Source organism: Pleurodeles waltl, chromosome 9 (genome assembly GCF_031143425.1).
Source record: "Pleurodeles waltl isolate 20211129_DDA chromosome 9, aPleWal1.hap1.20221129, whole genome shotgun sequence".
Taxonomy (NCBI): domain Eukaryota; kingdom Metazoa; phylum Chordata; class Amphibia; order Caudata; family Salamandridae; genus Pleurodeles; species Pleurodeles waltl.
Window position 1 is genome coordinate 644,840,736 of NC_090448.1, and position 288,358 is coordinate 645,129,093.

The window sequence follows — 288,358 nt, forward strand, 5'->3', positions numbered from 1 at the left end:
ACACAAAATGCAACATGTCCTTTGACTCAATTGCTTCCTTACCACTGTACTCCTTAAATGATTTCAACAATCTTTCATAGTAGGTATGTATCGATTCTTTAGACTCTTGAACCATTCTATCAATCCGCTGCCAATCAATGTTCTTGGGAGAAATCCTTGTCTTCAGAAACTTAATCACCTCATAATAATTTTTCATTACCTCAGGTGAAGGTGCACCTGTTATTTTATCCCTTTCTGGTTCACTTGTTGGCCAGTCTACTGCTCTCTTACACTCAACCCACAAGTCTGCCAGCACCACTATCTCCAATAACCTGTTCAGGTCTTCCCACAAACATTTGGAAAGCTTCACAAATCTCTCTGTCTGTTGATACCACTCAACCAGCTTCTCTCTCAATTTTGGATAATCATTTGTAAATGACAATATATCACTCCTGTGCCATGGAACATGAACAAACTGCCCTCCTGGAATTTCTCTCATTGGCAGCATCTTGACTGATTCACCCTTATAGACGCCTTCAGCCCCTTATTGTGAATCCCGTTTTCGTTAATCTTTTTTCTTTGTCCATCTACCTTCCCACTTCTCTAATGCTCCCCAAATCTGAGCACTCTGCAGTATTTTTCTCAAATGTGCCTTCATTCCTGATGACCTCATGTGTTCAAAAATCCTTTGCCTCAAAATCTAATCTGTAACTGCGTTTCAAATACTTCGTTTTCTCAATGTCAATATAATGCTTCTCTGCTAGCTCTGCCAATTTCTGATGTATTTTACTCACTTCTCTTTTAATCTTTGGGCATAAGTACCTCAGCTCTTCTTCTGTGTATGATTCTAATCTGTTCACACCCATTGTTACCTCAACTAATTCCGTTGCTTCTATATTTAGCCTTGCACAATTAATCTGATCTTCGCTCTTGGATGCATTCTGAGGTGTATTTAGACTATCTAACCACTCACTCATTCACTTGCTGAACTGACAATCCCTGTAGTGAAATGTTACTCGCATTTGGCACTGATAGCTGTTGCACCACTGCACCTGAAGCTTGCGGGGTTAAGAGTTTCAAACTCTGGCTCGCCTTCGGGCCATTCACTGAATCTGGAAGTGCTACAAGTGGACTAAGATCCATTAAGGCTCTAGATCCATTAAAAGTCTGTCCTGCAGACGATATCATCTGCACAGGATCACTCACTCCCCTCCTTACAAGGCTTTGTGATATTTCATTTTGCTCCCCTGCATCTGATTTCTTTTGTGCAAATAAGGGTACCGCTGGACCAACAGTAATTGGTAGCGATATTGCATCTGGAGCTTCCCTAACACTTGCACCTTGCGGGAAGGTTACCCCCATTGCCTGATTCATAACTGGTGTAATATCTGACTGCATTCTTGTCATTGGTGTAAATTTCGGCAACCCCTGTGCCTGTGCTAAAGGCAATAACTTTGGTGTCGGGTCTGTCTGAACCAGCATTGGCTTCGGGAGCACTTGCTCCCTTGGCACCATTATGTTCAAGACTGTGGGGGTCATTACGACATTGGCGGGCGGCTACCGCCGCCCGGCAAGCGGTAACCGCTGTGCGGCCGCCAATGCAGCTGCACTCCCACGGCCCCCATTACGACATCCCCGCTGGGCCGGCGGGCGCAAACCAAGTTTGCGCCCAGCGGGGATGAAGCCGCAACATAGGAGCCGGCTCCTAATTGAGCCGGCGGTGTTGCGGCCATACGACGGGTGCAGTAGCACCCGTCGCGCTTTTCACTGTCTGCTATGCAGACAGTGAAAAGCTGGCCGGGGCCCTGTTAGGGGGCCCCTGCACTGCCCATGCCAGTGCCTGCCCATGCCCAGGGGCCCAGGGACACCCCTTACCGCCAGCCTCTTCCTGGCGGTGCAAACCGCCAGAAACAGGCTGGCGGTAGGGGTGTCATAATCCCCAGGCCAGCGCTGCTTGCAGCGCTGCCCTGGCGGATTATCACTGCCGGGGCTAAAACGGCGGGAAACCGCCGGCCCCGGCGGTGCGTCCGCGGCGCTACCGGCGCGGTCGTAATAGGGGCCTCCGTACCGCCAGCCTGTTGGCGGTACGGACGCTACATTACCCCTGGCGGTCTCCGACCGCCAGGGTCGTAATGACCCCCTGTCTCTAGGACTGGTACGTCTGGATAAATTCTCTGCACCGAAGGTGGATGTATCTACCCCTGGAATTTGTCAGCCTTCTGCCTGTACACCTCCCTCAGCTTCCTGGGCTAGTGCCAGAGCAGCTGTAGCGGCAGCAGCACTAGTGCCTGGACCCCTGAATAGGTCATTAAAGGTGGAGGTCGATCTCTTAACAGCTGTGTAATGAGATCCTCAGCATCAGAATCGTCATCATCCACATAAGCTTTTCTCTTTTTCTTTCTTCCTGCATTCTCATCCTCTTTAGCACTATCTTCCTTCTTTGCCTCATCTCCCTCTGTAACTGCAGGAAACAATTTGACATCCTGTAATGTCACTGCTCTCCATCTCTTCTGCTCCCAATCCCATCTAGCTTCAGCTAACGATTTCTCTATTCGCTTCATCCTCCTTTTGAACTTCATCTCTTGTTGCTGTCTGGCCACTAGCTCCCAAATCGCTTAAGCTTCAACATGTGCTGGTCTCGGTAATGGCTTCATGTCATATAATGACATTCGCAATTGATCCAAAATTTTCAAATTAAACGTTCCATGCTCCAGAAACGCTAGAGACCCTTGGTTTTCATTAACTTGCACCATTGTTTCAACCACAAACATGGTGCTACACCTCGCTCCTCCATAACAATATAAGCTGGAGTATTTTCCGGTGGGGTCGGCTCCCCCACTGACACTTTAATGTAACTATCGCCCTTCATTGCACTGTTAAATGCCTTGCAAAACTTCATTTTGCCTGTTTTGTTTACTTTTGATTCAATAATGAAATGACTTTTACTCCCAAGATTCCCTTCACCCACTTACTCAAACAATTGCCTCTACGGACGGCTGCCAATACGCTCACCGCTCTTCTCACTAATCAACCTATCTCAGCGAGGCACAACCTGACGTCACACTCACACATAGCGGCTGACAAAGTCTTGCGGCTCGTCCTCCTTTTTTCAATTCACACAACTGATGCAAATTATTGCAGGCACCTTTAACCAAATAATAACTAAAACAAACCTGCTGGTTTATTACAGGAAGGGGCACAATCGCTTCAGAGACCTTACAGATTTTCACTAATGGCTCTTTTTGCTTATGTAGCTATTCCTCTTTCTCAGTCTCCCACATTTGCAAGCAAAATTCAACCCGCAAATTTTACTCTCAACTGATTAATGGGTCTGTCCTTGTGCACATAGAACTCGCCAAATCTCAGTCAAAAAATGTATTTTATTCATCTATCTCACACAACGACTTGTTGACCATGCCCGATCAACCTACTAAACCAGACAGATTACAACATATAACCAAGTGTCTCCTACACTTGTCAATATACTCTGGAGTCTTAGATCACGCAGGGTCCGTACATCACCAACAACCATGTGGATAATTTTTTAGCACAAAGCGCCACACACATATTAAGTTTGATGACTTCCCTACTCTCATACTATGGAGTACGCACACCCCAACTAACCTCAACTGGAGTACGCAGACTCCCTAATTACCTCACATATATCACAATTTACCTGCGGTTTGCCTAAGCCTTTGCAAGCGCAACCTACCACTTTCACACTATCTCAAAATCACGCCGAGAACATACCCAACTTACCAATAGGATCCAGGATCTGGGAAAGTCTTTTTTGGGCTTAAGGGGACATCATCTTTGCTACAATTGTCATTTCAGAAAAGCAAATTAAAAAACATCATAAAAATACGAACAACTAACCCTAACTTAAACTACCACCATAACCAATAATCACCACATAACCAGTCCTACAAGTAAGCTAACCATCAAGCTGCTACTAAAAACTGCTAGTGCGCCCGGTTCTTAGTAAGAAAACTTACAAGGGGACGCGTATAGGTCGATGAACCTTTTGAATCGCATGGAGTATCCTAGTCATGCAGTGATCACGGAATCAATAATCAACATCATTAATCAAAATACATTCTATGGAAAACAACTTTAATCCATAATACTCAAGAATAACCACTACTCAAGAAAAGGGTTAACAAGTTTTATTCCCTATTGATTACAATTCTAAAGTCATCTGTTAATTCAATCATTATTCAAATCAATTAACTCATCAATTAAAGACATTATCCCTTGAAGGAAACATATGCAGCATAAGCTATGATTACCAGCATTGATAATGTAATTCAGCAAATTAATCCATCAGTCATTTGTCACTGTCAACGTCACCCCTGTCAGCCTACCTAACCAAGATTAGCATTAGCATGTGGGTCTTCATGCGAAAACAATTTAGAGAAAAACATTAATTTGGAAAAAATCTATCTAAGGAAGAAAATCACTATATAACAGCGCAGTTGGTACCTAGAAGAAATGGTACGAATATGGTCAGTCACATTTTCATAGCTACGTATCCAAGATGGATCAGCAACACATCAGTCTTCGTCTTCAGGTCATCAATAGTCATCTACAGATCAGGCTCACAGAGTATAAGCCCAATATCAGCACATTGGACACCGTCTCCTGATGTCATCAACTCTCTCCTCGCAGTTCTGATTCCTCACCCCTTGTCATGACTTTATATTAGGGTCTCCCAGTCCATCCCTCTAATTGCTAATTGGTCAGTCTGTCACCAGATTATGACTTTAACCTACAGCTTTTGTTTACTGAATCTACTAATTTTCATAAAAATCAAGTTACACGAAATGGATTGGTTCTTGGAGCGATGAGCACATCATCCAGCTCTCCAGGTAATGAAATTGTTGCATCTGTTTCTCCAGTCAGTGCCTCTTTTGTTCAAGTCCTGGGAAAGTACATTTAGCCTACACTTCACATAATTGTATCAAATTGTCTTCATCATCTCCTGTCCGTTGGAACATTGCAGAATGTTCTAGCTAAGCGACTTGACCTCTGAGCGGTTCAAGGTTGCAGTCCCGGTTACCTGTTCTTTGCAAGGCGTTCAGCTTCTCCATGTTCAGAGCGAGCAAGGCCCAGTGAAACTAGGCCTCTAGTACAGCTAACTTAAAACTATTGAATTAATACAAAACATAGGTTATACATCTCATTATGACATATTAATACATTTTTCTCACATATATTTTATTATTTCACATATTTAGTCACTTTAATACATGTGGTGATCACTCCCCGAGGGCACATTTTCTAGACACGCACATTATTTTTCTACAGTTAATTTCTATATGTATTTTTTATTCATTAGTAAACACACACGTAAGTCATTAATGATTTCTTAATTAATATCTCTGCTCCATCACCACCAACTTGGAGTTGGTGGTAATAGCATTTCCTAAATGCCCAGTTCACATTTAGCAAATGCTTGTTATATGTACATAGGTAATCGCAAATAGGAATTCCCTGCTTGCGATTCCCTATTTGGAGTCGCAATTTTAGGGAATCACAAAAAATTTTGATTCTCTAAAATGGAACTCCAGTGCCTTTCATACATTGTGAAAGGCTATTTTGCATTTGCAAACAGTGGAATTTTGTCACTCCCCTTTCCTTTGTCCAGTTTCGCGCCAGAGCATGGACTGGGGGGTCCCTGAACCGGTGTAGGCTGGATTTTGCAAGGATGGCACCGTTTGTGCCTTCAAAGCATTTCCACAGGCTCTGGGAGGCTACCTCTCCCATGCCGCCTGTAACACCTATTTCCAATGGGAGAGGGTGTAACACTCCTCTCCTAAAGGAAATGCATTGTTCTGCCTTCCTGGGATTGAGCTGCTCAGTCCCCAGGAGGGCAGAAACCTGTCTGTGAGGTGGCAGCAGCTTGGGCTGCAGTGGAAACCTCAGAGAGCTGGTTTGGCAGTACTGGGGGTCCATGGTGGAGCCCCCAGGGTGCATGGGCTTGCCCTCCCCCAATACCAGATTTGGATTAGGGGGTCAATCCCATGACCATAGACACCTCACATGGCCATATTCAGAGTTACCATTGTGAAGCTACATATATGTATTGACATATATGTAGTGCACACTTATAATAGTTGCCCCGCACTCACGAAGTCCTGGGAATTGGCCCTGGACAACGTGGGGGCATCTTTCCTAGCGCAAGGGTGCCCTCACACACAGAGTCTTTGCACCCATCCTTCAGTAAATGAGGGTTACACATATAGGTGACTTATAATTTACTTATTGCAGTGAAAAATGACTGTGAAATAGTGTGTGCACTATTTCACTCAGGCTGCAGTGGCAGTCCTGATGAAAGGTTTGTATGAGCTCCTTATGGGTGGCAAAAGAAATGCTGCAGCCCATATGGATCTCCTGGAACCCCAATGCCCTGGGTACCTAGGTACCATATACTAGGGACTTATAAGGGGGGCCCAGTGTGTCAATCACAATTGGAATATGGAGTCACTAACCTATAGCTACAAATTTGGTAAATAGAGAGAGCATAAGCACTGGAGTTCTGGTTAGCAGAACTTCAGTGACACAGTCAAGCAAACTGACAACACACATAGGCCACAAACTATGAGCACTGGGGTCCTGGCTATCAGGATCCCAGTGAGACAGGTAAAACACACTGACAAATAGGTTTTGAATTATGAGCACTGGGGTCCTGGCTAGCAAGGTCCCACTGAGACAGTAAAAACACACCGACAAATACTCACAAACAGGCCAAAAATGGGGGCAACCATGCTAGGAAGAAGCAACTTTCTCACACGTGTTGTGCAAAAGAACAATGGACTAGGAAGAGGCCAAGTAGTTACCAGTGGCTGAGATTAAACCATGCATTCCTTCCATTACTTTTTGTATGCTTTAGGACGGTGGTTCCCAACCTTTTTCAACCTGTGGCTTCCTTGATCTAGTGGCCATTGGCTGCAGCTCCCCATTGTTGCTTTTTTTGGCAGGTGGGGGATGTAAGACCAGCCTCAAGAGTTCTTCCATTTATCTCCCTGGAAATAATTGGGATGAAGCTGATGAAGATATTATTATAATCATAGATGTAACAAAATTAAAATGTAACAGTTGTTTAATGAAAACTTTAATTGATTAAGTCAGAACAATACGCTTCAGCACTGGGGGAGGTAAATTAAATTTTGTAAAACTATTTTTTGTTTTAAAAAATTGCTTCTAGCATGTTGGAAGAGAAGACACTTTTTTCTGTTGTTGGTAATTAGAGTGCCCATGCATATTTACAAGTACACTTGTAAAGGATGTTTTTACAAAAACCCGTAAAACAAAGGTCTGATAAATTAAGATGTTATGAACTAAGAACAAATAGGACAGTGTAGGTATGACAGGTTTTTGATATATGCTTCAGCATGCCCCAGTATTATGCCCAGTAGCAGCAGTAGTGTAACATTCTTTACTGGGCGGACGTCTCATTGTTTTATTTAGTGGTTACGCCTCTGCTGCCTGGACTAGTTACCTATATAGTCAGGGCCACTGGAATTATGTGATTGTGCATCAGCTACATTTTTTGCATGGTTATGCATTTGCTGCATAAAACATCAAAAAAAGTTTCTACCTCAAACGGTCCAAAGGTTACAGTAAATGTAGCAAAATGTGATGCAGTGCAGTGGCAGGCCCTTGGCAAAAGTTGACTGGTATGCACCTTTCTGCTGCTTATTGCTATATTTGGATGTTGAACTGGTACAAATGAAGTGCAATCTATGCCCAGGCATTGTTAACAAGTGTAAAAATGATAAACTAATGAAGTAATACTATCACAAAATTTGCCTCATCACGCCACATAATTTGCCTGTTCTTGCCACATAATTTAGACAACAGGCCAGCATAATTTGTCCCTCCCCTGCTGCATAATTCCAGTGGCACTAAGGGGGTCATTCTGATCCTGGCGGTCATGGACCGCCAGGGCCAACGACCGCGGGAGCACCGCCAACAGGCTGGCGGTGCTCCCATGGGCATTCTGACCACGGCGGTACAGCCGCGGTCAGAAACGGGAAACCGGCGGTGTCCCGCCGGTTTCCCGCTGCCCAAGGGAATCCTCCATGGCGGCGCTGCAAGCAGCGCCGCCATGGGGATTCCGACCCCCTTACCGCCAGCCTGGTTCTGGCGGTTTTGACCAATGGCATGGGCACTGCAGGGGCCCCCTAACAGGGCCCCACCAAGATTTTCAGTGTCTGCCAAGCAGACACTGAAAATCGCGACGGGTGCAACTGCACCCGTCGCACCCCTTCCACTCCGCCGGCTCCATTCGGAGCCGGCATCCTCATGGAAGGGGGTTTCCCGCTGGGCTGGCGGGCGGCCTCCGCCGCCCGCCAAAGTCAGAATGACCGCCTAAGTATAGTAGACTGCTAATAAGTGATAAGTAATAAACGCTTTTCAGTAATCTTCAAATGCAAGAGCTGACACCTGCACCCGAATAGGGCTGTGCCTGTCCTTAAACAAAGCAGTCTTCAACCGCCTGGAGTGTGTCTGGGACCAGGGCAGGAAAGGCAGGGTATTGTGCACTAAAAAGACTTTTCTTTGAAGTTTGCCTACTTCAAAAGGTAGAAATGGGTATAAATACTGGACGTCTGACCCCACGATGTTAGAATCCTTCTGGACTGAGGACATTCTGTCAGGAAGAAGAGCTAAATGCTGTAGGGGGGACTGCCACTCTGCCTGTTGCTTTGCTGTGCTGGCCCGCTGCTTGCTGCTTCCGTCCTGAGAGTGAAAGGACAGGACTTTGTTTTCTACATCCTGCTATCTAAGGTTTTTTGTGGGCTTGGACAGAGCTTGCCTCCTGTTAGAAGTCTCAGGGACATGAAAGACTTAATCTGCCAGCACCTGTGCTCTCTTGCTTAGAGCCCTGACTTGCCAAGTGGTATCAAATCCAGCTCTTGGGCCCTTGGGAGTGAGTTCTTTTGTAACCAAGAACAAACAAGCACATCGACTCCAGAGTGACTCCGGAACCGGTTTGATGTCTGACTCCACGCTGCAGCCTGCACTGGAGCTGTGGTCCCCACTGAGTACAGCGACTGCGACCGATGCTGCAGGCCCGACTCTGCTGCAGCGCCTCCGAAGTCCTTCTACCGCATGAGTCCTGAGTGCCATGTCCCAGACGTCCAGGAGACCAAACTCCATTGCAGCCCCTGTGGAGTAACTGGTCGACAGTTCAGGCTGGGCTATTCCGTTTCTGATGGGTATGCCCAGACGTGGGTCCTGTGCATACTATGTCACTGGAAGTAAGCTATACCTAGCTGATGAGCCAACACATCACCTCCCCTGCCTAGCAGTAAGGAACCTATGCATCACCTTCCTTGCGACAGTAAGGAATGGATGCATCTCTGGCTCCTTTGATGCATCACCTCCCCTACCTCCTGCATCGCCTTTGTTTTTGGCGCATTTCAGGTACTTTGCCTCGTTCAAGCGCTTCATTGATTTCAAGGAACTACAGTGCATTTAGTTTTTCAAAAAATATATCTTTGATTGTGTATGTTGGATTTTTGTCATTTTGGCCTTTTTTCACTCAGATAAATGTTAGGTATTTTTCTAAACTGGTGTGGAGTCCTTTTGTGGTGTTTTCACTATGTTAATGTGAGTGTACAAATACTTTACACATTGCCTCTGAGATAAGCCTGACTGCTTGAGCTAAGATAACTAGGAGGTGAGCAGGGGTTATCTTAGCTGCGTGGCTCCCTTACCCTGACTAGAGTGAGGGTTCCTACTTGGATGTGGATGCAAACCACTGCCAACTGAAGACCCCATTTCTAACAGGATGCATTGTTTAATGGATTTATTTTAAATACACAATAAATGAAACATCACACTGGCATTAAACCTTCTAATAGCAGAAGAAGCTGGTGTATTTTATAAGGAGCTAAGGGGGTCATTCAGACCTTGGCGGACGGCGGCGGCCGTCCGCCAAGGTCCCGCCGGCAAATGACCGCACCGCGGTCAAAAGACCGCGGCGGCCACTCAAACATTTCTGCTGGGCTGGCGGGCGCTCTCCACAAGAGCACCCGCCGGGCCAGCGGAAATGCCCCTGCAACGAGGACGCCGGCTCAGAATTGAGCCGGCGTAGTTGCAGGGGTGCGACGGGTGCAGTTGCACCCGTCGCGTATTTCAGTGTCTGCAACGCAGACACTGAAATACTTTGTGGGGCCCTCTTACGGGGGCCCCTGCAGTGCCCATGCCATTGGCATGGGCACTGCAGGGGCCCCCAGGGGCCCCGCGCCACCCCCTACCGCCATCCTGTTCATGGCGGGTTTCCCGCCATGAACAGGATGGCGGTAGGGGGTGTCTGATGGAGGATTCAATGGGGCAGCGGGAGACCGCCGGTTTACCCTTTCTGACCGCGGCTGAACCGCCGCGGTCAGAATGCCCTTGGGAGCACCGCCAGCCTGTTGGCGGTGCTCCCGTGGTCGGTGACACTGGCGGTCACCGGCCGCCAGGGTCAGAATGACCCCCTAAGTCCTCTAATCATTTTTTAATTTTTCAGGTCCTATGCACTTTAGCCTTAGCAATACATATATATGAGATTACACCTCTCCTTCTCTTAGCCTGGACATTATCGAGCCTCTTGTTCAAATTTCAGATGCAGGGCTCCATTTTCAAAGAATGTGCCTGGGATCCTTGCTGCGCCAGTCTAACTCCCTCACAATAATAACATGTAATGTGTCTTTAGGCCTACCACTAATATCTGCCCACGTGCAATTAATGCGTGTCGAAGAGACCCCCCCCGATGGGGGTGAATGTGTTTGGGTGCCCCTTGATGACTCCTATTTTGGGTCTCAGTCCTAACCTCTGCCAGCTGAGGGGCCAGAGCGATTAATATGAACGTCAGGGCCTGGGTACACAGACGCATCATGCAGAGGCCTAGGGTGGCATGGGGTAAAGCTTAGGTGCCAATGGCGATCAGTGCCAATAGGTTGTGACTGAAAAGGGCACAATATGGCACCCAAGACAGGTGGCACCGCTGCTTCCGTATTTCGATCTGAATAGGTGTCACATGGATTAATAATGCTCTTTTTTACTTTGGTGGAAGCTACACCAGCAGTGTGTTTCAAGGTTATGTGTACCTTTATATATCAAGCTGGTGTGTGGGACTATTATTCCAGCAGCATCAGTAGCAAACTGGCACTTTTGTCCTTGATAGACACATTCACAGTTATTTCTGAGATTTGACATATTTTTTTAACATACTTCCTGATCGAAGGTCATTCTATTGATATGCGGGGGGCATCTGGCTAGTTTTGATGGCATGCTGTAATGCCATGGCGCACAGATTGGGAACCGCTCCTTTAGTGTGACACCTTAAGTAGGATGGGCATGCCAGATATGGGTCCTGTGCACACTGTGTCAAAATGGCACCAAGATATCCCTGGCTGATGAGCCTTAATTGGAGAAAAATTGGTCCTGCGTTGCTTGTGTTTCAGTTCAGGGAGGACCTGGCCTTGCAGTTTGGGCTGGTCTGTTCCAGTTGAAGCAGGGTCAAGACTGATTTACAATTGCATATGATTGGGGCGAAGCTGAGGTGGCATGGTGTGCAAAAAATGGATTGGGATGCAGACTGAGTAATTACTACTGTAGTGGCTGAAATTAATTAAGGCATTCCATTCCATCGCGTTTTACCATTATTCAAGGTGGAAAAATACTACTGCTCCAGCTCTTCAATTGGTTAAGACAATAGCCTGCCCAACATTATGGCCAAAACCACACCTTAAAATAGCACTTCCATTGTGCACTTTATGTGATACTGCCCAAGGTGTCCAAATAGGCTGAGTGAGGACAACAGTTTATAATCACCAGGAATGTGGTAAAAGTATCAAAAACATTTATGGTTGTCAATTTTTCTAAACATCATCAACATCTTCATTTGTTTCTCAATCCACTTGATGTAACATACGTTTTTAACATATTTTAATGCTTTGTAACACCTTACATCCAGTACATTTTATGTCATGTTAAATATTGATCAATACAATTATTCATTTCACGATATCTTGCATAATGGTAATTTTAGCTTTACTAGCATAACATCACTGCACATCTACCTATTCAACCCTTCAGTTAACAAGTGTATGAGCCAAGATCTTCTTAGATACCTCACCAGTCATCGTCACCCCTAGGGTACATTTCTAGCATAACAATAACTATTACAATGACCTTCTTGAATGTGACCTTAACAGAGGAGGGATATTCAAGAAGGAGAACAATTTCTTCGAAATTAGGGGCAGCATTGATGTAAGCAATTTCCAAACACAACTTCCTCCAAAGTATTTCTAAGTCCCATTTACTTCTTGCTCCCTCTCTTGCCCAGGAACTGACATAACAATTGTGTCCCCAGCTCGCGTCGCATCTGAATTTGTTGAGCTGCGCTTTATTTCTGTAGATGAGGAAGTGTTTTTACAATCTGCCTATTTGAATACCACCTTATATCATATTTGTATTCCAGGCACCTATTTGATTTCTACTTCATGGTAATTTGCCCTTTTGCTATAATCAGCGCTATGTGTGTGAATTTGCAAGTTATCTTGTTGGCTTTGGACCTTGAGTATAATCCCAAAAAGCCTTAGCATGCTTTGCTTTTTTATTTCCAAGTCTCCCCATTATCTTGTTTAAGTTCGTAATTACATTATCCAAATATTTTCCGAATCATGCGCACAAAATCAACATCATCTTCATTACATCTGCGACATTTCGCTCGTGCACCGGGATAAATTCCTTTTAGGAGTAAGATATACTCTTTGTATATAAAAAGTGAATTAATTTAAATTGTGAATTGTTTGATTTTTAGTGTAAAATGCAATATTTTATTCTAATATTCCTCCATAAATGTCTTTCCGAATTCTGTTTCCACTTCTCCTTACAGGCATTTAATGCTCATGAAGTTTATTTTAGGAGTGCCCTAGCCATTACAGTTATGGCGTTAGGTTTGTTTTAGTGCTTATTATTTTAAGGCCTAGATGTCCTGGTGCTGAATTGCGTCCAGTTTTCTAGAGTTCATGCATTGTTTCACCCTTAGAGCCATGGAGAATGCAGTGGCCCTCAGGTATTCTCCTAGGAATCCCCCTTGCGGAAGATCTCCTATTACCTTCCTGCCCTGCTCCACCCATCTTATGGTACCTCTCCAGTACCCAGTGTGTCAGATGCTCTGTACACATTGTACTGGGATTTCGGAGCTTATGAGATTTTCGTGCGTGTTTTTTGGGGGTGTTCCGTTCTGGCCCAACAATATTTAATAGCTTCTTGGCAATATATCTCCATCACAATGCCATTTTGGTGACAGGGGGATGTCCCTAATGTGAACATTTGTATGTATTCTGTATCCCCCCAAAACGTTATCCTTTTCTGTTCATCTCGAGGCACCCTGCAGCTGTACCGCTATGCAGCATAAGAACATTTCTGGGGCGGGCAGTCTACCATCTTTCAATGGGAGACATAGTTTATCTAATACTGCTATATGTCTATTGCGTCCCCAGCGGGGATCTCGGAGGATACCATTTACTTACTTAGGAGACGGTTTGGTAGCACTATTGGGAGGGTTCTGAAAATCGTATATTTGCTTTGACTAGGACACCCTATTTGCCACAGCTATTTTTTCGGCAGCTAAATTCGACAGGGTATTTCAGAGTTCTATACTGTTAAGAAGAAGGCTATTGCTGATCTAACATTGCCATCTATCATGTATGTTTCAGTTCCATAAATGTGGCCCCCAAGAACTTCGACACATTGCCTCCCATTTGACCATATACATAGTGGGAGGCACTCTCACTGCCCAAGGGTTGCCTCAATGTATAGGCACTGGATTTTCACTAATTCACTTTGACTGCAGACATCTCTATAAACTTTTCAAAAACTTTCATGCACCCCTCTATTTCAGTCTGCTTGTCCTGTAAATATAATCTAGGGTCCAGTGGTGGCTCGCTGGAGGGTAAAGGGGTGGGGCAGCGAGTGGCCGGCGGAGAGAGAGGGGACAAAAAAAAATTAATAATAATAATAATAACAGAAGCGTACCTTTAGCCTGCGTTGAACCTGGACACTCCGATCTGCTCCTCGACTGGACTGCAGGCACAGGCTCCCAGTCTTCCCAGTGTCCAATCCTAATGCTGCTTTTAGGCTTCTGCCAGCACATGAAATCAGCGTTAGGATTGGACGGAGCACGCTGCCAGGATGCTCAGAGGCAGAGTGGAAGTGGCAGTGCCTGTGTTGCTGGGTTGGAGAGAACCCAGTGTTCATGTGTGTTTGGCCAGTCCGAGACGCTGGCCAAACATGCATGCGTTCTGAGGGACTCTGTCACAGCCACATGGCCCATCCCTTTTACTGTAGAACAGTAATAAAAATAGTTTATTATCATTTTATAGTAAAAGTTTTGTAGCTGCTGCTGTTAACGGGGGTGGGGTGGAATGGGTGACGCGCCTCCGCCACAGTAGGGGAGCCGTCGCAGCTAGAGACACATTTACTAAATTTTCAAGCAAAGCAGGCCATCAAGCAAAGTTGGTGTCCTGCATTGCAAGAAAGGGAGATAGCAGAATTGCTCCATATTTACAAATATGGAGCATTTCTGCTCTCTCCTTGCACTGGCACACTGCGCACCAAAGCAGCCATCCTTGCAAAATAGTGCAAGGGTGCCTGTGTTAAGGAAATTATTGTTTTTGTGAAGGAAGGGGCACTTTCCTCAACAAAACAATCATTAGAGGCATTTTCACCTTTGTTTGTGTGTTGCAGAATACAGCACATGTTGAAAGAGGAAATAACAAGGCAAAAGAAAGATATTTACACCTCACTTGAAAAGGCATACCATTTTGACACTTTACCAGGTTTATATGTTTGTAAATCTGGGAATGTGCCAAAATCCATGAGTGGGTGAGTGTGAACACTTGTGCTCCACCAATGGAACCTCCTCCCAAGTTGAAATGTAACGTAACTTAGTACAAGCAACTGCATTGTGCTACATTTCTTTAGAAAGCCATGAAAGGCCATGCAAATCAGGCCTTCTGTGGCTTTGTAAATAATACTGAAGCCTTTGCGTTGTACTTACATACTCTTTGGTGAAACCGGGACAAGGCAAAGGCTTCATAAATATGGGGCCCAGTATGTTATCCCTGAGGTAAGAGGGCCTTTGCATATTGTTCCATGATGTAGTGTACAATTTAGGGGTTCAACTTGCACAACAATAGTATCGTTGACAGAGGACACGCCAGCCTTGTGCCTCTGCCTGTTGCATAAGATTCATATATTATCAGCCCAGTTCTCACATACATTAATGGGCTTGTATATGGTAATTCTGCCCATCCCTTGAGTCCATTCCCAGGCTTATCCTAGTATTTTCCTTTTATTTACATCTCCTGTCCAGAGCGGCAAATACCTTTTCAACACCACTTGCTAGTAACATAGCTTCTGGGTGGGTGTCAGTGGAGTAGTTCAATAGTTGTATCAGTCATCTTACACTGGATATGACAACGGTATGCAAGGACACATGAGCCGAAGAGGACAAGGGGAAGATTTGGAGAGCAGAACTGGAGGTAGTCGAATTTTCTCAACGTGTCTTAGGTTTTGTAGATCTCTGACAAATAATTTTCTTGAAAGGCAAACCCTTTCATATTTACAATTTTTAATGATTCACAAAATGAGAAATACTATTTGTCGATCTAAAATGAATTATTGAAATGTGCCAGACATTTTTCGCCCTCAGGCATGGAAGCGTGGCCATGTCTGGATGAGCTTGTACAAAGCATCTCCTGGACAGACTGTGTTCCCAAGGTCTCTGTGTCCCTTCAGGATGCAGTCACGGCTGAGATGTCCTCTTGAGATGCCAGCACAGATCAAAGTCTCAACCTTCTTCATGGCATCGGTGCTCGGAGTCTGGTCTGAAAGAATGAGCACACAGAATGATAGTTGTCACCTTGCATGTGTAACAAGCACCAAAAACATCATTGTAGGATCGAGAAAGGCATTAAAGCTCGAGACGACTATTTTACACCAAAGCCTCACTCTGGCCGTCTGCACACAGGCTCTAAAATTTCACATCATAAGAGTATCTCCTCTCCAGTATTGGCTGGCTTGCACACGTGCTGGTTAGGCTGCCTCTCAAGTTGCAAACAGCTTTTCAATCTTTGTCAGTTGCATAAATATAGACTTATAATAAGGTCTCACCAAATCTACATAATATTTACACAGCAGCACAGTCTTTTAAAAACAGCATTGCCAGTATTGCTATGCTCACACCTTTCTTACCTTTATTTCAGCATGAATTCCTGCTCCATTCTCTTTTAAACGTCATGACACACTGAGGAAACGTGAGCAAATATTTGTCTGAAAATAAAACAGCTACCACCCTACCCAAGCGTGGTTATTCCCAATATGTTTTTCCATAAAATACTGCAGTAATAGTGCATAATACTACAATCTGCTACCCTAAATACATACCTCAAGCCAGGGAATGAAAACACCAGTCCTTCATTTGACATCTCTGGCTACACACACCGGAACAACACTAACCATTACAACACCTACAACCAAACATAAACTGTTCTAAACCTCCCAATAAGAGGGGCACACAAAGACAGATTTCCTTTCCCTCTAAGGGCACCTTACTTATAACACTGTCTTTTGAGAACAGGAAACGGATGGGTGTGTCTGACGCTTCTCTCTGACAAGTTAGGCTCATCTAGATTCAGAGCATTATGAGTCAGCCAATCCTGCCAGACAAACTCTAATATGCAGGGGTTAAAAGTGGAAAGGAGAACCTTCACCCTGGCCCCTGGAAACAGTGGACACATTCACCTATTGAATGACTGAAATTATTATGGTAAACTCAGCAGTCACAATACAGAAAAAAATGAACATTACAAACCCCAAAGCATTGTACATCACACATACCTAATATTGTTAATGAATTCGTCAAAAACGACCTAATGCATATGTATATTTTATCAGTCTCATGTTTAACCCGTTGGATTATTGCTATTGATTAGTATTTACCCTCAACCAGTCCTCGCGTCCCCCCCACCAAATGTCAGTTCTCCTTATACCCTTCTCCTCAATGATTATCTGTGAAGGAGTAGGAGAGAGTTTGCAGCCTTTACATATGTGCACTGTACCCAATGAGCAATGTCTCAGTCAGATACGTGTTGGAAAGGCAAGCGAATATATCCCATTCTGCTTTCTTCGTCCTGCCATATTTTTCCTGTGTGAGATCTGCAGGCCTTGTAATGTTACTTACTATAAGTAGCTCTTCGGAAAGCGGAATGTAAGATTCTTCTGAGATGCATTTCCTTTCTTTTTGTTAGTGCAGCCAATGCCATCTTGCTGCTTTAATAATTTGGTAGTCTCGCACCTTCTTTTAGGTGTTAGCTCCAATCAAAGTATTAGATCTTAGTGCCCTAGGCTCCGCACATGACACACGCTAAAGAGAAGGTGTGGTTCAAATTTCCCATACAATTAGCACTATTTTGTATGTAACATGCATGTGTCAACAGGAAAGCCATGTCACACATGTCCGTACACTGAATATTCACAGCCCCCACACTCCTTAAACCTTAAACAGAATCCAGAATGTGACGAAATAGTAAAGACCAGGCTTGAAGATACCCAAACCAAAAGATTTGCAAGACCATACTAATGGCAATACCACACCTTACAAATCTCTCTTAACGAAACAACACAAGAGATAATCGGAGATCTGACTACCCACACATGCCAATTACTTTTTGAACTAGGATATCTGGTAACTGTAATGCACAGTTGCATATTTGTAACGCCCTTCAGCAATTTAGAAATCAAGTCTGTCACTCAAGTGTTTCTCAATACGCATAGTTCATCAGCTGTAACATAATGAGTACTCATTGGGGATGCAATTTCTGTGCTGGTGGGGGCTACTGGTTCCAGCATTCCTCATGCCTGGAGGTGCTGCCAATCCCTGTTGCAACTGAGAGGGGAGGAGCTTTGCCCCCTTGTACTTATAGCACCATCGTCAGCCCTACTGGAGTTTCTCTGTTGGTGGGGGACTACTGGTTCCAACAGTTTTCACACCTGGAGGTGCAGCCAATCCCTGCTGCACTTGAGTGGGGAGGAGCTGTGTCCCTGGTGCTTATACACCATAGTCAGCCTTGTCCTGTGCCCATCAGTGCCAGGAAGAGGAGGGGTGGTGCCACTCCCCTCGGTTTTCCTTTTTTTGGCCACTCCTTTGCGGACATTCGGTTGCAGTCATCCATTTGAATGTCGCTCTTTTTTGGTCCTATAGGGGCCTCACGGGGCTTACGGACAGCTACTCACCACAATATAGTGTGAAATAGTGCTAATAATACTTTGGGGTTGGAGGCAATTTTCTGCTGGGGATTTTTGCTTTGGCTTAACAAGGATATCAGTAATTATTACTTGTTGTTTGGTATCATTTTGGGACGGACTTTGCCTAGCACTATTTGTATTTATCGCCACCGCCTAGCTCTGTTTAGGCAACTAGACTGTGATTATGGGGAAAAGGAAAGCACCAGCCACCAAGACTTTGTCCCCTCATGTTGCCCCTCGTGTCTCCACCATCAAGGGTTTCCTGACCTGAGCTGTTGAGGTGGTTTCAAAGGAGACTAAGTTAGCTGAAAGAAGGCTGTCGCTGAAGCCTTCCCCTGACCTATTTGTTCCCCTAGTTGTCCTGATGCTTCTTTTAGGGTGACAGTGTCAGGTGGCACAACTGAACCCAGAGTGCTGAAGGGGTACCGGTTTGGTGTATGCCAGTCAATGAGGGTGCTCAAACCACTGTTACGTTTTTTTCCAGGGCCTAAACTCTTCTCATGATGACCTCTTGTCTGTCTGAGGATGTTTTAAACGCTAAATTAGAACCTTTTCTGTCTATGTTATCTCAGATTGCAGAGGTAGTAATCAATCTGCCCCTGGAAGCTACACCTTATGTGGTAGTCCCAGGAAATGTACCCCACTGGAACAATCCTGTACCCGAGTCCTTTGATGTTTTAAAATATAAAGTGGTACACTGGCTCACCATGCATTCTAACATAGGCACAGAGATCTATGAGTCTGTTAATAGGGTCCAGAGGATTAGTTAGTAGAGATGGGTGGGGGATTGTGTTGTGGTAAACTTTAACAAACCCACTATTGCTACTGGCGTTCTGGCCACCCTGAGTGCACCTCTGTATCAAGGATCAACTACTATTCAAACACTTCTTCTGGGTTTTTTCTAGAAGCCTGAAATGGTCTGTCGCCCCTGGTGGAACCATGTGCGGAAGAGGCAAGTCTCCTGGTGCAGCTTTCCATCAGCCCCGTTTGCATCCCCAGATGTGTATTTGTCAAATAGATTTGCTCCCGTAAGCAACCTTGAGATGTGCAACTGACTGACAACCCCAATCTATTCCCCATTCTCCATGGCCACGTCTTTCCTCTGGCTAGCAATAGTGGGTTTGTCAGCTAAGTTCAATGACTGTAATTGGGTGCAGTTTGTCAGGTCTAAACAGATTTTTGCCTCCGGGAATCCTGGGAAGTGAAAAATACCTTATTTTTAGATGGTTGCAAAACCTTTTTTCCCTTGCAGTGCCCTCTGTGGTGGGGAGGGCTAGAGGGGGTTTGATTGTGTTTGTTGCAGCGGAGCTTTGTGTGTATGTAAATGTATGTAAAGGATTTGGAATGGGATTCGTCTCTCAGGCAGGGGTTGAAACTATCTGTCCCTGGTCTTACTCCACTAGTATTGGTTAATTTTTATAACGTGAAGGCTGGAGCAGTTGGGGTGTTCATGGTTTGCTATTGACTCTTTGTTGGCACATGGACCCCGGAGGAAGAAGCTTATATTAGCAGGGACTTTAACTGTCACTTATGTGATTGCCCCTTAGGACCTGCTTCAAGCAAGCCTAAATGCATGTTGGATGAAGGGTTGCATGTGGTTCACATTAAGGGATGCTCGGAGCTTAAGATAATTGTATGCACTTATAACCTTGTCGTTACTTAACTCTTCTAACCCAATCAGTCTTCTGACATTCTGAGGGAGAGGATACATGTCCATTACAGATTTTGAGCTCCCTTACATTTGCTGATATCTAAGTTTGATGTAATTCATAGCTCTTTAAGTGATCTTAACCCCCTGTCCCTAGTCATCAGTGGAGTAATTGGAGCTGGGTCCCGGGGTGAGAGACAAAGGGGGCTTTCCACTGTCCATCAGAGTAGGAGACTTAAATGGTCTCAGATAGAGCTGTTGCAACTTAAAGTGTTGCTTTTTTCAAGTTGTCGGCAGGAGATTGCTACTTGTTTGGACCCATGTTCCCCAGATGGAGATATTCTGTCAGCATTAGTGAGTATTGCCCAGAAAGTACAAGCATTATTACTGGTCCTTGTGACAAGTGGTGGCCCGCAGGTCCCTAAATGGTTTGATGGTGACTATTCCAGGAGACTCCGCTGTCTAAAGGTAGCACTTATGCAGTTTCCCAGAGATAGGGATCTTGTTGCATTTGTTGGAGGGGGTTGTATAAAAAGGCCTTAGCTCAGCTGAATAGACAGATTCTTTCTGATTGTTTGCCCTTTAATCAAGTAAATAGAATTCCCTGTATCACGTATGTGAGGGCAACTTTTGTCAGTCTAGGATAGCAGACATATTTTATAATCCCCACTCCCTGAGTTTTTTAGATCTGAAAAGGGTGAGGGATTTGTTTTTAGCAGGTGAACTGACAAACATAGAATAAGCAGAGAGGATAAAACCTATAGTTTGGGGACATATGCTCCTGAAAACCGTTCGAGGACTGGATCAGTATCTAATCAATGTTTCCAATGTGAGGGATAGATTTGGTTTAGTGAGATTCGGGTTTAATCGGCTATATCATCTTTTAGCATCACTTAGTGGCTGGTGCCAATCTGGCACTTCGTTGCCCTGTGGCTGTAACAATAACTCTCTGCAGGATACTCTACATTTTGTAATGTTTTGTAAATATTTTAGTGTGCCTAGAAAGCTGTTTATTATTCCTTTGTTGAAATCTCCGAATTTTATGCAAGTTTGCCCAATATTGATGTTTCTGCAGTTGTGAACTTTTTATGTGCTATTTCCTGTTTTTACGAGCTGCTTTGAGGTTGAGACATTCAAGGCCTGACTGATTAATTGTATTGCTGCTAATGAGAAAATCTTAATGTGTAATCACTGCTGCTTTGTAATAAAAATTTTAAAGTTTTGAACTCTGTACTGATTTTATGCTTGTATGTATTATACTTTTATGCTCTTTTTATGGTTGCTTGTACAACCAAATACAGATTTAAGATGTTGAGTACTCATTAGTATTTGTGCTTTCAATCCCTGCAATATGAAGTCACGTTGCCGACATTGACAATACCTTAATACCATACGTGATTCGGGTGATGTGAACAAAATCTGAACAAATGGACGACTCAATAGCTCTTCCTTTGAATAATTGCAATAGAGTTCCTAATCCTACTAAGGATGACCTGTCTGTAGAGTTCATATCCCTGGATTGATAGATCCAAAAGTAAAGTGCAAATCAAAGTCTAAGGGGGTTATTACAACTTTGGAGGAGGTGTTAATCCGTCCCAAAAGTGACGGTAAAGTGACGGATATACCACCAGCCGTGTTACGAGTTCCATAGGATATAATGGACTCGTAATACGGCTGGTGGTATATCCGTCACTTTACTGTCACTTTTGGGACGGATTAACACCTCCTCCAAAGTTGTAATAACCCCCTATGTGTGAATTCCGGTCTCAAAACGATACTGCTTTACCAAATACAAACATGTATTGGTAACCAATTCTCTAACTGGGACCTATAAGGAAAATGCTTTATTTAAGAACAGACACAGACATGGGGGCCTGATGATCTCAGCATTTCTTAGTGAGACACAATTTGAAACCTACCTCATTAATATTCATGAGGTAGGTAGAGTTGTGAATTACTAGGAATTGGCATTTGTGAACCGACCTATTAGTAGAAAGGTTAGTTTACAAAATAGCACACGGGTTGCAAAACTACTGGTCACAAACTGAGACCAGCATTTTGCTACCAGTGTTTTGTACATCTGGCCCAAGGTCCCCAATAACGTGCTGAAAGTGTGATGAATTCCAAACTCCTGGCAACCCATCTCTCTGTCAGAGTGGCGGAGAACATTAGGTCTGTCATGCTGATGGACTATCGCCTGACAAATTTAGAGGTCACATTTGGCTCAGTGGTGATTTCTGTGTCTTCAAAAGAACCAAAGTGTAAACAACACAGTGGTGGTGGTCCACTGTTTTGCAGTCCACACCCTAGTGTTTATAGCCAAACACAGGGGGTCATAAATTGTGACCTGCCTAACTAATATTCATTAGGCACATTGTTTGCATCCCCTAGGAATGATTTTGTGAACCAACCTAATAGTGCATGGGTTGGTTTATAATATCAAAGTTAATTCACACAAAGTTGGTGTGCAATTTGCTACCACTTGTTTCAATTCTTATAGAGGTCATGACTTATGTCTATTACACAATCTGTTCAGCTGATGGTCTTGCACACTGATGGCTTATGAAGCCAAAAGAATCATCATTTAGGGCCTGATATAGATCTTGAAGGTATTACTGCCATCCTGCCACGTCAGTGGGCCTGAGTATTCCGGCAAGTTGACAGAGTTCCCACTGTAGCATTTAGATGTATTGCAGCTGAGCCACCGACTGCCTTGTGGCGTGCACTTCCCAACTGTGAATCTGGCAGCCTCCTGCCTATCCTATTTACATGTTTCAGTTCTGCAGACAGTGTACTGCGTGCTGTCTGAGGGAGCCCGTTGCAGGACCCAGTGTACATTGTACAATGGCAGTGGCTTTGGAATAGAGGTAAGTTACACAATTACACCATGCACCTCAGCCATATGTGTCCATCTACATAACACACTACACAATACACTACATACACACTATCCCTTGCCATTCCACCACAATACTACATATATATGCTGAAAACATGCATTGCAATGCATCCATAACACAACATAAAAGGACTATTGGCATCACACCCACATACAACACAACCGCAACTATCAACACAATTACACATTCATCTACACAAACACTCTCACACAAAAGCTCAACTAGACACATCACAACAATGACTACAACCAAACTGCAACACTCACAGGAATGTTGCACAAAGCAGCACAACACACAATCAAACATACACAACAAACAGCAGACCCGCATGCAAGTGGCACACATACAGACACAAAAATATCACCCACTCCAGCTCCCTCTACCTCAACCAGCTAATCCACTCACACCATCCCAAATAAAAGCTGTGAGGTGCAAGATATGTGCCCAATAGATGCCCATACCTGAGGAGAACATCCTTGGACTAGAGGCAGGACACAACGAAATTGCTGAGATACACATGTACTGACTCACATTCACAACTGGAAGCACCATATTACACTTACAGGTCCCATTGCAAAGTGCACACATGGACAAGGTTGACAATTGTCATATTCACTGTATTTTAGTGCAATCATTCATGTGTTTATGAATACTTACACCAAAATAATATTTGTGTAAGTCATCAGATTCTCTTAATGCAGGTGTATCTCCAATGATGTTTTACAGACATATACATGTCGCAAGTTGTTAGAAAAAATATACTGTGACCTATATATGACTGCAATGGTTCTGAGATAATGTTAAGTGCTAAGGCAATGTCCACTGGTAATTTGTAATGCTTTTCCTCTGTGGTCCAGTGGCAGCAGTGAAGGAAGTGCAAATGGGAAACAAGGTAGATTTGTATCTCATTTCCAACCCAATCCTCCAAGTCTGGTGTGGAGGTAACACTGTCTCAGTTGGCTTGGCGGGAAGGCACATTTTGATAGGCTTAGGGGAAACAGTGACTGGAGTCCCGCCACCAGCCACCATTTCCAATGGTGCTGTTGAGGGGGGTGGAGATTCCTGGTAGAGTAGTTGGGACACAGCTGATCTTTCGTCTATGGTCCCGCCAAAATCCAAATCGGACAGGTGGACTGCTAAGGTGGCAGATGGGTTTTCCGATGGAAAACTGACATCAGGGCCATTACTGCCAAGATCTAAATCGGGCCCAGAATCTTTAAAATTCAATTAAATATTGGAATCCAGTTTTAGCTTAGCAAAAATGAGCTTACTGTGTATCTGCCGGAATTGTCAACTTTTGCTTTCTTTGTATGAGTTCAACATTTTCTTTCAATTGTATTTTATTGATCTTTTTTTCACACCTGTGTACCCACCAACAACTCCCTCCTACCTCCACCACCTACTTCTCCCCCCACAACTAGCCATGAGTGTTAGTCAAGATAAACAACAGAAGTAGACATGTTAAGCTAAAAGAAAAAAGAAAAATCTATGCTAGACACAATCTCTGAACAAGGCACTACTGATAATCATCACTGCATCAATTTTAGTGATCACAGTGATTGGAAACATCTTAACAACACACCTCCCCAGACAAGTAGGTCACCAGTGGGTGCAAAGTATCAATGTACTTAATGCTGAAGTTGTTCAAGTCCCAGGTTAGCTTCTCATCACCAGCATTGACCATAACTTGTTGGCCCAGCCCTGCACTCATTGTATGTCCATTTATTTCTATCTGAGGGCTAGTAATTGTTTAGCTGCAAGTATAATGTTTATAGCTATTCTCCAATCAGTGAGTGATAGGGATTTTATCTCAATATCTGTAGCCTCAGTATGATTACAGAAGGGTCTGTTCAAATCACATACCCCAATACCCCTTTTATATGGCTCATAGGGGGTCATTAAAAGTGGCGTCCGTCCCGCCAACAGGCTGGCGGTACGGAGACCCATATTATGACCGCAGCTGTAGCGCCGCGGTCGCACCACCGGGGCTGGCGGTTTCCCGACGTTTTAGCCCCTGCGGTGATAATCCGCCAGGGCAGCGCTGCAAGCAGCACTGCCCTTGGGATTATGACTCCCCTACCACCAGCCTGTTTCTGGCGGTTTGCACCACCAGGAAGAGGCTGGCGGTAAGGGGAGTCCTGGGGCCCCCTAACAGGGCCCCGTGCAGCTTTTCACTGTCTGCATAGCAGACAGTGAAAAGCGTGACGGGTGCTACTGCACCCGTCGCAAGGCCGCAACACCGCCGGCTCCTATGTTGCGGCCGCATCCCCGCTGGGCCGGCGGGCGTAAACTAGGTTTGTGCCCGCCGGCCCAGCAGGGATGTTGTAATGGGCACCGCGGGAGTGCGCCCGCATTGGCGGCCGCATGGCGGTTACAGCGCTGCCCGCCAATGTTGTAATGACCCCCATACTCTCCTTCCAAAACACTGTCAATCACGGGTATTCCCACCAGGCATACCTTTCATTTCCTTCCACTCCACAATTACTCCAGAATAGACCATAGTAATTAGCATACATCTGTTTTAGTTTCATCTGGGTACTATCAATACACCATAACACCATATGGTTATACACGGACTCTCTGTTTTGAATGCTTTTACAAAATCTAGGTATGTCATCCCACAGATTATTTAATTGGCATGAAGTAGCTTCAACATTTAACAACTGTCATCATTGCTTCTTATCGGGCCATTAAACATTTGCACCTTCATCTACTAGGGCAGTATCAATATTTGTGATAAGCCCTTTCAGTGAAGAGTATGTGGCAAATAACCTTTCCCAGTGGGCGAGGGGTTGCCTCTCTGTTCCCTGATTGCATTACCCAGTATCTCAGTTGGAAGTATTGAAGACAATTCCATCTCTTGCACCTTAAATTCTATTTTTACACATATCAAAGGATTTTACCACCCGACCATTAACCAAATGTCCAAGAATTCTACAGCATCCCACTGACTATTTCTTAAATTCCAGGCCCTTCCACCTTGAAGAGAAGTCTGGATTACAATAAAGGGTGTATAGGGAATGGGAAAGATGTAAGGGTCTATCCCTTTGTAACCATGTCCCATATTTCTACTGTGGTCGATACATAGCTTACTGCTAGTTTTTCAAGTTTTGGCATCCAGGGGATAGCCCACAGGGCTAATCTCTTAACCACCTCATCCATGTGGATCTAAAGTCTTTCTGTTTTGTAACAAGCCACTTAAACAATATCCTAAATTGGACTGCTTGAAAATATATTTTTATATATGGCAATCCCAGGCCTCCTGACTCCTGATCTTTTCTGCATTCTTAGTACACTCTGTGACAGGCGTGGCAGGTTGCCTGTTCAGATAAAGGTATCTACAGTTGTCTGGAGAGTTTTCAAATCTTTTTCTTAGATTATGACTGGGAGAGCCTAACCTTGGCCACTTACTGCATTACCTTAAACACACAAAAAATGATGAGAAGATGCTAGGAATCAGTCTACCTAGGGGCAATGGTGCAGGTTAGCATTCCAACCTAACAGTCTTTTGCCTGTCACGCCATCTCAGATTAGACCTAACTATATGCAAATCTGTCTTGACTCCAAAAGGAACAGTCCAGTCCAAACTGCCAAGCCATCTCCTCTCTGAACCAGAATGCAAACAACCCAAGACCAGTTTTGTTTTGACTGGGGCTCTTTAACTAGGTGTAGCTTGGTTCCAGTGGCACAGTGAGCACAGGGCCTACGTCTGGGCATACCCTTGGCCACTTAGGGCGTTACATCAAACATACAAATGGGGAAGCGGAAGAGTATGCAGTAGGTCTAATCACTGACAATCACTCAGGTAGTATTCCAACCCATTGTTCTTTTGCCCACCATGCCACCTTAGATTAGACTAAGCTATATGCAAATCAGTCTTGACCCCGCTTCAGAAGAAACAGTCCAGTCCAAACTGCCAAACCAGGTCCTCTATGAACATGGAGCTCAAGCAAGCCAAGACCAGTTTTTCCCTTATTGGAACTCTTTATTCTGGTTTAGCTTGGGTCCATTGGCACAGTGAGCAAAGAACCCATGTCTGAGCACAACTTTGACCGCTAGGGATACTACATCAAAACACAAAAGGTGATGGAAAGATACTTGTAGTAACACAAACCACTAGAAATCATTTGTGTAGCATTCTAACCCAGTGTTCTTTTGCCCACTATGCCACTTCAGTTTAGACCACACTTTTGGGGTCATTACAAGCTTGGCGGGCGGCGGTAACGGCCGTGCGGCCGCCAATGCGGCCGCACTCCCGCGGACCCCATTACGACATCCCCGCTGGGCCGGCGGGCGCAAACCAAGTTTACGCCCGCCGGCCCAGCGGGGATGAGGCCGCAACATAGGAGCCGGCTCCTAATGGAGCCGGCGGTGTTGCGGCCGTGCGACGGGTGCAGTAGCACCCGGCGCGCTTTTCACTGTCTGCTATGCAGACAGTGAAAAGCTGGCCGGGGCTCTGTTAGGGGGCCCCTGCACTGCCCATGCCAGTGGCATGCCAGTGGCATGGGCAGTGCAGGGGCCCCCAGGGGCCCCAGGACTCCCCTTACCGCCAGCCTATTCCTGGCGGTGCAAACCGCCAGAACCAGGCTGGGGGTAGGGGGGTAATAATCCCCAGGGCAGCGGTGCTTGCAGCGCTGCCCTGGCGGATTATCACCGCCGGGGCTAAAACGGCAGGAAACCGCCGGCCCCGGTGGTGCGACCGCGGCGCTACCGCCACGGTCGGAATACGGGTCTCCGTACCGCCAGCCTGCTGGTGGTACGGGCGCCACATTACCCCTTACTCTTGGTCCCCTAAAGAATTACATCAAACACATAAAAGCTGATGGGAGAATGCTTGCAGTAAGTCTAACCACTGGCAGTTACTCAGGGCAGCATTCCACCCCATTGTTCTTTTGCCCACCATGCCACCTCAGATTAGACCCAGCTATAAGCAAATCAGTCTTGACCCTGCTCCAATAGGAACAGACCAACCCAAACTGTCAAACTAGGTCCTTTCTGAATTGAGGTACAAACAACCAAAGACCAGATTTGACCCTGTTGGGTCACTTCAGTCAGTGTAGCTTGTTTCCAGAGGCACAGTAGTCATTGGTCCATTTTAGTTAGTCGATTGGGCACAGTGATAGGTTAGCTTAGGATTGCGCCCTGTGCCCTTTTACCTAGTCAATATGTTCTGTATCCCTTCATTCATATTTATTCATTTTATTTCTGCTTCTTTTAGTGGTAGTGTTTTTATTTTCATTACCAGCTGCTATTCTGTGCAGGTGTCCGTATCAGTGCTATGGATGACATGCTTTGCATCATGTTCCCTTCCTTGGATTCACAAGAATGGAATGCGAGACACACAGAATAATATTTTGTACTGCCAGCCCTAACCGGGGGTCTCCAACCAGTAACTCGTGAGCTACTTGTAGCTCTTGAGCTAATCATAAGTAGCTCTCCTGTATGTAGCCCAGACTACAAAAACTGAAAAGTTTATATTTAAACTACATTTTTTAAGCAACATTTTCTATCTATACTTCATGCCAGTTTGCGGCTGACCTCAGCCTTTGAGTCTCTGCCAATCCTGATCTGGAGGCTGACGGCCTGACCTTATAACAAGGTAACTGTGGTGGGTTGTGCTCCTCATGGACACTGCATGGACAGAGTTGGCTTACATCGCCAAGCTCTCTCTAAGGGGCTAGAGATTACGCTTTTAGGTAGGAATTGCATATTTATGTCATTGCAATATTTTGGGGTTGTTTGTATTGACATCTCTAATTTTTACAATACTGAGGCCCTCATTACAACCCTGCTGGTCGGTGATAAAGCGGCAGTAATACTGCCAACAGTCCGGCGGTAACAAAAATGGGATCATGACCACGGCGGAAACTGCCAATACAGACATCCATTTTAAGACTCTGACCGCCACGGCGGTAGCAACCAACACCGCGCGGTCACCGCCAACAGACAGGCGGAAGACAATGTACCGCCCACCCCATTACAGCCCTCTAATCCGCCAGCTTTTCCGGGGCGATACCAATGCCATCAAAAGCATGGCGGAAACAGTCTTTGGAAGGGAAACCACTCACTGCTTGACACTCAACGAAGAACCAGGACACCATGGAGCCCGAGCTACAGGTCCTACCGATGCTGGTCTACCTCCTCATACACGACAAATATCAGAGGCGGTGGCTATGACCACGGTGAGTACTGCACCTAGCACACAGAGGTGGGGGGGAGGAAAAAGAGAGTGACACACACAGGCAACACACAACACCCACACCCCCGCCCTCACCCGCAACACCATACACACAAACACATGCAACAGTAAATTTATACCCCGTTACCCCATGGAAGAACGCAAGGCCAAAAGGAATTGAGTGAAATAAGTGATATTTTTGAAATAGGCAAACAGTGGTGGTCATTACAACATTGGCGGTAAAAGGCGCTTACCGCCGTGCAGAAGACCGCCAATACACCGCCGTGGCCGCGGAATTCCGCCACAGCTATTATGGCACACATCTCGGACACCGCCGAAATTCAGCCACCCACACAAGTCCGCCACACCAAAGGTCAGTGATAAACTGGCGATAACAAAACCTCCACCTCCACGGCAACAGAAACACGCCCATGCTATTACGACCCACGAATCCACACGGCGGTCTTTCAACCGCGGTATACCATTGGCGGTACACACCGCCGCGCTCAAAATACACACACATCTCCAAAACACCGTGACATTGGACAATTCGAAATACACACACCTGACACACATACAAACAACACTCCCACACACCCAACGCAATATAAAATACACACCCACATCACCCACAAACCCCTACGACCAAACATTTATCACGAAGGCCAGAGACACAGCACAGATCAGCCAATCCCCCCACGCAGAGGCACACAACACCATCACCAACACAACATCCACGCACAAAACACCACACACCACGACACATCACCACACACATTAACACTCACACTGCCCCACACATCACACACACCACCCCATGTCATGCCAAAGACACCTCCGCTTTTCCGAGGAGGAGCTCAGGGTCATGGTGGAGGAAATTGTCCGGGTAGAGCCACAGCTATTTGGCTCACAGGTACAGCACACATCAATAGCCAGGAAGATGGAGCTATGAAGAAGAATAGTCAACAGGGTCAACGCTGTGGGACAGCACCCAAGAAATAGGGAGGACATCAGGAAGAGGTGGAACGACCTACGGGGGAAGGTGCGTTCAACGGTCTCCAGGCACAACATCGCGGTTCAGGGGACTGGCGGCGGACCCCCACCTCCTCCCCCACAACTAACCACATGGGAGGAGCAAGTCTTGACCATCATGCATCCAGAGGGCCTCGGAGGAGTCGGTGGAGGATGGGACACTGGTAAGTCAAATCTTAACTAACATATCCCCCACCCTACCTGCATGCTATCACACACCCCCACCCTCACACCCATCCCCTATCACCCCAAATCCTCACTAATGTACTAATAACACAAACTACACATCCCAACACCAAGCCCTGCATGACACAATGAAGCATGGACACCTATCACCTAAGCATGCAGTGGGCACATACCCAGAACAACCCCCTAACCATCATCACACAAGCCCACGCACAGGAATGCTAGCACTGTGGTACACGGTCACCCACCCATTGCACACCATCACACACACACATGCAATAATCATGCTCTTATGCCCCTGCAGGAACACGAAGGACCGTCACCACACCAGAGCGTCCAGACAACACCACTCCACCCCCAGAAGAGGCCCACAGTGACGATTGCAGCTCTGCCCTACTGGGGCCTGATGACCAGCCTGGACCATCGTGGGCCTCAGGACAGTCGGTTCCCCTCGCACAGGCACAGACCAACACTGACCTTCCACCCTCTGGTAACACCAGCACAGCACCCACCCAGCGGGCCCATACCTCCGTACCCAGGACAAGTCAATAAGGGGTGTGTCCACCACTACAGGGAACCCAGGCTAACCCACCACCCCAACAACAACAGGGACCTGGGGGCAGTGGTAGTGGGCACACGGTCCAGGGGACGGAGGCACAGGAACACAGGGGAACTGGGAGGGCTGCTGTGCGACATGGAGCGGACAGGCCAAGGGAACCCACTCTCCACGAGGCCATCACCTCCATCCTGGGAGCATACCACCACTCCCAGGAGACGATGGCCACGGTCCTGGTCAAGTTTCAGGAGACCCAGCGCCTGCAGGAGGACCAGTATTTGGGGTTCAGGGAGGAGCTCAGGACCATCAGCTCCGCCCTGGGCACCATCGTAGGGGTGCTGAAGGACATACAGCAGACCCTGAGGGACACCGTGGTACTCCAAGGGGCCCCTGACACTAGCCAGGATGATGAACTGCCCACCACCTCCGCCGGCGCTAGTGGACAGGACGCCCCGCCACAGGACCACCACACCAGCAGCTCACCCCCTGCAGACGGACGACCACCACGCAAGCAGTCCCTGAGATCCAGGAACAGGACAGAGCAAGATGGCAAGATCCCCGCCAGGAAATGAGACCACACTGATTGTCCCCCCACTGCCCCACTTTGTTACCCTGTCCATACTTGAACTGCCCCAGCTCCTCTTCCTATGCCCAGATAGGCAGTGCACCTGTGAAACTAATAGACTGGACTCTGCCATGGACATGCCTCCGCCATCACCCATCCCCCATCACCATGTAACAACCCCCTCCCAATTCTGAGCACTGCAATAAACACCCTTGAAACACAAAACGATCTGGAATCAGTCTATGATTTGTTAAAATGTAATATCAATGACAGTGTGAAAATGCGTTGTGAGATGTAAAAGCAACATACCAATGTCACACATCAAAAGTCCTTGAAGGATGCAAGTAGATGACACACGTTGGTAACCACACCTGTGAAACCGTAATGGAAAGAAACAACTCAATTACCAAATAATCCCAAGTAATTACACACAGGATAGAGGAAGACGTGTGACAGTGAATGTAATGTAAAATCTGAAAATGTTCTCACCTGTGTGTCACTTGAAATATTGCTGTATGACTGACTCCCTGTTGTCGTTGTCTTCTTCCTCAGCTTCCTCCTCATCACTGTCCCCAGGCTCCACAGGCTCCACAGCTGCAGCAACACCGTCATCTGGACCATCCTCCTACAGAAAAGGCACCTGGCGTCGTAAAGCCAAATTATGAAGCATCGAGCAGGCGATGATGATCTGGCACACCTTCTCCTGTGAGTAGAATAGGGAACCACCTGTCATATGGAGGCACCTGAACCTGGCCTTAAGGAGGCCGAAAGTGCATTCGATCACCCTCCTCTTCCGCCAATGGGCCTCATTGTAGCGTTCCTCTGCCCTGGTCCTGGGATTCCTCACTGGGGTCAATAGCCAGGAAAGGTTGGGGTAACCAGAGTCCCCTAATAGCCATACACGGTGCCTCTGGAGTTGACCCATCATATCAGGGATGCTGCTATTCCGCAGGATGTAGGCGTCATGCACAGAGCCAGGAAACATAGCATTAACCTGGGAGATGTACTGGGCTGTCAATCATACCATCTGTACATTCATAGAATGATAACTCTTCCGGTTCCTGTACACCTGTTCACTCCTGTGGGGGGGGGACCAGAGCTACATGGGTCCCATCAATGGCACCTATGACGTTGGGGATATGTCCAATGGCATAGAAGTCACCTTTAACTGTAGGGAAATCCTCCACCTCAGGGAAAATGATGTATCTCCTTACGTGTTTCAGCAGGGCAGACAAAACTCTGGACAAGACGTTGGAAAACATATGCTGGGACATCCCTGATGCCATGGCCACTGTTGTCTGAAAAGACCCACTTGCAAGGAAATGGAGCACTGACAGCACCTGCACGTCAGGGGGAATTCCAGTGGGATGGCGGATTGGTGACATCAGGTCTGGCTCCAACTGGGTACATAGTTCCTGGATTGTGGCACGGTCAAACCTGTAGGTGACGATGACATGTCGCTCTTCCATTGTCAACAGGTCCACCAGCGGTCGGTACACCGGAGGATTCCGCCATCTTCTCCCATGTCCCAGCTGACGGCGCCTACGAAGGAGAAGAGCGACGATAAAGTCAATTGTCATCCAGGTATGTACCCACAGTTACACAGAACACGACACCACACACAAAACCCTTCCTGTATGTGTGTTGAGTGTAGGCCTAGCTATGTGTGACTCAGAATCAAATGAAGCCATGTGGGCCCCTGGAATGGCGGCTGCCTGACCTCTACACTGGGACAATGGGATTGTGGGGTAACTGCGCTGGCGTTGCACACCGTCGTGGTAGGCGGTCGTAGACCGCGGCGCAATGCTGCATTGGTTCACATAGGACCCTATGGGTCCCAGGAGCCAATGAACAGGTGCGCCGGCAGTGATGATATGCACCCCCGCGGACGTCACCGCCGCGGACGTCACCGCCATTTTCTATCTGTTCAATCACTAGATACCTGACCTTCGACAGGAGAGGACCTACACTGCAAGTGTTGCTGTGACCTCGGTCTGGAAGTGACAATGGCTGCTGCGTCTGGGGAAAGGGCCCCTGCCTTCACTGCTCAGGAGTTGGAGAAACTGGTAGACGGGGTCCTCCCCCAGTATACGCTACTCTACGGTCCTCCAGACCAACAGGTTAGTACACAGGGAGCACGTTGTATGGGCTAGGCCTGGGTGGAGAGGGCTGGGTGGAAGAGGGAAGGGGGCAGAGTTCAGGGAACATTAATGCATGTCAATGAATGGGCCACATGGCTAGAGTAGGGAGGGGGGCCACTCACATTGACGGTGCAGTTGGTAAGGACTTCTCTTCTTCCCTTGTGCATGTCATGTAGGTCAGCGCCCACCAGAAGAGGGACATTTGGCATGCCATCGCCAAGGACGTCCGGAGCCTGGGCACCCACTGCCGTAAAAGATGGAAGGACATTCGCCGCTGCAGCAAGAAGACGGCGGAGGCTCAGCTGGGGATGGCCTCCCAACGTGGGAGGGGTGCCCGTCACACTATGACCCCCCTGATGTTCCGGATCCTGGCGGTGGCCTACCCAGAGTTGGATGGGCGCTTGAGGGCATCACAGCAGACACAAGGGGGTGAGTACAACCTCATTCTGCAGACTTTGCGTGCAGTAGAGGGGTCTGGGTGGGGGAGGAGGGCTGTGGGTATACCTAGGCCAACCAGAAATGCGTAGACTAGGCCCCTCTGTAATACAGCCCATGTGGCACTCTACCCCACCTCAGTACAGTGCCAAGTACAGGTATAGTTCCCCCTGTGGCATCCATGAGTGCAGATGTCCACCATAGCGATGTAGGCCATATCCCAGGAATTGCATATGCAGAGGCCAGGAGCAGGGCATAATGCAGGGGGCTGCTTTGTCTGTCTTGTCCGCCAACGGTAGCGGTATGCCATGCACTCAACCTGTTCTTCTTCTGTCTTCCCCCCCCCTTTTTGTGCTCTCCCTGTTCTTTTGTGCATCAGCATCATCAGGCGGAGGTACAGTGGCACCGGAGCACGAGGGAGCTGCATCCCACATGGCCATGGAGGGCCACACCACGGACTCAGAATGCACCAGTGGGACGGAGGGCGAGGGGAGCTTCACGTCGGCCACCGGATCACCAAGCAGCGACACGGACTCGTCCGCCGATGTGGGCTCCCTTGTGGTGGCGGCACCATCTGTGCGCCCCACTTCTACAGGTACAGCCGCCACCTCCCCTACCAGCACCGTCCTCCCAGCAGCCCCTCGGCGTTAGCCCCGTGCCCGCTCACCCAGGAGGGTGGGCATCACCTTTGCCCCAGGCACCTCAGGCCCTGCCCCAGTCATCCCTGCTGCCCTCAGTGAGGAGGCCATTGACCTCCTCAGGTCACTCACTGTTGGGCAGTCTACCATTGTGAATGTCATCCAGGGTGTAGAACGAGAGTTGCAACGCGGTAATGCATTCCTGGAGGGCATTCATTCTGGTCAGGCTGTCCTTCAGCGAACCCTGCAATCTCTGGCCTCAGCACTGATGGCAGCCATTGTCCCTGTGTCTAGCCTCCCCCCTCCAACCTCCTCCGCCCAGACCCAATCCCCTGTACCCCAGCCCACCCCAAGCATACCTACAGACCAGCATGCACACAAGTCAGCACACACAAGTAGCTCAAGCAAACATAGGCACCACACAACCCACAGGCACTCACGCAAGCCTCACCCACATACAGACACAGCAACATCCACTGCCTCCACTGTGTCCCCCTCCTCGTCGTCTGCCTCCTCCCTCCCAGTCTCATCTACACACACACCTGCATGCACCACATCTACAGGCACCATGAATCGCACAAGGACACCCAGCACCCCAAGCTGCTCACCTGCACTCACCACCTCCACTGCCATTTACACATCCCCTGTGTCCTCTCCCAGTGTGTCTGTGACGCCCCCTCCCAAAGTACACAAACGCCGGCAATCACACATCCAGCATTCATCCACCTCATGACAGCCTCCAGTACCTGCACCTGCACCCAAAACACCTAAAGTGACACCTCCTACAACCACCTCCTCTTCCTCCACTCCCAGACCCCCTCTAACTACCCATCCCAGTGTTCGTCAGAAACTGTCCCTCTGTAAAGTTGACCTTTTTGCCCCCACCCCCCCTCCAATTCATCAGTCCCGTCGTAGCGCCTCAGCCAAAAAGCCCCCAATACCAGTGGTGCCTGTTCAAGCTATGTGGAGTGCACCGGCCACCAGGGCAGGCAGTGTGACCCGGAGCCAAGGCACTGGCAGCCCACCCCCTGTAAAGGCTCTGAAATTGGAGAGTGGACAACGGGACCATGTGAAGACTCCTGGTGGGAAGACAACTCACATGGGTTCCAAGGGGATTGGAGAGTCAGCTGTGACTCCACCAAAGGTGGGGAAGGGCCAGAGGAAGTCTACCCAGCCTGTTGTGAGTATCACGGCAGAGAAGGGCGGCATCATTGCCGGCGGTCGAGACCCAACCGCCAGCACCGTCGTCACTGGTCAGGAGACCACCGCCACCGTCTGAGTCATAGCCCAGGAGGGCCCAAGTATCGTCACTGGTCAGGAGACCACCGTCAGAGTCAGTGCCCAGGAGGGCTCAAGTATCGTCACTGGTCAGGAGACCACCGCCACGGCCGGAGTCATAGCCCAGGAGGGCCCAAGTATCGTCACTGGTCAGGAGACCACCGCCGGAGTCAGTGCCCAAGAGGGCCCAAGTATTGTCACTGGTCAGGAGACCACCGCCGGAGTCATTGCCCAGGAGGGCCCAAGTATCGTCACTGGTCAGGAGACCACCGCAGGAGTCTGTGCCCAGGAGGGCCCAAGTATAGTCACTGGTCAGGGGACCACCGCCACCGCCGGAGTCAGTGCCCAGGAGGGCCCCGGTTGCCACAGCCCAGGTGGGCTATGAGGGAACGTCATGCCACACACCAATGCCCAGTCTAGGGAACGTCATGCCACACACCAATGCCCAGTCTAGGGATCGTCATGCCACACACCAATGTCCGTACCAGAACCGCCATGGCAAAGCACCGCTGAACAGGGCAAAGACCGCCATGGTGAAGACCGCTGAACAGGGCAAGCACCGCCATGGCAAAGCACCGCTGAACAGTCCAGAACTGCCATGGCAAAGCACCGCTGAACAGTGCAGGCACTGGGTAAGAATGAATAGACCACCACATCAAGCATCCTTATCCCATGTGCAGCTGGGACAGTGATGGGACAGGAACTTTCACGGGGAGACTAATCCAGTCTGGGCACCAGTCCCCCTCACGAGCCACTGGCGGATGTTATCTACTTGCGAAATTGAGGCTTTGCAATCCCCAGGATGGCACAGTGGGCAAGCCAGCCACTGTAGAGACTTGAGAGACTGTGGCTTTGCACTCCCCAGGATAGAACAGTGGGCAAGCCAGCCACTGTAGAGACTTGAGAGACTGTGGCTTTGCACTCCCCAGGATTGAACAGTGGGCAAGCCAGCCACTGTAGAGACTTGAGAGACTGTGGCTTTGTACTCCCCAGGATTGAACAGTGGGCAAGCCACCCACTGTAGAGACTTGAGAGACTGTGGCTTTGCACTCCCCAGGATGGCACAGTGGCCAACCCACCCACTGTAGAGACTTGAGAGACTGTGGCTTTGTACTCCCCAGGATGTCACAGTGGGCATGGAGCCCCGTCGTGGATCTGGCTTTGCTGTCATCCGGTTGAGATGCCCCTCCTTCCCTTCCCCCTGAGGTGCCTGTAGTATTTCTATCTGATGCCCCGGCAGTGTTCTCTCCGATTGTGGTCAGGTATCTTTTGTGGGCCTCGCCCATGCATTTTTGGACTAGTGGTGCACGGACATTGATATGTATATATCTGCACTACTTCTTGTACTGTATGTATTTCTGCCTGATTTTCGTATATATCTGTATATTTTTGCAAAACATGTATATTGCAACATTACAATGTTTGAACGGATTTCGCTTTGTCTTTGCATTCTTCCGGGGGGATTGTGAGTTGTTACTGTGATTTTTATGGATGCATTGGTGTGTACGTTGTAATATGCGAGGGTGGGGGTGGGAGTGTTTCGTGGGTGTCCCCCTAACTTTTGCCTCCCCCCTCCCCCATGTCGTAGGTGCAGTACTGACCGTTGTCTTCAGCGCCTATGTAGATGGTGGTCGTAGAGGAGCAGAAAGACAAGCGCAGGGAGTATTTGGAGTTCCTGCTCTATGGCGTCCTCGTGGGATATGTTAAGGTGAGCGTTTTCCCATTGCAAAAGCTGTTTCCGCTGTGTTTTTATCCACGGTGAATCCGCCCCGGAAAAGGTGGCGGATTGGCGGGTTGTGATACTATGGGCGGTACATTGTCTTCCGCCTGTCTGTTGTCGGTGACCGCCGCGCTGCTTGTCTGTACCGCCGTGGCGGTCGGTGTGTTAAAGTGGCTGTCTTTGTTGGCGGTTTCCGCCAGGGTCATAGTTCCCTTTTTTTTTCCCGCCGGCCTGTTTGCAGGCTTACCGCAGCTTTAACACCATCCGCCAGGGTTGTAATGACCACCAGAATATACAAATATTTACAATATGTACAGAAGGCCGTACTGTGTTCTTTGCAAATGTCCGTGGCCCACTGGGCCAAAAATCATGGGCCAAGCCCACACTTGACTCCTACCTCAATATGGCGAGAACACTGCAGGGGCATCAGGTCGAAAACACACAGGCACCTCAGGGGGACGGGGAAGGGGGGGGCACCTCAGCCGGAAGATGGAATAACGCCACTGCTCCTCAAGGGGGCTCCATGCCCACTGCTTGGTCCTGGGGAGTACAAGGCCACAGTCTCTCAAGTCTCTCAAGTGGGTGGTTTGCCCACTGCTTGGTCCTGTGGAGTGCAAAGCCACAGTCTCTCAAGTCTCTCAAGTGGGTGGTTTGCCCACTGCTTGGTCCTGGGGAGTGCAAAGCCACAGTCTCTCAGGTCTCTAAAGTGGGTGCTTTGCCCACTACTTGGTCCTGGGGAGTGCAAAGCCACAGTCTCTCAAGAGGATGGTTTTGCCCACTACTTGGTCCTGGGGAGTGCAAAGCCACAGTCTCTCAAGTCTCTCAAATGGGTGGTTTGCCCACTGCTTGCTCCTGGGGAGTGTAAAGCCACAGTCTCTCAAGTGGGTGCTTTGCCCACTGCTTGGTCCTGGGGAGTGCAAAGCCACAGTCTCTCAAGTCTCTCAAGTGGGTGCTTTGCCCACTGCTTGGTCCTCGGGAGTGCAAAGCCACAGTCTCTCAAGTAGATGGCTTCTCCACTGGTTCTGGAGGTGGCCTTGTGCCCAGTATGGTTCATCCTGCCAAGGATAGGGTGAGTGGATGCAGTTTTCCACTGGTTCTTGAGGGGGCCTTGTGCCCAGTGTGCTTCATCCTGCCAAGGATAGGGTGAGTGGATGCCGTTCTCCACTGGTTCTGAAGGGGGCCTTGTGCCAATTGTGATTTATCCTGCCAAGGATAGGGTGAGCGGATGCAGTTCTCCACTGGTTCTGGAGTGGGTCTTGTGCCCAGTGTGCTTCATCCTGCCAAGGATAGGGTGAGTGGATGCAGTTCTCCACTGGTTCTGGAGGGGGCTTTGTGCCCAGTGATGCAGCATTCCCTCACCTGGGTGGCACGAGATTTGCATGGACGGGGTAGCATGATACTCCATGGAGGCAGGGCCAGACTCCATCCTGCGGCGACTAAGGCTGCAAACTGGTGGTAGTGCTGGTCCTGGTGGGGGTGCTTCCAGTGGTGGTGGGAGGCTCCAGGCCGTCTCCTGCAGTCCCGGATGGAGGCACACTGGGGCTGCTGCTGCTGGTAGTGGTCCTACTGTCAGTGGTGCAGGTGGCGGTGCTTGCGGCGGTGCTTGCAACGGGGATGCTGGCGGGCTGGCTGTGGTGCAGGTGCTGGTGCTGCCAATGGTGGAGGGAGGCACCAGCCCGTCTCCTGCAGCCTTGGACGGCTGCCCACTGGGGATGCTCCATGCTGACAGTAGTGGTGGCAACGGCGGTGCAGGTGGCGGTGCTTGCGGTGGTGCTTGTGGCGGTGCTGGCTGCGGTACAGGTGGTGGGGCTGTCGGTTCTGATGGTGGGCACCAGGCCGTCACCTGGAGCCTCCGAGGCCTGAAGTGCCTTGCCTTGGCTTTTCTGCTCCTTCCTCACCTTGGCAGATGCTGCTGGGACCTTGGCTCTGGCAGCTGGAGTTTTTGAGGAGGCCTTGCTGGGTGGGTCTTGCTCCTTGGCCTTGCTGCATGCTGGCCCCTTCTTCACCTTGGCAGGTGGCAGAATGGTGTGGTCCTTTGCAGGGGTTGGTGGCACACTGCCTGGCCTGAAGGGTGCCCCCTTTGATCCTCTGGGAGTTGCAGGTACCAAAGCGGACGCCGACTTGGTTGTTGAGGTGCTGGCATGGGATCTGGACACCCTGGCCCAAGGGGAAGGACGGGGGGGAGGTGTAGGGAACAGGTCAATGTTTGCCAGGAAAAGGTTTTTAGACACACTGGGATAGGAAGATGGAGAGGGGTTGGGAGTCGAGGAAGAGGGAGTGGTTGTATGAGGTGTCTGTCTGCTGAGTTTGGGTGAAGGTGCATGGGCTGATTCTGTTGTGAGGTGGATGGCTGTTGGGTGGGTGGGTGCCCTGCGTTTGTGTACTTTGGGAGGAGGGGTCACAGACACACTGGGAGAGGACACAGGGGACATGTGCATGGTTGTGGGGGTGGTGACTGCTCTTGAGGGGTGTGTTGGGATGGGCGTGCTGGTGATGGAGGTAGTGGATGAAGATGTAGTGCATGCAGGTGTGAGTGGAGAAGCTACTGGGAGGGAGGTGGACGATGAGGAGGAGGGGGACACAGTGGAGACAGTGGATGTTAGTGTGTTTGCATGGGTATGGTGCTTGTGTGAGTGCATGTGAGATGAAGTGTGGTGCTTAAGTTTGCCTGAGCCACTTTTGTGTTGTGATTTTGGTGAATGCTGGTCTGAAAGTGTGCTTGGGATAGGCTGGGGTTGAAGTGATTGGGTCTGGGTAGAGGAAGTTGGAGGGGGGAGTCTAGACACAGGGACAAGGGCTGCCATCAGACTGAGGCCAGAGCCTGAAATGCTCTCTGTTGGGCCGCCATGCAGAGTGAATTCCCTCCAGGTATGCATTTGTTTGTTGCAAATGCCTCTCGACACCCTGGATGGCATTCAGTATGGTTGACTGCCCAACAGTGAGGGATCTCAGGAGGTCAGTAGCCTCCTCACTGTGGGCAGCAGGGCTGACTGGGGCAGGGCCTGAGTTGCATGGGGCGAAGGAGAGCACACTGAGGGGCTGCTGGGAGGGCGGTGCTGGTAGGGGGGTGGCAGCTGAACCAGTTGTTGGGGTGGGCACAAAGGTGCCCGCCACCACCAGGGAGCTTCCAACGGAGGAGGAGTCGCTGTGTGTGGTCTCCCCTCCTGTCCCCGTCGTGGTGCTCCCCTCACCTGAAATCCCACTGGTGCCCTCACCCTCGGTGAATTCGGCCTCCAGGCCCATGTGGGATGCAGCTCCCTCCATCGCCGGTGCCTCTGCTCCTCCACCAGATGATGCTAATGCACACAAGGAGAGGGTGATAAAACAAAAAGGGGGGAAGAGACAGAGAATACACTTGGTCAATGCCAGCAACACCACTACCGTTGGCGTACACAACACACAGGAAGCAGCCCTATGCACTAGGCCATGCCCCACCACTTACTAAGACAGTCACCAGCCCATGGGGTACAATGCCTAACGCCAGCATCTACGCACCAGAAACCCGCAGGACCCTGCCCAGTAGTAGATGGCCACTTACACTATTGGTGTAGGAGTGCTCCAGAGCCTGCCCAACAAGGGACCTACTCTGCCATGATCGCCCTGGCCTAAGGGCACCCACAGCCCACATCCTCCACCCAGGTACCTCCTAACGAGCGCAATCTTAGCTTTCTGAATCTGTACTCACCCCCTTGTGGCTGCTATGATGCCCTCAAGTGCCCATCCAACTCTGGGTAGGCCACCACCAGGATGCGGAACATCAGGGGGGTCATGGGTCGATGGGCACCCCTTCCTCGTTGGGAGGCCAGCCCCAGCTGGGCCTCAGCCATCTTCTTTGACCAGCGGCGCAGGTCCTCCCATCTCTTGCAGCAGTGGGTTCTCCGCCTGTGATAGACCTCCAGGGTCCGCACCTCCTTGGCTATGGCACGCCAAACACCCTTTTTCTGGTGGGCGCTGACCTGGAGGGAAAAGACAGCAGAAAAGGGAATTATTCACCCATCCGGACCGTCAGACTCATTGCCCACCAGTTCCCACCCATCCCCTGATGCACATACACTGACCACCTTACATGCTGCACTCTGGCCAGGACGCCTCAGCACCCCCCAACATGTGGCTTACATCCACAGCACTCCATACATTCATGGCCCACGCATCATGCTCACATTGTACTTACTTGTTTGTCTGGAGGACCGTAGAGTAATGTCTACTGGGGTAGGACCCCATCCACCAGTTTCTCCAACTCCTCCGCAGTGAAAGCAGAGGCCCTTTCTCCAGACACTTGAGCCATTTTCGCTTCCAGACACAGGTCACAGCAGCACTTGCAGTGTAGGTCCTCTCCTGTTGAAGGCCAGGTAGCAAGTGAATGAATAGGTAGAAAATGGCGGTCACGTCCGCGGCGGTGCGTACCATCACTGCCGCGTACATCGCCATTAGCTCCTGGAACCCACTGGGCCCAATAATAATCCAATGCGAAGTTGCGTCGCGGTCATCGACCACCTACCGCGATGGCACACAACGCCAGCACAATTACCTCATTTCCACTTGTCCCTCCTCACAGGTCAGGCAGCTGCCATTTCAGGGGAGCACAGGGCATGGCACCTAACTGCGTCACAGCTGACATTGGCACATCAATTGACTCTCGATTTCACATACTGTTTCTGTAAAGTAAATAAATCAACATTAGTGCAATAGATGTGGGAATATGACCCTCTGCTCACCGTTCTTTTCCATAGGCTTCATCCGCTGAGGCAGAATATGAGATGGCGGCATCCTCCGGTGTACAGACCCCTGGTGGACCTTGCGACAATGGAGGACAGACACATTATCATTGCATACAGACTTGATCGTGCCACAATCCAAGAACTGTATGCCCAATTAGAGCCAGACCTGATGTCAGCTATCCGCCAGCCCACAAGAATCCCCCCTCTAGTGCAGGTCCTGTCAGTGCTCCAATTCCTGGCAAGTGGTTTCTTCCAAACAACAGTGGCCATGGCATCAGGGATGTCTCAGCCAATTGTCTCTTAACGTGTTGACCAGAGTGTTGTCTGCCCTGCTGAAACACATGAGCAGCTACATCATGTTCCCCCAGGTGGAGGATTTGGTCACAGTGAAGGCTGACTTTTATGCCCAACATCATTGGTGCCATTGATGGTACACATGTAGCATATGTCCCCCCCGGAGAAACGAACAGGTATACAGGAATAGAAAAAGCTATCACTCTCTGAATGTGCAGATGGTGTGTTTGGCCGACCAGTACATCTCCCATGTGAATGCCAAATATCCTGCCTCTGTGCATGATGCCTTTATCTTGAGGAATAGCAGCATCCCATATGTAATGGGCCAACTCCAGAGGCACCGGGTGTGGCTAATGGGTGAGCCAAAGGTCCCCACCCAGTATATGTTTGTGTCTGGGTATGGGATTGACCCTAAGGGTTAGTGTGTGTCTAACAGTTGTCCCTCAATATTTGCAGAAGACTCTGGTTACCTCAACCTCTCAAGGCTACTGACCCCAGTGAGGAATGCCAAGACAAGGGCAGAGGAATGTTACAATGAGGCACATGGGCGTACAGGGAGGATCATTGAAAGGACCATTGGCCTCCTGAAGGCCAGGTTCCGGTGCCTCCATCTGACAGGTGGATCCCTGTACTACTCACCCAAGAAGGTATGCCAGATCATCGTTGCATGTTGCACATCCCGGCCTTGAGACGCCAGGTGCCTTTTCTGCAGGAGGATGTGCCTGGAGATGGTCTTGTGGCAGCGGTGGAGCCTGTGGACAGTGAGGAAGAGGAGGCAGAGGAAGAAGATGTGGACAACAGAACAAATATAATAGAGCAGTACTTCCAGTGGCACACAGGTAAGACACTGTAACTCCACTTTACATTTCAGTTAACTGTGGGACATTGTACAAGGCAGTCTCTTTCCCTAAGTCTATGGCCACTCACTGTTCCCTTTGGAATCTCTATTTTCAGATCTGTGCCCCATTCTGGCTCCTGCTATATGTACTGCTGCCCACCAAAGGTCATCCTGAAGTATATTTCCCTGTACATTTGCGTTGCACTGCTTTGATAATGTTGTACTAATACATTTGTGAATCATTAGACTGACTCTAGATTGGTATTTGTTTCAAGGGTGTTTATTTAGGTGCTCATAAGTATAGGGGTATGTGCACGGGGCTGGGGTGATGGAGGAAAGTCCAGGGTAGAGTCCAGTCTCTTGGTATCACAGGTGCATTGTCCAAGGGGGCATAGGAAGAGGAGCAATGGCAGTTCAAGGTGGACAGGGTAACAGAGTGGGACAGAAGGGAGACTATCAGGAGAGTCCTATTTCCTGGTGGGGGTCTTGGCAATGTTCTCTGGCTTCTGCCTGGATCGCAGGGACCATTTGCGAGGTGGTTCTCCTTCTGCAGGGGGTGGGGTGCTGGTGGCCTGTTGTTCCAGTGGCGGGGCCTCCTGTCCACTAGCGCCGGCAGAGGTGGAAGGCAGTTCCTCGGTTTGGCTAGTGTCAGGCACCCGCTGTGCCACTGCCTCCCTCATGGTCTTGCACATATCAGCCAGCACCCCTGCAATGGTGACCGGGATGGTGTATATTTTGTTAGGTCATCCCTGATCCCCAGGTTCTGTCCCTCCTGCAACCGCTGGGTCTCCTGCAGCTTGGCCATTATCTGGCCCATCGTCTCCTGAGAATGGTGGTATGCTCCCAGGATGTTGGAGAGTGCCTCATGGAGAGTGGGTTCCCTGGATCTGTCCTCCCCCTGTCGCACAGCAGTCCTCCCAGCTTCCCTGTTGTCCTGTGCCTCTGTCCCCTGAACCGTATGCCCACTGACCCAAGGTCCCTGATCGTCCTGGGTTTGGGGGTTGCCTGGGGACCCTGTAGTGGTGGACACACTGCTGATTAACATGTCCTGAGGACAGTGGCATGGGCCGGCTGGGTGGGTGCTGTGCTGGTGTTTCCTGAAGGGGGAGGCTCTGTGGTAGGTTAGGACTGTGCCTAGGTACCCAACTGTCCAGAGGTCCCTGATGGGCCAGGTTGGTCATCCTGATCCAGGAGTGCAGAACTGCTGTTGTCACTGTGGGCCTCTTCAGGGGGGGGACTGGATGTAGCTGGGACCTCCTCTCCGGTGACATTGAGTATGGGTCCTGTTGGGATGCAAATGCATTGTTAATGTATCTGCGTGGGCCATATTGTGCATGGGTGTGTTTCCCTCTATGATTGTGATTTCCCTGTCGGCTTGGCCTTGTGTGAGTGGTGATTTTTTGGGCTGGGTGAGTCTCTCCACTGGGCATGCTGTGGTGATGGGTGTACATGCAGGTCTGGGATGGGTGTCCACACATTGTTGTTGCATGCAAGGCTTTGTATTGGGATGGGTGGTTTGTGATGGTGGCGTATATGTGAGATGGTGCAGTGATAGGGGGGAGGGTAGGGGTATGAGTTTGTGATGGCATGCAGGTAGGGTGGGGGGATAAAGTAGTTAAGATTTCCTGCTACTCCTGCGATGCCCTCAGGATGCATGATCGCCAAGACTTGCTCCTCTCATGTTGTTAGTTGTGGGGGAGGAGGTGGGGCTTCACCACCAGTCCTCTGTACTGCTATATGGTGTCTTGCAACGACGGAACGCACCTTCCCCCGTAGGTCGTTCCACCTCTTCCTGATGTCATCCCTGGTTCTTGGGTGCTGTCCCACGGCATTGATCCTGTCCACGATCCTCCGCCATAGCTCCATCTTCCTTGCCAACGACGTCCGCTGCATCTGTGATCCAAATAGCTGTGCCTCTACCGAGAAGATTTCCTCCACCATCATCCTCCTCTGAAAACCTGGGGTGTCTTTGGGGTGCCATGGATGTGGTGTGAGTGATATGTGTGAGTATGTGTGGGGTGATGTGTAGGGTGATGTGTTGTGGTGTATGCTGTGATGTGCGTGAATGGTGTATGGGTGATTGTGTTCTGAGCCTCTGATTGAGTGGGTGCTACTGGCTGGTCTCTCTCTGCTTGCTATCTTTTCTTTTTGCTGTAAGGGGTTGTGGGTAATGTGGGTGTGTGTTTTATATTGGATTGGGTGTGAGGGTGTGGTGTGTGTATGTGTGTCAGGTGTGTGTAGTTTGAATTGTCCAATGTGGTGTAGTTTTGTTAGTGGGTGTGTATTTTGAGCGCGGTGGTGTGTACCGCCAATGATTTACCGCGATTGAAAGACCGCCGTGGGGATTCGTGGGTCGTGATACTGTGGGCGTATTCCTGTTGGCGTAACAGTGTGGGTTTTGCTATCGCCAGTTTATCACTGACTTTTGGTCTGGTGGACTTGTGAGGGTGTCTGTATAGTGGCGGAATTCTCAGTGTGGGTCATAATACCCGTAGCGGTATACCGCTACGGTCACGGTCTGTTGGTGGCCGTCAGCATAGCGGTAGGCGGCATTTACCACCAGGTTTGTAATGAGGGCCTGAGTTTGTTATTCCTCATTATCCTAATCACTGCAGTGCATGCATTTTGTCGTAGATTGTAGACTTTTCAATAAATGTACTGTATACTATCCTGCATCTCTTTTGTTGCCTATGTGTGTGTAAGAAACTTGTTTGTGGTAAGAAAAGGGTAAGGATTGTTTACCATGATTTCCCTGAGGGTTTTTTGGAGTTCCATGCACAAGGCTGCCACAAATCACCATTTGGATTTGCGTTTGGGTATGGGTGAGATGCTGCTACAGAGCCGGGAGTGTTGGGCCAACAGCTGCCAACTGGTGTGGGAGTGACTCAGTTGACTACAAGCAGAGGCGGTGCAGGCCCAAATATAGCAGTCTTGTTGCAATATGAGAGTCCTTTTGACACAGTGAGCAAGGGACCCAGGTCTTGGCATACCCATGGCCAATTACTTGGCCTTGGCATTACAGCAAGCACACAAGAGGCCATGAGATGATGCTTGCATACTCTAAACCCTGGCAGTTGCTCGGGGTAGCATTACAACCCATCATTCTTTTGCCCACCATGCCACCTCAGATTAGACCCAGCTATATATGCAAATGAGTCTTAACCTTGAGCCAATAGGAACAGTCCAGCCCAACCTGCCAAACCATGCCCTCTCTGAACCAGAGTACAAGCAATCCAAGACCGGTATCACCACACATATAGCACTGTACCCTTCAATTTTCACTGACCACTATTTTGGTATTGGGGTTTACTCATATTTTTCTCATACTAAAACTCACTGAAGATATTTTGTATTGATTATAGTTGTTCTAAAATGTACAATTTTTGCTTTAACTATATTTCCTACTGAGAGAGTTTCCTTTGTTGAAGTGTTACCTATTTAGTTATGCTGATAACAGTGCTTAATTTGAGCCAGTGATTTCTGGTGTGGGGCACCAGCACTTAATTTTGAGGGTCGGCACTAATTTTATGCCTCAAGCATTTATTGTGAGTAAAAGACACATGGGAAAGATGGAGGAAGAGAAAAATGAAAAAGCGGCACAAAGGTAGAAAGCAGAAAGCTGTAAGATTGAGCTGAAGGGGCAAGGAGTGACTGTAAATGGCATAAAGAGGCCTGAGATGGCTTCATGATTACTCTGCTTCAGTATTCTGTGTCACATATTTAATTCCAGCAGCTGCATGTTTCAGAGGAGAGATTTAGGCATCAGCACGTTTTTATTTACAAATTAAGCACTGGCTGATAAAATACAGTTTGACCTGTCTTGTGTGTAGCTGTTGTTAACAGACTCAAAAGATTACCCCTAGGAACGCTTCTCTTATACAAGTGTGAATCCTTATAATGCTGACACAGCCTTCCACCCTTCAAAGTGTATGTGTAGCTCTTAGAAATGTGGGAACACTGGTATGATGTGCAAGTTACCATTGCAGTGCTTTTGTAACCATGTAAATGGAACTAGATTCAGGAACATTAGATTTGCATAATATGGATAAACAAAAATAACAAATTTGCCCACCTCTGTTGAAGAAGCCAGAGATGAAAATGTTGTGCTACAACAGTAAATAATTAATAAAGAAGGCAGAGTTATGAAGGCACCTCTTCTTTCCTAATCAGGAGTAGAGGACAAATGTAGAAAACAATTGTTACACATGGAGAGATCACCCCTGACCTCCCTCAAGAGTGACTGATCATTTTAAGAGAGATATCACTGCACCCATCATTTTACTTTTCTCCTACGGGTCATCACATTTCTTTTTACTACAGTAATTAGGTCGAGCCTAGACAGTGCGCATGCGCTGTCTGCAAGACCTGTCGGTTAGAGAATAGGAACTTGCTCCTGCCTGCCACTGCCTGCCAATTACAATAGGTTAAAGGCAGTGTTGCTGTTGTTGTGCTGCCTTCTACTTGGTTTGGCAGCTGATACATCACTTCCTGTACTTGGCTGAGGAGCGCCGACCATATACAGTTTAATTACGCCAGGAATCTTTTCTGTTGTTTGGATGGACTATTTTTCTTTGTTTCCTGCTCTCAGCTTGTCAGTTATCACTTGTGTCCATGTATACAATGAATCCTCAACAGCGGCTCTTCCGGCACAGGAGAGCCAATACTACAATATTCACTGCACTCAGAGAAACTCATCCATTAATGCTTTGCAGACATTTCTTTTACAACACGTTTTTGCCCTTAACTCAGCCTGTGGTGGTCCTAGGGCAATGGGACCACCACCAAAACTTTTACAATGATGTCTTTTTCTGTTCAGGCCCAAAAATCATAACCTCTTTCACCATTCAATGCATACTTAAATTCTCTCATAGCTGAAACATCTGTTTTTAATGGCTGAGAGGAGTTTGTATTATAAGGGCCTTGTTTGTAATAGTATTCTGACAGCCCTGCTCAGCCTGCAAATTTGTAATGTGCTACGCTGTCTAAGAGCTGAAGGATAATAATTGTTCCAAGGCACTACTAACTCAGTTGGCTCAACAGGGACATCTAGCTGCCAGCAGTGGTTCTGCACATTTTTCTAATGCACAAACACAGTTTGGGCCAGATGTACAAAGCATTTTGCATGTCGCAAACTGCGAAAAACGCAGTTTGCGGCATGCAAAAGGCCGAACGCGATGCTCATCCCCAAATTGCGAGTCAGGACCGACTCGCAATTTGGGAATGCGACTCGCAAATAGGAAGGGGTGTTCCCTTCCTATTTGCGACCGCATCGCCATTCAGAGTTGCTTTGTGACCGCGAATGCGGTCGCAAACCAACTCGCTGTTACCACCAGTGTCACACTGGTGGTAACTCATTCGCAAAAGGGAAGGGGTCCCCATGGGACCCCTTCCCCTTTGTGAATGCCAAAAAAAATATTTTTTCAGAGCAGGCAGTGGAAAAAAACGAAACCAATTGGTTTCGGTTTAGTTTTCATTTTGCAGCTCGTTTTTCTTTAAGGAAAACGGGCTGCAAAATGAAAAAAAAAACTGCTTTATTGACAAAGCAGTTACAGACATGGAGGTCTGCTGACTACAGCAGGCCACCATCCCTGTGAGTGCAGGGATTCGCTATTGGGTCGTAAACTGCGACCGACCTCGTGAATATTGATGAGGTGGGTCTTTGCGACCCCATAGCGAGTCACAGAAGGAGCCTGAGACACCTTTCTGCATCCAATTTTGCGAGTTGCAAATTGCGAGTCAGTCAGACTCGCAATTTGCAACTCGCAAAATTGGAGTTTACTACATCTGGCCCTAAATTTCTGCTAAAGGTTTAATGTATGCACGGAAACTCACCCCATAATGCTTTGCAGGCATTTCTTTTACAACACATTTGAGGCCATAACTCAGCCTGTGGTGGTCCTAGGGCAATGGGAATACCACCAAAGTATTCAGAATGTTATGCTCTTTCCATACAGGTCATCTTGTGGGTTACACTAGGTAAGAGGGGGCCCAAATATTATAATAACCTCTTCCACAATTCAAATCACATTTAAGTTCTCTTATAGCTGAAACTTAAAACAAATAACAGCTGAGAAGATTTTGTGTTATAAGGGCATTGTTCATAATAATGATCTGACAGTCTTGCTTGCTCTGCACATTTGTAAAGATCTATGTTTTCCAAGTGCTGAAGGATGATAATTGCTCCAAGACAATACTAACTCATTTGGCTTGACAGGGATATCTAGCCACTACCAGTGGTATTGCCCCTTCTGCCAATGCACAAACACAGTTTATTTCTGATAAAGCTTTAATGTATGAACTGAAACTTACCCCATAATACTTTGCAGGCATTCCTTTTACAACACATCTTTAGCAATCACTCAACCTGTGGTGGTTCTAGGGCAATGGGACCACTACCAAAACATTCAGAATGATGTGCTCTTTCTGGCCAGACCATCTTGTATGACACACTATGCTAGAGGTGGCCCACAAATCAGAACCTCTTTCACAATTCAATGCATATTTATACTCTGTTACAGCTGTAACTTTTGTTTTTACACCAGAGAGTAGGTTGTGCTATAAAGGCCTTCTTTGTGACAATAGTTTTACAGCCTTGCTTGGCATGCAAATGTGTAATGTATAATGCTTTCTAAGGTCTGAAAGGTAATAATTGTTCCCCAGGCAATACTAACTCAGTAGGCTCCACAGGGACATCTAATCATGACCAGTGGTATTGCACATTCTGCAAATGCACTCATACAGTTTTTTTCGGCTGAAGGTTTAATGTATGCATGGAAATCTCAGCCTGTGGTGGTTCTAGGGCAATGAGACCACCACCAAATCATTCAGAATGTTTGTGCTCTTTCTGTACAGGCCATCTTGTGTTGGAGGATGGAGGGATGGAGGGTTGGAGGGTTGGAGGGTTGGAGGGTTGAAGGGGACCCAAAAATCATAACCTCTTCCACCATTCAATGCATATGTAAACTCTCTTATAACTAGAGCTTTTGACCCATATTTAACAGAAAATGACGGAGCGCGACGCTGCACCAAAATTGGCAGCGCCACGCGCCATCATTTTCATAATACGAGGATGCACCAAATTTAATAGAATACGGCACCCCCCTGTGTTGTCCCCTGCGCCAGAGCTAAATTTGCAGCCAAGCATCAACACAGCTACCCTTGCACCATGGTGCAAGGATGGCTGCTTTGAGGGGTAGATTGTTTTTGTGCAGGAAGGGATACCTTCCTACACAAAAACAATCTTTAATGCAGCACACATAGAAAGAGCAAAAAACGTGGTGTTAGATTTTGGCGCTTCTTCAGGTTTACAAAAACGCGTAAATCTAGGCCAGCATCAAAATGCAAAGGGTGTTGGTGTGGCACGCCCACAGCAAAATCCATTGCACACCCCTTCCATGCACAGTGCTGCGTATGAAGGGGCCATATGTACAAGGTGGCATTAAACCTTGTGAATACGGTGCAGGCCATAGCGCCACATGAGCACAAAAAGTGACTCTCAGGTGGCACTGGGAGCTCTTAAATATGCCCCTTTGTATTTACTGCTGCGATGACTTTTATATGGGCCTTGTTTGTAATAATATTCTGACAGCCTTACTCAGTCTGCAAATGTGTAATGCATTATGCTTTCCGATGACATGATAATTGCCCCAAGGCACTACTAACTCAGTAGGCTCCAGAGGGACATCTAGCCACGACCAGTGGTACTGCACCTTCTGCTATTGACTCTACAGGGACATCTAGTAATGACCTGTGGCACTGACCCTTGTGCTGGTGATTCTTCAGTTACATACCTAAAAAAGTGTAATACAGTATACCCGCAAGGGGATGATTATATGATTATATTGCAATAAACTTTATAATTATTTTTTATGTGATGTTTCTTCCAAATGCTATTTTTACTGTGGTGCTCTGTAGGGGCTGTTCAGACCATTACAGTCTAATGCCAATTGTATGATAGAATGCACAAACACAGTTTATTTCTGATAAAGGCTGAGGGGCATATTTATAAGCCCCTAGCACCACCTTGCGCTACATTAGCATCATTGTTTTTGACGCAAATGTGGTCCAACAAGGCGAACATCCTCATGCCACATTTACAAAAATGGTGCAATACATGCATTGCACCACTTTGTAACCCTTTGCACGACATTATGCCTGCGGCAGGTATAATGTATGCAAAGAGGGCGTTCCCCCGATAGGGGGGGGGCGATGAAAATTTGGTACAAGGAAATCTAAGATATTTCCTTGTGTCATTTTTTATGGCACTTTTAATGCCTGCTCATATTAGGCGTTAAAAGGGGGCTTCCATTATTTATAATGGACCCCTCTTTACTCTGCAGGAGTAGCACCAATATTTTGCAGAGTATATCAATAGTGTCATGAAAAATGATGCTGTTGCCCCCTACCCTGTGCCATTGTGCGCTGTATTTGAAATACAGCGCACACATGGTGGCGGCAGGGGGGCGGTAAAGGGTGCAAGAAAAGTGGCGCTAAATTGTGTGCTGCGCCACTTTTCTTAAATATGCCTCCTAATGTGCTGCATGGCTAAATATTTATAAGGTCCCAAATGCGAGGTTGTCATTATCCAACAGCTCTAACTCTGGCTAATGCAAGTCCTATTGCATTGCAAATGCCTGTTCAATTAAATCTTCAAGTGTATCGGTAATGCCTGTGATGGAGAAGACTAGGAAAGGCTTTAACTGCTTACTGTGCTGGGGAGGTAATGGTTACGTCCCGCGGCATAGTGCTCCTGTGCCGAGGACGTAACCATTACATCCCGGCAGCGGAGCTTGGAGGGAGCACTAGCTCTTCCGCTTGGGACGAGGGGGCAGGCAGAGGCATGAAAGGAAAGAAAGGACTTTCTTTTCCTTTCATGTCTCTGCAAGCATTTCTGCTGCCCGATTGCGATGACTCATAAGGGGAGCAGCCCCTTGGGCAAGGGTCACTCCCCAGGGGTCAAATTAGTTTTAGGCCATTTCTGCCCCACCTGGGGGCAGATCGGCCTAATATATTTAGGCTGATCTGTCCCCAGGGGCGGCAGAAACCACTAGACACCAGGATTTTTTTTTTTTATACTGACGCATAAGGGGAGTGGCCCCTTAGGCAAGGGCCGCTCCCCAGGGAGGTAAAATATTTTTAGGCCTTTTCTGCCCCCCCGGGACAGATCGGCCTATTATAATTAGGCCAATCTGCCCCCAGTGGGGGCAGAAACCCCTAGACATCAGGGATATATATTGTTTTTGTTTACTTTATGATTTTATGTATCGGGAGCAACCCCTTAGACAAGAGTCACTCCCCTGGGGGGCAAATTGTATTTAAGCCATTTCTGTCCCCCTATTTTTGTTAGGCCAATCTAGACGGCAGGGATTTTAATTTTTTTGCATCAATTTCACGCAAGGGGAGCTACCCCTCGGACAAGGGTAGTTCCCCTGGGAGTCAAAATTATTTTAGGCCATTTCTCTCCCCCTTGGGGGCAGATCGACCTATTTTTATTAGGCCGATCTGCCCCAGAAACCACTAGGTACTGGGGATTTCTTTTTTTGCGCCAATTTCACACAAGGGGAGCGTCCCCTTAGGGAAGGGCTGCTGCCCTGGGGGGAAAATTTATTTTAGGCCTTTTCTGCTCCCCTTGGGGACAGATCAGCCTATTTCTATTAGGCGATCTGCCCCCGGGTGGGGGCAGAAACCACTTAGGCACCAGGGATTGGTGTGTGTGTATGTGTGTGTTGTGTTTGGGGGGGCAGCCCCTTGGGCAAGGGTCACTCCCCATGGGGGTACATTACTGTTGGCCATATCTGCCCCCTGTTGGCCATACCCCCACCCCAAATAAATGGGGCCAAAGTTGTTCTGCCCACCAGTGGGCAGATGGGGCAATTAGCCCTAATCCTCACCCCGGTGGGAGGGGGGGCAGAAAGTCTACTAGATGCAAGGGAATAAAAAAATAATAATAATTGTGTGGTGGTGGCTACCAACCAGTATGGGCATGGTTATGCCCCCACCCCAACTGAAGGGGTAACAGTCTTTCAGCTCTCCCCCTGCACACTAAGACATCTTATCCCATGGCAAGCAAGAGGACATATGATTATTTTGGGTTTTGGTTTTACATTTGGGCCATGAGAGCTTGGCTAACTCTCAAAATTGTCCCACTTGGAATGGTGAGGGATGCACATTTTGAACTTTGGGACGCTGCCATGTAGAAAATATCACAAGACCTAGACACATCTGAAAACTAAACATCTGGGTGAGTCCAGGGTGGTGTGCTTCACATGCACCCCACACCATTTTCTTACCCACAATGCCCTGCAAACCTCCACCTTTGCTGGAAATCACACATTTTTTCCACATTTTTGTGATGGAGCCTTCCACAATCTGCAGGAATCCACAAAATTCCTACCACCCAGCATTGTCTCACCTCTACCGATAAAAATTCTGCCCCACTTAGGCCCATATTTATACTTTTCGACGCTAAACTGCGCTAACGCAGTTTAGCGTCAAAAAGTTTTGCGCCGTCTAACGCCATTCTGAAGCGCCAAGCGGGCGCCGTATTTATGGAATGGCGTTAGACGGCGCAATCAGACCGGCGCTGCCTGGTTTGCGTGGGAAAAAACCACGTAGACCAGACAGCGCCGGCGTAGGGGGAAAATGGCGCATGGGCGTCTTAAAATGGGGCAAGTCAGGTTACGTCGAAAAAATCGTCTTAACCCGACTTGCGCCATTTTTTAACGACGCCCATCCCCCATCAACATGACTCCTATCATTGTAAAGATAGGAGTCATGCCCCCTTGCCCAATGGCCATGCCCAGGGGACTTCTGTCCCCTGGGCATGGTCATTGGGCATAGTGGCATGTAGGGGGGCACAAATAAGGCCCCCCTATGCCACCAAAAAAAAATATAAAAAATAAAAAATTTATACTTACCTGAACTTACCTGAATGTCCCTGGGGTGGGTCCCTCCATCCTTGGGGGTCCTCCTGGGGTGGGCAAGGGTGGCAGGGGGGGTCCCTGGGGGCATGGGAGGGCACCTGTGGGCTCATTTTGAGCCCACAGGCCCCTTAACGCCTGCCCTGAGCAGGCGTTAAAAAGTGGCGCAAATGCGCCGTTTTTAGCCACGCCAACTCCCGGGCGTCTCTTTTACCCGGGAGTATAAATACCACGTAAAGTCCTGGGAGTCATTTTTTAGACGGGAACGCCTCCCTTGCATATCATTAACGCAAGGAAGGGGTTCACGCTAAAAAATGACGCACATTCCGGGAACTTTGGCGCTATTCGCCTCTAACGCCATAGTATAAATATGGCGTTAGTTGGCGTTAGTTTTGCGTCGAAATTGCGTCAAAAAAAACGACGCAATTTCGGCGCAAACGGAGTATAAATATGGCCCTTAATTTTTTTTTTTTTAAACTGCCTTTTTGGACCCGCTTTGGTTCCCCCTCAATTTCAACATGTTTTTCACTCTTCCCTGTCACAGGCACTTGGCCCACCTACACAAGTGAGGTATTATTTTTACCGGGGGACCGAGGGGAACATTGGGTGGTAGGAAGTTTGTCCCGGTGTGGTGATCCCACGCAGACATGTGGGAAAAATGTGATTGTTTAGCTAAATTTGAGGTTTGCTGAGGATTCTGGGTAAGAAAACATTGGGGGATCCACGCAAGGCACACCTCCCTGGATTCCCTCGGGTGTCTAGTTTTCAGAAATGTTTGGGTTTGGTATGTTTCCCTATATGGCTGCTGAGCCCAGGACCAAAAAAGCAGGTTACCCCCCAGCAAAAACAGATAGTTTAGTATTTGATCATTTTGATGTGTCCACATAGATTTTTGGGGCATTTCCTTTCACAGGCACTAGGCCTACCCACACAAGTGAGGTACCATTTTTATCGTGAGTCTAGGGGGAACGCTGGGTGGAAAGAAATGTGTGGCTCCGCTCAGATTCCAGAATATTCTGTCACTGAAATGTGAGGAAAGAGTATTTTTTTGGCCACATTTTGAGATTTGCAAAGGATTCTGGGTAACAGAACCTGGTGAGAGCCTCACAAGTCACCCCATCTGTAATTCCCCTAGGTGCCTAGTTTAAAAAAAATTGAAGGTTTGGTAGGTTTCCCTTGAGGCTGGCTGAGCTAGATGCCAAAATCCACAGCTAAGCACTTTGCAAAAAAACAGCTCTGTTTTCTTTGGGAAAATGTGATGTGTCCACGTTGTGTTTTGGGGCATTTCCTGTCACGGGCGCCAGTCCTACCCACACAATTGAGGTACTGTTTTTATCAGGAGACTTGAGGGAGCGCTGGGAAGAAGGAAATCTGTGGCTCCTCTCAGATTTCAGAACGTTCTGTCACCGAAATGTGAGGAATTTTTTTTTTTTGGGCCAAATTTTGAGATCTGCAAAGGATTCTGGGTAACAGAACCTGATGAGAGCCCCACAAGTCACCCCATCGTGGATTTTCCCTAGGTGTAGAGCTTTAAAAAATACACAGGCTTGGTAGGTTTCCCTAGGTGCCGGCTGAGCTAGAGGCCAAAATCTACAGCTAGGCACTTTGCAAAAAACACGTCAGATTTCAATGTAAAAATGTGATGTGTCCATGTTGTGTTTCCTGTCACGAGTAATAGGCCTACCCATGCAAGTGAGATACCATTTTTATCGGGAGGCTTGGGGGAACACAGAATAGCAAAACAAGTGTTATTGGCGCTTTTCTTTCACTACATTTTTTCCTTCCAAATGTAAGACAGTGTGTAAAAAAGACGTCTATTTTAGAAATGCCCTGTAATGCACATGCTAGTATGGGTACCCCGGAATTCAGATATGTGCAAATAACCACTGCTTCTCAACACCTGATCTTGTGCCCATTTTGGAAATATAAAGGTTTTCTTGATACCTATCTTTTATTCTTTATATTTCAGCAAATGAATTGCTGTATACCCGATATAGAATGAAAATCCATTGTAAGGTGCAGCTCCTTTTTTGGCTCTGGGTACCTAGCGTTCTTGATGAACCTCAAGCCCTATATATCCCTGAAACCAAAAGAGTCCAGCAGATGTAACGGTATATTGCATTCAAACATCTAACATCGCAGGAAAGAGTTACAGAGTAAAACGTGGACAAAAATGGCTGTTTTTTTTCACCTCAATTTCAATTCTTTTTATTTCATTTTCAGCTGTTATTTTCGGTAGGAAAGCCTTGTAGGATCTACACAAATGACCCCTTGCTGAATTCAGATTTATTTTTATTTTTTTAATAGTTAGGTTTCTGGGATCGAACATTGGTTTCACACCCATTTCTGTCTCTAACTGGAAGGAGGCTGAAAGAACAAAAAGTAGTAAAAATTGGGTATTCCCCAGTAAAATACCAAAATTGTGTTTTTCTGATTCAAGTCTGCCAGTTCCTGAAAGCTGGGAAGATGGTGATGTTAGCACTGCAAACCCTCTGTTGATGCCATTTTCTGGGGAAAAACCAAAAGCCTTCTTCTGCAGCCCTTTTTTCTAATTTTTCTGAAAAAAATGAAATTTTTGCTGTATTTTGGCTAGTTTCTTGGTCTCCTCCAGGGAAACCCACAAACTCTGGGTATGTCTAGAATCCCTAGGAGGTTGGAAAAAAGTACACAAATTTGGCATGGATAGCGTATGTGGACAAAAAGTTATGAGGGTCTAAGCGCAAACTGCCCCAAATAGCCAAAAAAAGGCTTGGCACAGGAGGGGAAAAGGCCTGGCAGCGAAGGGGATAATGCAATCAAATACTAACATTAAGGGATTTTCCAACGAAGAAGAAGCAGTAATTCTACTAGACAGAAGCTTTGTTTGGATGCTGGCAGCAACTTTAAACTTAAGTGGGACAGTACAAACCAAACTACATGCACTATCTTTATCACAGATCATTTGAGCTCACTCGAAATCGCTCACTTCTGCAAATAAATCTGTATATTTAAATGCAGTAGATCCAAATGCTGCATAATTTGCCTTTTCTTGTGCGTAATGTACTCAACCCTGCCACATAATTTGGCCATCTCCTGCCACATAATTCCAGTGGCCCTGGGGATATGTCTTTGAGATAAAATTTACAGATGTTTGTTTTTTATGCACAGTAGGGGAACTATTATTAATTCACCTGGTGGATAGTTAGCCAACCCCACAAAGAGATACAGATTTGTCAAATAGCTCCCTGTGTCCTTGTGGGTGAAAGAAGGGAATTCTAGTTTAATTCAGATATATTGAGTTGTATACTTATTGATGTGGAATATTTTGGCACTTTATTTATGACAGCTTTACTTGATTAGGGGTAACTGTGGGCTCAGGGAATGATAATATCGTTTTAGTGGACCTAAGATATATATGAAACTTACAGTAGTAGAAATATATTTGAATGCTTGTGGATGCATGTCATATGAGATATATTGATTATCACTTCACTGGTGGATGGAGGCAGAAAGAGTGAATTTTGTAAGTAGAGTGTATCCTAAGAAGTCTTATAAAATATGGGGTGCATGGAACAATCATTCTTCTGCCATATCATAGGGAGAATACTGGGGAAGTATGAATAACAATAAGTTAACACTAGAATTACTAGTTGTAAGTGAATGATTAATGGTGATGAAATTCTGACATGTTAGCAGTTAAACTGATGAAACATGAGTTACTTGATCCCTGTTGGACTGTATTGTATGGATATTAAAACAAAAAGATTTTAGACTATCATTGTCAGAGCCAAAAGGTCTCACCTTTCAAAGGCAACAGCTAACCCTGCAGCTTTACCAAAGCTTGTTGCCACTGCTGAGGCCCAACAGCAAATAGAAAGAAAATGCTGTGTTACCAATGCTGAACAGTGTTGCCATAAAAAGGCAAATACCCGCTGCACCTAGATGAAGTAGGAATGGATGTATTATCATCATGCATGCACGCGCATAAATTATGATGCTGTGGTGGCCATTTTGATTTTTTTAATTACAGGTTGAAAAAAAACTAAAAAACATGAAAAAAGCAAACGAAACAGGGATTGGTGGTGTAGGTTTTGGATGAGCTAGCTATGGATGACTTGGGGTCGGGGAAGAGAAACAAGAAGAGCTCCCATGGGATGTATGGGAGGAAATGGGACATGGATGAGAAAACAAGAGAACACATGCACTCCCATGGGGGTGCTTATAGAAAAAGAAAATGTAGTTCCCTGAATAGTAAATATAGAAAAGTTGAAGGATGCAAGCCATCCAATCAAAAGCAGAGTAAATAAGCTATGATCCAGTGTGGGACAAACACAAAAAGAGGAATGAATGCCATCAAATAAGAAGCAAGCAAATGAAATAGAGAGGAAAGCCAGCCAAACATGAGCAATGCACTGAACCAAAGCATTATTCCCACTAGGGGCCTCATTCACAAAGATAACTTACACTTTTGAGTAAGTTTACATTTTTTAGCAAGTTTGCTACTTTTCGCCATTCACAAACTGCTAGTGTAAGTTACTGCTAAAAATGAAACAGTAGTAAGTCCAGGAGTACATTGGCCTATCACTGGTACTAAAACACCCTCCCATAGAAAATAATGTTAGTAGGGTCTTACAATTAAATGCCATAGGAAATATTGTTATATTAAATTGAACTATTTAAGATAGTTCAAAACATAAAATAATACATTAATGTTAAAAATGTATTAAATAGCGTATATTTATAATAAAATTATAAATACTTTTATAACCTATTTTGAATTTAAAAGGTAACAACAAATATTATTGAAATAAATGTAAATAATTTGAATTATTCTTATATTTTATTTTAATACTAATAATGCACATAAAAAATACTTTTTATTATGCTGGAATTTATTTTATAATTTAAACGTCAGGAAAATGTTTTTCATTTAATTTAATATATTTCCATTAAATGAAACTTTAATTAAAAATTAATTTAATAGTGGTGTTGCTTCTTTAAAATATTGTTCTACATTTGAGGTAAATATATAAAAAGAATTAACATTACAATTTAACGTAAAAATGTTTTCAATATTTATTGTGAGTTAAATTAATTTTTTTAATTTTCCTTGTACCTAATGATAGGGAGACAATGACTCTGCATGCTAAGGTGTAGAAGAAAATAAAAAGTAAATTTAAGTTGAAAATAAACATAAACATATTTTTTGTTAAATAGTAATGTAAAATAGTTATTGTATTTACTTTAAATGTAGAACAACATAAAAATTTGACATTGTTGTTAAATTAATTTTGAATTAAAATTTAAGCTAATAGAAATATATTAAATACATGACTTAAAGAATGCTTCTCTTGAGTAAAGGCTAGTCCATGAAAATAAGATGGCTATAGATGTATAAATCTTCAGTTATCAAGAAATAAACCTTAATGTATACCTGGGTTTTGTTACAAGGAAGCTTGTTGTACACCAACAAAATGCTCCAGTTTGCTTGGCTCCCAGCTGGCCAACATATGTTCAGAAGATTTACAGCTAGTACCTGAGGGATGCCACATTACCGTATTACCCAATATCACTATGCCTTCTTCCCCTAACAGAGGCCTGCGAAGGTTAAAGAGTTCGTATAAAGCTCTAAGAAAGAGTGTACACCTATTTCACACTTGTACAATCAATATCGCTGCGCTGTGTATGACTATGGTGTTATCAATGACGTCAAAATTGATGTCAGGAATGATGCCATTTGCTTTGTCTTCAGTGATGTCATTACTGATGCATTTTAACATGTCATGAGTGATATAATATGTCATGGCGCAAGTTAAAGTTAGCTCAGTAAATTGTAACTAGAAAATTACAGTGCTTTTTTGTTTCTTAAACATTCGTTTTTATCCAGTTTCAACACCTAACTATAACAACACTTTAATCTTTGTTCTTTGAGTGAATCTCTAAGTTTTTTTAACATAAGCTAAAATATTTTTACCAGATCTGATTATAACGTCACTTTGACCTTTGTTTTATTCTGGGAAGTTCTATTTTTCTTTACGTATGGGAATATCTAATTACACCTATAATGTTAATTTAACCTTTGTCTTTTTCTGTCTATGACTCAGTTGATTTTTTAATGTAAATAACACTATTCATGCCATATCTAACTACCACGTCACTTTAACCTTTGTTTTTTTCTTAGAGGTTTTTGATCATATTCAACCAACTCCCATGCTGGACACAGCCTTTGGCTGTACTTCATGATAGGACGACACTGGGTCCTTCTTGAGTATTTCAGTACCTATGGCAAGCATTTGTTCTAAAACTTTGGCCACTCAGGTGGTCCATCTGAGTTCCCCCACACAAATGCCAGGGGTCAAGGTATCCCTACTCTGCCTCCTTATATTCTATATTTGTTTTGCGGCCAGCCATTCAGTTTGTTCTATACTGCAGGACTGGTACCAGTCCCATGCTACCAAAAGGGCTGATAGTAGAAAAAGCTCCCTTAGCTAATCTGAGGGCCCTCTTGTTGAATGAATAGCACAGCGGGACTCTTGTTGGACCAACCACCCAGATATACTTAATTTTTTAGCACCTTCAAGCCACCTATTCAAATGCAAATTTCTCAGAAATGAGTGAACAGATTTACTGGCGATCACAAAAAACATGCTTTCTGAGTGAAGTTCAAACTATTTGCAATATTCTGTGTCATTCTATTAAGCCATTTTTTGCATCCGGGAGTGACATTTCCCATGGCAATTAACATGAGAAATCCTCAAAGGGCAACAAAGTTATTAGTAAAACTAAGGGCCAGATTTACAAGGCCCTTACGCCCCTTAGCGGCAAAATTTGTGCCGCAAATGTGACGCTAATGGGCCACTACCATAGCGCCATATTTGCAAGATGGCGCAAACTAGGTTTGTGCCACCTTGTAAATCCTTTGCGCCACATCATGCATAATATATGCATGATGTATGCAAAAGGGGCGTTCCCTCATTAGAGGGTCACTAAACATGGCGCAATGGAATCTACAAGATTCCATTGCGCCATTTCTAGTGTAATTTTTAATGCCCTCTTAAAGCAGGCGTTAAAATGAGTCTCCCATTCATTTAAATGGGCTTCTTAACACTATACTGGATTTGCGTCTTTTTTTAAGCTAATCCAGTATAGCATTACAATAGTGTAAAAAAATGATGCTATTGCCCCTAACCTGGGAGCTTTTTTCCTTGTCATATGGCAGCATGGCAAAATGGACCTCCTTCAGGGAACACATTTTTTTTTTTTACAAAAAGTAGATTTTGCCACTATGTTTCTGGACTCAGAGGCAGATTTGATGAACCTGTAGCAAGGCTCTGAGTTTTGCAATCCCTCCGTCTGGGTCAGCAAACCTGACAGCAAGGGTTACTTGATGGGCCATTGATGGGTTAATTGACCCATGTCTGAATCTGTGGACCCTGCAGCAGTTCCAACAAGGGCCCACATGTCTCTAAGGGTTTGGAGTTCACAGACCCCTTACAAATTAAGGCTCAGATTTAAGAGGGCCTAGCACCATTCCAACACCATATTAGCATCATTTTCTTTATGCTAATGTGGTGTTGGAAGGCCAAAAACACTGTGCCGTATTTAAAAAGTGGCGCAATGCTTACATTGCACCACTTTGTAACCCCTTGTGCCACATTATGCCTACGCCAGGAATTATGTATGCATGGGGGCGTTCCGGCACTAAGGGGGCTGAAAAAATGGCACAAAGAAATCTAAGAGATTGATTTGTATAATTTTTATCAGCATTTTTAATGCCTGCTCTTAGCAGGTGTTAAAGTGAGGTTCCCATTGTTTTCAAGGGGCTCTGGGTGCTTTTCAGGATTACAGCCAAAAAAAATTCTGCTAATCCGGAAAAGTGCCGGACTAGCATAAAAAACTATGGCACTAGTACCCCCGACTACCACCAATGTGCGCCATATTTTAAATACTTAAGGACTTAAGTGTTATAACCAAATCTAACAAGAACTTCACTTTAACTGTTTTTTCTTTCAGTAAGTGAGTGATCACCATTGTGTACTTATAGTTATCTCAGAGGTTCCATAGAAAAGCGTTTTTAGTTTTGCTAATTCACCAAATGTGGAATCTTCACAAAAGTTTCTAAAAAAAGATCATAAACCTCAGCTCCTTTAGCGAAAGTTTTGTGCTGATCTGTCTAGTAGGGGCCAAGACAAAGGGAAGGGTTGGGGCAAAACATTGCTTTCCCATATTAAGTCCAAAGGGAACATTTGTGAAGCTAAATATATTTAAAAAAAGCCAAATGAGATTACACCAAATTTGGCAAAAAGTTATAACTCTAATCAGAAAGCATGATGTTTGTGTGTTGGTGTAAATCTGTTCAGACGTTTTATAGAACTTTTTGTTAAAAGAGGTGCTTAGGTGTTCATGAAGGGGTTAAAAAAATAAGGCCCATATTTATGGGAAAATGACGGAGCGTGACGCTGCGCCAAAATTGGCAGCGCCGCGCTCCGTCATTTTCACAATGCAGGGATGCGCCGTATTTAAGTGAATACAACGCACCCCTGCGTTGTCCCCTGCGCTGGCGCTAAATTTAGCTGCCAGAGCCAAAGCAGGCATCCTTGCACCATTGTGCAAGGATGTCTGCATTGAGGGGCGTGCTTGTTTATGTTCGGGAAGGTGTCTTTGGTACTTCTGCGTGTGCTGCAGAATGAAGCATACACAGAAGGTCCAAAGTGTCATTTTCAAATGATTGTTTATGTGCAGGAAGGTACACCTTCCGGCACATAAACAATCATTTCTGGCATTTTACTCTTTCTATGTGTGCTGCAGAATGCAGCATGCATATAAAAAGAAAAAAACGAGGAGGAATAAAAGTATTTCTCCTCATTGTGCCTTGCTAACGCCACCCCTGGGGATTTATGAAATCTTGTACATATGAGGCAGCGTCAAAATGAAATGGTTGTTGCTGTGGCACGCCCACAGCAACACCCATTACACACCCCTCTGACACAGATAACTGCGTCAGAGGGGCCCATATTTACAAGGAGGTGTAACACCACAAAAAGTGGCGTTACACCTCCTTGTAAATATGGAGCAGAGCTTAGCGCCACTGGAGTGTCACGTAAAGTGATGCTCTAGTGGCGCTAGGGTCTCATAAATATGCCCCTAAGTACATCTGGAATGCTAGTATAAAGATATGCTCTGATTGGCCACTTTAAAGTGGACTAATCAATCATGTTGTGGCAGCTATTACAAGTCTCTGAAACATTGTCCCTGCATCCTGAAAGTCAATTAAAAGAAATATGGGAGGAAAGGTGAGCACACACTGACCCCAAGGGGCATTTGGATGGGGTAGGGTCCCAAAGGGAACCCCCAACCTCTGGATTGGCTAGCTATAACATAAACAATATATTCTGGCTGCCAATAAAGGACTCAGAGACATAGTCCCAGGTGATGGAGCATTTTTTGCTCTTTTCTTGAGGTCAACAGTTTTTTTGTTCCCTGAAAGAGGATTAAGTAGGAAGTTAGGTAGCAGCCAGTCATCAAAAGTTTACAGTGTAACAATCAAAACAAAAATTGGAAATAAAGTAAAAGGATTTTATAACAAATTAACCCTCAGGTTAATGTAAACAAATCTCAAAAACATGCGGTAAAGACACAGAGTAAACGTAGCCAGATCTGAAGAAATTCAAATGGGTTTTCAGTAACTGCAAAACAAAGTATCAATAGCAAGATCTGGTGCTCAGAAAACAAACACTGTTCTTCCATCATACACATGAGTGGAATCTAAAGACATCTAAATGAGTTATACTAGGGAACAATAGGGAATTCTCCAAAAGAGTCAACTACCGCAAAAAGGAAAAACCTATCTGAAAATAAACAGGAAAGTGAAAAAGGAAAAAGAAGAGGAAGGTGTCAGCATTTCAGAAGCTTGTTCAGGAGACTTCTTAAAAGGAATTAAGTGTAAGTCTAAGCCACACTCAGAAAAGCATGGAGAAAAAGGGAAAATCAGAGGTCTGTACCTCTCAGAGTCCAGGGAGAGTTGTCCTAAAATCAATCTGTGAAGGCCTTAGTTAATACCACAATTTTGATCCAGTTACAACTCTGATCACACCATCACATGTTCCACTGAATTCTTCTATCTCACAGTGTAGCTTGTGACATTGCCTTTCTTCCCCAGAGCAGTCCTGAGAGCATTGCTGTCCTTGGTCCTCTGAACATTGTTTGCAACATGTATGAACAGGGGATAGTCACTTTTTGCTTGGTTTCTTCAAGTTCTTTTAGTGCTTGTGATAGCCAATGGCTGCCCCTTTCCAACAATGCCTCTCACAAACAGATTCCTGATCATTAGGAACCCCACTAGGCCCAAATGGGTCACCAGAGAATTGGCAAGGGGGCTCTGTCCATGTGGTAATGGTCCAGCCCCCCACCCGAGAGCATATACAAACAAAAATGTGTTGACTTTTCTCCCCTGGGGGTGCGATTGTGCCCCCCAGGGGATAATAAAAAATGCACATAAAAAGAGCAAATAATTGTGAAATTGTCGAGGGGTAGGCCCTCCCATACATCGGGTGAGCCCCTGTGGGGGCTAACTTTTTTTTATAGATACGTGCTTTCTCTGGGGGCCGTGAATGCTCCCCAGGGAAAGCACACAAAGAAATTCTATATACGATCCATTTTTTCATACATGTTTGGCCTATTGCGGTCCCCAGTGCATCCATACATGTATAAAAAAGTGATATTCCTGGAGTATAATCAACAACATGAGTCACTAAGAACTATACTCCAAAAAAATTGGCATGTTTTACAGAACGATCCAATTATCAATGATCATATAGAAACCCATCCGTCTATAACATTTCGTAAAGCACGTTATTTGGGAGACTATCTAACCAGAAGTTATTTTTCAGTAAAAACCAATACATCTTGGTTGAGCCAAAAAAGTTTGGGATTTTGGAAATGTGGCCATTGCAAGGCCTGCAAGTATGCTCAAAATACATATAAATACCAAACTTTTGATGGTCGTCAGTGCGAGATCAAAGACCGGATCACATGTGACACTGAATTTGTGATTTATGTCATCGAATGTGGATGCCAGAAAAAATATATTGGAAGTACCATTCATAAGTTAAAAGTTAGGTTCTTACAGCACTTTAGAGCCATAAAAAATCATGATAAAACCTATCCTCTGGCCAAACATTTTTGGGAAGCACACAAAGGAGAATGTGGCACTTTAGCTTTCTATGGCATTAAACACATTAAAAACAATCCTAGAGGTGGCAATAGAACGCTCGAGCTCAGACAAATGGAATCCAAGATGATTTTATTATTGGGTTCTGAGTCCCCATTGGGGCACAATCTTGATGCTGAGCTCCATGTCCATCTTAGATGAAAATACATCGTTTATTGCTTTTTAGATAGAGACTCCCCATGCTTTTTAATCTTATAAATAGTAGTGCTAATTTAGTAATATGTCATTTATATTCCCTTTTTGGGAAGATGGGTGAGAAGATCTTAATTAACTTAGATGATCGTGCCATGATGAAATCTGCAAAATGGATATGACTGAATAACTTTCCCTGGTTTTAATTCATATTACAATCTGATAAAATCTAGATGAAGTAAGCTCGTATACAGATCTGTACTGTACCATTGATGATGACTGTTTGATTTTATTTTATTCTCCTATAACTTGGTGAATGTAGAATACTAAATACTTAATATTATACTGTACATAGAGGTATAGATGCACATTTAGATTATGACATGGACCAAAAGATCAATAGATCTGGTTGTTTTAATTGGATTTTTTGTAACACTTTTATGCACTTTATATGCTCTTTTGCACTTATTATTAGTTTAGTTTTTCAGCACATTGCACTTTATGCCAAGGCCTCATTTGAATACAACATATTTATATGTGTGTCTATGGAATCACCTAATATACAGATAGGGACAGTGAGGAATTAGATCTGACTATACAGGCATTAGATATATACCATAGCACTACAACATAACTATTGTCACTGTCAAAACATGATTTTAATACAAGATATTAATTAGTTATTAATAATTATATATATATATAACGAATGATAATTTAAATATTGAAAAATTGAAAAATACGATATTACAGTCTCTTCGTTCATATTTATACTATTATTGTTCTTGTTATTTGATTAATGTTTTTATATGATCAAACATTATGAATTATTGGAAGCTATTGTCTTTTTGCCTATTATATTTATTACTTAATATTTATTATTTATTCCTTAGGACTGTCTAATCTCAACTCTGATCTTATCTGTAAATATTGATATCAATGTAGGTTCATTCCTTTATTAATTGTTGTACTTAAATAATTATGATTATACACTTCAAAATGGCCGCCGCGTTTTTAGTACATCACAGTGTTATGGAAATAAATGTAGGACTTAATAGTTATATGAAAATGATGTTGGCTGACTAGCCAAACTGTCCAGTAGAAGGCGTTTTGCCGAAACGCGTTGACAGACATCTCACTTGGGACTCTGTATTACCTGCATAAGAAAAATAAATTTATGAACTAAATACGAGCGCTTTGGACTTAATTGACTTCGAGACTTGGGAGATACGTGATGGGATCGGTGCAGCCGTCTGATGGCTATCAGTCAATCTGTTGAAGAAATAATATATGTATATATATATATATATGTGTGTATATATATATATATATAGAGAGAGAGAGAGAGAGAGGGAGACTTTCTTTGCATATATATATATATATATATAGATATATATAGATATTTATATATATACTTATATGTATATATATATATATATATATATATATAGATATATATATATATATATATATACACACACACACACACACACACACAACTTTCGTGCAGCAATAAAAAAATGTCAAGATAATTCTTGTGATCACGTTCCTGCTAGGGAGAGAGATCGGCTTTTTGTGCCAGTTTTGTCATAAAATCTCAAAGCCGGTTAACATGCCTCCTGCAAAGAACAGACCGGTATTTTATGGGGATAGCTTATTTGATTCGTAAAGCCAGTCATTACCAGCACTTTAAAACAAATCTAATTATTTAAGAGAGGGGCAAACACCTTTTGCTGGGTGGTAGTGAGGGACTACAAGTAGGAGGTGGTGGGACAGAAGCATCAAAAATGTCTGTCGCATTAGGCCCCACCAGCGCTAAAGGCTGTGATGATGGGTATGTGGCAAAGTGAAGTAATAGCGTCTTTTTTGTTTGTTTTTTATTTAGTGTCCTTGGAGATCCTGCTGATTGCAGGAAGAAGAGAAAGTAAGGTGACCAATGTTATTTACTGTTGCACACGTCACTTACAAACACACCCATCTACAGTTTGCACACAACATATTTGCCTTCATCGTAGGTTAGCGTTTTACAAGGATGGTTTAGCCAGTAGTAGATATGCAGTCTCATTGGATGAGTCAAGCCCTAACTTGGCTTATGGAGGGAAGTTCTGAGGGAGGATCAGCGACTGAGACAGCAGAGACTGAGACAGCATCTCAGGGAGAGGACAATGAAACAGAATCTGAAAGTGATTTTTCAGTCAGTGGAGTCCTATCAACGACTCCTCTTCCAGCGATTTTGAGGGAGACTATAATGAAAGTCGTGCTGTCCTTCTGCAAGCACAGTCTCTGCAGCAGGATCTCAGTAGCAGGTAAGACCAACCCAGAGAGCAGGTGCACATGACAAGCACAGGCGGAGTGCTCTCTTGGCAGCCCCCCAGTTTAGTTTAGCCCCAAATTCCGCCTTTCACTGGCGACGCTGGGTGTAAAGTCGATACACCAACTTTTTGACAATTGACTAGGTCCATCTCTTTTTGGATGTTGACTTCCTTGAGCAAATTGCGCAGCAAACAAATTTGCGTTTCAAACAATTTCTGAGGGACCATGGAGGCACTCTCAGGCACTGTTCTAGTGCACGCCAGTGGACTCCCACTTCGCTCGAAGAGTTGAAGATATTTTGGGGCCTTATGCTCAAAATGGTGTTAATACAAAGACCAACTTTGCAGTCTTACTGGTCTACTCGCACAGTTTGGGTAACCCCAATCTTCACACCCTACATGAGCAGAGATAATATTTTGCTATTGCAGCGCATGTTGCATTTCTATGACAATTCTACTGCATTGCCCAGGGACCATCCAGACCATGACAGGTTGTTCAAAATTCTCCCTGTCATGGAACATTTGTCTACCAGGTTTCCAGATTTATACCCCTGGAAAGAACATAGCCGTCAATGAGTCCTTGATCCCGTACAAAGGGCGGCTGCTGTTCAGGTAGTACATTATGAGCAAAAGAGCTCCCTAGGGCATCAAGTTGTAAATGCTTTGTGAGAACTCTACTGGCTATGTATACAACTTGAGATTGTATACAGGGAAGAACTCCACTCTAAGCCCTGTAGGCTGCCCTCCCATGCTAGGGGCCATAGGAACAATTGTATGGGAGCTTGTCCAGCCACTCCTTCACAAAGGTTATGCCATTTATCTGGACAATTTCTATACAGAACTAGAGCTGTTCAATGTGCTCTACAAAGCTGGCTCTGTGGCCTGCGGTACAGTTCATTGTCACCACAAAGGATTCCTGCAGAAGCTTGTTTGCAAGAAGCTCCGGAAATCCCAGAGCACTGTGTTGCATTCCAACAAACTGTTCCCAGTCGAGTTCTCAGATAAGCATGATGTGTACATGCTCACTACCATTCTTGATGAGAGCACTTCTCCTGTCATGATTTGGGGTCAGATGGGCAAAGTCCACAAACCCACATGTATACTTGATTACACCAAGTACATGGGTGGAGTGGACAAGAATGGCCGGGTTCTTCAGCCATACAATGTAAGTAGTAAAACTCGCAGTTGGGACAAGAAACTGTTTACCCATCTGATCCAAATGGCAACATACAATGCATAGGTTGTTTACTGTCAGACAACCACAGGAGGGCTCATGTCTTCCCTTGACTTTCAGTTGTCTGTGATTGAAAGTCTTACTGCTGATACAGAAGCAACAGCCTTCACTTCATATGTTCTGGAGGACGTGGCAAGGCTGCAGGAGTAACACTTTGCTGATCGCATTCCTACAAACCCAAAAAGGATCGACCATGTTGTCATTGTAAAGTGTGCTCAAACCAGGGAAAGAGGCAAGGGAGTTGTGTTAATTGTACCTAGGGCCCATCTCAGCTGTGTTTTCCTTCTTGTTTTATGTTGCATCATAATAAAGCAAAGTTCTGGGAAATTGACTGAGGTGGGGCTGCGCTTGATTGCTAATAACCTCAGTGTTTACAATTGTTTTATACTTCACTGATTTTATTCACTGCTCAAAAGGGCCTGTCAGAGCCCGGGGGAGCCATTTTACTTGTGTTTTGTGCTTGGGGATGGCGGACCAGTATTCTGTACCTGGTGCCATGCCCTTTCCTTCAGCACATGGACAGTCAAACTCTATTTAACCGGGGGGACGGCACGGACGAGCTAAAGGTAATATTGACCTCTGCGCTATTCTGCATATCGGAGGCCTGTCTCTAAGCATTATCCTGCTTTATTTTATTTTATTGCACTAAGCACGTCGCTTGATTGATAATAACCTCAGCGTTTTAAATTGTTTTATACTTCACTGATATTATTCACTGCTCAGAAGGGCCTGCCAGAGCCAGGGGGAGTCATTTTACTTATGTTTTTGTGCTCGGACGGCGGACCACACTTCTGTACCTGGTGCCATGCCCCTTCCTTCAGCACATGGGCAGTCAAACTATTTAACCGGGGAACGGCACGGATGCGCTAAATGTAAAATTGATCGCTGAGCTATTCCATGTATCGGAGGCCTGTCTCCAAGCATTATTCTGCTATATTTTATTTTATTTTATTGCACCAATCACGTCGCTTGATTGCTAATAACCTTAGCGTTTTACATTGTTTTATACCTCACTGATTTTATTCACTGCTCAGAAGGGACTGTCAGAGCCCGGGGGAGCCATTTTACTTGTGTTTTTGTGCTTGGGGATGCCAGACCAGACTTCTGCACCTGTTGCCATGCCCCTTCCTTCAGCACATGGGTAGTCAAACTCTATTTAACCGGGGGACGGCGTGGACTCGCAGCGGACGTGTGCAGCGGTGCGCCTAAGGCAAGCCTGTGTGCGCCCGTCTGTGCCCGATCTGGACCAGGGGCCAGGAATTCTGCCAATTCCAGGCAAGTTGGGCCCCCTATGCATTATACAGAAACCCACCTTATGAACCTTAGGCCCAACTCCTGCTGTAGGAAAGCAGGAATGACTATTCTTCCTTTCCCCCTCACGCATGTTGGAGGTGTTAAACTTGCACCTGGACACCTGATCATACATACAACATCAGGGGGACGCTAATTTGCAGGACCGGGCTACCTAGCCCTTTGGGCCGTCCCAATATTAACACACATGGCTCTATTAAATGTGGTCTGAGCAACAACCTGTTGCTCGCTAAATATAGCCTGGAAATTAGGGAACTCATTTTAGAAAAAAAACTGGATTGTCTATTCCTCACAGAGACCTGGGCAAGAGCAGATTCAGACCCTGATTTTGTATCTGCTTTACCCATGGGCTATGGTGTCACAAGAATGGACAGACAAGATAAAAGTGGTGGAGGGGTGACAATCCTTTTTAAAAATTTGCTGAATTGCAGTCTTGTTCCATTACGGTATAACTTAGACGTCTGCAAAGGCATACAATTTAAAATTAAAGGCGGAAACTTATTAAAAATGGAAGGGCTATTGTTATATCGCCGTCCTGGACCTAAGAAGCAGTTTCTGGACACCTGAGCCCAAATCATTGAACACTTAACTTTGCTAGATCAGAGCATAATTCTTGGTGACTTCAACTTCCACTTGGAATACAAAGAGGATAAAGACACCTCTATTCTAGACCTTATGACATGTTTAGGATGGTCCCAGGTGGTTAGCTCTTCTACCCATCTTGCAGATCATACCCTTGATGATATTTTTACCACATCCAACACTCTTAGTATAGGAAAATTCTCTCAACTTGATTGGACGGATCACAGTTTCATCTCATTTATCAAACTTACAAGGGCCGAAATGGAGATTCACATCCTCATGCCATTACCTATAGGACTTGGGATCAGATAAAGAGTAAAGATCTCTCCTCAGTTTAAGGGGGCACTCTAGGACGACTTTTGGAAAAATCTGGTTCACAAGTTTTTTACTTTAATACATGGATTAGGGATGCCATTGAGTCTGTGGCCCCTCTGAAGATAGTTTACCGCTCGGAAGTAACAAGAACATCGGCCCCATGGTTCTCCCCTGAACTGAAGACTCTTCAAAGGAATTATAGAAGGCAGGAAAGGAAATGGAAACTTTATCCTAGCCTGCCTGAAAGTGCTAAGCTGAGAGAATTAAGAAATCTATACAAATCAGCCATCAAACAGGCTACGACCGATTATTACTCTCTGAAAATTTAAAATGCCGGGAACTCCCCTAAAGCATTGTTTAACCATTCTCACTATCCCCCTGGTATCGCAAGGACTAGAAAACCCACAGATTTCCTGTGATAGGATAGCTAGTTTCTTTAAAAGACAAGATCACTAAATTTCACTCTGTTTTCTTGAACCCTCAGCTACCTATGAGAGACCAAGACACCTGGTCTAACGCAGGTCCGATGGAGATTCCTACGTTGGAGAACTTTGCACCGTTAACCTCTGAACAAATCAAGGACCTCTATCCAGGATTAATTCAAGGTCTCCTGTGGACCCTTGTCCGCAAAGTGTGCCACAACTGGTCTGTTGCTCGGTGCTAGAAGTTGTACGCAGAAGTCCTGGAACAGGGAGTGTTTCCCTCTGAATAGAAAGAAACGATCATAGTTCCCATAAAAAAAAAATTCGGGAGGAGACCCAGAAGATCTTAAGAACCTGCACCCAATTGCTCGTCTACCTACACAGGCGAAAATTTTAGAGAAACATTTAAATCAAGAGCTTACCTCCTACCTGACTGCTCACGACCGCCTGGATAGATCCCAGTATGGTTTTCGGAAACATCACTGTATGGAAACTGCCCGGATTATGACCACTGACGCCATCAGGAAACAGGTAGATTCAGGCAATGGAGCAATCCTAATTTTGATGGATCTGTCAGCCGCATTTGATACCATCTCGCTCCTCATACTTACTGATCGTCTCCCTCAGGTTGGACTGAGAGGACCAGCTTTGAACATACATCTTTTGTCCAGGACAGATCTCGATTAGTTAAATGTGGGGAATTTAGTTCAGCACATTTCAGCTCCCCTGTGGAGTTCCACACGGGTCGTCTCTAAGCCCTACTTTATTTGATTTGTATGTAGCACCCCTGGTGCACTTGGTGTGCTCTTTTGGATTTCAAGTGTCCTCCTATGCCGATGACACCCAAATTATAGTCTCTTTGCAAGATAAGACTACGGATATAGCAAAGCCTCTATTTGGAATTCAAATTGGTGGCCACAGTCGTATGGGACATTACCAGTTCCTTCTTATGTGGTCAAAAATCTTGGGATTGTTTGCGACTCTGCCTTAACCTTTGATGTCCAGTTTAATAAAGTCACCAACTCGTGCATTTGGATTATCAAGCTGCTCAAGAAGTCTTCCTTTTATTCCATGGGACCTTAGAGCAACGGTAGTTCTGGCCTTGATTGGATCAAGGCTGGACTACTGCAATGCCTTATGTCTGAATATCAATCAAGCATCTCTAAATAAGCTACAACTTATCCAGAATCAAAGTGCGCGCCCGGTACTGGGTTTAGGCTTAGGTTTCTCACAAAGAGAGTTTGAAGGAACTCCACTGGGTACCGATCAGGAAACGCATTATTTTTAAGACATTGTGCCCCTCATTACAACCCTGTCGGTCAAAGACCGCCAGGGCTGTTCTGGAGTTTGTACCGCCAACAGGCTGGCGGTACAAACTCGGGCATTACGACCGCGGCGGAAGCGCCACGGTCGCACCGCTGGGACCGACGGTTTCCCGCCACTTTTGTCCCAGCGGTTTAAATCCCCCGCCAGCCTCTTCATCGCGGTAGGAACTGCCATATAAAGGCTGGTGGAAAGGGGAGTCACTGGCATGGGCAGTGCAGGAGCCCCCTGCCACGGCCCCATGGAGCTTTTCACTGTCTGCATAGCAGACAGTGAAAAGTGCGTTGGGTGCAACTGCACCCGTCGCACAGCCGCAACACCGCCAGCTCCATTTGGAGCCGGCTCCCGTGTTGCGGCCGAGATCCCCGCTGGGCCGGCGGGCAGAAACTAGGTTTCCGCTCGCCGGCCCAGCGGGGATCTCCAAATAGACACTGCGGGAATGCGACCACATTGGCAGCGGTTTCAACTTGCCGCCCGCCAAAGTTGAAATTCGGGCCTGTGTCTTGCTCACAAGGCTCTTTACTTACATGGTCCTTATTCCCCTCTTCCATCTATTAGGTGGCACACACCTGGACGCCACCTCAGATCAGCTAATCTTAGGCTAGCGTGCCCTCACAGGACAAAGAAAGTAAAATGGGGTACAGAGCTTTTTCAGCAGCTGCTACAAGATTATGGAATTCCATCCCTTTCAAAATTATGAATACCCCTTCTCTTCTGCCTTTTTGCAAACAAGTTAAAACTTGGCTATTTCAATTCTAATCAGGAGTTGCAGCAGAAATCTTTTTTTTTTACCTTATAGCGCTGTGATATCTTCGGTTGAAATGCACTTTAGCAAGTACACCTTACATTACATTATATTACATACAGGGGCAACTACTTTGCTAGGCAAGCAGCCATAGAATTTTAGTTCACTACTTCAGGAAATCATGGATTTCCTTATGGCCTGCTCAAAACCTGTATCCAACATCAGAACATGGTAGGTGTTCTATTGACCGATTGACAAGTGCATTATTGTCCCCACACTGCACATACTGGTTGACAGAACAAATGCCACATTGTCAGGGAGTATCCTGTGTGACAAAATGTTAAAGGCGTGACTCTATTTTAAAGTGCTTGTTAGGGAGCTTATGTATGCTACACAAAGACCACCCTGATGGCCCATGAGAATCAGAGTAAGTGTAATGAGTCAAACAAGTGTCCCATAGGACTTATTCACCAACATTTTTACTTGCTTTTAAAGTGTGAAAACTCAATTAGCAACCTGTATCATAACCAAAGTTATTGAAAAGGGGTATAGGACACAATGGGGGTAATCACAACATTGGCGGTAAAAGGTGCTTACCGCCGTGCAGAAGACCGCCAATACACCGCTGCGGCGGCGGAATTCCGCAACAGCTATTATGACACACATCTCGGAAACCGCCGAAATTCAGACACCCACACAAGTCCGCCACACCAAAGGTCAGTGATAAACTGGCGAAAACAAAACCTCCACCTCCACACCAACAGAAACACGCCAATGCTATTACGACCCACGAATCCACGTGGCGGTCTTTGAACCGCGGTATTCCATTGGCGGTACACACCGCCACGCTCAAAATACACACACATCTCCAAAACACCGCCACACACATACAAACAACACTCCCACACACCCAACGCAATATAAAACACACACCCACATCACCTACGACCAAAAATGTATCACGAATGCCAGAGACACAACACAGATCAGACAATCCCACCACGCAGAGGCACACAACACCATCATCAACACAACATCCACGCACAAAACACCACACACCACGACACATCACCACACACATCAACACTCACACCGCCCCACACATCACACACACCTCCCCATGGCACGCCAAAGACACCCCCGCTTTTCCGAGGAGGCGCTCCGGGTCATGGTGGAAGAAATTGTCCGGGTAGAGTCACAGCTATTTGGCTCACAGGTACAGCACACATCAATAGCCAGGAAGATGGAGCTATGGCGAAGAATAGTGGACAGGGTCAACGCTGTGGGACAGCACCCAAGAAATAGGGAAGACATCAGGAAGAGGTGGAACGACCTACGGGGGAAGGTGCGTTCAACGGTCTCCAGGCACAACATCGCGGTTCAGTGGACTGGCGGCGGACCCCCACCTCCTCCTCCACAACTAACAACATGGGAGGAGCAAGTCTTGACCATCATGCATCCAGAGGGCCTCGGAGGAGTCGGTGGAGGATGGGACACTGGTAAGTCAAATCTTAACTAACATATCCCCCACCCTACCTTCATGCTATCACACACCCCCACCCTCACACCTTCCCCTATCACCCCAAATCCTCACTAATGTACTAATAACACAAACTACACATCCCAACACCAAGCCCTGCATGACACAACCAAGCATGGACACCTATCACCTAAGCATGCCCACTGCACATACCCAGAACAACCCCCTAACCTTCATCACACAAGCCCCCACACAGGAATGCTAGCACTGGGGTACACGGTCACCCACCCATTGCACACCATGACACACACACATGCAATAATCATGCTCTTATGCCCCTGCAGGAACACAAAGGACCGTCACCACACCAGAGCGTCCAGACAACACCACTCCACCCCAAGAAGAGGCCCCCAGTGACGATAGCAGCTCTGCCCTACTGGAGCCTGATGACCAGCCCGGACCATCGTGGGCCTCAGGACAGTCGGTTCCCCTCGCACAGGCACAGACCATCACTGACCTTCCACCCTCTGGTAACACCAGCACAGCACCCACCCAGCGGGCCCAAACCTCCCTACCCAGGACAGGTCAATCAGCAGTGTGTCCACCACTACAGGGAACCCAGGCTAACCCACCACCCCAACAACAACAGGGACCTGGGGGCAGTGGTAGTGAGCACACGGTCCAGGGGACGGAGGCACAGGAACACAGGGGAACTGGGAGGGCTGCTGTGCGACATGGGGCAGACAGGCCAAAGGAACCCACTCTCCACGAGGCCCTCACCTCCATCATGGGAGCATACCACCACTCCCAGGAGACGATGGCCACGGTCCTGGTGAAGTTTCAGGAGTCCCAGCGCCTGCAGGAGGACCAGTATTTGGGGTTCAGGGAGGAGCTCAGGACCATCAGCTCCACCCTGGGCACCATCTTAGGAGTGCTGAAGGACATACAGCAGACCCTGAGGGACACCGTGGCACTCCAAGGGGCCCCTGACACTAGCCAGGACGATGAACTGCCCACCACCTCCGCCGGCACTAGTGGACAGGACGCCCCGCCACAGGACCACCACACCAGCACCCCACCCCCTGCAGACGGACAACCACCCCGCAAGCGGTCTCTGAGATCCAGGAACAGGACAGAGCAAGATGGCAAGACCCCCGCCAGGAAATGAGACCACCCTGATTGTCCCCCCACTGCCCCACTTTGTTACCCTGTCCATACTTGAACTGCCCCAGCTCCTCTTCCTATGCCCAGATGGGCAGTGCACCTGTGAGACTAATAGACTGGACTCTGCCATGGACATTCCTCCGCCATCACCCATCACCATTTAACAACCCCCTCCCAATTCTGAGCACTGCAATAAACACACTTGAAACACAAAACAATCTGGAGTCAGTCTATGATTTGTTAAAATGTAATTTCAATGACAGTGTGAAAATGCGTTTTGAGATGTAAAAGCAACATACCAATGTCACACATCAAAAGTCCTTGAAGGATGCAAATAGATGACACATGTTGGTAACCACACCTGTGAAACCGTAATGGAAAGAAACAACTCAATTACCAAATAATCCCAAGTAATTACACACAGGATAGAGGAAGACGTGTGACAGTGAATGTAATGTAAAATCTGAAAATGTTCTCACCTGTGTGTCACTGGAAATATTGCTGTATGACTGACTCCCTGTTGTCGTTGTCTTCTTCCTCAGCTTCCTCCTCATCACTGTCCACAGGCCCCACAGCTGCCTCAACACCGTCATCTGGACCATCCACCTGCAGAAAAGGCACCTGACGTCGTAAAGCCAAATTATGAAGCATCGAGCAGGCGATGATGATCTGGCACACCTTCTTCGGTGAGTAGAATAGGGAACCACCTGTCATATGGAGGCACCTGAACCTGGCCTTAAGGAGGCCGAAGGTGCGTTCAATCACCCTCCTAGTCCGCCCATGGGCCTCATTGTATTGTTCCTCTGCCCTGGTCCTGGGATTCCTCACTGGGGTCAGTAGCCAGGAAAGGTTGGGGTAACCAGAGAAGCTAATAGCCATACACGGTGCCTCTGGAGTTGAGCCATCATATCAGGGATGCTGCTATTCTGCAGGATGTAGGCGTCATGCACAGAGCCAGGGAACATAGCATTAACCTGGGCGATGTACTGGTCTGCCAAACATACCATCTGTACATTCATCGAATGATAACTCTTCCTGTTTCTGTACATCTGTTCACTCCTGTGGGGGGGGGACCAGAGCTACATGGGTCCCATCAATGGCACCTATGAAGTTGGGGATATGTCCAAGGGCATAGAAGTCACCTTTAACTGTAGGCAAATCCTCCACCTCAGGGAAAATGATGTATCTCCTTACGTGTTTCAGCAGGGCAGACAACACTCTGGACAAGACGTTGGAAAACATAGGCTGGGACATCCCTGATGCCATGGCCACTGTTGTCTGAAAAGAGCCACTTTCAAGGAAATCGAGCACTGACAGCACCTGCACGTCAGGGGGGATTCCTGTGGGATGGCGGATTGGTGACATCAGGTCTGGCTCCAACTGGGTACATAGCTACTGGATTGTGGCACGGTCAAACCTGTAGGTGACGATGACATGTCACTCTTCCATTGTCAACAGGTCCACCAGCGGTCGGTACACCGGAGGATTCTGCCATCTTCTCACATGTCCCAGCTGACGGCGCCTACGAAGGACAAGATCAACGATAAAGTCAATTTTCCTCCAGGTATGTACCCACAGTTACACAGAACACGACTCCACACACAAAACCCTTTCTGTATGTGTGTTGAGTGTAGGCCTAGCTATGTGTGACGGAGAATTAAATGAAGCCATGTGGGCCCCTGAAATGGCGGCTGCCTGACCTCTACACTGGGACAATGGGATTGTGGGGTAACTGCGCTGGCGTTGCACACCGTCGCGGTAGGCAGTCGTAGACCACGGCACAATGCTGCATTGGTTCACATAGGACCCTATGGGTCCCAGGAGCCAATGAACAGGTGCGCCGGCGGTGATGATACGCACCGCCACGGACGTCACCGCCGCGGACATCACCGCCATTTTCTATCTGTTCAATCACTAGATACCTGACCTTTGACAGGAGAGGACCTACACTGCAAGTGCTGCTGTGACCTCGGTCTGGAAGCGACGATGGCTGCTGCGTCTGGGGAAAGGGCCCCTGCCTTCATTGCTCAGCAGTTGGAGAAACTGGTAGACGGGGTCCTCCCCCAGTACACGCTACTCTACGGTCCTCCAGACCAACAGGTTAGTACACAGGGAGCACGTTGTATGGGCTAGGCCTGGGTGGAGAGGGCTGGGTGGAAGAGGGAAGGGGGCAGAGTTCAGGGAACATTAATGCATGTCAATGAATGGGCCACATGGCTAGAGTAGGGAGGGGGGCCACTCACATCGACGGTGCAGTTGGTAATGACTTCTCTTCTTCCCTTGTGCATGTCATGTATGTCAGCGCCCACCAGAAGACGGACATTTGGCGTGCCATCGCCAAGGACGTTCAGACCCTGGGGGCCCACCAGAGACGGGGCACCCACTGCCGTAAAAGATGGGAGGACATCCGCCGCTGCAGCAAGAAGACGGCGGAGGCTCAGCTGGGGATGGCCTCCCAACGTGGGAGGGGTGCCCGTCGCACTATGACCCCCCTGATGTTCCGGATCCTGGCGGTGGCCTACCCAGAGTTGGATGGGCGCTTGAGGGCATCACAGCAGGCACAAGGGGGTGAGTACAACCTCATTCTGCGGACTTTGCGCGCAGTAGAGGGGTCTGGGTGGGGGAGGAGAGCTGTGGGTGTAACTAGGCCAGCCAGAAATGCGTAGACTAGGCCCCTCTGTAATGCAGCCCATGTGGCACTCTACCCCACCTCAGTACAGTGCCAAGTACAGGTATAGTTGCCCCTGTGGCATCCATGTGTGCAGATGTCCACCATAGCCATGTAGACCATATCCCAGGAATTGCATATGCAGAGGCCAGGAGCACGGCGTAATGCAGGGGGCTGCTGTGTCTGTCTTGTCCGCCAACGGTAGCGGTATGCCGTGCACTCAACCTGTTCTTCTTCTGTCTTTCCCCCCCCTTTTTGTGCTCTCCCTGTTCTTTTGTGCATCAGCATCATCAGGCGGAGGCACAGTGGCACCGGAGCACCAGGGAGCTGCATCCCACATGGCCATGGAGGGCCTCACCACGGACTCAGAATGCACCAGTGGGACGGAGGGCGAGGGGAGCTTCACGCCGGCCACCAGATCACCAACCAACAACACGGACTCGTCCGCCGATGGGGGCTCCCTTGTGGTGGCGGCACCATCTGTGCGCCCCACTTCTACAGGTACAGCTGCCACCTCCCCTACCAGCACCGCCCTCCCAGCAGCCCCTCAGCGTTCGCCCCGTGCCCGCTCACCCAGGAGGGTGGGCATCACCTTCGCCCCAGGCACCTCAGGTCCTGCCCCAGTCACCCCTGCTGCTCTCAGTGAGGAGGCCATTGACCTCCTCAGGTCACTCACTGTTGGGCAGTCTACCATTGTGAATGCCATCCAGGGTGTAGAACGAGAGTTGCAACACAGTAATGCATTCCTGGAGGTCATTCATTCTGGTCAGGCTGTCCTTCAGCGAACCCTGCAATCTCTGGCCTCAGCACTGATGGCAGCCATTGTCCCTGTGTCTAGCCTCCCCCCTCCAACCTCCTCCACCCAGACCCAATCCCCTGTACCCCAGCCCATCCCAAGCACACCTACAGACCAGCATGCACACAAGTCAACACACACAAATAACTCAAGCAAACATAGGCACCACACAACCCACAGGCACTCACGCAAGCCTCACCCACATACAGACATAGCAACATCCACTGCCTCCACTGTGTCCCCCTCCTCCTCTTCTCCCTCCCCCCTCCCAGTCTCGTCTACACACACACCTGCATGCACCACATCTACAGGCACCAGGAATCGCACAAGGACACCCAGCACCACAAGCCGCTCACCTGCACTCACCACCTCCACTGCCATTTACACATCCCCTGTGTCCTCTCCCAGTGTGTCTGTGACGCCCCCTCCCAAAGTACACAAACGCCGGCAACCACACACCCAACATCCATCCACCTCACGACAGCCTCCAGTACCTGCACCTGCACCCAAAACACCTAAAGTGACACCTCCTACAACCACCTCCTCTTCCTCCACTCCCAGACCCCCTCCAACTACCCATCCCAGTGTTCGTCAGAAACTGTCCCTCTGTAAAGTTGACCTTTTTGCCCCCACACCCCCCCTCCAATTCATCAGTCCCGTCGTAGCGCCTCAGCCAAAAAGCCTCCAATACCAGTGGTGCCTGTTCAAGGTATGTGGAGTGCACCGGCCACCAGGGCAGGCAGTATGACCCGGAGCCAAGGTACTGGCAGCCCACCCCCTGTAAAGGCTCTGAAATTGGAAAGTGGACGACGGGACCATGTGAAGACTCCTGGTGGGAAAACAACTCACAGGGGTCCCTAGGGGATTGGAGAGTCAGCTGTGAGTCCACCAAATGTAGGGAAGGGCCAGAGGAAGTCTGCCCAGCCTGTTGTGAGTCTCACGGCAGAGAAGGGTGGCATCATTCCCGGCGGTCGAGACACCACCGTCAGCACCATCGTCACTGGTTAGGAGACCACCGCCGGAGTCATTGCCCAGGAGGGCCCATGTATCGTCACTGGTCAGGAGAGCACTGCCACTGCCGGAGTCATTGCCCAGGAGGGCCCAAGTATAGTCACTGGTCAGGAGACCACCGCCACCGCCGGAGTCATTACCCAGGAGGGCCCATGTATCATCACTGGTCAGGAGACCACCGCCGGAGTCATTGCCCAGGAGGGCCCAAGTATCGTCACTGGTCAGGAGACCACTGCCACCGCCGGAGTCAGTGCCCAGGAGGGCCCAAGTATCATCACTGGTCAGGAGACCACCGCCGGAGTCAGTGCCCAGGAGGGCCCAAGTATCGTCACTGGTCAGGAGACCACCGCCGGCGTCAGTGCCCAGGAGGGCCCAAGTATCGTCACTGGTCAGGAGACCACTGCCACCGCCGGAGTCAGTGCCCAGGAGGGCCCAAGTATCATCACTGGTCAGGAGACCACCGCCGGAGTCAGTGCCCAGGAGGTCCCAAGTATCGTCACTGGTCAGGAGACCACCACCGGAGTCATTGCCCAGGAGGGCCGAAGTATTGTCACTGGTCAGGAGACCACCGCCGGAGTCAGTGCCTAGGAGGGCCCAAGTATCGTCACTGGTCAGGAGACCACCGCCACCGCCGGAGTCAGTGCCCAGGAGGGCCCAAGTATCATCACTGGTCAGGAGACAACGGGCGGAGTCAGTGCCCAGGAGGGACCCGGCTGCCACAGCCCCGGTGCGCTATGAGGGATCGTCATGCCACACACCAATGCCCAGTCTGGGTATCATCATGCCACACACCAATGCCCGTTCCAGAGACCGCCATGGCAAAGCACCGCTGAACAGTCCAGAACCGCCATGGCAAAGCACCGCTGAACAGTCCAGAGACCACCATGGCAAAGCACCGCTGAACAGTCCAGAGACCGCCATGTCAAAGCACTGCTGAACAGTCCTGAACCGCCATGGCAAAGCACCGCTGAACAGTCCAGAACCGCCATGGCAAAACACCGCTGAACAGTCCAGAGACCGCCATGGCAAAGCACCGCTGAACAGTCCAGAGACCTCCATGGCAAAGCACCGCTGAACAGTCCAGAGATCGCCATGGCAAAGCACCGCTGACCAGTCCTGAACCGCCATGGAAAAGCACCGCTGAACAGTCCAGAACCGCCATGGCAAAGCACCGCTGAACAGTCCAGAGACCGCCATGGCAAAGCACCGCTGAACAGTCCAGAGACCGCCATGGCAAAGCACCGCTGAACAGTCCAGAGACCGCCATGGCAAAGCACTGCTTAACAGTCCTGAACCGCCATGGCAAAGCACCGCTGAACAGGACAAGCACCGCCATGGCAAAGCACAGCTGAGCAGGGCAAGCACCGCCATGGCAAAGCACCGCTGAAGAGGGCAAGCACCGCCATGGCAAAGCACAGCTGAACAGGGCAAGTACCGCCATGGCAAAGCACCGCTGAACAGGGCAAGCACCACCATGCCAAAGCACCACTGAACAGGGCAAGCACCGCCATGGCAAAGCACCGCTGAACAGGGCAAGCACCGCCATGGCAAAGCACCGCTGAACAGGGCATGCACCGGGTAAGAATGTAAAGACCGCCACATCAAGCATCCTTATCCCATGTGCATCTGGGACAGTGACGGGACAGGAACTTTCACGGGGAGACTGATCCAGTCTGCCACCAGTCCCCCTCCAGAGCCACTGGCGGATGTTATCTACTTGAGAGTCTGTGGCTTTGCACTCCCCAGGATATGGCAGTGGGCAAACCACCCACTGTAGAGACTTGAGAGACTGTGGCTTTGCACTCCCCAGGATAGTACAGTGGGCAAGCCACCCACTGTAGAGACTTGAGAGACTGTGGCTTTGCACTCCCCAGGATGGTACAGTGGGCAAGCCACCCACTGTAGAGACTTGTGAGACTGTGGCTTTGCACTCCCCAGGATGGTACAGTGGGCAAGCCACCCACTGTAGAGACTTGAGAGACTGTGGCTTTGCACTCCCCAGGATTGATCAGTGGGCAAGCCACCCACTGTAGAGACTTGAGAGACTGTGGCTTTGCACTCCCCAGTATACATCAATGGGCATGGAGCCCCATCGTGGATCTGGCTTTGCAGTCATCTGGCTGAGGTGCCCCCCCTTCCCTTCCTCCTGAGGTGCCTGTAGTGTTCTCTCCGATTGAGGACAGGTATCTTTTGTGGGCCTCGCCCATGCATTTTTGGACTAGTGGTGCACGGACATTGTTATGTGCATATCTGCACTACTTCTCGTAATGTATATATTTCTGGCTGATTTTCTTATATATCTGTATATTTTTGACAGACATGTATATTTATACATTACAATGTTTGAACAGATTTTGCTTTGTCTTTGCATTCTTCCGGGGAGATTGTGGGTTGTTACTGTGATTTTTTGGGATGCATTGGTGTGTATGTTGTAATATGTGAGGGTGGGGGTGGGGGTGGGGGTGGGAGTGTTTCGTGGGTGTCCCCCTAACTTTTGCCTCCCCCCTCCCCCATGTCGTAGGTGCTGTACTCACCGTTGTCTTCGGCCGCGCCGCTGTTGGTCTTCGTAGAAGAGTACGAATACAAGGGCCAGAAGAATGTGTAATTCGGGCACCATGGAGTCCTCGTTCCTCGTGGGATGTGTTGAGGTGAGCGTTTTCCCATTGCAGTTACTGTTTCCGCCGTGTTTTTATCCACGGTGAATCCGCCCCGGAAAAGGTGGCGGATTGGCAGGTTGTGATACTATGGGCGGTACATTGTCTTCCGCCTGTCTGTTGGCGGTGACTGCCGTGCTGCTTGTCTGTACCGCTGTGGCGGGCGGTGTGTTAAAGTGGTTTCCTCCAGGGTCATAATTCCCTTTTTTGGTCCGCCGGCCTGTTTGCGGTATTGCCGCACCTTTAACACCGTCCACCAGGGTTGTAATGACCCCCAATATCTTGTATGACCATTGTTTTCACATCTTTAGTATAGTTTTCAGAAATGTCCAGGTTTGATATATTTCCCGATATGGATGCCGACCGCGGGACCAAAAACGCTGGTTGTTTTGTGATAGATAATTTTGATGTCTTCACAATACGTTTTGAGCCCTTCCCTGTTGAGGGCGCTTGGCCCAGCCACACAAGTGAAGCACCGTTTTTCTCAGGAGGCTTGAGGGAACACTTGGTGGCAGAAAATTTGTGACTGCCTGAAGATTCCAGAAATTTCCATCACAGAAATTTGAGGAAAATTTGCTTTTTAGTGAAAGTTTGATGTCTGCAAGGGATTCTGGGCAGAAAAACTTGGTGAAAGCTATGCAAGTCTGCCCACCCTGAATACCCCTAGGTGTCTAGATTTAAAAAATGTACAGGATGGCTAGGTTTTCCTAGGTGTCGCCTGAGCTAGGGTCCAAACTTTCGAGCTACCCACATTGGAAAAAAGGGTTAGTATTCAGTGGAAAAAATTGCTGCATCCATGTTGCTTTTCGGTCTGTTTCCTGTTGTGGGCACTTGGCCTACCCACACAAGTGAGGTACCATTTTTATCGGAAGACCTGGAGGAATGCTGGGTGGAAGGAAGTTTGCGTCTCCCCACAGATTCCAGAACTTTCCATCACAGAAATGTGAAGAAAATATGTTTTTTTCAGTGAAAGTTTGAGGTTTACAAGGGATTCTGGGCAAAAAAATGTGGCATGAGCCACGCAAGTCAGCCCACCTTGGAAACCCCTAGCTGTCTAGTTTTAAAAAAATCTACAGATTGGCTAGGTTTCCCTAAGTGCCAGCTGAGCCAAGGTCCAAAATCTTGAGCTACCCACATTAGAAAAAAAGGGTCAGTTTTCAGTGGAAAAATGCTCTGTGTCCATGTTGCGTTTTGGGCCGTTTCCTGTCGCGGGCACTAGGCCTACCCACCCAAGTGTGGTACCATTTTAATCAGGTGACCTGGGGGAATGCCGAATGGAAGGAAGTTTAGGGCTCCCTGCAGATTTCAGAACTTCCCATCACAGAAACGTGAGGAAAATGTGTTTTTTTAGTTGAAGTTTGTGGTTTGCAAGGGATTCAGGGCAAAAGAAACATTGTGTGAACCTTGCAAGTCCGCCCACCTTGGATACCCCTAGGTGTCTAGTTTAAAAAAAATGTCCAGGTTGTGTAGGCTTCCCTAGGTGCCGGTTAAGCTTGGGTCAGAAATCTCAAGCTACTCACAATGGACAAAAGGGCTTTTTTAGTGGAAAAGTGTGCTTCGTCTATGCTGCATTTTGCGCCCCTTCCTGTCAAAGGCACTAGGCCTGACCACACAAGTGAGGTACCACTTTTATCGGGAGACCAGTAGAAAATTACATTTTGAAAAATACCCTCCAAATCATACACTAGTATGGGTGCCCAAAAATTCAGAGATGTAGAGTTAACAACTACTCCTAAACTTTACATCTTGTGCCCATTTCAGAAATACATAAGTTTCATTTATACCCATTTTTCACTCCTATTTCGCTTTAAAGATTGGTTCATACTCGGTACTCAATGAAAAACCATCATAGTTTGTAGCTCAGTTATTGGCTCTGGGTACCTTGGGTTCTTCTAAAACCTATAAACCCTATACATCCCCACAACCACGAGGGTCTAGCAGACATTATGGTAGATTGCCTTTGTCAATCAGCCACCAATGCAAAAAGGTACAGATGAAAATGTTGTCACAAATGCCTGTTTTTTCCTACTCATTTTCAATATTTATTTTTTTTCAACAGTTATTTTCTGTGGCAAGACCTTGAGGGATCTACACATATGACCCCTTGCTGAATTTGGGATTTTGCCTACTTTTCAGAAATCTATAGCTTTTCTGGATCATCCATGAGATTCACACTGGCTTCCACCACAAATTGGAAATAGGTTGAGAACGCATCTTAGAAACATACCAAAACTGTGGTACAAAATTAGATTTTTGGATTCATCTCTGCATGTTCTTGAAAGATGGAAAGATGTTGACTTTAGTACAGCAAACCATTTGTTTATGGCATTTTTAGGGAAAAAACAGACACTTTTATCTAGAGCACTTTTCCATATTTTTCTAAAAAAATTTGAAATGTTGCTATAGTTTGACTATTTTCTCTGTCCCCTCGAGGGGAATCCACAAGCCCTGAGTACCTTTACAGTCCCCATGATGATGGAAAAAAGGACATGATTTTGGCATGGATACCTTGTGTGGAAAAAGTTATGTAGCCATCAGCGCAAACTACACCAAATAAACCATATATGGGCTAATCACCCTGGGGAGTGTTGTGGGGGGGGGGAGGATCCAGCAGCTAAGGAGTTAACAAAGCAATAGCAAATCTATTTCTGAACTAGCATTTTGTGTGAATGCAACTGCAGTGCAATGACACATTAACCGAAAATTGGAAACAGTTTCTCATGTTAAAGAAATTCAGGCCTAGTTATGTCAGTGTTAAAACATCACTCCACTAATGCACATTCATTTTTACATGATACTATACACATAATAATTTCTGCATTATGTAAATGTCTGTTGCAGAGATTAAGTATGAGACTTCATGTTACAGTTAAAATAAATACATGACTTGTAAATACATGAGTTTAGAAGTGGCTAAGAAGTGTATTTTCAATAATTAACTTCAAACATTATTGCACACCTTCCATAAATTGTTATTGTTTCTAGTACAATAATACTAAAATAACATAAGGATGGTCATGAAAATGCATTCAATGATCGCATTTTATTTAATACGGTTAAGGCATACTTTTCCTAAAACTACAGTGAATGTACTCTATTATTGGATTTGAATGCACCCCTTTACATTAGTATAACATTAAGTCGCACATTATGGCCCTCATTACAACCCTGGCGGTCGGTGATAAAACGACGGTAATACTGCCAACAGGCTGGAGGAAAACAAAATGGAATCCCGACCATGGCAGAAACCACCAATACAGACAGCCACTTTAACACTCCAACCGCCACGGCGGTAGCAAAAAACACTGCGGCGGTAACCGCCAAAAGACAGGCGGAAGTCAATGTACTGCCCACACTATTACAAGAAACCAATCCGCCAGCTTTTCCAACGCCATCAAAAGCACGGCAGAAACAGTCTTTGGAACGGAAACCACTCACTTCATGACACCCAACGAGGAACCAGGACGCCATGGAGCCCGAGTTACAGGTCCTGCCGATGCTGGTCTACTGCCTCATCTACCAGAAACATCAAAGACGCCGGCGACGACCACGATGAGTACTGCACCTAGCACGCAGGAGAGGGGGGGGAGGAAAAAGAGAGTGACACACACATGCAACACGCAGCACCCCCACCCACAACAACATACACACTAACACATCCAATTACATCACAGATACACCCCGTCACCCCCTGGAAGAACGCAAGGACCAAATAAAATGAGTTTAACGAGTGTAATAATCGAAAATTAAGGTAGGCCAAAATAACTTTAAAACATCAGTATATACAAATATTCACAGCAAGTACACAAGTCCGTATACTGTCCCATTAAATGTCCTTGGACTAGTGGTCCCAAAAAGCATGGGCGAAGCCCTCACATGACACCTGCCTCAAAATGGAGAGAACACTGCAGGGGCATTAGGTCGAAAAAAAAACAGGCACCTCAGGGGGAGGGGGGGCACTTCAGCCGGATGATAGGGTGACACCACTGCTCCTCGAGGGGGCTCCATGCCCACTGCCTGGTCCTGGGGAGTATGAAGCCACAGTCTCTCAAGTGGGTGGTTTGCCCACTGCTTGGTCCTGGGGAATGCAAGGCCACAGTCTCTCAAGTGGGTGGTTTGCCCACTGCTTGGTCCTGGGGAGTGCAAGGCCAGTCTCTCAAGTGGGTGGTTTGCCCACTGCTTGGTCCTGTGGAGTACAAAGCCACAGTCTCTCAAGTGGGTGGTTTGCCCACTGCTTGGTCCTGGGGAGAACCAAACCAAAGTCTCTCAAGTGGGTGGTTTGCCCACTGCTTAGTCCTGGGGAGTGCAAGGCCACAGTCTCTCAAGTGGGTGACATGTTCCACTGATTCTGGAGGGGGCTCTGTGCCCAAAGTGCTTCATCCTGCCAAAGACTGGGGGAGTGGATGCTTTACTCCACTGGTTCTGGAGGGGGCATGGTGCCCAGAGTGCTTCATACTGCCAATGACTGTGTTAGTGGATGCTTTTCTCCACTGGTTCTGGAGGGGGCATGGTGCCCAGTGATGCTGCACCAGCGGTATGGCAGTTCCCATTCCCTCACATGGGAATCTGAGCCACAAGTTTTACCGGTAACAGGTATCATGATACTTCATGGAGGCAGAGCCACACTCCTCTTTGTGTCGACTAAGGCTGCAAACTGCTGGTAGTGCCAGGGTTGGTGGTGGTGCCTCATGTAGTGTGTGCAGGGTCCAGGACGTCTCCTGCAGCCTCGGAAGCCTGCACACTGGGGATGCTGCCGATGTCCGCTGTAGTGGCACTGGCTGGGCACGTTGCGGGGCAGGTGGCGGTGGCTGCGGCGGAGATGCTGCCGGTGGTGCAGGTGTCTGCACTTGTGGAGGGAGACACCAGGCCATCTCCTGCAGCCTCGGAAGGGTGCCCACTGGGGATGATGCTGGTGACTGTAGTAGAGGCAGCAGACGTGCAGGTGGCGGTGCCGATGGCGGTGCAGGTGGTGGTGCAGGTGGCAGTGCAGGTTGTGGCCGTTGCGGCAGTGGCCACCGCTGTACAGGTTGCTGGTCTGTCTTGCAAAAGGGGTGACACAGTCCCTCACCCAGAGGCTCCGTGCCTTTCCCCTTGTGTCCCTTCCCCACCTTGGAAGTAGCTGCTGGGACCTTGGCACTGTCCTCTTTGGTTCTAGAAGGTTGGTGCGGCTTCTCTCTTCGGCAAGCTGGCCCCTTCTTTACTTTGACAGGTGGTGGAATAGGGTGGTCCTTGGCTTCACTAGGTGGCACACTTGCAGCCCTGATGGGTGCCGCCTTCGATGTTACCAGACTTGCAGGGACCACACTGGATGAGGATTTGGTGGCTGAGGTGCTGGGCTGGGATCTAAACATCCTGGCCCTAGTGGAAGGACTGGTGGGGGAGGTGTAGGGAAGAGGTCAATGGCAGCTAGTAAACATTTTGTAGACACACTGGGGCGGGAAGATGGAGGGGGTTTGGGAGTGGAGGAAGAGGTAGTGGTTGTAGGAGGTGTACGTCTGCTGAGTTTGGGTGAAGGTGCATGGCCTGGAGGCTGTTGTGAGTTGGATGGTTGTTGAGTGGGTGTGTGCCGGCATTTGTGTACTTTGGGAGGAGGGCTCACAGACACACTGGGAGAGGACACAGGGGGCGTGTGCATGGTTGTGGGGGTGGTGATTGCACGTGAGCGGTGTGAGGTGATGGGCGTGCTGGTGATGGAGGTAGTGGCTGAGGATGTAGTGCATGCAGGTGTAGGTGGAGACGACACTGGGAAGGAGGGGGACACAGTGGAGGAGGGGGACACAGTGGGGGCAGTGGATGTTGTTGTGTCTGCATGGGTATGGTGCTTGTGTGAGTGCCTGTGGGATGTGTGGTGCTTATGTTTGCCTGAGCCACTTTTGTGTGTTGATTTGGGTGAATGCTGGTCTGAAGGTGTGCTTGGGATAGGCTGGGGTTGAGGGGATTGGGACTGGGTAGAGGAAGTTGGAGGGGGGAGGATAGACACAGGGACAATGGTTGCCATCAATGCTGAGGCCAGAGCCTGAAATGCTCTCTGCTGGGCTGCCACGCCAGAATGAATGCCCTCCAGGTATGCATTTGTTTGCTGCAAATGCCTCTCAACACCCTGGATGACATTCAAAATGGTTGACTGTCTAACAGTGAGGGATCTCAGGAGTTCAATAGCCTCCTCACCGAGGGCAGCAGGGCTGACTGGGGCAGGGCCTTAGGTGTCTGGGGCGAAGGAGATGCCCACCCTCCTGGGTGAGCGGGCACAGGAAACACGCTAAGGGGCTGCTCAGAGGGCGGTGCTGGTGGTGGGGTGGCGGCTGTATCTGTTTTTGCGGTAGGCACAAAGGTGCCCGCCACTGCAAGGGAGCTCCCATCAGAGGAGGAGTCGCTGTTGCTGGTGTACCCTCGTGTCCCTATTGTGGCGCTCCCCTCGCCCTCCGTCCCACTGGTGCCTTCAGACTCCGTACATTCACCCTCCTGGGTGATGTGGGTTGCAGCTCCCACCTGCTCCGGTGCCACTGCTCCTCCGCCAGATGATGCTAATGCACACAAGGACAAAACAGAAAGGGGAGGGAAGAGACAGAGGATACACTTGGTCAATGCCAGCAACAACACCACTGTTGGCGTACACTACACACAGGGAGGAGCCCTATGCACTAGCCCAGGTACTAACAGTTAGTGGGAAAAACACCTGCCCATAGGGGACTATGCCTAAGCCCATTTGCTGCACACCTGGAACCCAACTACCACTTTTGGGGTTGGGGTGGTACAGAGCCTGCCTAACAAGGGACCTACCCTACCACGTTCGCCCTGGCCTAGGGGAACCCACAGGCCACATCCCCCACCCAGACACCTCGTAAAGCGCGCAGAGTCAGCTGAATGAGACTGTACTCACCCCCTTGTGGCTGCTGTGATGCCCTCAAGCGCCCATCCAACTCCAGATATGCCACCGCCAGGATCCGGAACATCAGGGGGGTCATGGTGCGACGGGAACCCCTTCCACATTGGGAGGCCATCCCCAGCTGGGTCTCCACCGTCTTCTTGCTCCAGTGGCGCAGGTCCTCCCATCTCTTGCAGCAGTGGGTGCTCCGTCTATGATAGACCGGTCCGCACTTCCTTGGTGATGGCACGCCAAATACCCTTCTTCTGGTGGGCGCTGACCTATAGGAAAGGTAAAGTAAGAATGGATTTTACTCCCCCGTCCAGTTCTTCCTACTGATTGGCCACAGCTTTCCGACCATGCCCTGAAACACATACACTGACCATCCACACATGCAGGCCACAGCCCCCCCCTTTTATCTTCCATCCAGGCCACTCCATACATTAGTGTCCCATCCACCATGCACACAGTGTACTCACCTGTTTGTCTGGAGGACCGTAGAGTAGCGAGTACTGGGGGAGGACCCCATCCACCAGGTTGTCTAACTCCTCCGTGGTGAAGGCAGGGGCCCTTTCCCCAGACACTGTAGCCATTGTCGCTTCCAGACTCAGGTCACAGCAGCACTTGCAGTGTAGGTCCTCTCCTGTTGAGGGTCAGGTATCAAGTGAGTGCACAGATAGAAAATGGTGGTCACGTCCACAGAGGTGCGTACCGTCACCGCCGCTGTACATCGTCATTGGCTCCTGAAACCCAAAGGGCCCAATGATAACCAATGCTGAATTGCGCAGCGGTCTTCGTCCACCTACCGCGACACTGCACAACGCCAGCACTGTTACCTCATTTCCCCTTGTCCCTCCTTACAGGTCAGGCAGCCGCCATTTCAGGGGGGCACATGGCAGGGCACTGAACTGTGTCACAGCACTTTTGAGCAGGAGTACAGACAGGCAGCGCATCACACCGATAAAATCACAATAGTGTAAAACACCCTTGTGCAACCTATTTGGTATATAACCCTCTGCTCACCATTCTCCTCCATAGGGCACATCCGCTGAGGCAGATGATGAGATGGCGTCATCCTCCAGGGTACGGACCCTGGTGGACCTGTCGGCAATGGAAGACAGCCACATCATTATAACCTACAGACTTGATCATGCCACAATCCATGAACTGTGTGCCTAGTTGGAGCCTGACCTGATGTCAGCTATCCGCCATCCCACAGGAATCCCCCCTCTAGTGCAGGTCCTGTCAGTGCTCCATTTCCTGGCCAGTGGTTCCTTTCAAACAACAGTGGCCATGGCATCAGGGATGTCTCAGCCAATGTTCTCTAACGTGTTGTCCAAAGTGTTGTCTGCCCTGCTGAAACACATGCACAGCTACATCGTTTTCCCCCAGGTGGAGGATTTGCCCACAGTGAAAGGTGACTTCTACGCCCTGGGACATATACTCAACATCATTGGTGCTATTGATGGTACACATGTGGCATTTGTCCCCCCCCGGCAGGAATGAACAGTTGTACAGAAACCGCAAAAGCTACCATTCCATGAATGTGCAGATGGTGTGTTTGGCAGACCAGTACATCTCCTATGTGAATGCCAAGTCTCCTGGCTCAGTGCACGACGCTTACATTTTGAGGAATAGCAGCATCCCTTATGTGATGGGCCAACTCCAGAGGCACTGTGTGTGGCTAATAGGTGAGCCCAAGGTCCACACACAGATTGAATAGGTGTTGGGGTATGGGAGAGTACCTAAGGGTTTGTGTATGTCTAACAGATAACCTTCGATATTTGCAGGTGACTCTGGTTACCCCAACCTGTTATGGCTACTGACCCCAGTGAGGAATCCCTGTACAAGGGCAACCGAATGCTACAATGAGGCACATGGGCGAGCTAGGAGGATTATAGAGCGGACTTTCGGCCTCCTTAAGGCCAGGTTCCAGTGGTTCCACCTGACAGGTGTCTCACTATACTACTCACTGAAGAAGGTGTGCCAGATAATCGTGGCATGCTGTATGTTGCACAACCTGGCTTTGCGACACCAGGTCGATGGGCCTGATGATGGTCTTGTGGCAGCTGTGGAACCTGTGGATAGTGAAGAAGAGGAGGCAGAAGAAGAAGATATTGACAACCGAAACAACATCATCATGCAATACTTCCAGTGAGACACAGGTAAGAGACTGGCACTGCTCCTCTCATATCAGACTACTGTAGGACATTGCATGAGTCTGCCTTTTTACCTCTGTGTATGGACCCTGACAGTTCACTTTGCCTTTCCTTTTCACAGATCTGGGTACCACATTCTGCCTTCTGCTATGTTTACTGCTGCCCAACAACTGTCATACTTTGGTATGTGCAAATGAACATTGCCATTGATATTTGTCAGAGAGGTTGTAATAACACATTTGTGACTGACTCCAGATTGTTTTGTGATTCAACGGTGTTTATTTAAGTGCTAATCAGTGGAGGGGGATGTGTAATGGGCTGGGGTGATGGTGGAGGAATATCCATGGTAGAGTCCAGTCTCTTTTTATCACAGGTGCATTGTCCAAGGGGGCATAGGAAGTGGGGCAATGGCAGTTCAAGGTGGTCAGGGTGACATAGTGGGACAGAAGGGTGACAATCAGGAGAGTCTTATTTCCTGGCGGGAGTCTAGGCACTGTTCTCTGTCTTGTGCCTGGATCGCAGGGACCGTTTGCGGGGTGGTTCTCCTTCTGCAGGGGGTGGGGTGCTGGTGGCCTGTTGGTCCTGTGGCAGAACCTCCTGTCCACTAGCATCGGTGGACATGGAGGGCTGTTCATCGTTTGGGCTAGTGTCAGGGGCTCGTTGGTGTGCCACTGTCTCCCTCATGGTGTTGGCCATGTCTGCCAGCACCCCTGCAATGGTGACCAGGTTGGTGTTAATGGACTTCAAATCCTCCCTAATCCCCAAGTACTGTTCCTCCTGCAGCCGCTGGGTCTCCTGAAACTTGGCCAGTACCGTGCCCATGGTCTCCTGAGAATGGTGGTATGCTCCCATGATGGTGGAGAGTGGGTTCCCTGAACCGGTCCTCCCCCTGTCGCACAGCAGTCCTCCCAGCTTTCCTGTTGTCCTGTGCCTCTCTCCCCTGCACGGTGTGCCCACTAGCACTGACCCCAGGTCCCTGATCATCCTGTGTTAGGGGGTTGCCTGGGGTCCCTGCAGTGGTGGACACACTGCTGATTGACTTGTCCTGGGGACAGTGGCATGGGCCCGCTGGGTGGGTGCTGTGGTGGTGTTTCCTCAGGGGGGAGGTTCAGTGGTGGTTTGGGACTGTGGCAGGGGAACCGACTGTGCAGAAGTCCCTGATGGGCCAGGCTGGTCATTTTGATCCAGGCGTGCAGAGCTGCTGTTGTCACTGTGGCCTCTTCTGTTGGGGAACTGGATATGGCTGGCACCTCCTGTCCGGTGACGTTGGGTAGGGGTCCTGTTGGGGTGTAAATGCATAGTTATTGTATCTGTATGTGCCATCTTGTGCAATGGGTGAGTTTCTCTCTACTCCTGTGCTTGCATTATTGCCTTGGCCCTTGTGTGAGTGGTGATTTTGTGGCCTGGGTTAGTCTCTCTACTGGACATGCTTTGTTGATGGGTGTCCATGCAGGTCTGTAATGGGTCTGTAATGGGTGTCCATGCATTGGTGTTACATGCAGGGCTTGGTATTGAGATGGATACCCTCCCCAGTTAGATTGAAGACTTGTTGCAGTTTATGATCACGTTGTTCCCGTCTATTAATATGAGAGGACATCATTCAAAGAATCCAGGCTTATTACAGGAAAGAATAGTTAAATCATTTAGTTAAAGGCAAAGCTCCAGAATTGGAGAGGGTCCAAATTGCTATTCTCCTGTACAAATGCCTTATTTTTAAGATGGGGGACTTGACAAGAGGACAGGGACCCAAACATCCTCTAAAGTAGAGAATGCAATGCCAAAAAGAGGTAAAGTCCCACTCAAAGGTTCTTGAATTTATCAAATTCGAAGTTTATTGCATTGCTTATTCCAACATTTTACTTCCAAACGTTCCAAAAAAGTCACTTCATTTCCTTTAACGAAAGCAACATCCAAGATAATGGCACAAGAAGAAAGAAAGGAACAGCCAACACATGTTTCGCCCCCTCTGGCATTATAAGCCGGGGCTTTCTCAAGGCTGAAAGAAAAAGAAAAATCAGCACTCGTTGATAGTATTGAATAGAATAAAATAAGGAAAAAATAAGGAAAAAAGAAAAGACTATCGAAAGGCCTTCAAGAAACACCGAAATATGTGCAAGAAAACAGGATACTGTGCAAAAAAATGTCACCGATATTGTGCAAAGATGTCAGCGATATGGGAGCGCAATCATTTGTGAGTAGTTTCATGGTCACGCTAAATAATTAATTGCAAAAAGGTGTACAAGAAAGTAATAAAATAGTGGAGGAGCATATAGTGCTCTAAGTCTAGACAAAAATGAGGATATCCCAAGGAAGGAAAGAATACACCCGTGCTAGAAAAATTTTGGGGAAGAAATACAAATGAAGCTAATTAAAGAGGCAAGTGAAGAAACAATTAGATTAAACTAAGCATACCATAAAGATAAGCATACATATATAATATAAATCAGTCACTTTCTGTAATAGCTATATTAAACAATTGTTGAAGCATTTCTAACATAAAGAGAAGGAGTAATGAAAGACATGTTGTCGAACTGTAATATAGATAAACATTCAAATTATAATAAACATGCCTTCGGTGTATTACAAGGCTCATTAATCGAAGGGACCATCTTGCTAATAGTAACGTAGATTGTGTTTGGTAACTAAAGAACGTCAGTTTTAGAATAGGGAACAGGTAAGTCTAAATGAGAACTTGTTAGTCAACTAATAATATAAATAGAAAGAAGAGTAAAAGTGAAAAGCAAAAAAATAAAAAATAAAAAGAAATAACACCAGAGACAGTATTAAGGCATACATTAATCTCTATGGAACATGCATCCAGTGAAATTAAGACACAAACTATTTTGTGTACAAGTAATTACAGAAAACTGGAAATAAGGCAATCTGAAAATATGAAATGAGAGTCCTTTTTTCTACAATAGCCAGAAATGCCATTCATAATCTTTGTTGAGACCCTTGTTGACTGTATCATATTTGATAATAAGACGACTTTCTTCTTGACGTAGTCGCAATGACCTGTCGCGAAGAGGGGGAAATGCGTTGTAGACCACTGAAAGTGAAAGTACATTGTTGTGAATGACAATTGTTAAAAAATGTTCAACCAGTGGTGCTTGAATGTCCGATTTTTGTATGTTCCGAAAGTGTTCCTGGATTCTGATTTTTAATGGACGAATCGTACTACCAATATAAGTTAAATTACAAGGGCACCAAATGGCATAGATGACATAGGTACTGGCATAGTTAATAAAGTCGGAGATCCGATGTGTGTGATTATTGATATTAACCGATGTAGATTTGGAAAGGCCCAATTTACATACAGAACATTTGCTGCAGATGAAGAAGCCTTTTGGTTTTGAGGGTAAGAAAGTAGTAGAGGGTCTTTGTTGAAGAAAAGATGGGCAGAGTTTATTCCGAAGGTTAGGTGCCCTCCTGAAACCTATTTGGGGGTAATTAGTGATATATTGATTAATCGAAGAATTGTTCAAAAGTAAGAACTAGAATTTTCTAAGTGATTTACGAATATAATTATGACCATTGTGAAAAGTGGTGATGAAACGAACCAATTTATTCTTATTAGTTTTTTTAGGTGTGTTCAAAAGTAGATTCCGGTCCATATTTCTCACTTCATCTCTGATGGTGTCTAGAGAGGCCTTATTGTACCCCCTAGATATGAGTCTCTTGGTCATTTCAGAGGACATGTTATCATAGTCAGAGGTATTGGTGCAGTTAAGTCTAGCTCGTCTAAATTCTCCTTTTCGTATGTTTCTAATGGTACTAGGTGAATGGCAGCTAGTAGCATGGAGAATTGAATTAGCTGATGTCATTTTACGAAAGAATTTTGTCTGAAGTTTGTTATCTTCAACGAAGATCAAAAGATCAAGATATTCAATTGAAGAATTAGAAATTTGATAGGTTACATCTATGTCCCAAGGATTTGGTTTAAGCGACTGAATGAATTGTTGAAGAAAGGCTTTTGAACCTTGCCATATAAGCAAGATATCATCAATATATTGCCCCCAAAATATAATATGTTTGGTAAACTGTTCTGAGCGATCTGACCAAAGCCAATAGTTTTCCACAGCTCCCATCAAGATACATGCGTAGGGTGGAGCAAATTTTGCCCCCATCGCAGTCCCTTGTAGCTGTAGGTAAAAATTGCCATCAAAAAGGAAATAGTTATTTTCAAGACTAAATTTAAGAAAATCCAAAATCATTGTGTTCCGTCTCAAATATTTCACTGATCTAGTAGATAAGCATTTATTCACTGCTTCATGACCCTCTGGTGTTTGATAGACGTGTAAAGACTGACAACATCAATAGTCACAAGAAAGAAATCTGGTTGCCACTCTATGTCTTGTAGTTTTTGCAGAATATCTTTGGTGTCTCTAACATATGAAAATAAATTTATCATAAATGGTTGAAGCTCCCTATCAATGAGGGAACCCAACTTGGAACATATAGAGTTTACTCCTGAAATTATAGGTCTACCCTTTGGTGGATGTCCTGTTTTATGAATTTTAGGAAGGAGGTACAGGGTCGGAATAGTTGGGAATTAAAGAAAGAGAGAAGTTTTTTCAGAGCTAGACAACATATGGTGAGAGTGCCAATGTTCCAACAGATCAAGCAATTGTTGTTGTATTTCTATTGTTGGGTTATGTGAAAGTTTTTTATAGCATGTTGTGTCTTGAAGTTGACGATAGGCTTCAATGAGGTAGTCTTCAGTGTTAAGGATAACAATATTGCCACCTTTATCTGCCTCTTTCATGATAATATTGTTGTTAGTTCTTAAGCGTTTAAGTGCTGTTACCTGTTTACTCTGAATATTGGTTGGTAAGTATCTCCGTCGAGCACAATATCGTTTATACTCACGGTCAAGATCACATAGTACTGCTTTTGAGAATAAATCAATTGAATTTCCCGCCGGAAGAACAGGAGTAAATGTAGATTTGGTACAGAGATCAGAAGAAACATATTGACTGGTATTAAGATCAAGTTCTTGAGCAATGAAAGATGGTGTAACATCTGGTTCAGTGATATTAGAGAGATTACAAAGGAGAGAGATATCAGATAGATCTTGGACTGTAATGTCATGGGAAGGATTTATAGAGGGTGATAAACTAGAGGTTGTGGGTAAAGATGCAAAAAAGGATTTAAGTTTAAGGTGTCGAATGAATTTAAACATGTCAATTTTAGTTTGGGTAATGTCCCAGGAGTGAGTTGGGCAGAAAGACAATCCCCGATTTAGGATAGATTGATCAATTGTGGATAGCTCATACGTAGATAGATTCACAGTCAAGTTTTCTATAGTCAAGGTGGAGTTATTTTGCTCCGAGCTCTGGTTTGTATGCCTGAGGTACTTGGGATTGCTTGAGTAATATCTGGTGATTTCACTCTTGAGTCCTTTAAAGTTCCCAGGCGATGGCGTCTTGCCTCCTCTAAAAAATTCACTTGTGGTCTGGTCAGAGTACAATTTAAAGAATCATCTGTTGACTCAACTTCAGATGAAGAAGGAGTATCATGACTGATTTTTGGATCCACAGAGAGGTTCGAGTCCTTTATGTTGTCATATTTCTTACTAAACGTATACACTCTCCCGTGTTGATAATCATATAGGTCTCTGCGAAACTTCCTGTTCTTCCTCTGTATTATATCTTCCTCATATCTATCTATAATGCTGTTAAGGATAGCATAATTTTTTGTGGTAATTTCTCCCCAGTTTGCTTCTTCTATGCGTTGGGTCAAGTTATCAACTTCCTTACGATGTTTATCATATTCTTCCTCAGAGATTTCTATTAGTTGTTTGATCTTGTTAATTGATGCTGTTTTAAGGTTAGTTTCCCATCTCTGTAATTGTTCTAGAGATGTGGTGTCCATGGGTGGGAAAATCAGGATACGGAGACCCCGTGGAATTCGGTCATTTTCCAAATATTTTTTCAATGAAGCTATTTCCCACCATTTAGATGTTTCCTTTTTTAATGATTTTTCCAGAGCCAAGAACGTGCTTTTAGCAGATAATAAGTTCGGAGTGGAAAGGTGAGGGATACTTTGCCCTATATTCTTTACTTTCTATTTATTTCAGGCGTTGTGCCTGATATTTTACATGACTTAGCATTTGTGTACATATTTTCGTGCTCAAAAAAGATGGCCTAATTTATGTCTTCACAATCGACTATAACGTTACAAAATGGCGGCTGCCATTTCCCTTTTTCTTTCTTTACGCGCTAGAAATAACAACAGTCTGCCGTTTGTTTCCATTGGAAACCGAACAACGCTAGGAACTTCCCAGCTGATAAAGGCTTGCTCATTGCAAGCGCGACGCTTAATGCGCCTGTTCCGTTTTCTATGGCTCCTCGCCTTTGACAGTCGGCGTTTCTGATATCTATGTAATTTAAGGGTAAGAAAAAGAACGTTCGTTGCCATACATAGAGACTCTGCTTATTTGATTTAGTGCATTTCTTTAGTTACCAAAAACAATCTACGTTACTATTAGCAAGATGGTCCCTTCGATTAATGAGCCTTGTAATACACCGAAGGCATGTTTATTATAATTTGAATGTTTATCTATATTACAGTTCGACAACATGTCTTTCATTACTACTTCTCTTTATATTAGAAATGCTTCAACAATTGTTTAATATAGCTTTTACAGAAAGTGACTGATTTATATTATTTATGTATGCTTATCTTTATGGTATGCTTAGTTTAATCTAATTGTTTCTTCACTTGCCTCTTAATTAGCTTCATTTGTATTTCTTCAAAAAAAAAATTGTAGCACGTGTGTATTCTTTTCTTCCTTGGGATATCCTCATTTTTGTCTAGACTTAGAGCACTATATGCTCTTCCACTATTTTATTACTTTCTTGTACACCTTTCTGCAATTAATTATTTAGCGTGACCATGAAACTACTCACAAACGATTGCGCTCCCATATCGCTGATATCTTTGCACAATATCGGTGACATTTATTTGCACAGTATCCTGTTTTCTTGCACATATTTCGGTGTTTCTTGAAGGCCTTTCGATATTCTTTTCTTTTTTCCTTATTTTATTCTATTCAATACTATCAACGAGTGTTGATTTTTCTTTTTCTTTCAGCCTTGAGAAAGCCCTGGCTTATAATGCCAGAGGGGGCGAAACACGTGTTGGCTGTTCCTTTCTTTCTTCTTGTGCCATTATCTTGGATGTTGCTTTCGTTAAAGGAAATGAAGTGACTTTTTTGGAACGTTTGGAAGTAAAATGTTGGAATAAGCAATGCAATAAACTTCGAATTTGATAAATTCAAGAACCTCGTGTGTTTTATAGTGGTGTGAGTGTGTGGGTGTGGTGTGTGTATGTGTATCAGGAGTGTGCATTTTGAATTTTCCAATGTGGTTGTGTTTTGTAAATGTGTGTGCATTTTAAGTGCGGCGGTGTGTACTGTCAATGGATTACCACGGTTGAATGACCGCCGCTTTGATTCATGGGTCATGATAGGGTGGGCGTATTTCTGTTGGCGTGACGATGTAGGTTTTGCTGTCACCAGTTTATCACTGACCTTTGGTGTGGTGGACTTGTGTGGGTGTCTGTGTTGTGGCAGATTACGAGATGTGGGTCATAATACCTGTAGTGGATTTCCGCCGCTGCAACGGTATGTTGGTGGCCGTCAGCACGGCTGTAAGCTGGATTTACCACCAGGGTTGTAATGAGGGCCTTAATGTTATGTCAAGAATTAAGGTCAAGATTGTGACATAAGAGGTTGCAGCAAATCTACCCTGGTCCCATCCTCCCTCTGACGGCGAATCAAGCCATCACATCAACTGTAATCTCTTATCAGAGAGGCAAATGAAAATCTCAGAGGTAGATCGAGGCAAGATTGTCCGGATTGCTCTAACTGCTTCATGTCATCATAATATATACTTTGTCTAGTTTCAAGTTCTATGTTTGCTCTACACCTCTTTACTCCCTTCTTCCTCTCTTCTCTCTTGTATCCCTTATAAAGTCCAAATATAAGTAATCCACAAAGAGCAATTATCAGCAAAGGTCTCAGGATTCTTTTAATAACTCTGCTACATAGATTTAGAAACCATCTGCCAACGGCTGAAAATCCACTCCCTATGGCTTCCCATCTCCTGTTGCTTCTAGTTCCTTTATTTCTTCTTTCAAATCTGTGATGTTCTTAATGTATTTCTTCACCGCCTTACTATTATCAGGAATGTAAGTGCAACACTGATTCATGTGGTTCAGTCTGTGCCTAATCAGGTTGGAGAACTTACAGCTCAGCTGCACCAAGAGCAGTGGCATGACCTCAGCCCTCAAGACTGGGTTATAGTGAAGAAGCTGATGTGCAAGACATGCTTGGAGCCACACTGGAAAAGGCCATTCTAGGTGATATTGGTCAGAACAACTACTGTGAAGTGTGGAGGCCTCCCCAAATGGGTGCATACTCATAGAGTCCCTTGTCCCCTTTGATGATACAACAGCACCTGTTCCTTGCAGTAATTAAGAACCATGTCATCTGTAATGTTGACAAGCGCATTTGCAGACACAGTTGGTGATCTCATGGCTCTTCCCACGATGATTTCTTAGGGAGACAGTCCTGTTCTCTTATCTGGAGTACTGCGAAGACTCATCAACACAAGAGGAAAAGGCAATTTTCAAAGAAGTGGAATCACACACTTTAACCAGTCTGGATTTCAGTATTCCATTGAGCTGTTCAACAAGACCTGGATCCTCAGGTCAGTAACTGCAATGTAGTCTCTGCTCTACTTACACTGCTGCACACAGTGATTTCAGGACCTCATTATTAAAATTAGTTCCTCTGTCTGACTCCACAGAAGTTGGGAACCTGAAACATTGAATAAGCTCTTTTAAAAATAACTTTGCTACTGTGAGACTGTCATTTCTCCTAGTTGGGTTGGCTTTGACCCGACAAGAGAAAATGCGATCAGTAACCAAAATGTATCTCAGTCCATTGCACACAGGTAACTCATTGAAATATAACTGTAGGCTGTTGAAACAACCTCCTGATCTCTCTGTGTGACTCAGTATTAATTTGCCTACATTCATCTATTGACATGTAACACATCTGTGACACAAAGCTTCTGCCAGAAGTCTAAGCCTAGGGTAAACCATGTCTGTCCAAACAATCTGGCCATTGCATCATGTCCCCCATAAGCTGGACCATGGTAATGTCTAGCCGTGCATGATAATAAGCTATTTGAGAACACAGTTCTTCGACTTGAAACCCAAATATCATCCTCATCCCTTTTGACACATCCTGCTCTAATCCAACCCTGCTGTTCTGCTTCTGACACTTCCTCCGATAATCTCTTAACTTCCTCCCATGTATCAGCTTCAATTAGCAATAGATTGTACAGTATCTGACAGTTTCATCTGCATAATTATTTCCCACAGTCACATAGTCAGTTCCTGTTCAGTGTGCTGAGCACTACTCAACTACAATTTGGGCAGGCAGTTGTAAAGCCTTCAACGGGTTCTGGACTTTTTTGCCATTCTGAATTAGAGAGCCAGAGGAGGTCATAAATCCCATCCGTGACCATAAATGTCCAAAGTTGTACTCAACATAAAATCCATAATGAATATCAGTGAAAATGGTCACCTTCAGCTGGTCTGAAACACAGCATGCTCTTGTAAGGGCAATCAATTCAGCCACTTGTGCCGAAAATACTCCTTGAAGCCAGGAAGCTTCAACCACACCTGAGAAGGTACAGACTCCGTAGGCAGCCCTCAGGTTTTCTTTATGAAGTCTTAAGCAGGAGCCATTGATAAACATCACATAATCTGATTCAGAAAGTGGCACATCTTGTATGTCGGATCTTGACTTTATGCAGGGTTTAGTGACATCTAGACAGTCATGCTCAATTTCATTTTCATCATTTACATCATTTACAGGTATGGGTAAAAGATTTGCAGGATCAAATGTTGTACACTTTTTTAGAGTAATGGTCAGGGCAGCTAAATTGACCCGTTCATACTGTGTCAGTTTACTGTATGTGAGATGCTGGGTCTTGGTGCGAGTTAACAAATTTTTGATAAAGTGGGGAAAGAAAACATTCAAAAAGCTACTGGGTCAAGGGTAGCTGAAAAATAGGCAACAGGTCTGTGAATACTTCCATGAAATTATGATAGCACTGAGAGAGCGCAGCCCTCCCTCTCACCAGTGGTGGATGGTAATTTTAAGAGGGAGGGGGTCTGGGGAGGTGGTAGGTTGCACACGTACTTACATCACTGGCTCTGACAGGGAAGCCTCAGAGGTCCCAGGTGGGTTGGGACTGCTGCCTTTTGTCATTGACTAACCTAAAGTCAGCCAATGACAGAAGACAGCAGTTCCAACTTGTCACAGATTGGGATGGGTTCAGTGAGATTGCGGACCCCACCCCACTCTGTGACGAGGTATCACAGATTCACACTCGACCCCGGGGCGCTTCAGGGCTTGAAATTGAAGCGACCAGATCCAAAGAAATTATTGAAGTTCTCCCTTGTCATGAGGGGGAGGGCCTCAAGTCACCTTTGCTAGGCTAAAGAGGTCATGCCCACAGTGCTGTGACTTCTTCAGCCAAGCAAAGTTCAGCTGAGGCAGATAGGAGTCTGTGCATTTAGAGCATGTCCAACTCCTGGCTGCCTGACCTGAACCAGAAAAGTATCTGTCAGGGTGACTTTTGTTCAGCCTGATAGATACTCTTCACGTCAGGAAAAAGGTAGGGGGGCATGACCCCTCAGCCCATATGGACTAGCCGCTGCTACCTCTCACTGCAGTACAAAGAAAAACATTTGTTTTAATCAGGCATTGCCTTTGCTGGGGCATGGCAGATATTTTCTTTCAGATCTGAGAAGGCACACAGGCAGTTGTCATCCAGTGGCACCGGATCTGACACATCTTTGTGTGCCAGAATCTGTAAAGGCTTAGCCAGTAGGGAAAAGTTGGAAATCCACTGATGACAGTAGACCACCATTCCCAAGAACATCCTGACTTCTGTCTGAGTTGTTGTCAGGTTCATTTTCAGAATTGCTGAAATTCTCTCTTGTAACACCTTCTGCCTTTCTCAATGTGATGTCCTAGGTATATGACTTCTCCCTTACAGTATTGCAGTTTGGTCGGGGGTACTTTATGTTCATTTTCAGCTAACTGGCTCAACAGGGCAAATTTTGTGTCTTGTCTGCAAGCGTCTAGTGTATTTAACACCAGCAATGGGTCATTAATTTACTGGACCAAGACTGAGTGGTGGGGCATCTCTAGGGTCTCAAGATTCCTTTTCAGAATCTGACTGAAGATTGATGGGCTCTCAGTATGCACTTGTGGGACTCAGCACCATGCCAAAACACGACTGTCAAACCAATAGCGAAAAGGAATTGACTTTCCTCATGCAACAGTATGAAGAAAAATTATTGTCAAAAGTCGATCACAGTGAACCACTCGACCTCATATGGACTCTGAAACACAATCACAGCTGGATTTGGTTCCATGGGACAACAATGAAGTACAATCTCATTGATCTTTCTCAAATCCTAGAAATGTGGTACTTTCCATTGGGCTCCGGCAGTCCCATGATGAGAGAATTACATGGACTACCCCTAATCTCTTTTGAGTGTTCTTTGCTCATCCATGGAGTCGATCACTGGAGTAATTCCAGCAATGGTTTCAGGGTCAAATTATATCATGGGATTCTCAGCTATTAAGCATTTGGCTTCACTATTATCTGTACAGGTGCAACACCTTGATGAGACCTATGTCCTTTCCTGAAAAATTCCAGACTTCAGGTATTATTGTGTCTCTTAAATATGCAGGTATATCATTACTTGTCAGCATGGGGTACAGTCTGAACCCTGAGGTTTGATTTGCAGTTTTGAATACAACATCCTCATCATTAATCTCAATATGTACAGCATCCCCTTTCTACATCTGTTTACTCAGCCAACCTATCTTCTCTGTTGCTTAACAGCTTCCTACTTTTAAAATAGTAGCATTTTAAATATTACCTGATGGCTATCACCACTAGGTATTTATAGTTAGGTCTACTTTTTTCATATAAAGAATGTTTTTTGGTTTGCTAGTAACTTTAGCACTGTTTGACAAGTCTTCACAAAACTTTCCAACAAAAGGTTCATCTACTTGGGCTCTTCCCTGGATGGGTTTTGGGGTGATCGGTCAATGGGGGCTCAGAAAAAGAGAGGCCCCAAAACATAAAATCTCCATGTTTTTTTCCATAGACTACTTTAGGCAGCTCTACAGCAAAAACTGCTGAATGGAATCACACCATATTTGGCAGGAAGGTAGAGATTGGCCCACAGATTGTGCTTTTTTGCAATTTGGGGTAAATCCATTCAGTATTTTTTGAGAAATTAAGGGTAAAATATAATTGTATATTTGACAGTTGGGCTCACTAGAGTCGCTGAGACTCTTGTGGGAGCACCAATGTAAAGAATGGAGCAGTCTGATTGGCCCACAGAGCTTTTAGTTCTCTTGAGCCAGGTCGCTTCTGCAGAAGTAAGACTGTCGTAAGCGCTCTGATTGGTTACCAGCACCATCAGAAAAATGTTGCTGGCAGCCATTACAGGACTCTGGGAGTTAGTCCCTTGTCCTGAACCTGTGTAAAAAAAAAAGATATGGGGGGCAAGGTAGGGATACCCTAAACTCCTAGGCCCAACTGGTGGGGGGGGAGCAGAGGGATCTCATAGTTTTGGAAAAATATAAAAATAAAACGAATGCCTGTTGGGCCACATTTCTTTTTAAATATAAGCCCTGGGGAGCCTTTCCCCAGGGCAAAAAAATATATTTTTATGGGGAGGGGGAAGTACGGCTCCCCTGTCTGAGCCATTAGAGGGACTGGGGAGCCCACCCCATTCTGATCTTATAATTTATCTTGCGGATGGCCACGTGCTGCGCCCCCCCCCCCCCCCACATGCCTCAAGAGGCTCCAGAGAGCCCACTTCCAGGGCCGAGATTAATTTTTTATCTTGTGTATCTCAACAGATAAAGTATAGAAAATACAACTGACTTAGTATTGTGCGTAGAGCAGAAACCTGCCTGAGGCAAATACAGAAAATCTGCTGATTACAACAGGCTGGAGAGCCAGTATGACAGATGTTGCTCCATCATTTTAGTTATGACCAGAAGAAGGGTAAGGCACCAAAAGTTCTGCAGATCACTCCGAACTTTAGAAGTGTTATTACTGTGCCTTATTTTTACACAGGAGGAGTACATGGCCTTCTTCAAGTAATGGATTTATTGTCTCCCTCGTTGGGTTGATGATAGCTGGAGCCCAAGCTTGCAGCTTAAAGAAAGGTTCTGAGTCATTTGGTGAGCCAGGTTTGAGTTTAAACAAGGAAGTGGAACCTTCGGCCATGGATATTATAAGTAGCTTCATCAGCTCCAAGTCAGACAATACATTTAATCTTGAGAACATACTTCTTCTTCTATTTTTGGCTCTTTCAAAGCTGCATAACAAATAACCATTGAAACTCACATTGCTCTACAAATGACTTATTTTCCGACCTAAACTGCATTTACTATGAATAAAATGAAAAGGAGGATAGAGGTATTTCTCTAAGGATGAATACCCTTCAAAAGGCTAATAAGGACACGCTGAGAAACACTAAAATGGGTAGATAGAGAAAGTTGTTCTTAGTCAAATGTTTAACTGTTTTCATTGTTTGGCTGAAGTTGGATTTTTATCTGAAGCGTACCGGAGTGAAAACATAGCTGTTCTCCTCTATGTCAGTACACTTTCACTTGATGTTACTTTATATATCCATGATAATCCAAAGTTATAGCATCCATTAAATAACCATTATTTGGTGTGTTTTTTCTCATATTTGTAACTCTAGAGTTATAGAATACAAACTACATTAATCTGACTAGGCCATTGAACAGAAAATGTTTTAAAAAGTGTTGGTGCTTGTAACCTCACATCATTCTCCAGGTTGCTTGGTGATACAATCGAGTAATCAGGGACGTTATGGAGTTTTTTTTCCTGTGATGGATGGCTGTGTAGGCTCACCTGTGAAAGTTCCCAAGAAGCAGACACCATAGCTGTCCTTGTTATAGTGGATGGTGTGTGCTCCTTCCATATGCCAGCCACGGCCCTCATAAACATTCCCATCTTCACTGATCAGGAAACTGTAAAAAGAAGAAAAGCCAGGAGAAAAAGAAATGAGCGGTCAGTAAAATTGAATAATGGGACGAGAGAACGCATACAAATAAAAGACCCAGGCACCGAGGTTGGAAGACAGACAATTATAAGAAAGAGAGTGGGCATAAAAGTAGAACTGGATGAAACAGTTACCATTACACAGGGCAAGTAAAGGAAGTCCTCTTATTCAGAATTCACAGAAACTCAGTGCGATGAGGGGATTCCTCAGAATTCTGCACTTTGCAGGTCTTTGATTATCCAAAAGACTAGCTGAAGGAGATTAAGTCAGTGTAAAGCAATTTCTGGAAAATTGTCTACTCCCCACATACCCAAACTATTTTTCCGAACATTCTGTCACATGAGAGAATTCACGAAATAGTGGAGCATTCCACTGAATATTGAACAAATATTTTAGGTCAGTTCATCAAGCCCCAGATAGAGATGCACTGAAAGTGGACAAAACTCATAGACATAAAACGACCCCAACGAGAAGGGGGCTTTTCCACACTGTGGTGGGACGTGGCTCCCCTTTGGACTTGAGTGTGACTGCCATTATAGCAGTAGGCCTAAACAATGAACATCAGGAACTTTCCAAATAAAGCTTTCTCTTTGACTAGTGCAGTGACGTTCTCCGGCAGAAACAAAAGTATAGACCAGGAAGAAAAGATATCCGAGTGTCACTCGGTGAAAGTGAGTACTAGAGCGGAGAAATTAACAAAGAGTCTAATTGATGGGTAAATAGGAGAATACTGTGAAATGGCAGGGTACGAGGAAGCCAGTACAGAAAGATAGCAGGCACAGGACAAGAGAGAGACATGTGACTCGTTCATCCATAGAATCAGCACTAGATAGTCCTAGTCACTTTGAATAGCCATCATGATGTGTAACTAGGTAGGTGGTCTGTAAGTCAACAGTATCTTACTACCCAATTGAGGGGGAAACATTCTAAATTCAACTGCCTAGATAAAGGCTATTATGTTTATTATAAAACTCAGTTTATGCTGTTCTAAATTTGAATGTACCTTTCCTTATAACAGAGAGTTTCAGTGGGCACATAGATCGATAATCTGCTGAGTCCTGGTCTTATCAGTGAGGGCCTATTAATAATGGAGTTGGAAATTGTGTAACAGGAAGTCAATCATGTATGTTACATGTATGAATCTTGACAAGGAAAGGCCCATAGCACTGCCCTTGCTGCTGGAACTGTGCTGTAAAAACATTAACTATTTGTTGATAGTGCAGTGACTCGAATCTAATATGGTCATCGAGGAGTATTACAAAATACATAAGAAGATTATTAAATCATGCCTAGGAAACATTGTGTTAGTGAAATTTCTACTGGACTTAAAACGTGCATTTTAAAGAATCATAATTGCACTGCTCATACTGCAGTATTTTTCCAAGCGTCTTGCTTCATGTAAAACACTTAGGGGCATATTTATACTTGTTTTGCACCAAATTTGCGTAATTATTTTACCCAAATTCGGTGTAAAACTAACTCCATTTATACCTTGCCACTAGACCTGTCTAGCACCAAAGTTATGGAGTTAAAGTAATTTTTTGGACGTGGAAAACTTCCATGCGTCAATGAGATGCAAGGTAGGCGTTCCCGTGAAAAAAATGACTCTATGGCCTTATCGCCATATTTATCCCCTTTGCTAAAATCACGCACAGGGGGAGGAGGGGTCAAATAATGGTGCAAAGCTTGCTTTGCACCATTATTTAACACCTAGGTCAGGGCAGGCGTTAGGGGACCTATGGGCCTAGTTCCATGGTGGAACACCATGAATAAGCCCACAGGTGCCCTCCCCAGGCCCCAGGGACGCCCCCACCCACGCCAGAGGGACAGCGGAGGATGGGGACCCCATCCCAGGTAAGAATAGATTAGTACAGGTAAGTATGTTATTTTATTTTTTAAAGTGCCATTGAGGGCCCTGAAATGGGCCCCCCTACATGGCACTGGGTGAAATGGCCAGGCCCAGGGGACCCTGGCCCCTGTCCTGGCCACTGGGGTGGTGGGCATGTCTCCTGTCTTTTCTAAGACAGGAGTATTTGTGCTATGGATGGTTGTGCATCACAAAATGACGCTAGGCTAGTTAGAGTAATTTTTTTCCCTCTAACCTGCCTCACATCATTTTTTGGTGCAAAACCCCCTTCTCCCATACCGCCATTCCCACCGGGCTAACATAATTTTTTTTCACGCTCGCCTACACTTTGTACCGGATTCCATAAATATGGTGCCCGGCTGGTGCAAATCTTTTTGATGCAAAACTGCGTTAGTGCAGTTTTGCACCCAAAAGTATAAATATGCCCCTTAGTCCAGGGCAACATGCCTCTTTTTTCATGATGTTGCCCCCACCTTCCATTCTGTGGGTAACCTCTTCATCCTTCTCTCTCAACATGCTGTTTCTATACTCTATATTCGCTACACTTTGACTGCCAATATGATGAGTCTGTCCTATGTGCCTCTACCTCTTTCCTCCATACGGTTTCTCTGATGCTCTGTGAAAATCCATCCTTTTAGGCAAACCTACTCGCTTGACAGCCTATGCCTAGTGTTGGTCACTCTTGCCCTGTGGTATTCCTATTCTCGCACTATCTCTCTTTTGCCTTTTTTATGGTTTTCTTTTTCTCACTTGCTCTCTCCCTTTCCAATACATGTTCTTCCTTTCTCATTTTGACCTGTTTTCTCCCACTCTTTCTTTTGAGAGTGCGCAGCAGCCTGATTTAAATTCTCTCCTCTGATAGATCTTTTCTTAGTTGACTAAGACATTGAGGGACTCACCAATATTAAACAATGTAGATTTCTGTGAAGCCTGCTTGGCCACACAATGAGGACCAAGAATCGATAATTGAAGTTAAGTTATTTATTTCCAATCAATAATCAATCTAATATATATGTAGGTCATGAAAATGTTAAAAAAACAGAATTACAGCTGGTAAGCTGAAATATAGTGATCGATTCAGTCTCATCAAATTAAAATACAATGCAATAACCACAGCAATGCATAAACTGAAAATTTGAAATATGTGTTACAAAAAGAAACTCCTGCTCTCTTTTCTAAACATGAAAAATGTCAAAATCATCTAGTCAGAGTTCTAAGTAGGGAATGAGGATGGTTGGAATGAAGTCTTAGGGAAATTCTGAAATGCTAGAAGGTATCAGCATAGTGAAGGCTTCAGTAGAAGTCCTCAAGAAAAAGGAATAGGTGTTTGCATGATGTTTCACACTTGAAAAAATAAAAGAATCAGAGAGGACTGTACCTTGTGAGGTCTAAGGGAATATTCCTTAACTTCTTACGGCATAAGCATTAATTAAATCAAACAAATCCTTCAACATCAATGTTATCTCTTTCCTCCCCTCCAAGAACCAATAAGCTCCTGATCCATCGTTTTCATTTGCAACACCACCCAAATTTCTCAACCCACCAAACTCAGACAGTTACTGTAACCTTGAACATCCCCGGTCCCCAGTACGCGATGAACAGGAACCTTCAGCTGCTCATTAAATATTCATGTCTCTTGGCAAGATTTCTCTATTGAGGGCTCTCTATCAGCAAACTAATACATAGAACAATACTCCTTCTTTCTAACAATGAAGCCTTGAAAGAAACCTGCAAAGGAAAGAACACATTATCCATACACATTTTTGAATTAAGGCATTTAGTTAGGCTAACTTTAACCAACATTTAATGTGCATTTTGAATACATGATTATGTATGCACACACATGTACTTGTTAAAATAAATGCTGAGCCTGAGTTAAGAAATATGTTTTCTTCTCCAAATACAGCTTAGTGTGTGAACATAAAATGGAATAATGAATACATCTGAGCACCTTTAACTGAACATTAGTGTGCACATTTATAATACTTTAGTATTTCAGTGGTTACATTTCATTAATACGTTTAAATATGCATCTATGTTAATAATATTAAGGCACACATTAAATATGTACTGTCAAATGTAAATGCATATTTTGCACAATGATGACATTTAAAGGATGGATTCTAAATTAGCCTGCTCCACTTTTCTTATCTTCTGCCAACTCTCCTATTTGTCACACTCCTCTTTCTCTTCCTTTACCCATATCACGTGCATCTTCTCTCTCTCTCTCTCTCTTGCTCTCGCTCACACACACAAATCCAGCCACATACGCACATACACACACACACACACACACAAACACACACACACACACACACACACCTCACTGTATGTTCCTATCTAATATTTTGTCTTAGATTGTACTTCTCAAGCTCTTTTCTCTCTTTGTCCTTCATTGTATCATCTCCCATGATCGTCTGGCTGTGAATTTTTTATACTTTGCCTTTTCTGTAAATATTGTAGCCACTGCCATTTTTTTAGTAATGTTAAATGTTAAACATGATAGTAAGCTGCACCGCTTCTGAAGTATAAAGCCTCATTCTCATGCCTGGCTTTGGAAGTGAGAATAATATGTGATTTAGGGCCTGTCTTTTTTCAACCGGGCTCATTGTACCACTGGATTCAAGCTAGCCTGGCTGATGAAGGGTGATACCCTGCAACCGGTCCCAGGATACTTGTTTCTGGTTCAGAGAGAACCTAGCCTAGAGCAGGGTCAATGTTGATTTGCATATGGCTGGGTATAAACTGGGATGGCAGTAAGAATCTGTGACTGTGACCAGATCTGTGACTGGGGGGGGGGGGTGAATGTTTGATTGGTTCCACATTCCGTTCATCGTTTGTGTTTGTTTGTTTTTTTTAACCACCAGAACAGCGTTCTCTGTAATAATCTGCTCAGCTCTTTCAAATAAGTGCACAATCACAGAGGCTTATGTCTTGAGTTGCTTGTACTCCTTTTTCATATTTTCCATTTGTGTGCACATTTCTAATAATACACTAGCATGTTTGGAAAGGGGAACTCCTCAAATATACCCTCCCATAGTGTTGTATATTTATCTGCAGTCCCCATGTTAAGCTGGAGGTATTCTAGTCTTGAGGAACATTCCCTGTCTCAGAATACCTGACCTTGAAGGAAGTCTGCAGGGAATCTCCAACTGGGCATTGAAACTACCATCTTCACAGGAGAAAGTTCACATAGTGTATGTGGAAGTTAAGAAATATCAGACACACAATTGTCCAGACATTGGGGGTGATTCTGACCCCAGCAGTACTAGACCGCCGGGGCCAGGGTCGGCGGGAGCACCGCCAACAGGCTGGCGGTGCCCGGCAGGGCATTCTGACCGCGGCGGTTCAGCCGCAGTCAGAAGAGGAAAACCGGCGGTCTCCCGCCGGTTTTCCGCTGCCCTTCTGAATTCTCCATGGCGGCGCAGCTCGCTGCGTCGCCATGGGGATTCAGACACCCCATACCGCCATCCTGTTCCTGGCGGTTTGCCCGCCAGGAACAGGATGGCGGTATGGGGTGTCGTGGGGCCCGTGGGGGCCCCTGCAGTGCCCATGCCAATGGCATGGGCACTGCAGGGGCCCCCGTAATCGGGCCCCACTTTGAATTTCACTGTCTGCATTGCAGACAGTGAAATTCGCGAAGGGTGCAACTGCACCCGTCGCACCTTCCCACTCCGCCGGCTCAATTCTGAGCCGGCGTCCTCGTGGGAAGGGTTTTTGCATTGGGCTGGCGGGCGGCCTTTTGGCGGTCGCCCGCCAGCCCAGTGCAAAAGCCAAAATACCCTCAGCGGTCTTGCGACCGCGGAGCGGTATTTTGGAGGGGGGAAGTCTGGCGGGCGGCCTCCGCCGCCCGCCAGACTTAGAATGACCCCCATTGTGTCTTGTGGTGGTGAATAAAATTAATACTCCCTTTCCTCCCCATGATGATGTCTACAGACATCTACTAGGTCTAGAATACTCCTAAGCCCTAAGCTGAGTGTTTTGGAGACTACGTAATCATGGATGTGGTTTAAATTGTATTTGTAAGGTGTATGTAGCACTTGTTTTTGGATAGATGAAACAAGCTTTTTAAGTGCAGGAAAAGCATTATTTAATATCTTTAATTTGGGGCCTTACCTGCAGGGTTGAATTGGACCTGCAAAGTGTGCTTTTTGGCCTGTCTGTATCCAAAAAGATTTTGAGATCAAGAGCAGCCCCTACCCTCTGCACACCATTTTCTGGTTTAATGATTAGCCAACAGGGCACCTGAGCAGGCCTTTCTACATGCGTTAACACTTTACACAACCCCTCAAATTATCTCTAATGTATGTCCAGCAATGTGTGTGGAGTTAGAAATTAATTGCTCTAGGTTATGTATGTATAGGCCAATGATAATGATTCATGGGTGTGGCATTTTAGATTTATCACACCATGTGTTGAGGTCACCAAAGATGCATAGGTTTGAATATTTTGTAAGAAGGATAGAGATTGTGTCGAGCATTGTGTCTGGAAATGTTGCATTACTAAGTGGTGGTCTGTAGAGAAGGGGAAAGTAACATGAAAATGTTGTGTTGGTGTGGGGTTGCATCTGATAAAGAGGGTCTCACAGCCTTGTAATGAAACTTCCTCAGCTGTGGTAAGATTAGTTTTTTCTTTTAATATGACAGCTAAGCTGCCTCCTCTTTTGCCTATGAGATTTTATATAGCAGGTTTATATCTTGAGGGAACAGCTTTATGCAGTACCGGTACCATATCTTTCCCCAGCCATGATTCTGTAATGAAAGGTAGGTCTGGCTATGTGTCTAGCAATAGGTTGAAAATATGGTGCTTCTTTTTTGAAACAGAACAAGCATTTACCAGTAATACGTGTAAAGAATCTATTTTGGAAATGGGGAGTGTTTGTTCTGCAGGAGGGTGACTAGTACCCATTGACGTTTTGGGTGGTTAGATATTGCTGGAGGTGTTATCTATGGCAGAAATAACCTATTTACACCCCTCAGATAATTATAGAAAAGTTAGAATATTTCTGCACATTACAAGCTACTGTAGAATTGTTTTTAAACTGATTTGTACTGAACTATTTCTAATATCTTTTTACTTTTGCTATTAATATCTAACTAATTTAACACCAGATGTTCTATTTTTATTCTTTGTGTTTGCAAACATGCTCTCTCTTTCATATAAAAGAGCTACACACCAAGGTTTCAAGTGGTTTGTGGGAGAGGTGATGGTGTGACTATATATTATATGGGATAAATTGCTCCCTTATAAAGGAACTCTGCCTTTGGCTTCATTCCTCTATATAGTTATAAAAGTTTTCGGTGACTTGCAATATCCTTCTAATGTACATCTGGGGCTACTTTATCTATTATATATGAGGGAAAACGATACATTAAACTACAGGATAGTCATGTACATCAAACCATATAGAAACTGCTGCCTCTATGTAAATATATGAGCATATATAGAGTTCTGTATCTGCTTCTTATAACTACAATAAGTGCCATGTGTATATTTATGTACATATGTTATTTAAAGTTATTTGAAACCATAACAATGTACCACATGATAAATGTGGATAGCAGAAGATGTAAATATTGCTGCTTCAAAGTACAGTTAGGTATTTATACAGAGGGGTTTAATCAATCAAACAAAACTTTATAAAGCATCATGTGTGTGTGTGTGTGTGTGTGTGTATATATATATATATATATATATATATATATACATTATTTACATTTTTCTTTTATTAAAAAAGCTTCTTCTTCTTCTGATCCCTTCTTCCTCTGATTGATCCTCCACCTTCTGACTTCAATGAACTCCCAAACATCCTTCTCAATATTTCACCCCTCGTTTTTAGGGTCGAGCCTGCGAGTGCATGCACTATCGCATGCGTCTCGCATGTGAGACTCCTTTGTGTATAGTAAAGGGCTTGGAGCCTGACTGTCGCTCACTATTTGATGGTTTGTGTTGCACTCTTCTTTACAGCCTTGTAATTCGTCAAGGTAGGTCTGGCATAAATTCCGTTCTGGTGTGAAGCAGGGACCAAGCACTGATTGATTCACCTTAGTGAATGCCCATCCGCTTCTCCCAACGTGATCAAGGTACTATTTTGTTCTTTTTAACTTCTAATGTGCTGCAAACAGAAGGCTTGTGACTGGCAAACACCTACCCAGCAGGACAAACAAAATTGCAGTTTTATTCTATGAAGCTACCTTTCTTTTATTTTGATAAGTCATCTTTTCTCACTTTCCACTCATGTTTTCTCTTGTTTTTGCTCATGGGCACTCTTCTCAAAAGATGACAATTGTTCGTAATATTGCAAACCTACATTGTTTCTTTATTATGTGCAATTTCTGAAATGATGCTTTAATACATAATTGTGCAGTACATCCCAATCCACCCTCTTTAATCCGTCCCACTACAATCGACCCTAATTCACCCCGTTATCTCACACCAATCCACCCTACTCCAATCCAAACCACTCACCCCAACCCAATCCAACCCATGACACTCCAATCCTCCCAATCCCCCCAATCTAATCTGCCACACTCCAATTCGCTCCACTCTAATAAAAAACAATCGGCCCCACTCGAATCCAAAACACTCTGCCCCACTCCAATGTGCACCAATCCAAAGCAATCTGCCCACTGCAATCTGCTGCACAACAATCCAAAACACAACAATCCAAAACAATCTGCCCCACTCCAATCCAAAACAATCTGCCCCACTTCAGTCTGCCCCACTCTCTTCTGCCCCACTTTAATCCAAACCAATCTACCCCACTCCAATCCTCCCCATACCAATCTACCCCACTCCAATCCAAAACAATACTCCCCACTCCAATCCAATCCAATCCATCTCACACCAATCCAATCCACCACACTCCATCCCAATTCACCCCACTCCCACGCAATCCACCCCGCTTGCATCCAATCCGCCGCACACAAACCCAATTCACCCCACTCCAATCAACCCTAATACAATCTGCCCCTGTTTCCTGTTGCCTTGAGGTTAATGTCTCAGACCCTCACCATGAATGTTGAGGGTTCCAGTCCAGGTGTTCTCAGCGATCATAACCCAGTATGCGTTACTTTAGAACTAAATGCTAAAGAAAAAAGAATAGACAAAGACTGCAAACTAGTCTTCTCAAAGAATAAAGAAATGGGAGTGAAGTGGGAAAAATTGATCCAGGAAGTTTTATCTAGAAATTATTAATGAAAACAAGGAGTGCTTGCTGGCTTGTTTGGCAGAATCTCCAAATCACACAATTGTATTGAAGGAATATGAGTCTTTATGTGATTAGTGGATGTATGGAATGCTAGGCGAGATTACAAGGTCATAGTTGAAGAAAGGAAAATGGAATTAAGAAATAAAGCCTGGGAGGACCTATTAGCTGCTTCCACATTAAGGGTTAGTACAAATTTTTGGGAGGAGTTTAATAATTCCTTTTTTTATCATGACTCTCTGAAAGTAGAAGCCCTGAACCCAAAATTTGAATGAGTTTGACACTTCTCTATTGTTTGTAATGACTGGAGTCTACAGCTGAACAATACCTTAGTCAGGTCTGGCACTGTAGAACTAGCTCTGGTGCCCCTTAATGTTCTGGTTGAGCTGGAAGTGGAGGTGGCAGCCATCAACCAGCCCACCTCTGAGAAGGCCCTAGGCCATGATGGGGTCCTGGTTAATCTTTTTAAATCAAACATACATCTTTGGAGGCTGGTGGTAACAAATGTGCCACGGAGTCTTGGAGAGCTGCCATCCCAGTTTCAATTATTAAAGATGGAGATACATTATTACCAGCTTGTTATAGGCCAACTTCTCTTATTGACTCAACAGCAAAGATCTTGGGGCATATTATCCTGGCCCATTTGGAGACCTGGGTGGAGAAGAACGAGATCTTAACACCTTCCCATTCTGGTTTCAGACCAGGTATAGGAACAGTAGAGAAAATCTTAAATCCTCACCTTGTCACAAGTAAATATGTAAAAGCAAAAAGGGGTGCTATTCATTTGGCATTCATTGACTTTCCAAGTGCTTTAGATTTATTAAATAGGGATAAACTATGGGCAATAATGTAGTCTCTGTGGGTCGAACCTGATCTTTTCACCATAGTAAAGAGTTTACACTATGATCTGAAATCTTGATACAATATGGTCCTCAGAGAGAACTAACATCCCAAATAGAGTATCCAATCCAAAACAATCTGCCCCATTACAGTCTGCCCCACTCTAATCTAAAATAATCTCACCCCACTCCAATCCAGAACAATCTGTCCCACTCCAATCTGCCCCACTTCAATCCAAAATAACCTACCTCTCTCCAATCCATTTCAATCTGCCCCACTCTAATCTGCCCCACTCCAATCTGCCCCACTTTATTCCACAACAACCTGCCCACTCAACCTGCTATACTCCAATTCCAAACAAACCACTCCAATCCAAAACAATCTACCCCACTCCAATCCACCTCACTTCACCCCAATCCAATCCAACCCATCCACTCCATCCCAAAACAGTCGGCCTCACACCAATCCAAAATATTCGGTCCCACGTCAGTCCATCTCACTCCAATCTGCCCCATTACAATCCAAAACAATCTGCCCCACTCCAATCCAAAACAATCAGCCCCACTACAGTCTGCTCCACTCCAATCCAAAATAATCTGCCCCACTTCAATCCAAAACAACCTGCCCCTCTCCAATCCATTTAAATCTGCCCCACTCCAAACAGCCCCACTTTAATTCAAAACAACCTGCCCACTGAACATGCTCCACTCCAATTCCAAACAACCCACTCCAATCCAAAACAATCTATCCCACTCCAATCCACCTCACCTCACCCCAATCCAATCCAACCCATCCACTGCATCCCAATTGACCCCACTCTAATGCACCACAATCCATCCCACTATAATCTAGCCCATCCCACACTAATCCAGTCTACCTCACACCAATCCAATCCACCCGAATCTAGCCCAATCCAATCTACCCCACTCCAATCCAATGCACCTAACCCCAATCCCATCTACCCCACCATACCCCAATCCCATCCAACCCACCCCACTCCACTCCAATCCACCTCACTCCACCCTAGTCCAATCCAACCATCCCCACTCCAATCCATTCCATCCCATCCCACACCATCACACTCCAATCCACCCTACCTTACTCCAATCCAATCCATCCCACTCCAATCCAATCCAATCCACCCCACTCCAATACAATCCACTTTAATCCACCCCACTCCAGTCCATATTAATCCACCCTACTCCAGTTCAACCCACCCCATTCCACACCACATTAATTTATACCACCTCAATTGAGTACACAACTTGCCAATCAATCCACCCCACACCAAACAAATCTATCCCGCTCCAACCCAATCCAATCCAATCCAATCCAATCCATTCCAATCCAATCCCCTACAATCTACTTCACTCAAATCCATCCCACCCACTCCAGCCCACCCCAATCCAATCTACCCCACCCCAATCCAATCCTCCACACTCTATTCAATCCACCCTACCTCGCCCTAGTCCTCCCCACTCAATCCAGTCCACCTCACTCAAACCAATTCATCTCACTCCAATTCACTGAACTCCATCCCACCCCAATCCGGTACACATAAATCTGACCCACTCCACGCCAGTCCACCCGACTCCAGTCTAATTCACCCCATGCCAATCCACCTCACCTCAGTGCAATCCACCCCAGTCCAATCCAACCCAGCCCACTCCAATCTACCCCACACCAATCAATCCAACCCTCCAGTCCACTCCACCACAACCCACCCCACTTCAATCCCCCACTCCAGAGCATCCCACTCCAATACACCCCACTTTGCCCAAATCCACCCCATCCCAGTTCAATCCGCCACACTCCAATCCAATCCCTCCAGACTACCCAACTCCAATCCACCCCATTACACATCAATCCACTTCACTCCAATCCATCACACTCCAATCCACCCCACCCCAATCCAATCCACCTCACCCCACCCAATCCCACTTCAGCCCACTCCAATCCAATCCATCCACCCCAACATCCTCCAATCCACCCCATCTCAATGCCCTCCAATCCACTCCAATCCACCACAATCTAATCCAACACACCCCACCCCAAACCAATCCAATCCACCCCACCCCACCCCACCCCAACCCACTCCAGTCTAATCAAATCCAATCAACCCCACTCTACCCAATTCAATCCATCCCACTTCAGCCCACCACACCCCAATCCATTCCATCCACCACATTTCAATCCACCCCATTCCACACCTGCCCACTCCAATTCACCCCATTCACTCCAATCCACTACACACACTACTACAATCCACTCACTCTAATCCAATCAAATCCACCTCATCCTATCCTTGTTTAGTACACCTCACTCCAATCCATCCAAACCACCCACTCCAACCCATCCAGCCCACCTCAATCCAATCTAATCCACCTCAATCCAATCCAATCCACTTCATCCCACTCCAGTCCACACCACTCCAATCCAATCCACCCTACTCCAGTCCAATCTAATTCACCCACTCCAGTCCAATCTAATCCATCCCACTCCACCCACTCCCATCCAATCCAGTCCATCCTACCCCAGCCCTATCATTCCAATCCAAACACCATCCCAATCCAATCTAATCCACTCCACTCAAATCCACCTCGATCCCATGCACCACACCCCATTTCAATCCACCACACTCCAAATTCACCCCACTCTACTCAATCCACCCGACTCTACCCATATCCAATACACCCTACTCCAGTCCAATCCAGTACACCCCACTAACTCAATCCACTCCAACCAACTTCATCAATCCACTCCAAGCCACTCCACCCTATTACACCCCACTCCAAACCACTCCACTCCACTTCACAATGCTCTCTGGTACTGAACCAGTGATCTCTACTCCCCTCTACTCAACTGTAGTCAACTCAACTCTAGTCAACTCTACATTTGCTTTCAAGTGGTGGCCACCCTATGAGATTCTCGAACCCACAGGACCCGCACTCATGCTGGAGCAAGGTGGCCCAATGGAAAAGCCCCCTGGCCAATAAGAACACTCTATTAGTCTGATTTACATGTCGGAGAGTAGGTTACTCCATCACAATGGGGACAGGTATCCCGTCTGGCGGAATCTAAATCCCATTATTTTCTTGAGGATTTAGATTTTGTAGGACGGGATATTTGTCTGCCAACATCTAAACCAGGCCCTATTTTTTAAAGTTGTTAAAGTCCTGAGAACACAGTGCCAAGAAATACAAATATTTATTAACATTCAATTTTAAAACACTACTGAAGAGATATACACCAAATCACAAAGAGCACGCTTTCTGGACCAAGATTTGGTTACTTTGAGTAATATCTACATATCTATATATCTATATCAATATCTATATCTATATATCTTGTATAGATGTATCTATATCTTATATAGATGTATCTATATATGTGTATACATATATGTGAATATATGTATGTATGCATGCATAAATATGTGTGTGTTTGTGTGTGCGTATGTATACATACATTATTATTATATAAACATATACATACGTACATAAACATGTACATGCCTACACCCATATATATATACATATCTATCTATCTATCTATCTATCTATCTATCTATCTATCTATCTATCTATCTATCTATCTAGCTATTTATGTAGATATCTACCTATATATATATTTTTTTTTCACTTAAAAGCAAAAGGTCACATGGGCTTGATGGTGAGGCTCACATTTCAAATATACAAAACCATAGAAATTCACCTGTTAAAATTAGAGTTATCTCAACTAACTGTAACTCGTACTCTGAGGTAAATATAAATCGCGCCCCCGCCATGCCGTTTTTTCGTCAAACATTTTACTGCAATATTACATTGATATTATCAATGATGTTAGCAAAGATGTCATGAGTGCTGTAATTTGTGGGGTAATCAGCAATGCATTGCGAGGGTGGGAGTTATAGTTACCTTAGGGCACAAGTTATAGTTACTTGAGATAACTCTAACTATAACAGGTGAATTTCTATGTTTTGTACAGTTAGAATGTGAGCCTAACTATAATGCAGCTGTAACCTTCGGTTTATTAAGTGAATGTCCATGTTCTTTTCAATTCTGTTTCCTAACTATTACGTCCCTGTATCCTTTGTTTTTTTCCATCAAATTTCTATGTTTTTTTTTGGGCAGTACATGGAGGCAGTTGGCCTAAAGAATTCATGGTTTTTAGCACATAGAAACTAAAAGCGCCACTCGGGACAACTGGTCGCATCTCGACCAGGGCAAAGTCAAAGTTTAAGGCCAATCGTGATGGAACCCTGCTGGGTTACAGCAAGTGGAGGCCTCGTCAAAAGTTCACCTTCTGACTTAGTCTTTTTCTTGAAATTCTTCTTCAGCGGGACGAAATCACCAATCCAATCCGACTTCCCTGGAGCCCTCTTAGGATATGAGTCGCAGGAGACCTTGGTGAAGAATTCTACCTCAAACTTATTTGATTTTTCAGGAAAGAAATCTTCATCCGGGCTGAAGCTGAATCTTGATCCAATGTCCCTGGAGGCCTCCTCGGATACACTGCGGGGGAAGTCCCGGTCAACATTTTACATTAGTACGTTGTCACTTTTCTTGGAGCTTTTCCTCTCCGACGTCAGGTGACTCTCCACAGCAAGCCAATTTTGAGTTGACGTCCTCGGATTGCCTTTCAAGGAGCCCCCGGTGAAATCCTGGAAGTCTGGGGCTCTGGAGCTTCAGTGGTACAAACCTGCAAGTCAGGCCAGCTCGCGGTCGACGTAAGCCGGCTTGACTCATGACGTCAGTCGGTCCCGACTGCAGAAGGTCTTTGAAGGTCTTTTAGGAGGCCACAGCTCACCCCAAGGTTCTGGAAGCTCTGAATTGCTCCTTGAGGGTTAGGACTCAAACTCCCAGAATGCACCTGGCTCAAACTCCAAAATGACACTAGACAGTGGTCAGCTGGTCAATTCATTCAGGATTTGATGCAGGGGTCTCTGGTTAGCTATTTTTCACCTGTAGCAAGCAGGGAGTCCTTTCTTGAAGTAGTTGAAGCCAGGCAAAGTCCTTTTTGTGGTGAAGCCCATGTGTGCAGCTGGTACAGTCCTTCTGAATGCTGTGTCCAGGTCCAACAGGGCAGCCCTTCTTTTTGTGATAGTGTTCCTTGTAGGGATCTGGGGGCATATTTATACTCCGTTTGCGCCAAATTTGCGTCGTTTTTTTCGACGCAAATTCGGCGCAAAACTAACGCCATATTTATACTTTGGCGTTAGACGCGTCTAGCGCCAAACTATGAGTAAAGAGCGTCATTTTTGTGCGTGAACGCCTTCCTTGCGTTAATGAGATGCAAGGTAGGCGTTCCTGTCCAAAAAACTGACTGCGACGCAAATGCGTCGTATTTATACTCCCGGGCAAAAATCACGCCCGGGAGTGGGCGGACCAAAAAACCCCGCATTTGCGCCGGATTTTAGCGCCTGGGTCAGGGCAGGCGTTAAGGGACCTGTGGGCTCAAAATGAGCCCACAGCTGCCCTCCCATGCCCCCAGGGACCCCCCCTGCCACCCTTGCCCACCCCAGGAGGACACCCAAGGATGGAGGGACCCATCCCAGGGACATTCAGGTAAGTTCAGGTAAGTATAAATATTTTTTTTTTGGGCATAGGGGGGCCTGATTTGTGCCCCCCTACATGCCTCAATGCCCAATGACCATGCCCAGGGGACAGAAGTCACCTGGGCATGGCCATTGGGCAAGGGGGCATGACTCCTGTCTTTACTAAGACAGGAGTCATGTAAATGGCGTCTGGGCGTCGTTAAAAATGGCGCAAATCGGGTGGAGACGATTTTTTTGCGTCAACCTGACTTGCACCATTTTTAAGACGCCCTAAGGCAATTTTCCCTACGCCGGCGCTGCCTGGTGTACGTGGTTTTTTTCCACGCACACCAGGCAGCGCCGGTCTGCTTGCGCAAAAAATTTTGACGCTAAACTGCAATAGCGCAGTTTAGCGGCAAAAAGTATAAATACGGGCCCTGATGTGTAGGTGCAGCTTGGCTAAATTTATCCTAGCTCCTTAGGTGAAAAGCAGGGGAGCAACTGTCCAATCACAGGCAGGCCACTAACCTCTTGGATGACCACTTCCTGGGAAGTGTGGCAAACATCAATCCCAGGAAGCAACATTCTTTAAAAGTCCAAAATAGTTTAAACTGAATTTTGGAGGTTAGGTTTGGCTGAGTCCACCTACTGATCTGGCTAAAATTCCTTGACACTCCCCTTTCCTGCCCTCTCCTAATCAAATCAAGAGGGAACCTGGTTGTCTGGGTTTGCCGGAAATGGGGGAGGTCCTGAGCTGCTCTAAATGTCCTTCCCTCCTCTAAAGTCCAGTTTGGCTGCTCTCCTCCATCCAGTTTTCCCTGTCTGCTGAGGCAGATCTCATCCCCCAGGGCACATTCTTTGTCCTTATTCCAGGCCACTTCAAACCTCATCAAGGCAGCATGGCCAGGATGCCAGAGGCTGACAAATCAGAGAAGGGCACTACAGAGCTGAAGTTGGCAACTTTCAGGTAGAGTTTTAAAACTCTTTCCCTGAACTAGTTATATTATAGTCAACAATGGCACATTGTTGGATTCATTATAAAAATAAGTGTGATACCAAACTCGACATAGTTAGCTCCTTTTGGGACTTTACTAATTAAAATAGAGCCACCCCATTTTAGCCTATGGAGCTCATTCACTACAGTGAGGGAAAAACTAATATGGCTATTTTACCTCACCAGGGTTTATAAAAAAATGTTATAAGGTCCCTCCTTATAGTTACATAACATCCAGCCCTAGGGGCACTCAGGGAACACCCTAGGGGTGATGTATATGTAAAATAAGGTAGTTTAAGACTTTGGAAGTACTTTTAATTCCAAAGTCGAATTTGCATGTAACTTTAGTTTAAAAGCAGCCAGCAAGGCAGGCCCGCCTGTAACATGACACAGGGCACCTCAACGGTGCACCTATGGGTGCACTACCTATGCTGGGGTCCCTACACCTACATACCCTACATTTACTAAGGACCTATAGGTATGTTGATACTGCCAATTATAATTAACCTAATTTGCATATCCACTTTATTCAGAGCACTGGCCGTGGGACTGGTAAGCAGTACCCAGGGCACAGCCAAGAGTCATTAACCACCAGTATCTGTCCAAAATGTTTGGAGGTGACCAGGGCAAAAAGGAGGACTTTTCTACAAACATAACACATGTTAGTCTCTAAAATAGGCGGCAGAGAATGACCTGAAGCAATCTTCTCAGCATACTCTATTCAAGACCCCATGTTTTTGCTTTATATTTAATTTATGTATACATTTCCCACTTATGGATTTTGGAAAAACGTCCCCATCATCCTTTGATGCTAGTGAAACCAAATATTTCAGTACAGCTGAGACATCCAACAGGATCCATGCCAGATTTCTGGGATATTATCACAAGAAAGAGTTTCATAGGATGAAGGTATGTGAAACACAATTACATAATCAATAAAGTCCCCCATTAAAAGTTGGGTGGAATAGGGTAAGGTATTTACCACAAGGAGAGCTATTTACCAACTGTGGTAAATACCTCATATTTCAGGTTTTCACCAGAAAGGTGAGGCATAGCATGCAGAATCTGTGTTTGTCATACCAAATTCTTTAAGGGTTGCCTTTTTTCCAGGCCTTTTCCCCCTGTTGAATTTTGACCAGTTTGACCTACTGGATTTTATTGGGGAAAGGTGCAAAGGTGTAATAATTATCATTAAACTAATATATGTCATGACTGTGCAATCTCTTGTTTGAACAGGAATCCACATTTATCCCTTAACTTGTAATTGATGGCTACAAAGTCTGACATGGATCCAGCTATCCTAGACCTACTGTACCCAGCTGTAATGTATTAGCCTTTGCACAACATGAAATGGATAGGTACTAGGTTTTGCCTGACATATAAGGATCAACAAGTATTGCCCTGAATTTGGAAATAGTGGGCAGGAAGAAAGGTATGCCTTCAGTCTTTGGCAGAAAATTTGTTGCACATGGTGATCACATTTTCATGGCTCATACTTAAATAATTTCAACTAAATGTACATAGAAATTTGAAACACGTGTATAATGTGTCCTTTCAACAATAGAGGAAGTCTGTATCAAACCAAGATGTTAGGATAGAATCCCACTTTCAATTTCAGAGCTTGATCTTTCAGTTTTGCCCTGTTTTCCAAATGGGCAATGGTTAAAAGCCAGCATCACTCAATGGAATTCAAAGGCCAAGTGGATAAAGACACAGCATATTTTTCTTTTTTGCCCAATGCCCTCTCTCCTCTTTAGTGTTATTTACCTGTTACCGGTATTACACTATCACCTGGCCTCTGACCCAAATGTGTTTTCTCACACCTTCCACTAGCTCTGTCTTCCCCCTCTTTCCCCCTCTCCCAATGCGCTCTCCCCTATGCATCCCTATCATTACCCCCTTTACATCAATTTGTTGTTAGCTCACACAGTTTGAGCTTTAAAAATATCAAAATATACATACATTCATAGCTACATATCAAACTTGTTTTTCTCTTTAGAAAGAGTTTAAATATTGAAGGGTATTCACAGCTGCTGCAATGGCAGGCATCTTTTCCCTCTTTACACACCATCCTGCCCTACCAGGGGTAGCTCACTATACGCACATACTACTTATCCAGTCATACCTCCTATGACTAGCCACAATACTTACTTGTACCCAATGTCCCACCAGCACCGAGTGTCCATGTGAAAGTCCTGGATGCCTTTTAGTGCCTTGGTGCTTTCAAATGGCGTGAAGCACCTGTTACCAGCTGAGTGATGGATGATCACATAAGTAACTGGTGGAGCTAGTGCAGTCTGGGATCTTGGTGCACGTGCCCCCCACTGGTGACGAGGAATAATGTCAAGCAACACTAAAATGAAAGAAGAACAAACAAAGGGAGTCATACATCATCAAATTGAGGCCCATATTTATACTTTTTGACGCAAACCAGCACCGGTGTTGGTTTGTACCAAAGATTTTACCGCCGGCTAGCGCCATTCCTACGTGCCTTGCGGGCGCCTTATTTAAGGAATGACGTTAGCCGGTGCTGCGGACTGGTCTGAGTAAAAAAAAGTGACTCAAACCAGGCAGCGCTGGCGTAGGGGAAAATGGAGGTTGTGCATCAAAAAATGGTGCAAGTCAGGTTTGAGGCAAAAATCATGCCTTAAACCGGACTTGCGCCATTTTTTGATGCACAACCCCCATTGAAATGACTCCTGTCTTAGCAAATACAGGAGTCATGCTCCCTTGCCCAATAGCCATGCCCAGGGGACTTCTATCCCCTGGACATGGTCATTGGGCACAGTGGCATGTAGGGGGGCCCAAATTAGGCCCCCCATGCCACTTTAAAAAAATTGAAATAAATACTTACCTCAACTTACCTGGACTTACCTGGGATGGGTCCCCCATCCATGGGTGTCCTCCAGGGGTGGGGAGGGTGGCAGGGGGTGTCCCTGGGGGCAGGGAAGGGCACCTCTGGTCTCCTTCCATGATCAGAGACCATGGAAGTGAGGCCAGAGGTCCCTTAACACCTGCCCTCACCCAGGCGTTAAAAAACGGCGCACATCAGGCTGTGTGACATTTTTCAAGGCCCGCCCCCTCCTGTGCGTCAAAATGACGCAGGAGTATAAATAAAGCGCACAGGCCTTAAAGTCATTTTTTGGGCGGGAACGCCTACCTTGCAGGTCATTAACGCAAGGCAGTTTCCCGCATCCAAAAAATGACGCACACGGAGGAATTTTGAGGTTCACGTGCTCGGGCGTCAAAGCTTAAATATGGTGCACGGTTTGCGCCGAATGTGCGTCAACATTTTTGACGCACATTCGGCACAAACAGAGTATAAATATGCCCCTGAGTCTTCCAATGCTATAGATGTTGAGTCTGAACTACAATGTCTCATCCAGGTTGACAGTGTACTCTTGTAATTCACCTAGCCACAGTGAGTGATGTTCTGTGACCCATCAGAACCACAGCCATCTTTGTTTTGTTAATTTATTTTGTAGGGCGTATTAATAGCACAGATCTAGTTCCAGAGGCCAGTGTAACACTTTAAATAGAAGTCAGAATTATGATACTTTATGTACTAGTGACAGTAATAAATTATTTTTTATAAAGTGCATTTAGTCCAATTCTGCCTCTGCTAGGTATGGAAAACAAAGAATTGCACTCTCATCCAATTTAATGGTACTCAGTTTTCTGCCCTCGGTGGTTAAAGGTGATGATGCACATTCACAAAAATGAATAGTGAAGAATTACATTGCAGGGGCAGAGAGTGTGGGAGGGTTGATATTCTGGTAACTCATTTGTTCACATAGTTTGTGTTGATTGTCTATTTTGCTTGTGCAAGACATTCAAGGTGCCTTGAAGGTGATGGACATTCTGTAGCCCGCTATGGCTTGTGATCGCTTTTAAACCATTTAACCACTAATGTGTCTTTCTATGACCTATTCAGTACCACTGGCAGTTACTGTTATGACTCATCTAATCTTTCACCAAAGGAGCAGCCAGAAAAAGTAAATCCCCCCTACCCATTTGAACTATATTACAGTGAGTTATATAGCCTAGTGAATGATCACAACCCTTTATATGAAGGCCAGTGGGAACTATTGGCCATTTCATCCATTTCCTCCTTTTCATATAAATAATTTTATTCTTTGGTCCTTGATTGCTTCTTTCATTTTATCTTTCTTCATATCATTCATGCATTTGTCGCTTCCTGACTCCTTTCATTCTAACCGTCCTTCTTTCTTTTTCCCTTCAATCCATTCTTCTTTCATTTCATGTCTCCTTTATAGCTCTCTGTGCTTTATATTCTTTTTCAGTTTCTTTCCTAGTTTCCATCTTTTTTTACTTTCTCCGATTCATCTTTCTTTTCTTCGTAGTCCTTGCCCTTCGTTGGCTCTTCCTTCACCCCTTCTTTCAACTTTTTTTTTCTTATTCCATCCCTTTGATTCTTTCCATTGTTCTCTTCTTTTCTTCTTTTCATCATCTTTCCTTCCTACCTACTTTCCTTCCTAGCTTCCTGCCACCAATGCTTGCATCTTTAATTCCCTTGGATATCTCTGTTCTTTTTTTAACAATATTTCATTTTATATTAGTACTTCTTTGTTTTCCTCTTCCCCCTTTCATTCATTTGTTTTTAATGCCTTCCGTTTTTTCTTGCCATCTTTCTTTATGCCTAAATTTTTCGAGGTTCTTTCCTTTTTTCTCCTTTCTTCCTGATTCATTCCTTCTCTTTTATACTTTGCATATTTTTTTCTTTCAATTCTGTTTGTTTTTTCCTTCTTTTGAATCTGCTCATTTTTTTCCTATGCTTTTCCTCTTCTTTGAATTTTCCATTCCTTTTTCCGCGCTTTCTCACCCCTTTGGATCTTTTCTTATTTTTTTTCTTTGCCATTTTCATAATTTATAATTTTCTTACATTTCTGGCTCCTTTGTCACCCCTGGTCTCCCAACGTGGTCCTTTGCAGCAGTGGCTGCCACTAGAGGGCACCAGGGTGCCAACCACCTCAACTTCCTAGTTATTTGGTTGGTAATTGTCAAGAGAAATTACTACCCACAGAAGTGATTTTTGCAGTCTGTGGAGGACTGAGGGCATTCGACTCGAGGTAACGGTCATGAGACTCTGTGACCTCGAGACAACTGCATGTTTTAAGTAGATACACTGCACATGCTTCAGCACGCACAGTGTCTGTTTAAAGTATGTAATTGCATCTGAGGCTCAGAGAGCATGGTTGGCAGTCTCACGTCTCCTCACCCAGACTGGAACTGCAGCACACCCTATTGCGGGCTGCTGTGTGTGTGTTCCACAGCAGAATTTGCCAGCCTATAGTTTGTTTTGACTGTTTTTGAAACAATGAAAACAAACTGCAGGCTGGCACAGCACACATCCTGAATGCGTGAATTTAAAAGCGATCCTTGTCTGAGCTTTTATCAAGTGGGATGTTTTACTTTAGTGCATCTGTTTGTATCACTAAATTGATAGACATTTGTTAAAACTGTTAATAAATTCCTCTCAATTTAGTGCTATGAACTGATGTACTAAAGTAAAATGTCACACATGTTAAAAGCATACAAGACAGCAATTTAAAATATGCCAATTCTGGATGCGTGCATCCTAAACTCACGTATTTGTATGCTTTTAACATGCAGGAACATTTCACTTTAATACATCAGGTTATATCACAATATTGGGAGACATTAATTAAAACTGTTAATAAATGCCTCTCAATGTAGTGATATAAAATTCTGTACTAAAGTGAAATGCTCTTACATGTTAAAAGCATACTAGAGAGGTACTCCTCTATTTTCGAATCCCAACATCCACCACAGCTACTTTGTATATTCTTCCCTGCAGTCTCTTGTAGCTTCTGATACTATCTTGTGCTGTATTTCTCAAAGATCAAAGTTAGAAGGGGCCATAGAGAACAGCTGAATTTGCCTCAAGGGCACCCATGCTTTGGCTGGTATAGAGGGTGCTTCACTATGCTTTTTCACCTCCTCATATATGGAGCAGGAGTTAAAAGCTACTTTGGCCATCATCCCACCTTAACAAGACGCTCCACTTCCGAGTGCTCACTCATTTTGGGGGCCAGGAGTTATTTGTCACCACCAGAGTTTGACTCAGAGCAAGAGGAATAGAATGATCGGACAACAGAGGACAAGATAGAAAGCAGGGATTAAAAAGAACCAGAAAATGTGAGATAACAATTTACAGAAGATGGGATAGTGGAATCAAGCCTAGGCAACCTTGAAGTTATTAAAGGGGCATTTGGGAAAACCCCACAATACAGAAACAGGATGAGACTGCAACAGAAAAGGGATGGGGCTAATAATTATAACAGACAGTTGTTTTTTAGTAAAAGTAGAGAATGGCTGGGAGGCAACACCTTACCTAAAGCCCTTTTTTCTTCCAAGTTGAAGGAGTTATGCTCTGGTAAGAGATAGGACAATGTCAGGACTCAGGTGAGAAGAAAAGGATTTACCCCCAAGGAGATAAGAAGCTGATTTAGGTCTGGGTGAGGAAAGCCTTTGATTAAGAGGAATGAATTTGGTAGGATTTGTAAGAACTAAACCAACCCCCAAAAGCAAGGACTGAAACTATACAACTGTGAATGAAAGCAACGTTCAAAGACAAGAACAAACGTTAGGAAGAACTAATTGAGTAAAGTATAAATGAACTTATATAAACTGGTATTAAGGGGCATTATCAATAATATATTGTTGACTGTGATCCAGCAATCCTATATTCTTCCTCTTGTTTTTACTTTTGTTAATGGTTTATTGCGTGATTACTTAAAATCTTAAGACATTTGAGATAAAAAGATTCTACAACATAAAGTCTTAAAATAAAAAAAGAATATTAAAACATTAGTACTTATTGCAAGAGGATAACAACAATACACTAGTGAGAATTAAAATTTACTGAGCACGAGGATTTTTACACCGCACTTCCTCTTCTTTTCACATCATATATATGAATGACACATTCACGTCTTTTTTGTTTTCTAACTTTTTTTTTAATTGGAAAAAAGAAAAGAATTTACAAATGCAACAATGAAAATGTACAGAAATAACCAAGCAAACAAATTAATTGCAGATTTGCAATATTATTTGTTTTTCCCTACTTTAATGGAATTGACCATAGCTGCTCAAGATTGTCAATTTAACTTCTTCAATAGTGGCAAACGCCAAAAGGCTGACTGAATTGCACTAAAAACTGATCACCAATACTTTTTCAGCACCTTTGTACTCACTATTTGGGCTCCTTCTCCAACAGAGGATCTGCTTTAAAACCCAGCCCCAAATTTAAGAAGAGCCTAGCGCCAACTATCACCATATTAGCTCCATTATTTTTAGCACTAACACGGCAATAGTGTGGCAAAAATGCCGCACCATATTTACAAAGGGGTGTAATGCTTGCAGTGCGCCACTTTGTAAACCCTTGCACCACATTATGCCTGCATCAGGCATAATGCATGCAAGGGGTTTGTTCCCCCATTAATCTATAAGTTTCCACTGGGCCATTTTTATTGGCATTTTTAACGCTTGCTCAGAGCAGGCGTTAAAAGGCGACACACCATTATTTTTAATTGGCCTTTATGTACTTTGCAGGATTAGCATCAACATACTTGTCGCTATTCCTGCAAAGTAGAATAGCGTAAAAAAAATGATGACACTATTGTCCATAACCTGGGGCATGGCGTGCCTTATGTTAAATATGGCGCACACATGGTGGCATTAGGAGGGTGCAATTGGCCACAAGAAAAAGTGGTGCTTCGTGACATGAAGTGCCACTTTTCTTAAATCAGGGCTAAGATATTTTACATACAAAGTTGAAAAAGGTATACATATGATGTTTAAAGCATTAAGGTTGTCTGCTACAGTTCAAAACGCTGATCAGTTACTTAACAACTATTGGTGCTATCTCAATAACCTTTGTCTGAAAATGAGCATACAGCAACCTAGCTGTAATACCCTCTACCAATTATTTAAAGTGGTCTAAAAAAATAGTTTGGACATATGAGTGTTTTGATTCATGGCAATATTCCGTAAGCATGTGCAATAGTTTCCTACTGGGTACTCTATGGTTAACTTTATTTTGAAAGTTGTTGCAATACACTATTAAACAGCCAAGGCTTGATTCACAGAGGTAACTTACACTTTTGAGTAAGTTTACACTTTGAGTAGGTGTACTAGTTTTCAGTATTCACAAAATCTGACTGTAAATTACTACAATAAAAAAATAGTAGCAACCCAGCACAAACACATGGCCACCCACTGGTGCTGCAACACCATATAATAACGGAGGTGGAAACTTAAACTAAAACCACTTGGCAATAATGTTAAATTAAACTAAGATAGTTAACAACATAAATAAATATAAATTAGTGTTAAAAATGATATAAAAATGGTTTATATTTATTATTTATAAAACAAAATATTTAATTAAAAAATGATGCAATAGTACATTTTAAAAATATGCAATTAAAACATAACTTGCCATAATTATGAATGCACATTAAAAATAGTTTTTAAGTGGAAAATGTTTTTTTTATTTAATTGTCAGACAATTTTGTTTCATTTAATATATGCCATTTGTTAAATTGATTTAACAGTGTTGTTTCGTTTTTTTGTTCTACATTTAAAGTACATATATGAAAATGAATTTACATTAATATTTAACATAGAAATATTTGTCCATTTATTTTCAAGTTAAACTTTTTTTCCCTATGCTTTGTGATGCAGCGATCTCCTCTCTAACTGTGAAGTGACTGTACCTGTCAGTGTGTTTGTGACTCATATTCCTTTAACCTCTTAAGTGCGGGCGTCGGCCACTGGCCGACGCCCACACACCCTCCCTGGTGCGGGTCACGACCAGTGGCCGACACCAGGAAGGGCATTAATAAATCCTCGGGTGCGTCGCACCCGAGGATTTTTTTTTTTTTTTTTTTCCCCCCGGGAGACATGGAAGTGCCGGCGTAGAGGGCGTTTCTGTAATCAAGCCTGCTGCTGATGAGTGCGTGAGTGACAGTTTTTCTGGTCTCTGTGGGGATCCATTTGAATGTTTTTCAGTATACGGAGTTTGTTGAAGCATGAGGAGGTAAGAGCGTTGATTTGTTGGGTCATAGAGAGGGAGGAGTCTAGGATGATGCTGAGGTTGCGTGCGTAGTTGGCAGGGGTGGGTGCAGGGCCTAGCGTGGTGGGCCACCATGGGGGGTCCCAGGTTTTTTTGGTGAGGGCCAAAGAGGATTATTTCAGTTTTGCTTGAGTTGAGTTTCAGGTGGTTGGCTGTCATATATACATCACTTTTGTCAATATGTGTGTGGTTTCCCTGGGGGGAAAAGGGTCCGACTTGTCTAGTGGCAGTTTTAGTGCCATAAAGAAGCGCAGAAGGTTTATATGCCTACTGCAAAGAGCACATCTGTATTTTATGTAAATAGCTGAGTACATTAGTAAAGTCTATGGAGAGATGAAGGGCACTTTTGCTGGGTGGTAATGAGGGAATCCGAGGAGGAGGGAGTAGGAGCACCAATAATGATTGTTGGACTGGGCGCAGGAGGTGCTAAAGACTGTGACGAATGGTATGTGACAAGGTGTTTTTTGAGTGTCTTGAAAGTACGTGCTGATTGAGGGAAGAAGCGCAGGTAAGGTGGCCTCTACTGTTGCACGTATCTCACACACACCATCGATTTTGTGACTGTCTACGTAGGCTAGTGTTTTAGAGCAACAGTTTATCCAATAGCAGAGATGGCATCTTGATGGATGACTGCTGCCTGCACTTGGGTTATAGAGGACCGCTCTGACATAGGATCAGAGACTGAGACATCAGATACTGAGACAGCATCTGAGGGATAGGACAATGGCGCAGACTCTGGGAGTGATTTTTCAGTCAGAGGAGTCCCATTCGAAAACTCCTCTTCCAGTACATTATGAGGGAGGTGATGAGGACAGTCCTGCTGTCCCTTCGCAAGCTGTTCGTGCAACTGGGTAATAGTGGGTTAGGCCAACCCAGAGAGCAGGTGAATGCGGCGGCAAGCAGAGAGAGAGTGCTCTCTTGGGAGCTCACCAATTTAGTTCAGCCCCAAATTCCACCACCCAAATCATATTGTGGAGACATCAAAATTGTCTATGGCAAAACAAACTGGTTTTGTAAGGCAGGCACCTGTGTTTTTGGTCCTGGATTCGGCGGCCATATAGAGAAACACACTAAACCCAAACATTTCTGGAAACTAGACATTCGGGGGAGTCCACAGAGGTGTGACTTGTGTGGATTCCCCAAAGTTTTCTTACCCAGAATACCCTGCAAAGCTGAAATGTTGAAAAAAAACTCTATTTTTCTCGCATTTCTGTCACACAAACTACAGGAATATGCTGGGATCCACAACATTCCTACCACCCAGTGACTCCTCACCTGTCCTGATAAAAACACTACCCCACTTGAGTGCCTACACCTAGTGCCTGTGTCAGGAATGGATCACCCCAGGGTCAACAGCTGCCTCACGTAAGGACCAACATTGACCGTTGTGTGATCTATTCCTGTCGCAGGCACCAGGCCTAACCACACAAGTGAGGTATCATATTTATCGGGAGACTTGGGGGAACGCTGGGTGGAAGGAAATTTGTGGCTCCCCTCAGATTCCAGAACTTTCTGTCACCGAAATGTGTGGAAAACGTGGTATTTTAGCCACATTTTGAGGTTTGCAAAGGATTCTGGGTAACAGAACCTGGTCCGAGCCCAACAAGTCACCTCATCTTGGATTCCCCTGGGTTTCTAGTTTTCAAAAATGTGCTGGTTTGCTAGGTTTCCCCAGGTGCCGGCTGAGCTAGAGGCCAAAATCCACAGGTAGGCACTGTTTTCTATGAAAAAATTTGATGTGTCCACGTTCTGTTTTGGGGCATTTCCTGTCGCGGGCGCTAGGCCTACCCACACAAGTGAGGTATCATTTTTATCGGGAGACTTAGGGGAACGCCGGGTGGAAGGAAATTTGTGGCTCCTCTCAGATTCCAGAACTTTCTGTCACCGAAATGTGAGGAAAACTTGTTTTTTTGGCCACTTTTTGAGGTTTGCAAAGGATTCTGGGTAACAGAACCTGGTCTGAGCCCCGCAAGTCACCCCTCCTTGGATTCCCCTAGGTCTCTAGTTTTCAGAAATGCACAGGTTTGGTAGGTTTCCCTAGGTGCCGGCTGAGCTAGAGGCCAAAATCTACAGGTAGGCACTTCTCAAAAAACACCTCTGTTTTCTTCCAAAAATGTTGATGTGTCCACGTTGCGCTTTGGGGCGTTTCCTGTCGCGGGCGCTAGGCCTACCCACACAAGTGAGGTATCATTTTTATCAGGAGACTTGGGGGAACGCCGGGTGGAAGGAAATTTGTGGCTCCTCTCAGATTCCAGAACTTTCTGTCACCGAAATGTGAGGAAAACTTGTTTTTTTAGCCACTTTTTGAGGTTTGCAAAGGATTCTGGGTAACAGAACCTGGTCCGAGCCCCGCAAGTCACCCCTCCTTGGATTGCCCTAGGTCTCTAGTTTTCAGAAATGCACAGGTTTGGTAGGTTTCCCTAGATGCCGGCTGAGCTAGAGGCCAAAATCTACAGGTAGGCACTTCTCAAAAAACACCTCTGTTTTCTTCCAAAAATTTTGATGTGTCCACGTTGCGCTTTGGGGCGTTTCCTGTCGCGGGCGCTAGGCCTACCCACACAAGTGAGGTATCATTTTTATCGGGAGACTTGGGGGAACGCCGGGTGGAAGGAAATTTGTGGCTCCTCTCAGATTCCAGAACTTTCTGTCACCGAAATGTGAGGAAAACTTGTTTTTTTAGCCACTTTTTGAGGTTTGCAAAGGATTCTGGGTAACAGAACCTGGTCCGAGCCCCGCGAGTCACCCCTCCTTGGATTGCCCTAGGTCTCTAGTTTTCAGAAATGCACAGGTTTGTTAGGTTTCCCTAGGTGCCGGCTGAGCTAGAGGCCAAAATCTACAGGTAGGCACTTCTCAAAAAACACCTCTGTTTTCTTCCAAAAATTTTGATGTGTCCACGTTGCGCTTTGGGGCGTTTCCTGTCGCGGGCGCTAGGCCTACCCACACAAGTGAGGTATCATTTTTATCGGGAGACTTGGGGGAACGCCGGGTGGAAGGAAATTTGTGGCTCCTCTCAGATTCCAGAACTTTCTGTCACCGAAATGTGAGGAAAACTTGTTTTTTTAGCCACTTTTTGAGGTTTGCAAAGGATTCTGGGTAACAGAACCTGGTCCGAGCCCCGCGAGTCACCCCTCCTTGGATTGCCCTAGGTCTCTAGTTTTCAGAAATGCACAGGTTTGGTAGGTTTCCCTAGGTGCCGGCTGAGCTAGAGGCCAAAATCTACAGGTAGGCACTTCTCAAAAAACACCTCTATTTTCTTCCAAAAATTTTGATGTGTCCACGTTGCGCTTTGGGGCGTTTCCTGTCGCGGGCGCTAGGCCTACCCACACAAGTGAGGTATCATTTTTATCGGGAGACTTGGGGGAACGCCGGGTGGAAGGAAATTTGTGGCTCCTCTCAGATTCCAGAACTTTCTGGCACCGAAATGTGAGGAAAACTTGTTTTTTTAGCCACTTTTTGAGGTTTGCAAAGGATTCTGGGTAACAGAACCTGGTCCGAGCCCCGCGAGTCACCCCTCCTTGGATTGCCCTAGGTCTCTAGTTTTCAGAAATGCACAGGTTTGGTAGGTTTCCCTAGGTGCCGGCTGAGCTAGAGGCCAAAATCTACAGGTAGGCACTTCTCAAAAAACACCTCTGTTTTCTTCCAAAAATTTTGATGTGTCCACGTTGCGCTTTGGGGCGTTTCCTGTCGCGGGCGCTAGGCCTACCCACACAAGTGAGGTATCATTTTTATCGGGAGACTTGGGGGAACGCCAGGTGGAAGGAAATTTGTGGCTCCTCTCAGATTCCAGAACTTTCTGTCACCGAAATGTGAGGAAAACTTGTTTTTTTAGCCACTTTTTGAGGTTTGCAAAGGATTCTGGGTAACAGAACCTGGTCCGAGCCCCGCAAGTCACCCCTCCTTGGATTCCCCTAGGTCTCTAGTTTTCAGAAATGCACAGGTTTGGTAGGTTTCCCTATGTGCCGGCTGAGCTAGAGGCCAAAATCTACAGGTAGGCACTTTGGAAAAAACAGCTGTGTTTTCTATAAAAAAAATAGGATGTGTCCATGTTGTGTTTTGGGGCATTTCCTGTCGCGGGCACTAGGCCTACCCACACAAGTGAGGTATCATTTTTATCGGGAGACTTGGGGGAACGCCGGGTGGAAGGAAATTTGTGGCTCCTCTCAGATTCCAGAACTTTCTGGCACCGAAATGTGAGGAAAACTTGTTTTTTTAGCCACTTTTTGAGGTTTGCAAAGGATTCTGGGTAACAGAACCTGGTCCGAGCCCCGCGAGTCACCCCTCCTTGGATTGCCCTAGGTCTCTAGTTTTCAGAAATGCACAGGTTTGGTAGGTTTCCCTAGGTGCCGGCTGAGCTAGAGGCCAAAATCTACAGGTAGGCACTTCTCAAAAAACACCTCTGTTTTCTTCCAAAAATTTTGATGTGTCCACGTTGCGCTTTGGGGCGTTTCCTGTCGCGGGCGCTAGGCCTACCCACACAAGTGAGGTATCATTTTTATCGGGAGACTTGGGGGAACGCCAGGTGGAAGGAAATTTGTGGCTCCTCTCAGATTCCAGAACTTTCTGTCACCGAAATGTGAGGAAAACTTGTTTTTTTAGCCACTTTTTGAGGTTTGCAAAGGATTCTGGGTAACAGAACCTGGTCCGAGCCCCGCAAGTCACCCCTCCTTGGATTCCCCTAGGTCTCTAGTTTTCAGAAATGCACAGGTTTGGTAGGTTTCCCTATGTGCCGGCTGAGCTAGAGGCCAAAATCTACAGGTAGGCACTTTGGAAAAAACAGCTGTGTTTTCTATAAAAAAAATAGGATGTGTCCATGTTGTGTTTTGGGGCATTTCCTGTCGCGGGCACTAGGCCTACCCACACAAGTGAGGTATCATTTTTATCGGGAGACTTGGGGGAACGCCGGGTGGAAGGAAATTTGTGGCTCCTCTCAGATTCCAGAACTTTCTGGCACCGAAATGTGAGGAAAACTTGTTTTTTTAGCCACTTTTTGAGGTTTGCAAAGGATTCTGGGTAACAGAACCTGGTCCGAGCCCCGCGAGTCACCCCTCCTTGGATTGCCCTAGGTCTCTAGTTTTCAGAAATGCACAGGTTTGGTAGGTTTCCCTAGGTGCCGGCTGAGCTAGAGGCCAAAATCTACAGGTAGGCACTTCTCAAAAAACACCTCTGTTTTCTTCCAAACATTTTGATGTGTCCACGTTGCGCTTTGGGGCGTTTCCTGTCGCGGGCGCTAGGCCTACCCACACAAGTGAGGTATCATTTTTATCGGGAGACTTGGGGGAACGCCAGGTGGAAGGAAATTTGTGGCTCCTCTCAGATTCCAGAACTTTCTGTCACCGAAATGTGAGGAAAACTTGTTTTTTTAGCCACTTTTTGAGGTTTGCAAAGGATTCTGGGTAACAGAACCTGGTCCGAGCCCCGCAAGTCACCCCTCCTTGGATTCCCCTAGGTCTCTAGTTTTCAGAAATGCACAGGTTTGGTAGGTTTCCCTATGTGCCGGCAGAGCTAGAGGCCAAAATCTACAGGTAGGCACTTTGGAAAAAACAGCTGTGTTTTCTATAAAAAAAATAGGATGTGTCCATGTTGTGTTTTGGGGCATTTCCTGTCGCGGGCACTAGGCCTACCCACACAAGTGAGGTATCATTTTTATCGGGAGACTTGGGGGAACACAGAATAGCAAAACAAGTGTTATTGCCCTTTATCTTTCTCTACATTTTTTCCTTCCAAATATAAGAGAGTGTGTAAAAAAGACGTCTATTTGAGAAATGCCCTGCAATTCACATGCTAGTATGGGCACCTCGGAATTCAGCGATGTGCAAATAACCACTGCTCCTCAAAACCTTATCTTGATCCCATTTTGGAAATGCAAAGGTTTTCTTGATACCTCTTTTTCACTCTTCATATTTCAGCAAATGAATTGCTGTATACCCAGTATAGAATGAAAACCAACTGCAGGGTGCAGCTCATTTATTGGCTCTGGGTACCTAGGGTTCTTGATGAACCTACAAGCCCTTTATATCCCCGCAACCAGAAGAGTCCAGCAGACAAAATGGTATATTGCTTTCAGAAATCTGACATCGCAGGAAAAAGTTACAGAGTAAAACATAAAGAAAAATGGCTGTTGTTTTCAGCTCAATTTCAATATTTTTTTATTTCAGCTGTTATTTTCTGTAGGAAAACCTTGTAGGATCTACACAAATGACCCCTTGCTGAATTCAGAATTTTGTCTAGTTTTCAGAAATGTTTAGCATTCCGGGATCCAGCATTGGTTTCACACCCATTCCTGTCACTAACTGGAAGGAGGCTGAAAGCACCAAATATAGTAGAAATGGGGTATGTCCCAGTAAAATGCCAAATTTGTGTTGAAAAATTTGGTTTTCTGATTCAAGTCTGCCCGTTCCTGAAAGGTGGGAAGATAGTGATTTCAGCACCAGAAACCCTTTGTTGATGGCATTTTCAGGGAAAAAACCACAAGCCTTCTTCGGCAGCCCTTTTTTCCCATTTTTTTGGAAAAAACTAAATTTTCACTGTATTTTGGCTATTTTCTTGGTCTCCTCCAGGGGAAACCACCAACTCTGGGTACCATTAGAATCCCTAGGATGTTGGAAAAAAAGGACGCAAATTTGGCGTGGTTAGCTTATGTGGACAAAAAGTTATGAGGCCCTAAGCGCGAACTACCCCAAATAGCCAAAAAAGGGCTCAGCACTGGGGGGGGGAAAGGCCCAGCAGCTAAGGGGTTAAGGTGTAGTAGGAGGAAACAGTTCATGATATTTTATTTTGTTTCCACCTAGTAGTGTTGTGATAAAGCTGCTTTAGTGTGGAAAAGGCAGCATGTTATTGGGAGAAGGCCACATGCTGTGACTATGAGTCAGTGGGTGGTGCTGTCTGGAGGAGTCAACTCGATTGGTGTCCTGTCATGGCAAAGGGAATGGAAACAAAGCAAGGACAGAAAACAAAGTTATGAAAATAAATCACCTGTTCAGCAATGATGAAGAAAATACAAGTGTTTTGGTCTTATTTCATGTTTACATAACTGATATTAAGGCCTAACAAAGAAACAGGGCCTTTTTGTTCTTCATTGTTCATGTGTATATTACAAATAGAGTGTAGAGTGAGCTACTCTAATATCTGTGACTACTTTTTTACTTTTGTCAATCCAGACAACTTGATACTGAATGACCTTGCTGTTTTTTCCTCACTGTGATTGTGCATATTCATCACCTAAAATACCTGTGGTAAGCGGATAAGTGATGAGCATGCCTATCACACTGGAAAATTCCAAAAGCAAGGTCATTCAACAATACTTTTCTACACCTTCTATGTTACAGGATTTTTTTTCACTTAAATTAGACTGATTCTAATATTGTTTTGCAACAACTTACTAACTGCTTTTCGGCAAGTTTAATTTCACACAACAGATTCTACTTCTAGTCCCCTTGTCTGCAAACACCCCTTTCACATGAAGGAAGATGACATCAAGGATTTGAGAGTTGTGGGCAGTTTGATGGTCTGCCCATCTACTATAAATTACCCTCTGATATTTGCTTAATGGATATTGCAATTCACCTCAGAGATGTTTCATGAATTTAAAACCAACTTTCTGCCTTGTTCCTCTGTATAGTCATGGAACTCTTTTGTGCCTTGTACTAGCTTTATATTGGTCAGCAGGGTTACTTTATCTCATACATTTTAGGGGACCAGCAAAATCACAACTAAACTGTAGGAAGAAAATGAGAAGGAAATGCGCCATGAACAGTTTGTACCTGCAGCACTCAGGCTGAGGTGGGACTTTGTATCCCAGTCTGCTATTCACCCAGGAAGGTGGGCCCTGCAAGAGCTCCAGCTGACATACTACTAAAGCACAAACACTCTCCCACAGCACAAGCCACGCCATGAACAGTTTCGGACTGGAGCTAGGGTGTGATTTTGCCCCCAAGCCTGCTGTTCACCCAGGAGGGTAGACCCTGCAAGAGCTCCAGTTGACACATTACTAAAGAGCGAATACTCTCCTACAGCACGTTGTCTATCATTTGCCAGAACAGGCTGGGCTGGGCCACCCCTCTTGGCTGCCTATCACTGGTGGAAGTGTCACCTGAGTCCTAATTGAAGTCCCTTTAGCCTAAATAATAGGTAGGACAGGACTTGTGTTTGAAATATAGGGAAATGGAAAGCAGCAAATTACAGCAGCCGGGGTTACAGTTTTTCAGCATCTAAGACCTCTATCACTATCTCCTTGTCTACTGTAATGGGGGTAATAACGTTAGAACTTGGGCAGCCAGAGGAAAGGATTGATGCAGTGCAGAAGCAGGCCTAAAAAACCCCTCTGAACCAGAGGTGATTATCATCAATCAGGACCTATTACCCCAGCAGTTATTCAGCTAGTCTGGAAGTCGTGTATTACATGGAAGAGGAGACTCCCCTGCCTAGTAAGGCATCCCCCTCTATTACTTCACTCACTGGTGGTGAGCCTGCCAGGGGAGAATTCCCAGATTTAGTGAGCCCTCCTGCCAAAAACGAAGAGATGTAAGGCACAGACTGCCTGTAGAAACGGACCAAGGTCGGCGCATAGACCAAAAAGTGGGGGTCTCAAAATCAGTCACCAGGGGCACAGGCCCAGTAACAGTTCTGGAAACAGAGAATGACATCCCTAAGAATGATTTGATTCAGCAGTTCCTATCTATAACAGAGACCAATTTAACAACTTTTGCAGGAAACTTGAATCCAAACTAACGTCTTTAATTAAGAAGGAGCTGGAACATTTGATCAGTCCCTCTTTATCCTCAGTTATTGACTCCCAGAACACTGGTGAATGTACCCAGCCAGCCGAATCCGTCCAGCTAGCCGGCCAGTGGTCTGCAACCAATCTGCCACCACTTAACAGAAATTCAGCACATGAGCGAACCCCCATGCCTCCATGCCCAGGTAGGAAATGTCCTTTCAAAGCAAAAACCTGACATGATTGGGTCAGCCCATGAATCTAAGAGAGGAGCAACATGACCCAGTCAGGGACACTTACAATGCCTACAACCAACACCTACTTGCTTGCCATATGTAATTGTATTAGTTAATGTTCTCTTATTGGGGAGGCGGGGTACGTGAAAATGACAAGTCATTAAAATGGAAAGTCTCACATTGGCTACGGAACAAATCAGGATTTCACATGGATTTGAACTATAATATCATCTATACCTGCAGGGTGGGCTGGATTGGTCATTCATCCAAAGTTTCAATTAGTGACTGTGTTGTAGTCAATTTCAGAGATTCTGAAATTGTGAATTTACTGTTATGGAGCTTAATGTCATTGACCAAAATATCATGAGGATATAAGCATGCAGCCACTCGGTCACTTCTATAAACCAGCTATTGAGCTTGCTGCTAACACTACCCAGACCCACAGAATGCACATCCTTACTCTAGATTTGCAGCAGGTGTATAATGTCCCTGTGAGCTCACGTTTGAACCTATTAGTACCCTGGATACGTTAGACTGACTGCCCCACCAAAGTGAGATTAGCTAGCATGCTGGGGGATGGGGTCCCTCCACTGAAGTGTCTCTAACAAAGCAGGGGTCACAAATTACAGGGCCCCGAGAGGCACCAATCCTAACTGCAGAGCCTGTTCAGCCTAAGTGCTTAGTGTGATCTCATAGAATATAGCAAGTGCTGATTGTTTAGGCTTTGTGACTTCGTATGATATAATTTCTTGTCAAGAAACATGGGCAATAGAGGTGCTCCACATTGATGGGTATAGAGTGCTGGCACAGCCTGTCCTCCTATCCTCCATGGGGAAAGCAAAAGGGAGTCTTGCTACTTTTGTGCCCATCCAACTTACTGGTACTAAAATCATTGTTGTAAGGTCTTCCCCCTTTTTCCTGATAAGTTTATTGACATTCTCTATGGTTCCTGATATCCTTATAATAAACTTTTATTATAACATCTTCATTCAAAGAAGTTATAATGTGCAAGGCGTGCTAGATTATTCTTTAGAGGATTTTAGTTCACAGCTGACCCCCGAGGATTTAGTAGTATGGACCGGGGATTTCAACATCTCATTATGCCTTCTTAGTAGGAGAAAGATGTGGGGGTTTTTAGGGAAGGGAGAGGACCGGTCTCATTTTAGGCACACAGTACTTAGGGAAGGATTGAATGCTTGCATCTTGAAATCTGATCTCATATTTGCAGGCGATCTAGTGGATAGGATGCAAAATGATGTCCCTACCTTTGTAGGAGATTGTGGGAGCAGTGAAACTGATCTTATCCTAAATTCAGCTGAATACTACCCTTTCTTTTCAGACTTTAAAATCATCCCAAAGTGCAATAGGGACGATATCTCACTCACCATTGCATTAAACTGCCATTCAGGTAAAATCTCAGGGGGGGAATAAAGGATATAGCTTAAGAATTAAGAATTAAAGCCAAAAGGCCGCCCGCCAGCCCAGTGCAAAAGAGCCTTCCCACGAGGACGCCGGCTCAGAATTGAGCCGGCGGAGTGGGAAGGTGCGACGGGTGCAGTGGCACCCGTCGCGTATTTCAGTGTCTGCAAAGCAGACACTGAAATACAAAGTGGGGCCCTCTTACGGGGGCCCCTGCAGTGCCCATGCCATTGGCATGGGCACTGCAGGGGCCCCCAGGGGCCCCACGACAACCCATACCGCCATCCTGTTCCTGGCGGGAGAACCGCCAGGAACAGGATGGCGGTATGGGCTGTCAGAATCCCCATGGCGGCGCAGCGAGCTGCGCCGCCATGGAGGATTCTAAAGGGCAGCGGAAAACCGGCGGGAGACCGCCGGTTTTCCGCATCTGACCGCTGCAAAACCGCCGCGGTCAGAATGCCCTGCGGGGCACCGCCAGCCTGTTGGCGGTGCTCCCGCCAACCCTGGCCCCGGCGGTCCATGACCGCCGGGGTCAGAATGACCCCCTAAGTGTGAAGGTAAACTTTTAACAGAGGCCTCCAGCAGCCTGTAGCCGAGCAGGGCTCCATCGCGGTCAGCCTTAAACTTTGACTTTGCCCCGGTCGAGGTGCAACCAGATGACCCGATTGGTGCTTTTTGTTTCTAGGCACTAAAAAAAAAAAAATTCTTTAAAAATTCATATCTCCCCTTATCCGATTTTATTGGTGTCATTTGAAAGATAAAAATATAATCTATTTTTATAAATTGGTTTTGGATTTTTAAACTGTTTCCTGTGTTTTATTTAAGTACTGTGTTGTGATTTTTGAATGCTTTACACTCTGTTTCCTAAGTCAAGACTTGACGCTCGTTGCCAAGCTACCAAGGGTTGAGCTGGGGTTAATTTACTGAGACCTAACTGGACCTTAGTGGAGGTTAGTGGCCTATTGCTAAGTGTAGGTACCTACTTGCCCTTACCAATAACCCATTTTCCAACACCATTTAACTGATTTGTTTTAGTCAGATACTAACCCATTACACACCACAGAGCCCTTCAAATGGTGTGCTTAAGGTGGCTAGGGAAAGTAGGAATTATGTGCTCCCTATGGAATTAAGTGGGGTTGCTTTGGCCAACAGACAATGTGACTCAGGGAAATCTGCAAGGTCGGACAGAGTGCCAGCTGATTTTTATAAATGAAATACACAGCTGTCGGCCCCCTTGTTAACTAATGTATTGACGAGCACCATGGTGGGTCCTATACCAGCCTAATGGACGACAGCTATAATCGTCCCTATTTTCACAAATGAGACAGAGCCTCACCCTCCTGCTATAGGTCAATTTCACTACTTGATTCCACCGTTAATATTTTGGGGAGCGTTATATTGTTGCAACTTGAATCCTGGGCATTGAAAATAAAACCTTATCTGAGGCTCAGTTTGCCTTTAGACCATGCATTGGTACAGTTGAGCAATATTAATAAAATCTTTACCTAATAACAGAGAAATACGTGCTGGCTAAGAAGTGTACCCTGCACATGGCATTCATAGATTTAACAATTGCATTCGATCTGGTAAATAGTGCAAATTTATGGCACATAATGGAAAACCTGGGGGTGGATTCTGACTTGTTTGATCTTATTAAGTGTTTACATCATGACCCAACAATATCAATCCGCTATGGCCCACAGGTAGAAAAGACCACACAGATCAGCTCCCTGCGGGGCATGAGACAGAAGTGCATCTTAGCTCCCTTCATGTTCCTTCTTTACATAAATGGGGCCAGTAAACACCTTATTGGAACTGGTAAGAACATGCCAAAGATGGGGTCTTAATATATACCCATTCTGTTATATGCAGACATGCGGTTTTAATGTCCCGTACAGCAAACGATCTGCAGTCATTGCTGGATTCATTCTTGAGATGTATGGATGCTCTAGATTTAAAAGTTAATTTTTCGAAAGCATATGTGATGTCATGTGGGAAACCAAATATGAAAACATAGGCCCTCATTTACAAGGAATGATGCATCGCTGCACTGCAGCAGTGATACATCAAAATCACTTGTGCTGCATCAAGACAGCTGACAATGCCATGGATGTGTCATATTTACAATATGGTGCACCATGGTACAGGGTCCCAAGGAAAATACTGACACATCCAAGAGAAGAATGCTGCAATGCATCCACCTCAAAAGTGACACACTTCTGAAGTTAGGTTGAGAACCAGCGGAACATCAGCAATGCGTCAAAAATACATAGGCGATGTGTCTGTTTTAACTCATGCAAGTAGCCTAATGTGTGGGGACAAATGTAATAAAGTATTAAATGGTGGAAAAGTCACTTATTACTCTATTACGGTGGTCCTGAAAGCAAGACAGACAAGGATTGAGTGTGGATATGTGTCACATTACAGTCTGCATAGTCTACTTATGAGTACGTACATACCTAAGTATTTGTGACATATTGAGTAGCAATGTAATATGTGTGGACACAATTATATGTTGTCATTTAAAGTGGGGAATCATGTGTTACCTACCTTATGTGTGTACTTACCTGCTGTGCATTGGAGTATTCTGGGACCCATTCCCATATGGAGATGTGACAATCCTGTCCTATCCCTTCCATGGAGTATACAGTGTCACATTCAATTGTGCAGTGGATATTGACATCAAAAACCGAAGCATTTGGCGTAATGCATCGTTTTGTAAATATGGATGCATTGCGCCACTTTCTAAACCCTAGCACCACATTATGCCTACGCCAGCAAAATGTATGCAAGGGGGAGTTCTGGCTCTAGGTGGCCCGCAAAAATGGTGCAGTGAATTTAACAGATTTCACTGCACCATTTTTGACGTCATTTTTAACTCCTGCTTACAGCAGGCATTAAAATGACGCTCCCAGAGAAACCTATGTGCCTCCTTGCACTTTGGTACACTAGGGTCAACATTTTTGACGCTGGTGTAGCAAAGCGCCACGATAGCGTCAAAGATTTTGGATGTTATTGTGCTAACGATCACCATATTGCGATTCTCTAAATAGGAAATCGCAAGTAAAGAATTCCTATTTGCGATTTCCAAAGCAAATGTATCAAGCATTTCCTAAATGCGAATTGGGCATTTAGGAAGTGCAATTACCACCAAATCCAATTTGGTGTTAACCATGTGCAAATTTTAAAAATGCATTATAAATGCATTTTAAAAATTGACATGTAGCGCACACATGCCCCTAAGGCATGTGTGTGCTTCACATGTCCGTAAAAAACTTTTTGCGTTGCAGCAGAGGGGGCCTTAGGCCCCCAGCACCATGGGATTTGCGTTTCCTAATTTGCTAAGTCCTAACTGGAATTCGCAATTTGGGAAATGCAAAACCATTCGCTCCTAAGGGCCTAAAGCCCCATAGGGTTGAATGGGGTTGCATTCTCTATTTGCGATTCGGTAATAGCATTTGCGAATTTTAAGAAATCGCTATTACCGAATCGCAAAATTCATACATACCATTTTGCATTTCTTAAATAGCAATTTCTTAAAATTCACTATTTAAGGAATGCAATTCGTTGTTTTGATACATCTGGCCCTACGTTTTTTACGATGGGGGAATTCGTTTGGAGAAGAGGAATAATTTGAATGACTTTGGAGTTACTTTCAGCTCATCCCTTTGCTTGAAAGTACTTATTACTGTAAAAGCACAGCAATTGGAAGGAATATGCAGGCAGTATTCAGATTATCCCCAAAATTAAAAAAATAAACCCATTAAAGAGATGCTCGAACTATGCAGAAGCAAGTGTGGGTCTGCTGGGCTACATGGCACAGATGTATGGGGTCTCGGGAGCTCAGGGCCTATCCAGCAAATAGGAAATGTTTTTGTCCGTTGATTACTGGCAATATCGAAAAATTCTGCTACTTTTATTGCCCATGAGGAACTAGGATTGCTATACATTGAGGACCAAACTGGATTAGTCCCGCTGTTGTATGGGTTACGCGTTGGTGGAACCCGGAGGGAATCTTAGTCAGGTCCGGTATGGCTGATTGCCTGGCATTAGATGGCGCAAAAAGGATTCTGTGGGCTGCATATGTGTGGAACATTTGTAGTAAACTGGATATGGCGGAGGTATTCACAAACCCACAAGACTTTAATCTAAACTACAAAAACACCATTAAAAACCTTTACCAGGAGAAATCCGATGAGATTAGAATGGAAGGGGCGTCTGATTTACAAACAGTGGTGAGATATGTTCTGTTGTCAACAACTAGGAGCCTCGAGCCATATCTGTGTTGGGTAGGAAACTCATTTCACCTCCATTGTTTAACACTTTTTAATCTAAATACTGTACATTTTAAAGTGGCCTTTCCAACGTAAAAACCCTGGCAACGTGGTTTACTCCTGTGTAGATGCAATAATACCATAAAACAAAGTATGCAATATTTCATTATGTTCTGTTCATTATATCTAGGCCCACGCCGATCCTTTCTGGTCCCAGAGTAGCGTAGTTTAGAGGTCAGAAGGCAATCAACTGGGGCTAGAATTGTTGCAAAGACTTCCTACTTTAGAAATCTGCTACGCTGTCCTCAACTTTCTCAACCTAGCTTTAGCAATTAGGAAGCTATGTGAAGATATATCATTTGAATAATGCTCCCATGAATAATAGATATCTGTTAGGAATTGCACTTGTCACATTATGAGTTTTATTGATTTTATTCATGGTTATTTTTTATGCTTGCTTTTTAATATGGAGCTTTTAATTGTTAGTTTTATATCATGTGGATCATTGTAAGTATTTTGAATGAACTGTTGCTTTTATGGTAAAACACCCAATAAAGAATATATGGACTTGACTTAAAATAGGCTTTTTTTCACTGTGTGAAACCTTCCATGTAATATATATTTTTTCACGAGAAGTACTGAACATTCCGACTTACAAAATACAATTACATTTTGACAGTTTGCGCCGCTTTTGCGTCAGAAAATGACGCAAAAGCTGCGCTAAAAAGTATAAATATGGGCGTAAGTTTCACATCTGATATAGGCAAGTGTAAGTTTGTGGTTAGAATAGAATACAAGTCGTATGTTTGCTGAAATTATGAAGTTGAAATTGAAGTTGAAATTTGGGGGAAATCGCAGTGTGATAGAGTTTTTGGATACAGAAGTATCCCCAGACATTTAAAGATTATGGAACGTGAAATCCTGTGTTAGAGAATTCTTGTAACTTGACATTAATTGTATTGCAAGACTGGAGGCTCAATCATGCATTCTATGTTCTTGCTTAATCATGTACAGCGCTTTAAATAATACTGCAAATGCTATAATCCTGCTCCCTTGGCCAGAAAGTTATTAACAAAAACAAAGACATTCCTGTCTATAATGAGCCGAAGTTCATATACCACTTCCTCTTTCCTTGCTGCTAGATATAGGTGCATTACAAAACACTGTTGGCTAGCACTGGATTGTGATTTACTGTGGATTTATTTGTTGAGTGCTTGGTGTTTCAATTTAAGTTTTGATTTCTTTGTTTAGGTCACTTTCATGTGCATGCCTGCTTTTGAAAATGTTACTTTGTTTCAGTGTGTTGTTGCTGGTTTGTTTAGTTAAGGTTAATGTACGAAATTGGTTTCATGGCTGAGGGAGGTGAAAGCCCCACTCAGACAACAACCAAAATCCTTATCAGGGTGAATCACAGAAGTCACTAAGTTTACATGTGACTAATCCCCTAGTAGCTTGTTACAAAGCAGTAAGCCTTAGCTTAGATGCAAAAGTCTCAAACCAATTTAGAAAATAGTGCACATTTTAATAAATAAAACAATACCAAAACAACAAAAACCCAATCAGTAGAAACAGAGACATACAATTTTAAAGTTTTAGGTAAATGAAGAGCTGAAAAGCACAAAGCACCACTTGCGGTCATCTTGTCACACTAGAATGGGACAAAGTTCAGGCCCACCCTGGTGAAACACCGGCCAGATACTGTGGCGAGAATAGTCCCACTAAAAAAGTAACCCTTTCACAGTCAGGTGCTAAGAGTTCTGTTCGTGGTGGTAGACCCTGCAAGGAGCAGGGAGTATGTCGCAGATGGTCGTCGATGTAGCACAAAGAACGAGCATGACATTGTGGATAGTCGTCAAGCAGCATGGTAGTCTTCTGGGAAGCAACACAGTCCTTCTTCTGTAATGTCCATAGATCCAGGAGTGTACTGAAGAGTTGTTCTTAGGGCCTAATATTTATACATGGTGCCAGCCTTTGAAGAAGGGAAATTCCTTATACTACCCCCACATTTGGTTCTTGAAAGTTCTTCCCTTCCACTATTAAGGATCTTATACCTCTGGGGGGACAAAAGATTGGTGCCAGAGTCCTTTGTGAGTGCTGGAGACAAGCTCTCTGAAGGGTAAGTGGGGCAGGGATCAGCTCTGCCCCGACCATCTTGGCAGGGTGACGTATCCTGTGCATACCTAGTCCCCTTTGGTGTCACTGTATGGAAAGACTACAAAACACTAATACCAGAGTTACTCCGATTTTACCATTAAAAAGGTTTTCAAATTACAATTCATTGGAGACTAAAAATGAGATCTCTATATGCTCCATAACACAAATTAGCATGCATAAAATGTAATAAGGTAAAACAATACTATCCAATGAAAGATTTAATCCTTAAAGTAGTGAGCAACACATTTAGGGTTTTTTCACTGTTAGGACATGTAAAGCGTAAACCCACTTGTCCTACTTTTGCACCCTGCCCTTCTAGGCTCTGGGGCCTAACTAAGTGGTGACATATATATTAAAAAGGAAGGTTTAGGGTTGGCAAAAGGTTTATTTTGCCACAGCAAAATGGCAGTTTAAACTGCACTATAGGCTGCAACAACAGGTTTGAGACGTGTTTCATAGTGCTACTTTAGTGGGTGACACAATAAGTGCTGCAGGTGCACTAGTAGCATTTAATGTACAACCTTGGGTACACATAGTACCATATTCTAGAGACTTATAATTTAAATGAGGTGTAAGCCAATTTTCCCTTCTTTTTAAGGAGAGAACATATTAGCACTGGTTAGCAGTGGTAAAGTGCACAGGGTACTAAAGCCAACAAAAACAAATCCAGCAAACCAGGAAGAGTGAAGGCAAAAAGTTTGGGTGTGACCCTGCAGAAAGGGCCCGGTCCAACAGTCAAATTCACTTGGGTACCTGCTTTGAGGACTCACATGTCAATAATAACATTGTAGCAGTGCAAGGCTGCTGGAGAATTTTACCTATATTTATTTCACAGTCAGATAAACTGTATTATTTGTTCTAAAACAAACACTTGCATGGAGAAGTGTTATGCTACAGCTGCTTTGGTTTATGTGAACACAATTTAAGGGCACAACCTTTTTTTCTGAGTGCTTGTTTTAATAACTTTGATATAGCTTATTCAAAGAAAATATTTTTGGGGCTCGATTCTCTGTTTGGTTTACTAAAGTGTTAATAATAAAAAAGATGAGATTTATGAGAAAACTCTTTGAACATTTTTGGACAATTTACTTTCTAATTCTATTCACAAAGTGGTTTCTTCATCATTTAAGAGTGTGGTCACTGATATAGGAAATTCTGTAATGAATGCTATTATGAGCTCTTTTGTAATTCCTGCTGATGGCAGATCACATACCCAGCAAGAGGAATTATATTTGCCATGGCGGCAAAATAATGATAAAAAGTGCTGTTTCCCTCAGGTATTTAAAAATGACTTTGGTGCTGTTTCAATGCCAAAGGAAGATAGGGCCATATGTATGAAAACTGGGGCTTGCGAATCGCAAATAGCGATTTTTAAGAAATCGCTATTTCCGAGTCGCAATTGGCCATGTAACATAATTACGATTCGGAATTAGCGATTTCTTAAAAATCGCTATTTGTGGTTTGCGAGGCCCATTTACCGAATCGCAATTTGCATTCTCGCAATTTGCGATTTTTTTGCGATTCGGTAAAAAATCGCAAATTGCGAGAACGTTCGAGAATGCACACCTGGAGGAGCCTGATGACATCACCAGCAGGAAATGAGTCATCCCAGGCAGTTTCAGGTGCCACACCCAAACCAGCATCCTGAGAGAGAGCAGCCCAGCCACATAGAGCAGCACTCAGCAGGAGCAGAAACACCTGAGCCAGGATGGAGACCCCAGGAACATCACAGGAGAAGCAAGAGAGGAAGCGCAAGCTCAAGTTTAGTGAACAGGAGCTGGAGGTACTGACTGAAGAGGTTGTGAGGAGCCATGACCGCCTGTTTGGGAAATCTTCACTCCAGGTTCCTGAGAGCAAAAAAAGAAGGTTATGGCTGGACATCCAGGGAAAAATCTGCGCCATTGGAGTGGCACAGCGCTCCATAGAGGAGATTAAGAAAAGGTAGTATGACCTGCGCTCCCAGGCAAAGGAGAGGGTGGCAAGGAGACTTGCGGAGGCCAGGGGTACAGGTGGCGGACCACCAACCGAAGCACCATTCACACCACTGGAGGACCTGGTGGAATCCACACTCCTCCCTGAAGCTGTGACAGGGGTCACAGACATCGACACCTCCGGTCAACCGAGTACCAGCCAAGGTAAGTGCAATGTTGTTTGTGAACCCAATATGTGTATGCACAAAAGCCCCTTAGGAATTAGCATGTAATGTGAAGTAGTGTGTGAAGTAGTCCAGCCACATCTTAGAAGCAGCACAAGAATGCATTATGGGAGTTGCGGTCCACAAACTAGTACAGACAGTAGCATAACAATGTTATGAAGCATAGACCACTACCTGCCTGGAAAAAAGGTTTTACTGACACTCACAAGGGGGAAGGGGTTCCATGGGGACCCCTTCCCATATGCGAATGGGTTAGCACCAGTGTGACACTGGTGCTGACTGCGATTGTTTTGCGACCACATTCGCGGTCATAAAACAATCATACATGGGACTGCGAGTCGCAATTAGGAAGGGAACACCCCTTCCTAATTGCGACTCGCAATCTCATTTTGCGATTTGGTAAATAGTTTACCTAATCGCAAAAATGGTTTGGTACATGTCAAAGTGCATTTTGCACGTCGCAAACGGCCCGAATCGCCATGTGCAAAATAGTACATTCATGTGGCCCTATGTAACTTGTTCGAAAGGACAGGGAATACTGCCAACAACCTAGAGATAATCCATCCCATAATACATCTATCAGGTCATTGGTCTTTCATTCTATAATAATGCTAAAAACAGATTAAAATAAGTAGAACAGAGGTTAAAACATTACTTGCCCACCATATTTTCTCAATCATACTGCAGGTGAGATAAATTTAAGAACCGTCTGGCCTACAGCTCTTAATATTGAAGGACCTGAGCAATGGGTTTAAAAACTGTTTCATTTGTACAGTATACAACAAAAAAGATTAAACATAGCATGGATTTATCTGGCTCTGCAATCCACCTCATATTGTTTTTTTGGATGATGGAGGTACTCCCTTGTTTGATTCAGGGCTAATTCAGCATCCAACTTCAGCAGAGAGGGCTCCTCCACCGTTAATTGATGAATACATTAGACCAAGATAAGAAATACAGTGGCTAGGAGTGTTGGATTATAAATGAGACAACATGTACAAAGGCAATAATATGCAAGAAAGTGACCATAACTCCAAGGTTGGATTCTAAAATTGTAGCATTTTAAGAAAAGGTGGCAGGACCCTTGAGTAAGTGTGGATAGGGCATGGTCCTTGTGCAAGATAAATTACTGGATACCCTGGGTCCTGTTTGCGACTGAACAGGCAAAGACATCAGTTGGACCCAGAAACAATTCATTTTGGGTCCAAAGGGTGATGTGCTTTCTTGAGAACGCAGCTACTGGACCTTCTTTTAAGGGATGCAAATGGCTGTTGCATATTGATCCCAAACTTGAGGAGCTGGTAGGCTTAGTTATAGGGGTCAATCCTCAAAAGTCTATGAGATTAATTTCTTAAAGAAATTGGGTGGTATGTTCAGAGGTTTGCCCTTCTGGACAAGGCACAATCATCCCTGGATAATGTTTGTTGGATGGATCTCTCTCTGGGTAGGTGGTTCAACAGAGGGCTTTAACATCTAAAGTCACATGGGTATTTCAGATGGTGAGAAGGTTTCAATGAGAATTCAAAGCAACCCCAACACAAACTAGGCAGCCATTTAGAATATATTTTTCTCAGGACTATTGGGATCTGATCACCCCTGAGGGACAGGAGTTGTTGAAGAAGGGTTCTGTAGAACCATCTCACTTACGCCCCAAGAATCTAGCCAGCAACATCATTCTAGTGCAGAAGAACAAAAAATACCACCCATATAATATATTTGATGGAGCACAACCAACTTCTTATGTACTGCCATGTCAAAATGGAGTCTATCATGTGACTTTGTGCCACCCTTATTCCAGGGTACTGGATGGCCTATCAGAATATAAAAGACATCTACCTTACAGTGCCAATATGTCAAGAACACAGGAAGTACGTACCTGCAGTTTCTGTGGAAAGTACAGGTATTCAGATTCATGTCCCTTCCATTCAGTTTATCCCCTGATCCTTGTTGCTTTACCAAGTTTATAAGGTCTCTGGTGGCAGCCCTCAGAGAACAGGGACTTAAGATAGTGGTGTACCTAGATGATATCAAATACCTTGGTTAGGAGAATGGGAGATTGATGAAGCAAGTTCAGGGGACAATACAATTGATTCAATCATTGGGTTTCCAAGGAGGATATTTTGGAGTTGGTGCCCTCAAGAAGGATGAAATACTGGGGCTTCTGGTGGATTCCAAAAAGAAGGCTCTACTGTTGTCAGAAGCAAAGCTGAAGCTAACAAGGAATGAGTTGACGGTTATATTACAACATCAGGTTTCTTTCCATCAGTTATTGAGGCTGGTGGGACTGTTTTCATCTTCATTTCAGGTGATTCTTGCAGAACTCTTTATTACAGGGGTCTCCAGTGCCTTAATATAAGACACCTTCGGAGAGGTCTAGAATACTCACAAGCGGTCCCTTTAGAGCAGGATCAAAAGAATAGATACATTGATGGTTAGGTCATGTAGACACATTTAATCAGTGAGGCACCTTCCCTCCATCACCAGATCTTGACTTAGAATCAGAGGCAAATATGGGGGCTGAGGCACAAGATGTGGCAGTTACTTGACTCGATGAGTATTGTCCAGGAAGGAATTATGAATGCACTTAAATTGTTTAGAGCTTCTTGCAGGCTTTCTTGCAATCCACAGCTTGGCAAAAAAACATGGCCAAATGTGCCTTTCACAATAGGGTGCATCTACAGGCTAAGAGGAACAAGGTCAAAGCTATTGATGGGTCTAGCCAGATCACTTTTGGAATTTATTTTACATAGCAAAATATTACTGGTGGCAGACAACCTTCCTGGACCACATAGGACAGGAGTGGTGTCTAGATCTGGGTCCTTTCAACTTGCACCATGTTGCATTCCTCTTGACAGCTCCATTAGGAAGAGTTTGTAGCTTGAGACTGGATCACCAAGCTCCAACAACTGATGCTTTTCTTCAGGAATGGTCCAGTAGGAATATTTATGCTTTCCTACCATTTATCATGATCCCAAGATGTGTTTCCTCAATCCACAGACAGTTGGCAAGAGTCAAGTTGGTTACTGATTTGCTATCTCCACTCCTAGAATTGTCAATCAATTGGCCAATTCTTATTCCAACCTTTCCTCTTTTGTGGAGGGATGCTCTGGGGCAGTTTCACACCCTGATTTTTGAGGCCAGGTTCACTCTGGTGGCATGGAACATTTTGGGATGCTCTTAGGCATTCCTGCGAATTCAGAATTGGGTTCTATTTATATAAGAGTTTCCTGGGTGAAAGGTACAACAAGCGCCTATGAGTCAGCATGGAATAACTGAAATAGATGGTATGTGGAAATAGGTATCAATCCCATTTTCTCTGCTGTCACAAGTGTTGTACATTTTCTAGCACCCTTAAAAGTGGGAAAGGAGGTTTGTAGAAATTCTAATAGTTATAGATCACATATATCTGCAGTACATAAGAAAGCTGAATGTAAACCATCTGTGAAGCATCCAATGGTTTGTTAAATATTGAAGGAGATATGCATCAGCCTAAGCCTAGGTATTATACCACATAGAATGCAGTGGTGGTTGGACAGATTTTTTTATTGTGGGAGGACAATGACAGGTTATCCTTAACACAGATGTCAGCAAAATTAGTAATGTTTATTTGGTTTCTTTAAAACAAGTATCAGGTGTTAGAGCTGTACATATTTCTAACATACATTTATCTCCTGTGGGGGTTCTTTTTACAATATCATAATGGGCTAAAAAATGCCTTTACTTCTATTGAGTTCCCTACCTTTCCACTACAACGTAAGTTGAGCATGGTCAAATGTCTCAAGCAATATGGAAATGTAATAGAGAGTTTGAGGACATGTGATCTGCAACTTTTGATAGGTTTGAACAAACCATTTAAGCTTATATCTTCTACTATCTCTGGTATAAGGCAGGGATAGACGGAGATTGTTTTAGGGCTCATCTCGGAAGGGATGCAATGGCTTCTAAAGGTATTTGAGACAATCAAGGTTGTAGCATATTTTGAGATCTACAGACTGGTCAAGAGTATCTGCATTTAAAAGATTCTTATTGCAAACCTATTGCGCATGCAGGTTTAGCAATTGTGCAAAGGCTTGAACCTGCAAAACAGAGCCTCCTGTCTTATAATAAAATTTCTGATTCTCCTAGATAATATTGAAGGACAGTCTTGATTCTATTAGATACAAAGGAGGCAAATATTATCCCACCTCTGATATTTGTTGTTCTTAGCTCTGGCGGATGGTAATATATCTGCTTTGTTAAGTCTAGTGCTCATTTTGAGTAGCCAAACAACGTGCTCAAGTGTCTAACTATATTCTTGCAGAACAATGGCATGCAACACAAGTTCAGCATATGTCTTGGGAGGGAAATGATCAAAGGAACAGCAGCGATTTCTGAATGGGGGAGTGAGGGTGTCGCCCCCCCCCACTGTATTTGCTGGTTTCGTTCCTGGCAGCTGTGCTTTTTTTTCAGTCGGGCCCGGCTGGGTGCACACTGCAGGTGGATGCAGGCTTTGAATCATGGGTGGGTGGCCGTGGAATTTCATTATTAATGGCAGGCAGACTGGCTAGGTTCGCACTTTAAGTGAAGTGTCAGTGGGCATGTTGTGTTGGATGAGTGTCTTCCTACGACAAACCTGACATGCACACTTGTGACCTCTCCTATCAATGAAACATTAGGAGCCGGGGATCACAGGTGCAGCCTCCCCGGTCTCCTAAGGAGTGCTGATTTTGCCTGCTCCAGCCAATCCTGGTGCTGCTCTTATGCTGTTTGCAGCAAGGAAGAAGCGTCCGGTTTGGCTCAAGAGATGCAAGTAAGCCCAGTCTAGGAGGCAGCATTGGGGGTGGGAGGTCTAGCTTTACAGAAGAACGTGGACAATCACTGTATGGCTTTAATATGACACCATGCACTGATTGGTCCTTTTCTGTTCCTTGCTTCCTTTCTTAACAGCCTCTATTGCTCTCTCGTTGTCAGGCCCAGGGAACAGAAAACATGGGGGCGATGGCAAGTCCGCCGCCTGAGAGTAATTTATAATCATAGTTCTCCACTCCAGTTGCCGGTCCTGTCCCCAAGAGACCCACATGATAACTCAGTAAGTGCTGTCTTACTTTTTTTCATAAACTTTCTCAGCTCTTGAGGTATAAATACCAACACTGATAAGAGTGAGGTGGCCGATTTGCAACTATCAATGTTTCACTTTCACCTGAGCCTTTAGACATGCAAAGAAATTCACTCAACGTACAAGTTTTTTCAGAAAAGAAGTGACACCTTGAAATGTGAGTTTCATTTTGTCTATCTGGGCTGTCCCGACCCCGTTTGCCTTCTCTTTGGTGCCCCATTTACGAATTACTGTTGGGGACCAGGGTCACTAAAACCAGGAATCTTGTTGAGGTTCCTTTGCAAAAGACTGACTTATTGTCACTTTCAGCACGTACTTTTTACACAAATAACCTTTGTGAACAGATATGTTGGCCATTAATAAAAAGCCCCATGCTTGGGAACATGCTGTCCTGACAATATGGAGCCAGGTCAGGTGAAGCGTAAGAAGAGCGGTTCAGCTTAACAACTGCAAAAGATCTGGGCTACACATTTGTCAATGTGGTCCCATTTTGTTCCGCTTTATTTCCCCCTCTCCCATTAACGTTACCCCAGAGGTTAAGAGCAAGATTTGAAGGCACAGTTTGAGTCTTGCATTAAAATGATAGCCTTTTGTTTTGGCAATGCGATTACAGGGGGTGAAAGGAGAAATGGAACAGCATTTATAATGTGTGAAATGCCAAAAAGTCAGTGAGAGCAAAGAAACTTCTTTGAGTGGGGTCTAGGTTTCTCACCTAGTAGGGGACTACACGCCCCAGAATGAACACTGTCTTATAAAAGTACAGAAAACTCAGCCTGTCATAGCAGAGTTTATGGGTACTAGTTGCAGTCATGTGAGGCACATGACTGCAAGTAACAGTGAGTTCTGCTAAAGTTTTGTGAGGGTAAATTTTCTCTGTTCACATCATGCATTGAAACTGCAATTGTCAATGTGAATCGTTTTGTCTTGTGCTCTGTAAAGTTTTCACAATGCATTAGCAGAGCAAGCTCCCTAGCACAATATGCCAAGGAGATGGCAGTAGCGAAAGAGATATCACATGGTTTTCTCATACCAAAAAGGCTTAAAACTAAAAGAGGGTGAAAAGTGAAATGACTATTAAGTGACCTGGTTTGAAAAGGTGCAGCATTGCTGTCCTGTGAGGGCAGACGTTGCTCCTAGTACTTCAAGGAGTAGAACCTTTAATGAAAATTCAGACACAGACAGCACTGGATAAAGTTGCAGTTGCAAAATGTTGGCGCTACTCCTGCAGAGTACACAGAGGCCCATTCTAAATGAGAGAAGCTGCCTTTTAACACCTGCTCGCAGCAGGCATTAAAAGTGCTGAAAAAACTGGTGCAAGGAAATCTCATAGATTTCCTTGCCCCTTTATTTCGCCCCCCCTAATGGGGGAAAGCCCCCTTTACATACACTATGCCTGGCGCAGGCATAATATAGCGCAAAGCATTACAAAGTGGGGCAATGTATGCATCGCGCCAGTTTGTGAATATGATGCGAGAAATTTGGCCTCGTTGAGCCACATTAGTGTAAAAACAAAGACGCTAATATGGCACACGGTGGCGCTAGGGGCTCATAAATATACCCCATGATGTTTGAACCACTGCTATGTATAGGTGGAGACTTCCCTTGTGTTAATAACTACCTGCCCAAGGGAACAGGATGTGGGACTTGCAGTGTTTCCACATGATGTACAAAAGGAAATAGGATGGGATGCTACATAACATCCTTCTCCATCGTCTTTAATAAAATGAGGACTCCCTTTTATGTTTTTGGGTAAAGGGAAAGTGCTGTATTTTATTCATATCTATTTAACACTGGCCACGTGTTAGATGCGACATCATTTAAAATGAAAAGTGTCTGGTGTTCTTGAGATACCAATTACTAAAGTGGCCCTGTTATTAGTGGTCAAATTCTGATGTTTTAAATAAAAACTTCCTCTTCTAGTCTCTGCTGTGACTCATTATTGCCTATTCTTTATTCCACCTCATGCTTCTTTCTTCCAACACCCTGTATTTTCTGTTGATTTGTTACACTCTTGCAGTTTCTTCTCCCTCTCTAATTTGTCCCTTTGTTTCTGTTTTCATATTTTTTCCTTGACTCTTTTGTTGCTTGTCTGCATGTCTCTCTCTAGCTCACAGTGAAAATCTGATGACGAGTAATACGTCCCGGTCCACAAGCGTGAGTGCTGAAGACCACCACCTGCAATCATCACTGCAAGTGAAACTGGTGACCCCAATCATGGAAGTTTGGTTAATGTGCCCAAAATGTTTTGCAATCACCGTTAACTTGCGTTCCCGACAGCGCAGCGTTTTCAGCCTAGCAAGGAATACAGAGGAGGAACAAAAAGGGGAAGTACAGCAAATCACAATTTGACCCTTCTTACATATTTGCCCTGAATTCTCTAAAAAGAAAAACATAATTTTCCCCTTAGCTCCCTGGTTTTCTCACCTGGCTCTTGCGAACTTGTTCCTTTCAGTTCCATGCTCGTTTCGCCAAGTGAGACTACAGGAAACTCCTGACGACAGAAACAGATTTGTGTCAGATGGAAGACACCGTTTTGCGTGCTAGACTTAAAATATTTAGAAGACTGTAAGAGGCGAACGCCAAAGGTATATTACCTCAAATATCACTGTACATCTCACTTCCTCTTTCTTTTCATCTGTTGATTTACACGTGTCGCAACGCTTTAAAGCAGCAGAGGGCACTATAGGCAAAGAAATGTGTTTCTTCCGGTCGCTTTATCTAAGCAGGCTTCTGTAGTAAAGTCCATTTATGGTGCAGGGAGGGAGGCTTAAAGGGTGATTCAGGGTGCTGCCTCAGAAAGGGAGTGGAGCCATGATAAGCGGAGCCTAACAGTCAACTTCTACATTTTTTTAAAAGTCTGTTGAAAAGATGAAAATGCATTTCCAGCAAGGATAAATGGGACGTAAATCAATTTTGGCTTACTCAATTGGTCACACACAGACTCGATTTTGAAAGGCACTTGCTGAAGTGATCTTTGTGTGACCAGCAATTTTCAGGGGATAATAATAAGCTAGCGGCTGTTTATTTGCCTGCTGGGTAACTAGTGAATTTTCTCTGCTATTTACTTGGCCGCTGCCTAAATAGTACACATTTTTTACTATTTGGCTGGCAGCATTGAAAATGAAAGAGAAACTTCACTATTTACTCGACCACTGGCTAAATAGTAGAGATTTTGCACAGTTCGGTAGGCGACCATGCTAAAAGCAGACAATCTTCACTATTAACTCAACCTCTGGCTGAATAGGAGAGTCGTCACTGTAATGAAAATAGCAGGAAACCTTCACTGTTTACCCAGCTACTGGCTAAATAGCAGCAATTCAGCACTGATTGGCAGGCAGTTGTGCAAAGGAGAAAGAAACATCACTAATTATTTGATCAGTAGCCTGGAAGGTAGCAAAGGAATTTTAATATTTATCTGGCAGCTTGCCAATAGCGGGAATGATGTACTGTATTGCCAAAGACCTTGCAAAAAACTTGAAAAGAAACTTCATTTTTATCTGGTAGCTGGCTAAATAGTAGACCGCGCGCACAACTTGGCAATTAGCTTTGCAAATTGCAGAGGAACTTCACCATTTATCCAGCTGCTGTCTAGACAACTTACATTCTGATTTATTATGCCTTGTGCAAATTTCAACAGGGTTTCATAGGGTAAATTTCATAAGTTACAACTGCAAACAAGGCGTCAACACAATTGGCTATACTATTAATCCATTCTCAAATTCCACACACATGTTTTGCAAGTCGAATAGTATTTTGCAAATTGACATATGAAGTGTTTGGGTCACAAAACACTGAACTGCAGGGGTTGCAGAATGACCTAACTAATTGATATTCATTAGGCAGGTGCCAATATGCAACCATCTGTGAATGGCTGTAATCAAAGAGATGGTGGCCTGCAAGGAACTGCACACCATCATCTCTAAGACTGTATTCCAAAATTGAAAATACTATTTTTTCAAATCAGCCCATGTTATTCAAAGGAACCATTGCTGGTTTTGAAATAAATGTTTCAATTTTGATAAATCTACGCCCCCTGAGGCTACCAACATGATTCCCAAAATGGAAAGGGATCCCAAGGGAATCCCTTCCCCTTTACAAATTAGTTAGCACCCTAACTCAGGGGTCTTTAGATCCTCAATGATTTCCTTTCTGAAATGGAAATGGAAGGGAAGAAACCCCTTTCATGAACTCTCCTATTTGCAATTCAAAAACAAATACACATGTCCTTTTACTAGTTGAAATAATTTTCCAACTCATAAAAAGGATTTTGTATATAATTATAAGCACTTTTGTGGTCACAAACCCTGCAATTTTGAGACATGAAGCCCCTGAGTGCTAAAAATGGCTTAGATGCAGGCACTAAGGCCCTGATTTATACTTTTTTTGTGCCGCATTAGTGTAATTTTTTGACGCAAAAGTGGCGTAAACTTACAAAATACAATTGTATTTTGTATGTTTGCTCTGCTTTTGCATAAAAAAATGACACTAATGCAGCGTAAAAAAAAGTATAAATCAGGGCCTAAGTTTCCTGTCTAAAAGTCCCAAATATTTGAGTGTTTTCAAATTATGTTGACAAATATGACACAGAATGTCACATCACAGGCCAAGACATAGTGACTCAGGAGGCTCTTTATGTTCCTACCCCTTTATGTTTGCCTGTAAAGGTGAATAATGATAAAGATGGCTACAACCTTAGCAAGACTAGTTGAAGCAGCGGTTTACCGTTTTAAAGCTAGGTACTCTGTCTTACTCACAAAGCTGTGGGAATGCACAAAGGCCAATTGTAGGATTACTAAAAAGCCCCATGTCTTCAGAACACAATTTTTTCTGCAGCAAATGAGTGCATTCAGGAATTATTAATTCTGGCCCAGTTCAATGAAACTAATCAAACTAAAAATCCTGACATGTAAAAGCAAAAAGCAGAATCTGACATGTGGCATCCCTGTAACATAGAGCCCTGTAATGTTTCGAATGATTTTATCAAAATAAAAATAATTGCCTAGGGCCCCTTATAAAGTGGTCAACACAGTATAACCGAGAGGCTTCATTCCAGTCTCATGACAGAAGAAAGAATAACTATGGGCCTGATTTACAGTCCCAAAGACAGAGTTAGCTCTGTCAGGATAGCGGAGGACCAGACTTCTGCCGCCCTGAGCGTCCTCCACCTGCCAAATCTGGAAAATCTCTTCAATGACATTGATCATGGTGGTTCCTGTCTGTGCAAGAAACATTTGAAGCACAGAACCATCAGACATGATGGACAGCCAGCAAACGTTTCAAAGATTATTTGAAACAGGAGTTTGTTTTTGAAAAACAAAAAAGCCAGGTGTTCCACATGCTGGGAGTTTTCTCCAAGAGTGATGGGGTCATTTTGCTTTTTCTGTCCCTTGCAGTCAGGTTTTACTCTAAATAGGATAAGCAGTGTAAAGTCCTTCTTTTGACAGCCCCTACTCTGTCAGACCATCAGAGGAAGTATGTCTTGGAAGCAAAGTTTTGGTAGTCTGCCTAATTTAACTTAATGTCATTAGAATATGAATTAATTGTCCCAGTACTTCAGAGAAATACATATCTGTATCCAAAACACAGAAGAAAAGAAATTTACGGAGATTTTTATTCATTGGCTTTTTTATAAATATCGTAAGACATAAGACACTTAATGAACAGAGACATTTTGTTACCTCTGTTCTTGTGACCTATGGATCGTTCATTTCACAGTTCCACTTTAATGCTAATTTTTCAGACGGGGATGTAGATCCACTATTGAGGTTTCATAACTGATTTGAGGTGATTATCTTTCAATTATAATTTTCTGGCTGTACTCACAAAAGCTTCTGTTCTGGGTGATAGCTCTCACAGCAGTAGCAATAGTAATGGCTCCAAGCAGAGGTATCTAAAACAAGGAAACAATGAAGCATGCAATCCAAACCCCTGGCTGTCATGAGCCCACCTGAACAGTTATCCAACAGAGACAAAAGTACAGCCCTTCTTAGAAACTTTGGCACCTTAAACAAGAGAAAACTATGGCCTACCACCTACTCTTACCTTCTACCCTGTGTTATGACTTTGGAAGAACTAATCAGCAGCTCTTTGCTAAAAAGGGCCTCAATGAATTTCTTGGGGTAGCCTTTTCTCAATTTTCCCTTACTTCAGTTCTGCTTCATCACCTTCCAATCACAGGGATGCAGTCAATACCTGCCCACTGTGCAGGCAAGCTCTATCTACTCTCCATTATGTTGTGCAGAATGTATCCCTCTGTTCCGTGCACTTAGGCTTTCATCAAACAAGGAGTCTTATTACTACACACTTGCTTTATACCCACTACACATGCACAAACATAAAATGCCACTACTAAGATCTGGATGGTCACACAGAATCCCTCTTCAGGGATTCTGAGACATCTATCAAGAGCCTCCATCAGCCACTCTTCTGATCATCAGAGAATTCTTATGATAAGGAGCTCCCCTCTACTGATTGCCATAGCCATTTGACTCCTCTGTTAGCCATTACCCATTTTTCCTTCCTTCAGCCATCTAAGATTCTCAAACCCTTTTTTGAAATCCTTAACAGATGACACTCATTTTCAACCATTCACCTTAAAACATTTCTGCCAGGTTTCAATCACTGTGCCCTCAGATCCACCTCATACTGATGTGACAGCATCAGGCAGCGTCTTCTATCACTGAGAGGTCAGTGTAACAGTCCTGGCTTTTTATTCACTTTGCATGCTCTGATTTTTCAGCAAATACTTACCAGTTCTATACATGGGCTGAAAATATGGGGGTTTCTCGGGGGTGGCATAGTAAGAAGCATGAATAAAAATAATTTACAAAAGGGATATCTTGATACGTGTGGCCTACACTCACATAGGTGTACTCCTTCTCCAAGTCTTCTTCTTTCTCTTTCAGGTCCTTCTGTGCCTTTAGGCATTGTCATCCTAGTCCTGTTCCAAGTTGTCCTATTCTCAGCTGATTTTTTACTCCTGATCCTCATCCCCACCATGGTCTAACTATTTATAGTCACCATGGGACTAATTTCATTAATTTGGTTGTAGTGCTTACTGACCCTGTAGCTCTTTGCCCTGCTCTTGGTTTATGTTTGTATTCGCCCTTCAAAGGCTCCTGCCCCTGATCCTGACAGTCTGCTGGGTCCTTCTCCACCTAGACATGATGTCCTGGTTCTGTTCTCCCAGGGCTGGCAATCCTAGTCTTCTAGGATTGGATCATCCTGATTCTCCTTGCTCTGGTCCTTGTGGATGGGATGGTGCTGCGTCCACTTGTCTTGGTCCTCTTGACTGGGAGTGATTATTTTGGTCCTGGTCAATCAATCAAAAATCGATTTGCATAGTGCAGCTAATCACCTGAGAGGATATCCATGTGCCTACAGGGTCCGAGGGTCTCATTTGAATATCCAGGTCTTGAGATTTTTTTGGAATTACAGGAAAGGAGTGGAGGTCTGGAGTTGCAGGGGGAGGCCATTCAATGTATTTGCAGTGAGGCAGGCGAAGGAGCACCCTCCACTCATGGTTCTATTGATGCAGGGAGTGTGGGTGAACAAGAGGAAGGTGGGGTGTAGTTGTTTGGACCATTGGTGGAAGTCCAGGCATGGGTTGATGTTGGTTGGTCCCTGTTTGTACTTCTGTACTGGAAACCAGTGGAGTTCCTTAAGGTGAGGAGTGTGGTTGGTCTAACAGGGAGGCAGAGAATGAGTTTGGCTTTGGTGTTCTGAATGGTCTGTAGTCTCTGGAGGTGATGTGCAGCAATACCTGACTAGGAAAAAGAGGCTCCAAATGGTTAAGGGTCAAGAGGATCAGGAAAGAAAAAGAAGAGCTAGGAAAAGGGAGTCAGAAAGGACCAGAAGCAAATAGGTTACGCCACAAAGACCCAAACAAGGAGGGTCAGAAACAAAAGGACCAAGGTTAGTGGGTGCAAATACAAGAAGTGATCACAGGCTATGAAGACCAGAAATAGGAAGACTATTACTAGGAAAACCAGACTGAGTATGAGAAAGGCTAGATGAATAGGACATGAGGAACAAAGAGAAGGCAACCAGAGTCAACAGTGCTAGAGCTAAGAGGACCAGGGCAAGGGGGACCAGTGGGGCCACAACCTAGAGGAAAAGGAAGCTCAAGTCACAGAGGCCCAGGAGTATCAGGACCTGTCATAGCAGGACAAGCAAGACCAGGATGAGCAGAAAAAATCAAAACATGACAAGGAAGAGCAAGAAGACAGGAGATGTGATGACCAAGTCAGGTGACTAAGAATAGGATGACCTTAAAAAAAATCGTTCAAGACAAAGTGGCCAATTTAGTTGAGGATGGCAATGAGCAGGAGGACTAGGGACAGGAGTATCATGACATGTTGGAGGAGGACCCAATGAACTAATGAGGTCAGGAACAGGTGGACTAGGGTCATTAGGACCAGAGACCAGATGGGTTTAATGACATGGACTCAAAGGATCAGAATAAGACCAAGAACAGGACTAGGAAGACCAGAGAGGTCTGAACCAAGGGGACCAGGATCTGAAGTTGCAAGTGGAGCAGGAGGATTAGGAAACGAAGAATTAGGACCAGGCTTGTGAGGATCAGGTGATCCAGAACAACCAGAGGACCAACACTTTGTTAACCATGCCCATGTTTCCAGAAGACTGGAAACATGCAGAGGTAAGACCACTACTCAAGAAACCATCAGCAAACCCTATCAAACTCAAGAACTACCGCCCCATCTTCTTATTCCCTTTTCCAGCCAAGGTTCTGGAGAAAGCCATCAACAAACAGCTTACCTAACACCTCGAGCAGAACCATCTTCTTGACTTCTTCCAATCTGGATTGGGCAACAATCACATCACCGAGACGCCCTGGTCGTGGTGACTGACGACATCAATCGCTTCTCGACTAAGGAGAGACATCAGCCTGATCCTCCTTTAGCTCTCAGTAGCATTTAACTCTGTATCCCACCACACGCTGATCACTAGGCTACACAACATCAGTATTAAGGGGATGCTTTCAGATGGATCACCTCATTCCTCATGGGAAGAACACCGAGAGTCTGCCTACTGCCTAACACCTCAGAACCCAAGGAAATCATCTGTGGTGGACCTCAGGGCTCAGCCCTTAGCCCCACCCTCTTCAATACCTACATGACATCATTACCCACCATTATCAGGTCCTAAGGACTCAACATCAAATCATCCACTGACGGAACTCAACTCATCCTCTCCCTCTTTAAGGACCCCACGACTAACAGACAGAGTTTCCACAGATGCATGACGAGAATCACCAACTGGATGAGAAACAAATGGCTGAAGTTCAACACTGCTAACATGGAAGTACTGTTCTTCAGCAACAACAACACTCCCTGGAATGCTTCCTGTTGGCCACTAAATTATGACCAGCACTCTCTGGCTTACCATGAAGTCTCAGATCAATGCAACCTTCTCTGCCTGCTTATTCACTCTGCGCATGCTGCAAAAGATCTTCAAGTGGCTCCCCTGAACACTAGACACACCATCAACAGCAGACTGGACTACAACAATGCTCTGTCCTCGTCCTCTTAGTATATTTCCTTCTGACTCTGATTGCAAGTGCCCCTGGTCACAGCTACCTAGTACTCTTTGCCAAGGTCATACTGTTCTTGTGTTTCATAGTACTTGTTTGTCTTGAGAATCTGTGCCCATTCTAACTCATCCTATTGGTCCTTTTCCTTATAGTTTGGATTTTCCTAGGCCTAGTTCTCCCGGACCTGATCTACCTGCCACCCCACACTTGGGACCTGATTTAGATCTCGGCAGAGAGGTTATTCCTTCGCAACAGTGGCGGATATCCCATCCTCCTAAATCTAAATACCATAGAAAACAATGACGTTTAGACTCGAGTAACCCTTCTGTGAGATCTAAATCAGACCTTGGCCTTCTTAGTCCTGGTCATCCTGGCCGTCTTGTCCTGTTGTGCTTGTTATCATAAACTTTGACGTTTGGCCACCATGCCCCTCCTTGGTTCTTCCAGTCATGTCATCTAGCCCTTTTCCCCTCAGGTTCTCTTGGTCACCTAGTCCTGGTTCTCATCCATGTCAGTCCCCTAGTCCCAGTACCGCAGGTCCTGGTCCATCTTGCTTCTCATGTTCTGGCACTCTTAGTGCCTCATTTACTACAAAGTGGTAATGAGCTGTGCCAAATTTGGCAGTGCCACTTCGGAAATGTAGGGCTGTGCTGTATTTACAGCAAAACGGTACACCCCTGTGTTCTCCCTAGTGCTGGTGCTAAACTTAGCTGCCTAGCGCCAAAGCAGGCAACCTTTCACTATAGTGCAAGGGTGCCTCCAGTGCAGGGAATGATTGTTAAACAATCATTAATGGTGTTTTACTCTTTCTATGTGTGCTGCAGAATGCAGCACACATAGAAAAATCAAAGTGAGGAGAAATTAAAGTATTTCTCCTTCTTGCGCCATGCTAATGGTGTGAGGTTTTGGCGCTGTCTTATGTTTACGATTTCTCGTAAACCTGGGATAGCACCTGAATGCAGTGGGTGTTGCGGTGGAACGCCCACAGCAACATCCATTGCATGGCCCTTACACTCTAAGTAATCCGTGTAAAGAGGCTGTATTAGAAGGCCGCGTTAAGCCACAAAAAGTGGCTGAACACTGCCTTCTAAATATGGTGCAGAGGAATGAGTCATCAAAGCGTTGCTAAAAGTGACCCTCCGGTGGTGCAACGGCCTCATAAACGACCCCAGTCTTTTCCTTCTGGGCAAGAAAATGAAAACCAAGCCAATGAAATTAAGATTTAGAGTGATCCATCTTAAACCGTACTGGTATGCCCAGGAACAGCTTGATGAAAACAGGCAATGCACAGTTTGCAACATGGGAGAAGAATCCTTGGTGTACATTGTGTGCATTTGTAATACTGCCTCACAGAAGATTACGACTGTGCTCTTTATTTAGAGCATAACACATCCAGACATGTGAGGAAGCTTAGGAGTGCTGACTGAAAGTAAATGCACCCAGCTATCTGCGTGTTTCCTGAAATTTCTCATAGCAGCAATTGTATCTTTGCAAACAGCTATGATGGATCAGCCTCACCCAACAGATGTTACAGGCTGCTAGCAGAGCACTCGTGGTTGAACCAGCCTAGTAAGAATCACAGGGCACAATCAGCACCAAAGATCAGCTACAAATGGCAGTTCAAGCAGATCCCATGATAGGGGATTCTTTGGCTATCTAACCCAGGGGAAATGGCACTTTAAATTGACTTCATGAGTAGCTAAATATGGCTGTTTTAAACAGACTCTACTATAAGGGTCCATGATAGTTAATGATTTAGAGGTCCCCGTAGTCATAATAATACACTGCACAAGGTATTGTAAACTGATCCTATGGTGGGGGACATTGGGGATCACAGTCCTACAGCATAAGCCACTTTAAATTGCCTTAAAGTATTCAAAATAAGCCCACTACGAGGACCTTGGTCTCCTATGAATCGGATAACACATACAGCACTCCATTTTCTGCTTCAAAAGTCACTTTAAATTAAACCTGTGGCAGGGGCCAGCAGCTTTGCAAAGTGCAGTCATGATAAGGCCAGCCTGTTACTGTACAACTGGGGGAGCAGTTGGCCCCAGGTCTGACCAAAGTGCCAAAGAAAATCTATAGCACCTTAGTCACACTGTGTGCAGCACCATTATTCACCTTTGGGATTGTTTAAGACCTCCACTGCACCTTTGGCTTCAAATTTTCAGTCAGGTTGTGCACAGCACACCTTCAGTAATAATAAGGAATGTCTTTAAGCTTTTATTAATGTAATTTTTTAGTGGTCTCCTCCCGCCACACTTATTTATTCGTTAAGTATTGTACCAGGGAAAGTGGGAACCGTGGAAATATATTGTAATTAAATTAAATAATTGTGCAATTAAAAAGCAATTCTTCTTCTTGTTCCTCTTCTTCGTCTTCTTCTTCTTCTCCTTCTTTTTTTCCCAGCCCATTTAGTCCTAGTGGTACTGCAGCCATTGATTCAGATCCTACTACTTGTAGTGATTACTCTGCCTTACTTGGTACCCTGAGCCCTGGTCCACTAGGTTGTGATCCTCAAGACCCTTCAAGTCCTGTTTCTGATTCTCCTGGTCATGATCCTTTTAATTTACCTAGTCCTCTTGCTCTGGTATTCTGGGTACCCTCAGAAATGTCCTCCTGGTCTTCTTAGTCCCTGTTCTGATTATCCTAGTAAACTGGACATACTGGCCATTACCACATAGGTACTGATATCCGTAGTGCTTTTAAATCTGGTCCTGATTCTTTTAGCCCTCATCCTCCCGCTCCTTGCCCACATGGCTCTGAAATAACATGTCCTGTAACAGATCGTCCTAGCCTTTCCTAGTTCTGATGTTCCTTGACTTCCAGTTCATGCTAGTCTAAGAAATTCCTGGCCATGTGCTCCCTGGTCTGTCTGGTCATCATTTCCATGTAATTCTGCCCCTTGTCCCCTGGATCCAATAAGCATCCATGCTGAAACCCACTCTGCGGGTGAATAGTATGAAAAGTGGTGTTATTCAGCAGGCAGCTGAGTGAACTACCCATATGCATTATTTACCTGCCTGTTGCTTTCACTTTTCCATTCCACAGCAGTCACATTATTGTGTCTTACTCAACTCATCACTTGCAAGTGCCCCTAGACACTGTGCCCCCAAGCACTAATTGTTTATATTTAATACAATCCCTTTTTTCTGGCTGTTAATATAACATTTTCGTTTAGCTTTTTGGCTGGCTACATCATTATATTTATATGTGTGTAAATAAAATGTTTCACAATGAAAGATATGATTTTTGAGGTTTATTTATTTATTAACTTGATGTAGCAGCAAATTTAGACAGTTCGAAATACCAAAATCTCCTGTGTCATGCCTTCAGTCATCGTATGTATAAGGGAATGTGCACTTTCATTTATGCTTACTACCAAATACCTTTATTTGTGTGGCTGGCACAGGCTCAGTGAGAGTTGTTAATACCAACAAGTTTTTAGACATTACCTTGAGATTACTTCTGTTCTAGCTGATATATCTTTGTCATTAGAAGCCAGGTGTTACTCACATTCTGAGACTTGTACTAATATTTCATCAGCCAGGTTTTTGCATGGGCCAAATGAGAAAATTCAAAATTACTAAAACTACTTGTTCTTCTCTATCTTCTAGAAATACTTTGAAATTAGAAGGTTCAAGCAAAACACAAATGCCCCTTCCTTGTTACCCAAATTATTTCTAATAACCTAATCTAATTCTATTTTGCTTTCGTTATCAATGTGATGAATTAATTATGTGTATGTGTTTTGTGTTTATGTTTCTTCTAAGTCAGGTTTTTTAAATTTAGCCATCTAGGTTTTAACTTATTTTTTCAGTATAGTATTTGGGACAGTTTAGGGAATTTCAAGAGGAATAGGCTTTCCAAATAAAAAGACAAAGGCCCATATTTATACTTTTTGGTGCAAAACTGTGGGAATGGGGTAGAGGTGGCTCTAGGGAAGGAGTGTCAAAAAATGACGCTAGCCTGTTTAGAGGCAAAAAAATGACTCTAACCAAACTAGCACCATTTTCTGGTGCACAACCAAAAACGTGACTCCTGTCTTAGGAAAGACAGGAGTCATGCTCGCCACCCCAATGGCCAGCACAGGGGGCAAGTTTCCCCTGGGCATGGCCATTGCACCCTGTGCCATGCAGGGGGCCCCAAGTTAGGGCCCCCAATGACAAAAAAAATTATATAAAAAAAATACCTAGACTTACCTGGGATGGGGTCCCCCAAGCTGTGGTGTCCCTCTGGTGGAAGTGAGGGTTTTCCTGGGGCTTGAGGACGGCACCTGTGGGCCCATTGCATTGTGTTTTACCATGGAAATGGGTCCACAGGTCCCCTAGTGCCTGGTGTGACCAAGGCGGTAAATAATGGTGCTAAGCAAGCTTGGCACCATTATTTAGCCCCTCTTCCCACCTGTGTGTCATTTTAGCACGGGGGCTAAATATGGGGCTATGGGCATAGCACCATTTTTTGGATGGGAGTGTCTACCTTGCATCTCATGGACGCAATGTAGGTTCACCCATCCAAAAAATGGTGCAAACTCCTATAATTTGACGTTATATGTGACTAACGTCAAAATATAAATATGGAGTTTAGTTTGCGCCGAATTTGTGTCAAAAAATGATGCAAATTCAGTGCAAATGGAGTATAAATATGGGGCAAAGAGTTTTAGCTCATCCTGCCAATCTTAAAGGAAACATTGCTTTACTGTAGGAGACACATCTGGTTGAAAATGAAATATTGACACTGAAAAAGTGTTAGGAGTGCTATGTGTTTTCCTCTCCAGGTTCAAGAAAAGGAAACGGAGTGATTGTTTTATGTGTTAAACATCTTGAGATTCAAATTGTAACAAGTTAGTGATAATGAGGGAAGATGGGTGGCTGTAAAGTTACGGATTCAGAATGTTGCTTTAGCTATTTTTAATGCATGTTCCCCAATCCAAATTGACAATTCCTTTTGGTGTAGAATTTCTTATAAGTAAAAGATATATTCTGGTAACAATTTATCATTTGGTGGAGACTCTATCAGATATCTGATCATTTTCTGGATGGAAATTCAAAATGTTCCCTTTGAACTAGTAAAATGCATTAGGAATTTGCCAGTGCAATAACTTTGAGGGCATTTATTGATGCATGGAACCTGCTTAATCCTCCCTTAAGGGAGTATACCCCTTTCTCTCTCCAGTTCATCATTCCCAGTTCAGAACGGATCATATATTTGAATCAAACCATGTATCACTAACTTTATTCAGTGCCGAGATTGCCACTATTCTACTATCTGATCATACTCCTGTCAGTATTAATCTTGATTTCTTATATGTTCCTAATGTAAACAGACAGTGGAGATTTAGCACTGCCCTTTCAAAGGATGGATCCTTCACATAGATCCTTTACGTACTCCTTTAAGAAATGTACTATTAAGTTCTTTGGTCGTAACTTTTTTAGTGATGTTTCTGCATAAGTGGCTTGGGACTCTAGCAAGGTGGCAGGTAAGGATTTCAGAATCACCTACGTATCAAATAAAAGAAGAATTTAAAATAGAGAATTGTATAATATTATGAATAATATAAAAAATTTCAATTTAATAAAAGTTCCACAAAAAATACTGTCTCTTGGATTTTTAGGTCCCATGCAAAATATTATGGCACACAGATTAAAGCTGGAAAGCTTTGGTAAGCTATCTTAGAATGACAAAAGAACAAACTTAGGTGGACTGTATTTTAAAGAATTATAAAGACCCTGTATGTATGGAGGATAATATTTTGAATACATTTGCTCAATTTTATAACACATAAATCACTCCTAAACTACTACCTCAACATGAGTGAATAGTAGAATATCTTGCCTCTACACAACCAAACACTGTGAGGGATAATCATTTTCATTAACTGAAAATTTATATCTCTTGTGAAGCGATTGCTAAAGCACTTCATTTAATTAAAAAAAAGGCAAAGCACCAGGTCCTGGTGGATTTTCAATTGCATTTTACTATTTTTTTCTGACATTCTAATCTCAATATCACATGATTTGTTTAATTACTTTTGTAAAACAGGGACAGCCCAGGGTACCGTTCAAGATACATTGATTTGTTTGATCCCCGAAGGAGATAAAGATCCTAGATTTTGTAGAAGTTATAAACCAGTGTCCCTGGTTGATATTGATCTTTGTAAAACTGATCGCGTTGTGTTTAGATCCACTCCTGGCAGGTCCGTGGAAATGGGGAGAATCTGACTTTCTTAAAGGTAGATTTATTTCTGATAATACAAGTGGGCATATTTATACTCTGTTTGCGCCGGAATAGCGTCGTTTTTTTTTACGCAATTCCGACGCAAATCTAACTCCATATTTATACTTTGGCGTTAGACGCGTCTAGCGCCAAAGTCCATGGAGTTTGCGTCATTTTTTAGCATGGACACCTACTTTGCGTTAATGATATGCAAGGTAGGCGTTCCCGTCTAAAAAATTGACTCCGCGGCATGTGCGCCGTATTTACACTCCCGGGCAAAACTCACGCCCGGGAGTGGGCGGGTCAAAAAAAATGACGTCCAGCCGCTTTTGCGTTGTTTTTTAGCGCCTGGTCAGGGCAGGTGTTAAGGGACCTGTGGGCTCGGAAGGAGCCCAGAGGTGCCCTCCCATGCCCCCAGGGACCCCCCCTGTCACCCTTGCCCACCCCAGGAGGACGCCTAAGGATGGAGGGACCCATCCCAGGGAACATAAGGTAAGTTCAGGTAAGTAATAATGTTTTTTTTTTTTGTGGCATAGGGGGGCCTGATATGTGCCCCCCTTCATGCCACTATGCCCAATGACCATGCCCAGGGGACAGAAGTCCCCTGGGCATGGCCATTGGGCAAGGGGGCATGACTCCTGTCTTTGCTAAGACAGGAGTCATTTCAATGGGGGTTGGGAGTCGAAAAAAATGGCGCAAATCGGGTTGAGGCGAAAAATTTGCCTCAGCCTGACTTGCCCCATTTTTTGGCGCCCAAGCTCCATATTCCCCTATGCCGGCGCTGCCTTGTGTACGTCATTTTTTTTCACGCACACCAGGCAGCGCCGGCGGCTAACGCCGGCTAACGTCATTGAATAAATACAGGGCCCGCATGGCGCTTCAGAATGGCGTTAGCCGGCGCTAATTTTTTTGACGCAAAACTGCGTTAGCGCAGTTTTGCGTCAAAAAGTATAAATACGGCCCAAGGTTTTCTTAAAAATGTATTTTAAGGAAATCCAATATTTATAGCACTTCTTTAGAAGCAGTTGCACTTGTTGCTGAAAAGGCCTCCAATTGTATGAATTGGTCTTTTATTTTTCAGGTCTTTGGTGGTCATTATAACCCTGGAGGATGGTGTTAAAGCGGCGGTAAGACCGCAAACAGGCCGGCGGTAAAAAAGTGGGAATTATGACCGTGGCGGAAACCACCAACAAAGACAGACACTTTAACACTCTGACCGCCACGGCGGTACAGACAAACAGCTTGGCGGTCACCGCCAACAGACAGGCGGAAGACAAAGTACCACCCACAGTATCACAACCTACCAATCCGCCACCTTTTCTGGGGCGGATTCACCGTGGATAAAAACACGGCGGAAACAGCCATTTCAAAGGGAAAACGCTCACCTATACACACTCCACGAGGAAGGAGGACACAATGGAACCGGAACTCCAAATACTCCCTGCGATGGTTTTCCTGCCCCTGTACGACCATCATCAACGCCGGTGCCGAAGACAACGGTGAGTACTGCACCTATGACATAGGGGGGGGGGAGGCAAAAGTCAGGGACACACACACGCAACACCCCCACCCCCACGGACCCTCACCCACTACTACACACCCACACCAATGCATATCCAAACATTACAGTAACAACCACCAACCCCCCGGGAAAAATGCAAAGACAAAAGGAAATTAGTTCAACCAGTGTAATATATAAAAATACAGTAACCAAATATATACAGATATATATACATATTCAAAAAAATATACATCACGATTAGTAGTGCAGGTAATGCACCATTCATTGTCCGTGGACCACTGGACTCAAAAAGCATGGGTGAGGCCCACATCAAATACCTGATCAAAACGGAGAGAACACTGCTGGGGCATCAGATAGAAATACAACAGGCACCTCAGGGGGAAGGGAAGGGGGGGGCACCTCAGCCAGATGAGTGCACCACGCCAGATCCACGAGGCGGCTTCATGCCCATTGATGTATCCTGGGGAGTGCAAAGCCACAGTCTCACAAGTCTCTACAGTGGGTGGTTTGCCCACTGTACCATCCTGGGGAGTGCAAAGCCACAGTCTCTCAAGTCTATACAGAGGGTGGGTTGCTCACTGTACCATCCTGGGGAGTGCAAAGCCACAGTCTCACAAGTCTATACAGAGGGTGGGTTGCCCACTGTACCATCCTGGGGAGTGCAAAGCGACAGTCTCTCAAGTCTATACAGAGGGTGGGTTGCCCCCTGTACCATCCTGGGGAGTGCAAAGCCACAGTCTCTCAAGTCTCTACAGTGGGTGGTTTGCCCACTGTACCATCCTGGGGAGTGCAAAGCCACAGTCTCTCAAGTGGATAACAGTGCTTTATCCTGTTAAGGACAGACAGAGTGGATGCTGTTCTCCACTGGTTCTGAGGGGGACTGGTGCCCAGAGTGCTTCATCCTGTTAAGGACAGATGGAGTGGATGCATGTCTCCACTGGTTCTGGAGGGGGACTGGTGCCCAGAGTGCTTCATCCTGTTAAGGACTGACGGAGGTGATGCTGTTCTCCACTGGTTCTGGAGGGGGACTGGTGCCCAGAGTGCATCACTCTCCCCGTGACGGTCCCAGTTCCGTCACTGCCCCTGCTGCACATGGGCTAGCGGTGCTTGAGTTGGCGGTCCTTGCCCTGTTCAGCGGTCTTTGCCCTGTTCAGCGGTGCTTGCCATGGCGGTCTTTGCCCTGTTCAGCGGTGCTTGCCCTGTTCAGCGTTTGCTTGACTTTGCAGTTTCTGACCTGTTCAGCGGTGCTTGCCATGGCGGTTTTTGCCCTGTTCAGCGGTGCATGCCCTGTTCAGCGGTGCTTGACTTTGCAGTTTCTGACCTGTTCAGCGGTGCTTGCCATGGCGGTCTTTGCCCTGTTCAGCTGTGCCTGCCCTGTTCAGCGGTGCTTGCCATGGCGGTCCTTCATTGCCCAGCTGGGCTGGGGCTGGCGGTCCTTCATTGGGCAGCTTGGCTGTGACTGCCGGGGCCCTCCTGGGCAGCTGGGCTGTGGCTGGCGGTGGCCTCCTGGGCACTGACTCTGGCGGTGGCCTCCTGGCCAGTGACGATGGGGCTGCCCTCCTGGGCTCTGACTCTGGCGGGGGCCCCCTGGCCAGTGACGATGGGGCTGCCCTCCTGGGCACTGACTCTGGCGGTGGCCTCCTGGCCAGTGACGATGGGGCTGCCCTCCTGGGCACTGACTCTGGCAGTGGCCTCCCGGCCAGTGACGATGGAGATGCCCTCCTGGGCACTGACTCTGGCAGTGGCCTCCTGGCCAGTGACGATCGGGCTGCCCTCCTGGGCACTGACTCTGGCGGTGGTCTCCTGGCCAGTGACGATGGGGCTGGCGGTGGCCTCCTGGGCAGCGGGGATGATGACGGTCTTCTCCGCCGTGCTGCTCTTCCCAGACTTTGGCGATTTCTTCTGCCCCTTCCCCACCTTGGGAGGAGTCACAGCTGAGTGGACACTCCCCCCAGGACCCTTGTGAGCGGCTTTGCTGGCTGGAGCCTTCCCCCACTACCGCCGGGCACTGTCCAACTTCTGGTGCTTCACGGGGGGGGACTGGCTGTGCTGTGGCTCCGTGTCACACTGGCTGCCCTGGTGCCCGGTGCACTCCACATACCTCTAACAGGCACCATTGGTAACGGCGATTTTTTGGCTGAGGTGCTAGTACAGGACCTATGAATTGGAGGGGGGGTGGGAAAGAGGTCAAGCTTGCTCAGGAAAAGTTTCTTAGGAACACTGGGACGGGTAGCTGGAGGGGGTCTGGGAGTGGAGGAAGAGGAGGTGGTTGTAGGAAGTGTAACTTTTGTGGCTTTGGGTGCAGGTGCATGCGCTGGAGGCTGTCGTGAGGTGGATGTATGTTGGGTGGGTGTGTGCCTGCGTTTGTGTATTTTGGGAAGGGGAGTCACAGACACACTGGGAGAGGACACATGGGACGAGTAAATGGTAGTGGGGGTGGTGAGTGCAGGTGAGCGGGGTGTGGTGGTGGGTGTGCTGGTGCGGGACCTAGTGGCTGTAGTGGTAGTGCATGCAGGTGAGAGTATAGACGAGACTGGGAGGGAGGAGGGAGACGACAAGGAGGGGGACACAGTGGAGGCAGTGGATGTTGGTGTGTCTGTATGTGTGTGATGCTTGCGTGAGTGCCTGTGGGAAGGGTGGTGCTTATGTTTGTCTGAGCTTCCCTTGTGTGTTGACGTGTGTGCAGGCTGGTCTGATGGTGTGCTTGGAATAGGCTGGGGTACAGGGGATTGGGTCTGAGTGGAGGAAGTTGGAGGGGGGAGGCTAGAGACAGGGAAAATGGCTGCCATCAGTGCTGAGGCCAGAGTTTGCAGGGTTCGATGAAGGGCAGCCTGACCAGAATGAAGGCCCTCCAGGAATGCATTTGTGTTTTGCAATTCCCTTTCTACACCCTGGATGGCATTCAAAATGGTAGACTGCCCAACAGTGAGTTACCTGAGGAGGTCAATGGCCTCCTCACTGAGGGCAGCAGAGGTGACAGGGGCTGGGGCTGAGGTGCCTGGGGCAAAGGTGATGCCCACCCTCCTGGGTGAGCGGGCACGAGGTGAAGGCTGAGGGGCTGCTGGGAGGGCGGTGCTGGTAGGGGGGGTGGCGGCTGTACCTGTAGAAGTGGGGGACACATATTTTGCCACCACCACAAGGGAGCTCCCATCGGAGGACGAGTCTGTGTCGCTGGTTGCTGATCCTGTGACCGCCATGAAGCTCCCCTCGCCCTCCGTCCCACTGGTGTATTCAGAGTCCGTGGTGTGGCCCTCCATGGCCATGTGGGATAAAGCTCCCTCGTGCTCCGATGCCACTGTACCTCGCCTGATGATGCTGATGCACACAAGAACAGGGAGAGCACAAAAAGGGGGGGGGATGACAGAAGAAAGACAGGTTGAGTGCATGGCTTACCACTACCGTTGGCGGACAATGCAGACACAGCAGCCCCCTGCACTACGCCGCGCTGTTGGGCTCTACAGATGCATTTCCTGGGATATGGCCTACATGGCTATGGTGGACATCAGCACACATAGATGACACAGGGGCATGTATACCTGTACTTGCCACTCTACAGAGGTGGGGTGGAGTGCCACATGGCCTGCATTACGGATGGGCCTAGCCTACGGAACTCACCCTGGCCTAGGGGAACCCACAGCCCTCCTCCCCCACCCAGACACCTTCACTGCACGCAAAGTCCACAGAATGATGTTGTACTCACCCCCTTGTGTCTGCTGTGATGCCCTCAAGCGCCCATCCAACTCAGGGTAGGCCACCGCCAGGATCCGTAACATCAGGGGGGTCATGGTGCGACGGGCACCCCTCCCACGTTGGGAAGCCATCCCCAGCTGAGCCTCCACTGTCTTCTTGCTCCAGCGGCGACTGTCCTCCCATCTTTTACGGCAGTGGGTGCTCCGTCTGTGGTGGACCCCCAGGGTCCGGACGTCCTTGGCGATGGCAAGCCAAATATCCTTCTTCTGGTGGGCGCTGACCTACGTGACATGTACAGGGGAAGAAGAGAAGCCATTACCAACTGCACCGTCAAAGTGAGTGGCCCACATCCCTACCCTTGCCATGTGGCACATGCATTCACAGTCCTTCATGCACGCAGAACTGTGGCCCCTTCCTTCTTACAACCAGCGCTCTCCACACAGGCATAGCCCATACAACTTGCTCCCTGTGTACTTACCTGTTGGTCTGGAGGACCATAGAGTAGCGTGTACTGGGGGAGGACCCCGTCCACGAGCTTCTCCAACTTCTGTGCAGTAAAGGCAGGGGCCCTTTCTCCAGACGCACGAGCCATTGTCTCTTCCAGACCTAGGTCACAGCAGCAATTGCAGTGTAGGTCCTCTCCTGTCGAAGATCAGGTATCGAGTGATTGAACAGATAGAAAATGGCGGTCACGTCCGCGGCGGTAACGTCCGCAGCGGTGCGTATCATCACCGCCGGCGCACTTCATCATTGGCTCCTGGGACCCATAGGGTCCGATGTTAACCAATGCAGCATTGCGCCGCAGTCTTCGTCTGCCTACCACGACGGTGTACAACGCCAGCGCAGTTACCTCACATCCCATTGTCCCAGTTTAAAGGTCAGGCAGCCGCCATTTCAGGGGCCCACATGGCTTCATTTTCAACTGCGTCACACATACCTAGGCTTGGACTCAACACACATACAGACAACTTTTTGGATTATTATCCGTGTTCTGTGTAGACTGTGGGTACATACCTCTGAGTTGTTTGACTCTGTGGTCGCTGTTGTCCTTCCTAGGCACCGTCAGCTGGGACATGTGAGGAGATGGCGGAATCCTCCGGTGTACTGACCGCTGGTGGACCTGTTGACAATGGAGGAGCGACATTTAATCATCACCTACAGGTTTGACCGTGCCACAATCGAGGAACTGTGTACCCAGTTGGAGTCTGACCTGATGTCAGCTATCCACCATCCCACAGGGATTCCCCCCTCAAGTGCAGGTGCTATCAGTGCTCCATTTCCTTGCAAGTGGGTCATTCCAAACAACAGTGGCCCTTGCATCAGGGATGTCCCAGCCTATGATTTCCAACGTGTTGTCCAGAGTGTTGTCTGCCCTGCTGAAACACTTGCGGAGCTACATTGTTTTCCCTCAGGTGGAGGATTTGGCTACAGTTAAAGGTGACTTCTATGCCCTTGGACATATCCCTAACATCATAGGTGCCATTGATGGGACCCATGTAGCTCTGGTCCCCCCCCACAAGAGTGAACAGGTGTACAGGAACCGGAAGAGTTATCATTCCATGAATGTAGAGATGGTATGTTTGGCAGACCAGTACATCTCCCAGGTAAATGCTATGTTCCCTGGCTCAGTGCATGACACCTACATCTTACGGAATAGCAGCATCCCTTATGTGATGGGTCAACTCCAGAGGCACCGTGTGTGGCTATTAGGGGACTCAGGCTACCCCAACCTGTCATGGCTACTGACCCCAGTGAGGAATCCCAGGACCAGGGCAGAGGAATGCTACAATGAGGCCTATGGGTGGACTAGGAGGGTGATCAAACGCACCTTCGGCCTCCTGAAGGCCAGGTTCAGGTGCCTCCATATGACAGGTGGTTCCCTATTCTACTCACCAAGGAAGGTGTGCCAGATCATCATCGTGGCCTGCTGTATGCTTCACAATCTGGTTTTGCGACGCCAGGTGCCTTTTCTGCAGGAGGATGGTCCAGATGACGGTGTTGTGGCAGCTGTGGAGCCTGTGAACAGTGATGAGGAGGAAGCAGAGGAAAAAGACATTGGCAACAGGGACTCAGTTATCCAGCAATATTTCCAGTGACACACAGGTGAGAACACACTCCTGCCTACTACAAGTACTTTCACACTTCTACCTCTATCCTGTCTGTCGATTTCAAACAGTATATGGTAACTGAGTTGTACATTCCCATTACGGTTTCACAGGTGTGGTTACCAACGTGTGTCATCTGCTTACATTCCTCATGGACTTGAGATGTGTGACATAGGTATGTTGACATTACATTTGAGAACGGATTTTGTCACTGTCATTGCTAATACACATTTTCAAAATCACAGACTGACTCCAGATTGTTTTGTGCTTCAAGGGTGTTTATTGAAGTGCTAAATATTGGAGGGGGTGGTAAAATGGTGAGGGGTGATGGTGGAGGAATGTCCATGGCAGAGTCCAGTCTATTAGTCTCACAGGTGCACTGCCCATATGGGCATAGGAAGTGGAGCTGGGGCAGTTCCAATATGGACAGGGTTACAAAGTGGGACAGTGGGATGACAATCAGGGTGGTCTCATTTCTTGGCGGGGGTCTTGGCATCGTGCTCTGTCCTGTTTCTGGATCTCAGGGACCGCTTGCGGGTGGTTCTCCGTCTGCAGGGGGTGGGGTGCTGGTGTGGTGGTCCTGTGGTGGTGCCTCCTGTCCACTAGCGCCGGTGGAGGTGGTGGGCAGTTCTTCGTCCATGCTAGTATCAGGGGCCCCTTGGAGTGCTACGGTGTCCCTCCTGGTGTTCAGTATCTCCTTCAGCACCCCTACGATGGTGACCAGGGCGGTGCTGATGGTTCTGAGTTCCTCCCTGAAGCCCAAATACTGTTCCTCCCGCAGGCGCTGGGTCTCCTGAAACTTGGCCAGGACCGTTGCCATCGTCTCCTGGGAGTGGTGGTAGGCTCCCATGATGGAGGAGAGGGCCTCATGGAGAGTGGGTTCCCTTGGCCTGTCCGCCCCCTGTCGCACAGCAGCCCTCCCAGTTCCCCTGTGTTCCTGGGCCTCCGTCCCCTGGACCGTGTGCCCACTACCACTGCCCCCAGGTCCCTGTTGTTGGGGTGGTGGGTTTTCCTGGGTTCCCTGTAGTGGTGGACACACAGCTGATTGACGTGTCCTGGGTACGGAGGTATGGGCCCGCTGGGTGGGTGCTGTGCTGGTGTTACCAGAGGGTGGAAGGTCTGTGGTGGCCTGTGACTGGGTGTGGGGAACCGACTGTGCCGAGGCCCACAATGGTCCGAGCTGGTCATCTGGATCCAGTTGGACAGAGCTGCTGTCATCACTGTGGGCCTCTTCTGTGGGTGGGGTAGAGATGTCTGGACCCTCTTGTCTGGTGACGTTGGGTAGTGGTCCTGCAGGGGTGCAAAAGCATGATTATTGCATCTGTGTGTGTCATGGTGTGCAATGGGTGGGTGACCGTGTACCCCAGTGCTAGCATTCCTGTGTGGGGGCTTGTGTGATAATGGTTGGGGGGGTGTTATGGGTATCTGCAGTGGGCATGCTTTAGTGAGGGGTGTCCATGCTTTGTTGTGTCATGCAGGGCTTGGTGTTGGGATGGGTGGTTTGTGTTAGTAGTACATATGTGAGGAGTTGGAGTGATATGGGAGGGGGTGAGGGTGGTGGTCTGTGATAGCATGCAGGTAGGGTGGGGGATATGATAGTTAAGATTTGACTTACCAGAGTCGATTCCTCCACCGACTCCTCCGAGGCCCTCAGGATGCATAATGGTCAAGACCTGCTCCTCCCATATTGTTAGTTGTGGGGAGGAGGTGGGTGTCCGCCGGCAGTCCGCTGTACCGCGATGTTGTGCCTGGAGACCACGGAACGCACCTTCCCCAGTAGGTCATTCCACCTCTTCCTGATGTCGTCCCGATTTCTTGGGTGCTGTCCCACTGCGTTGACCCTGTCGACTATTCTTCGCCATAGCTCCATCTTGCTAGCTATGGAGGTGTGCTGCACCTGTGATCCAAATAGCTGTGACTCTACCCGTACGATTTCCTCCACCATGACCCTGAACTCCTCCTCCGAGAACCTGGGGTGTCTTTGCCGTGCCATGGGGGGGTGTAGGTGATGTGTGGGGTGGTGTATGTGGTGATGAGTGTGGTGATGTGTAGTGGTGTGTGGTGTTTTGTGCGTGGATGTTGTTTGGGTGATGGTGTTGTGTGTCTCTGTGTGGTGGGGTTGTCCATGCTGTGCAGTCTCTCTGGCCTTCGTCAAACATTTTGGTTGTAGGGGTTTGTGGGTGATGTGGGTGTGTGTTTTATATAGTATTGATTGTGTGGGAGTGGTGTTTGTATGTGTATCAGGTGTCTTTATTTCGAATTGTCCAATGTGTCGGTGTTTTGGAGATGTGTGTGTATTTTGAGCGCGGCGGTGTGTACCGCCAATGGAATACTGCGGTTGAAAGACCACCGCGTGGATTCGTGGGTCGTGATAGCATGGGCGTGTTTCTGTTGGCTTGACGGTGGAGGTTTTGTTTTCACCAGTTTATCACTGACCTTTGGTGTGGCGGACTTGTGTGGGTGTCTGAATTTCGGCAGATTCCGAGATGTGGGTCATAATAGCTGTGGCGGATTTCCGCGGCCGCGGCGGTGTATTGGCGGTCTTCTGCATGGCGGTAAGCGGCTTTTACCGCCAATGTTGTAATGACCCCCTTTAATTGGCTTGGCTTTGGTTCCAACATTTTTATTGCTCAACACAAACTTCAATATTTGTTAACAGTTTAATTTTCCCACCTTTCAAGTTAAAAAGAGGAGTTAAATAAGGTTGTCCTTTATTTCTCTAATATGTATATTGGCCCTTGAATCTTCATATCCAAAATAGTAGAAAACAATAATATACAGAGTTTCCTTTACTGTGAAATCAAATCAAATCATCTGTCTCTGCAGATGACATAATCCTATTAATTTCTTTTTTTTAAGTTTTAAGAAGAAAGTTTATTGAAAAATCATACAATATACAAAAAAATATATAAATACATTTGATAATAGAAATGAAATTAATACAACAACAGTTCAATTTCTGAGAAAACACGTAGTAGAAGAAAACACTTTAAATATATTAATACTCTAAAACCAAAGTATATATGCATATATTAAAAATACTATAAGAGATAGTTAAATATAAGTATGTATATCTAAATAGGGAGAAAAAACAACAATTCATGGTTGTTTAGAGATCTCCTAATTTCTAGGAAAATTATTACATGCAGAATAAGTTAAAGAGTTTAAGTAATTTGTAATAGGTAACCATAGCATGTCTCTCTTAATAGCAAGGGATACGGGGAAAACATAAGCTCTATCCAGCCTATGATTGTAGCACACACCATACCACCAAGCTTGAAAGGATAATTGAGACGAGTCCTTCCAATTTTTCGTAATTTGCTGAAAAGCAACAGCCAGCAATAAATCCAATATTACAATAGAGGTTTTGGAAAACGAGACCAGTCAGCTGCAAGGCTACCTAGAAATATGTTGGCAAAACTCATGGGAATTTGAGTTTTAAAAATAGTATTAATTTGACTCCATATTTTAACCCAAAATTGAAATGTATATGGACATTCAAAAAGCATGTGTTTAAGTTCGGAGATCGGCGTATTACAGGACCAACAGGAGGACGGGAGGTTAGAATTAATTTTATGTAAAAAAGAAGGTGTAATTAATAACCTATTATATATAAAGAACAAAGTTTGAATTGCATTAGCTGCTCTAGAAGACTTCCGTATTTTAATCCACTCACTCTTCCACAAAAAAAGGTGAAAGTAAAATATCCAGATCCGTATTCCACTGCATTTCTATTACCGACTTAGGTCTCTCTTCAGGAATAACTGTAAGAGATTGATAAAGACAAGAAGCTGATGCGTATTTTAATAACAAATTCTTAATTGGAAGAGGACGGACTGAAGATGTTTGCTGAACTGGAAAAGAGTGTTATAAAGTATTTATAATGTGTGTTAGAGCATCATATTTTTTATGAAATGAGGATGGAAGTAAAAAAAGAGATTGAGCCTGTACAAAAGAAAGCGGGGAATCATTTTCAAATAATTGATATACCCATATTAGCCCCTTCAAATGTTACGATTTCCAATAGGTGGTTCTATTATTCAACTTAATGAGCTTATATTACCAAATTGACAAATTTAGAAAGCTCGCTTTATCATCATTGTGTGAAGCAAAAACAGTCTGTAAAATTCAACAAGAATTATTCAAAATCGGAAGGGAGATAGAAGCTGGATTATTTGACAGAGTCAAAATCTCCGGAAATATAAAGGGAACAATGAAAGACTTTTCAACGTCAACCCATAAGGGTAAAAAAATAGAATCATCATCCTTCAATAAACAAGAAGCTTGCTTAAGAGAAAAAGCCATATTATAAGAGCAGAGATTCGGAAAATTAACCCCTCCATTGCATTTAGGTCTCATTAACTTTTGAAGAGACATTCTGGGATTCTTATTATTCCATAAGAATTTCATTAAAAGGGAATTCAACTTCTTAAAATAAAGATTTGGAATATTAATTGGAATGTTTGATAAATAAAAGAGGATAACAGGGAGTAACATCATTTTGAGAGAATCTATTCTTCCCCACCAGGATAAAAATAAAGCGTTCCATTTAGAAACAAGAGAATCAAGATCAGAAAATAATTGCAAAAAAATACAAGAAATAGTATCTTTAAAAGAGGATTTAAACCACAAACCTAGATATTTAAATTTATCATTATTCCAATTAAACTTTAAGGATTGAAAATCTTCAGGAAAACAAAATGTATTTGGCGGGAGTATTTCACACTTGTCTTCGTTTAACTTATACCCTGAAATAAAAGCAAAAAGCTGTACTTCGGACAGAAAAGAAGGAACTGAAGATTTCAGATTTGATATAAAAAGTAAGATGTCGTCTGCATAAGCCGAAAATGTTATCTGTCTTTCCCCATAATGGACACCATGCAAATTTGGATTAGTTCTAAGTTTCAATGAAAAAGGTCCCAAGGCAAGAACAAACAAAAGCGTTGACAATGGACAACCCTGACGAACTCCTCTATGGAGTGAGAACAAGGGAGAAATAAGACCATTTAGAAAAATAGCTGCTTTAGGAGAGGAATACAAGAACAAAATTAAATTTACAAATTTAGCTCCAAAGCCAAACCAGGAAAGTGTTGAAAAATTAAAAGACCAAATAGCCCGATCAAAAGCTTTTTCAGCATCCAGAGCTAGTGCAGCTTGGAAGTTTTTCTATGCCACGGACATACGTAAGATATTAAAAAATAGGCGCGTGTAGCCCGTTAATAGGGGTCCTTTAATAAAGCCAGACTGCTCTTTACCAATTAACTTAGGTAGGAGCAATTCCAAACATATAGCAATAATTTTAGCAAACATTTTATAGTCAAAATTTACTAGAGATATAGGTCTATAACTCCTACAAAGCTTTGGATCTTTATTATCTTTTGGTACAAGAACTATTAAAGCTTCCTGGAAAGACCCTCCAGAGGATTTTGCTTCAAAAAAATGGGTAAAAAGCTCAAAAATCTTGGATCCAATAATTTAGAAAACCATGAATAGAATTCAATAGTAAAGCCGTCAGGGCCTGAGGATTTACCTTTTTTAATAATTTTTAGTTCACTAAGAATGTCATCAATAGAAATATCATTATCAAGCTCAGAAAAATCAGAAGAGTGAAGTACAGGTGGGTTAATGGTAAGCAAGTATTGATCAATAAGATCCTGAACTGCAACAGAATCAGGAGTATACAATTGTGTGTAGAAATGAACAAATTCATCTGAAATTTCTTCATTCCTATGTAATAAAAGATTGGAGGAGTTATCAATAGATTCTATCTTTGTTCTATCTTTTTTGATTTTAAGATAATTTGCTAAATGTTTTCCTGATTTGTTTTGGCCCCCACAATACTTAGCAGTAGATTTAAGAAGATAAGAATTAATGATATCAGTCAAATTATTATTGAAAGTGAATTTAGCTTGAAGTACGTAATTAAGACAACTTGTAGATTTGGAGGAGTAATAAAGATTATCTAATTGTTTGATGCGATTCATTAAATTAAGCAATTTTTTATAAGCCGTTTTCTTTTTGTTGGCAACATAAGATATAATAAAATCCCTAGATGCCGCTTTGAATGTATCCCAGATAATTTGAACTGATATTTGAGGGGTATCATTATCTACAAAGAACTGTGTGACAAATTTCTCAAACAGCTGAGTAAAATTATTATCGAGAAGTAGTGAATTATTAAATCTCCATCTGCTACTTGGCTGATTGTGTGCGATAAGATCAAGGTCGATGCTCACAGGAGAATAAACTGAGATTAATATGGAGCCAATCTCCGAACCCAAAACATGTTGTGCAAGAGGTTGTGAGACAAACAGATAATCAATCCTTGATTGGGAAAAATGTACTGGGGAATAAAAGGAAAATTCCTGCAATGTGGGTGTTGGAAAATGGGTTATTGGTAAGGGCAGGTAGGTACCTACACCTAGCAACAAGCCACCAACCTCCACTTAGGTACAGTTAGGTCTCAGTAAATTAATCCCAGCTAAACCCTTGGTAGCTTGGCAACGAGCGTCAAGGCTTAACTTAGGAGACAGAGTGTAAAGCATTCAAATATCACAAAACAGTAATTAAATAAAACAGAGGAAACAGTTTAAAAATCCAAAACCAATTTATAAAAATAGTTTATATTTTTATCTTTAAAATGACACAAAAATGAATAAAATCGGATAAGGGGAACCAGAGATATGAATTTTTAAAGAATTATTATTTTTCTAGCGCTTAGAAACAAAAAGCGCCAATCGGGTCATCTGGTTGCACCTCGACCGGGGCAAAGTCAAAGTTTCAGGCCGACCGCGGTGGAGCCCTGCTCGGCTACAGGTCGCGGGAGGCCTCGGTTAAAAAGTTACCTTCTGACTTAGTCTGTATTTTGAAGATTTTCTTCAGCGGGACGAACCTGCCAGTCCTATCCGACCTCCTGGAGCCCTTCTCCGGATACGCAATGCTGGATTCCTCGGTGGAGATTTTTACCTTCGGACTTAGTCGTTTTTTCGAGGTGAAAATCCTTCGACCGGGGTAAACCTGGATCTTGATCCGACGTCCATGGAGCCCTTCTCGGATACGATGGCTGGGAGGTCCCGGTCAACTTTTTACCTTTGGACTTAGTCTCTTTTTCGGAGATTTTTCTTTACCGGGACGAACCACCAAGTCAGGCCGGGTCGCGGTTGAGGCAAGCCAGCTAGAATTTCCGCGGCGGGTCGGTCCCTCTATGGAGCTTTTTTACAAAAATTCTCAAATCTTCTCCAAACTTCTGGGGCTTCACCCAGATGTTCTTTTAAGGTTCTTTTGGGGTCCACAGCTCACCCCAAGGGTCCAGAAGTTCTGAGATGGTCCTTAGGGGGTGCGGACTACAACTCCCAGAATGCACCTGGCGCAAACTCCTTTTTGGCCACTGGACAGTGGTCAGCTGGTCACTTTCTTCAGGAGTTGGTGCAGGGGACTCTGGTTAGCAATTTTTCACCTGTAGCAAACAGGGAGTCCCTCCTTGAACCAGTTGAAGCCAGGCAAAGTCCTTCTTGTGGTGAAGCCCAAGTGTGCAGCTGGTGCAGTCCTTCTGAGTGCAGGTTCCAGGTGCAGGCCAGGGGTCCAGCAGGGCAGTCCTTCTTCTCCTTTAGTTCTTTTCTTGCTGAAATCTGGTGGGGATCTGAGGTGTGGGTGCAGGTCTGCCAGTTTTATCCTTGCTCCTGGGTGAAAAGCAGGGGGGTCCTGGTTCTCCAATCAGGTACAGGGTCGTCCCCCTGTGATGACCACTTCCTGGGAAGTGTGGCAAAAATCGATCCCAGAAGGCAACATTCTCTAAAAATCCAACATGGCTGAATCTGATTTTTGGAGGTTACATCTGGCTGAGCCCACCCACTGGTGTGGCTAAAAATCATAAACACACCCCTCTCCTGCCCTCTCCTAATCTAATCAAGGGGGCACCCAGTTGTCTGGGGTTGCAGGATGTGGGGGTGTTGCTGGTTGCTCCAAATGTCCTTCTCTGCCTTTGAAGACCAGTTTGGCAGCCCTCCCCCTTCCTGCCTTACCATCTGCTGAGGGGAGATTCTCTCCCACAGGCACATTCCTTTGTGTGAAGCCAGGCCACTTCACACCTCATCAAGGCAGTTTGGCTAAGCTGCTGCAGGCTGGCCAATCAGAGCACAGCAGCCAAAACAATGCAGGGCTGAAATTGGCAACTTTTTAGGTAAAGTCTAAAACTCTTTACCTGAACAAGTTATATTAAATCCCACAACTGGAAGTTGTGGGATTTATTACAACAATTAATTTGATACCAAATTCTTGGTATGCATCTTTTAAGGAGACTTTAAAATTTAAAACAAAGTCTCCCCATTCTAGCCTATGAAGGCCATTTACTTCAATGAGGGAAAAACGAATTTGGCTGTTTTTACCTCACCAAGGTTTATAAATCTATTTTTATAAAGTCCCTGCTTATAGTTACATGGCACCCAGCCCCAGGGGCACATAGGGCACACCTTAGGGGTGACTTATATGTAAAAAATAAGGTAGTTTAAGACTTTGGAACTACTTTTAATTCCAAAGTCGAATTTGCATATAACTTTAATTTAAAAGCAGCCAGCAAGGCAGGCCTTCCTTTAAAATGACACTGGGCACCTCAGCAGTGCACCTAGGTGTGCACCACCTATGCTGTGGTCCCTAAACCTACATGCCCTACCATATACTAGGGACTTATAGGTAGGTTAACTTAGCCAATTATAATTAGCCTAATTTGCATATCCATTTTACACAGAGCACTGGCCCTGGGACTGGTTAGCAGTACCCAGGGCACCATCAGAGTCAGGAAAACACCAGCAAAAAGTGGAAAATGGGGGCAAAAAGTTAGGGGGCCTCTGCAATCAGCCCTGTTTTCTCACAGTGGGATTACACAATCTCCAAACATCCGTTAATGCTCTTTGTTGAATCATGGAGGTAAACTGTGAAAAGATGGTGGATGTAACAAATCGAGAATTGGATTTGCGATCAAGAAAGGGGTCCACAACCATGTCACAATCACCTCCAAAAATCAAATATGCATCTGAAAGAATCATTAACTTAGCTAATATTTCATTCCAAAAGGATTTAGCAGGTTGGGTTGTCACATAAACATTAAATATAGTGAGAGGTACTTTATTAATATTCATTGAAACTATAACCCATCTACCCTGCTCATCAGAATCTTGAGAAATATCAGTAATGTTCAAAGCCTTATGACACAGTATAGTAACCCCATTTATTTTTCTGGAACCTGGAGATGCAAAAACATAACCTACCCATTGTCTTTTAAGTTTAGCTACCTCATCACCTGTTAGGTGAGTCTCTTGCAACAGAGCAATATCAGCTTTCAATTTTAAAATATTTGTCAAAACTCTCTGACGCTGTTTTGGGGATCCCAAACCTTTAACATTCCATGAAAGAAATCTAATTGTCATTTAATATATAGAAAATGTAACGTGACTATGAAATTAATGCATATAAACCACTTATCAATTTGAAGAAATTGAACCAAAATAAAACATTTGTTATACAGAAAAAGAAAATTATAACTATGAGCATGAGAAAATAGAAAAAAGAACATAAAAGAAGTAAAAATTAAGAGCAGAAGAGGTGAAGTGAGAGAGAACAAACAGAACAAAATAAAGAAGAAAACATGAAAACTACAGAAAAAACACATAACGAGTAATAAAATACCTATAAGACAAAAAAACAACGTGAGGGTGGTGAAACCACAAAGGAAGATGACGTAGCCTTCACTCCATGAACGCAGACACAAAGGGAAGAGTACCCGGTCACAGAGGTTGCTACCACAAAAGACGGGCATTTAAATGCATGAAAATCTGAAAAGAGAGAAACATATGAAACAATGAAAACCGTGGATAATTGAACCAATTTAAGATTTCAAAAAACAAAAATGGGCATATCCATTAAACAAGAGGAGAATAGTAAAACAAAGAAGCAAAATAATACAGTATTCAAGTCTCTGATATTTTGGAAGTGTCCATTGTGTCACACCTACAAGACCCAATAAATCACTGAAGCAATTCTGGATCTTCATATGTTGTGGTCTTATTATTGTAGGTCACCTTGAACAAACATGGAAGAAAGAGACCATACCGAGCATTAAGTAACTTCAATGCCGGACGCATACCCAGAAATCTCTTTTGTTTGTCCGCTGTTGACTTAGCATAGTCTTGAGCAAAAAAAAAAGATTAGAACCTGACCACATGATCCGACCTTCAGCTTTTGCTGCTCTGAGAACCTTTAGCAGGTCTACATACTCCAAAAAATAAAGTATTATTCCTCTTGGTTTCTTTGACGTCGAAGCCAAATGTGAAGGATGACCAAGTCTGTGTGCTCTTTGTATATTTAAAACAGGCGAAATAGGGAGGTCCAGAATCTTGGGCAGAAATGTTTGAAAGAATGATAGAGAATCTGAGCCTTCAATTCCTTCAGGTAGAACATAAGTACGTAGATTATTCCTACGATTTCAATTTTCTATATCCTCTGCATGCTTTTTTAACATAATAACTTCAGACTGCAGAGATTGAATAACCGACACTGAATCCTCGAGCACTTCCACTCTTTGTTCCACACGAGAGACTCTGTTTCCCATCCAATAACTGTAATTGTTTGTTTGTATCTTCGATATAGGGTTTAACCCCTTCCCTGCCAGACCTTTTCCCCCTCCTGTGCCAGGCCTTTTTTTTCCTATTTGGAATAGTTCTCGCTTAGGCCCTCAAAACTTTTTGTCCACATAAGCTACCCACGCCAAATTTGCTTCCTTTTTTTCCAACATCCTAGGGATTCTAGAGGTACCCACACTTTGTGGGTTTCCCTGAAGGGGACAAAGAAATTAGCCAAAATACAGTGAAAATTAATTTTGTTTTTGTTTAAAAAATTGGAAAAAAGGGCTGCAGAAGAAGGCTTGTGGTTTTTTCCCTGAAATGGGCATCAACATAGGGTTTGCAGTGCTAAAATCACCAGCTTCCCAGCTTTCAGGAACAGGCAGACTTGAATCAGAAAACCCAATTTTTCAACACAATTATGGAATTTTACTGGGACATACCCATTTTTATGATTTTGTGTGATTTCAGCCTCCTTCCAGTCAGTGACAGAAATGGGTGTGAAACCAATGCTGGATCCCAGAAACCTAAACATTTCTGAAAAGTAAACACAATTCTGAATTCTGCAATGGGTAATTTGTGTAGATCCTACAAGGGTTTCCTACAGAAAATAACAACTGAAATGAAAAAATATTGAAATTGAGGTAAAAAAACAGCCCTTTTTCTGTACGTTTTACTCTGTAACTTTTTCCTGCGATGCCAGATTTTTTAAAGCAATATACCGTTACGTCTGCTGGACTCTTCTGGTTGCAGGGATATATAGGGCTTGTGGGTTCATCAAGAATCCTAGGTACCCAGAGCCAACAAATGAGCTGCACCTTGCAGTGGGTTTTCATTCTATACCGGGTATGCAGCAATTCATTTGCTGAAATATAAAGGGTCATATTTATACTTTTTGACGCAAAACTGCGCTAACGCAGTTTTGCGTCAAAAAAATTAGCGCCGTCTAATGCCATTTTGAAGCGCCGTGCGGGCGTCAAATTTATACTTTGACGTACGGCGGCGCAACCAACAGGTGGGAGTCATTATTTCGTGACGCACACAGCGGCGTCAAGTCGTAAAGGAAACCAACGTAAAGGCGACGCACATCACTGTGGGTCGTTTTACGACAGCGCAATCCGGAAAGCGCTGTTTTTTTTCACGCTATTGCGTTACATTTTTGCGCGAAAACTGCCCTTTCAGCAGAGGAGAGCCAAAATGGATCCCAGATGCCACAACAGACCCCAGGAGGATGAGAGCAGACCAGGAACCAGCCAGGAGGATCCATACAGGAACCAGGACATTTTTAGAAAAAAAAGAAAGTGTTGCTTCAGTGAAGAGGAGCAGGAAATCCTGGTGAAAGAGGTGACGGAACACCAGCACCAACTTTTCATCTCCTCTAAATTGCCACTCAGTAGGAGAGAGGCCATATGGAAACAAATAGTGGACAAGATCAACAGTGTGGCTGAAGAACGCCACACAGTCACTGAGTGTAAGAAACGCTGGCATGACTGCAAACGTAGGACAAAAGAGAAAATGGCCAGGAACAGGAAGGCAGCAATGCAGACTGGAGGGGGGAGTCCAGCACAACAGGAGGCCCTGGACCACATGGAGGAGATGGTCGCAGCCGTCATCCCGGAGGAGATCGTCACAGGGATTCAAGGACAGGACAGCGCAGACTACCACAACACAACGCACATGCAGGGTAAGTCACATGTGGAAATAAATTGCAATAATGGGGACTGTAAGCAGGGGGGGGATACCTACTACACAATGCATGTAAGTCAGCAAATATATGAAGTGGCATGTGTAAAGGGGCACGGCAGGGGGGCATGCCCAGCACAGACTGAAGCTGGGGCACGACAAAATACAGCACCAACAACAGTCCCATGGGGCCATCCTGTAATTACAACAATAGAGCCAAGGGAAAGCAGCGACAGGTGGGAAGGCCACTACGTCAAACTCACATCCAGGCACTTGTATAGCAAAATCTATCCTACATCAACTAGGTCCCTATCAGTAATGCAGTAGCCAAAACAACAACTGCAATGTAACTGCCACAACAGTTGACAATAATACCTCTCATCTCTGCAGCTATAGTACCAAATGGCAGGAACCTCCCCATGGAACATACATACCTAAATTAGGGGGCGAGGATGACATCCGCAACTATTCATAGAAATAAGACAAAGGCACCAGTACACTCAAATGCCGAATGTCCATACCTGACACATACATAAGCCAAACTAAACAGCAATAGGAGCCACACAGCACTAAGGACACACACATGCTGCATACCTCAGGGTCCCTCACGTGCCTGGCTAACAAGGCTACATCACTAATGTCATACTGCTCAGACAACACCTGAGGAGGGGACACAGGCAACTGGTCACTGAAACACACCTGCAAAGTCTGACAACCAAATAGGACATTCATACGATAAACAGGCCAATCCAATTAGACACACATGACCCAACATCATCTTCAAACATCAACAATGTTTACATCCATACCACATCCTAACATTGACATGCATAGGTAATGCCAGTTAACATGTAAAGTTCATGCAATGTGAATTAAAAGTGTATGGGGCAGGTCCTGAGAGGCAAGTGTGCTGGCAGGGCAGTCACAACACCCACAGTCAGTCAAAGTGTATTGTGGCAAGTGTAACGTATACTTTGCGCATTAGCCTCAGGCTGGAGGCCTTTGTGCATCTTACCCTGAATGTACTTATACTCATTTGCTCACATCTAAGAGCCTCAGAGCACTTTGCACTAAATGATTCTCATTGCCCTTCCTATCAGTTAATTTAGCAAATAGCCAGTCCTAAGGTGTTGTCAATTAGTCAAATCACACTGTTTTGCCTACTTCTGCACTGGAGTTTGCCAGAACATATTCACTCTGTGCCCCAGTCAAGGATACAGTCTGGTACGTTGCTGATAGATGTGGTAGGGGTTAAGGTTTGGCATTCCTGCGTAGGGGAACTTTGTCATCACGATGACATATGACTTATAAAATCACTTCCTTGTCCCAAGATATGCAAGAGGGAGTTTCCAAACAGAGAAACACAACTAGATGCTGCCTGTCTTGCTGCTGATGCACAACCAGATCACAGGCCATTCCTCTGATATGAGGGATGATGTCTCCCCAGTGATTCCGACAGGCAAGCTCCAAACTCAACATGCTGTGCTATACATAGAACAAGCAGAGGGAGAGTAGAAACTGTTAGGCACCATGATAGCTGTGTACTAATGTATTACTCTCCTACGGACTATTTCAATTCTAACAGTGTGTTTTGTTTGGGTTATTGTGGCTCACACCTAAATTTCAAGAAGTCAGTTGTAGAATGAAACCTCATATTAAACAAATACTGTCTTTCTCATTTGTGTATGGGAACATACCGGAAAAGACATAATTGTGTAGGATCTGTGTGACCACGACTTCCCTGAGAAGTTCCAAAGATGTCATGCGCTCGGATGTCCTTTGATGTGGGAGACCAGAGGCACTGCTAGTTAGTCTGAGCAAAATGAAATATCAGGGTGACAGAGTTATTTACAAGTGGGTCAGACTTAGTCCCCCACACCATTAGCTATCCTGCTGCCTAGAAAGCCAGTAATCACATGTAGGATAATGAGAGCCCACCCAACAAAATGTCCCTCCATAACAATAGTTAAACACCGAGGGAGGAGTAGGACAAAAACACGCCTATTCCTAAATAATTACAAAGCAACACCTAGAGGCGATCAGGCAGACATGTCTGATAGCTCCATATCATACATGTGACACACAGGTGTGCCATAGGCCTACAACAATGCCCTATGACGGACAGCAGATACCAAGACAAACACAGAGCACAAAGTTAAGGCATCCAAAGGCTTGTATCTTAGTGCAAAATTGTCACAACACAGACACACTAATTGTACCCTGTTTCATTGCAGAGGAACACGGATCTCCTGCCGATATGCCTGTCCCTGAGTTCCCTGATGACATGGATGACGAGCCCATAAACATCCCACAAGAGACCATTCAAATGGTCCTTGAAAGCCTCCAAACCCCACCTTCAGTCACAAGGAGGAGCACAGAAGAAGCAGCCACCACAGGAGAACCACCCGCCACCCCAATTGTAAGACCTGCCAGCTCCAACACAGCTGAGGACTCTGACGACACTGGCACAAGCTTCGAAAGAACCGTCGTTGGGGTCCAGCGGGAGCTGGCCAAGGAGGTGCGGGTGGGGATGCAAACTATGGCAGCCAGCCTTGAGGGGGTGCGTTCGTGCATGATGTCAACTGCTGATCAGGCAGCTGCAATGCAAGCCCGAACATCGCTCTTGCAGGAACTTTTAAAAACACAGAAGGAAATCTGCACAGCTGTCATCCAGTTGACACAACAACTCCAACTGCAAGCCAGTCAACGTGTGCACGAATGCAACATAGAACCCCTCAGGGCCGACCTGGCTGCCTACCATCGTGATGTGGCTGCCATTCTGAAAAACCAGCAGGCCCTCCTTGCTGCAGTACTGCCCTTAAGAACTTCACAGGGAGCAGCCCCCGGGATGTCTGCCTCCATGTCTTCTAACACTGAGGTGTGTGTTGCCCCTTCACAACCAACAACAACAAGGACACACCAGGCAACACACACATCAGAAGAAGAAGACATGGAACAGATAACATTCACATGCAAGAGTACCCGGAAGCCCTAGTCCCTGCACCATGGCCTACTCTGACCAAGGTCCTACGTTTTGTCAAATGCCAGTCTCACTACAACTACACTCAATGACTGTTTGGCAATCCACTGTATGACTTGTCCCCATTGCCAGTGAATGTCTCTCTCCTACTATTTGGCAATTCCTGTCCCTCTGCACTGTCTGTGACATCACCCCAGCATGTCAGGAGCATCATCCACACCCCTTCTGTAGGATCACCATGTAATTATGCACCAGAACGGACTCAGCAAACATGGTGAATGGACATTTTGCACTACACCACCTATAAATAAATATCACTTGCACACCTATTGTGTCTCTGTGTTATTTCACACTTCAACTGTGCAGTACATAACTCCAAAGTGGCTGTGTGGCAACCATGTAGATTCTCTATACTACTGTCCTGATTTCATGTATACTGAAACATCTGTGCAGTGGCCAGGATTGCATCATAGCCTTACCATACTGAGGAAAATAACTGATGAAGGGACTAAGCACACACAATCATGCTGTGTTGGACAGAATGATGCACCATCTATAGCTATTCTAGACAACTAATGGTGGCTGAGAAATGTAGGCACCATGCAATACTTGAATAAGAAAAAATGCCGTAAAATGTAAGGAATCATTAACAAATTACACTGCATCAATCACCCTTACGGAGTATACTTCCATGAAGGAAAGTCATGCTGAATCAGTACACACATGATGTAGGTCAGCAATGACAGCAACAAGACAAGAGTGTGAACAATTCCTCATCTACAAAGATCTCCCTGAACTTCACACTGCTGTCCGACCTATCTATTTACCCACAATAACAAGTCTGGAAGCACTCTTTGTGAAGTAGGATACATACCGAAACAAACCCTTGGTGATCAATGCACACTACCAATGGTGGGTCTCCCACATGGTGGATACTTACCAAGTTAGCACACGGGTAGCTGGCATGTTAAACCTCAATATCCTGGGCTAGCGAGCATAGGACACAAATGTCATACTAAAACATTCTGCTACACTGATGTCAAGGCCATGATAATGTAGCACCTAACGCATCATGTAAAGGGTTAACTAAATTTTTATTTCAATGAAGTAATAAAAGAGGCAACTAAGGGAAAGGTAAACCTACACTAATCTAACCTGACTACTACTAACCCACAACTGTCCCTAACTAACCTAAGCTAAACTTACTCTACACATGTAACGAAACGATCTAAACATCAACCCCCCACCCACCATTATGAGACAAGACACATGCAGGACAGCACTTACTAACCTACACACATACTATACTATCCTAAACAAACATATATATTTTTTTGATTTTTTGATATTTTTTGCCCCCCACCCACCCACCCACACAAAAATATAAGATAGAAAGAATAAGGACCCCCCACCCTCTTACCTAACACTAACTAAGCTAATTACCTATACTTATCCTATAACTAATCCCCAAAACCCAACTAACAGTATAAAATAGGAAAGAGGTGAGAGGGGAGGGGTAAAGGTTCAAGAGGGAAAAGTACTACAGATTTGCCCTCTGTAGTGTGCGCCTGATGGAGCGGACCTTCTTTTTGACATAACTCATGTCCTCCCTCAGGTTGTCCACCTTTTTCACCAACTTGTCCAATTTTCGGGACAATGCCAGGAAGGCAGCTGGGTCCACAGGATGGTCTGTGCTGGTTTGCGTGCCGGCGGAGGTTGATGTTGTGGCAGGAGTTGTTTGGCCACGGGACAGTCCTGCTACCACCACACGGCTGGGTCCAGGTCTGGAGGAAGATGCAGGGTCCGTTGCTGAAGACGTTGCTGGGTCCACTTGGGCAGACCTGGTGGATGTGGTGTTGGTGGTTGTTGGTGGCACTGTAGGGGGAGCCTGTGGTGTGGCCCACCACGCCCCGGAGGCCCGATCTGAATGGTACTTGCGGCCCATCCTCCGATACCCACACTGCACCTGCAGGATGTGCCTGTATCTCATCGCACGGCGCTCAAAATGGTTGCGATCTGCGGCACTCAGGTTTGCAGCTGTGAAGAGAAAAGGCAAATATTTAGCTTTGGATTTGCATTGGGTGGAATAGCACAATGGGTTATTTGTCCATTACTAGAAATGTATTGGTTGCAGCAATTGTCACAACATAGTTCACGGAAAGGCTCAGAGGAAGTACATGTGAAACATGCATACATAAGGGCATATCACACCTAGCATATCCATGTCTCTACATGATGGATGACATCACCCTAAACTACTCATCCAAATCATACCTAAGGCATTTGACATCATGGCAGCACCTCTTCAGCATACTGACTTCACTACATATGTCACTCTATGTGATAACAATCACACTCCTCACTCAATGCCATTTGGAATTAGTTGTGTGCTAAGATTGAACCCATGGGCCATAAACAAATGTCAACACTAGGGGCCAGATGTAGGAATTTGGAAAATGCAACTAGCCATTTGCAATGCAGAACGGTGTCTCTGACACCGTCTGCGAGTCGCTATGGGGTCGCTAAGACCCACCTCATGAACATCAATGATGTGGGTTCCAAGTTGCGCCACCTTAGCGACTATGGGCACTCACGGGGATGGAGGCCTGCTGGGAACAGCAGACCTCCATGGACGTGACTGCTTTTAACTAAAGCAGGTTATTTTTCCCCAAGTGTAGGCCGTTTACCTGAAAGGAAAATGAGCTGCACTTAGTAAAAAATTACAACAACTTCAATCTTGGATTATTTCACGGTAATTAGTGGTCCCTTAGACCACTGGCTGTTTTGTACAGGATTATTTAGGTCCACTCACAAAGGTGAAGGGTTACAATGGGGACCCCTTCCAGTTAGCAAGTGGGTTACCATCCACTTCAAGTGGATGATAACTGCGACTCACTTTGCAACCACGTACTCGGTTGCAAATGGAATTGCCTACCACTGTGAGTTGCAAGTAGGTCTGGAAAACCCCTTCATATTTTGCATTTGGAAAAGCATTTTGCTAATATGTTCATGATCACCAAATACATTTCGGAATAGGAAACAGACGTTTGCAACTCACAAACAGAAATGTATGACATTTGCAACTTGTAAACAGTTTGCTACATCTGGCCCTAGGTACTAACTCAAGTCACAAAAGGTGTCAAGTACGTGTAACATACTGGTTGCTACAGTCCTAGGTACCCTGTTTCACAGTAACATCCCAGTCTTTGTGGGTGGTGTGGGAAGAACAACCAACAATCCCATGTTCAATGCACACCCAGGAGTGTATAGAAAGTTCAACAAGTATGTGCCTTCACACACAACACCTATGAAGGGCTAGCAACACGTTGTAGTCAGCCAAACATTGACACATCCCAGGTCCACACATGTCAAAATGATATGACTTAGGCCAACTTGACATACTATCAGTGAGGCATGTTTTACAACACACACAGAGGAGGTAGAACACCCAGGCCCATATTTATACTTTTTTTGCGCCGCATTTGCGTCGTTTTTTGACTCTAAATCGGCGCAAACTTTCAAAATGCAATTGCATTTTGGAAGTTTGCGCTGATTTAGCGTAAAAAAACGACGCAAATGCGGCGCTAAAAAAGTATAAATACGGGCCCCATTCTCATGATTCGACAGAACACCTAGGCCATTGCACTCAAGTCACACACACTTCTAGTTCACCTAGTGGAAGTACATGCCCCCGGAAGATCCGACCTACAGTGTACACAGTCCATCCTCAACTAGGAAGAAGCACTTGTCATCAAAGCCATGTGCCTAAGCTATCTGGGAGACTGTCAGTCTGATATGCAGACTCAGTTCATGGCAAGTCCCTGACCAAGTCTAACATTGACTAGTGTATTCCAAATGAGTCATCCCATTCTCCATTGCCGCCCAACTGGAATGACCTACAGCCCCTCAATCTGAGAGATGGCTAGGTATTGCTTTACAGAAACATAAGTCCTATTTGATATCACACTAAAACAACAATGCCAATGAACGGCCAGCGCATCAAATCATGAATTCTCTTGAACACACAGTAATCCATCATGCTTCATTACCAAACAATGAAAATAGCACTCAGGCGACACTCACTGTAGGTATCGGGGTCGTCAAAATGTGCCACCTCTCCCACGGTGTACGGGCTGGTCCACCTGTAAAGCATGAAAGGAAGAATATACTCAGACTGGGTGAACTGACAAATAATTTCAGTTACAATGACACTGTGTGAATATGACATGGTAATGATAGACTTTCCCACATGCTCATACTGCATGGATGACTTTGTATTCAACATTAACATTGGATGAGTCTCCTGCTACAGTTACACACCCTATTACACACATGCAGTGGCCATGACAGTCATGTGTCGTCCAAGTTAACCCTCCATTAGTATGCCCCAACAATAATTTTATCCATACATCTCAGCATGTGCATCCCAGAGAGACATTCCAAAACTGGTTCCATGAGGACTGCATGACCACTCACAATCAAACAGGCTAGGTGGACATGTTCAACACACAGCAACCACACACACATGTGACATATGTGTGGACAACATATCTAACATCATGTGACGTGAAGGCAACACACATGTATAGCATCATCATGGGTTTCAAATTTTCTGTCTAGCTATGGTGTCTACATATGTAGGTATGTTGTTTCTACATGACTTACTCACTGGCCATTATGACCTGTAGAGTACAAATAGAGCCGTTAACGTGTTGCTTGTCTGACACAAATGCAACACTACATTACATACAGCTACTGGCATCTGGTATGTGTTGCAAAAATGAGCCATCTGACTGCTAGCATTGGTCTTCATACACATTCTGCAACAAATACACATTAGGGCACATATGTATACCTTTGTAGCGCATCATTTGCATCATTTTGTCACGCAGAGAGGGGGCAAAATAGCAAAATACAGATAGATGTTGCAATTTGCTGCTGTTATTGCATGAAAATGTGTTGCAAAAATGGGGATATATGAGTATAAACATGGGCCTAGGTTTCCATAGCATTACACACAGTCAGCTACTTATTTAGGAGATTGGGTAACAATCATCACATGTTCCCACACAGATTTCTATTATTCCCATGTAATTGATTTGTACTCACCAACATGGCCACCAATTCTGATTCCCAGGTGGTCCAGCAGGTCCTGTTCCCTGGTGATCAGATCTGCCCAGCGGCGCTTCAATTGATGGACATTGCGCATGCTCCCGTAGACCCGGACCAGGTGATGGCGCACCTTCTCCCACCGGATTTTCCTAGCCTCCGTGTGATACCCCTGTATCACACGGCCCCCAGCCTCCAGCATCAGTGGGAGGAAATGGCTAACTAGCCATATGAATCCCCCCAATTCATCTTCACCCATCCTGGACAGGCGAGGCCTACCTGACATATTGACTGCTAGAAAAATAGACAAATGAAATAAGAAAGTAAAAGTGGGAAATGGGGAAAGGTAGAGGTGTGAAGGAAAAGGAAAAAGGAGAAAAATAGCCCAACTAACCCCCAAAACTATGCTACCCACAACAGACTCCCACAGACAATACAAACAATCACAGGAATAGACAAAACAAGACTAAACAGACTGAGACAATGTTATGCAACAAGAATAGATTCACAAAAAGACAAAATACAAGGGACACAGGACACAAAAGCAGTAAAACACAGGACAACACCTTTCACACAACCACACAGTCTAGATAAATCTGAGACTGCAAAGTGAAAGTGAAAGTTAACTCCCAGTACAGATTTTGTAAACAGGATATCCTATTACATCACTTCCTGCAGAAAATGGCCGCTGTTTTTATTTTCCCGTTATGCGTCATATTTTCACGCATACACAATTGTGCGTCATTTTTTTTTACGCATTACATTGCACATGATGCTGAGTCAAAAAATATGATATGAATATTAATAATTTTTTAATGTACATGAGATGACCAACATATTGTCCATGTAGCGTCAATTTTTCCACGCATACATCATGGGCGTCATTTTTTTCCACGTACAGTAGTGCACATGATGCTGAGTCAAAAAATATGATATGAATATTAATAATTTTTTAATGTACATGAGATGACCAACATATTGTTCATGTAGCGTCAATTTTTCCATGCATACATCATGGGCGTCATTTTTTTCCACGTACAGTAGTGCACATGATGCTGAGTCAAAAAATATGATATGAATATTAATAATTTTTGAATGTACATGAGATGACCAACATATTGTTCATGTGGCGTCAATTTTCCCACGCATACATCATGGGCGTCATATTTTTTCCACGTACAAGAGTGCACATGATGCTGAGTCAAAAAAATGTATGATCTGCATTCTGTGCACTCATGTACGTGAACAAATTATGACGCCCATGCTGTATGCGTAGAATTTGGAGCAAATTTTTCCTTATGTCTTCATGTTTTGAACTTTGGAAAGGTGATTTGTCATGGTCAAATGGTGCTATGTGATACACATTTGTGTTTGGATATGACACATGTCCGTTGTTGTATGTATAGAAGGCATTCACACTGTAATGTTTTGGATACGTTAACTAATGTATTGACCATATTTGTCTACTTATTTTGGGTAATTGCAGATGGCTATTTTGAAATGATGGATGGGATACCATGATGTATTCCTTCTCCAAAATGTGTCCACAATTATGATGGTGATGCTTTTATCTGTAGTCCTAACAGGGAGTGCAATAGTCACTTACAGTTTTTATGGGGCTAACCATGTCCCATTATGATTTTGTGTTTCTGATTTGTGTTGGACTTTTGACATGTAGCCCACACATGTGCCTTATGCATGTGTTTAGTTCACAAGTACAAGATTCTTGTATGCTTGGGGGGCGGTAGAGGTGGACTTAGGCCCCCAGCACCCTAGGATTTGACCATCCAGAATAGCTACTGTATCCATGGGTTTTATTTATTATATCATGGCAAACCTGCAGCAGCAGGCTAATGTAAGGCCATATGGTATGAATGACTGTTGACCATTCATTCATCTCATTAGCCCATTTGACGTTTGCAGTAATGATGAATTGGAGCAAACTTGCATACCTTTTTCCAATGACTATGTTTGCAAGACTCTGAGCGTTCCTGATGTGCCAATGAGAATAATTTTGTTGTTGTCTGGGTCCCTTTCTGCATAAACTGGTTTAGTGGCATGTTACATTCTTCCTGCTAGGTTCTAACTGGGACACAACTGTGATGGTCTACTTTCAAATATTAGGTTGATTGTATGACATATGTGTACATGTGTGTTGGAATGTGGATCCACTATCACCTGTCTGGGTGTATGTTGTCACTGTGACTTCAAGGTCTCCTCCTGAGTTAGTGGCAGCTGATGTTGTTCCAATTGTGTATTGCTCATATCACACACTTGAGAGAAGCCATTGATGACATGGTCACGTACACATGGATGGTCCCACCCTGTCTCTGAACACGTGTGATGTGACTTTCAAATGATCTCAAATTTTGGGCTGGATGAGAGACTGTCTCAGGTGTTTGGATCCGGCATGTGTAATTGCCACATTTGTACTCCTGTTGGCCTCTGTGTTTTGTAATGTATCATGTCACATCCTACCCTCTGTGCATACATTTGTGATGTTTATTTTTGGTGTGATGAATGTTATAGCATTCTTGCTCAATGAGACGACATTCTTCTTCAGCGATTTCAAATTAAAGGTGGTCAGAAATGCATAGGCCAAAGCATGATGTGGTGTTGGTTATCTGTGTTTATTTACAAGTGTGGAATACAAGTTATTATGATACATTAAGAAAAAAAATGATTTACAAGCTGTTGGCGCCTACGCACTCCTGCTGCTGTGTTAGGTTGTTCCCCCTCCTGTTGCAGGCCAGCATCCTCCTCTTCGTCATCCTCAGGCATGTCTGGGTCCAGGTCAAGGAGGGGAATATTCCTTTTTACACAAATAGTGTGCAATATGGCACAAGTGAGTATGATCTTACAGACCATCTCTGGGGAATAGAGTAGGCTACCGCCAGTGATGTCAAGGCAGCGGAACCTAGACTTTAGGATCCCAAAGGTCCGCTCCACAATGCTGCGTGTCCTCTTGTGGGCGTCATTGTATGCCCGCTCAGCAGCAGTATTTGGGTTCCCAAATGGTGTCATTATCCAAGGCTGGATGTCATACCCCTGATCAGCTGAAAGAGAAACACAGAATGGGATCAATGAGATGTAGGAGGCACTGTTGTACGGATCTTTGATGGCAGTAGTTGTGTTGTGTTGTCTGTGACTCTTTTGTGTACTAATGTGACAACCTATGGTTGTTGGTGAAAACTTTTGCATTGAGTTTTTTTCCTTGGCTGAGCAAGTGTTTGTTGGCTAACTGTTTGTCAGCAGGATGTATTGGTTTCTCCAGTACAGTGTGCCCTCCCTTGCATTGTGACTTGTGATACAGGTTTCCGTGTGTCCTCACTGGGGGTGTGATGATAGTTCCATGCAGAGTTGAAACATGAAAGTGTATTTGAAACGTTCATATGAACATACCCAGGCCATCCCATACCTTTAAACTTATGCATTGTATTAGTGTACAGGTTATTGTGAGACTTCCAATTTGCAAGGTGACATTTAGGCTACCACAGTCATTAATGTCTTCACACTAAGCTGTACAGTAAATTCCAATGTGTGACAGGTTCAATGGTGACTTCTGAAACATGGCTAGTGATGTGAGTACCTCAGTGTGTTCCTGGCTAGGTGTTGCTATTGTGGTGTATGTGTTGTTTGTCCTAGAGGGTTTCTGAGCAGTGTGTATATGAGTTTGGTTTTTGTCCTTATCAACAAGTAGTCCATTGCCATATCGTCCATCCTGGAAGTGTTGGTTGATGGTGGAGTGACGGAAGATGAATGCGTCATGTACACTCCCAGGATATTTAGCCACAATATTGCTGATCAGTCCTTGGTGATCGACTATGGCCTGCATGTTGATTGAATGTGTGTGCTTCCTGTTGCGGTAGAGGTGTTCTGTTGCAGCAGGTGGCACAAGGCGTACGTGTGTGCAGTCGATTGCACCAAGGACGTGCGGGAAGCCACTGATGGCGTAGAACCCCTGTTTAGTTTCCTGCTGCATCTGCAGTGTGTTAGGGAAGCAGATGTGGCGGGGTGTCAGGCGAATGATGGCATCCAGTACTTTAGGCAGGAATGCGGAGAAAGATGGTTGTGATATTCCACCAACCAGGGCACCAGTTGTCTGAAACGAGCCACTTGCCAGCAGGTGAAGTACGGCAAGCAGCTTTGTTTCTGTTGGGATAGTGCGGGGAGTCACTAAAGTGGGGGCCAACTGCTGTTCAATATTTCTCAGCAGCTGCTGAATGGCCTGCCAGTTCAACCAGTACCTCTGGATGATGTCTCGTTCCCTGAGGCCATGCAGGGTTGTTCTTGGGCGGAATATCCTCTCCTGCCTTCTGCGCTGTCTTTGGGGTCCCTGCTGTTGTTGTTGTAGCTGCTGTTGTTGCTGCAGGGCTCTGCGTCTACGTGCACACTGAAGAAAAAGCACCTCCATGTCTCCCTGTTGCTGCTCTGCTGCTCTGCTGCTCTGTTGTTTGTTCTGTGTGTTCTGATTAAGTACAGGTGTGTTTGCCCCATTTTAACGCCTGCCCTGACCCAGGCGTTAAAATTTCACGTTATTCGTGCTTTGCGTAATTTTTTTGCGCCGCCTACCGCGCGGGAGTCATTTTTGCCCGGAAGCATAAATACGACGCGCCGCTGTGTGCGTCGGTTTTGGGATGGGAACGCCTACCCTGCATGTCATTAACGCAGGGCGGGGTGCCGCTTCCAGAAACTGACGCACATTGCGACATTTTCCTTTTGCGCCGGCTCGGGCGTCAGGGTTTAAATATGGGGCAACGTTTGCGCTGGATGTGCGTCAAAAGTTTTGACGCACATTCGGCGCAAACGGAGTATAAATATGCCCCAAAGGGTCAAAAATAGGTATGAAGAAAACATTTGTATTTCCAAAATGGGCACAAGATAAGGTGTTGAGGAGCAGTAGTTATTGGGGTGTCCATACTAGCATGTGAAGTACAGGGCATTTCTCAAATAGACGTCTTTTTTACACACTGTCTTATATTTGTAAGGAATAAATGTAGAGAAAGACAAGGGGCAATAACACTTGTTTTGCTATTCTGTGTTCCCATAAGTCTCCCGATAAAAATGGTACTTCACTTGTGTGGGTAGGCCTAGTGCCCGCGACAGGAAATGCCCCAAAACTCAAAGTGGACACATCACATTTTCTCAAAGTAAAGTGCCTACCTGTGGCTTTTGGCCTCTAGCTCAGCGGCCACCTAGGGAAACCTACCAAACCTGTCCATTTTTGAAAACTAGAGTCCTAGGGGAATCCAAGATGGGGTGACTTATTGAGCTCTCACCAGGTTCTGTTACCGAGAATCCTTTGCAAACCTCAAAATGCGGCTAAAAAAACACTTTATCCTCACATTTCGGTGACAGAAAGTTCTGGAATCTGGGAGGGGCCACAAATTTCGTTCCACCCAGCTTTCCCCCAAGTCTCCCGATAAAAATGGTACCCCACTTGTGTGGGTAGGCCTAGTGCCCGCAACAGTAAATGCCCCAAAAAACAAAGTGGACACATCACATTTTCTCAAAGAAAACAGAGGTGTTTTTTGCAAAGTGCCTACCTGTGGATTTTGGCCTCTAGCTCAGCCGCATTTTTGAAAACTAGAGACCTAGGGGAATCCAAGATGGGGTGACTTGTCAGGCTCTCACCAGGTTCTGTTACCCAGAATCCATTGCAAACCTGAAAATGTGGCTAAAAAACAATTTTCCCGACAGTTCTGTGACAGAAAGTTCTGGAATCTGAGAAGAGCCACAAATTTCTTTCCACCCAGCGTTCCTCTAAGTCTCCCGATAACAATGGTACCTCACTTGTGTGGGTAGGCCTTGTGCTCGCAACAGGAAGTGCCCCAAAACACTATCTGGACACATCAAAATTATCAAATAGAAAACTACCTGTTTTTGCGGGGGGCACCTGCGTTTTTGGTCCTGGGCTCAGCAGCCATCTAGGGAAACCTACCAAACACAGACATTTCTGAAAAACAGACACCCGAGGGACTTAAGGGAGGTGTGACTTGCGTGGATCCCCCAATAATTTTCATACCCAGAATCCTCAGCAAACCACAAATTTAGCTAAAAAAATAAAAAATTTCCCACATTTCTGTGTGGGATCACTGCACCAGGACAAATTTCCTACAACCCAACGTTCCCCTCAGTCTCCTGGTAAAAATGATACCTCACTTGTGTAGGTGGGCCAAGTGTTTGTGACAGGAAAGAGCCAAAAACACGTCAAAATTGGGGGGGAACCAAAGTGGGTCCAAAAGGGCAGTTTGAAAAAAACTATTTTTAGGCTGACAAGTGCATCAGAAATTTTATCGGTATAGATGAGAGAATGCTGGGTGGTAGAAATTTTGTGGATTACTGCAGAAGGTTCCATCACAAAAATGTGGGGAAAATGTGTGCTTTCCAGCAAAGTTGCAGGTTTGCAGGGCATTGTGGGTAAGCAAATGGTGTGGGGTGCATGTGAAGCACACCACCCTGGAATCAACTAGATGTTTAGTTTTCAGATGTGTCTAGGTGTTGTGGATTTTTCAACATGGCAGCGTCCCAAAGTAAGTGCAGCCCTCACCATTCCAAGTGGGACGATTTTGAGAGATACCAAGCTCTCATGGCCCAAATGTAAAGCAAAAACCAAAAATAATCAAATGTCCTCTTGCTTGCCATGGGATAAGATGTTTTAGTGTGCACTGGAGAGCTGAAAGCCTGTTAGCCCTTCAGTTTGGGTGGGGGCATAACCAGGCCCATACTGGTTGGTAGCCACCACCCCACTATTTTCTTTCATTTTTTTTATTCCCTGGCCTCTAGTAGACTTTCTGTCCCCACGAGGTGTGGATCGGGGGTAATTGCCCAATCTGCCCACTGGTGGGCAGAACAACTTTGGCCCCATTTATTTGGGCTCTTATTTTGAAAAATGAAATCTTCCATGGTCCCTGGTGGGCTTTCAGATGGGCCTTCCAAAATAGGCCAGTCTGCCCCCAAGGGGGGCAGTTATGGCCAACAGTAATGTACCCCCATGGGGAGAGACCCTTGCCCAAGGGGCTGCCCCCTCCAAACAAAACACACACATACACACTCAGCAATCCATGGTGTCTAGAGGTTTCTGCCCCCTTGGCCTGACAAAAATAGGCTGATCTGCCCCCAAGGGTGGCAGAAATGGCCTAAATACAAATTGCCCCCCATGGGAGCGACCCTTGTCTAAGGGGTCGCTCCCCATACATAAAAACATAAAGTAAATAAAAATATATATATATACCTGGTGTCTAGAGGTTTCTGCCCCCCGGGGGCAGATCCGCCTAATTATATTAGGCGGATCTGCCTCCAGGGCGGGCAGAAAAGGTCTAAAAATATTTTGCCCCCCCCCCCCGGGAGTGACCCTTGCCAAAGGGGCCGCTCCCCTTATGCGTTAGTTTATAAAAAATAAAAATTCCATGGTGTCTTGTGGTTTCTGCCCCCCCAGGGGCAGATCGCAAGGCCGATCTGCTCCCTGCTCCCTGCTCTGATCCCCTGCAGGGGGTGCAGAAATGGCCTAATAATGATTTGTCCCCCCCCCGGAGTGACCCTTGCCCAAGGGGTTGCTCCCCAAACATAAAAAAATAAAGAAAAAATAAAATATCCCTGGTGTCTAGTAGATTTCTGCCCCCCCTGGGGGCAGATCAGCCTAATAATTTTAGGCCGATCTGCCCCGGGGGGGGGGGGACAGAAATGCCAAGAAATAAATTGCCCCCGAGGAGCAGCCCTTGCCCAAGGGGCCGCTCTCCTTATTTGAAATAACAAAGAAAACAAAAATTCCCTGGTGTCTAGTGGCATTTCTGCTGCCCGATCGCATCACAATCGGGCAGCAGAAATGTTCAGAGAAGCCTGAAAGGAGAGTAAAGGCCTTTCCTCTCCTTTCAGGCCTCTCTGCCCCCTCCACGTGATCGGAGGAGAAATGCTTTCCAGAGGGAAGGCCTCTGATGAGGTCAGCGCGCAAAAGCGCGCTGATGTCATCGGACGCCACAGGGGGGTCACGGGGAGGCGGGGGTGGAAGGGGAAGCGATTCCCCTTCCATCCCTGCCCAGGGGAGGGGTGTGCCTGGCCATCGGGGGGAGCACTAGCGCTCCCCCCGGGGGCCCATAGCAGGATGAGGTGATCTCGTCCACGGCACCAGGGAACCGGCGCCTTGGACGAGATCACCTCGTCCTAGGCACAGTACGGGTTAAGCGCTCTTATTTCTTCAAGGAGTAACTCCATAGAAATGGTATCAACAACTTTAAGAGGAGATGGAGGATCTTTTTTAGCTCTCTTATTCGAGGGCGTCGGAACCGTTACAGACGTCGCTCTCCACATTTGATAAAGGAGCAAATGAGTTTGACAAAGAAACATTTTCAGCACCTTTATTGCTCTGTACTTTGTTGCTAGTCAATTGAAGGTTCCTAGATCTGCCCATAAGCAAAAATTAATAATTCTGCCCAAGATATACTAAAGCATGTATTTTATGAAGGGAGGTTCATCTCAAAAAGGGGAGCAGCCCAAATTTCTCCTTAAACTGGACAAAATCGTCCAAAAAGGAAAATACGGTGAATAAAGAACCTAAATACACATCCATAAACCAAAAAAGTGCAAAAAGAAACTCTCAGAGCGCGATGAATAGAGCAAAAACGAAGTCATGAGGTGAAAAGTGAAAAAACAAAATGGCAGTTGCAATAATTTCCTCAGAGAAATGTAAGTCATTGATAAAAGGCGCACAAAATACCTTTTACTTCATTTCAAGGGGAATAATGCTGTCCAGGCATAATCCCCTAACTTTTCCTCTCTTAAGCAGCATTGAAATCCTCAAGAAGAAACGAGCCAGCTCCCTGTATCTCCGTCGGGGTCACAGAGCTCCGGTGAAGGCGGCCATCTTCCTACGGTGCCAAGCCACACCCCCCAATACTATTAATTTCTAATCCAAATTTTCACTCCAGCTTTTCTTGTTGAAGTGAAATATTTTCCCCAGTCTCTGTAGCTCTGGCTACCATCATCTATGCTATTGTGAACTACTCAAATGGCCGGGCTGGTAGGGATAGAGTACAAGGAATACTGAGCCCTCTCCCGTCCAGTTGGTACAGTGAATGACTTAAGTGGACAGGCTGCTAGGGGTAGATCACAAGGAATATCAACCCCATATCCCGACCACTTAGGCTGCTTAGCTCGGGGCATCGGAGTAAAAAACCTGGTGCTATTAGTCTAGGTAAAATGCTGGTTTTTCACTAATGTCAACTTTGTTCCTCATATTTGCACAATGCACTTTTTACATGACATCTTGTGCTTTGCTTTGCTTCCTATGTTTGTATATGGCACTTTTCACATGACTTGCTGTGTTTAGTCAGGCTGCAATAGGCTTGGCTTGCCTATTCCATACTGGCAAATCTTGCTATTTTTTCTTTCAGTCCTTAGACTAGAGTACAATCTAATGATTGCAGAAGGTATCTGTCTAATCTCTTGAGATTTGTAGTAATTTATTGAATGTATGCTTTTAATAGTGCAGAATTATGTATGTGTATATTTTTTAATTAACTAATAAACTAAAATTATTACTACTAGTCTCAGCATACAAACTTAAAATAAAAAAATGTGAAATACTTTGTCTCAATACATTTTGTTGAAAGCATGATTTTATATCTTCTGATTTTTAAATATTAGATATTTGGGGTGCTGGTTCTCTCACTCTGTTAAAACTACAGTCAAAATAAACTCTCCAGAAACTATTAAGAATTTATGATTATTATTATTGAGATGGAACCCATTTTTTTTTCTGGTGGGGATATCTTGACTCTATTAAAATGATGTTGGTTTCTGTTGTTTTATTTGCTCTATCCACAAGTCCTACAAAAATATCATATTTGTTTTTTAGAAGAATGATTTTCTTACTAGCATATTTTTGCTGAATAAAGGGAAACCACATATGTCATTACTGGAGTCAAAAAATACTAAACAGTAGGGTGTAGAGAACATTCCAGCTTTTCAAACTTATCACAATGCTTTATGTTGAAAACAATCCACTTATTGGCTATTAAATAACATTGATGATGGTTGTCCTATATGGGCTCAGGTAGAAAGATTTTTTATTTCTCTTTTTTCATTTGAAGAATGTATTTATATCTTTTTTCCAATAACCCCTGTTTATATCACTACCCATCCTTAAAAAGACATGCAAATGAAAGTACCCAGTACTATTTTGGTGTCTTGATGACAGAGATGATATCTTAAGTTTATCCATTTTTCATAATAAACTTATTAACATTTAAAACAGAACACTTTTTTTGGTAACCATGGAGAGAAAAAAGATTAATATGGGTCATCAGTTATTTAAGGACAATGCAATATTCAATTTCTCTGATTCACAACTAATATTTCAGTTTCCATATTCATTTAAATACAAATGTAACACTTTAGCACAACTTAACTCTTCTATATATGATGAACTTCTGATCACTAAAGCAGTAAGATAATTGCCTTTTGTATACTCTCTTTTTATGACCCTCAACAACCACACTATATAAAATAATTGGATCTTCTGATACAACAAGGCACACTTTGCATGTGGAAATGAAGTGGGAAGAAGATAAAGAAGATATCAAGGTTAACTGGTCTATTCATTTCTGGAATCAAATTTTTATCTAGATTTGACAATCTTCAGGAGCAGCAAACACTACCTAATCTTTGTTTTCCATATATACTAGACTTCTTATATAACTCCTCGAATTTTGTCTAAGATAACTGCCAACGCACCTACCACAAGCTTGTTATGTAATGAATGTAACACAGACCACTTAATATGTTGTTGTCATTATACCCACCAATTTAACATTAAGGTTTGCAAACAGATAAATGCTGTGTTTCAATCAAATGTTCCTTTTCTTATGTCAATCTGTTCCTATGCAGCGTATTGGAAGACTGGGGTAATTGCATATTAAATGATGCTAGATTTGTTAGATTTGGTCTCAAAGGTGAATTATCTGACCCTATTGGTTTGAAATGTTGATTTCATGAAAGGGTGTGTACTAGCTCCTCTCCTATTTACATTATATATTAATAAGCTTACCACTCATTTATGCACTGTTTCTCCTGATGTTCCATGTATTAACTCTGGGTCCACACCCTTGCTGTTTTATGCTGATGATGCTGTACTTATAGCACAGACACCTAAAGCCTTGAAGAGTTTAGTACATGCCGTCACTGATTTTATGTCTGAGCTCGCTCTGCTTACTATTTAAACTAAATTGCAGATTCTGGCCTTTGGGCCCTAAACGTTATATGATGTGCACACTATGGGTAAATAAGAATTGCATGTAGAGTGTTTTTAAATTCCCTTACCTTGGTCTTGTCTTTGACTGTAATAGATTGTGGATGGAGAATGTCCAATTTAGAAACTCTAAATTTAAGCAAGCTATTTGCACAATCCTTAACATTTGCAAACCTGTAGGAGGCAAGACAATTTTGTCTTTCCTGAATGTTTACGAAAAGCAATGTGTGCCTGTAGCTAGCTATGGGTGCGGTATATGGGGCTATAGTGACTGTAGCTTGATTCAAGCGGAAGAGAGTCACTTTGGTAGGCAACTTCTCTCTCTTCCTCATTCAATGCCTCAATTTATATTTCATGAAGAGATGGCCCTACCATATCTTGTGGATCTTATTAAACTGGGTCCCCTTTTATTATGTCTCACAGTGTGGATTGTATTCGTTGCATAAGTGGCCTGGAAATTCCATGGCTCGCGTACATGAAATGCACTTTTGCTTCCTTGGACAAGGTTTGTTTGTTTGGGCAGATAAAACCATCGTACAGTGGCTATTTCTTGAAAAACAGGGTTTGGAAGAGAGTGTTTAGTACTGAGTAAACCACTTGTGCGGAATTATTCCTCTCTGAAGACTACTGATGATTTGGAATCGTATTTAACTTATGTGACCAATAACTGGGAAAGAGTTCTTTTGTTATTATTTAAGGCGGACACTATATGTCACATGTTGTGTTTCTCACTTGGTTACTATGGCAATCCTAATGACATAAAATGTGTTTGTGACAACATCTCCACCGAGTCCTTACTGCACCATATGCTTTTTTTGCACATTGTACAGGCCTTTTAGAATGCACTATTTAGTGCCTCTTTTTAAACTTCATAATGTTATATGTTACCCAGTAAAGATGTTTGTTTTAGAGTGAGCAGCTTTCTTAAGGCAGCTGTTTCCTCTCGAAAAAGTCTTGATTTCTAATCATGTACTTTATTGATGAAGGTCTTGATTTTTAAACTATGTATTTTAATTGGTATTTTTTTTGTTTCTGAATCTATTTTATATCTTTTATGTGTGTATCTTTTATGGATGTCTTTGACATTTAAAATAATGATTATTTGAATTGAATTGTATATTAAATGTTAAAATAATTGACCTTATGTTAGGTGGTTGCATTGCAATGAGTTACTAAACAATGGAAGAACTCAAAAATAATTTGGTTCAAGCTTGGTGGTACTGAATATGTTATAACCATTGATAGAGATGATATTGCTCCCACCTCACTTGCTTTGAAAAGGGAACCTCTGTGGCTCCTGTTATCAATCGTTGAAATACTACTGCTATTTTGTATGCTTTACATCAATTTTTGATTAAATGGGTGCCTAAACCACCTGAAAATATGTATTTATTATTCTGTTCTACATACAAATCATAATTCATTACCATACGTTTTATTTAATATGTACATATATTCTTTATAATGTGATGATTCTAAATGATTGTTGTTTTCCATGTAATGCCCCATGTTATTTATTATATATACTTGACCTCTTATTTACTTATTACAATTTGTAACTTTTAATTAATTCCCCACTTTCCTTTCCTTCTCTTTCCTTTCCTTTTGAAGTCTTTTTTTAGTTTTTATATATATATTACTTTCATTAATGATTTGAATTATGCATTGGTCTATATGTATTATTCTAGCTATGAGGTTCTACTTTACACTATTCTCTATGTTAAACCATAATTCTGTTTTTCATTACAGACTGTTTCAAAGTCTTTCTAAAACTTAAAAAAACAATGCATTTGCTTGAGTGAATAAAACATTTAAACCATACTCATTTTTCTCTGTAGCAAGCCAAACATTCCTAGACTTCAATGTAAAATATATCTGCCACATCTTGAAGTTGCTAAAACAGAAGCATTTCCTATTTGAATATTGAAGTAACATAAATGTTTCTATTCAAAAATTGATTTTACTGTTTTCATCTATAAACAGCTTAGCGTAATCCATGCAAATACCCTTGCACAAACTATTATACATTTGTATTTGCACTTACTTTCAAATGCTTCATACCTGTTGCATCCCCATTACAAGATAGCAACCACCGTACCATTGTCTGGAGACCCTTTTTTCTTTATGGCCCATTTAAAAAAGACCTGCTTCATGCTATTGACAACAATGGAGTGTGTACTTACTATTCTAACTACAGGCTACCAATCAAATTACACATCATCTCGACTATTTAGCCATTGGCCAGCTAAATAGTGGTGGTTATGTACTATCTTGCCGGATGCTAGGAAAATAGCAGAGATTATGTACTATTTGTCTGGCAGCCTTGTAAGTAAGTACTTCCTAATGATAAAGTTAACTTAAATGTGGTGATTACTGTAATTGAGAGATCTGTGCTTTGTTTAATCAGTTTTGACGCATCACAAAGTAACATAGATGGGTAGAATGACTACTGCATAGCACAACATGTAATACCATGCAGATCAAAAAACAAATTATATAGTAACTCAGTGGGTTACTGCTTTTGTCATTGAGATCCATTTGAAACTTGCAATGCCTCTAATGTAGCACAGTGAAAAATGAACCGTATGAAGGCTTAGAACCTTATTATTTTTCTCAATATTTATTGTTTTAAAATTGCTATTTTTCCCTTTGGGTAGTCATTAAGGGACAGAATTATCAATCTTTCGATCACTGCATGCTTTACTGTGCTCTACTGCCTGGAAGGGAGGGGGCAGAAATGTGCCATATCTACCAATATATGGTGCATTCCTGCTCTCAGTCTGTGCTGGCAGACAATCTGCTGTCTAGCGCCAATGCACTATGGTGCAAGGGTGCCTGTGTTGCAGGCAGGATTGTTTGTGAGCTGGAAGGGACACCTTCCTGTGCAAAAAGAATCCTCTGAAGTGTGTTGCACTTTCCAAGTGTGCTGCAGAATGCAGCACAGATAGAAAAAGGACACAACAAGGAGAAATAAAGATAATTCTACTTGTTGCACCTCCCCTGGGAAGGCATATCATTTTGACACATTCCCAGATTTACTAGCCTTGGCACATCTGGGAATGTTTCAAAATCCATGGGTGGATGCCTGGGAACACCCATGTTCCACCCAGGGACACTTCCCAGGGCAGAGTAGCGCAATGCAGTGACTTAACGCTACCTTATGATAACTCATATTTGCCAAGCTTCGCAGGGCCAAGCAAGGTTGCCTTGTATTGCACAATAAATCTGACTTTAGTGTTGCATTGCCTTTGTGACTCCATGTGAGACACAAGGGTAACAAGGTAGATGATAAATCTGGCCTTAAGTGCTAATAGTGCAGACAAACCCACCCACTGAGTTATGTTTTAAATCCTGACTTTATGTTTCTATTAACCAACTTATTTTAATATATAATGCCTGCCAATATGATTTGTGACTCTTACTCCTTCAAACCCTCATTGTAGTATGTACATTTCCTGTAAACCTCCCCATCTGACCCTGGGGTGGACAAAAAACTGTTGGGGTCTTTTGGGGTTCAGGGTATAGCCAGCCCCCATACAATTCTCTCCACAAAATACCCTGGTTCTAGTGAATGTTCTGTTCCTCACAGAGGCAAAAAATGTAGTTATCCTCAGCTATAGCATTTGGCTATGGCATGTGGCTGAAGCCAGTCTGTATGTCTAGTGGGTAGATTCCTGCTTGAGGATTACAGTCCTATGACAATTTCCAAGCACAAATGCAGTATGGAGGTGTACCATTAAATAGGAGACATCATGGCCTTTACAGTCATAAAACCTATCCTGTGGTTATCAGTGCTCGGGGACTGAGATATGCCCCCAAGCACTACTCACAGTAAATAATAGCCTAAAGACTTTGGCTGCTTTCACTTTTATTCTGTGTGATGTAAGCGATTGAAACAAACTACTTCAGGCTGCAAGGGAAGCTCTTCACTCACAGCTTGACATTTCCCACAGAACAGAAAATCCTTCTGGTGCTTGCAGATGTTCACGTTCGTAAGACTGATAAGGAGGATGTGAAAGCCTTTTCCTCTGTTCTGAAGCAGTTAATGTATTTTATATATTCTTAATGCTGCTGTGCCAGCGCTATTTTTTGTTATTTTAAGGCATTGTGGATGACATTGAATTCTTGCAGAATTTAGAATATTAAATCACTCTTTAGCACTCTATCAGCAATCTATGTCGGCCTTCACTCTATAGGACTGGTCCTTGGAGCATGTTTAGGTACATTTGGTCCTATGTGTAATTTATCCAACTGTCAATGTGCTTGTGTAATTAGAATAGTAATTACATGTTCCATTATGGTCAATAGCCGGTTGTGTGTGCAGCGGAGAGATTATTGATTAACATGCCATTCTGCAGTTTTTAAAAGTCTTTGAGTGGGGTAATTGCTAGCTAGGGCTGTTTGGGATATTTTTTAAGTTTTATTTTATTTTTTGCTAATATGCATGTTGTTGTGATGTCATTATTAATTTTTATGTTGGTAGAGGACTTTTACTTTCTTGTTGCTCTTTAACGAGTAGTGTATAGGCCCACGGATGGGCCAACACACATTTTGAGCATATAATATTCATTTGTGCATTCCTTTTGCTGCAATTGTTTGTTGATGGAGTGAGAACAAGTGGTCCCAGCCATCTTAGGACGTCATATTTACTCACCTTGTTCTCCAAGCCTTCTTTTCCAGGTGATTTTCCTCTCCGCCATTTTGTGAAACCAGCATGTCTCTCATTGGTGGCCATTATTATTTGTCCTCCGTGCATCATGCCTTCTTCCTTTCCATGCCATGTGCTTGTCCACAATTTTGTGAAACTAGTGTGTATATCATTGGCAGCCATTTTGTCTTTGTCCTCCATATCTTTTACCTTTCTAGGTCTTGTCCTTGTCCTCCATGCCTTCTGCCTTTCCATGCCGTGTGCTTGTCCACAATTTTGTTGAAACAAGCACATGCCTCATAGGTGTCCATTTTGCCTTTGTTCTCCATACCTTCTGCCTGTTCAAATCATCTGATTGTCCACTGTTCTGTTAACCCAGTATGTGTATATCTAATCATTGATTAATATTCATGATATACTACTTTTAAAAGCTAGGAGCATTGATTTTTATAGTACTATAGGAACCCATGTTTTCTTGGTACATTTTTCCTTTTAGTCATATATATTTTCTGTTATATTTTTCTTATGGTTGTGGCTGCATGTAGTAGTATGTAGTGCATGGCTATTATTACCTTTTATATTGTTTTTGTCAGCCTCCCCCTAGCTCCAAAAGGGCCCCATAGACCACGGAGGGACACCAGGTATTTATTTTGCAATTTTCTAGTTTTTCACTTTTTTAGATGGATTTGCTATTTAGGCCAAGGTTGCTGTTCTACTTATTTAATCGAATCATCTTTTGCCAAACTCCCCCTGGCTCTCATTCAGGTGAAGTTGGAGGGGCACCAGGTATTTCCCATATTGTAGATTTGGATCACCCTTTCTGTCACATGGATTGGGTTTGATGGGACATGTTTGCTGTTTTAAATTAATTCATTTGATTTTGCCAGTCTCCCCCTGGCTCCCATAGGGGTTCTATAGACCCTGGAGTGGCACCAACTATTAGTTATTTAGCTTTTCAGTGGCTTTAAGTAGGTCTAACCAAACAGTTTGACCTATGTGCATTGTATTGATATGAGGCTGACTGACATATTGAAGTCAAATAGCATTCTGCATGTGTTAGAAATTGGGTCTCTAATTGGCAGAGGTATGCACCCTGTCAAAGTCCTAGTCAGGGCAAGTCAGTTGCATTCCCTAAATTAACCTGTGCTCACCCTCTGGTTCCTTGGCACAAAGCAGTCAGGCTTAACGTAAGAGGCAATGTGTAAAGTACTTGTGGAAAACACACACAGTAACACAATAAAAACACCACAAAAAGACTCCATGCAGGTTTAGAAAAATAGAGAAGATGTATCTAAGTAAAACAAGACCAAACAGCAAACATCCAATCAGTAAAAGTTGAGATTTACATTTTTAAAGACTAAACTAAAATTAGTGCTTAGAATTCACTAGCTATCAACAGATTACTCGAGGTTGCGAGGGACAGGTGAAAATCCAAATTTCAGCCTGACTGCAATGAAGGGTAGGCCGGCTACAGAACAAACTCAGGGTCTGCTGAAGAAATATCGTATGGGGTATTCATTGAAGCCGAGGAGCAAATGCAAAGACAATGGCGGTGATTATGAACACGGTGGCAAACCCCGCTGACCACCGTGGCAACAGTGAACAGAAGACCGCCATTGGCGGTGAACAGAAAACCGCCACATAATGAAACAAAAATCTGATTCTGACAACCGGCGAGCACACCCACATCCCACCCTCCAAATAATGATGTACAAATCACCTTGGCGGTCAGTAGAAGTCGAACGACCATTGGCAGTGGAGACAGCCACTGGTGGCAAGTGGACCCAACAGTAAGAAGTGCACACATTGGATAAGTTAGAACCCCAAACACCTGACACACATCCACAACACCATAAAACACTCACAGACACACCCCACAATCCTTTGCAATGAAAGTAGGCCAACAAAGACAGAGATCACCAGAAGCAGACACCGAACGCCACAATCCACAATACTTACACCCAACCACAGATGAGCACCCTCACCGAGATCCACACCAGACACCATTCACGACACTCACCATGGCACCCCACAAACACCTATGCTTCACAGAAAGGGAGCAAAGGACCATGGTGGACGAGATCCTGAAGGTCAAGTCATAACTATTAGGGGCTCAGGTGCAACACACACCCATCGCCAGGAAGATGGAGCTATGGCAGACCATTGTCAACAGGATCAATGCAGTGGGACACCATCCACACACCAGGGACGACATCCGCAAGAGATGGAATGACCTGTGGGGGAAGATCAGGGGCATGGCATCCAGGCACCACATTGCAGTCCAGAAGACTGGGGGAGGACCTCCACCAACACCACCCGACTACACTGACTGGGAGGAAAAGGTACTAGCCATCATGCACCCTGAGGGCCTCAGTGGACTCACTGGAGGAATGGACTTGAGTAAGTCATCTACATTTACCCCATATACATTACACCTGTATTGCATACACCACCACACCACTCCAACACCCACCAGGACCACTACCCCACCCAGCCCACAGGCACTGAATCCACTACCCCTGCATGCCCACACACCCACTAACAGGCCCACATCCCTCCCCCTGTGCACAGCCACCCACCCCTGCAAGGAAACACAACGGCCTATAAAACCCACAATGCACCTTCACATCTTGAGCTAAAAGCAATGCTAACCCTACTAAAGCACCCTGCATGGCCCCAAAGTGTGTAAGCTGCACAAACCCGCCCAGACGCCTGCCCCCCATCCAACCATGCAAATGTAACAGACATGTCCATTTCCCCCAACAGGCACCATCACCCATGCCACCCTGACGGACAGGACAAGGAGTGGCAGTGCCCCCCAGGGAGACAGAGGCACCTCACAGGACACTGGGGATGGTACCCTGGACACTGATGAGCAGGCTGGCCCCTCACACAGTCCTAGACTGTCACACTCCAGCAACCCCACCCAGGATACCACTGACACCCTTACCACCCAGCCAATAACATCAGCCCAGGGCAACCGTCCCCACACCTGTGTATCCAGGCCACAGACTGGTGGAACACAGGTACAGAGGCCACAGTCACCCCCTAGCAACAGGCAGGAAGACGATGGCACCAGTACAAGTGGTACCGCCAGACCTGTGCAGGCACAGGGGGCTAGGCCCAGCGAAGGGCATCATTGGCCCGGGAAGAGGCCACAGGATGGATGCTGCAGCCCAGGACATGATCGCTGAGGTCCTGGGAGCCTACCACCATTCCCAGGACAGAATGGCCCAGATAGTATCCACCATGGAGCAGAGTCAGAGGATGCAGCAAGCACACCACCAAAAGGGCATGGAGCAGTGGAAACACAGAACAGGATGCCCCCAGTACAGCACAGGAGACAGACCGGACAATAAGAGCATCAGCAGCAACTTCACACGTACTACCCTCTGAGGAAACACAGGGGACTCCATCTCATCCCCTACAGCCCAAAAACAGGCACCCAAACTGATCCTCAGGCCAAGATAGGGGACAAGAACACCTTCCAAGAACAAGGCCCCCTCAAAGAAGTTTCTCTGCAAAAAACTGTCCACTAACTATCTACTATCCACTAAATCAACCACCAAAAAGTGCTAACAGTAATTAAAAACTCATCTAAGCATTGATGGACCTACCAATACTGACAACAATGCTGCCACCATGTTGCATATCCACCATTGACCCACTGCCATCACTGTAAATTGCACGATTTTATCCCTGCACCTATTAAAACACATATCACACCTGTTACAATGTCCCCTGTCAATATGTGTAAACAAAGTGAAGTATGGATGCAACTGGTTGATAACTCCTTTATTTGTACCTGCGTAGCATGAAATGCACCACTCGCCTTACATGTTGGTGTGCCTAAATATGTTTAGAAAAAAAACAATAAATTGTATTCTGTCCTATGCAGACCTGGACACAGTGGCAATTAGTATATTCCAACCACTCCCAGATGACAATGCCCACTGACAGTATGATTCACAGACACCAATCTCATCCAATTATCCCACATAATTACTGGAAGTAGAGTTGTATCAGTTGGGTCTGGAATTTACATCTTCCCCTTCCTCATCATCACTATCACTCTGGTCCCCTCTCTGAGGAAGCTGGTCTGGATATACGCCACCCTCCTCTTCCAAGAGGGGGATAGAATTTCTCACAGCCACATTGTACAGCATGCAGCAGGCCACCACTATTCTACACACCTTTTCAGGCCCACTGTCACTTGAAATGAGCCTGTGGCCAGGACATGGAGTACAGAAAGCACCTGCACTTCAGTAGGGATGGCATGCTGATTACGATTAGCCGGAGTCAGTGCAGGATCCAGTAATGCACAAAGTTCAAGAATAGTTGCACAGGTGAGTCTGTAATTGATAATGATGTCACGCTCCTCCATGGTCTGCAAATCCACAAGTGGTCTGTACACCGATGGGGCCCTTTCTCGCCAGAAGGGTCTGTACCTAGAAAGAGTTGGAAACAGGTGTGAGGAACACACATATATGGGCACACATTGTCAGTCATTGAGCACTGCTGGCTTGATTGTCGCGACACAAATGCATAATGTGTATGACATAACATCTACTTGACCACAATGATAGATCAGGGCTTGTCAGGTGAGGTAATGTTAATTGTCACATGCCTATGTGTGTTTGGAGAACTGTAGGGCCTGCATTGTGCAGATGGGAGTTTTATAAATGCATAGTTTTTGCCCAAATGCCTGCCGCCTGCAATCCAGAACTGTTGTGGAAGTGACCTCATACGGCTAGCGGTTGACGTAACAGCGTAAGGTGGTGTTTACCGCCGTGCTCAAATTTATTGGTTAACAAGGATGTCAATGGGGAAACCTTGCACATCATGATTGCCTCCGGCGATGACGGTGCACACCGCTGAGGTTCGTATGCGAACTCGTCACCCCAACTTCACTTGACTCCTTGATCTCTTGCAAGCAGGCACTCCACTGAGTGTACTGCTGTGTCCTGCCTCTGGTTAAGGAAGTGGCACGTGTTGCAGGGGAAAGGGCCCTGGCCTTCATCCAAGAGGAATTGGAGAGGCTCGTGGACGGGGTCCTGCCCCTATACGCCAAGCTGTACGGACGGCCAGAGGTACAGGTGAGTGGGAGAATTGTGGGCCATGGATGTGTGTAATGGTTGGTGTTGGCAGCATACATGTGTGCACCTCTGACCCTGGATGGGCCAGGGTCCTGACATGCTGCATGTGTATGTGCTGTTAGTACTGTCCGTCCCATAGTGGACGTATAGCCAGCTGTAAATGTTTGGCCAGTGCCTGACCTCTATGTTACATTTATGTGTGTCCCTTTTAGGTAAGCGCCCACCAGAAGAGGGCACTTTGGCATGCCATCGCCAAGGAGGTGTGGACCCTGGGGGTCTACAACCGCCAGAGCACCCACTGCAGAAAGAGGTGGGAGGACCTGGGGTGCTGGGCGTGAAAAATCTGCGAGGCCCAGCTGGGGAAGTCCTTCCAAAGGGGAAGTCCTTCCTGTCGGGCACTGACTCCCCTTATGCTACGCATTCTGGCGGTGGCATACCCAGACCTGGATGGGTGCTTGAAGGTTGCACAGCAGTCACAAGGGGGTGAGTACACATACCGTATATTTGACTCTTGATGGAAGTCTGTGTGTGCATTCGGGTTTATGCTGCTTAGTTGCAGGGACTCTGGCTGATGTCCATCTACATTATGGCCCCTGTGGGGAGTAGGGGTGTTTTCATCAGGTCTCCTACACGTCCGGTCCTTAAGTTGTTTAGGGAATGGCTGTACAGCAGGGTTATGGGCACTACTCAGGGGCATAGCCATGGGTATAGTGGTAGGTGCTGCCTGTTAGAGGGTCTTCTGGGTGGGTGTATGTATGAACCACTATGTTCACTCCAATCAGCCATTTACAAATCTCTCTGCTTTTTTGTCTCCCCATCCCTGTCTCTCTTGTGTTGTCTGTGTACATCAGCATCATCTGGTGAGGGAGCAGAGGCACCGGCGAGTGGGGATGCAGCGGCCCACGGATCCTCAGAGGCAGAGTCGTCCGACGCCAAGGGGACCAGTTGGTTGGAAGGTGAGGGGAGTACCAAGGGGGAGGCAACTACCACTGGAGGTAGTGACTCTGATACCACCTCCGATGGGGGCTCCCTGGCGGTGGGGGACCCTAGAGGGCCCACACCTACTGTGTCATCTTCTGCCACCTCCATACCATCACCGCCCTCCCATTTGCTCACCACTGAATTGCCCGTGCCTGCTCACCCAGAAGGGTGGGCATCTCCTTCACCCCAGGCATCTCTTTCCCTGCCCCAGTCAGCCCTGCTGCCCTCACAGAGGAGGCTATTGACCTCCTGAGAACCATCTCTGTAGGGCAGACAACCGTTGTCCATGCCATCCAGGGTCTAGCATCAGAGATGCAGCAGACCAATGCCTATCTGGATGGCATTCACTGTGCTGTGTCTGGCCTACAGAGATCTTTTCAGGTTCTGGCCTCCTCTTTGATGGCAGCCAGTGTCCCTGGTCATTCCGACCCCCCTCCACCCCTTCCAGCCTCTCATTCCTTTCACCCGACCAAAGCACACATTCTGACACGCAGGCACACACCTCAACACACAAGAAGCACACTTCAAAACACAAGCACCACACCTCCCACCACAAGCATTCACACAGCCAACATACACATGTGCACATAGCAACATCCACTTCCCCCAGTGTGCCCACCTCTTCCGCCTTCCTGTTTGTCCCCTCTACATACACACCCCCAGGCACTGCACCTTCATTCTCTATTGCTGACACTATTCCTGCAGTCACCACAATAGCACACATCCATACGTGCACCACAACTACTTTAGTTGACACATGCAGCACACTCACCAGACTTGCAGACACCCAAACAACATACATTCACACTTGCAGCCTGTCTTATTCCACTGTGTCCACCCCCCTCCTCCAAAAACACACAAATGTACCAAAACACCCACCCATCGCACATCCTCCACACCTCAGCATACTTTCCAGTCACCTGCACCCACAACATGCACACCTACACCAGTTACAACCACACCGTTCACCTCCACTCCCACCCCTTCCTCCAGGCCCAACCCAATTGCACCAAAGAAACATTTCCTCTCCCGTGCTGACCTATTCCAACCCACTGGTCCACCCCGTCTCGTCCCTAAACGTGAACACCTCCTTGCCCTTTTCACTCATTTCACTCATTTCACGTCACAGCCCGCCCCTGTCTGCGCTTCACATTCTCGTGCCCCTTCCCCAGAGAGGAAGAAGCCCAGTGCTGAGCCTATTCCATCTGGGTCCACTCGGTTCAAGCATGCTCCCCCACCTTCCAAGGCCAAACCCAAACCCCCTCCACCTTCTGAATGCAAATCCAAGCCCCACCACCGTTGTAAATCCCCACCCCTACCACCCCCTGCCCCTGTTTTTTGAGGTGCCTGGATGCCCCATTGTTGCCCCTATAAGGTGGAGTACTGTAGCACTTGTGGGAGTCAGGTTGGGGCCATTGTGGCCAATGGGACTTCTATAACTATGGACTGGCCATTGGCCTTATTTACAATTCATTTGCTCAGAGAACTGAATTCAAAGTTAATATGTGGCCTGTGTTGTGGCAGCACACTCCAGATTTGTGGTCTCTTGTTTCATTGTTTGTGGGTGTGGGGCACATGTATGTAGTTTGGACAGGTTAGATTTGCCTTGTGTCGGGTAAGTCCCTCTTGCTGTGGGGTGTATGGCTTGTGCTGCTGTGAAGGGTTGTGAGTGTGTTGCGGGGTGGGTGGAGTGGGTGGGTATGTAACTGTGCACTTTCTTCCCTTGTTTCGTAGGTTGCGGTACTTACCTTTGTCGTATTCGTCGGCGGTCTCGGTCGTGGAGGTATATGGCAAGGAGAAGGGCTGGCATGGTCTGTAGCTCTCTATCCATGTCTGCTTCTGCGTGTTGTGTTAGCCTCCGGTGAGTGTTTCCTTATATTTGGGTCGTCTCCGCCTGGCTTTGCGTGGCGGTGGTTCCCGCCCCGGAACTCACAGCGGTCTAGTGGTTCATTATTTGATGGACGGGTTGGGCCTTTCAGTCGGCCTGTTGGCGGGCTCTGCCGTCATTGTCAGCATTCCTCTGCTGGCAGTGGGTGGTTTTAAGGATGCCTGTTTTTCAGTTGGTTCATTATTTTGCAGTCCGGACCGCTCCTCAGTTGGCGGTTTTTACCGCTACCACCGGCGGTGCAGTGTTTACCGCTGTGTTCATAATGAGGGCCAATGTGTTGATATTTCCCACGCAGTTGGATCCCACATCGGCATTGAGCTTCTTAGAGATGAATGCAATGCATCGTCGTTGAACTGCACAGAGTGTCGTCATTGGGCCGTGCAGGCTGAGAATCCACTGTCGTCGAATAGCCTCTGTGTTAGTGTCGAAGGGGCGATACACTGGTTATTGCCAGTGCAGTGCTGACGATGTGTCGTTTTTTGCAGAGATTAGCTGCAGAACCCACTTCTGTGGCCTAGGACTGGAAGGGGAACCTCAGGCAAGGGTAGGACCCACAGATGATAGAGTACAGCAGCACCACAGCACCAGAAGAGGAACAGTCAGTCTTGAATGTCCCTGAGACTGCAGAAGAACATGGGCAGGCCAGCAAGCCTTTGGAGGTTCTCTGAATTCAGCTTGATGGGCCGAGTTCTTGTCATTAGCAAGGCAGAGATCAGCAGGGCAGCTCAGCAAAGCAAAGACACAGTTACTCAGAACAGTCAATCCTTACAGCATAGCAGTCTTTACTCCAGCAGAGTTCTTCCCAAGTCCAGTAGTTTACTGATTTGGTTGTGTCAGAGACCTAGTACTTATACCAAAATGTGCATTTGAAGTGGTGGTGAGTCCAAAGAAGGGTCTTTGAAGCACACAGAGACCCTTTCTTCTTAGTTCATGCTCCAGACATCTAGTAGGGGTAATCAGCCCTTTGTGTAGGGACAGGCACTTCCCTATTGAAGTGTGAGTGTTAGCTCCCCTCCATCCTTCCAGCCCATCAGAAGGCAGATGAAGGCAGGTGAGTCCTTTCTCACACACACCCTTCCTGTGTTTGTGGTTGTCTAGAAAAGGTTGTCTGGGAATGCACTTAGTGTAATTGTCACCTAGCCTAGATCTGTATTAGAGACAGGCTGCAAGGCACACAGATCAGTAAGAGCAGAGAAATGCTCACTTTCTAAAAGTGTCTAAACCTACTTTCAAAAAAGTGGATTTATCATTATCATTCAAATGATATGAAGGAATTACAGGTTAAAGGTACATTAATGAATTCCTAATGGTGGCTTATGAGTAGTGAAAAATGACTTTGGGAGTTTTCACTACAAGGACATGTAAAACTTTAAAGTACATGTTCTGCCTTTTGCTTACATGGCATCCTGCCCTATGGGCTACCTAGGGCCTACCTTATAATTCAATCAATCAGTCTATTTCTAAAGCGCACTACATACCCGTGAGGGTTTCAAGGCGCTGGGACGAGGGGGTGGTGCTACTGCTCGAAGAGCCAGGTCTTGAGGTGTCTTCTGAAAGTGAGCAGGTCCTGGATCTGTCTTAGGTCAGACGGGAGGGTGTTCCAGGTCTTGGCGGCGAGGTAAGAGAAAGATCTACTGCCGGAGGATCTGCACCGAATGCGGGGAAAGGAGGCGATGGCGAGGTTGTCGGAGCGGAGTTGTCAGGTGGGGGTGTAGAAGCTGAGTCTGCTGTTCAGGTAGGCTGGTCCGGTGTTGTGAAGTGCTTTGTGTGCGTGGATGAGGAGCTTGAAGGTGATCCTCTTGTCGACGGGGAGCCAGTGAAGATCTCGTAGGTGGGGGGTGATGTGGCTGTGGCGAGGGATGTTGAGGATGAGTCGGGCGGAGGCGTTTTGGATGCGTTGGAGGCGTTGCAGGTGTTTGGACGGGATGCCTGTGTAGAGTACGTTGCCGTACTCGAGCCTGCTGCTGACAAGGGCTTGAGTTACTGTTTTTCATTGGGATCCATTTGTAGATTCTGCGAAGCATGCAGAGGGTGTTGTAGCAGGAAGAGGAGACGACGTTGACTTGTTTTGACATGGAGAGGGATGAAGCCGAGGTTTCGTGCATGGTCGGTTGGTGTCGGTGGGGTGCCCAGCGTGGCTGGCCACCACGAGTCGTCCCAAGCAGAGGGGGTGGGCTCAAGGATGAGAACCTCTGTTTTGTCCGAGTTTAGTTTCAGCCGGCTGCTTCTCATCCAGTCGGCGACGGCTTTTAAGCCCTCGTGGAGGTTGGTTTTGGTGGGTGTGTGGGTCCTTGGTGAGGGAGAGGATGAGTTGGGTGTCGTCGGCGTAGGAGATGATGTTGTGTTGATGGGCCACTTGTGCGAGGGGGGCCATGTAGATGTTGAACAGCGTCGGGCTGAGCCCTGGGGTACGCCGCAGATGATGTTGGAGGCATTGGATTGGAATGGGGGGAGGCGGACTCTCTGGGTTCTGCCGGAGAGGAAGGATGTGGTCCAGTCGAGGGACTGGTCTTGAATCCCTGCTTCGAGGAGGCAGATTTTCAGAGTGTGGTGGCAGACAGTGTCGAAGGCGGCAGACAGGTCTAGGAGGATGAGGGCTGATGTTTCTCCATTGTCGAGATGGCTTCTGATGTCGTCTGTGGCGACGAGGAGGGCAGTCTCAGTGCTGTGGTTTCGTCTGAAGCCGGACTGGGAGGGGTCGAGGATGTTGTTGTCTTCGAGGTACCGGGTGAGCTGTGCGTTGACGATCTTCTCAATGACCTTCGCCGGGAATGGGAGCAGGGGGATGGCCAGGAAGGTCTTCAGGTCTTTGGGGTCCGCCTTTGGTTTTTTGAGTAGAGCATTGATTTCGGCGTGTTTCCAACTTTCCGGAAATCTTGCTGTTTCGAAGGAGATGTTGATGACCTTCAGTAGGTGTGGTGCCATGGCTGTGTCTGCTTTGTTGAAGATGTGGTGTGGGCAGGGGTCTGATGGTGATCCGGAGTGGATGGAATTCATGGTCTTGCGAGTTTCGTCGTCGTTGATGCTGGTCCAGGAGGTCAGGCTGCTGGAGCGGGTGGAGTTCGTGGAGGGCGGGGTAGGTGTGTCCGAGGTGTGAGGGGTGTTGAAGCTGTTGTGGATGTCTGTGATTTTTCGGTGGAAGGCGTAGCTAGGGCGTCGCATAGTTCTTGGGAGGGGGTGATGTCGTTGACGGTGGTGCTTGGGCTGGAGAGCTCCTTTACGATGTTAAAAAGTTCTTTGCAGTCGTGAGCGTTGTTTTCTAGGAAAGTTTTGAAGGAGGATCTTTTTGCTAGCCTGATGAGTTGGTGATGGCTGCGTGTGGCGTCCTTGAGTGCTGTGTGGTTGTTTGGTGTGCGTTCGAGGAGCCATTTTTGCTTGAGTTTACGGCAGTTGCGTTTGGAGGCTTGAAGGTTGTTGGTGAACCAGGGGGCTTTTTTATTGGTTTGGTTGTTGGAGGGTTTCTTGAGTGGTGCAAGGCGGTTGGCGCAGTCGTTGATGCATATCTTGAGGTTGTGGGCAGCGCTGTCAGGGTCGGTGGAGTTGTTAGGTGGTTTCTGGGCTTGTGCGTTGATTAGCTGATCTTCGGTGACTTTGCCCCAGCGTCGGCGGGGTGGATGCTCGGTGAGGTGGTGTTCGGTTTGTTTCTTGAAGGTGAAATGGATGCAGTGGTGGTCGGTCCAGTAGAGTTCAGTGGGATGATTGAAGGTGACGTGGTCGCTTGTGGAGAAGATGGGGTCTAGAGTGTGACCGGCTGAGTGGGTGGGTGCGTTGACGAGCTGTCTGAAGCCGAGGTTGGCGAGGTTGGCGATCAGGGTGGTAGAGTTGATGTCGTTATTGTTTTCGAGGTGAAAGTTCAGGTCCCGAAGGAGGATGTAGTCTATGGAGGCGAGTGCGTGGGTGCTGGCAAGGTCGGCGATGGCATTGCTGAGCGGTGCCCTGGGTCCGGGAGGTCTATGGATGAGCGTTCTTCTCAGGATGGTGTTGGGGTCGGTGTGGATTTGAAAGTGCAGGAGTTCGGCGGAGCTGAGGGAGTCGTCCAGGAGGGTCTTGACTTCGAGGGTGGCTTTGTGGATGATGGCTATGCCTCCTCCGGTTCTGTTGGTGCGGTCTCTGCGAGAGACCTCGTACCCGTCGGGAATGGCTATGGCAATGTCAGGTGCTGAGGAGTCATTCCACCAGGTTTCGGTTAGGAAGGCCACGTCCGGGCTGGTGGAGTCGAGCAGGTCCCAGAGCTCAATGGCGTGCTTGTGTGCGGAGCGGGTGTTGAGGAGTATGCAGTGGAGGTGGTTGGGCTTGGTCCTGGGAGGTTTGTGGGCCCTGGTGCAGGTGAAGCTGCAGTTGTGGCAGGAGAAAGGCCGGTGTGTGCTCTTCGGAGTGGCCTGGAAGCAAGTGGTGTCTTGGCCAGTATTGAGTGCGCGGAGGGTGTCGGCATCGTAGCGGAGGCTGTCCAGGGGTTCTGGCGCTGAGCGCGGTCCAGGCGCGGACGGGTGCAGACGGGGTTGCCACTGGCACGCCTCTGGCGCGCCAGCGGCACGGACGCACAGCGACCGCCATTAAGAAGGGAGGGGGGGAGGGGGATCAGCTGGGAGACGGGAGGAGCGGGCGAATGGGGGTGCTGGGGGGAGGGGGAGCGGGGAAAGGAGCGGGAAAAAAGGCGCAAAAATCAAAAGAGGGCAAAAAGGCCAGAGATTAAAAAGTTAGAAAAAGAGGCAAAAGAGTAAAGGCTAAAAAAAGGCAAAGAGTAAAGGCTGAAAGAAGGCAAAGAGTAGAAAGGTTGAAAAAGGCAGAGAGAGCAGAGAAAGACCGAGGAACCAGAGAGACACTCTAGCGGATTGGGTCCCGGAGGGCCTCGAACCCTAGAAGCAGCGGGGAGGGGGAGACACGGGCATGGCTTGGTGGTGTTCTGAGAGCGTGGAGTGTGTTACCTGGCCAAAATAGGCACTTGTATAGCGCACTACTCACCCGTGAGGGTCTCAAGGCACTGTACGCATACCACTGTGGAACCCCTCCTGGCTTTTCCCTGTGAGGCACCCACTCCTAGACAGCCCCTGGGTGAAGCCAGGCATCCAAGCACAGTGAGGGTCATTATGGAGATTAAGCAAGGTATTGCCCAGAGTTACAGAGTGGGACCCATTAATTAGATTAGGCACTGAGGTGAGAATTATCTGGTCCAAGGGAATTGAGCCCAAGACCCACTGAGGTGGAAATTGAACCCTGGTCTCTGGCCAGGTCTCTGCATCAGGGTGTGCCGCTCTAACCATTGTGCCACACTTCTTTGAAGTTTTTTTACCTTAGGGGTGATGTGTATGTGATAAAAGGGTAGTTTAAGGCCTGGCAAGAGGTTTTAAATGCCAAATTGAAGAGGCAGTGAAACTGCACATACAGGCTCTGCATTGGCAGGCCTGAGACATGTTAATGGTCTATTTAAGTGGGCGGCACAATCAGTGCTGCAGGCCCACTAGTAGCATTTAATTTACATGCCCTGGGCATATGCTACACCATTTTACAAGGGACTTACATGTCAAATAAATATGACACTATACAGCAAAACAGGAAGTGAAAGGCAAAATGTCTGGGGGGGGCGACCACCCTAAGACTGTCAGGTCTAACATGCTTATTGAGTCCCCTTCCAAGGAGGTCCCACCACATTGGAACTCAAATTTGTACATGGTACAACGCTTGTTTGAGCAATACCGGTCTAGCAATTATTAAGTACTAGAAAAGAGGGGAGATGCATCTTGCAGGAAATTGAGTTATTATTTTAAAAGGGTGAAGCCCCACTGAAGTAGAAACCACAATCCTTATCAGATTGAACCACAAAAGTCACAATATAAACCTGTGTTTAACCCTCTGGTAGCTTGCCGTAAAAGGAGTCAGGCTTAACTTAGAGGCACTGCTTAATGTAATTATGCAGCTCTCAAAAAGTAATAAGGTGAGAACACAACACAATAAAAACCCCAAACAAATTTATAAAGATAGAGCAGAATATAATCAATAAAGTGCCAACGAAATTACAAAAATCCAATCAGTAGAACCAGAGATATACGTTTTTAAATTTGTAGGTGAAAAAAGCTCCAAAAAGTGCAAAATGGAACTCATGGTTATGTGGATGCATTGGACCCGGGTGAAATTCATAAAGTCAGGCTGACTTCAATGGAGCACAGGCCAGACACAGGGACCAGGCTCGTCCACTGAGGAGTTACCTTCTCAAGCCTGCGCAATTCTTGGTGCAAAGATGCCACTTGATGGTTGTATAGAACCCAAAACTTCTGCATCTTCACCTTTTATTCAGGTGAAGTACACACTGATACCAGCCAATGGTCAAGGAGCTGGGGGGGGAGACAGGACTCATTCCTGCAGCATCCCTAATTAGGCGGATCCAGTTTGTTCTGGTCAGCTACATTGTACAAGGAGGCCACTGGAAGCTTGTTGTGTCTATGTAGCCCATACAGGAGGCCAGCCAAATGACCCCTAAAGTCACTTTTAGGAAGCCTGGGTTCAAGGCAAGTAGGCCCAATCTCACTTTTTCAGACAGCAGGGTAGTCCTTCTTCTGAATTTTCCACGGGTCCATGAGCAAGGTTCTGATTGTGTCACTGTTATCACCAGTGCCAGTCTGTAGGTGGGGGGTGTCCCCTTTGTCTAACCTTCTCCCTTTTGTGGGTATGGTTCTCAAGTGTCTAGACTAACAATGGAAGGAAGGCCTAGGTATGCTGGGTTCATCAGTGGCAGGGCAGACAGCCCTTAGAAATCAGGAAGGGGCTGGGCAAGTGTTGAGGCTACCCTCTGATACTCAGGAAGGCTAATAACAACCCCTAGGACATCCTGCTCAGGCAATGACTCCCTGCCTATTCCCAAGTCCCTTTTGGCTCCTTGTCTGGTAGAAATATACAAAACATCACAGGGGAGTCATTCACAGTCATGGGACCCTAGACATTGGCAGAAAGGCACATCTGGTTTAGGCAGAAAAATGCCAACTTTATGACATTTTCAGAATAGTAACTTAAAACTCAACTTCACTATTAAGGAGGATTTTAAATTACAATTCATTTGAGTGTGTCAGCATTTCTCCATCAGGTCCTAAACTGAAGCTAGCACCCATTAAATGAAAGAAGGCAACCCAGTGTTAGTCTAACTGGGAGGTAGTCTTATAGCAGTGAAAAGTGACTTGAGAAGTTTTTCCTACCAGGGCATATAACACTTAAACCCACCTGTCCTACTTTTAAATACCATGCACCCTGCCCTATGAGCCTTTAGTGCCTATCTTAGGAGTACGTTATAAGAAGGGAAGGTTTAGGCCAAGCAAAAGATTTATTTTTCTCAGTTGAAATTGCATTTCAGAACTGCACTACAGGCTTGAGACATGTTTTACAGGTCCACTTCAGTGGGTGACACAATGAGATCTCGAGCCCGCTAGTAGCATTTGATTTATAGACCCTGGAGGCATGGAGTACCATTTGCCAAGGATGTATAGGTAAAATAGATGTGGAAATTAGGTGTAGGACAATTTTACACTGTTTTAGGGAGCGAGTAGAAGCACTTTACTACTGGTTAGCACAGGTAAAGTGCACAGAGTATTAATACCAACCAGACAACCAGGAACCAGCCAGGAGGCCACACACAAGCCACAGGGGAGGGAGAAGAAAAAGTATGATTTTAGTGCAGAGGAGCATGACATTCTTGTGAGAGAGGTGACAGAGCACCAGCAACAACTATTCGTCACCTCCAAATTGCCAATTGACAGGAGAGAGGCAATCTGACAGCAGATAGTTGACAAGATCAACAGTGTGGCAGAGGTGATGAGTACTGTAACTGATTGCAAAAAAATGCTGGCATGATTGCAAGAGAAGGACAAATGAGAAAATGGCAAGGAACAGGGAGGCAGCACTGCAAACTGGAGGTGGAAGTCCAGCACCACAAAAGGACCTGGACAAGATGGATGAGATGGTTGTAGTGGTCATCCTGGAAGAATTGGTCACTGGTATCGCAGGATGGCAAAGACTACCAGGAAATACCACAAATACAGGGTAAGCTGCATGGGGGAAAATAATGCAAAATTGTCAAGTGCAAGAAGGGGGAGGCACATAGGACACACTCAATGCATGTCAAAGGAAAGGGAAACATTGCACATAAAGCAAGTTGCAACATGCAAACGTAAGCAACATATGTACATACGCCTTGATAGCGCCATACACCACAACACATAAACAATCTGGACACATGTTAACCACCAAGGATAAATACCTGCATGTACATATGCAGCACAGAGGATGGAAGTCTTGTGTAATGGCTTTGCCCCTGGTTGTGTCATCACAACATCCCTTGCATATAGTCAAACAAACCCTACCAGCACGACCAAGACATCAGAGACTAGGAAGTCAGTCAATACCATTCCTGGGGTTACGTCATGGTGGTGTCCCTTGCAGAAAGACCTTGCAACAGCCTTGTTTCATTGCCAAAACACATGTGTGCTGCATCTTACAGCACACAATACATTGAAACCTTTCCCAACAGTATCCAGATGTGCCAGAAGCACCAACACCCCACATGTAAACAACACATCCCCATAAGGCAGCCACAATTCCATCATGCAATAAGGATGCCACTCTGGGTACAGGGAAAATGAATCTGGGCACAAGCTGGGGAAATAGCAGGGTGGTTCTGTATCACAGGAAACATACCACTACTCAGTGTAACTAAACTGGTGTAGTGTGGAGCCACATATTTTGACGCTGATCAGAACTGTGTCACTAGAGAAAATATGTACTACAGACTGCAATCTGTAGGTCACAACAAATACAGGCTCACCCCACAACCACTCTGATACAACCATGTGAGACACATAGGAATGGGGAAATAACCACACAAATACAACACATGCTGTACGTCTGTGAACATAATGGTGTACAATATCACGTTGACGGGTGGGGGATGGTGCACGGGGCAGTCTGGTGTTGGTAAGACTGCTAGTGCAGTGTTCTCTTTACGGTTGGCAGTATGTGTAACACTCTGTGGAGCAGTTACCACAAATAGAGTCAATGCCAGTCTTGGGGAGCATTAGATGTGACAGGACATGCTGCTCTTTGCTCTGCAAATCAGGCAGTGGAAAGCACAAAGGGACTGGGCATGGGCCCCCCTGCACTGCCCATGCCAGGTGCATGGGCTGTGCAGGGGCACCCAGAGTCACACCGCACCACATCACCACTAACCTTTGCATGGGGGTTTCACTGCCATGCAAAGGCTGATGGAAAAGCAGGAACATACCTCCAATAGCAAGTTAGTGATGTGACATGTCAACTGCCACAACATTGAAAGATTGATTTTACACCATCTTATTGCAGAGGATGATGGCTCTCCTGCTGATCTGCCTGTCCTGAAGTTCCCCAATGACCTGGATGACCAGCTGACAACCATCAGCCAAGAGACCCTCCAAGAGCTCCTGGTATCCCCTTAGACACCACCTCCAGTTGTAAGGAGGACAAATAATGTAGCAGCCATCCCAGATGCCCCACCCAACACCCCAATAGTACAACCTGTCAGCACCCACACAGCTCAGGACTCCGAGGATACCGGGACCACTTTTGAGAGAACACTGGTAGGAGTCCAGCAGGAGCTGGCCAAGCAGGTGTCAGTGGGGATGGAGACTGTGACAGCCAGCATAGAGGGAATGCTCATTTGCCTCATGACGGCCAATGAACATACAGCAGCCAAATGAGGCACACTCTCCCCACTGCATGGAATCCAGCAGTGTTTGAGGGACATAGCTGCTGCCATGAGGGAGAGGCCATAACTGCCCTCCTAAACTGGCAGTAGCGTGCTTGAGAACAAGATGGACTGGCCTCCCTCAGGGGAGACATGGCTGCCTACCACAGGGTGGTTGCTGCTACCCTGAAGAATCAGCAGCTCCTCCTTGCTGCAGTGATGCCATATGTTGTTCCACAAATGACAGCTGCTGGGAATTGGGATTCCACATCTTCAACCACTGAAGTGTGTGTGGCCCCCTCTACCTCCCTACCACCACCATCAAGGGCAGAGGAGACACCACACACATCGGAGGATAAAGATGTGGAACATATCACTTTCACTCGGAAGAGTACCTGGTAGCACCAGCCCATGCCACATGGGCGGTGTTCTCCTTTGTCCTGTGCTTGAGATCATGCCAGTGTTAGCATAGTTGGATATGCGCACTCTTCACCCACACACTGTTGACCTGTCTAATATGGACTGTTATTGTCTCTCACTTATCAATTGGCAATTATTGTTCCTTCCCACTTAACAACACTTCACCCAAGCATGTTCCATGACATGCCCCTCAATCCTGGACTTGTGTTGTGTCACAAATGTATGGGTTTCACAAATGGGGTCACTGACCTGGACATTGTAAATATTGCACTACAGCAATTGTAAATAAACACCTCCTACACAAACAGCATGTCTTTGTGTACTGTGATCCATCTACTACGCTAAGTAATTGTGATGTGTGTAACCATGCCATTAGTCATAGAGTGTCAGTACAAGAGTGCAGAACTGTAGGGGCACATACCTACACGCAAGGTCCCAACATGACAAATGTTAATGCTGGCCTCATCCCCTACAAGCAATTCACTGAATATGTCACACATGAAGAACACATGTATGCTTCACTCACTACATACAGCAGGAATGGCTGTGAAACAGTTCTAGGACAATATCGTCAGCTGTGAGTACCAGTAGAACACATTAGTGAGATATAGATGAACCTAACCTTCTTAGATATTGCCACCGGTCAGTTTAGCTGAATAGAGTTCAAATTTAGGCTGTTGTCAGATGTGCCACAGTTCCCAACATTCCTACACAGGACCCCAACACTGACATCTGAAGTACCTTACCTACCTGTCCAATGCAAAGTAAACATAGTCACCTTGAGTGGTAGGTACACTGGATGGCAGGTGCATGGACAAGTAGATGTGTTGTTGCTGCCAGTGTGACAGCTGAGTTGTCAATAGGTGATGCACATGTCAAGAGAGGTATTTGGAGGCAGAACGGAATCCCTGGGCCAACACACAGTTTTCACTGTGCACTCATGGGAAGACCCTGAGACATAAGCATATAACACAAAATGTATAGGAGTACGCAAAAATGTGTATTAAAATTCAACTAAACTAAAAGTAATATTAAAACCTACCCTATCCTATACCAACCTAGTCTGAATATACTTAACCAAAAACTAATACTAACTACCGTATGCTAAAATTAACTAATGCATTTAACACCACACTCTAAGCATTGCCCCCCATTCCTCTTAAGTTACAAGACACATGCAGGACAACATATACTAATACTACACATATACTAACTAAATCTAAACAAATATATATATATATATATATATATATATATATATATATATATATATATATATATATATAATTTTTTATTAGAAAACACATAGCTACCCCAACATGGCACCCACCAATTAACATGTACAAGTAAACAACTCACCCCACAAATCCACTTATCCTATCTAAACTACATACCTACACTAACCTAACACTAACCCTCTAAAAACCCACAATAAAACATAAATTAAAATCAGAAGGGAGGGGACAGAACTTGGAGGCGGCAGTTCAGAGATAACTCATAATTTGGCCTTCTCTCATTTTTTCTTGATGAATTTTAGCCTCTTGGTCTTAGTGGCCACCTCCTTCTCCAAACTGTCCAAATGTTTTAGGACCAGGGAAATGTCCCTCTGCAGATCCTGCAGTAATTGCGTGTCCATGGCAGCAGGTGGTGTGGGCTGTTGCACTGTTGTTGTTGTAGTTGCAACCAATGTCGTGGGTGTGGTGGCAGCTGTGTCCCCCTGCACTGCTGAGGAGCTAGGTGCCTGCTGTGCCTTCTTAGCCAGTGTGGGGACCCCTTCTGGGAACGCCCACCATTCCCCTGTTGCCCTTTCTGCATGGTAGCGGAGAGCCATTTTTTAGAACTCAGATTCCACTGCCAGGATATGGCGGTACCTCACTGCCCTCTTTTGAAATGCACGGGGCTCATCATTGGTCATTTTGGCAGCTGTGAAATGGAGATAGGCAACCATCAGTGTTTGCATTGTGTGGAGTCTGTATAGATTAGTAGCTTACACTGCTAAATTGAAATACACATGCCCTCCAACTCACATTCCAGAAAAGACAATGGACCTGATAAATGTAACAACAACGCTGCCTTAGCATCATATTTATGACACTAAAGCGACACAAACCGAGAAAATGATCCAAACATTTGGAAGTGTGCATTGCTCTTGCGTAAAAAAGAATAATGCAAAGGCAGTGCTACCTTTACATAGATCGGGCCCAAACTTCCTCATTATCTGTGTCTATTTCCAACCATACCTCACCAGTAACTTGGACATGTTATTGGAAGGTTGGGATGTTGTTGGTAACCATGAGGGGTCAGAGCTGGTAGGTACACATGCAAGTCTGATCAATATGACTGTCACTTACCCTGTGAGCATCACATCTACCTACATTTTTGGTATTCATCTCCCCCTGTGTCTAGGGGGGATGGCCATGCATTCCATCATCTCAACTGTACTGGTCATCCACCAAGGCCTGCCCACTCATACATGGAGTCAAGCAGTGGATCATATGTTAGGAAGGCTGACAACTAGGAAGCTGGTATCCATAGGTCTATGACATCTACATTCATGTGTCCAGGTGTAAACAGCCATCAATACCAGATCTGCCACTACTATTCCTTTTGCACCCATTTCCATGCCAGCAAACATTTGGCTTGAACCTCCATGCAAGTGAATTACATTCCACATAAGTGTAACATACATGGAGTGCAAAAGCAAGAGTAACATGCTGGGGGAAAATTGCTAGCCCAGTCCCCCATCTTCATGACAATACAGGGATGCACCAAATTGGGTTCAATATGGTGCATCCCTGTGTTGTGAGAACGATGGAGTGTGCCACTGCCAATATTCCCACAGCGTTGCACTCTGTCATTCTTAGTCACATATGGCCCTACATGTGGCTTGTCACCACCATATGTACATGATGCCGGCCATTGTGCACCACGAGCCTCACAAGATGTGACCCTCTGGTGGTTCATGGGGATCCTTTAAATGGGCTATAATGTCAGCATTCAGCCTACTTTGATATCTGATCATTGGACAGCTTATCACATCTACATGTATTCAACACACCACTCACTCACATCAAACCCTGGATTACTTCAGAGGACACACATTGTCACACTTTCTCAATATATCTGGGTCCTCAAATCGTGCCACTTCCTCAACCATGTAGGGCACTAGTCTACCTGTAAGACATAAATGGTAAACCATGCTTAGTGTCAAATCATAGTCACTCCGAGTGGACAACAAATTTCACTGTGAACTAGTTGAGCGGAGTGAGCTAGTTATTCTAGTGGAAAACAGTGCAATAGACACACCACTACGATCACACAATAACACAGATACTCAGTCAGAGCCTCACATCTACACCCTGCAACATCCATATGTGGGCCATCTATAGAAGATGGAACAACATGGTATAAGGGAGACTTGTGTAAAAAAACATGACACTACCCTGGCGCTTTGCAAAACTAATGACTCAGTTACTCAAGCATGTCTTGCAAGGCACCCAGAGGCGCTTTGTGATAGACATGCCGCTCAATTTTAAGTCTGCAATGATCATGCATTGATTAATCCATGACTGGTGTGGCAAAGTTGTCTAATGGTATCAAATGCCCCATAGTCATTGCCCCTTAAGGTGGGTAAACCTCCTCTGCTAACATAATGGCTGGGGCTGAGGTCATGTGCGTGAAATGTTGTCAAAGTTGTGCTATGCATGCATTGCGCCACTTTGTTGACACAATCATGGGAAAATATGGTAGGCTGGCGGTGCCTTGGCATTTCATACATGACACTATGCCGGGGCATAGGTGTCGCTATGGCCTCTGAAATGTGTGCTTTCATGATAGTTGTGCAGGACTCCTCAGACATCTGTCCTGCATTGGTATCATTGTTGAACATGTGAATTCCAGGGCTAGACGGGTGCAGGTACACTTCATTCTGTTTGCATACAACCTGTCCACAAGCATTGCATGCAGCACTCCAACTCATCTGCTACTGTTATTGCATGCAGCACTCCAACTCATCTGCTACTGTTATTCAAGAGCAGTGAACAGTCAATAGTATGCCAATGGGAGACTCCCCAACTGGGGCGTCGATCTCAAACCCAAAGTGATCGAGCAGATCCTGCTCCCTGGCCACCAGATCTGCCTAGCAATGTTTAAGCTAGTGCTCATTTCTGCTGATCCTGTATACTTGCTTCAGGTGGTGGAGCACCTTGCCCCACCGCAGCCGCCTAGCATCTGTCCGGTATACCTGGATGACCCGGCCATCCATCTCAAGCATCATTGGCAGGTAGTGGGATACCAGCCACACAAATCCATCTGGCTCATCCTCTGACATCCTCGTCAAACTCCTCCATACCAGACATGTCGAATATAGTCAAAGTTGTCCCCCAAATACCAAGAACTAACAAAATGTAAATGGAAATTTAACCGCACTAACTTATCCCAACTATCCCAAATGAGTAACTATCCCAGACAAACACCCCACAGTACAAATTCAAATATTGACAAAAACCACACAAAGACACAATTACTGGGACAAAATACAAACAGAATATATAACAGGACACGACAGGAGGGGCACCACAAACTTCAATACACAACCATGACTCAACCACCAGCTCCAAAACACAACCACACAGTCACAAAGGCACAGACTGTAAAGAGAAAGTGAATCTACACCAACCGTCATGCTTGTAGACAGGATTTTCTATTACATCACTTTCTGTCCCCTTGCGCCACATTATTCAGTTATGCGTGTATTTATTTGATGCATCTGACATTTGCGTAGGTTTTGTAGACGCATAACGCACGTTTGTCGCTTGCATTGAGGCATGATGGTCATGTGTCGATTTCACTGAAGGCAGCATTGAGACGTGTGCGAAGGTGGAATTTACGCGAAGGGCCCATGTGTCATTTTCTTTGTGTTTGCGGATGTTTCAGATGCATTTGCGTCATATATTTTGACTAATTTTCTGATTGCATGTTTTTTTGTATTCACCTTAGATGCACCCTGAATCAATATACATATGACATGGGCTGTGCTGCAGTGTGGTATTTTGGGTATGGCCACATGTAGTAGTCCATGCAACAATGTGGTAACGGTGTGATTACTCTGTTCCACCAATGTGTGTGTTACAGAGTCAACATCATGCACATTGTTGCACGTCATGCATATATATGCATGCGTGACAACAGTGTTCCCACATATGTTTGGCATTCTGCACAGTGCAATAGTTCTGATTTGTGAATGTTTATTGTGTTTTCATTTGTGATGTGTGATGTTGTCATATAGAGCATAATATTTAAAGCTACATACAAGCTCAGGCATTGTTGATAATGGGTGAATCAATGCTACCTAGGAAATATTACCTGGCAACTGTCTCCATATGTAGGTTTGGAGTTTATGGAGACCTGTGTGAAGCCTGCATATCTGTCTGACATGTGTACATCTTTGGTACATAGTGTGTATGACACACTCTGCCTACATGCAACCCAGAATTTGTTTTGATCGCAAAAGTTTGATTAACTTGTTGCATTTACCAATGGTTGTTGGTTTTGTGTGGTGGGCCTGCAGCCCTAGCTGTATATGTTCTCATCCATACTGATGTGCATTCTACAGACGTGTCCATGCAATGTTAAAGATCATGTGTTCCCTGTGCCAGGATTGAGCCCCATGGCAGTGGCAGGATAGATTAGCAGGGATATACTGCGCAGGCCCAACTTCTTCCAGTGGTTGTTATTCCTGGGCAAATTATGATTACCATAGTTACCAATGATGTCCCCCCCCCTTGTCACATATGTTCCATGTGTACATTGCAACTCTCACACTGAGTTGTGACAGTGTTCTGTTCCAACATGACTCAATTTCTATTTTTTGACATCCACTACCTCATGTGTGGGCCCCTGACATACATCCTATTTGGACACGATGTAATTGTGTGCAATGACCTATTGATTAGCAAGTTGGCAACGTGGATGTACAAAATATGTTGCGGTCCATAGATTGTGTCCTTCAGTTGTCACATACCAGTGATGAGGCTGTTGTTGATGTGCTGATGGTAGCAGTACAATCATACACATCACATATGATGTCACAACAGTACTTGTCAGATTCATATTTGTAACATGCTCCCTGAGGTTAGACTCACATTCCTATGGTATATGTAGTGGAGATTGAAGAAACCAAAGCAGGATTGGTTGTATAAGTGAAGTGTTTATTTACAAAATTGACAAGGTGAATTAAGTGGTACTACAGAGTAAAAGTTCTCAACTATGTGCTGTCTCCGGCATACCCCAGTAGCTGTGTTCTGCTGTTCCCCCTTCATATCATCACCACCATCCTCCTCCTCCTCCTCAGGCAGGTCATCAACCTGGTCATACATAGGAACGTTCATCTGCACACATATGTTGTGCAGGATAGCACATGTAAGGATGATTTTGCACACAATGTGTGGGGCATATAGGAGGCTATCTCCTGTGAGGTCCAGGCACCTGAATCTTGTTTTCAGTATGCCAAATGTCCTTTCCACAATATTGCGTGTCTTACTGTGTCCCTCATTTTATGCATGCTCTACTGCTGTGCTTGGGTTTGCAAATGGGGTCGTCATCCATGGCTGGATGCCATAACCCTGATCCACTGCAAAAGGTCAAAGGTGTAAGTTGTTGTTAGGCTTGCAACAGGTTTGTCATGTATCATGGCAGTTGTTATTTTGAGTTGGTTGTGACTCATACGTGTTTGTGGTATGGTGTGAGTTCCTGGCCTTGTGCAAAGTTTTATTAGCACTGTGTTGTTGAACATGACAATCTTGGGTATTGGCTCAAGAACCTGCGACATATAATTTGAAATCCTAACTGATGTTCAGTATGTATGTACCATGTGTTGTGTAATACACCTTTGTATCAGTGTGCTATCACTAGAGGGGACATGACATATTCTCACAACACAATGGGGTCAGATGTGGTGGCAACATGGTAGCCCTACAGAGCCTGGACATCCCATCCATTTTGACATGTATCATTACAGATGAAGTGCAACACTTAGGCCCATTTTAATGAGTAAGTGACAATGTACAAAACAGCTCCAACATTGACAGCACTGCGCTGCAACATTTTCACTATTCAGAAATGCACCATGTGTGACATGTTACTAGGCATTCCTTTGTTGCCTCCTGTGCTGGTGCCTGATATGCAGCCGTGCACCAACACTACCAACACTACCAACCTTGCCCTGTGGAGATGGATGTATCTGTGCAGGAAGGGACACCTTCCTATACATATACTGTTTTGATGGACAATTGGCACTTTCTGTGTGTGCAGTAGTATGCAGCATGCATAGGTGGCACATTCATATGAGGTCATATCACAGTCTATTTCTTTATTGTAACCTGCAAACGGCACTCCTGGAGTGGTGTTTGATGTTGGCACTGCCTCAGGTTTTAGGTGACACCTACATCTGAGTCAGCATCATCATGCTATGTTTCTTGTGACAACAGACATGCAGCAACATACCTTGCACACCCCTTCCACGCTAAGTGTTGTGTAGGCGGGTGGCCAATTTACAATGTGGCTTCAAGTCACAAAAGAGTGGTCATCCGCAAACTTGTACATACAGAGCAGGCCATGACAATGGCACTGGGGGCTCTTACATTGGTCCCTTAGTGATCCTGAGTGGCAGCTGATGTTTGTGCCAGCCATCAGGTGTCCAGGGGTGTGTATCCCATTGTTTCAGGATGATCAACATTACTACCAGTGTCTCTTCTATCTTCCAAAATATGAATCAGCATTTATACTGTCAACACATGCACAGTGCAGGCTATGGGATGGAGATCAGCTACTTAGCAAATGTGTCCCTTAGCACAGTGCATGTAAGGTCAGGGATGTTCTAAATAAACCTATAGGGACCCAATATGGCATCCATGATCTTCACTGTCTAACAGTGACTCTGCCCCATGATGGGCCATTTATTGTTTATGGTACAGACATGATGGTGTTGTGGGTCAGTAAGTGGTGCATGTGAGGTGGCACTACAGTAGGTATGGTGCCACTTCTCACAAATCTGGCACATGGTATGTGATGGCCATTAATGTTGTATTCCCATGTGTGTGACCCAATGCATCAGGCAGATGTATATGCACACTACAGGTAAGTCAGGTATGTGTTGATGAGACATAGTTGGTATTGGCACCAGTTCTCTGGCATTTGATGTTTGTTCTGGCAGAGACTTGCACAGCATGATTTGAGGGATCTGTGCCTATGTGTGACTTATGTTACAAGAGCATGGTGAATGCCACTGACATTGCTGTGCTATTCGAGAATGACGGCTGTGATACACCAGCAACCAGGGGATACGTTGTTTGAAATGAGCCACTTTGCAGCATGTGCAGGACAGCTAGCAGCTTTGTCACAGGTGGTATATTATGTGGGGTCTGCAGGCTGGCTGTGATCTGTGGCTCAATGTGGTGCAGCAAGTGTAGTATGGCCTGCCGTTGAGTCTGTATGTCCTTATGATTTCTTGGACCCTGAGGCCAAGCAGGGTTGTCCTGTTTCGGAATATCCTCTTCTGCCTTCTGGGCTGCCTTTGTGGGCCCGGTTGTCCTGGTTGTGGTTGTTGCAGTGGTGGTGATGGTTGCTGTTGTTGTTGCTGTCCTCTGCGTCGTCTTGCAAGCTGGAGCAGTAGCACTTCCATCTTGTCCTGTGGATTGGTAATATTGCTTCTGTGAGTTTTCCTTAAGTAGTGATGTGTGGGCCTCATTTTAACACCTGGTCTGACCCAGATGTTAAAATTTGATGCAAATCTGAGTTAACATCACCTCCCACCCCTGCTTTATTTTTGCTCGAGTGGATAAATATTGCGCTAGGTGTTTAGGATCATTAGAGCGGTCTAGCATCAAAATATAAATATCAACTTAAGTTTGCGCTTAATTAGCGTAAAAATAAATGAAGCTAATTCAGCGCAAAGCAAGTATAAATATGGGCCTTAATCCTTCAATCCTTTAAGATAATGCAAAGGGCATATAGCAAAAAGATACTTTGTCCTTCAAAGAGTAAATCTGGGTCACTGTATTGAATCCAATATACTTAATGCTATCCACTGTAATTTCATTTTCATAACTGGATGTCACAATTTTTAAGAACCAGCTAAACAAAAAGTGAGTGAAATAGAACATGTAAGATTGCAGCCATGATGACAAAGAGAACTGAAATGCTTTCTTCATCAACCTTGAGCAAGTACACTTGTGGCTCCGAGTCCAGAAGCTTGTCACACCTGCAGTGACAGCACCCACTGACACACAATGACCATTCAAAGATACACCTGCTACTAAATCAAAAACACCAATAGAATTACTTAATCCAACCTCTGCAATGAGTTGGCTTATGAACGTTACTGGATTTATATCAAGCACACCAGTGTTAGAAACTCAGAAACAACTAGAACAATGGAATAAAAGTAATAGTATAAGACTACTTGTATGACCAAACAGGATTCTACTTGGATCAAGCGCCATTGATCTATTGGCATGGGATATGAACAGTGGCCTTGCCTCTGCAGGCTGATAATACCATATCTACCTTGTCCTGCATCCAGTGTACCTGCTGAGTAGTTTTTCAGTGCAACTGGTGCAGTTATCATGGTTGGAAGGATCAGTCAGTTGCCTTCAAATGTGAAAAGACTGACGACAATCAAAACAAATAAACATTTCATCTCCAAAAATGATAGGGCTGTGGAGAATGAGAATTATATCTCAGATATCTCAAGTGTGTGGAGTGATCATTCCCCTAGACAAAGTCCCTGAGTATGAAGATGAATACTAAATTCTGGACTAAAAAGTAGTAGACTAGTAAGATAATTGAAATGTCTGCAATAAAAACGAAGAAAAAATATTTTAATTTTTATATTTCATGTGCTAAGAATTGTAAATAAATGTAAACAGACCAGTGTTTAAGGCATAGACATGTAAACAAGGAGGACACAGTTATTTTGGCCCAGTGGCCAAGAGGTGAATGGTAACAAAGAAAGAAAATTAATTAAACCGTAGTGTGAACTGTATACTTAGCAATGTGCAACAGCCTCTAAGTTTTCAATGGGCGCCTCTATTTTCTGAAAAAACATTATCTATCCAAGTTTAACATTTCATTCCGACGCCGGGAACTCACTGTCACTGCTTGGAGCTTATTTAAGTCACATGCTTTGAAAAAGAGTTGCATACATAGACAGATACCTCACCAGGCACAGGTAACGTGCAGAAATTAATGAATGCCAAATAATGATGAAGGTGACAGACAGGATTGGCTTAGTTAAGCTTGGTATTTTTAACAGAGTGATCATTCTTGGTGAATTCTGCCATGTGTCACTGGTACTGGTACTTTGACCTCTTCTTAAAATCACTTTAGCATCTCTTCTTCTTTTTTCTCAGACCTTTTAGTTTACCTTCGCTTTCAGACTCAATTACTTATCCTTTTCTTATTGAACAAGCCGTCCTCTTTTTAGAAGAAATAAGATCAGAAAGTCATGTCAACAACATCCAGATGAACGGTGCATCATATCTATTTATGTTAGGGTAAAGATTCAAAGAGGCCGCTCCTATGGACTGGGAAGAGGTGATTTATTTAGAAAAATTCAAATAATGGCTTAAGTAAAGTGACAGATTCTAAGTGACTAATGCTGTGGTCAAGATGGCATAGCTAAATCTTTTTATTATTTGGATGATAATTCATTCATGTAGCTACCTATCTAGTTGCCTAGGATTTGTACTAAATTGGCACCCAGTGTTTTGCAAATAGCTCTTTATTAACCCTTTCTATTATGGTATTACAATGCTACTAAGTGTCTTACTCAATTCACACAGCATTATACATTGCAGAATGATATAATCAGTATACTTTTATAATTTAACCACTGTTTACTATTTTACTGGTACATTGTACAGCTGTGCACACCACGAAGAAATTAAACAAAAAAGAGAAAATCCCAAATGAAACATGAACTCTCCGATTCACATAGACAAGCCATACCTGTGTGAGTCTACAGCGAGTCTGGTAGCCCTGCAAACTGGCACTAATATATTTATACAGCGTTTCAATTGCTAGATTACAATCTAAACACAGGTTACCCCACAGTAATTCATAGCAAGTGTTAATCTGTTTTGTCACCAGGGACAAACGTAAGGTATACCATTCATTTTTATCATTGCTCTTTCAAGTCAGGACCGTATTTGAACATCTTAGAACAGCCACATTCTAGTGCTCGGAACTCTGTTTCCTTTCCATAGTATTGCAATATTCCACTTTTTGAGCAACAGTGTTAAATCTACAAACGTAAATCGCCTCCTAATATTTTTGGATATGAGAAAACAACACAACAAACAGGCAAGAAGTATAAGTTCTATATGTTTACCTGACACCTACATGATCAAGCCAAGTATATCCATCCAAAATTGTTTCGTCATGTGACATTGTCATACTGTGTGATTAAAAAAAAATCAGTGTGTGCAGCTTGGCACTATGGGTAGGAATCCAAAGTACCCTGATGCATTCATTCAATGCCACTTGGGGACGAATGAGTTTGGTGTATGTAATTGAATTGTGTATATTTAGATCAGGGATTCCTACTTACTGCTTAAGGGTATCCAGAAATCACCTTCCATTCTTTGTAAATTGACCCCCTAGTACAGGGAGTCTGAAAGTATAGCTAGAGGCTGCTTGCATCCCTCTTGACGTTTACCTCAGGCCCCCTGGTGAACAGCAGGTCTGGGCTACTGTTTACTTGACTAAGAATGAACGTTCATAAAGCTGTTAAATGGGCAAGCATTTATTTATCTGAAATAAATTAAAAGAAGCAAAGACGTTGCCCTGCCCCACTTAACTTTTGTAACACCTCTCTTTTTGAAGACATTAAGCAACCTTCTATAGATCAAAGGGGCACGTAGGAGGAGTATTCCAATATTTATTCATCATAAAGAAATCAGCACTCAGTGTCTGTGACTGTGCTCCTTCAGGTCAGCAGAGCAACTGTCTAGTTTGGAATACAGTCGGTACTATGATAACAAAACATACCTTCTAATATACATCTAACACATAGAAAGGACCCAAGACCATAACACACCTCGCTCCTTTTACCAACAGTGTAGGAGGCTGGCCTGGCTTATAGTGGGTACCTGATGATACTTACACCTTGTGCTAGGTCCAGTTATCCCTTATTAGTAGATTAGTAGTGTTCTAGCAGCTTAGGCTGATAGAGGTAGCTATAGCAGAGCAGCTTAGACTGAACTAGGAGACATGCAAAGCTCCTACTATACCACTTATATAGGTACTGTATCATAAGAAACACAATACTCAGAGTTACTAAAAATAAAGGTACTTTATTTTAGTGACAATGTGCCAAAAATATCTCAGAGGATATACTCCCTTAGGAGGTAAGTAAAATACACAAACCAAAATCAGTTAGAAAAGTAGTGCAGACATTGTAGAATACAATAGGTTGCAATAGGCCTAGGGGCAACACAAACCATATACTCTCTCTCAGGAAATTTTTTGTTCTGCCTTCCTGGGACTTGGCTGCCCAGACCCCAGGAGGGCATAACCCTGTCTGTGGGGGGGGGGGGGGGGCAGCAGCGGTAGCTGCAGAGAAAACCCCAGAGAGCTGGTTGGGTAGTACCTGGGGTCCATAGTGGAGCCCCGGGGATGCATGGGATTGACACCACAATACCAGATTTGGCATGGGGGGACAATTCCATGATCTTAGTCATGTTACATGGCCATATTCAGAGTTACCATTGTGAAGCTACATATAGGTATTGACCTATATGTAGTGCACGCGTGTAATGGTGTCCCCAAACTCACAAAGTGTGGGGAAATGGCCCTGAACTATGTGGGGGCACCTTTGCTAGTGCAAGGGTGCCCTCACACTTAGTAACTTTGCATCTAACCTTCAGCAAGTGAAGGCTAGAAATATAGGTGACTTATAAGTTACTTAAGTGTAGTGAAAATGGCTGTGAAATAACGTGCGTTATTTCACTCAGGCTGCAGTGGCAGTCCTGTGTAAGATTTGTCTGATCTCCCTATGGGTGGCAAAAGAAATGCTGCAGCCCATAGGGATCTCCTGGGACCCCAATACCCTGGGTACCTAGGTACCATATACTAGTGAATTATAAGGGTGTTCCAGTTTGCCAATTAGAATTGGTAAAAATGGTCACTAGCCTATAGTGACAATTTTAGAGGCAGAGAGAGCATAAGCACTGAGGTTCTGGTTAGCAGAGCCTCAGTGACATAGTTAGTCACTACACAGGTACACACATTCAGGCCACAAACTATGAGCACTGGGGTCCTGGCTAGCAAGATCCCAGTGAGACAGGCAAAACCAAACTTACATACATGTAAAAATGGGGGTAATAAGCCAGGCAAGATGGTACTTTCCTACAAACAGTCACCACAAAATTTACAAAGACACAGAGCACAGCCCCTCAAAGCCACCAATTAAACCACCAGAAACAAGACACAAACACAAAACAAATACAATTAAAGCAATATATAGAAGAGAACAAAATTAACAAACACTAACTCCACCCACATAAGCATTCGGGAGAGTACATAGTCACTTAAACACTAGGTAACTTTACCCTCCTCCTGCTCCTAGCAGTTCCTCCATCAACACTCAGTTGTGTATGTCTCCATCACATCCACTCCTTGAACCACCACTTCTTCTCCTTCACTCAGCCTAACAGCAGATCCATTACTATTCAGGGTCGCAGATGCTCCATGTCTCTTGCCTCTGTCACTTTCAAACCCCCCCTCTCTGATCCTCTCTGACACACTGTACTATCAAAATTCCACCCCATCAATCCACCACCTTTTAAAATTACAGGAGAATTTTCTCGATCAGTAGGGTACCCTTCACTTTCCTTCTGCACCTTAGCCACACTCCTTTTTCCCGACCATTTCCCATTCTCCACTTGTACTAAATGATTAGAAACTTAAATCATTGTTGTTTTAGGATAAAACTTAGAAAGGGCCTTATTGACACCTCAAGTTCTCAAAATTCTAACCTGCTCGCCCACACAAAAGAAAACATTCTTCACCTTGTTCATTTCATTTTGCCTTTGTCTGCTCTTGAGTCTTCTCAACCCTTCCTTTAAACTGGTCAAGATTGGGTTTATCTCCTCCAATTTTAGTTCCATTCAAAACCCAATGTGGGACAATTCATTGGTGGAATGTCTCCCCCACAACAATAGAAAAGGGGGCACTCCTGTAATAGAATGGGGAGTGTTGTGGTAACACCGGATTCTGCCGGCACTGCCTCTTGAATGTACGTCCCAGCCCTACATGCTAACTGGATGGTTTCTTTAAGCATGCGGTTCACCTTCTCAACCATTCCCTTTCCCTGTCGGCTATACAAAGCAGTGGTGAGATGTTTGAACCTAACTTTCCCAAGAAATTCTTCATAAGGTGTTAAACAAATTGAACTCTATTGCCAGAAATCAAAAACCTTGGCACCCCTTCAGTTTGAAATAATTCCTTGAGAAATGCAATAATATTGTGCATAATGGGGTCTACCATGAATCTATACAGAATCTACTTTGAGTGTTAATCAAGTAACAATAACACAAACCTCTTACCTTCAGACATCCACAGACATACCAGCACGTTGTGCGTACAGAATGACTTGTCTGCTGCTTGGCATTCTCTACACCTGCTCACATACGTATCAACCTCAACATCCATGGCAGGCCACTAATAGTGCATGCTCAATCCTTTCTTGGTACCTGTGGCTCCCACTTGGCCCAAATGAGCAAGTCTCACCAATTTATGTCTATTAGGGAGAATCGGCCAATTTCACTCTTCTAAGCCAGTCTTGTCAGGCATCTGGAAAGGAAATCCACACTACAATTTGTCCCCCTGGCAATATGCTTCCCTTTGGCATTGATTTCATATATTTTGACAACAGTCAAGACAGACCAATCTTGGGCTCACATTTTTAAGCCCCTTGCCAATGAAGAGATAAACCAAAGGCTCGTGATCAGTTACCAAGGTGCGTTCTCACCCCCACAAATGCGTCACAAAATGATGTACAACCCACACACATGCCAATGGCTTCTTCTGAATGGTACTATTATTCTTCTCAGTCACAGTGAGTCACCTTGAGGCAAACACTATCTTACATTTTTTCCCAATCACCAATTGACTCAACACTGCCCCAATCCCCAAATTACTAGCAACCAATCTGACAATGGAAGTGATGACATCATAAAACTGTTGAAGCACTTGTACATCAATTATGAGAGATTCTAACAAATCAAATGCACCATTTTGTTCTTGGGCCTAGACATACTTTACACCACTCCTAAGCAACCTCCTCAATGGTTCAGTTTGCACAGCAACATTTTCAACAAATCTAGAATAGTGCTCACAAAGTCCAATGAACGATCTCAGTTGATCTTTATGTGTGAGGCATGGACAATCTTTGATGGCTTTGCTGAGGTCTTCCTTGGGTGCCACCATGAACCTACATTTCTCCTTCATCAGAGTTATCCCATGATCTTCCAGGATACTCAGCTCCTTATTACATTTTTGAAGATGGTTCTGGTGAGACTCAAAGTAAATCAATATGGCATCCTGGTATGTTAACACTCCACTTTCTTCACCCAAAGACAGAAACATTAGTTTCTGAAAGATACAAGCTGCCAAGGTCAGACTAAACAGCATGGGCAGGAAACAAATATTCCAAATGGGGTATTAAAAGCAGTCAATGATGGTGAATTTTCATTCAGTTCGACCTGATGGTAGGCATCCCTGAGGTCTAATGTGGAGAAAATATTTGTCCCAGCCAATTGTGCTAGCATCTCCTGAATCTTAGGTAGTGGGAAACAGTCAACTTGAATGTGCTTGTTCAATGATTGGAGATCCACGCACAGTCTGAGGTCATCAAATTTTTTCAAAGCCACTACAATTTATGAGATCCACTGCAATGATTCCACTGGTTCTATAAGCCCTTCTTTGCACAATTCTTCCAAATGCATTCTCAATTTACTTCTGATTCTGAGGGGTATAATGTGAACCTGACACACAAGAGGGGTGGCATCAGGTTTAAGGATAATTTTATGTTTGAATCCTCTGACCATCCCTAGTCTGTTCTACAAAGTTGGCTTATGATTGTCCATAACTTCCGCAAGAGATGTGAATTCCATATACATATCCACTTTTTCATGAAGTTATTTGGGATGAGAAGTGCCAGGTCCGAAGACCATTCTAAACTTCGCTTGGTCCCTCCATCATATAGGGGGTCATTACAACCCTGGCGGTCGGCGGGGAACCGGCGGTAAGACCGCCAACAGGCTGGCGGTCTCCCCGCATGGCATTATGACCATGGCGGTTACCGCCATGGTCATACGCCGGTTCCCGTTCCAGCCGCCAGGGCGGTCACGACCGCCGGGCTGGAGACCGCCCGGCCGTGACCAGACCGCCGGCGGTATTTGGACCCAGCTTACCGCCGTGGATTTCCAGCGGTAAGGACCGCCATGAAATCCATGGCGGTAAGCTCTATCAGTGCCAGGGAATTCCTTCCCTGGCACTGATAGGGGTCTCCCCCACCCCCACCCCCACCCCGACTCCCTCCCCTACCCCCACCACCCCTGCCACCCCCCAAAGGTGGCAGGAACCCCCTCCCCACCCCGACCCCCAACATTACATCATTCATACACACACGACACGCACACAGGCACCACCAACACACTCACACGCACACACGCCGACATACATGCCTACATACACACACACAGGCAGACATGCACACCGACATACAAACATACACGCACACATCCATACAGACATGCCCACAGACATACACGCACTCATTCCCATACACACAACACCCCCGCAAGCATACACGCACTCACACACCCCCTCAACACACACACACACACCCCCATGCACCCACACAACACACAACACCCCACCACCCCCCTCCCTTCACGGACGATCGACTTACCTGGTCCGACGATCCCCCGGGAGGGGACGGGACCCATGGGGGCAGCTCCGCCGACACCACCCTGCCAACAGAACACGCCACTGCGAATCACAGGACGTGATTCGCAGGGCGGTGTTCTGTTGGCCTGGCGGTGGAGGTGGAGCTTCATCCACTTCCCCGCCTCCCGCCAGATATTCTGCTCACTGACAGCACCACTCTGCTCTTGTGAATTGGTTCTCCCACTTTGTTAACTACAACTGCTTCTTTTCTCACCATCTACATAACTCACTTTCTGTGTGTTTTTAAAGACACGTGCAAAATGACCAATTTTCTTGTACTTCAAGCACACTTTGCCTACTGTAGGACATTGTTTAGAATTGCCCATATGATTTATAGACCCACACGTGAAGCAAACCCCAGAAGAATTTAGAATGCTTTTAACTGTTCTTTTGACTTCCACCTGTGGTTTCCTCAGAAAGTTACAGCATTTGTACTCTCAGCATTATTCTGTTTTGCTCTTCCTAATTCTTTTTATGCAGACATAGACATTGCAATTCCTCTTACAGTTCTATTTAAAGATGGGTTCTTGCAACATAAAATCCTTTCTCAAGCCTTCTTCTTATAGCAATTAAACACCAACTCGTTGAGGGGACCAACAAAATCACAAGTTGCAGGCAAGATGTGAAGTTTTGCTAAATAGTTGTTAATAGTTTTGTGAGCATACCGTTTTCTTGTGAAGAATTTGTGCCTTTCAACTAATATACTAGGAACCTCTTTAAAATAATATTCCAGTCTTCGTATAGCTTCGGTAAATACATCCCACTTGATAGACCTGATAGCATTAGGGTGGTCACCCCTAACTTTTTGCTTGCCTCCCTCCACTTTTTAGATACTGTTTTTGCTGGTTTTAAGACTCTGTGCACTTTTCCACTGCTAACCAGTGCTAAAGTGCATATGCTTTCTCCTTTTAAACATGGTAACATTGGATCATACCCATTGGACTATTTAATTTACTTATAAGTCCCTGGTAAAGTGCACTATATGTGCCCAGGGCCTGTAGATTAAATGCTACTAGTGGGCCTGTGTGAGAAAACAGGGCTGATTGCAGAGGCCCCCTAACTTTTTGCTCCCATTTTCCACTTTTTGCTGGTGTTTTCCTGACTCTGATGGTGCCCTGGGTACTACTAACCAGTACCAGGTGCTGTGCTCTGTGTAAAATCAATATGCAAATTAGGCTAATTATAACTGGCTAAATCAACTTACCTATAAGTCCCTAGTATATGGTAGGGCATGTAGGTTTAGGGACCACAGCATAGGTAGAGCACCCATAGGTGCACTGCTGAGGTGCCCAGTGTTATTGTAAAGGCAGGCCTGCCTTGCTGGCTGCTTTTAAATTAAAGTTATATGCAAATTCGACTTTGGAATTAAAAGTAGTTCCAAAGTCTTAAACTACCTTATTTTTACATATAAGTCAGACCTAAGGTGTGTCCTATGTGCCCCTGGGGCTGGGTGCCATGTAACTATAAGCAGGGACTTTGTAAAAATAGTTTTATAAGCCCTGGTGAGGTAAAAACAGCCAAATTTGTTTTCCCTCATGGTAGTAAATGGCCTCCATAGGCTAGAATGGGGAGACTTTATTTTAATGTTAAAAGTCCCCTTAAGTAATGGAGACCAAGAGTTTGGTATAAAATTAATTGTTATAATAAATTCCACAACTTCCAGTTGTTGGATTTAATATAACTTGTTCAGGTAAAGAGTTTTAAACTTTACCTGAAAGTTGCCAATTTCAGCCCTGCATTGTTTTTGCTGCTGTGCCCTGATTGGCCAGCCTCTGGCAGCCTGGCCAGGCTGCATTGATGAGGTGTGAAGTGGCCTGGCTTCACACAAAGAGATGTGCCTGTGGGAGGGAATTTCCCCTCAGCAGATGGTGAGGCAGGAAAGGGGAGGGCTGCCAAACTGGTCTTCAAAGGCAGAGAAGGACATTTGGAGCAACCCAGCAACACCCCCACATCCTGCAACCCCAGACAACTAGGTACCCCCTTGATTGGATTAGGAGAGGGCAGGAGAGGGGTGTGTTTATGGTTTTTAGCCACACCAGTGGGTGGGCTCAGCCAGATGTAGCCTCCAAAAATCAGATTCAGCCATGATGGATTTTTGAAGAATGTTGCCTCCTGGGATTGATTTTTGCCACACTTCCCAGGAAGTGGTCATCACAGGGGGAAGGACCCTGCACCTGATTGGAGAACCAGGATCCCCCTGTTTTTCACACAGGAGCAAGGATAAAACTGGCAGACCTGCACCCACACCTCAGTTCCCTACCACATCCAACAAGGAAGAACTACAGAAGAAGAAGGACTGCCCTGCTGGACCCCTCGCCTGCACCTGGAACCTGCACTCAGAAGGACTGCACCAGCTGCACACTTGGGCTTCACCACAAGAAGGACTTTGCCTGGCTTCAACTGGTTCAAGGAGGGACTCCCTGTTTGCTACAGGTGAAAAATTGCTAACCAGAGTCCCCTGCACCAACTCCTGAAGAAAGCGACCAGCTGACCACTGTCCAGTGGCCAAAAAGGAGTTTGCGCCAGGTGCATTCTGGGAGTTGTAGTCCACACCCCCCAAGGACCATCTCAGAACTTCTGGACCCTTGGGGGGAGCTGTGGACCTCAAAAGAACCTTAAAAGGACATCTGGGAGAAGCCCCAGAAGTTTGGAGAAGTTTGGACAACTTTTGTAAAAAAGCTCCATAGAGGGACCGACCCGCTGCGGCAACTCTAGCCGGCTTGCCTCAACCGCGACCCGGCCTGATTTGCTGGTTCATTACGGTAAAGAAATTCTCTGAAAAAGAGACTAAGTCCGAAGGTAAAAAGTTGACCGGGACCTCCCAGCCAGCGTATCCGAAGAGGGCTCCATGGACGTCGGATCAAGATCCAGGTTTACCCCGGTCGAAGGATTTTCACCTGATTGGAGAATCAGGACCCCCCTGTTTTTCACCCAGGAGCAAGGATACAACTGGCAGACCTGTACCCACACCTCAGTTCCCTACCAGATCCCTACCGGGAAGAACTATAGAAGAAGGACTACCCTGCTGGACCCCTGGCCTGCACCTGGAACCTGCACTCAGAAGGACTGCACCAGCTGCACACTTGGGCTTCACCACAAGAAGGACTTTGCCTGGCTTCAACTGGTTCAAGGAGGGTCTCCCTGTTCGCTACAGGTGAACAATTGCTAACCAGAGTACCCTGCACCAACTCCTGAAGAAATCAACCAGCTGACACTGCCCAGTGGCCACAAAGGTGTTTGCGCCAGGTGCATTCTGGGAGTTGTAGTCCTCACCCCCAAGGATCATCTCAGAGCTTCTGGAACCTTGGAGTGAGCTGTGGTCCCCAAAAGAACCTTAAAGAACATCTGGGAGAAGCCCCAGAAGTTTAGAGAAGTTTGGAGTACTTTTGAAAAAAAGCTCCATAGAGGGACTGACCCGTGACGGCAATTCTAGCCGGCTTGCCTCAACCGCGACCCAGCCTGATTTGCAGGTTCGTCCCGCTGAAGAAAATCTCCAAAAAAGAGATTAAGGCGGTCATTCTGACCGCGGCGACCGCCAGAAGACCGCCGGCCGGCCCAGCGGGAAAGCCCCTTCAACAATGAAGCCGGCTCCAAATGGAGCCGGCGGAGTTGAAGGGGTGCGACGGGTGCAGTGGCACCCGTTGCGATTTTCAGTGTCTGCAAAGCAGATGCCCATGCCAGTGGCATGGGCAGTGCAGGTGCCCCCGGGGCCCCACGACACCCGTTCCCGCCATCCTGTTCCTGGCGGTAATTACCGCCAGGAACAGGATGGCGGGAAGGGGGTCGGAATCCCCATGGCAGCGCTGCAAGCAGCGCCGCCATGGCGGATTCCCTGGGCCAGCGGGAAACCAGCGGGAAACCGCCGGCTCCCCTTTTCTGACCACAGATTTACCGCCGCGGTCAGAATCGCCCAGGAAGCACCGCCAGCCTGTTGGCGGTGCTTCCGCTGCCCTCCGCCCTGGTGGTCATGGACCGCCAGGGTCGGAATGACCCCCTAAGTCTGAAGGTAAAAAGTTGACCGGTACCTCCCAACCACCATATCCGAGGAGGGCTCCAGGGACGTTGGATCAAGATCCAGGTTTGCCCCGGTCAAAGGATTTCCACCTCGAAAGAACGACTAAGTCCGAAGGTAAAAATCTCCACCGAGGGCCCCCTCGATGCATACCCGGAGAGGAGTTCCAGGAGGTCGGATTGGACTGGCAGGTTGGCCCCGCTGAAGAAAATCTTAAGAAAAGAGACTAAGGGGGTCATTCTGACCCTGGCAGTCATGGACCGCCAGGGCCAACGACTGCGGAAGCACCGCCAACAGGCTGGCGGTGCTTCCATGGGCATTCTGACCGCGGCGGTACAGCCGCGGTCAGAAACGGGAAACCGGCGGTGTTCCGCCGGTTTCCCGCTGCCCCTGGGAATCCTCCACGGCGGCGTTGCAAGCAGCGCCGCCATGGGGATTCCGACCCCCTTCCCGCTAGCCTGGTTCTGGCGGTTTCCACCGCCAGAACCTGGCTGGCGGGAACGGGTGTCGTGGGGCCTTCATAGGCTAACATCGGGGCTGCCGTCTTACATTGTTTGAGTGGTAGCTGCTGATCTAAAAGGAGGAGGAAGGTCATATTTAGTATGGCCAGAATGGCGATACAAAATCCTGCTGACTGGTGAAGTTGGATTTAATATTACTATTTTAGAAATGCCACTTTTAGAAAGTGAGCATTTCTCTGCACTTAAATCTTTCTGTGCCTTCCAAACCACGTCTGGCTGGGTTTAGTTGACAGCTCCTTGTGCATTCACTCAGACACACCCCAAACACAGGATACTCAGCCTCACTTGCATACATCTGCATTTTGAATTGGTTTTCCTGGGCTGGGAGGGTGACTGCATGTCAAAGGACAGTAGCCTACCCTCACACAAAGGGCTGCCCCACCCCCTACTGGGACCCTGGAAGACAGGATTGAACTGAAAGGGGATCTCATGCACTTCTAAGCCACTCTTTGAAGTCTCCCCCACTTCAAATGCACATTTGGGTATATAAACAGGGCGTTGGCCCCTACCAACTCAGACACTTCCTGGAGAAGAAACTGGAACCAGAACCTGCATCCTGCCAAGAAGAACTCCCTGGCTGCCCAAAGGACTCACCTGTATGCTTTCTGTGAAGGATTGCTGCCTTGCTGTTGCCCTGCTGCCTTGCTGCTCTCTGGCTGTGGTGAAGAAGTGCTCTCCAAAGGCTTGGATAGAGCTTACCTTCTGTTCCATGAAGTCTCAGGACCAAAAAGACTTAGGGGGTCATTACGACCTTGGCGGTATAAGGCGCTTACCGCGTGCAGAAGACCGCCAATACACCTCCGCGGCCGCGGAATTCCGCCACAGCTATTATGACCCACATCTCGGAATCTGCCGAAATTCAGACACCCACACAATACCGCCACACCAAAGGTCAGCGATAAACATGCGGAAACAAATCCTCCACCTCCACGGCAACAGAAACACGCCCATGCCATTACGACCCACGAATCCACGCAGCGGTCTTTCAACCGCGGTATTCTATTGGCAGTACACACCGCCGCGCTCAAAATACACACACAGCTCCAAAACACTGCCACATTGGACAAATCCAAATACACACACCTGATACACATACACACACCACTCCCACACAACCAACACAATATAAAACACACACCCACATCACCCACAAACCCCTACGACCAGAAATTAGAGAGAAGGCCATAGAGAGACTGCACAGAATAGAGAACCCCATCACACAGAGGCACATTACACCATCACCCACACAACATCCACACACAAAACACCACATACCACTACACTCATCACACTCATCAACACATACACCACCCCACACATCACACACGCCATCCCATGTCACGCCAAAGACACCCCCGCTTCTCCAAGGAGGAGCTCAGGGTCATGGTGGAGGAAATCCTATGGGTAGAGCCACAGCTATTTGGATCACAGGTACAGCACACATCCATAGCCAGGAAGATGGAGCTATGGCAAAGAATAGTGGACAGGGTCAACGCTGTGGGACAGCACCCAAGAAATAGGGAGGACATCAGGAAGAGGTGGAACGACCTACGGGGGAAGGTGCGTTCCACAGTATCCAGGCACAACATTGCGGTACAGCGGACTGGCAGCGGACCCCCACCTCCTCCCCCACAACTAACAACATGGGAGGAGGAAGTCTTGTCCATCTTGCATCCTGAGGGCCTCGGAGGAGTCATTGGAGGAACGGACACTGGTAAGTCAAATCTTAACTATCATATCCCCCACCCTACCTGCATGCTATCACACACCCCCACCCTCACACCCTCCCCTACCACCCAAACTCCTCACTAATGTACCCATAACACCAACCACCCATCCCAACCCCAAGACCTGCATGACACAACTAAGCATGGATACCCATCACTAAAGCATGCCCACTGCACAGACCCAGAACACCCCCCAACCATCAGCACACAAGCCCCCACACAGGAATGCCTGCACTGGTGTACACGCACACCCAACCATTGCACACCATGAAACACACACATGCAATAATCATGTACTTATACCCCGCAGGAACCCGAAGGAACGTCACCACACCAGAGGGTCCAGACAACACCACTCCACCCCCAGAAGAGGCCCACAGTGACGACAGCAGCTCTGCCCTACTGGATCTTGATGACCAGCCTGGACCATCGTGGGCCTCAGGACAGTCGGTTCCCCTTGCCCAGCCACAGCCCAACACCGAGCTGCCACCCTCTGGTAACACCAGCACAGCACCCACCCAGCGGGCCCATAACTCCCTACCCAGGACAGGTCAATCAGCGGTGTGTCCACCACTACAGAGCACCCAGGCTAACCCAAAACCACAACAACAACAGGGACCTGGGGGCAGTGGTAGTGGGCAAACGGTCCAGGGGACGGAGGCCCAGGAACATAGGGGAACTGGGAGGGCTGCTGTGCGACAGAGGGAGGACAGGCCAAGGGAACCTACTCTCAACGAGGCCCTCTCCTCCATCATGGGAGCATACCACCCCTCCCAGGAGACGATGGCAACGGTCCATGACAAGTTGCAGGAGACCCTGCGACTGCAGGAGGAGCAGTATTTGGGGTTCAGGGAGGAGCTCAGGATCATCGGCTCCGCCCTGGGCACCATCGTAGGGGTCCTGACAGACATTCAAAAGACCTTGACGGACACCGTGGCACTCCAAGGGGCCCCTGACACTAGGCAGGATGATGAAATGCCCACCACCTCCGCCGGCGTTAGTGGACAGGACGCCCCGCCACAGGACCACCACACCAGCACCCCACCCCCTGCAGACGGACAACCACCACAAAAGCGGTCCCTGAGATCCAGGAACAGGACAGAGCAAGATGGCAAGACCCCTGCCAGGAAATAAGACCACCCTGATTGTCCCCCCACTGTCACACTTTGTTACCCTGTCCAGATTGGAACTGCCCCAGCTCCACTTCCAGTGCCCAGATGTGCAATGTACCTGTGAGACTAATAGACTGGACTCTGCCATGGACATTCTTCCACCATAACCCATCCCCATTTCACAACCCCCCTTCATTTTTATGCACTTCAATAAACACCCTTGAAACACTAATAAAACTGGAGTCAGTCTATGATTTTGAACTTTGTATTGTCAATTACAGTGTCAAAAAGGGTTACCCATTGAAAGGCCAACATACCAATGTCACACATCACAAGCCCTTCAAGGGTGCAAGCTGTTGACACGTAGGTTACCACATTTGTGAAACTGAAATGGAAGGGGACAACTCAGTTAACAAATAGTGAGTGAAATGTAGGTACAGGATAGAGGTAGACGTGTGAAAATTAAGATATTGTGAAACCAGAAAATGTACTCACCTCTGTTTCACTGGAAATATTGCTGTATGACTGACTCCCTGTTGTCGTTTTCTTCTTCCTCAGCTTCATCCTCATCACTGTCCACAGGCTCCACAGGCTCCACAGCAGCTACAACACCGTCATCTGGATCATCCTCCTGCAGAAAAGGCACCTGGCGTCGCAATGCCAAATTATGGAGCATGGAGCAGGCGATGATGATGTCGCACACCTTCTTCGGTGAGTAGAATAGGGACCCACCTGTCATATGGAGGCACCTGAACCTGGAATCAGGAGGCCGAAGATGCGTTCGATCACCCTCCTAGTCCGCCCATGGGCCTCATTGTACCGTTCCTCTGCCCTGGTACTGGGATTCCTCACTGGGGTCAATAGCCAGGACAGGTTGGGGTAACCAGAGTCCCCCAATAGCCACACCCTGTGCCTCTGGAGTTGAGCCATCATATCAGGGATGCACTGAGCCAGGGAACATAGCATTTACCTGCGAGATGTACTGGTCTGCCAAACAGACCATCTGGACATTCATGGAATGATAACTCTTCCTGTTCCTGTACACCTGTTCACTCCTGCGGGGGGACCAGAGCTACATGGGTCCCATCAATGGCACCGATGACGTTGGGGATATGTCCAAGGGCATAGAAGTCACCTTTCACTGTAGGCAAATCCTCCACCTCAGGGAAAATGATGTATCTCCTTACGTGTTTCAGCAGGGCAGACAACACTCTGGACAAGACGTTGGAAAACATAGGCTGGGACATCCCTGATGCCATGGCCACAGTAGTCTGAAATGACCCACTTGCAAGGAAATTGAGCACTGACAGCACCTGCACGTCAGGGGGGATTCCAGTCGGATGGCGGATTGATGACATCAGGTCTGGCTCCAACTGGGTGCATAGTTGCTGGATTGTGGCACGGTCAAACCGGTAGGTCACGATCAAATGTCTCTCTTCCATTGTCAACAGGTCCACCAGCGGTCGGTACACCGGAGGATTCCGCCATCTTCTCATATGTCCCAACTGACGGTGCCTAAGAAGGATAACAGCGAAGAAACAGTCACCATTCCTCCAGGTATGTACCCACAGACACACACAAGACTACAACAGACAATTAACCCATCCGGGAAAGGTTTTGAGTTTAGGCCTCGGTATGTGTGACGCAGTAGTAATTGAAGCCATGTGTACCCCTGAAATGGCGGCTGCCTGACCTCTAAACTGGGACAATGGAATTGTGGGGTAACTGCGCTGGCGTTGGACGCCGTCGCGGTAGGCGGTCGTAGAGCGCGGCGCAATGCTGCATTGGTTAACATTGTACCCTATGGGTCCCAGGAGCCAATGAACAGGTGCGCTGGCGGTGATGATGCACCCCGCCGCGGACGTCACCGCCGCGGACGTCACCCCCATTTTCTATCTCTTCAATCACTAGATACCTGACCTTCGACAGGAGAGGACCTACACTGCTAGTGCTGCTGTGACCTCGGTCTGGAAGCGACGATGGCTGCTGAGTCTGGGGAAAGGGCCCCTGCCTTCACTGCACAGGAGTTGGAGAAACTTGTGGATGGGGTCCTCCCCCAGTACACGCTACTCTACGGTCCTCCAGACCAACAGATTAGTACACATGGAGCACGTTGTATGGGCTAGGCTTGGGTGGAGAGGGCTGGGGGGATGAGGGAAGGGGGCAGAGTACATAGAACAGTTATGCCTGGGGATGAATGGGCCACAGGGATAGAGTTGGGAGGGGGCCAATCACAACGACGGTGCAGTAGGTAATGACTGTTCCTCTTTCTTTGTGCATGTCATGTAGGTCAGCGCCCACCAGAAGAGAGACATTTGGCGTGCCATTGCCAAGGAAGTCCGGACCCTGGGGGCCCACCAGAGACGGGGCACCCACTGCCGTAAGAGATGGGAGGACATTCGCCGCTGCAGCAAGAAGATGGTGGAGGCTCAGCTGGGGATGACCTCCCAACGTGGGAGGGGTGCCCGTCGCACCATGACCCCCCTGATGTTCCGGATCCTGGCGGTGGCCTACCCGGAGTTGGATTGGCGCTTAAGGACATCACAGCAGACACAAGGGGGTGAGTACAACCTCATCCTATGGACTTTGCGTGCGGTGGAGGTGTCTGGGTGGGGGTGGTGGGCTGTGGGTGTCCCTAGGCCAAGGCGAGTTAGGTAGGCAAGGCCCCTCCGTTATGTAGGCCATGTGGCACTCTACCCCAGCTCAAAACAGAGGCAAGTTGATGTATAGTTGCCCCTTTGCCATCCATGTGGGCAGATTACTACCATTGCCATGTAGGCCATATCCCAGAAATAGCATGTGCAGAGGGCAGGAGCACGGCGTAATGCATGGGGCTGCTGCGTCTGTCTTGTCCACCAACGCTAGCGGTATGCCATGCACTAAAACTCTATTTCTTCTGTCTCCCCCCTTTTCCTGCTATCCCTGTCCTTTTGTACATCAGCATCAACAGGCAGAGGTACAGTGGCACTGGAGCATGAGGGAGCTGCATCCCACATGGCTATGGATGGCCACACCACAGACTCTGAATTCACCAGTGGAACGGAGGGCGAGGGGAGCTTCACGTCGGCCACCGGATCAGCAACCAGCGACACGGACTCGTCCACCGATGGGAGCTCCCCTGTGGTGGCGGCACCATCTGTGCGCCCCACTTCTACAGGTACAGCCGCCACCTCCCCTACCAGCACTGCCCTCCCAGCAGCCCCTCAGCGTGTGTCCCGTGCCCGCTCATCCAGGAGGGTGGGCATCACCTTCGCCCCAGGCACCTCAGGCCCTGCCCCAGTCACCCCTGCTGCCCTCAGTGAGGAGGCCATTGACCTCCTCAGGTCACTCACTGTTGGGCAGTCTACCATTGTGAATGCCATCCAGGGTGTAGAACGAGAGTTGAAACACGGTAATGCATTCCTGGAAGGCATTCATTCTGGTCAGGCTGTCCTTCAGCGAACCCTGCAATCTCTGGCTTCAGCACTGATGGCAGCCATTGTCCCTGTGTCCAGCCTCCCCCCTCCAACCTCCTCCACCCAGACCCAATCCCCTGTACCCCAGCCCATCCCATCCCAAGCACACCTACAGACCATCATGCACACAAGTCAACACCCAAAAGTAGCTCAAACAAACATAGGCACCACACACACCACAGGCACTCACACAAGCATCACACCCATACAGACACAGCAACAGCCACTGTCTCCATTGTGTCCCCCTCCTCTCTTCTCCCTCCTCCCTCCCAGTGTCGTCTACACACACACCTGCATGCACCATATCTACAGGCACTAGGACTCGCACCACAACACCCAGCACCCCAAGCCGCTGACCTGCACTCACCACCTCCACTGCCATTTACACATCCCCTGTGTCCTCTCCCAGTGTGTCTGTGACGCCCCCTCCCAAAGTACACAAACGCTAGCAATCACTCACCCAACTTCCATCCACCTCACGACAGCCTCCAGTACCTGCACCTGCACCCAAAACACCTAAAGTGACACCTCCTACAACCACCTCCTCTACCTCCACTCCCAGACCCCCTCCAGCTACCCATCCCAGTGTCCATCAGAAACTGTCCCTCTATCAAATTGACCTGTTTGCCCCCACCCCCCCTCCAGTTCATCAGTCCAGTTGTAGCGCCTCAGCCAAAAAGTCTCCAGTACCAGTGGTGCGTGTTCCAGGTTTTTGGAGTGCACCGTCCACCAGGGCAGGCAGTAGGACCCGGAGCCAAGTCACTGTCAGCCCACCCCCTGTAAAGGCACGAAATTGGAGAGTGGACGACGGGACCGTGTCAAGACTCCTGGTGGGACAACAAGTGAAATGGGATCAAATGCGATTGGTGAGTCAGCTGTAACTCCAAAGAAGGTGGGGAAGGTTCCGAGGAAGTCTGCCCAGCCTGTTGTGAGTGTCACGGCGGAGAAGTGCACTATCATTTCCGGCGGTCCAGACACAACCGCCAGCACCGTCGTCACTGGACCAGAGTCAGTGCCCAGGAGGGCCCAAGTATCGTCACTGGTCAGGAGACCACCGTCAGAGTCAGTGCCCAGGAGGGCCCAAGTATTGTCACTGGTCAGGAGACCACCGCCGGAGTCAGGGGCCAGGAGGAACCAGGATCCCACATCCCCGCTGGGCGATGATGGAACGTCAAGCCACACCCCAAAGTCCAGTGTGGAGTTCGTCATGCCACACACCAATGTCCAGTGTGGAGTTCGTCATGCCACACACCAATGTCCAGTGTGGAGTTCGTCATGCCAGACACCAATGTCCACTGTGGAGTTCGTCATGCCACACCCCAAAGTCCAGTGTGGAGTTCGTCATGCCACACACCAATGTCCAGTGTGGAGTTCGTCATGCCACACACCAATGTCCAGTGTGGAGTTCGTCATGCCACACACCACTGTCCAGTGTGGAGTTCGTCATGCCACACACCAATGTCAGTATCTGAACCGCCATGTCAGGCCACCGCTGAACAGTCCATAGCCAGCCATGGCAAAGCACCGCTGAACAAGGCCAAGACCGCCATGGTGAAGACCGCTGAACAGTCCATAGCCAGCCATGGCAAAGCACCGCTGAACAAGGCCAAGACCGCCATGGTGAAGACCGCTGAACAGGGCAAACACCGTGTGGGTATGAATAGGCCGCCACATCAGGCATCCTTCTCCCATGTGCAGCTGGGACAGTGACAGGACATGAACTTTCACGGGGAGACTCATCCAGTCTGGCCACCAGTCCCACCCAGTACCAGTTGAGAACTGCATCTATTTGCGTCAATGTGGCTTTGCACTCCCCAGGATGGCACAGTGGGCAAGCCACCCACTGTATAGACTTGAGAGACTGTGGCTTTGCACTCCCCAGGATGGCACAGTGGCCAAGCCACCCACTGTATAGACTTGAGAGACTGTGGCTTTGCACTCCCCAGGATGGCACAGTGGCCAACCCACCCACTGTATAGACTTGAGAGACTGTGGCTTTGCACTCCCCAGGATGGCACAGTGGCCAACCCACCCACTGTATAGACTTCAGAGACTGTGGCTTTGCACTCCCCAGGATGGCACAGTGGCCAACCCACCCACTGTATAGACTTGAGAGACTGTGGCTTTGCACTTCTCAGGATGGTACAGTGGGCATGGCGCCCCGTCGTGGATCTGGCTTTGCATTCATCCGGCTGAGGTGCCCCCCCTTCCCTTCCCCCTGAGGTGCCTGTAGTGTTTCTATCTGATGCTCCGGCAGTGTTCTCTCCGATTTTGGGCAGGTATCTATTGTGCGCCTCGCCCATGCATTTTTGGACTGTTGGTGCACGGACATTGTTGTGTACACATCTGCACTACTTCTTGTATTGTATATATAATTATGACAGATTTCAAGATATGATTCAGTATATTTTTATATGACATGTATATTGGCACATTACAATATTTGAATGGATCTCGCTTTGTCTTTGCATTCTTTTGGGGGAATTGTGGGTTGTTAATGTGATATTTTTGACTGCATTGGTGTGTATGTTGTAATATGCGAGGGTGGGAGGGGGTGTTTGGTGGGTGTCCCCCTAACTTTTGACTCCCCCGTGTCGTAGAGGCAGTACTCACCGGTATGTTCTGCGCCTACGTCGCTGTTGATGGTAGAGGAGGAGAAAGACAAGGGCAGGTAGAATTTGGAGTTCTGGCTCCATGGAGTTGTCGTTCCACGTGGAGTGTGTTCAGGTGAGCGTTTTCCCATAGCAAAGGCTGTTTCCGCCGTGTTTTTATCCACGGTGCATCCGCCCCGGAAAAGGTGGTGGATTGGTGTGTTGCAATAGTGTGGGCGGTACATTGTCTCCCGCCTGTCTGTTGGCAGTGACCGCCACTCTGTTTGTCTGTACTGCCGTGGCGGGCGAAGTTTTAAAGTGGCTGTCTTTGTTGGCGGTTACCGCCAGGGTCATAATTCCCTTTTTTTTTGTCCGCCGGCCTGTTTGCGGTATTTCCGCAGCTTTAACACCGTCCGCCAGGGTCGTAATGACCACCTTAATCTCTACAAGAAGGACTCCTTGGCAGCGAAATTCAATGCACAGCCTGCCAGAAATGATGCACAGCCTGCACCGCGGTGAAAATTTCATTGCACGCCAAACCAGAACGACACAGCCTGACTTTGCAACGAGAACATCGAAACAGCGCCAGCGTAGCGACCGCAAATTCAACGCACAGCCCACTGGATCAACACACAGGTGAGCCGAAACGATGCAGTCCGACTTCCAGAGAAGAATCAAAGCAGTGCCTGTGTGGTAGAAAATGTGATGCAACTCCCACCTGATCAACGCAGCTCCTGTGACTTCAACCTGCCAGTGCAGGAAATCCACGCATCAACCCCAGGGCATCTGAAAACCCCACAGCCCCAAGAGGATACACAGCCATCCCTGCGTGAAAACTAAACGACACATTGCCGTGTGCGGCCAGAGAAATCGACGCACACCCCTTTGTTTCCACGCATCTCCTCCCCTGCGGTTCTTTACAGAGATTTTTCACGCAAACCAGGTACTTTGTGCTTGAAAGAGACTTTGCTTGCTTTTAAAAGACTTAAGACACTTTGGGCCAGATGTAGCAAGGCTTTTGCGCCTCGCAAACAGCAAAAATCGCTGTTTGTGAGGCGCAAAAGCCACATCACGATGCCCATTCCCATTTTGCGAGTTGGTAACCTGGTTACAGACTTGCAAATGGGAATGCGAGTCGCAAACAGGAAGGGGTGTTCCCCTTCCTATTTGTGAGTCACATCGCAATGCAGAATTGCTTTGTGACTGCGAAAGCGGTCGCAAACCAATTCGCAGTTACTACCAGTGTCACACTGGTGGTAACCCATTCCCAAAAGGGAAGGGGTCCTCATGGGACCCCTTCCCCTTTGTGAATGTCCCTGAAAACATTTCTTCAGAGCTGGCCACTGCCTGCTCTGAAAAAATTCAACAAAAACGTTTCATTTTTTCGTTTGTAATGAATCTCGTTTTCCTTTAAGGAAAACAGGCTGCATTAAAAAAAAAAAACTGCTTTATTTGTCTCCAGCAGGCCACCATCCCTGTGAGTGCTGCGACTTGCAAGGGGGTCACAAATTGCGAGCCACCTCATTAATATTAATGAGGTGGGCCTTTGTGACCCCCTTGCGACTCGCAGATGGTGTCAGGGGCACCATCCTGCATCCGGCTTTGCGACTCGCAAATTGAAAGCCACTCAGACTTGCAATTTGCGAGTCGCAAAGCCGGAATTTCCTACATCTGGCCCTTTATTTCACTTTTGAGTGATATCTCAACATTTACTTATTGCATCTTAATCATTTTGACCTGCATTTATCCAGATACTTATTAGATATTTTTCTAAACACTTTGGGGTGTATTTTTGTGGGGCTATATGGTGTTATTGTATGATTTCTTATACAAATACTTTACACATTGTCTTCTAAGTTAAGCCTGACTGCTCAGTGTCAAGCTACCAGAGGGTGGGCACAGGATAATTTGGATTGTGTGTGACTTACCCTGACTAGAGTGAGGGTCCTTGCTTGGACAGGGGGTAACTTGACTGCCAACCAAAGACCCCATTTCTAACATTGGTGATCAGCGGTGAGGATAGGACTTGTATTTGTGCAGTGACATACAGTAGCTAAGTATTTCACTAACTACCCACAGTTGAAGGTCAACTTGATGTTTTATCTTTTTCTGCAATTTCATTTTTCCTGACAATGTTTGACTAAAATCCTCATTCAACATGTCTCTGGCTGAGTTTCAAGCAGGAGATGAAGATTTTAATCTGGCTATGCTGGAGACCTACATTGTTAAAGAGCTAGGGGCGTTCTGCAGGGATATGAGTGTACCTACTCAGAAAGCCTCCACGAAGGAGGAATTCCAAATGTCGCTTGAGGGCCTGGGCAGAAGCCCATTCAGAGGAGGTTGTTGAGGAGGAGGGTCCATAGGAAGGCCCCTCAGAGTATTTTCTGCCATCAGTGGATGATGTTACCACTACAATTGTGCCTCCTGCCAAACCAGGGAGCAGTTTCTCTGATCAAGGCCTGACCGCAGAGGAAAGGAGAGAGGAGAGAGAGTTTCAATTACAGATGGCAAGGTTGAAAATTGAGGCTCAACAGGAAAAAAGAAGGGCAGAGAGAGAAGCCAAACAAGCTGACGCTGAAAGAGCAGCCAGGCAGATTTAAGCTGAAAGAGCTGAAGCTGCAGCTGAGAGAGCCTTGGCTGAGAAAAAACGTTTGTTGGCTCATGAACTGAGTCTCAAGGAGCTGGAGGTCAAGGCGAGACAGTCTGAGTCTAGCGGTGATGGTGGCAGCATACATGCAGGGCCTGTTGGAAACAAAAAGGTTCGTAAACCCCTAGAATGTGGTGCCAAATTTTGTGATGGGCGATGACATTGACAAGTGGTTGGCTGCCTATGAAGTTGCACTCAGGGCCCATGGGACCTCTGAAGAGCACTGGGGCTTGGCCTTGTGGTTTTATGTACCAACAGTGGGGAGGGACACACTTCTTACTCTAGCTCCACATGACAGAAATGTCTATGCATCCATGAAAGCCGCTTTACTGGCCAAGTTTGGGCTGACCCCTGAGAAATACCGTGAGAGGTTTAGGGACAGCACCAAACTTTCCACACAAACTTGGGTAGATTGTTATGCATCCACATAAATATTATGTATTTTTCTAAACACTCTGTGGTGTATTTTTGTGGGTCTATATGGTGTTATTGTATCACTTATTGCACAAATACTTAACACATTGCCTTCTAAGTTAAGCCGGACTGCTCAGTGCCAAGCTACCACAAGGTGAGCACAGGGTCATTTGGATTGTGTGTGACTTACCCTGGCTAGAGTTAGGGTCCTTGATTGGACAGGGGGTAACCTGACTGACAACCAAAGACCCCATTTCTAACACAACTCACCTGAAGATGAAGGATAAATTTGCGGTTGGTGGTCAAAAATCCTCTGTTCTTCCGTCCCGAGCAATGTTACAGTGGTGCTTTTTTCCTTGCTGCATTCAAGTTTACACCATCAATAGCTAAGAGCTAACTTTCAAATGTTCTATAACATTGTTGCCATTTAATTCTTGGACATCCAGGTTCCAATAAACATTATACTAGGAGCTTGACAGACTTCATTATAAATTATTTTGTATCGCTTACAAACTAAGCACCACTTATACCTCTTTAACTTGAATGTAGTGATGAGGCTAGATAAAAGAAAATAGCATCTTAAAATCTGTCTAATCAGTGTTGAAGTCAAAGCTAACTACTCAGCCAATCCCAGAGTAAAATGCACTGACCAATCCTGATAGAGAACAGATCTAGCCTTGAGAAAACAATAAGTTCAGAGAGAAGGTGAAGACATAAAGCAGAGGTGAACACTCAACTATATGAGTTCCGTATCCCTTGTGTATATTTCAAAATGATTCTTTCCGGTCCAAACATACGTGTAATTTATTTGTAGCGGATTTAAACTTGCACCAGATGTCGAGCACAGCCTTGTTAAGCAGCACGAGAAGGGAGAGCTACTGCCTGGGAGTCACACGTTGTTGGCACGCAGAAGGTCTACCCTCTTTTGCAATGTAAGGAGCTCGGAAGAAGCCTCGCACCCTGCTTGTGCGCCGTTCATTGTTGCGAAAGCGGTCCCATTGGCCAAATATATTCACAGTTCAGTGGGGCTCCCGAGTCCAGTATGATAATTTTGAAGAATGCTTACCTTACTCCAACTGCAATATTAATTTCTTTAGCGTGGTCTAAGTTGTCACAAACACGGAAACTCACTAGACAGCCTGTGAGTCATTAATCATGTGCTAATTATCTTCTCTGCTCGTTGCCAACTTATGTGATGTCTTCAATAGATCAAAGGAGGCATGTAAAAAGAGTATTCCAGTATTTATTCAGCGTAAAGAAATTAGCCCCGCATGTCCACAACTGTGTTCCTCCAGGCCACCAGAACCACTTTCGAACCATGACAACGGAAAATACCTATAATAATTCTAAAATACACATAATGCAAAGAAAGGACCAAATACCATAACATTTATGTCTCTTTAAGAGTTCAAAAAAGCTTACTTCATTAACATGCAAAAGCATACATTTGGTTAAATCACTGCATTTAGTGGCATTTCTTAAAAGTGATGAACTTATTAAATCAAATACAACAGAATGTTTAGTATCATGCTCATCCTGAACTCATTTCAAGATGCTCTCAAATGTGATGATCAAGAAGAAGGCGTCAAAGTGGAATGACTCAATTGTGTAAGATAATACAAATTAGTCAAGTGTGGAAGCCAGGACTGTTCCCAAGTTATCTGGTTTCACATTATGGGGGTCATTACGACCCTGGCGGCGGCCATGGGCAATGCAGGGGCCCCCAGGCATAGCCCCGTAGCGCAACGGGTGATACTGCACCCGCTGCACATCAGCATTGCCGCCGGCTCTATTATGAGCCGGCAGCAATGTTGATGTGACATTTCCACTTGCCCAGCGGAAATGTCATAATAGGGGGTCAGGAATACCGCCGACAATGGTGGTATTCTGTCTCCGCAGCCTCGGCGGTCTTTTGAAAAGACCGCCGAGGTTGTAATGACCCCCTATATAACTAAGCCACTAGATGAGTATCTTTTTCCATCTCTCATTTTACATCAGAAGTTAATGCTTTGGCGTTCATTCTTGTCAGATGAGATTACAACATAGGCGACAGACAGAAGCCACATGAAAGCGCTGCTATTTTTGGGCTTGAGGATCCAAGAGAATCTAGAGTCTATCCAGAGTCGATTCAGAGCCAGGCATTAAGAGGGAGGAATGTGTCCCAATGGGAGGCTGAAGTCAATAAAAACATGCTTTCTATTTCCATATCTTGCTCATGGTACAACAACTTGAGTTTGAGTGTTTCCCATGGTGAGACTCAGGGAATTCTCTCACCAAAGAAATGCAACTGTGCTGTGGAACATCCCCATACTTTAAATTCGGCATATTTTGGAAAAGTGGTAAAGTGAGGACTATGGGGGTCATTCTGACCCTGGCGGTAGACTACCGCCAGGGCCAACGACCGTGGATGCACCGCCAACAGGCTGGCGGTGCATCCCAGGGCATTCTGACCGCGGCGGTACAGCCGCGGTCAGAAACGGAAAACCGGCGGTGTCCCGCCGGTTTCCCGCTGCCCTGAGGAATCCTCCATGGCAGAGCTGCAGGCAGCACCGCCATGGGGATTCCGACCCCCTTACCGCCAGCCTGGTTCTGGCGGTTTTGACCGCCAGAACCTGGCTGGCGGTAACGGGTGTTGTGGGGCCCCCTCACAGGGCCCCACCAAGATTTTCAGTGTCTGCATAGCAGACACTGAAAATCGCGACGGGTGCAACTGCACCCGTCGCACCCTTCCCACTCCGCCGGCTCCATTCGGAGCCGGCATCCTCGTGGGAAGGGGTTTCCCGCTGGGCTGGCGGGCGGCCTTCTGGCGGTCGCCCGCCAGCCCAGCGGGAAACTCAGAATTACCGCGGCGGTCTTCTGACCGCGTAGCGGTATTCTGCCGGCTGAACTTTGGCGGGCGGCCTCCGCCGCCCGCCAAAGTTAGAATCACCCCCTATATGTCAAGTGTCGAAGTGCCATGGCTAAAACCTCCCCACTATCCCGTGTCTAGAAGTGGAGGTTTTTGGTGTTTGTGTCCGCCCACCTCATTGATTGGGTGAATGGCACACTTTGTTGGGGAGTTTTTTCGAGGATTTTTATCAGGCCTGGGCAAGGTTCGAGTAGTTCTGCTACGTGGAATTCTGCAGAGTGAAAAAAAACTCTGTGAACTCCGCCGAACTCTGCATGTGCGGGAGGAGTTGTGCTCAGGTACCCATTTGTACTGATTGGTTTGAGTTGTGTGTCCGGGTTGCTTTGCGAGAGAGAATGATTCCACGTGATCACCTGTGCAAGCGCCCATCTTGCTTTTCCTATTTTGTGCATGATGCTAGGCCTACTTTTCAATCCCTACTTTCTCTTAGCCATCCTTACTTTGTCCAACTAATCCTCCCCTGTTTTATATTTATTTTCTTAGTCTGTGTTTTTCAGTTGTGTATTTTACATTTTTGCCTCTTTTTTATTTTCTGTGACTTTTTTGTTCCTTTATTAGTTTTCCCCTAACTTCTCCTAACTTAATTTCTCCCTTTCTTCTCCTTCTTCCCCCATGACTTTTTTTTATATTCTTCCACCCAGCGCCATGGCAGAACATGAGGAACGATGCGGTGCCAGTGCTGGGGGAGCAATGAGCTGCACACCCTGTAGATATTTGCGACGCCGATGGGTGCAGAATCATGCAATTTGTAGCAAGGAGGACGTGGCCACACTTGTTTTTTTTGTGCAGTGCCACCTCCCCTCTATGCTGGCAGCAAGCAGCAGGCCCGGGAGAGGGTTTGCCTTTGAATGCAAAGAAAAATGTATCTTGAGATACGATCAAGAAATATGGGCCCATATTTATCCTTTTTGACGCAAAACTGCGCCGGCGCAGTTTTGCGTCAAAAATATTACCACCGGCTAACGCCAGTTTAGTGCGTCATATTTATACTTTGACGCACGGTGGTGCAAACAACAGGTGGGAGTCATTATTTTTGACGCACACTGCGGCGTCAAGTCGTAAAGGAAAACAACGTTAACGCGGCGGAAATGGCTGTGGGTCGATTTACGACACCGCAAACCGGATATGCGCCGTTTTGTTTTACACAATAGCATCAAAAAACACAGCGAACACAGCCATTTCACCAGAGGAGAGCCAAAATGTATCCCAGATGCCACTACAGACCCCAGGAAGATGACAGCAGACCAGGAACCAGCTAGGAGGACTCACACAAGAACCAGGACACTTTTAAGAAGAAAAGAAAGTGTCGCTTTAGTGCAGAGGAGCAGGAAATTCTGGTTAAAGAGGTGACGGAACACCAGCACCAACTGTTTGTCACATCAAAGTTGCCAATCAGTAGGAGAGAGGCTATATGGCAACAAATTGTCGACAAGATTAACAGTGTGGCTGAAGTACGCAGAACTGTCATCGAGTGCAAGAAACGCTGGCATGACTGCAAATGCAGGACCAAGGAAAAGATGGCCAGGAACAGGAAGACAGCACTGCAGACTGGAGGTGGGAGTCCAGCACACCAGGAGTCCCTGGACCACATGGAGGAGATGGTTGCAGCCGTCATCCCTGAGGAGATTGTCACAGGGATTCTAGGACAGGACAGCGCAGACTACCAGGAGACAACGCACATGCAGGGTAAGTTGCATGGGGAATTAAAATGCACAAATGTTAACTGCAAGCAGGGGGATACCTACCACAAAATGCATGGAAGTCATCATATACATGGAGTGGCATGGGTAAAGGGGCACGGCATGGGGGCATGGCCTGCACAGACAGAAGCTGGAGCACACCATTACACTACACCAACAACAGTCCCATGGGGGCATGCTGTCATGCCAACGATGGAGCAAAGGGAAAGCCACGACAGGAGGGAAGGCCACTACGTCAAACTGACATCCTGGCACTCGTCAGCCAACATACCCCCTACATTAACTAGGGACCTAGTAGCAATCCTCTAGCCAAACCGACAACTGCAACGTAACTGCGACAACAGTTGCCACTACCACCTCTGCTCTGTGTGCAGCTCAAGTAGCCAATGGCAGTAACCTCCCCATGGATCATACACACCTAAATTAGGGGGTGAGGATGCCAACTGCAACAATCCCCAGAAACAAGACAAAGGCCCCAGTACTCTCAAATGTCAATGCCCATAGTTGTCACAAATATCAGCCAATGTAAACAACAATAGGAGCGACACAGCACTAAGGACACACCCATGCTGCATATGCCAGGGTCCATCCTGTGCCTGGGTAACAAGGCAACATCCCAAATGTCATACTGTTCAGACAACAGCCTTGAGGAGGGGACACATGTAACTGGTCACTGAAATACACCTGCACAGTCAGAGGACCAAATAGGACACTGATACAACTATCAGGGCAATCCAATGTAACACACATTCCCCAACATCAGCAGGACACATTAACAATGTCAACATCCATATCGGATCATAACATTGCCATGTATAGGATATGCCACATGTCAATTACATTTAGGTGGATGTGAACGATCAGGGATTGGGGCAGGTCCAGATTGTTAAGTGTGCTGCCAGGGCCATCAGAACACCCACAGCCAGTGAAACGCCTCACCATGAGAATGGATGTACACGGAGGGTCGAGTAGGAAAAGAAGGTGGCAATTCTCTATTTGGCAAAAATCAACACCTAGAGGCGATGAAGCTGACAAGTCTGATAACTCAATAACATACATGTGACACACAGTTGGGCCATAGGCCTGAAAGAATGCCCATCTGAAGGACTGGAGAAATTAACACAAAACAAGATCACAAAGTGAATTCATCAAAAGGCAGGCACGTCACATCAAAATTGCCACAACACAGACACACTAATTGTACCCTGTTTCATTGCAGAGGAAGATGGATCTCCTGCCGATATGCCTGTCCCAGATTTCCCTGATGACATGGATGACGAGCCAATAAACATTCCCCAGGAGACTATCCAAAAGGTCCTTGAAACCCTCTAGACCCCACCTTCTGTCACAAGGAGGAGCACAGAACAAGCAGCCATTGCAGAGGAACCACCCACCACCCCAATTGTAAGACCTGCCAGCTCCAATACAGCTGAGGACTCAGACGACACTGGCACCAGCTTTGAGAGAACTGTAGTGGGAGTACAGCGGGAGCTGGCCAAGGAGGTGCGGGTGGGGATGCAAAATATGGCAGCCATACTAGAGGGGGTGCATTTGTGCATGATGTCATCTGCAGATCAGGCAGCATCTATGCAAGCCCTAACATCTATCTTGCAGAACTGCAGAAAACCCAGAAGGAAATCAGCACAGCTGTAATACAGTTGACCCAAAACCTGCAACAGCAATCCTGTCAGCGCGTGCACGAATGCAACATTGAACCCCTCAGGGCCGACCTGGCTGCCTACCATCGTGATGTGGCTGCTATTCTCAAGAACCAGCAGGCCCTCCTTGCAGCAGTACTGCCCTTAAGACCTTCACAGGGAGCAGCGACCGGGATGTCTGACTCCACGTCTTCTAACACTGAGGTGTGTGTTGCCCCTTCACAACCAACAACAAGGACAAAGCAGGCAACACACACATCAGAAGAAGAAGACATGGAACAGATCACATTCACAAGGAAAATGACCCGGAAGCACTAGTCCCTGCCACATGGCCAACTATTACCAAGGTCCTGCGCTTTGTAACTTGCCAGTCTTGCAACAACTGTACTCAATCACTGTTCTGCAAACCACTATATATCTTGTCACCCAGCCCAGTGATTGTCTCTCTCCTAATAATTGGCTAAGTCTGTCCCTCTGCACTGTCTGAAACACCAACCCCAGCATGACAAAAGCATTTTGGTAAACCCTTGTGTTGGATCACAATGGAAGATATCACTATGATGGACTCACAATCAAGGACAATGTACAGATAGCACTACAGCACTTTTCAATAAATAGCATTTACACAACAAATCTGTCTCTGGGTAATGTGACATATCAACTGTGCAGTAGATAACTGAAATGTGCTGACTGTCAAATTACGCAGGTTGTCAATACAACTGTCCTGATAATATGTAGTTAGAGAAATCTGCACAGTGCCCATGATTGCATCATACTCTGCCCATCATGAGGGACAAATCTGATGAAGTGAGAAACCATACACCACCATGCTGTGTAGGACAGAAGAATGCCTCCTCAGGGGATAACTAAGCCATCAAATAGTGGCCGCAAAATGTTTTCACCATGCAAAAATAACCCAATAAACATGCCACACTAATCTAAGTAAATACTAAAAAAACTGCTCAAATGAAGGTGTCTGAGTTAACATACAAATAGGTAATCATGCCGAACTGTGTCACAAATGATGTATGAGGGTCATGAAGACAAGAATACAAGATTGACAATGAGAACTCATCTTATAAGGGTGTGCATGATCATCACACTGAAGTCAGACCAAAAACTGTTTCCCCAATATCATGTCTGGAAGCATTGTTAGTGACTTTGAAAACACTCTTATCAACAGAAACACATTGGGATCCATATTAACTGTGATTGGGGCTAGACACTTTGCAAAGTAGGTCTGGGCTAGCTGCCAATCGTACAGCTCAGTTGGGATTTGTTTGTAGCATAGGACACAGATGTTATAGTACAAAATTGATGTACACTGAATCCAAACCCACGATCAAGTACCATTCAACACATACTATTAAGGGGTAACCAAATATTTATTAAAAGCTAACCATAGATGAGGAAACTGAAGGAAACATCTTACCTACCCTAATCTATCCTGACTACTCATTACCCACAACTGTTCCTAACTAAACTAAGCTACACTTACTTATCACATGTAACAAAATGTCCTAAACATCTACCCCCCACCCCCCTTATGAGACTGGACACATTGAGGACAACGCATACTAACCTAGACACATACTATGCTATCCTAAACAAATATAAAAAAAAATTGTATTTTTTATTTTTGTTTGTAATTTTTTATTTTTCTTTTTTTTTACGCACAAGAACCCCAACATAGCCAACACATGTAATAAGTCAAAAAAGAAACAAGCAGGACCCCCACCCCACACCCACTAACACTAACTAAACTAACAGCCTATACTAACCTAACACTAAGCCCCCTAACCCACTAACTATAAGAACAAGGAAAGAGGAGGGAGGGGAGGGTATCATGTCCATCAAATCAAGTGTCTAGAGGTTGGCCCTCCGGAGGGTCCTCTTAATATCCTTGACCCGCCGTTTAATGTGCCGCACATCCCGGCTCAGGTGGCTCACCTTGCGCAGCACTTTGTCCATCTTGTTTTCAAGTCTATTGAAGGCGGCAGGGTCAACAGCTGGAGCAGTGGCATTCTGGGTACCGGTGGAGGAGGTCTGTGTGGGCTGTCCTGCACCGGTGGCAATGCTGGGGCCAGGAAGTCCTGCAGATGTTGGATCAACAGTGGGAGCTGTGGGTGTGGCCACCTGGCTCTGATTGGTGGTTGTTTCTGTGGTGGCTGTGGTGGGCAAAGTAGGCCCACCCAGTGCGAAGGCTCGCCATGCCCCGGAGGCACGTTCATGGTGATATCGCAGGGCCATCCTCCAGAACCCCGACTCCACCAGCAGGATGTGCTGGTATCGCATGGCCCGGCGCTGAAATTCACAGACCTGGTCTGGAGTCATGTTAGCTGCTGTGAAGACAAATGCAGATATGCTACAATAGTAACTGCATTGCGTGAAACGGCACAGCAAGTTAATCAGACATTACATCTACTGTACTTGTAACAGCTCATATCACTATACAGAGCATTAAGGGGGTCATTCTGACCCCGGCGGTCATGGACCGCCGGGGCCAGGGTTGGCGGAAGCACCGCCAACAGGCTGGCGGTGCCCCACAGGGCATTCTGACCGCGGCGGTTTGGCCGCGGTCAGAAGAGGAAAACGGGCGGTCTCCCGCCGGTTTTCCGCTGCCCAAAAGAATCCTCCATGGCGGCGCAGCTCGCTGCGCCGCCATGGGGATTCTGACACCCCATACCGCCATCCTGTTCCTGGCGGCTCTGCCGCCAGGAACAGGATGGCGGTATGGGGTGTCGTGGGGCCCCTGGGGGCCCCTGCAGTGCCCATGCCAATGGCATGGGCACTGCAGGGGCCCCCGTAAGAGGGCCCCACTTTGAATTTCACTGTCTGCATTGCAGACAGTGAAATTCGCGACGGGTGCAACTGCACCCTTCGCACCTTCCCACTCCGCCGGCTCCATTCAGAGCCGGCGTCCTCGTGGGAAGGTTGTTTTCCACTGGGCTGGCGGGCGGCCTTTTGGCGGTCGCCCGCCAGCCCAGTGGAAAACCCAGAATCACCGCAGCGGTCTTACGACCGCGGTGCGGTATTCTGGAGGGGGGAACTCTGGCGGGCGGCCTCCGCCGCCCGCCAGAGTTAGAATCACCCCCTAAATGTCCCTGAGGAAGTATATGGCAGGCCAGACAACAAAGGTCACATCACACAAAGTACATCCATAACCTACAAGATGGGTAACAACTGGCTTTGACTTGCTATCTGACTTCTGACAGTTATCATCTAAGAATCATGCTGCATATCCTCCGCCAAGAGCTGGGCTACAAATGTCAGTGTACGGAAAGCAAAACAAAAGCCACATGGTCTGCAAGTTGTAACTGGACTTTCCAGTATGGTACTAAGTGCCAAACCGGAGTGTGTATACTAGTATGCAACCAAACCGTCACTTATTCACGGGTATGTGTAACATACTGGTAGCATCAGTACTAGGTACCCCATTCACAAACCCATGGCCGTGTTTGAGGGGGGCGGTGGATACACAACTATAATTTGCCAACAACATGTACACCAAGGAGTGTATAGGCAACTCCACACATGTTTGTCTCTGCAGACACACCACAGTTAAGGTCTATCTACAATTAGGAGTCAGCAAACCCTAGAGCACTCATAGGGTCAGACATGTCAGGAAATGCAGAACTTAGTACACAACATATACTTCCAGTGAGGCCTGACTTACATCAGACACAGAGTTGCTAGAACACCCATGATCATGAATTGCATGCACACCTAGGCCATTACACTCAGGTTCCACAGACTTGATGCACTACATGTGGAAGTACATGCTGCTAGGAGGTTCTACCTACTGTTTCAAACTTACGTAGGTAAATAGGGAAGCAGATGTCTATTAGAAAGCTATTCGCTCTACCAATCTTAGAGAATGTGGGTCTGACAGGCTGACTAAATAGGGGCTGACTTCCATTGCGACTCTTGGTGATACAAGTGTCATACACATGACTATCCCTTGTACTCACAGTGGGGCCTACAGGGATGTCCTACAGTCCCTACATGATACCATTGGATACGCATTGGCAAACTCAAAACATGTGAGAACTGCATTCCCACTCATGGAACAATGCTATGCGTCCAACTCACACGAGTCCATAACCATCAAACACAACACATAACAGACATATCAACACTTACTGGAGTGGTCGGGGTCCTCAAATGTCGCCACCTCTCCCACAGTGTAGGGTGCCGGTCCACCTGTAAGGTATAAAAGGAAGAAATGTGCTCAAAATCTGTGCACAGTGCAACAATTTCATAAACATATACTATGTGTAGGCTGAATAAAGAAATGGCAGCCATTCAGACATGATGGTACTGCATCTGATATTTCCGGGCCAACTTGTACATAGCATGGGTCTCCTGTGACAGTTACACACATATCTGCACATATATATTGGCCCTAACTATCATGTGGTTGCAAACATGCCCCATAATTGGTGAGCACTAAAAAATATGGAGTGTAATCGTCTCATCATGTGCATCCAAGAGAAGCATCCAACGCCTGGTTACTTGAGGACTGCATTACCAGTCAAACATGCCTTGTGGCCATGACAAATTTATTCCACATAGGCCCAATGTACAGAGGGGGTGGGCAGGGACTCTTGTAAGCCATCCTGTTGTTACAGTACAGTCAATTGATGTGGCCCAGCTATGGTGATTTGTACAAACCATGGAGATGTGAAGCCATGTGCATACACTTGGACTGCCATCCATATTTGGATTGTGGCTCAACTAATTCCAACAAACATCTTAAGATGTTAGCTGAGGGCACCTTACACCTTTTCACGATGTTTTCAAATCAAGAACTGACATGTATCCAAAAAGATCAAGAAACGCAATAATCCCACACTTTCATAGTACTTCTGTGAACGCTTTCATTCCACACTCACCAGACTAACATGAGACCAATGTCTGAGCCACTTCGCTATTATAAATTGACGTGAAGGCAGCACTAATTTTCTGCATCATGTAGTGATTCTAAAGTCAGTCTAGCAATTGCGTCAACATAGTTGGCCTAAATGTTGGTACATCTGTACTTCTCTGTCAATAGTACCCTATATAGACATGATTGGCTCCTATTTTGTTAGCTGTGCTGACAAAAAGGACGCACCAATTTCCTTAATGGTAAAGTAACCTGTAAGTTTGCTGAGCACGTGCTACCTGACAGCTAGCAATTGTGATCCTTGCCATAGTGCATCAATGATCCCCTTATATTTCCCCAGCATTACACACAGTCATTGAGTTAGCTGGCAGACATTGCACCAATCCCTTGATGTCACTACAGAGCATTTAATCGTGCACATTAACAATAGTCGTACTCACCAACAGTGCCACCAATCATGATTCCCAGGTGGTCCAAGAGATCCTGCTCCCTGGTGATGCGGTCAGCCCACCGGTGCTTCAGCTGCTGGTCACTCCTCTGGCTGGCATACACACGCTGCAGGTGATGCAGCACCTTGCCCCACCGGATTCTGCGCGCCTCTGTCAGATACCCCTGTATGACCCTGCCCCCTGCCTGGATCATGAGCGGCAAGAAATGTGTCACCAGCCAGATGAAGCCCCCCAACCGCTCTTCCCCCATCCTGCCAAGACGTGGCCTACCAGACATACTTATAGATGACGATAAGGAATAGGGGTAAAAGAAATAGAAAGGGGAAAAGGGTGAAAGTAGGGGTAAAAAGACAGAAAAAAAGTATACCTAAAGACTAAAAGAGCCCAACTATCCCCAAACTAACACTACCCACAACAGACTCCCACAAACAAGAAAAACACAAGATAATGGACAAATGTAGACAAAACACAGTACTACAGTATACACAAACAATATTTATTTCACAAAAGGACTTTACAGATAGCACACAGGACAAAAACAGCACAAAATCTCTGGACAACACTCTCTACACAGCCACACAGTCTAGAAGGATCATAGACTGCAAAGTGAAAGTGAAAGTACACCCACTGTACATGATCTGTAAACAGGATATCCTATTACATCACTTCCTGTATGAAAAGTCCCGCCTTTTTCACGTTTTGCGTCATTTTTTGTTGCACAAAACTGTATTTGCGTCATTTTTTTTTTATGCACAGACGTGAATATTAACCTGCATCCACATAATGATACATGGACTGTACAAATATCTGGATGCAGGCTCAATTTCACTCCCGTGCGTAAAAAAAAAAGACGCAAATACAGTTTTGGTAAACAAAAAATGACGCAAATACAGTTTTGGTAAACAAAAAATGACGCATACCGATAGGGACGTCAAAATTACAGTGCATTAATTGGTTTGGGGCATTTTTACTTGTTTTTTGGTTATTTTACATTTGGAACACATCAGAGATTGGCAAATTGAAGACAGTATGGTGTTGATGGTGTATGTTCACATGTGTGACATCATACTACAGCGGAACATCATCCACTACACCCTTCACAGTATTTTTACAGTTGGCTGACGCAATAGATGGTCATAAGTGTGGCCTACATATATGTGTGGCACAAACTGTGCATGTTTGGCATAAGGAGAGGATAGCATTGTGACATATGTACAATACCTAAAGTCCTTTGGCTCAAAGTGTGTGCTTTGACAACTAATGTGTTGGTTGACCAAGTGTGTGTGTATCACATGAAGCATAATTGTACATATGGTTGTATGAATGTGACGTCCATGTATCCAATCCTAAGATGCAAGTCAAATTGAAAATGAGCAAGGGCATCTGTTAGTCATACATGTAACAACACCCGTAAAGTATACTTCCAAGTTTTAGGGTCATGTAGACACCACATGTGACATAGCATGCACCAGATGGATGGCAGACGCATGTTCATGTCAATGGTCCACATTTTCTACATCCTGTGTCCTAGAGTATTGGTAAGAGCTTCCTAGGCACTAGTTGGTGAATCCCACAGTGAGTCATACACATGCATTAAGGAAGTGGGTACCATGTTGTTTGCACAGACAGACAAGGGTCAATCTCATATGTATGATGAAACCACAATTGAGGCCATAGACGTGAGCCCCAACTATCAAGTGGCTGTGGTGGACCAGCATACAAGACAGCATGTGTCCACATATTTCCAGTGATCAATTGCACATAGGTGTCTTGTTCATGTGTGTGGTCCAATGATGATCCTGTAGATTGTTTGGGGTGTAATTTGTCAGTTTGGACCAGGACTCATCATGAGTCAGTGGCAGCTATTCCTGTAATTACTGAGTATCCTTTGTTGATCAATGTGAGTAAAGTAGATGTGGACATGTGAACCAACATGTGGATGGTCCCACCCTGTCGCTAAAGACGTGTAATGAGACAGTCAACAGGGCAACCTTGGTGTGCTGAGTGAGATAATGTCTCAGGTGTCATGTTCCGGCAGGTGTCATTACAACATTTGTACACAGGTTGGCCTCTGCACTTCCCACTGCATCTGGGAACATCATAGCCTCTGTGCTGTTTATTCTCGCAGCTATTCACCACACACGGCCCATCACTATGTTGTGCGCACTGTGATGCTGTGTGTGAACTGTCATGGTCATGACATTTGTGTATTATTCATGGACATTATCAGAGGTTGCTGGTTGTGCTGGAAGCCCCATACCCAATCCCTGCCTATGACCCTGGGACACTGTCACACTTTGTCATTCATGCATATATGCAACCCAGACAAGGGATGGGCCATGAATTTTGCTTTTCCAAGAGGGTGTAACTCAAATGGTACAGTTAAAAGGCAGATGATGCTATACAATGTATTTGGGTATGCATGGAAGAAGCCCATGCCCAATGCCCCCTGATGAATGGGAGGTTTGCTTACGCACGTGTGGCACATATGTAGACACAGGGATACTTTAGTGTGATGGACAGACAGTTGCCAGTCAGGCCGACAGAATGCAAGGTGATTCAGGATCCAGTTACTTGACAAGTTACGTAATCAGTGGTCTGACTGAGACTGTATTGAGGACAAAGTTGACAGTTGACATGTCAAACTGTGTACATCCTGTGTTTTTGAAGGTGACAAATGAACCCAAGGGCTGTGTTCCAAGTCTTAATTAGTATCAATGGTTGACGGTGTGTTTGACATAATGGCAACTTCTATGCTGTTCCAGGCATCATCAGGGGCAGTGCTTTTTAAAATGGGTGGTGTGCATGGAGTTGATCATAGGTGTGGGCTGCATCTGTTTCTCACCAGTCCTGTAGGTGAGACTTGCATTCTAAGGGCCAACAGACATTTTCAGAAGGGGAAGAAATCTACATGTGCTAACAGGGCTTTGAAACTAGAAGACAGTGTATAAATTAACCTGACGTCCTTGCAGTCAGATGTTAAATGACAATGGCATACCTTAGGAAAGGGTGTAGCACACTGGTTTGCTAATGTTGGTCTGTGTGTGTAGAGGAGGTATTATCAGGGTACACATCTTAGTATTCCAAGGACCTCTTCCGACAGGTGGGTTGTGACCAGGTGCATGGGTGTGTTAGGAGTTAGGAAATGGGCTGACATATCAATGGAATGTCATGTGCGCAATGCATGTCACATGTGTGGTACTTGTGCTGTCTATGTTCTGCTTCTATGGAACTCTAGTCCCAGATAGTCCTTGCAAATATTGGATGCAGTTGGACTAACTGCTGTCAAGGGTCTGGTCAGGCATTCCTGTTAGTGATGCCAAAGCACATTGACTGCCTCATGTATGAGGCTTGTTTTCCCCTTATTGAGTGATGGTGTCATAGTTGTGTGCCATATGCTGCGTTGGACCTTGCTTTCAACATGTATGTGTGAAATAGTTGTGGTCCTCTGCTCTTGGCCTTCAAAGGAGATATGTACATGATATATGTCATTAAGAGTGTGTGTGTATGTGACCATTGTATGTTAGGCATCACATTAGCTCTGGGATGTTCCGTGTCCTACTCAGTATCTCAGCAGTGCTCCATGAGGCAACACTCTTATTCTGATAAGTAGAGATGAAGGTGTGCAAAAAGGAATAGCCAGACCACGATATGGTGATTATAATAGGTGTTTATTTAAATTTGTTAACTAAAGTGGTGAAGGTGATCATATTCAGAAGAAATTATTTACAATCTGTTGCCGCCTGCGTATACTAGTAGCTGTGTTCTGTAGTTCCCCCTCCTGTTGCAGGCCAGCATCCTCCTCTTCCTCCTCTTCAGGCATGTGTGGCTCTGGTTCCAGGAGGGGTATTTTTCTTTTGATACAAATGTTGTGCAATATTGCACATGTGAGGATGATCCTACAGTCCATCTCGGGGGAATATAGGAGGCTACCACCAGTGATGTCGAGGCAGCGGAACCTTGACTTGAGGATGCCGAAGGTCCGCTCGACAATGATGCGTGTCCTCCTATGGGCCTCGTCGTATGCACGCTCTGCAGCAGTACTTGGGTTGCCAAATGGTGTCATAATTCATGGCTGGATGCCATACCCCTGATCAGCTGCAAGAGAAAATGAATGGGATCATGTGGATGTAGCTGGCACTATTGAAAAGACCTTTCATGGCAGTAGTTGTCTTGTGTTGTCTGTGACTCTTTTGTGTACCAATGTGGCATCCAATGCTTGTAGGCTGTACCATCTGCATTGTGTTGTTTCCTTGGCTGAATGAGTGTTTGTCTGCTAACCGTTTGTCAGCAGTATGTTTTGATATTTGCAGTACAGAGTGCCCTCCCTAGCATTGTGACTTGTGATACAGGTGTCCGTGTGTCTTCACTGGGGGTGAGATGATAGTTCCATGCAGAGTTAAAATTGAAAGTGTTGTTAACACGTTCATAACAAAGTACCCTGGACACCCCATACCTTGAAACTTATGCAATGTATTAATGTAAAGGTCATTGGGACACTTACAATTTGCAGGGTGACATTTAGGCAACCACACTCATTGACGTCTTCACATTAGGCTGTACAGTAATTTCCGATGTGTGACGGGTTCAATGGTGACTTAAGAAACATGGCTAGTGATGTCACGACCTCAGTGTGTTCCTGTTGACATGTTGCTGTTGTGGTGTATGTGTTGTGTGTCCTAGAGGGTTGCTGTGCAGTGAGTATATAAGTAGGCTTTTGTACTTACCAACAAGTAGTCCATTGCCATACCGTCCATTCTGGAAGTGTTCATTGATGGTGCAGTGACGGAAGATGTATGAGACATGTACACTCCCAGGATATTTAGCCACGATGTTGGTGATCAATCCCTGGTGATCGACTAAGGCCTGCACGTTGATGGAATGTGTGTGCTTCCTGTTGCGGTAGAGGTGTTCAGTTGCAGCAGGTGGCACAAGGCGTACATGTGTGCAGTCGATTGCACCAAGGATGTGTGGGAAGCCACTGATGAGGTAGACCCCCTGTTTTGTTTCCTGCTGCTTTTGCAGTGTGTTAGGGAAGCAGATATGGCGGGTGTCAGTCGAATGATGGCATCCAGTACTTTGGGCAAAAAGGCGGAGAATGATGGTTGTGATATTCCGCCAACCAGGGCACCAGTTGTTTGGAAAGAGCCACTTGCCAGCATATGAAGTACGGCAAGCAGCTTTGTTTCTGTTGGGATGGTGCGGGGTGTCACCAAAGTGGGGGCCAACTGCTGTTCAATGTTGCGCAGCAGCTGCTGAATGGCCTGCCAGTTCAACCGGTACCTCTGTATGATGTCGTGTTCCCTGAGGCCCTGAAGGGTTGTTCTTGGGCGGAATATCCTCTCCTGCCTTTTGGGCTGCCTTTGGGGTCCCTGCTGGTGTTGTTGTAGCTGCTGTTGTTGCTGCTGGGCTCTGCGTCTGTGTGCACGCTGGATTAGTATCACCTCCATGGCTCCCTGTTGCTGCTCTGCTGCTCTGCTGTTTGTTCTGTGTGTTCTAATTAAATACAGGTGTGTTTGCCTCATTTTAACGCCTGCTCTGACCCAGGCGTTAATTTTTGACGCAAATCGGGCTGTGCGTCATTTTCTGGCTCCGCCTCCCGGCCGTGCGTCATTTTTGCCCAAAAGCATAAATACAACGCACGGCCCTTTAAGCCATTTTTGGGACGGGAACGCCTACCTTGCATATAATTAACGCAAGGCGGGTTGCCGCATCTAAAAAATTACGCACACAGCGTAATTTTGTCGTCTGCGGGGTCGGGCGTCAAAGTTTAAATACGGGGCAACGTTTGCGCTGAGTGTGCGTCAAAATTTTTGATGCACAATCAGCGCAGACGGAGTATAAATATGCCCCATGGTACTCAGTGTTATTTCACACTCATTTTTAATTTTATGTCTTTAACTTATTCTTTTCAAACATACTAAATTGTATTTTGTCAATGAATCTGTGAAATTTAAACTGGCGATAAATAAATGAAAATAAACTGTGCCCTATCCTCAGAACGCTGAAGATGTATCCTCTTAAAAATTGATCCTAAACTTTGCAACCTTGCAACAAGTGAGGCTGATCCATCGGTTGAAGAACTTCTATACAGAGACCCACTGGTAAAAGAAGTGCTAAAGTTGTGAGTAACTTCACTTTCTTCTACAAAGCACATACCTCCCTTAACACCTGCATTGCTAGGCCTTCCCCCCCACCCAGGGCTGAGCCCTTTTTTGGCTACTATAGGTAGTTCTCACTTAGGGTTGCATAACTTTTTTTAACAGATAAGGTACACATGCCAAATGTGCCTCGTCTTTTTCCAACATCCTGGGAAGTCTAAAGATACCCAGGGTTTGTGGATTTCCATGGAGGATACATTTTGAGTTTTAAAAAAAAGAAATAAGGAAAAAGTGCTCCAGATAAAAGTTTTTTTTTTTATATGGCACCTTACTGTACTAAAGTCACCACTTTCCCTGCTTTCATGAACATGCAGAACTCATAAAACCCTATTTTGTACCACACATTTGGCATTTTTATAAGAGGCAGCCTATTTTCCTATTTTTTTGTGCTTTCAACCTACTTCCAGTTTGTGGTGGAAACCAGTGTGAAACCCATGGGTGATTCAGAAAAGCTATATGTTTCTAAAAACTAGACAAAATTCCAAATTCAGCAAGGCATCCTATGTGTAGCTTGCTGAAGGTTTTCCCAGGGACAATAACTGTTGAAATAAAAATATATTGAAAATTAGTAGGAAAAAACGTGTATTTGTGACATTTTCAATTATAACTTTTTGTTACGATGGCAGATTGACAAAAGCAATATACCATTACGTCTTCTAGACACCTCTAGTTGTGGGGATATACAAGGATTGTAGGTTCTCCAAGAAACCCAGGTACGCAGAGCAAACAACTGAGCTGCACCATGCAATGGATTTTCAATGAGTACTAAGTATAGACCAATTCTTATAGCTAAATAGGCATAGTGAAAAATGGGTATCAAGAAAACGTATACATTTCTGAAATTTCTACAACATATAGGGGCATATTAATGAGCCCCTAGTGCCACCGGAGCGTCCCTTTACGTGACGCTCCGGTGGCGCTGTGCCCTGCATCGTAAAGGTCGGGGCAAGCCACTTTTTGTGGCTTAACAACACCTTGTAAATATGGCCTCTTCACACGCAGTACTTTGCTTGGAAGGGGTATGCAATGGGTGTTGCTGTGGGCATGCCACAGTAACACCCATTGCATTTTGACGCTGCCCCAGACTTATGTGTGTTTGAAAATCTGAGGCAGCGTCAAAATCAAGCACCACCCCAGGGTTGGTGTTAAAGTGGCACAACAAAGAGAAATACTTTTATTCCTCCCTGTTTTTTAATTTTTCTATGTGTGCTGCATTCTGCAGCACCTATATAAAGAGCAAATTCCCAGAAATTATTGTTTATGTGCAGGAAGGTGCCTCTTCCTGCACATAAACATTCATTCAAAATGATGCTTTGGCACTTTGGTGTGTGCTACATTCTGCCCCACACACAGAAGTGTCAAATCACCATTCGTGATTGTTTATGTGCAGGAAGGGACACCTTCCCGCACATAAATAATCAAACCCTTCAACACAGACATCCTTGCACAATGGTTGAAGGATGCCTGTATTGGTACTAGGCAGCTCAATTTAGCGCAAGTGGAGGGAGAAACGCAGGGAAGTGCTGTATTCTAAAAAACATGGTGCATTCCTGCGTTTCTAAAGTGACTCAGTGTGGCGTTGCCAATTTTGGCACAACACCGTGCTGCACCCATTTAAGTTAAATATGGGCTATAAAGTTTAAAAGCAGTGGTTATTTATAAATGGCTGTATCTGTGGGTATCCATACTAGCGTATGATTTGGAGGGTAATTTTGAAAATGTCAACTTTCTTGTACACTGGTATACATTTGAAAGGCACAAATGCAGTGAAATCCATTTGGTAATTACAAATTGCTCTACTATTCTATTCTCCATCAAGTTGACAGATACAAATGGTACCTTGTTTGTGTGGGTAGACCTAGTGCCCGCAACAGAAAACAGGCCAAAACCCAACTTGGATGTAGTATATCTTTTAACCCAAAACTCTCTTTTTCCACTGTGGGTAGCTCTAGGTTTTGAATTGTAGCTTAGCTGGCACTAAGGGAAGCCTTGCCAATCTGTTCATTTTTTAAAACTAGACACAAAGGGGTATCCAGGGTGGGCTGACTTGCATGGCTCTCATCATCTTAAGTTATCCAGAATCCCTTGCAAACCTCAAACTTTTAGTTAAAAACACATTTTCCTCGACATTCTGTGATGGGAAGTTCTAGAATCCATGGAGAGCCACCCACTTTCATCCACTCAGCATTCTCCCAAGTATCCCGATAAAAATGGTAATTCTCTTCTGTGGGTAGACCCAGTGCCATGGCAAAAAACGGCTCAAAATGCAACATGAAGGCAGCACATTTTTCCCACTGAAAAGTGACCCTTTTTCCCCCAAAACTGGATATCTCTATAATTTAGGCTCTAGCTCAGCTGGCACCTAGGGAAACTTAGCCAACCTGTACATTTTTTAAAACTAGACACTTAGGCCCATATTTATACTTTTTTAGCGCCACATTTGCGTCATTTTTTGACGCAAAAGCGGTGCAAAGTTACAAAATACAATTGTATTTTGTAACTTTGCGCCGCTTTTACATCAAAAAGCAGCGCAAATGCGGCCCTAAAAATTTATAAATATGGGCCTTAGAGGTATCTAGGTTGGGCTGACTTGAGTGGCTCTTGCCAGTTTAGTTACCAAGAATCCCTTGGTAAACCTCAAACTTTGGTTAAAAAACACATTTTCCCCAAATTTCTGTGACGGAAAGTTCTAGAATCTGTGGGCAGCCACAAAGTTCCATCCACTCGGTATTCCCCCAAGTCTCCCAAAAAAAGTAGTACTTCACTTGAGTGGGTAGACCTAGTGCCTGTAAAAGGAAACGGCGTAGAAGGCAACATGAAGGCAGGGCATTTTTCCACCCAAAATTGACCCTCTTTTCCCAAAGTGGGTAGTTCCAGGTTTCTGGCATCGATGGAAACCTAGCCAATCTGTACCTTTTTTAAAAACTAGACACCTAGGGGTTTCCCCTGTGGGCTGACTTGCATGGCTCTCACCACTTTCGTAACCCAGAATTACTTGCAAACTTCAAATCTGACTAAAAAACACACTTTCCTCACATTTCTGTGATGGAACGTTCTAGAATCCACAGAGAGCCACACACTGCCATTCACCTGGGATTCCACTAAGTCTTCCGATAAAAATGGTACCTCACTTGTGTGGGTATAGCTAGTGCCCACGACAGGCATAGCCCCAAAA

General features: G+C 45.7%; 1 protein-coding gene across 1 annotated transcript; it reads right to left on the reverse strand.

The window, feature by feature from the left end:
* Positions 1-15,612: 15,612 nt before the first annotated feature.
* Positions 15,613-158,966, reverse strand: LOC138258692 (peptidoglycan recognition protein 1-like). Its single transcript, XM_069205989.1, has 4 exons — positions 158,900-158,966; positions 125,460-125,661; positions 106,714-106,832; positions 15,613-15,869 (listed from the first exon to the last, which is right to left on the reverse strand). The coding sequence occupies exons 1-4, from the start codon at positions 158,931-158,933 to the stop codon at positions 15,691-15,693; spliced, it is 534 nt and encodes a 177-aa protein (XP_069062090.1). The 5' UTR covers positions 158,934-158,966; the 3' UTR covers positions 15,613-15,690.
* Positions 158,967-288,358: the final 129,392 nt, after the last annotated feature.

What these genes read in the sequence shown, in the direction of transcription:
- LOC138258692 (XM_069205989.1), bottom strand. Translation starts at nt 158,933, where the DNA reads ATGGAACTGAAAGGAACAAGTTCGCAAGAGCCAG. An exon ending in AACAAGTTCGCAAGAGCCAG is followed by an intron (nt 125,662 to 158,899) that starts GTGAGAAAACCA and finishes CTTTCATTTTAG; the next exon opens with TGTTGCTTGACATTATTCCT. An exon ending in TGGTGGGACATTGGGTACAA is followed by an intron (nt 106,833 to 125,459) that starts GTAAGTATTGTG and finishes TTCTTTTTACAG; the next exon opens with TTTCCTGATCAGTGAAGATG.